Source organism: Mytilus edulis, chromosome 8 (assembly GCF_963676685.1).
Source record: "Mytilus edulis chromosome 8, xbMytEdul2.2, whole genome shotgun sequence".
Lineage (NCBI taxonomy): Eukaryota > Metazoa > Mollusca > Bivalvia > Mytilida > Mytilidae > Mytilus > Mytilus edulis.
Genome location: NC_092351.1, coordinates 19,079,819 through 19,292,947, shown reverse-complemented (window position 1 = coordinate 19,292,947; position 213,129 = coordinate 19,079,819). Strand labels below are relative to the sequence as shown.

The 213,129-nt window shown below is 33.1% G+C and overlaps 4 protein-coding genes and 3 long non-coding RNA genes across 9 annotated transcripts; 4 read left to right on the top strand and 3 right to left on the bottom strand.

Annotated features, from left to right (window-relative positions):
- The first annotated feature begins 4,959 nt into the window (after positions 1–4,959).
- LOC139485008 (neuronal acetylcholine receptor subunit beta-3-like) lies at positions 4,960–24,279 on the top strand. Its single transcript, XM_071269098.1, has 7 exons — positions 4,960–5,066; positions 6,524–6,657; positions 7,541–7,585; positions 8,001–8,110; positions 19,621–19,942; positions 21,424–21,646; positions 23,366–24,279. Exons 1-7 carry the CDS (start codon positions 5,012–5,014, stop codon positions 24,262–24,264), a joined length of 1,788 nt encoding a protein of 595 aa, XP_071125199.1. The 5' UTR covers positions 4,960–5,011; the 3' UTR covers positions 24,265–24,279.
- A 1,464-nt stretch (positions 24,280–25,743) lies between these two features.
- On the bottom strand, positions 25,744–126,342 carry LOC139485007 (glycine receptor subunit alpha-2-like). 3 transcript variants are annotated; one of them, XM_071269097.1, is made up of 11 exons: positions 66,709–66,898; positions 45,228–45,350; positions 44,590–44,631; positions 43,902–43,966; positions 41,823–41,890; positions 38,629–38,855; positions 36,207–36,289; positions 35,567–35,698; positions 28,437–28,828; positions 27,465–27,601; positions 25,744–27,409 (listed from the first exon to the last, which is right to left on the bottom strand). In XM_071269097.1, exons 2-11 carry the CDS (start codon positions 45,341–45,343, stop codon positions 27,406–27,408), a joined length of 1,266 nt encoding a protein of 421 aa, XP_071125198.1. In that variant the 5' UTR covers positions 45,344–45,350; positions 66,709–66,898; the 3' UTR covers positions 25,744–27,405. The 3 variants fall into 3 exon arrangements, with proteins under 3 accessions (XP_071125198.1, XP_071125197.1, XP_071125196.1); XM_071269096.1 differs by lacking the exon at positions 66,709–66,898 and adding an exon at positions 51,078–51,184; XM_071269095.1 differs by lacking the exon at positions 66,709–66,898 and adding an exon at positions 126,223–126,342 and having other exon boundaries at positions 27,327–27,601.
- On the top strand, positions 74,703–75,719 carry LOC139483982 (jerky protein homolog-like). Its single transcript, XM_071267701.1, has one exon. The coding sequence runs from the start codon at positions 74,703–74,705 to the stop codon at positions 75,717–75,719; it is 1,017 nt and encodes a 338-aa protein (XP_071123802.1).
- On the top strand, positions 81,020–84,621 carry LOC139486927 (uncharacterized). The gene is made up of 2 exons (XR_011655686.1): positions 81,020–81,120; positions 84,554–84,621. It is a non-coding gene; the product is annotated as an uncharacterized lncRNA (long non-coding RNA).
- LOC139485006 (sodium- and chloride-dependent glycine transporter 2-like) lies at positions 119,521–139,561 on the top strand. Its single transcript, XM_071269094.1, has 14 exons — positions 119,521–119,680; positions 120,236–120,395; positions 121,829–121,960; positions 124,259–124,541; positions 128,397–128,529; positions 129,829–129,963; positions 130,604–130,707; positions 131,535–131,659; positions 133,008–133,120; positions 133,720–133,851; positions 135,729–135,828; positions 137,287–137,387; positions 138,190–138,357; positions 139,433–139,561. Exons 1-14 carry the CDS (start codon positions 119,648–119,650, stop codon positions 139,508–139,510), a joined length of 1,797 nt encoding a protein of 598 aa, XP_071125195.1. The 5' UTR covers positions 119,521–119,647; the 3' UTR covers positions 139,511–139,561.
- Positions 139,562–151,249: 11,688 nt separating this feature from the next.
- LOC139486926 (uncharacterized) lies at positions 151,250–154,401 on the bottom strand. The gene is made up of 4 exons (XR_011655685.1): positions 154,247–154,401; positions 153,873–153,994; positions 151,877–152,015; positions 151,250–151,326 (listed from the first exon to the last, which is right to left on the bottom strand). It is a non-coding gene; the product is annotated as an uncharacterized lncRNA (long non-coding RNA).
- A 5,630-nt stretch (positions 154,402–160,031) lies between these two features.
- On the bottom strand, positions 160,032–163,350 carry LOC139486925 (uncharacterized). The gene is made up of 5 exons (XR_011655684.1): positions 163,263–163,350; positions 162,317–162,437; positions 161,688–161,809; positions 161,099–161,237; positions 160,032–160,108 (listed from the first exon to the last, which is right to left on the bottom strand). It is a non-coding gene; the product is annotated as an uncharacterized lncRNA (long non-coding RNA).
- Positions 163,351–213,129: the final 49,779 nt, after the last annotated feature.

Below are 213,129 nucleotides of genomic sequence, written 5' to 3'. Positions count from 1 at the left end.
CAAAATTTTTCATCCTAGCCCCCCCCCCCCCCCCCCCCATAAAAATGAAATTGTTGCTCCCTTATCAAATTGTTTTACCGTTTTTTTTCCAAATTTTAATGGGAAATATGTTTTTTTACTGCTTTAACCAAATTTTAATGGGGATGTTTTATCAAAATTTTAAAGGGGGATGTTTTACTGCTTCTTTTTTATCAAATAAAATAACGGGGGATGTTTTTGATTGATTAAGCACAATTGTAATTAGGGAGATTTTATTGCTTTATACAAATCTTAAACAGGATATTTTTTTTATATAATCAATAGTTCTAAAAATAACTTGGCTGAGGCATGTATATGTAGATGTCAAATCAGAGACTTTAAAACTGGTACTCCGAAAGGAAGGGACAGGTGTATTACTGTGGGCATTTGCCTTTGTGAACTAACCTTAAAGTCCAGATAACCCACAGGCTAGCTGGCTAGTACAAGCAGACAGGTACTTTTGTACCATTTGGCATTTTTAAAACTTGGAAATTTTTACTTTTGGACCTTTAATTTTTTCTTTTAATTGTTTTGAAAAATTTATACACCCTTTGGTTAAATACAAATTTTGACTGCATAATGGTTATCCAATGATAATTTCTTTTTTCAAAAATTACATCACACTTTTTGGCTTATTGCAACTTTGGCTGTTACCTTAGATTTCAAGAAATGATATATATAGATACATGATAACCATTTCATATTCAAAATTGGCCCAATACTAAATATATTTCCATATTTCATCTCAAAATGTTTTGATCTTTTATACATTGAAATTTTTATTCTTCCATGCCTGGTACTTCTTGATTAAAAATATTTTTATTGTCGCACTAACAAATTTTACATAGGGTATTGAACACTAAGAGTAGGCTAATAAAGATGGCTGAGGTTGGTATGGATTTGACGGCAATGTAATGGAGAAAGGGAGAATTAAGACTAATTGAGAGGGTGAGGGTAAATAAAGAGAGAAGTATATAAAGATGTATGTTCTATACTGAAGGAAAAAAAAAAGAATTTAAGGATGAATTATATTAAGAGTGGTATGTAAAGAAGTTAAATTGAGAGGCAGTGAAAATGTGATAAATGGTAATTCTTTGTTAGAGCTTGATGTACTGGTCTAATGGAAGTGTAGTTTTCTCTATTCTCTAATGTAGTTTCTGTTTTCTTTAGAAAATTGATAACATTTTAACTTCTAAAATTACTGCAGTCTGAAAATTTACAAGTTAACAGCCTTTCTTGTTACTGATTATGTGCTGCTTATATATAACATTGTAGCACTTCACAATGACTAGATAGGGTTGAAGCTTTTCAACAATCATAACAGCATATATGCAGTAATTAACACTTTATTTCAATCTTACAAATTTTGCTGTCCAGTCTTTTAAAATGTCTGCTTAGCCTTTATTTAATTTTAATAACATTTTTGTTCTAAATTCTCTGCATCTTTTCTATGAAATTTACTATTCTTAATCATCATATATGCATGGGTTTTGTGTCAGTCTTGAAATTTTGTATATCTATTTTGCAGTTAGCTCAAAAACCTATATTGCATCATGGTGAAGGTGTAATACCACCAAATCATGGTACGTCATATCCGGTTGTATGTCACGAAAAAAGGTTGAAAAAAATATTCCCTTGAATTTGACAGTTGTAGGTAATTAATCCTACATTTTATTGCAGTAAAACATATCTGTTTCATAAACATATTTCTTGTGTATTTCAAAGCACCATTGTCTTTTTATTTGGGGTTTCTATAGAATATTTTGTAAACTTAGGTTACATGGTTGATCATGGTTACTAAAGCTTGCACACAGGTTAAAAAAGGGGAGACATTTGATTGGTTAACTTCCAGTGTTGGTTATTTTCTTATATGCAATGAAATGTTAATATGTGATTTTTTTTCTATAGTACTGGACAGGATAAAACTTTACTCATGCCAAGTATTTCTTTATTTGAAACAAAGATAAATTCTGCACAATATTTTTAAAAGTGCAAAATTAACAAAGACTAATAGGGGAAACCAATGGTGGTATTACACCTAATATGGGAAGCTGTACATGATCATGTCGTACATGCACCTTTGACCTTGTGAGTACTCTCATGTGTTAAAATTCCTTGCTATTTAAGTGAAATATTACAAAATATGAAATATTCTGAGTGTATTGAGTCTTCTAAAACACATTTTATGAGAGCATTTCCTTGAAATAGGACTCTACAGTACCATGAATATTCAGTTGACAGAACAAGCCATACTTAGTGTTTTGGGGAGCTTTTTCTTCTTATTTCTTATATTCTGAAATGCTAGAACATTTTCCTAGGAAATAATTTAATAAATATATAGTTATAAGTAAATGAAATTATTTTTAATGCTGTTATAACAAATTATTCACTAAAAGAAAAGATCAGAGAAGCCTTTTATGTCCCTCTCTGGAACACGGCTTAAATTTAAGTTTTACGTCAAGACTTATTGAAACATCATTGGAGACAGTAAACTTTTATATGGATTGTTCATTCTGCTTGAATACTTCAATTTCTCATTTTTTTTATATCATTTCTATGAAAATAAGTGATAGTTACCCCATTATTTTTAATAAGGGACTGACAAATTGAAATTGTGAAGAATGAGAGGTATAAATTGACCAAGAGACCGTATAAAGAAGACATAGAAGTCCATTAGTGTTATTTATCTTCCTAAAATCATTTTGTGTATTCTATTCGACTGTTTGTAGGCAAATGAGATAAATATTTGATCATTTATTGGTCCACACTACATTCTATCTTGATGCGGTTTGGTTTGGATTTGTCGAAGAAATTTTGCTCGAATCGCTGTTGATGTCATCTTTCAAATTCATTATACCAGATTTTTCACACTGGAACTATTGAACTGATTATGACAAAACTTGACAGGAATGCTTGAAATAACCTGTATTACAAAGGAAAAAAGTCACATTCAGTTAAAAAAAATCCTACCAATATACAAGGAGAGTACAAAAAATGGATCACTAAGACATTCCATTTACATGCATCATGATATGTAATTTTTTTTATACCCGACCGCCCTACATCCCCTTGTCAATAACCGATCTTCCTTCATTCCGGTTTACAAAAATATTGCTTTGTAATTTAATATTATAGTCTCAATGACAAAATACAGCAAAGGAAATGACATCAAATTTAATGTTATTTTTAAATGTTTGCTATATATAGAATGATCATATTTGTGCTCAGTTGATTCAACATGTTGATGTATCTTTTAAAAAGTTCACCAGTTTGAAAATGACGAGTCCAGACAAATATGCATGAAGTATAAGGACTTGTGGACTAGTCTAGCGTTATTAAGTGTGAGTTCTGATACATTGACAATCTCTCTTTAAACAGTTTCTTGAATCATGTAAATAGATTCAACACTTGACTACACTAGTAAATTACTTGTACAACACTACCTAAAACCCAAGGATCTGCCAATGATACATGTCATACAAATATATAGATAATTTGGAGAAATCATCAATTCCTTAAACATTTAAATTTAGTAGAATTCAGAGCCTGACATATTGTCCTCAGTTGTGGAACCGTAGCTCGTAGGTCCTTCTGTTATTTTTTGACTATTTACGGACCACATGGTAAAAAAATAACATAAGGACCTATGAGCTACGGTTCCGCAGCTAGACATATTGTACAGCCAACTAAATATTTGCGAAGGTTTTAATTTGAACTCCTATATACAACACGTCATGTATGCTGCATGCTTGGTCATTTGTGATGTTGGGTTTTCGTCTACAGAAGTGCATAGGGGCCCATACAGGCCCTCCTTTTCTTGGAAAAATTAAATATTCCTGCTTCATTGATTTCCTACCCTTTTCCCTCTTATGGACATTTATGGATCCCCACTGGTCTTATGGACTTAACACTAACAGTATACATATCTGCTATAATAAAAAAAAAATCTAGGATTTTTTTAGTTTACGGACATGGATAGCATACGGCTGTGCACACACCTGTACAAATAATGTCGCCAACATTAATGACTGAATATGCAACTAGTCTACTAAACTTAATAGACAGGAAATGTAAAAAAACGATTTAAAGATTATTTCAACGGTCTGTTTTTGTATCCATTAGTCTTTCTTCATGTTCAATAGTGAATAGTCTGACTTCATATTCACCAGTCCGTCTTTGTGTCTACTATACTGTCGTACATGTTCACCAGTTCTTCTCCGTGTTCAATAGTATATCATATACTAGCACAATCTGTCTACGTCTGTAATTGCTTTTTTTTATATTGTTTAGTCTGATCGTCCGAATCTTCGACATGCTGACATTTACATGCATTCTTTTGACCTGACAACTTACTTCATCTAGGTGTGTACTCCATACGACCCTCATGCTTTGAAATAGTATGCTAAACAGTTGTCGTTGGGGGAACATTTTTAATATGTTTCGCCAAAACAAGACACGTTGCAGGTTAAGTTTAAATTTCCTGACAATGTTCTTCTAGCAATGTGCAGTTTACTATCATTAGACTATACTTAAATTCCTAGTTTGCTATTAGTATCCGCGTTTACTGAAAATCCTTACGTAGTGACAGCATCACACAGCAAAATCTTTATTTTCATGTTTCTTTCATCTGATCACTCTTCCAAAAAATAAAATTTACTGCCAAAAAGGCGTGAATGAGGGTCTGGGTTGGGCGTCCTTCATTTCTGCCCATTCTTTAATTTTGTAGGCCGTTTTCTCTATTCGTTATATATCTGCTTTTCCCATTATTAGCGTCTTATCATTCTTTATTCTTAATTATTTTTGTTTGAATATTACTCTCTTCTTTAATTTTTGTTTGTCTTCATTCTGCATACCCCAATCCACACCTCATGCACACATTTTAAAGTTAGCATTTTCCTTATCGATCTGGAACACCACGCGCATTGAGTACGCCGACCTTAAAACACGTAACGTCATTATTAGAAATGACGTCACTGGCATTGCATTCATCAGGATGGACTTAGCAGTTTGCCTTTTCATCTTGAACGTCTTCATTGAAAGATGTTTAGGTTTGTATGTGCCTACAAAATGTAAAGACCGTAAAAAAAGTCTGTTTGATTAAAAAGGGGCGGAATGGCCCTTTTCCGGAAGTCGGGGTTAACCTTTATTTTCGCGTGAACTCGGGATTTAGCCTACCATTATCGTGAGACGGATCATAAATATTTTTTTCAGAATCCAGGGAAAAATGCATTATTTTGTCGGGAATTCGTGGTAACAACCCCTCCTACCGCCGTCAGAAAAGAATAGTAATCAAGACCAGTAGTGGATCAAGGGTCGTGCGAGAAAGGAAGTTTTTTTTAACGATTTGAAGGACAAAAAAATATTTCCTTTGATCAAATGGGAAGCAAACGTACTCCAGACCTTTTACCTTGAACACGTCCAACCCCGTTGGGCAATTCCCTCAGAATTGTTTTAGTTGAAATGATAGGACATTTTTTGAGTGGGAACTCACTTTTGTCAAACGACTGTAGTCATAGCCAGAGGTGCACATAACACTTTAGTTTAGTTTGAACATAATTATTTATAGGGAAACAAGTTATTGCAACTTATATTAATCCCTTTCCACTTTGCGAATGCGAGTGCTGCCTTGTAGCGGCACAAGCCTGCTCTTTTTCGAAATCTACAAGGGTGTCTTTTACGTGCAAGAGATATGGCTCTCTCTTAACACGGGTCAGCCATTTATCGCCCCCTTCCGACGGACTATCATCGTTTCTCAAGGCCAAACTCGCAAATGGTGCCAAGAGAGAGCCCAAAATTAGTTCCTGAAATGTTCCACACTGGCAGAACGGGGATCGAACCAGGAACCTTTGTGTCAAAAGTCCGATGGGATAACTTTAGCCGTGTGGAACCGTAGCTTTTTGGTCCTTGTGATATTTGTTGGCATAATTGGTCCGCAAATTGTAAAAAAAATATCATAAGGACCTATTAACCACGGTTCCGCAGGTAACGCTTGTAACGAAAATTGTATGTAGTGTCATGCAAGTGTTTTTAAAATTTCAATATCATGCCAGTGTTTTTAAAATTTCAATATCATGCCAGTGTTTTATAAAAATTCAATATCATGCAAGTGTTTTTAAAATTTTAATATCATGCCAGTGTTTTTAAAATTTCAATATCATGCAATTAAAACTTCAATATCATGTAAGTGTTTTTTCAAATTTCAATATCATGCAAGTGTTTTTTTATTTTAAAATTTCAATATCATGCAAGTGTTTTGTTTATTTCAATATTATGCAAGTGTTTTTAAATTTCCATATCATGCAAGTGTTTTTTTTAAATTTCAATATCATGCAAGTATTTTTAAATTTCAATATCATGCAAGTGTTTTTTTTAAATTTCAATATCATGCAAGTGTTTTTTTCAAATTTCCATATCATTCAAGCGTTTTTTATTTAAAAATTTCAATATCATGCAAGTGTTTTTAAATTTCAACATTTTCTTTTACTTTTTATTATGATGGTTAAAGGTGCGTTCAATGGAGAAGCAACTCTTATGGATCACATACTGTCTGGATATAATCCAGCTGCTAGACCTAGAATAAACGCTACAGAATCAGTTATGGTCGATGTAGGATTCTACTTAACTCGTCTTGATCACACGGTACGTATGAATTCACCTGTTAAGACTGATATGTGAGATTTCCCACTTACCAACACCTCCAACCCGGCCTTTGACCAAAATAATATAAAACGAAACACCATCTTTTTAAATAATAGATCTAACACACAAAGGGGTTAATAATATCTGTATTTGTTTGACTACAATTGAACATTTCATTTTTTTACCGTTAAAATGTATTGATTTTTCCACTTTGAAAAGTATTTTTGTTTAATTTAGATCAAGCAATTAAAGTTGGAAAACTGGTGAAGACAATACTAAGTTGTTAAACTTATATCTTCTCCGTTTGTTTAATTTTATGAACAATACAATTTGTGTAAACTTAATAAAGAAAACTATAATTGATCATTCATATTTGCAAATTCCAATACCGTTTTATAAGAACATATTTCGTATGCAGTTAACTTTAAAAAAAAACCAACCAGGAAACCCTTGCATAATGCATGTTATTAAAATACAGGGGGAGTGGGTAAATTATTAGAATTTATTTTAAGTAGAAGTGGGTTCAAATTGCAATGTTTTATATGTTTCAATTTTGGTATTTTTATGTTACTTTTTCATGTTCTTATATTTAGTACACTGTATGCCAACATTGGATATATCAAGGTCCAATTTTCAACATAGATTAATCATTATGATATTTTTTTGTGGGAGAGGGGGGGGGCAACATATTTTTATTTCGAGTCTAAGTGCACATGGAACTTAGCGGGTTTCGCCGTGGTATTGACTTGGTAAACATTGTTTAGGACTTAATTCATAAGAGAAATTTGATGTAAACGGAAATGACATTCAGAAATTATAGCGGAATACCATTGTACTTTCTAGTATCTTACTTATCATTCAGTCAACATTTACATTTTTTCAGGATTTGCGGAATAATAAAATGATAACAACAGGCTGGATGGTTGTGGTACGTATCCGTTTTTAATGTTTTAAAATAAACATCTATACAAAAAAAAAAAAACGAAAAAGAACCCCAAAAAAACCCCAAGAAATTTGGAAACCCTCTCAGTGTTCAATAATGTTAAAATGAATGACATGCCTAAGGATATATTTATCATAAAAAAAAATCAAGTTGAAGCACGACCTTCTTTCTCTTCAGGACCTACCACATTTGTGTAACAATGATTTCTCAAGAACTGCTATAAGAAAAAGAATACATGCTTCTGTGAGATGGACCACAACTATAGTACCTTATGTATATTTTCTCCACAATTCGATTCATCCTTGAAAAAAAGTGAATATAATATTTTTTTAATGAGAGGTGCATTTTCGACAAATCATATTTTTTTTCATAACTGCATTGTGTATTTGGCTCATTGTAGAGATGGCATGACGATTTTCTAAGATGGAACGCAACAGATTTCAACAATATAAGTAAAATAATAGTCCCTACAGCTAAAGTTTGGAAGCCAGACCTTGCTCTAGATAACAGGTAGTCTGATTTTTCTGTTCGCGCGAAAACGTTACTTAGCGTACATATTTGCACTAAAACACTATCATTATAGTCCGCATACATTTTGCAGTACTTATATGACTTTTCTATCTATGCTTCATGATTTTAAATTCAAAAGATATAATCAAGACTTGGACACAATTTTTGATTATAGTTGCTGCATTTCACCCTTATAGTTTCTGAAAGAGCAATACACATGTTTTACGAAGCTTACATTATAGATGCAGCCTTTCAGGAGTAATTTGTATAAAGTTCTAAAAGTTTTTGAGTATTCAATAATTAACTGAAAGAAATAATACCTTTCCTATACGAAAGCCGAGAAGGCTCATCTATAATTCAGAATTCAGCATTCAGAATTCAGAATTTGGAATTCAGAAGTGGGAAATCATTTTTAACCGGATTTTTGTGACAAAAATGTCGGTTATTGATTTGGGGATGTACGGCGGGCGGCCGGGCGGTCGGGCGGCCGGGCAGTCGGGCAGTCGGGCAGTCGGGCGGCCGGGCGGTCGGGCGGGCGGCAATCAAATGTTGTCCGTGCATTAACTCATGAACCGTTCAACCAAAGTTTTAAAATTTTAATATGTTGTTACTGACAATTAAATGAAGGTCAAGTTCAATAATGGCGATTTTGACTTTTACCGTTCAGGAGTTATGGTTCTTGAAAGATTGAAAAATGGAGTTTCCAGTCGTGTCCGTGCATTTACGCATGAACTGTTCTACCAAAGCTTCCCAAATTTTAATATGTTGTTACTGATGACAAAATGTAGGTCAAGTTCAATAATGACGATTTTGACTTTTACCGTTCAGGAGTTATGGTTCTTGAAAGGTTGAAAAATGGAGTTTCCAGTTGTGTCCGTGCATTTACGCATGAACTGTTCTATCAAAGCTTCCCAAATTTTAATATGTTGTTACTGATGACAAAATAGAGGTCAAGTTAAATAATGACGATTTTGACTTTTACCGTTCAGGAGTTATGGTTCTCGAAAGATTGAAAAATGGTGTTTCCAGTCGTGTCCGTGCATTTTCTCATGAATCATTCAACCAAAGCTTTTGAAATTTTTATATGTTGTTACTGATGACAAAATAGAGGTCAAGTTCAATAATGACGATTTTGACTTTTACCGTTCAGGCGTTATGGTTCTTGAAAGATTGTAAAATGGCGTTTCCATTCACGTTGTTGCATTTACTCATGAACCATTCAATCTAAGCTTTTCAAATTTTAATATGTTGATACTGATGACAAAATGGAGGTCAAATTTGATATTGACGATTTTCACTTTCACCATTCATCAGTAATGGTTCTTGTGATATTGCCAGGACACAAATAAATATTAATAAATCCGGTTTGCTGTCGTTGTGACAGCCTCTTGTTATCAAGTGTTATAACATACATATTGTAATAATTGATATATACACTCCGCCATAAGTTAAGCACCACCCAATTTAATTTCGAAATAATTATTTTCTTAATTATTTTTTTTATAAAAGAAATACTATATATTAAACCTGTAAACAATAGGTAACTTTTGGATACAGGTAAAATGTCAATCGATTACATTTTGATTGTTCAAAACCAGTTTTAACAACCTGTCTTATGTGTTTTTCGCGTTACTGTTTTTGCCTAAACACAAATGATTTTAGCACGTGCATTTCGCACTTGAATTAGCCATTGATATCAAACTTTTAAGATGGCAAGACGAAAACTGAGTATTGCGGAACGCTGGCAAGTTGTAGGTATGGCAAATACAGGTCTAAGTTGCCGTAGAATAGCGGTCCATTTTGGTGTTAACCACACTGTGATTATCAGGCTCCTGCAGAGATACCGACAGACAGGGTCAGTTGAAGACCGCTCTAGAGCAGGCAGACCACGTAAAACTACTCCCAGAGAAAACAGAAATCTTTCCCGGCAAGCAAGATTGAAACCTTTCTCGTCTGCTGATCTGCTTCGTAGCCTTTGGCCTATTGGGGGTAGAGTAAGTGTGCGGACTGTGATACGTAGGTTGCAAGGGCTCGGAGGCCAATAAAGCGCCCGGAATTAACTTTAAGACACCGTAGAGCAAGACAACAGTGGGCTAGGAACCATCGCCGATGGACTTTACGCATCTGGAGAAGAATTCACTGGTCCGATGAAAGTCGTTTCTTGCTGAAGCCCGTCGACGGCAGAACACGTGTTTGGAGGGAAAGAAACACCGCATATCGGAACAATAACATTCTTGGTACAACAGCTTTCGGTGGCGGCGGTGTAACAGTACGGGGATGTTTTTCCCATGACTGTAAGCTTGATATGCATGTTCTTCACGGTACCCTGAATGGACAAAGGTACCGGGATGACATCCTGAACACCATTGTATCGCCTCATTTTGACAATCACGCGTTAGCTGATAGACCGGTCTTTCAAGATGACAATGCGAGACCTCATCGCGCACAAATTGTCAACGCATACCTGACGTCGGAATCAATAGACACTTTACCTTGGCCGGCCATGTCACCTGACATGAACCCAATTGAACATGTATGGGACTTTATCGGCCGTAAACTTAACCAGAGACAACCAAAATGTGCAACATTACCAGAATTGAGGGTCGCTTTGGTACAGGAATGGCAGATATTTCCACAGTATAGGCTACGAAGACTTGTGGAAGGAATGAGGAGACGTGCATTGAATCTCTACCGGAAGCGCGAAAGCTATACACGATATTGACTTTATGAACCTCAATTGACAGTAAATGTATACTTGATTGTTTTCCCAAAAGTTCAAAACTGTATCATTATTTGAAATTAATGAAAATGATCAACAAATTAAAACATTTTATAGGGATTTTTACTTGTTGTTTTTAACGTAAAATTGAAAGTTCCCTTCACACAGCAGAAAGCATAAAAAAAAACCTAACTTTTATTTTTTTTATACTGCACAATATTTACATTTTATTTAACCAATGTCAACACGATTAACTCTTATTCAAAAATATTGAACTTTTGGATTTGAAAATTTCTTATTGATAAAAATATGGATGGTGCTTAACTTATGGCGAAGTGTATATGTTTTAGTTGTGATATGAAAATTGTATGCCTGTCTTTATGTTAACTACTCCCCCTTATATAAATAGTTTATATCTATTTTGTTGTCCATAATATAATCTATAGTGGGGGTTCTTTTCGTCATATCTTTGTGCTTTTGCCGTTTTTGAATCTACCCCTGTAGGTCTCTGGTTCAAAAAGTCCCCCTCATCATCGTCCTAACATACACCCCTACGTTGTTTTTCAATCCTAGTTTCAAAGTCTATTAACTCCCTCAAAATATGTTCATTACACGATAATACAAATACTACCTATCCCCACCCCCGAATGTATCATGTTCGAAAAAAAGAAGAAGTTGCAAACAACCGTTTAACGTCATATTAATCAGTTCTTCTTCACTATAGGTGCGAATCCAGGTGGATATCTTCACTGTAAAACGAAAAAGATGCGAATCAGATAAAGATATTTTTTACAGTACTGACCTTAGATCAAGCATCACTTTATCGGACTCGTATCTTAAACTATCCATCTGTATTTTGTTGCAGATTTCATACTCCAAGAGTAATTAACCCTCTTCAAAAGTCAACACATTGATGTTGACTCGAATTAATCCGACAAAATTTCCAGCAATTGTTTATAAGACTAAGGTAGCTCTTAAGTCATAATCAAAGGTAATAAAAAGTTTTTGTAACGATGACAAGAGGTGTTAATTACAATTGGATCTACTGAACATATGAAAAGAAGAGAATGATGACAAAACAAAACATGAGGCTTTTTTTTTGCTCACCTTGGTCTATGTGCTGCAGTGCATATTAAACAAAGGACACTCAAGAACTATATAGGCAAGAATATAAAGAATAAAACTGCCAAATGTCCTAAAGATTACCAATCTGGGAAGTAATCAAACAGCAGGTTGTCCGATGCGTGTGAAAATTTCAACGGTAGATAGATCTTGATGATTAAGTTTCAGAGATATAAGCTTAACTTTTTTTACCACCTTTTCCATTTTTAGCCATGGCGGCCATCTTGGTTGATGGGCGAGGTTTTTAGATACATTTTGTTAAACAAAATTCCCCGAGGATGGTTCAGACTAAGTTTGGTTTAATTTGGCCCTGAAGTTTCTGAGGATAAGAATTTTGTAAAAGATTACAAAAGTGTACAAAAAATTGCAAAAAAATGACTTCAAAGGGCAATAATCCTTATGGGGTCAATTAATAAGAATGTGTATCTCCAAGGAACTGAGACAAATATCCAGCAAATATCCAACATGAGGCGAATAATGGGAATAATAACGGACAAATACAAATAATATGGAGAATGGAGTTGGTCATTTTAGAAAAGTTATGGCAGATGCATTGTCGGTAAAATGAGCTGTCGGAATAATGAGCTGTCGGAGTAATGGGTTGTCGGAATAATTGGATGTCGGAATAATAGTTGTAGGACTCACGCGAGGTCACCTAGCCGGCTCCTATCAGGCAAAATATAATGCAAGGTTGCACAGATGTTTTAAAGTTAAAAAAATCGTTTTTGAGTTATTTTGTACGAAGTGTGGACGACGGACGGACAGCGGTTATACAACAATACCGCAATAGTGTTTTTTCAAACGCACATATACAAATATTTGATCCTTTAAAATCTAATTTCTTTAATTCTCCAGCTATTTCAATTTCAACTATTGAAATCTATCATCGTTTTTGTGGAATCTAAATTTTACATGTTTGAAGATATTTTTAAGAAATTGTGATACGTTTACAGATCGTTTGACCGTGCCCTGATCGTTTGACCGTGCCCTGGTAACTGAACCGGACAACGCGCACGGATGAGTAACGGATAGCATCTCAATTTGTAAAGCCTCGGTCACACCTTACCGGATAGCATGAACGGACGCCTAACGGATGAAAATAAAAGTTGTCCGTTGACAAAATTGTTATCCGTTGGGAGTCCGTTGATGTACTGACCGAATAAAACGGATGTGTAACGGATGCCTAACGGACACACACCGGATATGCAACGTACGAGAAACGGAAACGTACCGGACAGAACGGATGTCGAATGTACATCCAACAGACGAGTACCGCATAAAACGGACACCTAACGGAAGCGTACCGGATAAAACGGATGAACAATATATACGGAAAAATTAAAGGCGACAATAATAATACATGTACATCGCATAAATATTCAAAATGTTTAGGTGTAACCGTGTAACTGGTTTTAGTTTATTCTTCAAAAGGTCAGTGTCTGACCTGCATAAGAGCTGCTTGATTGTGAAGAATCGCCCTTACTCTAAGGTCGATTGTGAATAATAAGAATTCATGAACCTTAATAAATCTGACATACCAATAATTGGCATTTCTAACGCGAAATTTACAATTGGCATTTATCCGTTTCAGATCCGTTCATCATCCGTTTTATCCGTTATACGTTTGTTCGTGTCCGTTCATATCCGTTAAACTCCGTTATTCATCTGGTGTACCCCTTAAGTATATGTTGACGGCCAGTGGACAATTTGGAGCATTTTCAAAACAAAATTATTTATTACAAAACTTGGCCAGCTTTTTCTATATGTCTCATTTTTTATTAAGTTAAATACAGTCAAGTCAAAATTTAAGATACGTGATGTGGGAAATGAAAATTATCATCGCATGTGGTCAGTGACTGTATGTCAATCAACTGTTTCAAATAAACATTTCCCGCGCGTGCCTCCCTAAAAACTTGTCATAACAGTATCATAAATTAAAGTACTAGAACAAATAATAATGGTTATATTTAAAAAGTTATTAACTATTTATTATCAATTATAAGTTCCCAAAAAAAACCCATCTTTATATACAAGTCTGAGAAATAAATTAAACATGTATAAATTGTTTTTATTTTTCCTTTTCTACAGACAATCATTTATATATACATGTATAGCATGATATGTTCAAAGACTGTAATATCTATAATATGTGTTCTGTATTATTTTTGTGAGGGTCTCAAGGTACAAATGTAGATTAGTGCTAATTGAGTCACATTCTTTAAATACAGTAATTATTATTATTATAAGAGCTTTACAGCGACCGACTTCAAATTAAATACAAGATAAAGATAAAGATATAAGGAATACACAGGTTATTTACTTGTCAGATTATAGTATCATAACGTTGAAAACTTGCTGGCTTAAGATAAACATACATAATGAGTTTAGTAGTTCTGTAATTGATAGTCTATGATGATCGGTCATTGCTTTCCGTTTGTATAGTGAGTGTCATTTAAAACGCAACAACAAATGGAACATTATTGTGTAAGTTTGCTTTCACCACACTAAAAATCGTGGGAAATTGATATCGCCTTTCTCAGCAAGATATGTACACGTTCTTATCGCGTCAGTGGAAAGGGGATTGCAAATAAATATAGGATATAATATATCTCTGAACTTTTTTTTCACAATCAAACACCTTTCCGAGAAAATGTTTCACGGAACTAGTAAATTCCCTTCAGAAACATGCGTTTATACGGGTGTTGCTAAACGGCGGAAATGGGAAACGGAACGGAAAGAGAAACGGAAAGGAAAACGGAAAGAAATATTTCTATGGACGGAATATAAGGGGAAATGGAAAGAACTACGGAAATCAATAACGACTGAATTCACAAAATCACACAACAAATATGTTGACATTTCATCTAGGTCTGTGTGCATCTAAACAATCATGGGAACTCTCCAACATTATAGACTTGAAAGTTGAATAAACCATGTCAAAAATCACTCTATCTTTACTTTTTAACCCAAAACACAAGAGATGATTAAAAAAGTCGATATTTAAATAATTTAATAAAAGTCTTCTTACTATAACGAAACTTTGACTTGTATGTAGATCTTATCTTGTTGATCACTTTTGTTTTGAAAGGTTTTAGCAATCTTTTAAATACGGGTTTTAAGATAATTGGCATAAACCAGTCATGAATACCGGCGTAATACCTGAGCAGATATTTAGGCATTTGCGCTAATTATCTCAAACATCATTACCTAAAAGATGATGATAAAGTATATGATCCAACATAATGCGTAATGAGATAGATTATTATAATATCATTTAATGGTGTCTTTAATGGTTGCGCCAAAACATCGATAAGGACACGTTACAGACATATTAATATTATGTTTTGAAAAAGCGCCATATAAACTGAAATTAAACAGTTACAGGAAACCAGATAAATCTCAATGTTGGATTTATTCATTCTTATGCTTCCGAAAGCAACTTCCGCAAGCAAAGAGTGTAGTATATAGTGAGTATAGTGAGTGATTTTCTCAATTTTTACATTAAAATAAAGTGTATTCAAATTTCTATTCTACTTCCCGGGTTTCGGCTGACCGATTGTTGTCCATACACCATTGTCCCATTAGGTTTCTTGTATGTTTTCTTTCCATTGGCATTATACAAGAAAAGATACAACGAAAATCACCAATGCAGAACAACGCAACAAGATACACCATTTCATCATTCTGAGTTAAGGCAATTGAAAAAATGAAACAAAGAAAAAACGATTAAAATCATTTTTCCAAAATTTGATCACTTCACAATCTATCTATAGAATCGAGGCCAATGTCCATCTTTTTAGACCGTATGTAGATTTGTTTGTTGTTGTTTAGTTACTATCTTATTGACGTTTATCCGACTTTTTTTCCAAATTACAACAGTCGAACAGACTATATTGAATTGCATGAACGTGTAGCGGGGTTGCTTCCCCTCCTAAGTACAGGTAGAACATATAAAGCCAGTCTTGATCAACTGAGCTATGGAATCGATTCTTTGGCTCAGTGGGTTAACGCACTGACTGTCACGCAGACGACCGGGGTTCGCGAATCCCGGTGGTGAAGATATCAATTTGTAGAGTAGATACATGCTCTCCAGTTACATTTGGCGCCCGACTAAAAAATCCACGATGGTTATCTGGAGTATAGCCAGGGTTTGTGTTGTTTAGAGTCATACATACATTAATACATGTATAAAGATATGATGACTCTTGTGGTAGGGGAATAGTGTAGCGGGGTAGAACATATAAAGCCAGTCTTAATCAACTGAGCGAGGGAATCGATTATTTGGGGCTCAGTGGGTTAACGCACTGACTGTCACGCAGGCGACCCGGGTTCGAATCCCGGTGGTGACGATATAAATTTGATACATGCTCTCCGGTTACAAACGATGTACGCATGACATTATCAAATATTAAAAAAAAAAACATAGTCTCATCATCTCTTGCTAATTATTTCAACACTTTATGCTTTAAAATATTTTATTTTAAATGCATTCATCTATTTATCTTTCTTTGTAAACATATATTATACTATAAAAAAAAGACAACATAGGCCTATGCAGGCGGAAACCCAGTTGAAATAGAACAAAAGAATCGAAGCTCTTTGTTAGACATGTTAGAGAAGGCGATAAATGCGTACTGTAATGTTTACTATAGTAACCAAAACTTTAAAAGTTAATAGAAACAAATAAAACGATAATTTTCTTCTCAATTACGAAGTGTTTTATTGTAAAAACACCATTTGCATAAGTTTTCAATTTATCTATTACATAGTAGTGCAGAGCATTTAGATATCAAGTCGACGACATGGGTATCTATCAAGTTGGATGTAGAAAATGCATAACCTTCGATTTAAAGAAAAATTACCATGGGCGGAGAACATGTCAATCTATTAGTTCTAAAATTTTCGTGTCTGCCCTTCCATTATGTGACTCAGAAAAAAATCCAAAAAATGGGTAACAATTGTATCGAAAAGAGAAAATCGAGTGCACCTTTTTATGTTAGGGCCGTGTTTGAGGTGTATATTTTGTCTTTAAAACGTACATAAAAAAATCACAGTACGAAAAGATGAAATATATGGGTCAAGTGAAATACCTATCTAATGAATAAAAAAAACAGAGTAGGTGTGTTCGAATAGCTATATTTTTACTAAAAGTACTTGACGACAGTCTTTTAAGTTGGATGATGAAAATGCATATCTCCGAAAAAATATTATTTTTTTGTGTGTGATAACTAGGGTTTATAATCTTCAAGCACTGAAAATGTTTAGTCTGCCCTTCCTCGAAATATTTAATTGGAATATTTTTAAATGTTTAAGAATTTTCGAAAATTCCACCTGACAACTGATCAGACAATAGTTTTAAGTTGAATCAATGCAGACAAGATCATTAACTGGTGCTCATTAGCTAATAGATACATTTGTCTTTTAAAATACAACTGACATATAAGGATGGTTATGGTGCTATGTGGATAAATTTATCGGTTTTCAAGAGCAAAATTGAAAGCGCGTCATCCCTACAATGGCTTCCATTTCTACGATTGAGAAAATGAACTAGCGTAATAGGTAGATAATTTTGACAAAGTAGATTCCTGACTGTATGTAGATAAAATAACAACAACAACAAAATGTTAATTCTTTCTTTTTCCGTTTTTCCGTTTACGTTCCGTTTTCCGTTTCCGCCGTTTAGCAACACCCGCGTTTATACACGGGCAAATGACAAAAAAAGGGATTGTAGTTAGACTAATAGGCATGTAATATAGTGTTGAGAGAGAGCAAGCCCAAAGGTAGAAAAGTGCAGAATCCGCGTCACCTGTTTGTCGCCTTGCCTTTTCCCCTTAAATAATCCCTTCCGAATTATATTTATAAACTATATGGAGGTCCGTATCTACATGTCAAAATACAGATAATTGAGAATACTTTTTTTACAAAGTTTTGCCAGAGAAATTATCTTTCGATCATGAAAAAGCTTTTACTACCTAAGTTTTATGTAATTCTAGTTTAATTTTAACGCTAATCGGATTTTCGCTTCTTTTTTTTTGGTTCGAAATAAGATATTTTCGGGGTTTGATGAACATGCATGTTTTTAGAGAGTAAATAAAGACAAGGAATATAAACAGCGTAGTGGTGTACATGTATGTTGGGATGGAGGTTAGGGTGGAAGTTATAACAATAGGATTACAGGGGTCGATTTAAAACCAGTAAACACACAAAGATGAAATGAAAGCAAACCCTCCTATATAGATTATGCCATGGACAAATAAATATAATTTCTTTATATAAGAAGGAGTATAGATGATATAAAGACAGGTATTAAATTTTCATATCTTAATGAAAACAAATAGTAATTATTACAATAATAACTAAGTTTATAACATTATAAAACGAATATTTCCAGATTCTGAATTCCGAATTCTGAATTCTGAATTCTGAATTCCGAATGTTGAATTCTGAACTATAGGTGAGCCTTCTCGGCTTTCGTACTTTCCAGTTTGGGACTTTAAATATATGTAATGCACATGTATGTAATGAACAATTCTTACAGTGAAGTGAGGGTTAGTCATATTAAATATACAGCAACCCAAAATTTCATTCTAAAAAGAAAATACCCAAATGAGAGTTAGGAAAAAATCATAGTCATATAATAACAATGACTATTTTTGTTTTTCAATATATATAATGTTTAAAGCTTATCTTTATCTATAATAATATTCAAGATGATAACCGAAAACTGAAATTTCCTTAAAATCATCAATTCAGCGGAAATAACAGATACCCGATTTTGCTGATAGTTTCTGGGCAGGTATACCTTGACCTAATAAATACTTTAACTTTGTTTGCTCTCAATGATTAATTTTTTTTTAGATATTAGTAAAAAAACTGAATTTTATCCAATGTTCTATTTTTAGCCATGGTAGCCATGTTTTTTTTGTTGGAGGAAACAAAAAATAAACACAAACTTAATTCTAAACTAAATAAGAATCATTCACCTTAAGTTTAACTTAATTTTCTTCAGTTAGTTTCTGGTGATTTTTTTTTTTAAAGTTGGAGAACATGATAAACAAATTGTTCAAATTGTTCTTAAAGGGCAATAACTCCTTGAGGGTAAATTGACATTTTTTGTCATATTTAGTTTTGTAGATCTTACTTTACTTAACATTTTTGCTGTTTTAAAGTTTATCTTTATCTTCAATAGTATTCAAGATAATTATAACCAAAAACTGCAAAAATTCCTTAAAATCATCAATTTTGTGGTAGCACCCCAACAATGGGTTGTTAGATTCGTCTAAAAATGTCAGGGCTGATAGATCTTTACCTAATAAACAGTTTTACCCTTGTCAGATGACTCTTAAAGCTTTAGTTTTGAGATATAAGACGAAAACTGCATGGACACATATGTTCTATTTTAGCCAAGATTAATCAAAATTGCAAATACGTTTATAAACTAGATACCCAAGGTAACATTTACTGTAAGTTTAAAGGTATTTGGCCCAGTAGTTTCAGAGGAGAAGGTTCTTGTAATTGCTTACGTAGACGACGGACGCCAAGTGATGGCATGAGCTCTCATTGGACCCATCGGGCCTGGTGAGCTAAAAATCAGACACAAGTGTCTGTGTTCTGGACATACATACAAGATGTAAATGAGTCATTTTAGGTATTGTTTTTATTTCTTTAGTGCTGACGACTTGTACACATCCATATACAACAGTGCATTCCAAGTTGTGATATACAGTAATGGATCAATGATGTGGGAGCCCGGTGGTTCATTCAGCACTGTATGTTATTTTGATATTAGGTCATACCCTTTTGATCACCAGACTTGTGAGATCATCTTTACCAGCTGGCATTACACTTTAGATATGTTGAACTTATCATGCAGTGGAAACGTGAACAAAGATACGTTTTGGCGGAATGGAGAATGGGACATAGAGCATACGAAGCTGATCAGACGAGAATGGTCGTCTGGAGGGAATACACTGGAGTATATATACCCAGAGGTAGTATTAACAGATGTTTTGCGTCTTATTGCAAATGTCCATAATTGTTGCATCGAATAGTATATATTGAAGTAGAAAACATCATATGTATAGGCAATCTAATTAAAAACCGATCACTTATAAGGTTTAGACCACAAAGCAGTAAGTCACACACCAGACCACTCACAAGTTTTAGACCACAAAGCAGTAAGTCACACACCAGACCACTCACAAGTTTTAGACCACAAAGCAGTAAGTCACACACCAGACCACTCACAAGTTTTAGACCACAAAGCAGTAAGTCACACACCAGATCACTCACAAGTTTTAGACCACAAAGCAGTAAGTCACACACCAGACCACTCACAAGTTTTAGACCACAAAGCAGTAAGTCACACACCAGACCACTCACAAGTTTTAGACCACAAAGCAGTAAGTCACACACCAGACCACTCACAAGTTTTAGATCACAAAGCAGTAAGTCACACACCAGACCACTCACAAGTTTTAGATCACAAAGCAGTAAGTCACACACCAGATCACTCACAAGTTTTAGACCACAAAGCAGTAAGTCACACACCAGACCATTCACAAGTTTTAGACCACAAAGCAGTAAGTCACACACCAGATCACTCACAAGTTTTAGACCACAAAGCAGTAAGTCACACACCAGACCATTCACAAGTTTTAGATCACAAAGCAGTAAGTCACACACCAGATCACTCACAAGTTTTAGATCACAAAGCAGTAAGTCACACACCAGATCACTCACAAGTTTTAGACCACAAAGCAGTAAGTCACACACCAGACCACTCACAAGTTTTAGATCACAAAGCAGTAAGTCACACACCAGACCACTCACAAGTTTCAAAGTGCTACGGATATCCCATGTTTAGGTTCTCTTGATCCAATTCTCTGATATTTTACCTATAACTTTCAGATAAAAAGTATTCAGATTGAAAAGTGATGTGGATCTTTAGATTTTTTTTTTTAATAAACACATGATATCTTATTGTTTTAATAAAAACAGGTAAAAAAGGAAAAGGATGTTAGACTGTGAAAATTATAAAATTGAAATTAAACTACATGTATATATAGCCCAGGTGGTCGTGTGGTCTAGCGGGACGGCTGCAGTGCAGGCGATTTGGTGTCACGATATCACAGTAGCATGGGTTCGAATCCCGGCGAGGGAAGAACCAAAAATTTGCGAAAGCAAATTTACAGATCTAACATTGTTGGGTTGATGTTTAGACGAGTTGTATATATATATATATATATATATATATATATATATATATATATATATATATATATATATATATATATATATATATATATATATATATACCAAGGAACATTTTTTTTTGAGTTTTTGATTGTCATGCAGGATTGACATGTGCCGAAAACGTTCTTACTTTTCATTTTAAAAATAATTGCTAGTAGGGTCTTAGATTTTTTGGCATGTAGTCTAACCCAATTTACATATTTTTTTATGTTTGTAGATTGTTATCCAGATTCACATGCGCCGGAAGATCCTGTATTACATCATCAACATTGTATTGCCATGTTTCTTCATGTCACTCCTAGTATTAATGGTGTTTCACTTACCACCGGACGCTGGGGAAAAGGTTTCACTTGGCGTTACTGTGCTGCTTGCATTCTCAGTGTTTCAATTGATGATTGCTGAGAGTGTTCCATCTACATCTGATGCTACGCCGATGCTTGGTAAATTATATTAGTATGTTACTTTTTATGTATTAGCAATGTGATGCTAAGGTCCCTCTTTAATTAACTTGTTTCAGTCATCTTCTATAGGTTTGACTGAAATAATTTGGTTTTCATACCGGCAGCATGTTAAAGTTTTATGCTTTCCAACAACTTACAATTTTATCTTTCTAAACTTAATGTTGACATTCCAATAGAAAAGTGTTGTAACTTTTATACCGATGTCTTTGTGTTTGGTTTTATTAATTGGATTTTCTCTATGTTGTTTGAAATAAAAGCATTTGTCATGTTGAATGCTGTATCATGTGATGTATTAAAAGTGTTTTAAAAGAGATTCGAAAGATACAAAAGGAACGAACAATCAAACTAATAAGTTAAAATAACCTAACAACGCCAGGGCTTATAAATAGACAGACAAATGATAGTACACAAAATAAAACATATATAGAAGGATGATCTCAGCTCCTCAAGCAGGGTAAGCAAATACTGCTCCTTATGTAGCACCTGTCGTGTTGCTCGTGTTAGTTCAAATCCAATGTTAGATCTAAATCGGTAGATCACATTCGGGTAAAAGTCATGGGTGTAGGAAGAAGCGCAATACTCGTGACTACAGTCATTACTGGTTATGTTACTAGCAATGTTTGTTATGGCCGTTGTTGCAGGGAACCATTCGAAAAATTGAAACAATTTTATTTGATTTTTTTTTATGAAATTCTAAATAATCAGAAAGGAAGAATTAAGTTTGAGTTGCTTGAAGTTTTAAGCTTTCAATGTTGTGTTTTGTATACTGTTTATTGAGACTCTTTACTGTTTTTGTTTTTAGTACAGTCTCTCTTTTGATACGACATTTGGTCATTTGGCAATTTGATACAAAACTGTCAAATTATGACCGTTCAAAATCCCTTTTTTGATCTTTTTTTATTTACTTATTTGACAATCTAGAACAAGACTCAAATAAATACCTACCGGTATTTATGTTTTGGACTGAGATTTTTATTGTATGGACTGAACTTTTAAGTCTATAAATGTTTTCCCAAATATTTCTGTGACAATAGTAACTTAGATTTTAAATAAGTTAAGTTAGATTAGTCAAAGCTTAACTTTAAATTCAAGTGAACGTAATGAAAAAAATTTAAGTGACTTGAAAAAAAAAATCAAGAAAAAAATTACAACCAGTCAATAATGTAAATACAAAATACTGGATATCAAATATGATAGATATAAGGAGATGTGGTATGAGTGTCAATGAGACAACTAAACATCCATGTCACAATTTATAAAATTAAACCATTATTAATGCCAGTCTAATAAAAAGACGACCTCTCATCGCTCAGATAATTATTCACCTTGAGCGATGTATTATTATTGACCATTCGAAATTCTTTTTTGCGAACTCGTCTTCAACTGAATGTGTGATTACTGTACCCTATTGCTACACGGGCCTCAAGAGATTTCAAATCGAAAATAAATGCAAAACATGTGTTTTTGTGTCTTTCAAAACACAAATAAAATACAGAATTAATTGCAGGATAAAGACAATAACTGTTTATTGTCTTTAAATATCAGCTGTATTTGTACTCGGCTCGAAACAGGTGTAATAGCTCGCTAAAAGCTCGCATACGCCTCGTACAAATACAGCTGATATTTAAAGACACTAAACAGTTAAACAGTTATTGTCTATTTCTCTTACTCATAAGTAAGTTTGTTTGTTTATTTCAGAAATATATTTGCTGTTCTTCATGGCTGAATCAACGTTTTCTGTTGCCGTATCAGTAATTGTACTGAACCTTCATCTTAGAACTGAATATAAACCACCTCCTAATTGGTTAAGAAAACTTGTTCTGCATTGGATGGCGAAAATGTTATTCATGAATGTCAGTGAGGCAAACAAAGTAGTTCCGGAAAACAAAGATTCGGCCCACTCAAAAGATTTTGCTTCAAGTTCAATGCCAGAAGTCCACGTTGACAGGAAAGAAAGTAAGATTATTAGCAACTTTCATACATATCATACGCATGAACCGCACCCACATGAACTGCATACGCATGAACCGCATCCACATGAACTGCATACGCATGATCAGCATATTCATGAAGCGCATTCGAATGAACTTCATATTCATGAACCGCATCAGCATGAAAAACATCTGCATGAACCCCATCAGCATGAACAGCATCTGCATGAACTGCATATGCATGAACTACACCCGCCCACCATAAACATTGGTGAATCACATTCTGCTGACTCTGGAATGAAAGACCATTCAAGTTCACATTTTCATACGGTGCATTCCCCAGTATCTACTAAAGTACATTTCGATGGTCATTCAAATATGTCTCCTCAACTTGAAAAGTCGGCTTTAAGAGTTATGAAAAGTCTTGCCAATTTAGACCATGTACCAAAGAATCAGTCTCGTATAGAATTCATGAAGCTGATAAAGGATACTTACAGAGATTTGTGTCAACAACGGGCAGACGATGAACTTGATCAGTTATTTGAAAATGAATGGAAGAGGATAGCCAGGGTTGTCGATCGATTCTTCTTTCTTATAACATCAATGTTTATAGTCATATCGTCTATTGCAATATTTGCTGTAATACCATATGGTCATTCTGATTAAACATATTATGTTTGTGTTGTAGTGTGGTTGTCTCCTTGACGTTATCCCCACATCTTTTATCAATCCCCTGCTGTCAAGCGGTTGTACTCGATCTATTTATTCAAATTAAGCCTTTATGAAAATTATCTAGACATTGAATGTTCACACCCGTATCCAAGGGGAGGGGGGGGGGGTCGGACGAACCCCCCTTGAAAACAAGTAAGCACTGTTAATGTCAACGTTCTGTTTGAATTGTGATTGTTAAATTGGAGTTCGTGGGTCCAAATAACCCCCTCTTGGAAATTCCTGGCTACGGGCCTGATGTTAATATTTATGCCAAGGTGATATGTTGGTAAATTGTATCCGAGTTTGGTATGATATACATGTAACTGTCTGAGTATTGTAAGCTGTCGATAGAATCAATCTGTAGAAAAATGGTGTAATATACAGTCATGATGGACTGACGATTTCACTTCAATTGGAATGAAGCTATACGACTTGCTCTCAGTCTGTGCTTTGATTATCCATATTAAGATAATTTATTTTTTTCTCTTATTATTTTCAGTGTCTTGGACATTTTTAACATTTTTAAAAGTAGTTGTGAAACACTAGTTTGTTACCATCAAAGTGGGTTAATTTATATTTATTAGTTTTATATGCAAATAAAATAAAGCACCAAAAAAATGCATTAAACGTCAACAACCAATTTTGTTATAACCCCCCCCCCCCCCAAAAAAAAAAAAAATAGTTAAAAAATAAACAGCAACGAATATTCCTGTAAAATAGAGCTATCATAAACTAAATTTACACGCCACTTCTGGTACTTCTAGGCAGTCTGTTTTATAATATCAAATGTTGTCACGTCCGAAAGTCCAAAAAGTTCTTAACTAAAATCATTAAAAAATTACCAACATTACTAACAAAATGACAGTCGTCGAAAAAAGACAAGTGATAGGATTTTATTTCCGTCCGTATCTAACAGTTTCTTGAATTATTTCCATCAGGTATTCGGATGACAAAGTGTTTGAAAGTTTTTAAATGTAACAAGTCTAGATCATGCAGAAAAAAACCTGCTACTGTTATAAGAACGTTCACGTGTTGATTGTTATCTATTATAGTTTGTCGCCTTTACTAAGGGACGACATCAAAAGTTCAATGAAGGATAAAAAAACTTAATTCAAATAGTTTTTTCACTGACCCCCCTACCCCCTATTAACTTAATTTGGGAAAAATTGATTGACCCATATGGATATATGTAAAAATCAATGTCGGATAACCAAATCTTGCAGCAGTTCAACCCCCCACCCCAAACTATTTGAATTAAGTTTTTTTTTATCTTACATTGATCTTTTGATGTCGTCCCTAACAGCTACGTGCATTCTTTATTAAAGCTATACTATTTTGAGAATCAGTTTCGATATATGAATAGATAAACAAATGAAAATACTAATATGTATGACTTATTACAAGAAATTGATACAAATGTAATGTAACACCATCTACTATTGTTTGACACTTTTTATTAAAAAAAAAAAAAAATACACAACACAACAAGAATGTGTCCCCAGTACACGAATGCCCCACTCGCACTATCATTTTCCATGTTCAGTGGACCGTGACATTGGGGTAAAAACTCTAATTTGGCATTAAAATTAGAAAGATCATATCATAGGGTACATGTGTACCAAGTTTGAAGTCGATTTGACTTCAACTTCATCAAAAACTACCTTGACCAAAAACTTTACCTGAAGCGGGACAGACGGACGGACGAACGGACGCACAGACCAGAAAACATAATGCCCCCTACTATCGTAGGTGGGGCATAAAAATAACTGACAGTATACAAATAGTAGTCCTTTGTCGTTTGTAAAATATACTATTTATTTGAACGAACATTACAAATAAAATAAAACAGAGGTTTCTGTGTCTTTCTCCTATTTTGTTCTTAATTAGTTCCATATTGTCTGACAATGTTAGAATATTTTTTTTTAAATTTGTAATTAAACAATAGCGTTGGCTCTCGTAGTGATATAACCTTTCGTGCGACGTTTATAAGCGTTAATAAAAATCAACATACTAATTTTAGTTTTAAAGTACCAGTCGTCTCAGCGACTCCTTTCACAAAAAAATCTTTGTTAAACGATAAAAATTGATCGGAATCCTCAAATGTTCATGGCTTATGAGTTATTTTAGTAGTAACATTTTTTTGTGAAAAGAGCCCTGCTGATACTTAAAAAAATTGAAACTACGTAAACACAGACAGCACGGAAGACTTTAAATCAACACACATAGTGACAGGCTATCTTGAAATTATATTTTTATTCTGTAAAATATGGCACAAAGTTTATATATCACCTTTTCATAAATAAAGAATATTATACACATTCTCAATAGGATAATACTATGAGCGGTGTTTTCAGGTCATACATGTTATTTATATACATATTGATTAGTGCAACTTGTTTTGTCAAATTTTACACTTTTGACAAGTCTGTAAGTCAGTCCGTCGATTATTTTTGTTTCCTGACGCTAACCGAAATACTACATATATTGGATTGAAACCTTACTTGGATATATGGTCACATACAATGATCGGTATCCTTATTGATGTTGAGGTCATGTTTTGATAAATGGACCCATATATACAGCAGGAATCACTTTATAAATGTAACGAGTAATTCCGATGATACAATTTTGTGGGCATGACATGTAAGCAATTGCTTTAAAGTACAACTTGAATTCAAACTGGAGTAATTGCGCAAAGATTTATCTTTTTTTGCCGTCTATGCGAGATGGAATTTACGGTAATAAAAATAACCCATTCGAGTCACATTTCTTTGTATCACATGTCTTATATATTAGATATATATATATATAGGCGATGTTCTTTTTCCCATCACGTCTAGCATAAATAAATAAAAAGTCTTATAACAGCGTTTGATAAGATGGACGACGATATCATAAAGTGCAAGACCATCACAACCGCAATACGTTCAAATCCAGTCACAAATGATATGACCCCTCTTGTTCAAACAGAAAAGTGTCAGTTAATACATATCATTTATATCACAGGTTACGCTTATCTACTGATATTGTCTTCGCAGACTTTACCTCATACATATCACAGGTTACGCTTATTAACTGATATTGTCTTCACAGACTTTACCTCATACATATCACAGGTTATACTTATTTACTGATATTGTCTTCACAGACTTTACCTCATATAATAAACCCAGTAGATAACATTAAAAACAACAAAAGCTAAAGGAAAAGCAATTCGAGCAATTTTGTCTATCTTTCTTGCGTTCTCCCTATCTTTGTCTATTTGATGTTGCTCAGTAACTTTTTCTGTTATCTAAAAGTAAAAATGTGTTAATTTTATAGTAAAGTTTATATTAAGACATTTCATTTATTACTTATTTGAAATCTTCAAACTTTCAGTTTAGTAGGAAAATAACTTTGTATGTTCTGTCATCTTGAATCTGCATACATTTCACACATAAGAAAATGTCTGTACCAAGTTAGGAATTTGACAGATTTTATCCGTTTATTTGATGTGTTTGAGCTTTTGATTTTGTTATTTGATAAGGGAATTTCCGATTTGAATTGACCTCGGAGTTCATTTTGTTTACTCTTGTGATTTTACTTCTTAATAATAGATTTGACAAGTTTAAAATATACTTTGTTCTTATGTTGTACTGTTATACCACTGTCCCAGGTTAGAGGGAGGGTTGGGATCCCGCTAACATGTTTAACCCCGCCACATTTTTTATGTATGTGCCTGTCCCAAGTCAGGAGCCTGTAATTCAGTGGTTGTCGTTTGTTTATGTGTTACATATATAGCTGACTATGCGGTATGGGCTTTGCTCACTGTTGAAGGCCGTACGGTGACCTATAGTTGTTACTTTCTGCATCATTTTAGTCTTTTGTGGATAGTTGTCTCATAGGCAATCATACCATATTTTCTTTTTTATATTTAATTTAGGATTCAGTATATATCCTCCCCATCTGTTGTAGCATCCAATGTTGAATATTAATCTCAATAATCATTTGTTTTAACTTTATGACACACATTAAACATGTTTTCACAGTAGATATTGACCACATCGGAATTGTAAATTGACCTTTTGATTTAAGTGTGTTATCAAATTGATTAACTCTTCAAAATGCGTAATTATATTGAAACTTACTTTGCCATTTTCAATATCCGCTAAACCATTTAATGAAATATTTGAATGGAGGCGCTCACGTTTCCGTCTTTGTTGCACACGCGCAATAACACAAACGTATGCATACTCCACCATTGCACCAAATACCAGGAACAGGCAAACGGAATTCCAAATGTCTATAGCCCTAATGTAAGAAACTTGTTGCGACATACCAACACTAAGATTACCATTCGTTGATATTGTCAAAACTGTCAATATTCCTAGAGAAACTCTTGCTGGTGCTGCGTCTATATTTAGCCAGAAAGATACCCATGACAAAACAACAATTAACATTGATGGTGCAAACACTTGTATGATATAAAAACCATATCGTCTTTTTAAAGGTAATGTCAAACCAATACACGTATAATTTCCTAAAACAGAAAAATTCGTTCATTATATGGTAGAAATACTATTTTGAACCATATATAAAAATTTTGCACATAACTTGTTCAAATATTCATTAGTTATGTTTTAAGGGAGCAATCAATTGATGGGTATGAGTGTGTTAAAGGAATAGAGAGTATTTTAACATTAATCTGGAGCGAAACCTTTTAGTTAATACTAGTATTTAAAGGGATTTATTAGTATGAAATTCAAAACAGTGTAGCTGTGGCCATTGATTGACACATTAAAATCATTCATTGACTGGGACAATTTAGGTGAACGTTTGTATGTAACGACTAATGCTCACTATGTACTTTTTAAAGACACTTAAACTATGGGGTCACCAAAGGTTCTCAACACCTAAATAAAGTAATTCGAAAAATTAATCAGAAATAACACGATATTTTGATTTATATCAATTATATAAATCAAAACACAAAGGTTATTCCTGATTAATTTTTCGAATTATTTATATTAAAGGCGTTAAGAAACCTTTGTTGACCCCACAGTTTAAATGTCTATCGTAGGTACGTCATGAACAGTGGTTGTTACAGACAAACGTTCACGTAAATTGTCCCAGTCAATGGATGATTTTGATGGGTCAATCAATGGCCACAGCTACACTGTTTTGAATTTCATACTATAGTAAACAGAACGATAGACAAACTTAAATGTGAATACCTACATGTACGTAGATACAGGAGCAAAATAAACTAGATTGAACTAAATAGCCGTAAAAATGTCTCCAACTCAGGTGTAATAAGTGAAATTTTGTATGTAATACAGTATTATGAATGTCCGGAAGCAAGCATATATGTTTGAATTCTACTTAATATGAGGATTTAATAGTCGAGACGCTCTTTGAGTTTCTTTTTTTTTAAATAAAGTTTGTTGTTGTGTGTTGTTTCATAAATGCATCTTTATTGTAATATGCTACAGTAACTGTTCAAAGTTAAAATAATAAAGAATGACTAAAAATCATAAAGAGATAGAAAAAAAAACACAAACTATATAAAATATATTCATAAAGATGATTACTTTCACAACTCTGACTTTTTCAAAATTATAAATTGTTGATTAATTTTGCTATCACAAGATAAAATATAACGAAAATTGATAAAAAAAATAATAAAGACAACAATACTATACCGCTGTTCGAAAGTCATAAATCGATTGAGAGAAAACAAATCAATGTTACAAACTAAAACCGAGGGAAATATATCAACTATAAGAGGAAAACTACGAAACAGCAGAAACACTGAAGTGCAATAAAAAACAAACGACAATGCAACACACAAAAAAACGAACTATAAAATAACAATTTGTAGTTTCCTGACTTGGTGCAGGACATTTTAAGAAAAAATGGTGGGTTAAACTTGCTTGCTGTGGCTAGCCAAACATCGCGTTTTTATGGCAATGTTAAAAATAACACTAAAATGATCCAAAATTATAAAAAGTTGTGCCAAATACTTTTTTTTATTAACAATACGGTTTCTTTTTTTTATAAGGATACGCATGTAAATATGATACACATCTCCATAATAAAAGAACGCTATCGCATGTTAGGATTGAACAGACCCAAGGAAATGTTTTCTATTTCTATTCACAAACATGGTGATGTTAATTACGCAAAAAAACTGCTTTCATCTTGTGCTAATAGCTTACAAGAAGGAATGTATTAGTATTATTCTAATTTTTTTAAAGGCAGTGCTTTAAGGCCTGACTTTCAAGTCATGAGGTTAATCTTTTCATACGCAATCTATGCAGGGGGTCTTTTGGCCAGAAAAAGATCCGGAAATGTTCGAATTTCTCCTCTTCTTTTTATGGTATGATATGGTTTATGTTTCTTTCATTTACATTGGGACTAAAGAAACGATCAGTGTGTATTGTTCGTTTTATAGAACTTGTTATTAATGTGTATTTTGCATTATAAGCAGTCAACCTGACTACAAACTATCATTATTTGTATTCCGTGTGGAAAGAGGTCGGGTCAATTTCGAGTGTTATCTGAGATCTAAAGATTTTTTAATTAGTTCAGACGTTGATATAACAATGAAAAGTCGACTGAACATGATTAATATTGCATCTTCTATAATTCAAAGCGGAATGCAGTTTATAAACGAGAAACCGTAAAGCGTTTTCAATTTCGGTATTAGTTATGTATGTTGTCTACGTATTATCCTGGTTCCCGGTACTACGTTCCGGGTATTAGCTATTTGATATATCTGATGTGTAACATTACGATCAGGTACCAGCCAATCTACGGGTGTATGTGTACATGATTTCCCGCCAAAATGACCGACTTACAGCTATGGAAAAATAGTCCATAAACGTTCCGTATAATGATATGCAAATTCATAATTAATCGTAACTTTTTTTTATCTTTATATAATAAATATATCAAAATGGATTCCACAAAATTGAAAATAGCATTATTTTACGAGGATTTCTAATATTTTTTTCACTTCCGGGCGCAGTAATACGTATGTTTTGAAGGAGCTCGAAGAAATTGACAAAGTGAATTGAGAAGGAAACGGATAGATATACGTCCTAGCTATCAGGTAAAACAATTTAAATGTACAGAAAAAACACATTTACTTCACACAAATAGTACAGGCTTAAGCATTTTATTGTCTTATACACGACTGTAGTCTAGTGTTTAAACGACGGCGGTGACCTACAAGGTACGGGTCATACTGGGTCAAGTCTAAATATGTAAACATATCCACGTGCTATTAGGTAGAAAGCATCGTAATGCAATATCTGCAATTTTTTCCTCCTTTATACATCGTTTAACCAGATATATTTCTCTTTCAAATACACTTAAACACGGGTTGTATGTACGTATCTTTTCTAGTGTTTTCTTGTCCTTTAATATTAAAGTTCATTTGTTGATGTTTAAATATTTTTGAACGACTGAACACAGGAGTGAATGAATGCAACAATGATATATACTGAAGACTTGGGCTGTACAATGATAGTGTACGTATATCATACTGATAATTATTCTAGCAGTAATTATGTTAATTTAGGATGTAATGACAGGAATTCATGAGCTATGCCTCAGGCTTTCTGAAAAAATATCAATGACAATGTAAACAGGAACAAAACATTGACACGAATGATGCTCTCTTCTATGTTATAGTTATTTAGGTATGTGTGTTGCACAAGTTTCAAAAAAACTTAAGTTATAAAACTTTTTTTCAGGGCACAAACCCACTTTAAAGAGACTTGTCTACTGCCATACCAATCCTATTTTCATGCACCATTTACAAGCAAGAGACTGAATGGTTTGCAAAATTAAAAATCAGGACGGTGTCCAATTAAACCAAAAGAACTAAACTGGATGAATATTGTAGGAGAAATCTAGAGGAAAGTGTTGATTTGTGAAATTGGGTTTCCTGAAAAGTCATTCATCCTAGCCTGCAGAAAGGAACTATAACTGTCCACCACCAACTGACGAGCTAATGTTGAGCTTCACATATGGAATTACTCAAATACCATCAATGTCTATGTTTTCAGCACAGATTTCACAAGTTATGACACAGCTGTGCTTTTTTTTTATACCTGTTAAAGAGTTGTATACTAAATTTTATTTTTTTTATCAATAAATATATCTTGTGTCATTTAAGAACTTGTATTTTGCCAAAAGATGCATACTAGTGAATGAAAGTGGTGCAGTTCATTTTGCTTTGGTATATAGAATTGAATTACAATTGTTCATGTTATTGGAATGCATATAAAAATAAGGAGATGTGGTACAATGTATATACATGATATTTAGTGTGTTTATCAAGCAAAAGTGAATAAGAAATAGGTATAAGCAGTTACAGGTACTACTGTACAATCTCAAACAATGAGAAAAACACATACCGTAAAGTGAATTTCATATTTACAAGTAAGTTTTGTTTTTGCGTTGAATAATTTTCTTCTATTGTTTTAATTGCAAATATGGGAAGTGGTTAAAATGCTAACGAGACAGCTGTTATGGCCACAGAGCCTTAATTGAAAACTTCTTTTTCATTCATACCGGTAGATTCTGCCTGGAGTTAGAAACATATCTGCCAACTTTTCAAAATGCACATGGGGGTTTTACGTGAAAGATGGTTCATATAGTCATACAAAACCTTCAAGGGCGCCTTCAAATGGAAGCAGGACAAGTCGCCCCACTGGCTAATCGCCCACTTTAAGAAAACCGCCACAAACTGATTTATCAAATCGCCCCACATGTGAAATTGGTTAAATCATGTTAAATATTACTCCTGCCAACCCGCCCTACTTATAAAAAAACGGTAATATTTAGATTAATATATATATATATAATTAAAAATAAAAACTCGCACCACTTTAATGAAAACTAATCTACACAGAATACAAACAAACTGAAAATTTATTTAATAACTATTATTGATATACTGAAATTATAATTCTAAAAAAAATGTATTGTTGAAGAATAACTAAGTTTTGAAGCTTAGTTATTTGCATAACAATTGAAAAGAAACCTGTTAATTGTATCATAAAGCAATATAAGGAATTTAACTTATATTCAACGGGATAACATCTTTTTCCATAAGTGGGGAGAGTGGCAAGACCTTTTCAGCTTTTGGTCTTCGGTGCTGTGCGGCTTTGTGCCTTTTTCACTTTCGATCTTTTATATCTGGGCGTTATGTATCCGGGTTTAGTTTTCTGTAATTAGTTAATACTTCAGTTTCTTTATGTATATCTCTTTCATATTCATTTGATAAAATTTACTGTTTGCAATAGCATGAATTGTTCTATATAATAAGAATGTTCTTATCCCGGGCATAAAAACAATGCCGTATTTGGCGAAACCTTTTCAACTTTTTATCTCCAGTGCTGTACAACTTTGTACTTTTTTCTCTTTCGATCTTTTATATCTGGGCGTCACTTGTAAGTCCTGTGTGGACAAGGCGCGTTTTTGGCGTATTGAATTTTAAACCTGATGCTTTTTGTTATCTATTAATCATGTTTTTCTTTGTCTAATATGTTCTCCTATTTATTTGTATTGTAGTCCTGTAATATGTTGTCATTTCAATGTTATATTTAACTTTGCCATTAAAGTGCGAGGTTTGGCATGCCACAAAACCAGGTTCAACCCACCACTTTTATTCCCTTTAAAAGTGTCCTGTACCAAGTCAGGAAGATGGCCATTGTTATATTATTGTTCGTTTCTGTGTGTGTTGCATTTTAACGTTGAGTCGTTTGTGTTTTCTCTTATTTTTGAGATATTGAGATCAGACGTGGCACGGTACTTGTCTATCCCTAATTCATGTATTTGGTTTTCATGTTATATTTGTTATTCTTGTGGTGTTTTGTCTGATGCTTGGTCCGTTTCTGTGTGTGTTACGTTTCGGTGTTATGTCGTTGTTCTCCTCTTATATTTAATGCGTTTCCCTCGATTTTAGTTTGTTACCCCGATTTTGTTTTTTGTCCCTGGATTTATGAGTTTTGAACAGCGGTATACTACTGTTGCCTTTATTTGGCATTACTAAATTCATCCTGGTTAATAATATATTTATCTAGATTTCACTGATTTCCATTAGGTGGGACCAGTTGGCAGGAGTAATATTAACGGAATTTAACTTATATACAACGGGATAACATCTTTTTACATGAGTGGGGCGAGTTGGCATTAGTAAATTCTTCCTGGTTAATATATTTATCTAGATATTATCGTTTTCTATAAGTTGGGGCAAGTTGGCAGGAGTAATATTAATGGATATAACACATTTCACAAGTGGGGCGATTTGGTTATCCAGGTTGGGGCAGTTTTTTTTTTAAAGTGGGGCGAGTTAGTGAAAAAGTGGGGCTATTTGCTAATGGGGCGATTTGTCATGGATTCCCTTCAAATATATTCTAATGTGGTTTTTGGCTTCTTCATGCATAAACAAGCTCATTGCCATTGTTGAATTGTTTTCTTTAAAATAGTCGACAAAATTGCTCTTACAAAATTTCCAGTTGGGAGCCTCGAGCTCGATGGGGGAAATACTCTGCAAATACTGACAGTTGGCAGGTATGGTCATCAAAAAAGTTGATGTGTTACTATGTACATTTACCATTATGTTACTTGATGTTCTTGCTATACACACAGTACCGAGACTAGTCAATCTTTGTGAACTTCTTTTTATGGGAGTCATAGAATATGCGTATACAATCAATAATTAAAAATAGTCTATTTATATTGAAAAGGAAAAGTTCTTATATGTCTAAAGAAGAGGGACACATAAGGGACAGTCAAACTCATAAATTTAAAGCAAACTGACAAGGCCATGGCCACAGAAAATATACTGTAAACAGTAGACTATAGATATAGGTGAACTAGGTACAAAAGAACTCTAAATCTTAAATTCTACAAACCACCTCTGTTCTATGGAAGATAATGATATAACTGGACTAGAAATACACACAACCTGTAATTAACTGCCTTTACAGCGCTTTCGCGCTTTGATTTATTTTCCATTAATTTGATGAAAACAAAGACTGCTTCTTAATTCTTCTTATTCATCTTGACATTTTTCATTCATTTTGCAAAACTTGATTTTAGATTTTGTTTCTTTGATTTTACAGCCATACAACTATTAATTTCTCAATGTCGATGAAAACCCTAGAGATGTTCTGTACATTTTTTTGTCGTTGGTATGCTGTTAAACGTGCTAAACTATTTATTACATAAAAACCATCAGTACTTAAGACGTGTTACATACCTGAAGGATACTCTCTGTCACACAGGTACGTTTCGGCAGCCCCAATTTCAAACTGACTATGAACAATGCCATCTTTAAAAGACATTCCAGGCTCATCCCATCTAAAGGAGACAGTCGCAGCAGTGAATCCATCTGGAAAGACGAACACAAATGTCAGGGTTAATATACCTAAAAATAACCTGTATAACCCTAATGTTATGGTACCAGTCGGTTAATATACCTAAAAATAACCTGTATAACCCTAATGTTATGGTACCAGTCGGTTAATATACCTAAAAATAACCTGTATAACCCTAATGTTATGGTACCAGTCGGTTAATATACCTAAAAATAACCTGTATAACCCTTTTGTTATGGTACCAGTACCACCTTAACAGTGTATTGAAATAACAAACACAGTACGGATGAAATTCCTATGCCATTTGTAGGGCTGTTGAAATCGATTAGTTTATGCTGTAGGAGGAGCTCTGACACATATTTATCAGTTTATGTTTCGGAAAAATAAAAATAAAAACATTGAGCAGATGCTCAGAAGTAATAACTTAGATTGAATAAGGTAGTAATATTGTTACTAAAGCGTAAGACGATTTCCTTTTGAAAAGCCCAGGACTAGCTATGACCATAACTTGTTAGAACTTACAGCTTTCCATCTCGTACACACACGATTGATCATCAAATGGAAAGTTATGTAACTGCATAAAACATGTAAATGTTCCAGTAACTCTGAAAGAAAAAGTAATCACTGTATAAAACAAGTAAATGTTCCAGTAACTCTGAAAGAAAAAGTAATCACTGCATAAAACAAGTAAATTTTCTAGTAACTCTGAAAGAAAAAAGTAATCACTGCATAAAACATGTAAATGTTCCATTAACTCTGAAAGGAAAAGTTTTCACTGCATAAAACATGTAAATGTTCCATTAACTCTGAAAGAAAAAGTAGATCACTGCATAAAACATGTAAATGTTCCATTAACTCTGAAAGAAAAAGTAGATCACTGCATAAAACATGTAAATGTTCCATTAACTCTGAAAGAAAAAGTATTCACTGCAAAACAAGTAAATGTTCCAGTAACTCTGAAAGAAAAAGTAGATCACTGCATAACACATGTAAATGTTCCATTAACTCTGAAAGAAAAGTAATCACTGCATAAAACATGTAAATGTTCCATTAACTCTGAAAGAAAAAGTAATCATTGCATAACACATGTAAATGTTCCATTAACTCTGAAAGAAAAAGTATTCACTGCATTAAACAAGTAAATGTTCCAATAACTCTGAAAGAAAAAATAATCATTGCATAAAACAAGTTAATGTTCCAATAACTCTAAAAGAAAAAGTATTCACTGCATAAAACAAGTTAATGTTCCAATAACTCTGAAAGAAAAAGTATTCACTGCATAAAACAAGTTAATGTTCCAATAACTCTGAAAGAAAAAGTATTCACTGCATAAAACAAGTTAATGTTCCAATAACTCTGAAAGAAAAAGTATTCACTGCATAAAACAAGTTAATGTTCCAGTAAGTCTGAAAGAAAAAGTATTCACTGCATAAAACAAGTTAATGTTCCAATAACTCTGAAAGAAAAAGTATTCACTGCATAAAACAAGTTAATGTTCCAATAACTCTGAAAGAAAAAGTATTCACTGCATAAAACAAGTTAATGTTCCAATAACTCTAAAAGAAAAAGTATTCACTGCATAAAACAAGTTAATGTTCCAATAACTCTGAAAGAAAAAGTATTCACTGCATAAAACAAGTTAATGTTCCAATAACTCTGAAAGAAAAAGTATTCACTGCATAAAACAAGTTAATGTTCCAATAACTCTGAAAGAAAAAGTATTCACTGCATAAAACAAGTAAATTTTCTAGTAACTCTGAAAGAAAAAGTATTCACTGCATAAAACAAGTTAATGTTCCAATAACTCTGAAAGAAAAAGTATTCACTGCATAAAACAAGTTAATGTTCCAATAACTCTGAAAGAAAAAGTAATCATTGCATAAAACAAGTAAATGTTCCAGTAACTTTGAAAGAAAAAGTAATTATCTTATTGTGTCTAAATTGTTATTCATTAGATGCTGTTGTTAAATCAGTAATAATTAAACAATGATTCAAACACATCTAATTTTAATATAACATGCCTATGTTTAAAATAAGTAAGTTGAATAACTTTCAAATTTATAAATTGAAATATATGACAGAGTGGTTTTAAATGTCGTACTTAATTTTTAGTACTCCTCACAAAACAATAGTTAATTGCATGAATAGTAAATAAACTCATCATGGATACGAGGCTTATAATTTTGTACTGGAAATGCGCGTTTTCTCTTTTAAAGACACCTCATTGACGCTCGAAAATATAAAGGTTTAAAAAATGGTAACACAAATTAAGAACAAACGTAAAGAAAATTAGAATCCCTCAACTCCGACTGATTTTACCAAATACAGCTAATGAAATCTTTTCCTGGGGGTAGAAATTAGTATTTCAAACAATTAAGTTTTGTAAACAGGTCATTAAATATCAATATAATCATATAAACGATAACCTATGTCAACACAGAAGTGCTTGTCTATCACTCTACTTGTATAATTGAAAAGGATATGGTGTATGGTGCATCGTTTTATATTGCAAAACAAACTTCCCAATGTTCAGTGGTTGTTGTTTGTTGATGTGGTTCTTAAGTGTTTCTCGTTCCTCGTTTTTTTTTAAATAGTTTAGACCGTTAGTTTTCTCGTTTGAATGGTTTTACACTGGTATTTTCAACGTTTTGGCCCTTTATAGCTTGCTGTTCGGTGTGAGCCAATGCTCCGTTCTGAAGATAGTACTTTGACCTATAATGGTTTACTTTTACAAAGTGGAATTTCGATGGAAAGTTGTCTCATTGACACTCCTACCAAATGTACTTATATCTATTCACACACATACACTTTTGCTGTTTTGTATTTTATAAGTTAATGAGGCTTCAATTAGGGTTAGAACAGCGGAACTCTATGACAGAAGTCATTCATGCTGAATCTTTCTATGCATACATTATTAAATATAAGCAGTGAATAACGTATTTACCTCGTGCTGTATGACACAAATCCATCTGGATATAAAAACATCATTTTATTGGGTAGTGTTACTTGATGAACTTTAGTATCCATATCTGTCATAAAAGATAAGTCTGGTACCCATATTTCCTTTTTTATTTCATTGTCCAGCTCTATTTTAGTTAAACCCTCCGGTGCCTCATACCTCAGTCTGGAATCAGTCCATTGTTGTCGGAGGTACATACTCATTGAATATTTCTACAAATATAGGAAAATTCATTTACATTTAAACTACCAGTAACAAGAGGTTAATCACTTAATTCATCGTGTTGTTAAGAGGAGGATATAATACTAAGAGTGCATTTCTTTCTAACCAAAATTTTGTAAACGTTGTGTGGCGTTTGTTGTTGTTTTCTAAACGCTACAACAGTAGAAACAAATACATCGTTTAATAAGTCTTTATTGACCCTGTTTGAACTTTCAATAATGCCTGATCATGTTATTGGTAAACAGACATTTTACAAACGTAGAAAAACATACATCGTTTGATCAGGTTGAAGTTAGAAACAAATGTAGCGTTGTACTAACAAAAGATGAAAGACAAACTGTAGACGCATCTTTAGCGAATGCATAGTTTGTCATAGTTGATGTAAACTTTGCAAACGTATGTTAGAAACGTATGATGTGCGCGCTTAGCCGTTTGGATCGATTGTGTTAGAAAGAAATGCACCCTTAGTATTGAATGCATAGTATTGGCAATGTTTGAACTCTGTAATATAGCAGTTGTTTTCAAATAGTTTGTTTCTATGTATGTTTGCGTTTGTTTTTGTTGCACTTCAGTGTTATTGTTGTTCCTTGTTTCTCTCTTATATTTGATGTATTGTCCTCAGGTTTAGTTTGTAACCCGGATTATATAATAATGATTGTCAATGATCCTAAATCGATTTATGACCTTTGAACAGTAGTATACTACTGTGGCCTTTTTTTGTAACCTTAAGATATTTCAACTTACACTAAATATTTTTAATTAATGTAAATGATTGGAACCAAGATTATTTAGTTCCATCCCGAAAATAAAAAACAAACAGATCCTTTAGTTTTATCTTCTTTTTATTGATATCAGTAGGGATTTTGGTCAGCTAAGAGCTGCAATTTTCACAGCGAATTTCGAAAGTGTCATCATTGACATATTTGACCGTATTTGAAATTAGGATGAAAGTGTTTATATTGAATCAAATATGAACACCAGTCGTGCTATCCATACAAACAATGTTTTGTATTTAAATTATGCATGTATTATTATTTTTGCAACATGTATCATACGGCAAACAATACATTCTTTGTACCAGAACGGAAGCAAAACTAAAAATAAAATAAATATTTAAACCCAATAGAAATTTCGTCATATTTTGCAAGTCATTAAAAACGGAGTTCCATCCTACTCCCTAAATAACAATTAAGATCAAGAGATTTGCCTAAGTAGCGAAATATTTAGAACCGGAGCAACATTGTTTGAATCACGGATTGTAATTGCTTTTTTTATTGACTTTTTGAAATATTTATTTTAATGACAGTTAAGGGAACTTTTTATAGATTATAGTATATTAATTAAAAAAGATATTTGTATTGAAATATGAAATTTTATGTGTATCATGATGACATTAGGTTGTTCTGAATTTTATTTAAAGCAATGTTTCTACCAAATGGCTATAAATTCACGAAACAAAATAGGTTCGTAATAATGCTATCACGATAAAATCAAATTTGTTTGTTGAAACGAATAGACATTAACGTTTTTTTTATATGTTTTTTTAAATGTTAATTCGATAACAACAACAAAGCCGTTTTGTGACCAGGGAAGTGTAAATACTGTAACGGCTGGTTAATAAGGGAGGGTAGAACACTTCTCTTCTCATCTTATCTTTCTATAATATATGAATAAACATTGAAAATTTTCATATGAATGTAAAACATTAAAATATTTTTTTCTACAGAGTGTTTTCTCAATTTTCACTAAAATTAAAGACAATTTCGTATGTTTAACTTGTAAGCTCCTACAGGAAGCTAAAGTGGTAGAAGGGTGGATTTGAATATGTACACTAGTATACAAAAAGGTGAAAAACGTTATAAAAGGTTAATAGATGTATCATTATGACCATTTCTATCAGACATTATGTTCTTTAATAACACTATATCGAATTAATTGATAGAATCATAAACGTTGGACTGTGAACAACTGACTAATTATGTGACATCGAGGTTGACAATGAGATAACTATGTAAAATCTAATAATGACATAAACGGTACCATCTTTTTGCACCAGATGCATATTTCAACAATCAATGGCTCTTCAGCGATGATGATCTTCATAACATTTAAGAGGTCACCAAGTAACACCAGCATCATAGCATATTATGGTAACTGTCTATTTCCTTATGTTGGCATCAGTTGTTGTCACATGTATTTAGTACCATTCAACAAGGAACTCCCTTATGCATATATAAAGCTACTGACATTTATATGTATAGCCTTTCAAATTCAAATAGAATTGAGAAAAAGGAACGTGGAACGTGTAAAAGAAACAACAACCTGAAAAAAGAGCAGAAAACAGCCATGATAAAAGAGGGACGAAAGATACCAGAGGAACAGTCAAACTCATCAATCGAAAATAATCTGACAACGCCATGACTTAAAATAAAAAAGACAAACAGACAAATAATAGTACACAACATAGAAAACTGAAGACTGAGCAACACGAACCCCACCAAAAGCTGGGGTGATCGCAGGTGCTCCTAAAGGATAAGCAGATCCTGCTCCACATGTGGCACCCGTCATAAAAAATATAACATCCTTGCTACAAAATTAGGTATAACATTAACGATCGGGTAATCGAGTTGGCAACTGTTACTAGTGGTATTTTCTATTAACATTATCATGAGCCAAATTGAAACTATTGTTAGTTATGTTTTCAAATATTAACAGTTGCAATATTTCGGACAAAACAACCTACATTTAGTTGTTAACTCATTATAAAGCATTTTGCTTATTGATATTTATTGACACAAATTTAAACTTGATTATCAATTCTCATGTTATGCTACTGTAAATTGTAAAAAGTATACTACTCTCGAGAGAATTATTGAAAATTATTCAACTACTTTTAGTTTTGAAAAACTTTACTCCAGAGATTACCACGACCATGTAAATATATCAATATCACATACCATCTGCGCTTCATCAATTCCGAAGATTCCAACAACATAGATTTGAACTTTAACTTCTACTGGTTGTGCTGAAAGCAATAAAATGAAAACAATTCAATCACCTCTTAGTTCTGCTATTAAAAAGAAGTTATCAAACGAAGAGTTTCAAGTGACGAAGTTGAAAGCAGCCATTAATTGACAGTTATAAAATATCTGTTTCTTGATGAAGGCGAATATGTTCCAGTTGTCATCAATACAATCTCGTCGCCTTTCCCCCGAATGTGACCAGCTGAATAAGACTTATAACCGTGTTTTTTTTTACTAACATGATCAACACGACGGATGTCACATACGGATCATAATTGGCTTACCCTTTCGGAGCACTTTAGATCACCCCTGGTGTTAGTGTGTTTCTTCTTTCACAGTCTTTGTTTTATATACTATTATTTATCTTTTGGTTTTTTATTGTTTTTTTCTATGGCGTTTTCAGTTTATTTTCGACTTATGAGTTTAAAAGGCCCGTACTATCTCTAAATGATTGTTTTTTATTCGATTTTGTAAGAAGAATCAGATGATTTTTATTATTCTAACTCTTAAATAGGTAAACCTTTTTCAGACAATTCCAAGAAGTGACATATCTTTAAAAATAATGCTGCAAACAGAGAAAGAACTTAATGAAAATATAACAAATCTATCAAATTGGTGTATCCGATGAACTTTTATTGAAAAGCTAGTCACTACCTAAGCACACCAGCTCAGTAGATGGTATTACCAGGATTAAGAGGGCAATCAAAAATTAAAACTCGAAGAAAAACAACTAGTGACATTGCCAACAATAACGATGAAAGACCAACAGTAGTCTACCAAAAAGTAAAATAACAAAAATTTCGATTCTCCAAAGCAAACTCAGACCGGAAAGTCTCTTAACAAATGGCAAAATCAAAAGCTCAAAAAAATCTAACAACTGGAAATCAAATGTCATATTCCGAACTTGGTCCAGGCATTTCGTTATGTAGAAAATGATGGATTTAACCTGTTCCTTTAGTTAGATAAACCTCTCACTTGTTCATTTGTATGACAGTCGCATAAAAAAATTATCAAATTGACAATGTCTGAGCAAAACAAAAAAAACGTATTAGGTAAAAATGTAAAAAATAAAATTGTGGTACAGCAGTCAAAAAAGAAAAAGGAAATTAAATGTAGACACTCTATAGACAAAGCACATCAGCAAAAATGAAAGACAAGAATACAAAATATTACCATATCACAATAACAAAATGGAGAGATGAAGTACCGAAAAAGAATATTTAACATTATATTAAAAATCTAGAATCTTTACATTTCACAATATATATCTGGTTACACTCTGCTGTACCTTAGATCACCCTTAGTTACAGGTGGGGTCCATGCTGCCCAGTCTCTAGTTTTTTATATAGTGTTTTATGAACTGTTTATTGTTTTCTGTTTGTCTTTTTTTTTAAGCCAAAACTTTGTCAGTTTATTTTGGACTTACAAGTTTATGTGTCCTTTTGGTATCTTTCCCAAACAAGACTGTCATGTAATATTTTTTATTTTTAAATATGACGAAATTTCTATTTGATTTAAATATTTATTTAATTTTTATTTTTGATTCCTCTCTGATGCAAAGATTTAATTGTTTGTCGTTATATTATGCAACAAGTCTTGGTAGTTGACGATGACATTTGTATTCATAAAAGTACGAGACGGTTTTTGACAAAACCGTAGTGCATCAACTTTCTGTTCAGACACAGGGGATGTTTATAAAGTCTGAGCAGCAGTTGCATGCTTTTGAATACCGAAAGAGATTGAAAATTTAAATACCATATGCAGGATAAGTTGTTATGTTGCTGCTTCTGTATAGGAAATTTTTAACCGTTAAATTAAAATCGTCTCGTTTGTCATGTATTAAAAACTACGGAATTGCGCAAAAAACTGAAATTGCACTCCCATGCTCCGGTTAGTTCTCATTCGTCAAGAAAACCTAAACGGATGAATACATCTACATTCTAATAATAAAAAGGGAAAATAAAAATATTATAAAAGAGATTATTTTTTATAAAGTAAATATTGTAAACTAACCTTTGTTGTACAGTGGTGGAAATCTTTTGTCATATTTCGATAATATGTTCTCTAGGATATTCTCTCTGTAAATCAGATTAGAACATAAATATATCCCTCTTTAATGAAAATAGTCATCTATATCTTTCTCCTTAGTTAACATGGTTTAAAAGTGGCAGTAACAATCTTTTTCTTCTTATGATTTCTTTTTATGTCTCCATCACTATTTCACATTTTTAGTTTTCAAATATTAAATTTAGATGCGTTTTGCCCATTTGAAACTATTGAGACATATAGTAGTGACTCTGCAGTTTTCACAATATCAATAAAAGAGTAATTTCTGTGTATCCCAATTTGAAGCATACTAATTACCTATAAAACAAAGGACATTACTTTCTGGTCATCAATATGAGGCATTTGTTTTCAAGGACATTGTTTCCTCTTTTGGTGCATTTTCTAACCTGGAGGAATCGGTTGGTTTATGATCTTTTGACTAAATAATTGTCATATTGCCCTTTTGAAATACATTAGCAATTATACATATACATAATGAATCACTATAAAACAATCTTAAATTTGGAACGCAAATTAATAAAAAAAAAATTTAGAAGAAAAAGGACAGAGCTATTTATTGATTAAAAAAACCCAATGACGTCGTATTGACATATTGATATTATTTCATAATACAATAAGAGATAAATATTACTACCTGATCATTGTATCATTATCTGCAGCATTTGCTGTATTTACTCTGTAAAAAACAAAGATGAAAAATATTTATAAAAATTACATGTTTATGTTAGTTTAAATAACAGTCAAACTAAACTCATCGGGCCTGCAATTTATGTACGGGTAAAAAGCAAAGCACAACCAATACACACACACAGTTTTGTGGTTTAAAGACCAAAGTACTGTCCGAGTAAACAACTTTTAATCTACAAAGTATGTAAAGGATTTATAGATATATTGACAAAAATATTACAAAAATCATCAATAGTAAACTTATCCTGTTGGCAGTAAGAAGCAAACACATTATCATTAGAAAAAAGGCAAAACATATGTTTCTGTTTACTGTTTACAACACAATTACGATGGAAAATGATAAAAAAAAACCAAGATGTATTCATTTGTTTTCAAAGTACATAATCATGAAATATTCATTGAATTTTGTTCAATCATTTAACAATTTTGGATTTAAAACACTTTGACTTTAATTATCAAAATTCGTATCTTATGCAATAAAATCGGTACAGTTAATATCATTATTAAATTTGGACTAAGATGTGGGGAAATATGAATATATTTTTACAGTCCAACATACTGAGATACATAATCTACCCAACCTACCTTTGAAAGTCTGTTTGATTCAATCCCATAACAAAATATCGAGAGAAACTCAGGAAGCTCAGGATACAAGCTATTGGTAAAATGTTCATTTTGCACAACATTCCTGCCTCTGTCATGTTATTTCTGAAAATGGAAAACATTTATGATATCTCAATAGGACAGTATACAGGAAAAACCAATATGACCTTTTTCTTTTGAAGGTACCACGACATTGTTGTACAAACTAACATATTTATAAAGTTAATGAATAAATATCAATTAATGAAGTGATATATCGATAAGGTCAATTTTTTTCCTGTATCCAATTGACATCGTACTCAAATATTTATATATTTGTAATGTATCAATATGTTGGTTAATACAGACACAATTGATAAAGGGAGAACGAATTATAGCAAAAGAACGCCCACTTCAGGATTTTACTATAAGCCCTATAATCGAGTTGTGTCGGAACTCTTTTTAAATTACATTGGTGTCAAACATTTATTTGAAGTAGGAAAGTAGTGCAAAAGGGTGAATGCAGAAGGTTTTTATTTACCAAAATGAATTAGCAGAAGTAGTCGGTATTGTATATTGTGATTTATCATGGCTATACTTATGTAGTAAAAAAGTTCAAAAAGATTTTGAAAAATATACTGCTATAGTGCCTAACAAGATTTTGTGAGGTAGACAAAATTGACCTGAAAACGATCGTATTGACTTTTTTGCTCCAAAAAAAGGTAGATCGGACATATTTTGACTTTATTTAATGACTACCTTAGTTTGGGATTAATTTGATAAGCATGTTCCTATGAGACTGAAAAATGTTGTTTTTTTGTAAGATGAATAATAATTTTACCTGGCGTAGCAGTGTGTTAAGTGTATTTTGGCATTTCTCTCCGAAAAATGTCTTGTTGATTGGAATATACCGTCTTAATGGTTAACTTTTTCTGTTTTTCTCCGCAATTGACTATTAAAAAATAATCTATCTACTGTTTATTTGGAAAATTTTGTGAAAATAGGAGAATTGGCAATTCTTACCTTTCATACTGGGTAGGGAGAAAATGTAAGATATTAAAAATTTATTTTTTTGCAATAACGAATAAAAATTTTGCAACCAAAAGTTTTGATATAATTTCATAAACATGTCGATCTGTATTAGTACAGTTTTTTGATCTTTCATTTATGTATTTAAGGGTTTGGGTTTCAAAAGTCCACATAATTATTGACTTCATACAGAAAGTTTGTCCTTTTAAAACATAACATGTTTCTAAAACAATACGTTACTACAAAATAAAATCATTTCTCAAAACACTGCAAAAATTTTCATTTCGATTGGTACAAAAGTATTCTCATAAAGTGCGTTGAAATAAACAGTGGTATAGCAAACATCGAATTCCCTCACACAATCTTGTTAGGCACTATAACACTATTTTAAAACTGGGGCGGGTGATATTTTCCTATAAAAAATGAGTGATTTCATTGGTTCTTTAACATTTGTGGTTTCCTAAGTTACAAATAAGGTGCAACTTTCCCAAGACCTGTTTAAGACCTGGATTTTTTGTAGCCATCGTGTACTGTGGATTCATTTTTATTTCGTTGGTACCAATTTCCGTGGATATCGATGGTACAGTTGAAACACTGGTTGACAAATTTTCTGAAGGTTTGAATGCAGACTTTGACAAAGCCACAAAATTTCATATCTACGCACATGTAAGTTTTCCTTTATCCACGAAAATTGGTACTAACTATATAAATGAATCCACAGTATCTACTAGTATATGTAATAAACTTCCTAAGTAACTTTTGACTCTTGGTGGTTTTGCTAAACGTTAATAACAATAAAATCTTACAATCGATCTTTACTAGTGGAATTTTCATGTTAAGGACGTCGTTTATCTACACAGGTAAATTTGCTCACATGAATTTCACATGAATCTCATATGAAATTCACATGAAAAATTGCACGTGAGATTCACCTCAAACGAGCTAATACATGGATCTCACGTGAAAACTTTCATGGGAATTTCACACGATTCTCACATGAAATTTTTCACACGACATTCACATGAACTTTTCAACAGAAAAATTGGTATTTTTCATGATATTAATTAAATTTGAAAATTATTGAATACCCTTTTTATAAAATTTATGTGAAATAACGTGAAACAAATTCATGTGATTTCCATGTCAAATTCACATGAGTTTCACATGAGATTCACGTAAACTGATTTCACGTGAGTTTCATGTATAAGCTCGTTTGAGGTGAAATTCATATCAATTTCACGCGAGATTCACATGAATTCAAATTCACGTGACATTGATGTAAGTGTTTGCCTGTGTAGTGGACGAGGGGCTTTGCACTTGCTGTCAGTGACTGCGAGTACTCTCAGATCTGTACTTTTAAATGTTTTTTGTTGTTGGGTTATTCACGTACCCAAAGTGTTTTTGTATATGTATTTCTGCTTGTTTTTTCAACTGATTTTTTATAGTTCTTTCTTGTACTGTTACATCAATATCCCAGATTATGGGGATGGTTGGGATTCCCAAACATGTTTAACCCCGCAAAATTCTTAAATGTGCCTGTCCCAAGTCAGGAGCCTGTAATTCAGCGATCGTCGTCTGTTGATGTGTGACATATTTGTTTTACGTTCATTTTTTGTACATAAATAAGGCCATTAGTTTTCTCGTTTGAATTATTTACATTTGTCATTTTTGGGATTTTTATAGCTGACTATGCGATATGGGCTTTGCTCATTGTTGAATGCAATATGATGACCTATAGTTGTTAATTTATGTGCCATGTGAACTCTCTCATTGGTAATCATACTACAACCTTTTTTTGTAAAGAACAAAGGGTCTTTCAATTAGAGTTTAGGTTAAATGACAGGTGAAAACTAAGACTGAAAATTATACCCAGATTGCATTTTCTGTAGTATTATTGAGCAGAACATGTTTAAATGTGCAACTGACATTTAGTTAATGTAATGTAAATCAATAGAAAATATTTTTAAGTTTTTAACCGTTGATTTAAATGTGAACTGGATAGAAAAATATCAGTTGCACTTTTATGAAATTCTGAGCTTTTGTTTGTTAAGCTTCGTATCTGTTCAATATTCTCTATAATGGAAAAATATTTTTCTCTTCCAAAAACTGATTTAAATGTTACATAAGTTCTAAGTTTACCATCTGAATACTTTACCAATTCAGTACGTACGTGTTCCACAAGTCTATAAAATATGATTTTTTTTTATCATATTAGCTTTGAAGCTACTGATTTTTGGTAATGGTAAAGATATATGATTGATGTCTGGGATCATTCTTCATAAAGCCATAACAGGATGTTTTTTTAAGGAGAAAGATTATGTGATATTACATAGGTGTCTTTAGGAAGAGAACATTTCCAAGCGATACCAGTAATTTAACATGGATCATATCATATCATAATATAATGGAAATCGCCCTAGCTGAGATAAAACTTCAAAATTCGTGGATTTTTTCATAAATACCTAAAACAAGCATTAGCAAATTAACACATACCTAAATTGTATTTTCTTTTCAAGCGGGATGTATAGAGATACACACACGATGATTTTTATTTTTAAAGAAGTCGCTCCTCACTATCCTACTACCTGTTGATACATTTATTTTTGACATTGCACATGTCATGTCTTCTCTGACTGTTGATATCGTTAAAATACTAAATTCCTAGGATGTGTTTTAGTTGTTTTGACTTTTAAACTAGCTGTCAGTAATTTCGAGTACTCTCTAGCTCTAATTGTATAGTTTTAATGCTGATATTAACCCCATATTTACCAAGTGTTAAATTAGGTTTATTTATATTACAGAACTGTCATGGTAATCTAATCGGAAGATTTTATACAAACAGACGAAGAAGTATACTTAAATACAAAATTATTTTTTATTTACCTGTGTAGAATATAAAACCGTTTTTTTTTCTTCAAAAGTGATGATTTTCTATTATACAGAAACAAATTTACTGTCAAATTTTAGAAAGACACCTAATTATTACTAAACAAACAACCCAAAATAAACAAAAATAAAAAGTTGGCTAAATGAGAATACCTTATTTTAAAGTTGGATAAATAGGAACACACCCGTTTATAATTACTGACTTCAAAGAACGAAAAACATTTTATCTTTACAGTTATTTGTGCTGTTCTAATGCATACTTCCCACACCTCCTTTTATTTATATGTATATAGTTATAACGATGTATTTTATAAATCTTTCATGGCAATAGATATTAGAAGAATTGGTATGAGTGGCAATGAGACAACTCTCTCATCCAAGTAACAATTTGTGAAAGTAAACCATTAAAGGTCAAAGTACGGAGCCTTGGCTCGCACTCAACAGCAAGGGATAAAGAGACCCACAATTGACACATGTAAAACCATTCAAACGGGAAAACCAACGGCCTAATCTATATAAAAAACGAGAAACGAAAAACACTTATGAACAACATCAATTTGCAACAAACGACAACTACTGAATACTATAGTTTCAGATTACTGACTGAGGACAGGTACAAACAAATGCAGGCAGTGGGTTTGAACGTTTTAATAGATACAAACCTTCGCCCTTATCTGAAACAATAGTATAATATCACTTAGAAAAGACACATCATAAAAAATAAGTTGAAATGACACAATTTAAATGTATATACAGTATAAATGGAGAAGTAAAAGTTTTAAAAAGAAAACAATTTTGAAGTTCATATAACCTTAATAAAGTAAAAATTCAATGACAAAAACGCATTACAAATTGTATCAGCAGGTCAAATTAAGGCTGTTTTATCATTTTTTGATTTCATCAGCAATTTTAAAAATTAAACAGATGTTTATTTCTTTTTACAAATGGCAATCACGAGATAGTATGACATATGTCAATAACCACATTGTTATGGCATAACAATAACATGATAATTGAATGTGTTCCCAATTATGATCATACTTATAATATAACTTCCCATATAATTATCAATCAATTTAACATATTATTTTGAAATTAGAATGCTACTATTCGTATCATTCAGCGCCACCCCTCCCAATCTATGAATTTTAAAAGGGGAGGACAATGTGTTTCATCTTGAAATATAGATATACAGTGCAAAATACTTCAAGCTATTTCTTTGCAGAAGCTAAAACAGACAGTAGGCGATGTTTAAGGCAGACTATTTATCAAATTTGCCTCACATTTAATCAAAATATTTTTTTTTACGCGCATACATGTAAAAAAAGGGAATTATTCTACTTTGAAGCAAACAATTAAAGAAGGTGTGCTCTTAAAGACAATCCTTGTTAAAACCAGTAAAAATCGGAAAAATTAACGTTGGTACATTTTGTTTCTTTTCTGAGCAGATTTCAATAAAGATAAGTTCATTGGGTGTAAATAATTGCTAGTCAAGAACTTATTTCATAGTCTGATTTTTCCAGTTTATGTGTCCTTTAAAATTTTTCATTTCACTTGAAAGTATGTTTGTCACAAAACAATGTGTTCCCTAAAAGGTCTGGGCTGTTTTATTTTATCCGTTTATGATTTATGGTTTTATGTCAGTGTCTTTCATTTTCTACATTTGAAAATGCTTGTACCAAGTCAGGAAAATGACAGTTCTTGTCCATTCGTTTTTGATGTGTTTTGTCATTTGATTTTGCCATGTGATTATGGACTTTCCGATTGGATTTTCCTCTGAGTTCAGTATTTTTGTGATTTTACTTTTTTCAATGTTAACGGTACATTAAGTTATACTGAATATTGAATATGTTGCATATAACATTACGAAGGAGATAAAGTTAAAAAAAATCGAGCAATTCATTTCTATGGTTCAAAAAATAATGTCAAAATACTTACAAATAGTAGAATACATTGTAACTTGAATGGTAAAATTATCCTGAGTTTACTATCTAACCATAAACAAGACTCACACTTATATTGACGTCACCAGGAAGTTAAAAGAGCAAACGGCAAACGTTATAAAAGATTTTACATTTTACTTTTATCAATCGTTCTATAAATAGGTATATATTCTGTACAGTGAATTAATATCTATATTATATATAAGCTATTTAGCATACAGCGTTGATCTTTTAAATGTAATTCATAATCTCGGTATTATAAAATCTATCAATTGACAATTTGTCATTTGTAATTGTATTTGAATAGTTCACAATTATTTTTCCTATTTAACAAAGCGACTGCTTTCCCATAAGCTGCTTGATATAAAAGTCAATTTAAATCTCATTTATATTGTCCAATTTAAACACGTGCCATGACCATTGTTGTCAGTATCAAAAGCGTATCTAATGATCATTTTAAATCATATTGCATGATTTAAATCAGGCGATCGAAACTAGCCTAATCAAAATGGCGAATAATATATCTTTGATTCTTTCTTATTGATTTATTTTTCAATTTTTGAATGTACTGTTTAACCGATACCATTTAAGGATAGTGCCTATTTCCCTGTTATCGTTTTGTGTGGCTAGCTATATGGAAATGAAGTAAAACAATTTTAAAAGTCTAACTTACTGTTTAGTTTTATAGTTTATATACTTTTTTACACTTAAAGTACACGTATTTCAATAAAATCATATTGCTATTCAGCGTTACTGCATTTAGCGTGTTAAAGACAATACGCTATGGAAATTTTGCATTGACATACATTACTGACCTCAATATATTTGTGTGTACAACAAGAAATAAATAAAAACGAAACGTTATAAGAGGGGCGAAAGGTACCAGAGTGATATTCAAAGACGTAATTCGAAAATAAACTGAGAACGCAATGGCTAAAAAGGAAAAGACAAACAGACAATCAATAGTACACAATACAGAAAATAGAAAAATTAAGACTAAGCAACATGAACCCCACCAAAATCTGTTGGTGATTTCAGTTGCTCCGGAAGTGTGAGCTGATTCTGCTACACATGTGGTACCCGTCGTGGTGCTCATGTTAGTTCAAACCAGGTAATAAGTCTAATTCAGTAGGTCACATTCATGAAAAGAGAACGACATTGTATTAACGACATTAGGAGCATATCCGCTATCATCTGTCAACCAACTCGTGATTGCGTCCGTAAAATTTACGAATGCATGATTTCAACTTCACTTACAAATAAATTTCAAGCGAAGCTCTTTTCTTAAACATCACAAAGTTTTACTTCCGATATCATTTGGTTGTTGGTAAGAGTATCCTTCTAAACTATGTTTCTAATAAAAACATAAATAAATAAATGCCAAATTTGCAGTTATATGGTAGCTTTTAGCATCTATAATTGAGTCACATGACTAGAAAGAAGCCATAATGTTTAAGATTCCCGAAAGGGCGAACATCAATCTGTATGACTGTAAATAGTTATTAAAGGTACCAGGATTATAATTTAATACGCCAGACGCGCGTTTCGTCTACATAAGACTCCACTCTGATAAAAAAGTTAAAAAGCCAAAGTTGAAGAGCATGGAGGACCCAAAATTCCAAAACGTTGTGCCAAATACGGCCAAGTTAATCTATTCCTGGAATTAGAAAATCCTTAGTTTTTCGAAAAAGAGGGACAAAAGATACAAGAGGAACATTTAATTATAGTAATTGTAAATTATATTTTTTGAAAAGGACCTTTATTTAAAGTAAATTCTAATTTACCCTTACCGTTTTGTCTTGATCATTAACTGCAACCTTATGTTATTTTGCTTATAAACAAATAAATTAGGAGGGGGATCGGGGATGATGATATAGTTTTCAAATCATTTTTATGAACCAAAAGAAAATGCCACTGTATCTTTCCCGTGTCACGTACACCGTCAGTGTCTGGTTGTTTTTGTGTTTCTTATGACTTGACTTAAGTATAATCTAGTTAAACTAATCATGTCATAAGATCATTCTTGTAATGCATTTCTGTTTACCATTCCTAGTGCTAAAAAGCTGTGCAAATTGAATATAGAATCAGGAACATAGAATAGATATAAATATTTTTGAACGCATTAGACATAAAACAAACTTACTTGTCCAAGAAAATGATCCTTGTATAGGTGATGATTATATATAAAAATGACTTGAATATTGGAATTGTGTTAAATGACCCAAACTGGATATAAGTTCACAACAAAATATCTATTGTATTCAATTGTTTAAAGAAATCTCATACGTAAATACGTGAAACGTCTATATGTATAATGTCTTGTTTGTTTTCATAAACGTTATAATATATTCTATTAACACTACTTTATGTTAATAACGCTAAAACTTTTAATAGCTCAATATTAATTTAAATCTGGGTTTAGGATTTGATCATTGTCTGATATCAATGTTGAAGTAGCATTTAAAGAGTTCTTATAGTCAACAAACCACTGCTGTTTACATTTGCATGAAAGTAATTTCCTTTCCCTGTGAACGTAAGTGCTAATGCACCTAATTTATCAAGCTGTACACTTTATCGTTTAATTTATATATAAATAATAAATATTCCATGCAGAGTTTCAATTATGAAAGAAAGACGAATGATACCAAAAGGACATTCAAACTAAAGATCGAAAATAAACTGACAACGCCATGGCAAAACACGATAATTAGTTATCAAAGGTACCAGGCTTATAATTTGATACGCGCATTTCGTCTACATAAAACTCATCAGTGACGGCCAGATCAAAATAGTTAGAAAGCCAAACAAGTATAAAGTTGAAGAGCATCGAGGACCCAAAATTCAAAAAAGGTTGTGCCAAATTCGGCTAAGGTAATCTATGTATAGGATATAGAAATCCTTAGTATTTCTAAAAATTCATACATTTGCAAACATTTAATTCATAAAAAGGGCCTTATAATTGATATTCATGTCAACACCGAAGTGCAGACAACAGTGCTGATTATACCTACGGAAACGAAACGTCCACTGGCAGTGGCATTGACCCAGTGGTGTAAATAGTTATCACATGTACCAGGCTTATATTTGTGTACACAAGACGCGCATTTCGTCTACATCAGAATCATCAGTGACACTCAGATCAAAATAGTTAGAAAGTTAAAAAGTTATATACTTTATATATATAGTACTCAGAAAGGTAAGCAAATCCTGCTGCAGATGAGGCACTCGTTGTGTTGTTGAACTACATGTATGTATTTTAAAAAAAAAATCATTGTTTTGATTCGAGTGTCATTTATGATTCTTTTATAAACGAAACGCGCGACTGGTGCATACAATTACAATCCTGGTATCTTTGGTCAGGTTTTTGTATTTATACGGCGATTATTTTTCTTTCTCTACCTTCTTACTGAATCTTCTGGCATAGAAGTTGTTGATTATCTGACAAGTAAAAAAGTACTTTTTATCATTCTAAATGTGATTTTTCGGGTTTATAGTTTGATTTTGTTTATCAACAATACATTTTTGTTATACGATAATAAACGCTCTATCGTACAATAATGTACTTAACTAAAAATTAATATAAAATTGCAATCCTGGTATCTTTGATGAGTTTGTTTAAAAATGCGTAACAATCTAATATGCATAGAAAACATTATGTATTTGCCAGAAATTGCCATTGTTTTGTTTTTATTAGTAGATGGTTACCGTACGCTTTAGTGTACAACACATGCTTATCTTCTTACCGAACTGAACAGAGAAATAACACGACGGTTGCCGTATACGGTGCAGGAAATGCTTACCCTTCCGGAGCACCTGAGTTCACTCCCAGGTGTTAGTAGAGTTCGTGTTAATTCTTATTTCTAGTTTATAACTGTTGATGTAAATGTCTTTTGGTTTTGCGAGTCTTTGTTTACTCCTTGGTTTTGATTGTTATTGTCTTTTTATCATTTTCGTTTTTTGTTTGTTAAATCAGCAAACTATGCCGCATGTTTATTCATCTACACTTATGACCATATTCGGAATGAATGGAACAGTTCTTGTAAGATTTCTCAAACGTAGTACCTTATTTACCATCACCAGGAACGCCAAAACAAATCAAGTTAAAAGAAAGTGTTTCAGATACATAGACACGTTATGAGCTAAATGATTAAAAAAGAAATCTACTGGAAAGAACCAGAAAATGAAATAATGTGTATAGTATTTTCATTGGAAATAAATGTCCAAAGCATTTGAATCACTTTGATTTACCAATCAAGACGAAATGAAATAAAACATATCTATTTTAATGTAAGTGCTAACACAATCCATGTTCTGGTGAGTTGCAGTTAGTCAATAAAATCATTATATACATTTGCTGATCTATGTGAAATGTCCTTGCAGAAATGAAAATTGCATAATATATTATTTGTTTAATGTTGATGGTACTACACGAAAGGAAATCTTCCTCAAAGAAACAATGCATGCCATCATTTTAGTAATGCATTTAGTACTAAAGGGACACATTACCTTTGCAATCATTGTTGAATTGCCGATTAAAAACCTTTACGCATGTGAGATAAAACAAATTGTTCCATTAGATGAATTTAAAATATTTATAACTAAAATCAGTTAAAAGTTCCAAGTTTTTAGAAATTCAAAATCATAACTAGCCATTTGAATGATTGATTTATTGTAACGTGTTAACGCCAGAATCAAATTCAGGACGAATCGAGGAAGCACCAAAGAAACAGCATATGATAAAATATAGTTTACAAACACCAAGCTTTCTGTAAAAGACATAATGTACAAGACGTCTTTGTTACTATGCTGTTGCTCAAGCCTAGCAATGAGGAATTGATGATATTTTTGCTTTTCTTTTCCGAATGCAAGACGTTTCAATACTGAAATATGTCTTTATTAACATAAGGAGGATATTTATAAATAAATCTATGATGCTTTGTATAGTATTCGGATGCATGCAGTTAGACAATTATCAACACACCTAAAACTTGTATACTTAAAATATGTGTTGAATTAACATTTTAGCCTCATTTGGAAGCAATCACTAATGACTAATTACTAATGACTTTAAAATGTGATTTTGGTCATGTTCTATAAAACTTCCATCCTTGCCCTTTAAAGTAGCTATTGTTTTTGAGCTTCAAAACAACTATAGATTAAAATGATATTAACTTTTAATATATCATTTATCAGATAATGAAGTTAATATTGACTTTTTTTGTGTCAGAGAGGAATTTTAGTTCAGAAAGGCTAACACATAAAAGGAAAACATTCTACTGACAGTACAATCAAGAAGTAAAATCACAAAAATACTGAACTCTGAGGAAAATTCAAAACGGAAAGTCCCTAATCTAATGACAAAATCAGAAGCTCAAACACATCAAACGAACGGATAACAACTGTCATATTGCCAACTTGGTACAGGTATTTTCTTAAGTAGAAATATTGGATTGAACTTGTTTTTTTTAGCTAGCTAAACCTCTCATTATACGACAGTTGCATCAAATTTCATTATATTGACAACGATGCGTGAACAAAACAACAGACATAATGGGTACAAGACAAACAAATAGCTCAAATGCCTTGTTTTGCATTATTTGTTTTTATTTACCAGCACTAGGTGGATACCACTGTTGGTAAACTATAAGTCCCAGATGTAATCATTAGCTCAGTAGCGGATGCTTTGGTACTGATATGATTTATTACATGCTTTTCATCAATAAGCCGTCCATGAATTAAGAAATTATTTGAAAATCAATGATACAATTTCATTTTTCCAGTTGATTTCAGACAAATTCTATTTCATAATAAGATACTTATTTGGTTATATAACACATGCCGGATGTTATACATTTTTATCTTTATAATTTTAAACATGACAATTTCAAAATGTTATTCTTATCATTCACATGAAAACCATTAACATTTGGTCAATTATTTTTCAAGTCTTGGAACATTTGTAGTGGTTTATATCTAATTCCAGTTTATATAGATTTAAGAAGATGTGGTATGAGTGCTAATGAGACAACTCTCCATCCAAGTCCCAATTAGTTAAAGTAAACTATTATAGGTCAAAGTACGGTCTTTAACACAGAGCCTTGGATCACATCGAACAGCAAGCTATTAAGGGCCACCAAAAATGACTAGTGTCAACCCATTCAAACTAGAAAACCAACGGTCTAATCTTTATAAAAAACGAGAAACGAGAAAAATTTATGAACCACATCAGTCATTGATATCAAAAGTAACAGGATTAAAATTTAATACGCCTGACAGATATAAGTGCATTTGTAGCTTATAAATATCACTACTAGTAGAGGTCGAAATCGCTGCTGTTTGGTGCGTAGTCCCTTGGTGAACCACCAATGCAAACAATGTCCCTGCAATAAAAGCGGAATATTTTGCCCGTTTGAATCCTTTCATTATGAAGTATTCATTCACAGTACACTTACTGTGTGAATAATTCTACTGGTACACCTGAATTGAACGTTCGATTGAATTCCCCTTTGCGAATAATCTCAATAGTGCCCCTGTTCTGCCGGTAGAATTTGTCATCGGTTAGTTATATAGCTAGTTCCGGTACACTTCATGTTAAGTGCTTTCTCTCGTGTGATTCTTCTCACTAGACAGTGCCTCTGTATTACTGTTAGTGCTCCTATACTGCGTTTGGACTTTATGGCATTGCTGGGTGTTTTAATTGGCGTATATCCCTATTTTGATTGTGTTATTGACGTATGTCCCAAATCTACTTATTTTAGTAATCATCTAGATCTCATCTCCATATATATCCCTTTTATTGCTAACTGACTGACTCATAATGGAAGTGATACTGAGAACTATATATCGAAATTTGAAAACTACATCAAATCTTGCGCGTCATTTAGACTCTGGTGGAGTGCTGTTTTATAGACAATCATACTACGTCTACCTTTATATATACGTACAGAAGACAATAGACGAAGGGCAATCATATTCAAATTTTTAATGTTTAAATTAATTATTGAAAATATCATATTTTTATACAGACTTCCATTGTCATTATATAAATATACCTCAAAATATGTCATGCTTTCCGTTTTTACACATGGAGTCCTATCTGTTGATAATTAAATAGTATTTTTTTCATTAAATGTGCATATATAGTGCTTTCGCACTAATAATCTATTTGAAGGTGAAGAAAAATAGTTATGCAATCATGAACGTCTGGGGCAATCCATGTCTTGAAGAGCATAATCAAACGTAACCCGAACTACAAGCTTTAATACACGCAACTGTAACAAATAGAATACAGAAGGATACAACTATCAGTAGAAAGCTCAATGTTATATATGACGATTTATCACTTTTATACTATATACAACTGGTGCCTTTATTTATACACAAAATCATAAAAGGCTTATATTTTAGCACGGCATGACGCTTATATACATATATCGTTTACACAATCCCAATCAGCAACGTTCGAATTAATATAGTTAAAGGTAATATCAAGTTCGACGAAGTTGACGAAAAGTGGAAAGACCTAATTAAATATTTTTACGATTATAAAACGAAATCCTTCAGAGACGTCAAACTTTTTAGAAAATATGATAAAAACTATCATTCAGTTGTTTTTTCATATCAATATCCGGTCGATTATCAACGAAGACTTGCTTTACTGCTACGAAAAAACAATTCATACACTAGTAACACATTAAGGGGTCATTTGTTTTCCAAAATTAAATATTGTATTGATATTAATCAAAAGACTTTAAGGAAATTTCCGGATGAGTATCAGTTACGATATCGATATTGTAATAGTCCATTCCCCTATGCCAAACTTGATTCAAATTTTATATCTATTTGCAAAAAAAAAAAACTTGCACAAAAATGTGTTGGTGGTATGACGTTAAGAAATAAGTTAAAAGTTCAGTCAGGTTCGTGTGCCTCATAAAGAGTCAAATTGAAAACAATGATATTACCATTACTACATCTCAGCTGCAGGTCTTTTCTGAACACTTGAAGGTCTCTACTATGTGTTGGTTACATGAACTAAAAAAAAAAAAAAAACACCCAACAACATGTTAACTATCCGGCCTCTAGTAAGTGTTCTACAACGAATATTTCAGTTCTTTTTACTGCTTCCTTAACTACTATCAAAGAGCATATCATTAGTATTTGATAATATATATAATCATATACTTAGACTAAATAACATATGATTTTTACTGTATGATAATAACATTACATTAACGTAAACTCCATACTTTTCGAAATGGTGCTTAGCGGGCTGATACGAAAAGTTTAGCACATGCTTCGATTGTTATCAGACGCATTTCCGTAACGTTATCACATGGCATTCCGGCGATACTCGGCAAATTCTCAATGCTACGTTTTCAGTGAAAAACATTATAGACTTAAACGTTTTTATTATGTAGTTAACAAAACAATTTATTTGATAATGGAAAGTATATTGTGTAAAATAATAAAAAAAAAAAAATATATTAATTAAATGCATTTTTAAAAGTTCAAACATAATTTAGAAAGTTGACTTTTCCAAACAGTGTTCATTATGTATATTGTTGAATTATTTATTTTGTCGATTCGTCCATTTGAAAATATTTTTCTCCTCCGTTGAGACATATGATAGAAAGATTTCATATCGAATATACTAAATCTGGGGTCCGACGTCCTTTTCAATCTTTGAACTTCTATTTTGGAACCACGTAAATGGATCAATATATGAATCTGTTATTTTTCTCTATTGTTGAAGCATATGATAAAAAGATCATAAGATGTCATTTTTCATATCTCATGTATTATCAGCCCTCGGTTAATATCATCCCTCGAGCCATGCGGCTCTTGGGCTGATATTGAACCTAGGGCTGATAATACATGCGATATGAAAAATGCCATGTAATAATCTGATATCATCATATACTTAGGCTTAATAACATATTATAATTTTTACCGTATGATAATAACATTAAAATTCGTAAATTCCATATTTTTTCTAATTGGTGCTTAGCGGGCTAATATGAAATATTTATCACATACTTCGGAAGTTATGACATGCCTTTTCTGTCAATGATATCACATACCTTTCCGTCAGCACTCGGTAATATCCGGTATATGTTTACAAAATGGCAGAACTAAATAGTGCAGACGATAGTGTGCCAAACGTAAATGAGGTGGACGAGACCGTAGAATTCATTGAGGCTATGAAAAACAAGAATACTAAGGCGAAGACCGCAAGTGAGTGCAATATTTTCACAAAATGAACATAGAAAAATGGAGGAAATCCCAGTGTTTAAACTGGACAAGCTCCTCGCACTTTTCTTCATGAAAGTGACAAAATCAGAAGGGGCCCCATATGAAGCCGAACTGTAAAGAGTAGTACCTCCAGATGCAAACAAATTTGTTTAATAAATCAACAAAAAAAAATAATAAAAAAAAATATATCAATCACAAAAAAACACCACAAATTTGACATCATACTTTTGTGTTTATTGTTATCAGGAAAAAATTCAACAAGGGGATGAAATAAAAATTATAATTAAACAACAGATAAATAAATAAAAAAATGTATGATGATGTATAAAACCTTTAACTTTAGATGTCCTGTTGCTACTTACATGGAGTATGCAAAGAGAAGACATAGAGACATGATGGAAGCTGATGGTCCTTTTTATTTAGGAATTAACCGAGATGTCAAAGATGGGATATGGTATCGGAAGCAGGCCATGGGAAAAACACACCTTCTGATACTGACAGCTAGTTAAAAGCCAAAACAATTAATAATAAAAAATCATGCATCAGAGTCTAAAATCAACTAAAACACATCCCAGGGATTTAGTATTGTAACGAGATGAACAGTCAGAGATGACATGACTTGTGCAATGCCAAAAATAAATGTATCGACAGGTAGTAGGATAGTGAGGAGCGACTTCTTTAGAGATAAAAATTAACGTGTGTGTATCTCTATACATCCCGTTTGAAAAGAAAATACATTTAGTTATGTTTTAATTTGTCAATGCTTGTTTCAAATGTAACGAAATGACAAAGGATATAATAAACCCTAAAGGGAATCTCTTTTTTCAATTACAAACATTAGTTACAAACAGCAGCTTTCATTTTTTATTAAATGGTCGTTTGAAACTGTGCCGTAAACAGTAACTTGAATATAACCGGTCTCCCACATCAGGAGCGGGATACCAGGAGACCATTCACGTATAATGCAGGTTAATTGCTTTGTGTTATCTGTCAACCTGTATTTATATGGTATAAAGAATGATTGCTGGATAGTGTGACACAGGAATATGACTGGAAAAATATTATTGTATTAAACCCAATTTCTGAAATACAGTATAGTTTCTGACTGGTATTAAAGTTTTTTATTTCATTTTTAAGTTTTTAAATGATTATCTGTTTTAACTCATGGTAATGAAGTCCATTTATCGAGAAAAAAAAACCCAGTTTTATTGTGTTAATTTTTTTTACAATTAATGCAAATGTTACTTATTTGAAACAATTTATAAAAACAAAATTGGTATAATTGCTTCAATTGTGTAGAAATCTACTTCTCATGAACAATATCATTTTTTCGTTGATGACAATAATGTATGTAAAGTGAAATTTGGTTAAACAAACACGCATTAATCATTGTTATGTTGTTTCACTTTGTTTAAGATAAACCCTTCAGCATTACAAATAATGATAGAATATAACTGATAACTATAATAATTAAATATTGTTACGAATATAAAACTGAATACATCAGAGATGTCATAACTTTGAAAACATGATACAAATATTTATATCTGATAGTCATAGCAAATAAATGACATTAAATGTGCCAATTTTAAAATAATCAACTTAGATTTATACCACTGTTACACCTTGCGAAATTCTTTAATTTTACTTTCCGATATATTGATGATGTTTTATCATTGAACAACCCATACTTCAGCCAATACTTACATCTCATATATCCCAGTGAACTTTAAATTAAGGATACTACTGATACTAGAAGGACTGCTTCATACCTTGATCTTTTCCTCAATATTGACGTAGATGGACGACTTCACACGAAAATCTATGATAAACGGGACGATTTCAACTTCCCAATTATCAATTTCCCATTTCTCAGCAGTAACATACCCTCTGCCCCTTCGTATGGTGTTTACATATCACAATTGATACGTTATTCACGTGCTTGTTCACACTATACGGACTTCATATACAGGAGTGTGCTCCTTACGCAGAAACTGCTCCAACAAAGTTATGAGGAGGACAGATTAAAATTGACACTCCGTAAATTTTATGGACACCATCACGAATTGGTGGATCCATATGATGTCTCTTTAACCAAACTAGCTAAGGACATTTTTACCACATGGTAGATTGTGGTTTGTCATTATGTCGTCTAATCTTTTAATTACCAAACGTGACTTATTGCCGATTGTGACTGTTTTGCTGAATGTGAATTCGCATTACTATAAGACGTGTTTCTGTACTTGTTTATCCCAAATTCATGTATTTAGTTTACATGTTTAATGTTATATTTGTAATTCTCATCTGATTTTGTCAAATATGTTGACGTCTTTTTATTATATTTAGGTGTTACGGATAGAAAAATTAATCACCGTCTTATTAATTATATTAAATTTTGTACGATAATTTACGTTTGAAGTTGGATTCATAACAAACTGGACACATATATATATTACAGTTAATTGCTATTAATAAGTATTGCAATATGCATTTTGTTTAAATTAATTATCAGTATTTAGTTCTGATATAATCTTAAATCAATCCTAATTCTATCTCACTTTGATAGTTTTTCATATGTGACGTCATGCTGTTTCTAAATTTCATAAATTCAAATGTGGCATAACGCTTGTACCTTTTCGCCATCGTATGTGACGTCACATTTTTGTAATTACGTTGACGCCTGGACTGATTCGGGTGTGTCTATTCTGTGTTAAACTTTAATAGCATTATGTATTCGGGTTTAGTTTTCTGTAATTAGTTAATACTTCAGTTTCATTATGTATATCTCTTTCATATTCATTTGTTAAAATTTACTGTTTGCAATTGCATGAATTGTTCTATATAATAAGGATGTTCTTATCCCGGGCATAAAAACAATGCCGTATTTGGCAAAACCTTTTCAACTTTTGATCTTCGGTGCTGTACAACTTTGTACCTTTTTCACTTTCGATCTTTTATATCTGGGCGTTATGTATTCGGGTTTAGTTTTCTGTAATTAGTTAATACTTCAGTTTCTTTATGTATATCTCTTTCATATTCATTTGATAAAATTTACTGTTTGCAATAGCATGAATTGTTCTATATAATAAGAATGTTCTTATCCCGGGCATAAAAACAATGCCGTATTTGGCGAAACCTTTTCAACTTTTTATCTCCAGTGCTGTACAACTTTGTACCTTTTTCACTTTCGATCTTTTATATCTGGGCGTCACTTGTAAGTCCTTTGTGGACAAGGCGCGTTTTTGGCGTATTGAATTTTAAACCTGATGCTTTTTGTTATCTATTAATCATGTTTTTCTTTGTCTAATATGTTCTCCTATTTATTTGTATTGTAGTCCTGGAATATTATGTTGTCATTTCAATGTTATATTTAACTTTGCCATTAAAGTGCGAGGTTTGGCATGCCACAAAACCAGGTTCAACCCACCACTTTTATTCCCCTTTAAAAGTGTCCTGTACCAAGTCAGGAAGATGGCCATTGTTATATTATTGTTCGTTTCTGTGTGTGTTGCATTTTAACGTTGAGTCGTTTGTGTTTTCTTTTATTTTTGAGATATTAAGATCAGACGTGGCACGGTACTTGTCTATCCCAAATTCATGTATTTGGTTTTCTTGTTATATTTGTTATTCTCGTGGTGTTTTGTCTGATGCTTGGTCCGTTTCTGTGTGTGTTACGTTTCGGTGTTATGTCGTTGTTCTCTTATATTTAATGCGTTTCCCTCGGTTTTATTTTGTTACCCCGATTTTGTTTTTTGTCCCTGGATTTATGAGTTTTGAACAGCGGTATACTACTGTTGCCTTTATTTACAAAAGGATATAGTAAACTATAAAGGGAATCTCTTTTTTTAAATTACAAACATTAGTTTGTATTGTTACTTAATCATCAAAAGAGTTTTTTTAACATTACAGGGTGAAGACCAATAACGATACTGTAAGATTTCGTTCTCCAATACTGTTTTCTTTAATATATTAAAATTGATGTGTAAAGGAAACTCAAAACTTAAAACATTTATTTCTCATGTATTCTTCAACCATTAATTCTATCTATTTATATTTATAAATAGACAAAGATTTAGTTTAGGCGTTTTGCTGTACCTGTAAACAACCTATTACAAACGAAATATATCTGATTTTTTCCAATGATGTTGTTAATCAAGCGCACGTACTTAGATATACTTCGAATAAAGATGTCTATCCTTTAAAGAAACTTATTCTAAAAGACTACAAATTCAACAGCGTCATTAAATCTTTGAATATTGTTTTCATCGGTTCCAATATTGATTTTGTTATTAATAGATTAAAATCTAAATAAATATTATTGTCACACTCATTCGTACTTTCACATGTACAGTACCACAGTTCGTTGATTACTTTTTTTTTGGCATTGCACAAAGTCGTGCGTTCTCTGACTTTAAATGACGTATGAACTCTCAATCTATTGGTTAGTACTAATTGATTGCGGTATAAAATTGTTGTCCAAATATCATTTTAAAAATATCACAATGAGGAAATATTGAATTTATTTTAGGTTTTCCTTAATATGCAAGTTTAAGAGCCTGTGGTTTAAACCAGAAATAATATTGCAATATCTTATAACGTTTATCTAAAGGGTTATGTCTTGTGACCCTCTAGTGATTACTGTTTATAAAATATATTGATTTTTGTTTTTTTAATCAGCGAGACAGTTTTAGTTAAGAAACTAAAATAAGCTTCTCTTTAAATTATTATTATCATCCTATTTTCTATTGTAACCTTGTGAATCGAATCAAAACATAGAAAACAATACATGCAAACGTTAAAGCTAGTATATCTTTCAACGGTACGAGCTAAGGCGGTACTGAATATTTATCATTTTGCAATACCCTGCAGAAGTGTACATTTCTTTATTGATCTATTAGATTGGAACTTATGAACGCTTCTGTTGCCTTTTTTCTTACCAACGTTAAATTTATGCTTCATCTGGTTTGTAGATTGTATGATTTTATAGCGGGAGAAAAGCTTACAATTATTGTAAATGGCACTTTTTAAAAAGCAACTGATGTCATAATAAATTTTACTCGACTATGTAATCATAGGAATTTGACCATCAATTCCCAAAACAATATCATATAATAAGCAGCATTCGAGTGTAACCTTACTTCATATAAATAGGTTAAAAGACCGCAATTTTCATAATGACTAGATTTAATATAAAACAGTAACTGATTCACCCCAACAAAGTACTCAGAATTAAATCGTGTATAACTGCAAACAGAGAAAATACATTCTGAATTAACAATAAGGTTATAATACGTATTTACTAAGGATTCATGATAATTTACAACTGTTGCCGGTAATATTTAAACAAATAGTTGCGCCATTGTAACCAAGTGATATCTGATCTTAAAATGATTAATCATTTATGGTTATCTTGTTTTAGATTTAAAAACGTGTTGTAGAAAATTCTTAAATCTGAAATAATAATGGAAAATTTTATCAATATCTATTGTTATTAAAATAGAAACGAATTCATCAGAGATGTTAAAACAATACATGATGAACAAAACACCATTCTAAACGTGATAGCATGTCAATAATCGACTGATTGTTTAAACCGCTGTTACAAAAGGACAAACTATACAGATAGTAAAGGAATCAATCAGAGCATGATTGTGTTGGTTATGAAATGCGTTGTATTTACAATAATGAAGGTGAAATTTACTTTTTGGAAAGGCGAGGAAAGTACTAGAAACCTTATTATATAAAATAATTATCTTTTCAAAGATTTCGAGCTAAGAGAATCATACCAGGAGAATGGTCATTTCACAAAGCATTTGTTTCATTAAAAAGTTAAAAGTTTTATTTGTTTCAATCTCATGCCATATAAATATTACAGTCTACGAATTTCGGGAAAATAATTTTCAAAATCATTTAACTTATTTCATAATGTAAAAATAATCTGCCACTGGTTTCGATACAATACTGCAATTTCATGTGTTTTGTCAAAGGTTGTATCGAAGTGCATCTTGCATTAATTAGTAAAGTAAAGACAAACTATTAATTAATTTTCAATTGACATTTTGAGTTCTTAATGTAGATGTTCTTTTCCATTATCAAACAGAATTTCAAATTTTCTATAATCAAACAGATTTTGAAATATTCTATAATCAAACAGAATTTCAAATTTTCCATAATCGAACAAAATTTAGAAATTTTCCATAATCAATCAAAATTTCAATGTACGGGAATGTCTAATTGTATCATATATTCACACAGGGACTACCTAGTATAGACTGTCACTGATTCAGAATCACCGTATAATTATACTAATAGATCCTCAAGTTCGTACTTGAAGCCTGGACGTTGTAAATAAAAAAAAAAATTGAAAGACAAACCTGTAATAGTCCTGATTGAATAAATCCCGGGATATGGGTCCTATTTCTTTAAACCTTATCCTCCAAGAAACATTAAATCCGAATTATATGGAAATAAATATGAGGATAATCATGTTCTAACTTTCATTCTAATAATATTTATTATATTGGAACAGACGATTCATTATCTATTGGAACGTTTCCTTTAAATAACCTATCGACTTTGCTTGATGGAAATTAAGCTTAGTTATAGTAAATTTTTAATCATGTAATAATAATCTAAGCTCTGTTAGAATCCAGAACGGTTTTTCATTTTTATTTACAGATTGAAGAATCCATATTATAAAACTTGATTATAATTTAAGTAATACAGATATTTTTACTACATTGCAAGAAAATATATCAAGGTTAACTTAGTGAAAAAAAATATCCACATTAAAACTCGTATACAAAAATTGACTTTTTTATTCTTTTATTGGTATTCCAAATCCACCCTCGCAAAAACAGTACACATTATTATTGGATAGTTGTTTAGAGAAATAATCATAATTGTTAATCGGAATCAAACCATTTAAATTACAATATCTTTTTAATTAGTGTTAAAATGTTTTGATATGGTATTAAAAAATGTAAAATACTGCTTTAAACTTTAATTGTTGGATACATAATAATAATGATTCAGCTAAAAAAAAATCCAATTTTACAAAATAATCCTGTATGCAGGCTGATAATTTGGTATTCATTGAACATGATAAAACCAACAAATATTTTCAATAAAAATAAGGAGATGAAGTATGATTGCCAATCAGCCAACTATCCAACATTGCAAGTCTGTGTGCAAACACATTCAATATTATTTTCACCTTACATTTCCCTCTGCTTCTGTTTACGTCTATTAATAGAGGTTTCCAGATTTGCGACCGTACCAACCGTAGTACGAAGTGGGAGCACAGGGGCTTGTTACAATTGCCGGGTTTACTATCCATACGAACCCCTAAAAAAACACAAGGGAGGAAGCTAATTTGCGACAATGCTTCAAATTATTGTTGTAAATTTTTTCTAAGACTTTCACTTACTTTGTGACCTGAATAAATATGTTCCCACTTGAATTATCTCTCCAATGACATATATTTGTTACCTTAAATAACCTCTATAACTATTGTAATCCATAAAACAAACTCGACATTTTTGAAATAGAACGAATCGAGGCCCTACATTTTGAAAATGAAAGTACTAAAGTGACACCTATCGGAAAATATATTTTCGGCACTCTCGGGTGTTTACATAAATGTTATGCTTTTCGGAAGTCTGCGGTATTTTTTATTACAATAATGTAAAAATTGGCGGGAATTATAAGGAACATACTGTCTTTCGTCCTCATATTTCGGTAAACTCCCGAGAGAGCCGAAAAATAAATTTTCCGGTAGGTGTCGCTTTAGTACTTTCATTTTCAAATGTAGGGCCTCGATTCGTTCTATTTCAAAAATGTCGAGTTTGTTTTATGGATTACAATAGTTATAGAGGTTATTTAAGGTAACAAATATATGTCATTGGAGAGATAATTCAAGTGGGAACATATTTATTCAGGTCACAAAGTAAGTGAAAGTCTTAGAAAAAATTTACAACAATAATTTGAAGCATTGTCGCAAATTAGCTTCCTCCCTTGTGTTTTTTTAGGGGTTCGTATGGATAGTAAACCCGGCAATTGTAACAAGCCCCTGTGGTGGGAGCCGTCATTTAACTTTTGAAAATTATTGATGCATACACTTTATATCAACACATGTTTTAGGAATCATATGCAGAACTGTTTTGAGAATTTTTAGCTGTAATTTGGGACTAATTTCATGTGGTTTCTTCTTGTATTCGTAGGAAACAATAGTGTGTGCACTCGATTATGCTTTCAAGCAACCGTTGATACGAAAGGTTTATAGTTAAGAGTTATTTCCCCGTGAAACTACATAGATACAAAAAAGCTAAATTACAAAACAAATTTAAAACTTTATAAATTTTGTTTGTAATAACTTAATGTATCATTGTAAAATGTTAAAGTTTTGTATTCATTTTGGTTAGTTTTTAGAAAACATGATCAAATAAAATGAATTTGAACAAAATAAATTGACCTTAATAACAAAAGAAAAATGACAAAACTAATATAAAACCAAATCGTTGTTTAGTCTGAACGCGTGAGGTCTAAAACCTCTGTCAATGGATATTGAATCAAGATAATAAAAAAGTCCAGGGAGACATACTTTATGAAAATTAATACTCTGTTACAAAAAACCGAAGGTGTCAAAACGTTTGATTTTCTAATTATTGTACTGATTATCTTTGTCATTATACTTTTAAATAACATTGCCTTGTGATAATTTTGTGTTATATGTAATATATCTGTTGTATATATATATGTTGAAGAATTAAATAAAGATAAAAAAAAATCAGACGTCCGGAAAGAAATTATAAAAAATACAAGGTCGTTTACATCTTCAATTTGAACAATTATGCATAAAGATATGGCTGATATCGTATTTACTTGACATCCTTCCTGTTTGGACAATTATCTTTACCGTCGAGCTTAAAGTTTTTCTTTATAAAAAAAACCCTCATAAAATCAATATGCTATATAAATTTTAGAAACAACACAACTGTTCATATATCTTTTTCGCAGTTAGCCGAGAGAGAAAACTCAGAAAAACTGAAGCTATCTATTTTAAGTAGTATCGTATTCATGATACTAGTACATATAAACCTGAACAAATTACATAGAAACCTTTACCAACCGATGAAAATAATCCTTAATTTTGAGTCCATAAATCAGTTTTCAATGGTGGAAAAGACATTATATAGCAACATAGTATTTTCCGTACAACATTACGAAGAGTTAGAAAGACATATTCATAGTTGCATTAGACTAAGTGTAAATATAGCGTCAAGTTATTGCCGTTATCAGTGAACAAAATGCGCTGTGTTGTATGAAGTTTTTTTGGCAATGCTGTACGACAAAAGGATTAATGGATGGATATTGGTTTAACATTACTCCTCGTAGATTATATTATACTACTCCCAGGCATGTGCAATACACAATTTTACTCGCGACAATATTTACAAATATTAATGTAATAACAATATCTAGTGTCATAATGATAATAATAAGCGAACACGATGAAGTAACATCGTGATGATAATTATTTCGACTCAAAAAAGGGTTTTCGTTAGTGTCATAAAATTTATATTTATTCTTTAAGTAATTAATATAATCAACAATTTTATTAAAAAGTTCAGTGACAAAATATAAGAAAAAAGATAGATCGATGGTTTTACAATGTGTGTTGCGTTTTATGAAAAATTTTTGCTCCAATGATCGAAAAGATAGTTTAATTAATAAAAAAATATTTTAATGAGAAATCAACACAATTTTGAACTCATTTTTGCCATAAACACGTGTACTAGTTTAATGACACATCTAGAACTTTTCATAAAAGGGGGGCGCTCCATGCATGCATTCAGTGATTCCCTATATAATCAACCAAATGTTTGCCACGAAAGGGGGGGGGGGGGGCAAGCCCCCTCCTCCTGGATCCGTCTATCTAGTCATTAACGACACCAGTAAGGTACAAGTAAGATATTATTAATAAGTAATTTCTAATTATTCCAATTTATATTTGAGTATTAGAAAACATTCTTTATTCTAATCCTTTTCTCAATATATACAGAAAACAAAAACATAGCCATACAAAAACGCAAATCTATTTTTAGAATATAAAGGTCGAGGCAACTCAGTTCCAGTAAGGACTGTTTGATTCATTCTCTTCTGCACAAAATAAATTTTATCGTATAAAATCACGTGCAAGGTTTTCTAGAAGCAGAGAAATCGTTATAAAATAAAAGATTAAGGTTTTTATCACTGATATGCAATTTTGTTTCTTTATTTTCATCATGATACATACAATAATCTCATGCATTAAATGAAACCTCCCAAACAACACCAACGGTTGTGTTACGTACCAACCGTACCAGATACGTAGCAAATCTGGAAACCTCTATTGAATGATTGTAACAAGTTAATAGAACCGTTACAATCCAGTTAAAACAATCAAAATGTAATTTAAAGACAATGAAGACTCTTACCTCATCAATAAAGTTAACGTTTAAAGTGTAAACATTTAAAACATGTAGAAAGTTAGACATAGATTACGACAATATCTATTTAATACAAACAATAGTTATCAAAAGTACCAAGTACGCCAGACGCGCGTTTCGTCTACATCAGAATCATCAGTGACGCTCATATCAAAATAGTTATAAAGCCAAACAAGTACAAAGTTGTTGCTTTTGAGGATCCAAAATTCCAAAAAGTTGTGCCAAATACGGCTAAGGTATTCTATTTCTGGGACAAGAAAGTCCTTAGTTTTTCGGTAAATTCAATATTTTAAAATGTATAACCCCTAGATTCCAATAAATAATATCTGTCACTTTATACAGACAAATCCCAAGGATTACAAATATCTGTCACCTTATACAGACAAATCTCAAGGATTACATATATCTGTCACTTTATACAGACAAACCTCAAGGATTACAAATATCTGTCACTTTATACAGACAAATCTCAAGGATTACAAATATCTGTTACTTTATACAGACAAATCTCAAGGATTACAAATATCTGTCACTTTATACAGTCAAATCTCAAGGATTACAAATATCTGTCACTTTATACAGACATATCTCAAGGATTACAAATATCTGTCACTTTATACAGACAAACCTCAAGGATTACAAATATCTGTCACTTTATACAGACAAATCTCAAGGATTACAAATATCTGTCACTTTATACAGACAAATCTCAAGGATTACAAATATCTGTCACTTTATACAGACAAATCTCAAGGATTACAAATATCTGTCACTTTATACAGTCAAATCTCAAGGATTACAAATATCTGTCACTTTATACAGACATATCTCAAGGATTACAAATGGCTTTTCCTTTTAATTATTTTATATGTTTTCATATGTTTTAAAATACATTAATGAAAATTGGAGAAAATGTCTAAATTAGTATTGAAGCCTATCATCCTAACAGCAGAGCTTTCTGATTAATTTAATAAGAATGTAAAATAAGTGAATGAGTTATGATTAATAGATAATAATATGAATAATGAATAAATATTCTTTACTTTTTATAGTTTGTTCTTTATTCTAAATTATTTTTTTTATTGATTATTCCATTATTCTCTCTATGTTCTTTATTATTTATTTTTTATTATTTATTCTGCATTTTTTTTTCTTATTTCCTTTTCTTAAATCCCTCATTTTGATTCCAGACCCTCGTATTGCGTACTTTGCACGTCGAATTCGAAAACCGGGAAAACTCGGAAATATTTTCACCGTTATCGTTTTGTGCACTATGACGCAAACCATGGACGCTCACGCGATCATCTGCAGAAGTCTAGATCTACAGCTGTTTATTTAAGTTTTAAGAATGGACAGAGATAGATTCTACTTCTTCTTCTGCTTATAAACAGATAAATTGAATTGAGTGACTTGTCGATTAACTAGAAGAAACCGGGGAACGAAACATAGAAATGAAAGTCAAGAGAAAGTCAACGCAACGAAAGTTCGAAATGTCGAAAGTGTTTTGTTTTCATGGATTACGTACATTTATGTACCTTAAAAGGGCAATGAATGGTAAATATAATAATGAACCTTTTTTATTATTATAATTGGCCAAAAACAGGAAGATGTGTGTGCAAATTTTTCACAAAAAAACTATTTGACTGTTGATTGTAAACCGGAGAACCGGTATATCACAATACCAGCTCTGTCTTAAATATGCTTGATCACCTACAGTGGCCTACATTAGAATTGAGACGAATACAAACAAGACTAGTGGTATTCTATAAGATCATACACCAACACATAGCAATTTACCCTAAAGATCTTCTTGTTAAATCAGACAGTAGAACAAGACATAAACATACCAACCACTTTACACTCAGCCACCAAGGCCTGCCAACAATTATAAGTTAAAATACAAGAACAAATGTAGTCTAAATAATAATGAAGTCTTGAAAGCTATTATACTTAATTTTATTTACATCTATGTCGCAGAATGGCTGCGTCAATGCAAAAATTAAAAATAGCCTTTCTAGACGTCATAATAACATGAATAATTTGGACTAGTTTTTCGGCGGCAAAATTTAACTGTAAACATTAAAACCGGAACTGCAAAACGTTAGATCAGTGAATTACTTTAGGAGATTTTTTACACAGCTTTTTTATCTGTATCCTTTGCAAAAATAGTTTTCTATGGTTTTAATGATCTTCTTCTGCCGTTTCTTCCTGTTCCATCGGGTTTTAACAGCTTTTTCACAGTGCTTTTGTCCTTTTAAATGTGTCCGAACATCCCCAACCCTATTTTCTATTAAAGAGGGGATATTCGGACACACTTTTTTCGTACAGAAATGAATCCAATGACAATTGAAAGTTCTTAAAATATTTCTAGGTGAAATTGACGCATAATGATCACCCTCTTTCATATTTTTTACAATTTCTAATTAGTTCTAATAATTCTGTGGACTTAACACTGTCTCCATTATATTTTCAGTAAGAAACAATTTACACATAATAAACTAAAAACTCCTGAAAAAAACATTTTCAGTAAAAAACTACACATAATTTGACATATTATTGTTGGAAATAGTGTCCCCTGGAATTCAACATTTAACCTGCAATATTTTCCTTTACCAAAAACACAGAACATTAAGTTACCATGTCCTTCCTGAAGCTACAGAATTTACGTAGTATTGGCACATTTTCTGCAGTGAACAAGATGAAAATATTTTTCACTAGAAAAGAACTTATAGCAATGCTAGAAAATGAATGGTTTTTCTATCACCCTAAAGTATATCTACTCGGCCAAGATCTTATCATTCATTGTGAAACTTGCAAACAATGTAGTCTACATGAATACGTTTTAACGGAATTGTCGCAATCTGAATATGACAAGGATTCTGAGATTCGCAGTGTAGTGTTATTGTGTAAATCTGTTGTTAAAACAATGCATTTAGAAAATGCAATAATTTGCAACGATATCATCAGAATGCAAAATTGTGTAGATGAAATAACTGATGACCAACACGACTTTTGATATTATGTACCCCTATCAAATGTTAACATTTTCTCTGTGTAAGATAATTGAAGTAAAAATAAAACTTCTGTATCAAAATGTGAATTATTTCCTTTGCATGCGTTTGAATGTCCCCTCAGTATTTTCTTTGTCCTCTCTTTTACACTGATGTATGTGAATATTTTGCTGTTCAATATGTCCGTCGTTTTTTGCCGATAAATATTTCTTGATTAGTGACAATTTAATTAATAATATATTGACCATTACAAAATTATAAAAAAAAATGACCAACGTATTCGTTCCTACATCCACCGATATCAGAGTGAAGGACGGCTTTGAAACATATTTGCAGATTTGGTGTTGAGCTGGTTTTAAGTTACTGCTGACGAGGCAAGAAACTTGCCATTAGATATAATGTGATATTTATATATAGTTTTCATGAAAAATAATAACCACACACATCTCCTTTTATTTTTAAAGAATAACAAATCTTGGAAGTTCACCGAAATGCATCTATTTTAAAGTTACAGAAAATGTATGTACTTACCTGAACATCGCAAATAACGAAGGTTTTTTTGTATTTCTAAATGTAGTAATCAAGTAATAAATTGAAAGGCATATTTACATAATTATAATTAAAAAGTAGCTATTGCTATTAAAGGTGTCTGTCTGTCTGACTGTCGGTCTGTCGGTCTGCTATTAAAGGTGTCTGTCTGTCTGTCTGTCTGTCTGTCTGTCTGTCTGTCTGTATGTATGTATGTCCGTCGAGCCGTCTGTCCGTCCGTCTGTCTGTCTGTCTGTCTGTCTGTCTGTAATTAATTAATTAATTAACCGATCAATTAATCTATCAATGAGTTAACCTTGACAATTTTAAGATATCAGAATGCCCCATAAGGGAAAAGGGATTTACGGACAATATGATGTCGAGGCACTAAAAAATGCAGTTGATGCAGTTAAAAGTGGAATGTCAATTAGAAAGGCAGCAATACGCTACGGTGTCCCCAAGTCAAGTTTAAACGACAGAACAACAGGTAAAAAACCAATAGCACTAGAATTTGGTAGAAAACCAACCATACCAATTGAAATTGAAGACAGAATGGTGGAGGTAGTCCTGACATTATCAGAAAAAGGCTTTGGAATAACAAAGAGACAGATGTTGGCACGCGTCGGGACACTTGTCAGACAAATGGATCTAAAAACTCCGTTTAAGAATGGTATTCCTGGAAAAGATTGGTGGAAAGGATTTAAAAACAGACATCCTGAAGTTGTAATCCGAAAACCAGAAAAACTTTCAACAGTAAGATCAAGAATGCTGAATGCAACTGTTGTTGGCAACTACTTCAAGGAATTGCAAACAGTAACAGAAGAACTTTCCCCTACATCAATATGGAATATGGATGAAACTGGGATCAATCTAGAACATCAGCCTGCTGGAGTATTAGCGCGTAGGGGTGCTAAGTCAGTTCCCGGTCGTGTAGGGAATACACGGGAAAATATAACACTCCTTCCCTGTGTCAATGCCGCCGGGGAAAAAATGCCAACATTCATTGTGGCAAAAGGTAAAACATCGCGTTCTCTGAGAGCATACAACATGCATGAAGGACCAGAAAACGCAGAGTGGCGTTTCCAGGCAAAAGCATGGATGGACGATGAGCTCGGTGAGGATTGGTTCAAAAACGTGTTTCTAAAACACTGTGGTCCCCAGCGACCACAGGTTCTAGTTTTAGATTCTCATCATTCACATGAGACATTGGGACTTCTGGAAGCAGCCCTTGCAAACAGGATAGAGGTACTTGCGTTTCCACCACATACAACACACTTCTTGTGTCCTCTTGACAGAACAATGTTTGGACCTTTAATGAAGGAATATGGATACTTATGTACCGAATACATGTCATGACCCCAACAACATAGTCAACAAGGAATCAGCCCCGAAATTGATACGACAGGCATATGAGAAGGCCTTCACAAGGGTAAACATAGTATCAGGGTTTGAATCTACAGGAATATACCACTGGAATCCTTTAGCAATTCCTAAAGAAGCTTTCAGCCCTTCCGATGCATTTGACCGGAACAATAATGGCCAATCCAAAACTGATGAACACCCTCTTCAATGGGTTTTGGCCAACATACAAAGTGTTCCAAACAACCCTATTCCATTTGTATCACTGCCCACAGATATGACGCCCATTGCTCAACCAGAAAATGTTCAGCAAAACTTAGAAGTTGTTGTTGAAATTCACAGGTCAGCGGTCCCAAGCTCCGTGCATACAGTGGCAGAAAATCAAGGCCAAGATGGTGAATACACAGTTGATTTCGAAAGCCCTAATAATTCTATTTTGAACACATCAAATGATCCAATGATCTCACAAAGCTTATCGGATTTAGATGCTGCAAATATTTTGGCAGCACTTAATGATGGTAACATGGAAATCACTGCAGGAGAAACCGTGGAATCATCACTTCATCAAGATATCACTGGATGGTCTTCTCAATGGAATTCAGAGTTGGAGAATATTTTCAAATTGCCGCCTATAATTCCAAAACCACCTAAGAAAAACAGCAGAAGGTTAACTTCCCATAGACTGTTAACGAGTCCACAAATACTAAATGAAAAACGCAAGGCTAAGCAGGAAAAGGACGATAAGTGTAAGAAATTGAAAGCAAAGAAAGATGAGAAGTGTAACAACTTAAAGGTTAAGAAGGAGAAAAAGAAATAATTTAACAGTTACATACCTGAACGAATGACTTTTCCAAATTTATTTGCACATCAATCATTTTAACCAGATCGTAATCATGGTAATGGTATTAGTGTCATATACATGTATATATATAAATATATATGCATGACGACAAACAATATTGGAGATGAATACATACTAAAATAGACACGCTATATTTATTAAACTTGAACCTCCTATAGTTTTGTTTCTAAACGAATATGTATTAGATCATAATATTTGTATTAATGAAATATGATGATAGTATTAATTGTTTTGATATTCTGAAAGGTACAGCTACTACATATATAAAAAAGAAGATGTGGTATGATTGCCAATGAGACAACTATCCACAAAAGACCAAAATGACACAGACATTAACAACTATAGGTCACCGTAACTGCTACAGTTTAGTAGTGCCAAAGCGAAAACAAATATAGATCCAGAGGCGGATTTAGGGGGGCCCAGGTAGCCAGGGCCCCCATTTTTTGTAAAATATTGGTTGTTTATATTGGGAATCACTGAAGCGTGATGGGAGTGGTCCCCCTCTTAGGCAAACATTCTGGATTCGCCACTGAGTTCAATTGTTTGTTGTCAAGAACTGAGAAAAATATTCGCTTCTAAGTACCAGTATATAATTGCATACATACAGTTATTACTGTCATTATACTTTGAACAATGGACCAAAGGAAGATTTTCCATATTACACAATTTGTTTTTAGTGGAAAATATAAAATCTGAGATGCGTTTGAATCGAAACTTAAACAATACCAAGACAAAATGTTTATACAGTTATACAAATGGTTTATTTGCCACTGGACGTAAAGCAACAAAAATCAGTCAATCACATGGTTTAAGATTGGCTGCTTGGAGTGGGTTCACCAAAAAATGCACAGGACAGAAACATGCTCCAAAACTGCTTACTGGATTTGTAGGAACTGTCATTGAAAATACAAAGTTTAAAAAAATGTATTCAACATAGTAGATGTTACATTAAAGGTTTTATTTATATACATATATATAATAGTCCAATCGTACATTGAAGTCTTTCCTGTAACAACAACACACAGTATAAACTGTAATCTGTAATACATTGTATATATTCTGCCAATGTAGACACACCTAAATTTAAAACCGATATCCTGAAATGGTCAATCCCGAAATCCCGAGCTTAAAAACACCCGATCCCAGAGTCCCGAATAAGATCCTCCCCCCTCAATCTTATTGTTTATTCCGTAATTAATCAGTTCCATACCATGCCTGCATTCCGGCAATTAGTCCTCGATGTAACAATATTTTTATTTTTATAATTGTTACATTTCAATGTAACCGTAGCCAGTGCCTACCAACAACAGGAATTATTCAGTAAAAAATTACGAAATGCATCAACAATACCAATGATATTTCACGTCAGATGTCAAAGAGCAGCAGCTTAGTATATTCAATATAATATTTTAGTTGCCTGGATAACTGGTATACACTATTGACACATTGTTCCAAAAATATATAAGCATAATAAGATCGTTAAAATTCCTAACATTCTATAAACCAACGGGCTGACATAGCCATGTCATTATCGTCCGAACTTACCCGAAACAATGTCCGAACATACCCGAAACTGTCCGAAGTTCCCCACAGGTGGTTTTACCCGTGGATATGCATTTTTTAACTGTTGATAAGTGATATTATAACAAAAGAGGAATAAATCATAACTATAATATGCCCACAAAAATGTGACAAAAAAATTTACACATTCTGACAACGGAAAACCACTTTCGGAGCCTGTTTCTATAAAGGTGTCCGAACATCCCCGGTTGTACCCTACATGTTCATTTGTATCTTACAAGTTGACTTCAACAATGAGCAAAGTGCATAATGCAAAGTCAGCTTTATAAGTCAAATGAAGGAACTTACAGACTGATAATGATTTTAAAACAAAACAAGGAACAAATAAACAAATATGATATACTACATGTAGTATAGCAACAAACTACAATATGAACTTCTAAATAACAAGCTTCTGACTTGGGACAGAAACATACAGCATGTACAGGATGTGATGGAGTCAAACCAGTTTGTTGGTGCCAAATTAAACCCCCTGGGGCCTAACCTTGGATAGTGGTGTGAAAAGGGCTTAACACATTTGCCATCAGATATGTACAAAGCAAAAAGACATCTAACAAAAACATAAACCAGACATCACCACAGGCACAACAAAAATAACCTCTTTAAGTCCAGATTTGAGAGTTACCTCTTAGTTACTGATAACTAGTTCAAAGCTAACAACAAGTTATTTACCACCAAACCTTGCCTGGTTAAGGTTTATTCCAGATACAAGTAGTAACTACAACATACAAAATAGTTCAGGTTTTGGTGTAAAATGTATGCAATAATTATAATAGGGCATGAATGAGTCTGCAAGTCTGTGTCTATCAACATGATAATGATGATCAAGGTTCATTTGACCTTGTCCTGATCTCATTTACACTGACCAAATTAAAACATCATTATGTATACATGTACATGTAACTTCAAATTTCAAAAAAGAGTAGAAACAAAAAATCAGCAATTTTATGAATTCATTTGTAAAGGAGCATAACTCTTGAAATGTATAAGTAATTCCTCTAGAATTCAAAACTTGATCTGTGTTACAAAGTGTAAATTTTATGTGGTTTAATATAAGCTTTGTGTGTAATTTTCGTTGCATTAGGTCAAAACAAACGGAAACTACAATAAGAAAACGGAAACCAAAAAAATCAGTCATTTTTCAATTTGTAAAGGGTATAAATCAAGAACAGTAAAAGTGATGCCACCAAATATGAACTTGATCTGAATTTATAAATGTGGAAATAAGTGGTGTGTATATAAGTTTCATAACATTTGGTTGAGGCAAACTAAAATTAGAGAGAAAAGAACAATAAAAATTCAGCAATGCATAACTGAAGAAAGGTAAAAGTAACACCAGTGACCACCCAATTTTTTGGGACATACAACAAAATGTATGTACTGATGGATGAACAAGGAATTTAACACACCCTTGCTTTTTAGTAATTACCAAACTTGTCTCATATAAAACATGTAATACATTAATACATGTCTGTAATAACCATGATAACTACATTGTAGGCCTTACATGTTATACATGTACAAATGTTACAGCTAAGTTTAATCCCTTGAAATCCCTTGTCTCATTGACTAAAGAAGTTACCATGGTTGATTAAAAATGTATACATTTAATTTGAAAATTAGTTATAAAGGCTGTGTATTATACACAGCCTTTATAACTAATTTTCAACTATTTAGTTGCTGCACATATAAAGTTTCAAAAATTCCCTAGTGCACACCAAAAACAATAAATATATGTTACTACCGAAGAAAATTTTAGAAACGAAGAGTTGACAACTCATTCAAATTATCTGGCATAACAACATGCATGTTATTTTCACTAATAACTTATTTAATATAAAAAAAAAAGATGTGGTATATATGATTGCCAATGAGACAACTGTCCATATGATAAGAGACCAAAATGACACAGAAATTAACAACTATAGGGCACTGTACGGCCTTCAACAATGAGAAAAGCCCATACTGAATAGTCAGCTATAAAAGGTCCCTAAATGACAATATAAAACAATTCAAACGAGAAAACTTAGGGCCTTATTTTTGTACAATAAATGAACACAAAACAAATATGTAACACATAAACAAACGACAACCACTGAGTTACAGGCTCCTGAATTAAGTTATCCCCTTGACCATGTACATTTGTACTGTTAACTGATGAAAAAGATTGGCAATACATTTGTAAATCATAACAAGAACTTATTTAGTCTGACAGAGATCAAATTTAACCACTTTGATACACCATTGAATTCATACATGTACAACAGGCATATGGATTTAATAAGATGGATTAGAACATTTAAATAATTTAATACTTTTATATTATACATGTATACTATATATAGAGAATAATACATGGCAAAATCCGTATCATATGTCGTATCATCCCGAGACATCAATATCAGCCCAAGGGCCTTTAGCCTCGAGGGATGATATTGGTCGAGGGTGATACGGCATGTGATACGGATTTTGCCATGTATTATACACTTTATCATATATTTCAACAGAAGAGTATTATATTATATGAACTGTTTTCTGATCCATAGCACTGGGTTACCTTCAGTTCTACTTTTGTCTTGTTTCAAAGGCCTTAAAAGTACTGCTCAATTACTTATCCGAAGCACCTGGGTTACCTTACAATTTGCGTGCTGTTGTTTTAAAAATATTTTGTTTATGATTGTATTAACTTGTGTGTTTTTGTTTTTTTTCATAGTTGCATTTAGTGTGCCAAAAAATATGAAAACTTGACGTTCGTGACATCACATACAATATGAAAACTCGACGTTCGTGACGTCACATACCAAACAATGACGTCATTCAAAAAATTTACCTATTTTGAGGAATATTTTGGAATTCTCTGAGGCATTGCTTTCTAGATTATATGATGGATTCATAGATTTTCATATTGATTTATGTGCATATAAAAAGCAGCCGGCAATTATTTTATGACGAGAGGTATGTACATGTAATAAAAAGGATGACTTTGTTTGAATATTTTGTTGTTGTCAGACTATCTACATGCATGTTACACATTTTGATTTCGTGTAAGCTGTGAAAAAATATTTTTTCTACTGGACCATTTTATTGAAAATAGCATTGGAAGCTCTATATACACTCCATTGCTTGTTCTTTTTATACGACCACAAACAATTTTTGGGGATTGTATAGATAATGGTAAGGTGTTGTCGTTATCTGCAGCGTCCGAAGACACATTGGTTTCCGAACAATAACTTAGGTTTAAGTGCATAAATCTTTATGAATTTTGTTTAGAAGGTCCAATACCACAAAAAAAGGTTGGGATGATTTTGGGGATGATGGTCGGAAGTCCCAACCGTTTAGGAATAAGGGGCCCAAAATGGGCCAAAAACAAGCATTTTTCTAGTTTCAGGATTATAGCTTGTTTATAAGTATTTCAATTGCTCTGAAATTGTACCACAATGTTTAAAACCACAAGTACAAGGTTTTGATTCAGTTTAGGGGTCATGGGGCCAAAGTTTAGGAATAACTTAATAACTTAAGGGGCCAAAAACAAGCATTTTTCTAGTTTCCAGAAAATAACTTGTGTGTAATTGTATAGATCTCTATGAAATTGTACCACAATGTTCCATATAACAAAGGGAAGGCTGGGATAGAGTTTTGGGTTAGTTGCCCAAAATATGCAGGAATTAGGGGCCAAAAAGAAGCATGTTTCTAGTTTCCAGACAATAACTTGTGTTTAAGTGACTCATAAGCGGATTAAGGTGGGAGGCCCAGGCAGCCCTGCCCCCTCCCCCCCTCTTTTCTGGGAAAATTTTGGTTGATTATATAGGGAAGCACTGAAGCATGTCCAGATCAGTCCCCCTCTTAGGCAGTCACTGGGCCCCCACATATGAAAATTTCTGGATCCGCCATCGAGTGTATGGGTCTCTCTGAAATTATACTACAAGGTTCCATATATATACTACAAAAGAAAGGATGGGATTGAGTTTTAGGGTTATTGCTCCAAGGGGGATTTCAATAAGGGGGGGGGGATAGTTTGTTTACAACTTTTTTAAGGGATTCCTTTTTTTTTCAAAATTTTTCAAATTTGGGATTTTTGAAAAGTTTCATGCAATAATGTTCAGCAAAGTAAGATCTACAATGGTCAACATAACCAAAATTTCAATGGACCCCTTAAGCAGTTGATGCCCTTTATAGTCAATTTTTAACAACTTTCTCGTAAATTTTGCAATCTTTAACTCTTTTGTGTTTTGAGCAAAAACTAAAGAAGATAAAGAGAAACTTAACAGGCTATTAATAAAATATGTTTACAGGAGTTTTGCCTCTTGGAAATAGATTTTGAATTTGTAAGGAATTGCATCCCACACATGTCTACTTTTCTTGTAGATTATTTTTAAAATTTATGAAAAATGTAAAAAAAAAAAGAACATACTTATTTGTTGTGTATATATTGCTTTTTGACAGCAAATTTTATATATCCATCAATTGGTGAGGTACATTGAAACACTGTTCTTTTATTAAATGCATGAAGTATACAGATGGTAACACAAATGACAACATGTTATGTTCATGAGTTTAATATTTATATATAAATGTTATATTTCAACAATTTTGCCTATGAACATGATGAAACAGCAAATCAAGATTTAATAAACCAGAGTTAATGCCTAAATGGATTTTTTAAAACTTAGGCAGAAGAATAGTTTTTTATATATACATGATATATGAAAAGTTCATGCTATACATATATTTGTTGATTGTTTATAAATTGTTTCCATTAACTCAAAAGTAAAAGTATTAATTAGTGAACATCAGTTCATACTACATGTGCATTTAGTTTTTGTCTGGACTTTTGGATTAACTTAAAATTTATAATTTTAGAATCACTGATGTACATGCTACGGCGTACATGTACATGTAGGTGCAGATGTCCTGTAAAAAAAAAACTGGTATCAAAATTTAAAGTAAGTTCATATGTAGAATTGTATTTGATTTAAATAATTTTATGTTATCTATTCAAACTTTTTCAAGTGTAATTGTACATGTATACAGTTGTTATTTTTTCTGTCATTTTGATGTCAAGTATGCATCGAGGAATCCTTACCAGTCTCATCTGCTGCACACGCATGAGAAATGTGAAGCTCAAATAATTATAGCATTTGCATCACAGACCGTATATTATGAATTGTATATTTAACATAATCAAAAGTTGTTCTTGTCTTGAATATATGCATTAAATATTTGCCACTGTACCTTAAAATAAACAAGAAAAATTAATTTGATAATTTTCTTTTAACCGTAGAGCGTTTTTAAAGAACTAGAATATTGATACAAGGAGATGGCGTATGATCCTCAATGTGACAACTATCAATTAAAAAACTAAAGAACGAAGATAAAACATTTACTGGTCACTGTTCAGCAAGAACAATAATCAAAATCCATACCATAAAGTAACCTTCAACTTGTTTAAGAATGCAAAATGTGAACCATTGAAAAATTAAAACTACATATTGTATGGCAGACATTAATTAATATGTTAATAGAATGATTGTAAGGTGTTTATATTTGTCTTGCAGGTGCAATTCTTGCCAGATTTTTATAAAACTTATACTATACTTTAATATCAGCAATATATTGGTCAAGTTCACTACTTTTGACCGATTGACTATTTTCAAAAGAGTTATGCCCCTTGAAAATATTAAATAAAGGAAAATGGCCTTGTAAGCGCTCTCATTGGTTCAATTTTTTATAAAACACATAGTATACTGTAAGTAATGCCCTTGAAGTAGATATAGGAAGATGTGGTGTGAGTGCCAATGAGACAACTCTCCATACAAATAACAATTTAAAAAGTAAACCATTATAGGTTAAAGTACGGCCTTCAACACGGAGCCTTAGCTCACACCGAACAACAAGCTATAAAGGGCCCCAAAATTACTAGTGTAAAATCATTCAAACGGGAAAACCAACGGTCTAATCTATATAAACAAAACGAGAAACGAGAAACACGTATATATTACATAAACAAACGACAACTACTGTACATCAGATTCCTGACTTAGGACAGGTGCAAACATTTGCAGCGGGATTAAACGTTTTAATGGATCCAAACCTTCTCCCTTTTTCTGAAACAATAGCATAACATCACAACAAAGAAAAACATACGATAAAATATCAATTGGCAGACTTAACTCAATCATAAAACGTATGATTAAACAATGAACGAATAAATTTGATCTGCGATATTGTTTGAAATATTTCGTATACAAGAAAAAGAAGTTTTTTTCCAAGCACACTTTTTTATTTATAATTTTATTCAAGTGCCTTTTTTTAATTATTGCCCCTTGCTAAATAAAATATGTGCAACTCAGTGGACATTTAAACTCTGTTCTGTTATTTTTATTTTCAGGAACTGAAAAGTAAAGAAACAGAACCAAAGAACATTCATTTTAAATTAATACAATATTGAACTCAAAAGTCAATCTAGTTGTCTTTCTTAATTATAGATATAAGAAGATGTGGTATTAGTGCCAATGAAACAACTCTCCATCCAGGTCATAATTTGTTAAAGTAAACCATTACAGGTCAAAATACAGTTTTCAAACAGCTCACACGAAACAGCAAGCTATTAAGGGCCACAAAAGCGGCAGCATACACTAGCACCTGTAATAGCTAGCAGTGTAGACAATTAAATATCAATGTGTATGGTGATATAGCAATAGAAATATCACATCCATCAGAGGAAAATAGAATATAGACAATAGAAATATCACATACATCAGATTAGAATAGATTATCAACAATAGAAATGGTGTATGTCACAGAGACAAACATATGAAAATAGAATATAGACAATAAAAATTTGATATGTCATAGAGATGAAAATAGAGTATAGACAATAGAATTAGGGTATGTCAAAGAGGCAAACATAGAATGGGATATGTCAAAGAGACAAAAATATGAAAATAGAACATAGGCAATAGAAATGAGTATGTCAAAGAGACAAAAATATGAAAACAGAAGAGACAACAACTTAATATAAAAAAAGTTTTACTAGATATAAAATACAAATTATGGAGCACTGACTGTGATAATTATTTTTCTGCATAGAGGAATGCTAATGTATACAGTTGCTTTTTATTTGTTAAGAGCTTTTGATTTTGCCATGTATTTTCTGTGGAGTCAAGTATTTGGGGTTATTAAAATCATCATATTGAAGTATTTACACTCAAAATGAGTTCCTGACAGAAAAAAAAAGATGATGAAGAAGGAAAACATCAAAAACATTACCATTAAAAACAAACCAAACAAAAATACATATACAATTTACATGAAAAAATAAATGCAAAAAAAAAAAAAAACATAAAAAAAATATTTATTTAGGACCAATATAAAAACATATGAAAACATATGTTTGGGCCGAACATATGAAAACATATGTTTAGGCCAAACATATGAAAACATATGTTTAGGTCTGGGATGAAAACATATGAAAAACATATGTTTATAAAAAACATATGAAAAACATATGTTTTTCATATGTTTACATGTATGAAAAACATATGTTTTTCATATGATTTTATAAACATATGTTTTTCATATGTTTAACATATGTTTTTCATATGATCAAAAACATATGTTTTCATGTCGGGCCTAAACATATGTTTACATATGTTTTCAAACATGTGAAAAACATATGTTAAACATATGAAAACATATGTCGCAATTTTTCCTATGTACAGACAAATCTAAAGGATTACAAATATCTGTCACTTTATACAGACAAATCTCAAGGATTACAAATATCTGTCACTTTATACAGACAAATCTCAAGGATTACAAATATCTGTCACCTTATACAGACAAATCTCAATGATTACAAATATCTGTCACCTTATACAGACAAATCTCAAGGATTACAAATATCTGTCACTTTATACAGACAAATCTCAAGGATTACAAATATCTGTCACCTTATACAGACAAATCTCAAGGATTACAAACATCTGTCACTTTATACAGACAAATCTCAAGGATTACAAATATCTGTCACTTTATACAGACAAACTCAAGGATTACAAATGGCTTTTCCTTTTTTAAATTATTCAACACGTATCTACGTCATAACGTAGGTAATTTTCTACTTACTTGCTAAACTTGTAAATAAACAGAAGTAAATTCCTTTACAGCAGAAACAATGCATGATTTAAAGCAAGAAAAGACTCATTAACCATACATTTATGATTCTATGATCACATGGTTGATTAACTGATTGTTTGTGTTTTGCGCCACTTTTGGCACTCTTCGCCATATCATGGCTGCCTGTTTTGTTTGTGTTTCGCGCCACTTTTGACACTCTTCGCCATATCATTGCTGTCTGTTTTGTTTGTGTTTCGCGCCACTTTTGACACTCTTCGCCATATCATGGCTGCCTGTTTTGTTTGTGTTTCGCGCCACTTTTGACACTCTTCGCCATATTATGACTGCCTGTTTTGTTTGTGTTTCGCGCCACTTTTGACACTCTTTGCCATATCATGACTGCCTGTTTTGTTTATGGAGAAAACCAGAGTACCCGGAGAGGACTGCCGACATTCGACAAGATAAATGGCAAACCTAGTTTATTGAAACCATTGCCACATCTTATCAAGGTTATATATAACATCGAGTATCTTAAATTTCACGAGTAGTCATGAAGTCCAGTAAAAATTCTCCGATATAATATATGTATATTCATTTTTTTAGCTATAGGGAGATGGCAATATTTTGTCAAACATGAACATTTCACATGATGGCATCGCGGGAGGGAAATAAGTTTCATGGGTGAACAAGTATTCATAGCTCCCTGATTCAAAAGAAATAAAAGTTTGGTTTCACTGTTTATACCTTTTTGTTTATTCTTAAAAATGAAATATCCATCCACATGTAATTTTTCAATCCGCTAGTATTAATAACTTTCATGACATTAACAAACATCACTAATTTACTCATTATTAAATGGCATGATTTCCTGATTTGTCTGAAATAAATCTAAAGACAATTGTGACAATTCTATTGCTATGTGAAACAATTAAACGTAGAATAAAAGAGGGACGAAAGATGCCATAGGGACAGTCAAACTCATAAATCGAAAATAAACTGACAACGCCATGGCTAACAATGAAAGGGACAAGCAGACAAACAATATTACACATGACACAACATAGAAAACTTAAGAATAAACAACACGAACCCCACCAAAAGCTAGGGGTGATCTCAGATGCTCCGGAAGGGTAAGCAGATCCTGCTCCACATGTGGCACCCGTCGTGTTGTTTATGAGATAACAAATCCGGTAAATAAACTATATGACACGACATACGACGTAACCGGTATGTCAATTCCAGAACGGTATATAATATTAAGAATGAAATATGCATATTTTAGGTGAACAATATAAACCTGCTTTTTTTATTTTTAATACCATAACATAATTTCTAATTAAGCTTTTGCGAAATCAATCAAATATAGAAAAGATAGTCGGTATGATAAATTTTGTTACACAGTGTGCTAGTGACTTAATACGATAAATATCGGGTTAATAAATTCCACATAGTGATTCAAGCTTCGCTCTCATCCGATATGGAATTTACTGACCCCATATATATCGTATACGGTCACTAGCACACAATGTAACTATTTTAAAATATAGGAAGCTTTCCGATCCAAGATAAAAGTTATTTAATTCCTGTGACATAATTAACCTTAAGGCTCGCGGGTATAAGATTTTCAGAAAAAAATTAAACATTTATTTTTCATTACAAATATAAATATTACCTTTAGCAGTTGTTACTTTATCATATGGTACAAAATTTAAAAAAAAATCAATTCATGTTGGCCCCAGGTGACTTTTAAAATGTAGATATCATTGAAAAAGCTCCAAATTATCTCCCTTTAGTGCAAAAATGCCATTTTTGGGCATTAAAATTGAAAGATCTTTTTTAACTCATCGGTGACCTATATTTTTTATTGTTGTTTTCGAATAAGCTGTACATAGACTATATTAAATGTACAATTTAAGCGATTTCTGTAATTTAGTTCTTTTTTTATTTCGATATTACCGCTATTTCTCCTATTAGTTCAACAGAAAAAAGGACATTAACAAAAATGAATGCTTCTTTCGAAGGCAGACTGTGAGTGTAAATGAACGGTAATCCCATTTTTTTTAATTTGATTTTTCTAATAAAAAAAAAAGTATAAGATAAAGTTCAATTATAGAAAAATATAGCGAAATCCTATATTAAATAAAAATTTTGATTTAGACCCGCGAGCCCCCTTCAACTAAGCAAGGTTTAACTTCTCCTGATGCCGTTACATGTTCTGATACAATCTAATAATATCTTATAATGAACTAAAGCCATCAACTTTAATCAATTTGAAACTTCTAATTACCAAGCAAATATTTGAGTACTCACCTCTTAAAAACTCTTAGATATAAACAAACAATGAAGATCAAATCGTCAAAAACTCAATAAGTTCATATTCTGTAAGTATTTGTATAGCTGAATCATATAACGACTATATGATATAGTTTAGTAAATATAAAAAAAAAATTGTCCATGTTTTTTTTTTTTATAAATTGTAGCACAGTATTCTTATAGATTAGTTCGATAGTTTTTTTTCGTTTAAATTGATTCACCTTTTTCCTATCGAGGCTTTATATTTATAGTTGACTAAACGGTATTGGGTTTTCACATTGACGAATGCCGTAACACAACTATTTATATCTTTGTCATTTGAACTCCGGTGGATAGTTTTATTAGCAATCAGGTGTACCATCACTAATTCGGACAAGCACAGAAATTAGTACATATTTGTCACAAAATACTTCTTACGCATAGGTAACGGTGTAACATTCAAAATCTGAGGAATATTTTGGTTTCAAATGAAAACTGAATGACTTGTGATTGTAAAACACTTTTGACGTATAATTTTGAATGAAAAACTTGCATTAGATTTAAAATTTTCATTAGAGGTATATATGTTGATTTTTTTTCAGTACAAGACACCTTAACGCGTTGCTTCGACATTAAATTTGGGAAATCCCGAGTTCAAAATACAAATCAATAGGGACTTGAATTATCGGTGTACTTCCATCATACTAAATCTACGTCTCATTATTTTATATAATTGCATATAGTATAGATGGGATGAACATCCTCATCGATATAGAACATGTAGAATTAAAAGTATTTCAGTAGCCTCTTAACACAAATTCTATTTATTGAAATACATAAAATGCTTGTCCCGATTTTTTGTGTAGAAGTGTGAACTATAGAACTTAAACATTGCTATCATGGTAAGTGTATTCCCTCCACAACCGTATTAATAAAAACACAATTTATAAATCTAATCGCTGTTTTATTTTTTTGAGCAAATAGCCATGATTTATGTGTGTAAACTAGTATTCTACGAGGACAAACTAACACCCTTCAAAGTTTTTCAATGATCTAATTTTTATTACTAGTAATTATTTTTAAAGATTTAAAGAACGCAAGCGAACCACACGTGATTTGGGATAGGTGGATACTTACGTCGGTAGCTTTCTGCTTAATATGAAATTATTTAAAATGATCATGAATTAAGCATTGTTAAGATACAAAAAGACCCACAAGTACATTTAATCGGTTGAGTGTTTTTACATTGTCTGATTTTAAAGTTAGTAAAAAAATTTACTTAAATGATTATTACAACATGTTTTTACCTCGTGATAATGAAAATTGTCACTAGGAAACGCGACCTACTTAAATCCTGTGTCGGATCACTTGATTTAAGCTGGGGTCACACATTCACGATTTTTACTGCCGTCCTTGACAGGACCATTCCCGATTAAAATTTGTCAAAAGTCTGATCAAGATCCTGTGAATCGTGGATGGAAATTCGATTTGTATCTTTCGCCAGGTAAAATTCGACCGAGTCTGTCACGACTGCGTCCCGATTCTACCGAATGTAATCCGACAGAGATCAGATAGTGACAAGACAGTGAACCGACGCTGACGGAAGTTATCCGTTTGAAAACTGTCGGCATAATCGGGATGATCAGGTACAGTCGGAACGTAATCCTATCACGGTCCGCTCTATCGTATTGCAAACGGCTTTGTCTGGTCTCAGTCGTATTGTATTATGTTATTGTCGGGACTTCTCCAGATCATTCCCGTTCCACAGGACACCGTCCCGAATACACAGAACATTGTTAGGAATTCGATCCGATACAGCAGAATCTGTCACGACATAGGCACGATTGTAATCCGACTAGACAAAATCGGCTGAGTTCCCCCGAATGTTACGGGACGCACCTAACTGTCGGGGTGCTTTGCCGAACTATTCGGACCCTTCCCGACCAGTAGGAATCTGTTACGAACTAAAACGACTGCGTTCAGACAATAATAGGACATTCCAGATAATTGAGGATACTAATCCGACTTTTTCACTTTTCGTGTCGTATCGCTGTCTGATCTCAAACGGGAGCAATAATCGGCAATGTGTGAACCCCGCATTAAGCCTGGACTTTTTTTGTGGTAAGTATCTCTTAATCTCTAGTTTCTGTGTAGTGTTATCTTTCATTTGTCATTTTTGAATATTACTTGTGTACTGTTTAGTCTTATTTGGTGATATCCATTTGACGTGGCTCTGTAATAATACATCCCGTAATTGTGTTATTGTGCTATGGTAAAATTTTGTATTCTTGTCTTGCATTTTTGTTAATTTGTTTTGTCTATATGCCTTTTTGTGTTTCTTATTTTAACATATTTGTTTGTAATTATAGTGATTAACATTTTAACACAATTTTGACTGCAATACCCAACTTTTTGACATTTTTACCTATTGTGTCTGTTTGTTTTTGTTCACGCATCGTTTTCAATATAATGGAACTATACGCGACTGTCATGCAAGTGAGAGGTTTTATTTAGATAGCTATAAAACCAGGTTTAATCCATAGGAAAAATTACTGTAGCAAGTCGGAAATTAACATTTGTTATCAATTTGTTGATGTATTTAAGCTTTTGATATTGCCATTTGATAAGGGACTTTTGGATTTTTTTTCGAAGTTCGATTCTTTTGTATACTGTTTTGTCAATCTGTTCATCTTTTATACGTTTTGCCATGTTATTATCAATTGTTTTGACAAATTATTTTTGATTGGGTAGATCTTGGAATCTTTCTGATTATTCCACAGAACTTTTGATTTTATTTGAAACTGTCCTTTTCAGTGATTTTTGAGTTTGTATTTTTTATTTTTTTTTAAAAAGTTTTTGAATTATTATAGCTGCCATTCATCTGTATCTCATCGGATTACTATTCTTTCTGAGTAAAATTCTTGAGAGGTCACAATGTAAGTATACACCTCTCTAAAAATCAGTAATTCAGTAATTCAAGAAAGAATGTCATCCTGTACCAGATGATTATGATTACACCGTATTACCTCTACTCCATGACTAAATATAACTAAAACACAAATATAAATTTGCCGACAGCCCGTCGAACGTGATAGACGCCGTATTTAATTTGTATCTCAAATAATTTCCAGCAGTACACATTTTAACAAATATTAAAACATATATACAATATTTTAAATATCAATGTATCCATAGTGTATTCGCTTAAATTTCTGAATGTTACCCTTCATAGATAGTCAAGGCCGTCCAGGAAAAACCAACAATCGTTCACATGATATATGAATATGAATGGAAACCTGTATCCGTGCCAATGCTCGAGCCTATCTCCGGATAAAAGTGGCGGACCACACCTTTAATTAGCAAATACATATACAAATAGAAAATCAGAAAAAACAACTTTAATTGCAATCAGCAATTAAAAATAAAGGAGCTTACTATGTTGAACGACGGCTAGAAAGTGAAGCGCTTGAAAAACATTAATATATCGTAAGACAAAATTCAACTTCTGATTGGTCAATTTTGTCATGCCTTATGAATATTTATGAAAACGTAACGACAATACAATATTTTCCCGCTTTACTATACGAACCGCGGGAAAATACAAGTATTACCTCTACTCCATGACTAAATATAACTAAAACACAAATATAAATTTGCCGACAGCCCGTCGAACGTGATAGAAATATACAAAGAAAGGGTACACGATCCCAAATATGAAACTATAAACCTAAAACTTGAGAAATTTTCAAACGTTTTTCTATGGAGTCTACGATATAACCATCTTTACTCGAGTCAGATTTCCATCTGCCGTGTTTTTTCAAACACCTGTCGCTAACGTCTGCGTTAGCAGCCACTGTGGCACCACCTGATCTGAACGAGTGCAGACCTATGTTACAACCAGGACGAATAATTCTAATTCTCTTAAGAAGACACTCCCTAGCCGCCGTGTAACTGAGTTTCTTATCCTTATTTATCAATTTACACAACTCTCCTGACCTGTAGATAGGACGAAATAAAAATGTATTCTCATGACCACTAAAACCAGCCAAACGTGTGTATTTAACTAACATATTATAGGGACATGCGATTGTAGAACCTTTTGCTATTATAACCTCATTGCTTTGCCTGTATTGGTCAGTTTTGCTCTTAGTTATATGTAAAATCAGAAAAGAATCTTGTATATCAATGTCAAGGAAACGCAAAGAACTAAGTTCATCGTATCTAAGGAAACCTGCAAAACAAAGTAGCATCATAGTCAAATCTCTTAACACAAGTAGATCAGAACAATCTTTAAAATTATCACAAAGTTCTATCAAAACGTCTGTAGTTACTGGATCTTTCTTGTTAGTCTTCTTTGGCGCAACTCTTTTAGACGCTTCTAGTATTGAAGTAACAAAAGTGTTTGTGGTAGGATCTTTTAAACTGTTGATTTCGTGTGCCCATTTTATACCATATATTGCATTATACACCGGATGATAAGTGGAACCGTTGTTAACTAAGTCTGTAAGGTAAAGTGCGACGTGCACTGGTTGAGCTGGTAAAGCAACATGTCCATGGAGAGATATGAAACGTTCCCATCTTTTAAAAGCATTAAAATAAGATTTGACTGTGTTGTCACTTCTGCTGTTTATTAAAAGTTCGCACATTTTTGGATAAAGCCCATAAAGATAACTGTCACCATCGATGCCGCTATTTCTAATGGCCTCCTTTACTGTACGATCTAATTTTGTCCCTGTTAAAAAAAAGAATAATCATAAATATTTTGATCTAAAATTGTAGTCTTAAACCAATCAATCTAAATTTCAGAAATTGTTGTCCAAATATTCCGCTTTGACCGCGGCCTTCCTTGGTCAAGTTTTCTCCCTGAAAGAAAATGTGTGCAACTATGAAAACTTTCATGTTCCCTTTCTCATCTATTAACATAGGCCAGTACGGTGCAGAGGTCCACTCTGGTATAACTAAAGTAGCATTGCATTTTTCTTGTTTTAATTTGTTTAACACTTTAGGAATCAAATTTGGTGGTGGTACAAGCCAATTATTTCTACCTTTCCAATCAACTGTGAAAGCGTCAATACCTGATGTTCCTGGACACCAATATTTTGAATTGAAATGCTTACACTTGGTGTTGTAGTCATGTGCAAACCTATCGGCGTTATGCGGACCCCACAAGTGATCTAGATATGTAAATATTTCGTCCTGTACCTCCCAATCATCACAATCTGACCGTCTACTTAACATGTCAGCGTGTGTGTTTTGTTCACGTGGAATCCAAACAGAACTTAATTTAATTGATTGATTCTTACAAATTTCATGTATTTGCATCACATTTTCATGTAGTGATGCTTTTCGACTTCCGACTCTGAGTATGTGCGTTACGTTTTTGTTATCTGTGTATACCCTAATGATTTTATCCTTTATTAAATTTGTAAAATTGTGTAATACTCTCTTTACTGCTACTAGCTCTCGCCAAGTTGAGCTTTTGTTTTGTTCATTTACTGACCAACTTCCAAACATTTCCAACGGTTCGTCCTTTGAACCTGCGGTCAAATGACCGCCAAAACCCTTGCCAGATGCATCACAGAACAAGTGATAATCTTGATCTTCATTAAATGTCAACTGACACAATTGAGATCCTGTCTCGTTTAAACTACATATATTTTGTAGCCAAAATGTGCACTCTTTAAGTGCTTCTGTACTAACTAGTACTTTAGCATTCCAACTTGCTCTATACAATATAGATTCATATAAATATCTAGTTCTTAATCGTGCCTGATCACCTAATACTGCCTGCATAGATATGATTTGGCCTACAATACTGGCCACAAATTTTACTCTGAATAGCCTAATACCACTTCTAAACTGGTAAATGAAAATAACCAAAGTGCCTTTCAATTTAGTTATGCGTTTCTCTGTGAGTCTTAAAACCCCTTCCGACATGTCCCATAAAAAACCTAACCATTCTAACGTTTGAACTGGCAACCAGTTGCATTTCTCATGTGCCAAAACAAATCCAAACCTTTCTAAATCGGATTTGATTGTTTCACTTGATTCTAAAGCACTATCAAAACTGTTACCTCCACCTAGGCCATCGTCCAAATACATAACGATTTTTATGCCTCTACCTCTCCAATGTTTAACGATCTCTCTCATTACTTTGCTAAATATATACCCACTAGAGGATAACCCGAATGGCAAAACATTATACTCATAGTATTCATTTGCCCATTTGAAACCTAAAAAAGTTGTATCTGCTTGACATATTTTTATGTGGTGATATGCACTTTTTAAATCGTAGGAAAATACATAGTTTCCCTTCTCAAACAACTGTCTGGCAGTTGTTGCGTCTTCATACTTGTGTTTGAATTTTACAATATGTGGGTTTAAATGCCTCGCATCTAAAACCAATCTTAATTTTGAGCCTTTATTATTTGCTACAGTTAATGGATTGACAACGTGAGGTTTACTTTTTACTCGACGTATGCAACCTTTTTCTAAAAGTTTCTCTATCTCATCGGCGACAAAATAAGAGTTGTCGCGTGCAGTTTTATTGTTTTCTAATTCTGTTTCTCGAGGTACTGTGCTAAATGGTATTTTATACCCGTTTTCTATTATATCAACAACGAAAATTGTAGCACCTATCTCTTTCCACGAGTCTACCTTTTCTTTTAAATACCCTACACCTGTACCGTTACCTTGACATACATTAGTGTGTGTACTTTTCATTGATTTAAAATCAGCTGATATTTGTTTACATAACAGAGGTGCGCTCGATTCTATGCGACTAAAATTGTAAGTACTATTTATACTTATCTTATTCTTTTGTTCTGTTGTGGCTTTTGGACACTGCCTTATCCAATGCCCACTCTCGTGGCAATAAAAGCATCTCCCAGGTCTTCCAAATCCACTGCTGACATTAACAGGTATCGACTGACTTCCCGTAGAATTTGATGTCGTTGTTTTGTTGTATGGAGTGGTCCTTTGGTCTGTACGTTTTTTCAGTTTTTCTTTTTTCATCTTGGTATCTGCCCGTGACTGTGCTTTGTACATTTTTCTTTCGTCCTCGGAATTCTCAGCCAAAGGATTAGCAATATACTCAGCTACTACCCGCCACCCTGCGTCTGACGAATCAGCTAATTTGATTAGCTTTTGCCTGTTCTTGATAATGTCCATACCTTCAGTTATCTTCCGTTTCGCGTTGTTAACATTTGTCTGACTGATGTTGTCTGCTTCCATCTCGGTTGTGGCCTCCCTCATCTTCACGAATACTTTGTGGTTGTGTTTGTACTGCTCTTCATTACCTCTTTTGCGGAACTTATATGTGTCGGACATATTTTCATCTATCTTGGCTATCTGTGTGTCTGACAAGGATTTCTGGTTTTCCTGAATTCTTCTTTGAAAACCGTCTAAACGAGACTCTAGTAAAGTTGTCATATTGTCCAATAACTTTTCTTGGGTGTTTTGTACAGCATTATGCACTTCGGCACGTATAGTTTGTTGAATATCGGCGTCCATGCAGCTTACTATGTTGAACGACGGCTAGAAAGTGAAGCGCTTGAAAAACACCAATATATCGTAAGACAAAATTCAACTTCTGATTGGTCAATTTTGTCATGCCTTATGAATATTTATGAAAACGTAACGACAATACAATATTTTCCCGCTTTACTATACGAACCGCGGGAAAATACAAATATCACCTAAGAAATAACCAGAAATAATAGCCGTTACAAAGCTAATGAAAATTAATCACAACAAAGGATATCAAAATCTTCTACATTTATCATCCCGTAATACGTAATAACATCATCTATAGTATTCCCTGAACTGTTTAGGTTGAATGAATATCTTAATTGGAAAGCATGTATACAAATTATGTATAATATTCTACATTTATTCTCTTTTCATAAGTAACCGATATATGTACGTTAAACGTCTGCTAGTGCTAGTTAAGTACAGCAATCGATCACATAGCGAAACTAGGTCATTTCAATTTTCTTTAAATTTTGTAAGTGTTTTATCTCTATAATTAAGTAAAAAAAAAAGTCAACCTGAACGCCACTTATATTTATTTGACCACTCATAATATAGTGGAGTGACCAAGCCAACAATTTTTCAACTTTAATGGACCACCATACCTGCAGGCTAAATTATGACTTTTTGGAAAGAGAAGTATTTATACTTTAATATTTGCCTGGTCGAAGAATTGAAATATGGTGAAATAAGGTCAAAGGTTAGTGATTGAGTTTTTCACTATTGTCATTTTTTTTTCACAAGAGGTTATAAAAAGTCTCCAAAAAATATCTAAATTGTTACTAAACAAAACATTTATGATGAAATAAACTTTGACATTTCATTTTCAACTTAATTTGAAAATAATGAAACCACCAAATGCACATTTTAAAGGGAATTCAGTCTATAGCAACAAAATAGAAGATGGAACAACCGAATCTCAATTCATTTTTTTTTTACATCGCATGAACTTCTTAAGATATATTTCTGAATTTTACGGCGTTTATAAAAAGAATCAAAGCCACGATGGTTTTTGCTTTGATGTATATTTATTGCCAGGCACAAATATTTCACAAGGCAATTAAATCAAATGAGTTTAATGATGAACCTTTTAGGCTTTTTTGCATAACAAAAGCACACATGGACCCCTTAGAAAGAGTGGTTGTATGGGGTATTTTAACAAACAAAGGGCATGACACCTACGAAAACCTGACATCAGTCATCGTTTTCATCGTCGTCTTCTTCCAATATTGCTCGGTGAGTTAAGGGCATACGATATGGCAAGCCGTTCTCGTCAAAACTATGTTTAAACCATTTTTCGAGAAATTTACACACTGAGAATTACAAAAAAACACACTGAGATTTAAAAACTTCAAAACACACACTGAGAATTAAAAATTACACACTGAGAATTAAAAATTACACACTGAGATTTCATAAAGACGCACTGAGATTACAAAAATGAAAAACACACACTGAGAATTGAAAATTACACACTGAGAATTGAAAATTACACACTGAGAATTGAAAATAACACACTGAGATTTCAAAAAGACACACTGAGAATAAATAAACTGAAAAACACACACTGAGAATTGTTAATTACACACTGAGATTTCAAAAATACACACTGAGATTAATATGCAAATTACTAATGAATATTCATGAGATGAATAATTCAACAGATTAATATCTTGATCTCAAAAACTCTTGACATTATAGTGAAATGCGATTCCTTCAACCAACTAACATTCGTAATAAATTTCATGACTTAACATCGCTCATATTCACAAGTTTGTTGTCTATAATTCATATCATTACTACCAGTGTATCGGGACTTAAAACCGTTTTAGCATGGGTCCCTTTTAAAAAGTCTTCCAACTGTTACCCTGATTTCGCAAGTTAATCTTTTATATTTTTGTTACGTTTATATGCTATTATAGACACTTGAGTAAAAACTTCACTGCATTATATGTTTTTCAGTGCAAATTGTTCCAAGTTTTCTTATAATTTTAATATAAAGTTTTCACCATTTGGTATAAATATTTTGTAATAAGAATAAGCGGGTATTTTTCTTGTCCTTGTATTTCTAAAGTTTTTTTAAGAATAATTTGGAACCAAATCGAAGGACTAACGAGTTCTGTCCCCTAGTTGCTTTAAGCTTGTAATAGATTCAGATTAAGTATGCTAATTAGATATGTGCGCATAAAAAGTGCGCACAAATCTCAGTGTGTCATTTTAAATTCTCAGTGTGTAATTTCAAATTCTCAGTGTGTGTTTTCAATTTATTTATTCTCAGTGTGTCTTTTTGAAATCTCAGTGTGTTATTTTCAATTCTCAGTGTGTAATTTTCAATTCTCAGTGTGTGTTTTTCATTTTTGTAATCTCAGTGCGTCGTTATGAAATCTCAGTGTGTAATTTTTAATTCTCAGTGTGTAATTTTTAATTCTCAGTGTGTGTTTTGAAGTTTTTAAATCTCAGTGTGTTTTTTTTATAATTCTCAGTGTGTAAATTTCTCGAAAAATGGTTTAAACATAGTTTTGACGAGAACGGCTTGCCATAATACGATACAGTTACAGGGAAGGTAATGACGTTGCTAACGTAATATGTTATTTTCGCGACGTCAAACTGTGACATATCGGGAAAAGATGCATTTTTCGGCTGATTTTTATCATTCAAACTGATTTAATTTGAAAACGAGTTCATGGACCCCTATTTTTCAAAACGGCATTTTGTTTCATTTTGCAGGGAGATTATGTGACCCAAATTTTATAAAACTGTAAATAGAGGATTTTTTTTAATTTTGATAAACATGCAGTAAAAAATGACGTTTTTTCATCAGTTCATGAACATTTGATAAATATGAGTTATTTCTGAATAAAAAGTTGCACATTTTTTTAGGATTCTTATAAAATACAGAAATTACCGATTATTTAATAAAAAACAATTTGTTTTTATCTTTTATAACAAAAAAGTTATGTCTTTCTTTCGAAAAAGAAATTACGGCCCCAAATCTGAATTTTGAGCAAATATACAAAATTTCGACCTCATTTTATTCAAAAAGTAGCACATGAAGGTATATTTTTTATTACATATTTGATTTAAACAGGTAAAAAATAGCCTATATGCAAATTTTCATGAACTTGTAAATACAGGATCAAAACTGTATCGTATGCCCTTAAATAATTTCTACAACCATCAGACCCTTCACATGAACAAATATTGGTGTACGCGGATTTTTGTTGGTTGCGTACACAGTTGTTATTGCAAGCTGTTTTCCCTTGTCCGTCTACGTACAAACAAGATGTTGAAGGAAATCTACTGACATAGGTCCCTGAAAGAAAACCGAGAGCAAACCGTTTTTACCCTCTTACCAACCAGAGTCTTTGGAAAGTATGATCACTAGTTTAGCAATATGAAAGTTTAACCAAACTTGCATTTGAAGCATTGCACGTGGTGTGTGCTGTAAAAACGTGTTTCACATTGGAGAATTTTCACAAGACTTTCATCTTTTGTGGCGGCAAACTCCACCCTTCTTAGCTTGTTTAAATCATTATGAAGATACCCGTACTTTCCTTTCGGATCATATTATGAGTCGACAAATGCACTTCCAATGTTAACGGCGATTCCTAATCTCCCGTTTGAAAACTTACCGGATTTGGCACATTTTTTTGGAATTTTTGTACTCAATGCTCTTCAACTTTATACTCGTTAGGGTTTCTAACTATTTTGATCTGAGCGTCACTGATGAGTCTTGTGTAGACGAAAAGCGCGTCAGGCGTATCAAGTTATAAGAGCAGTCTTCCACAAAAGATTGAACCATCTGGTTGCCACGTTCAAGGGATTTAAGAAGATAAGGCTTTAATTTCTGTAGAAATACTAGTATTTATCAATGCCTAAGGATGACCGGCAATTCTTCTTGTCTAGTGTCATTGCCGTTGGCTTGTTTTCGTCTTCAATTTTTGCATCTGTTGCTAATCCCGATCTTGATCACATTTCAGAACTAAAATGCGCAAGGATGTATCTTGTAAGCATCCATCGAAGTACAGTGTTTTTTTCCTTGTCAGTCCTACATGATGCCTCTACAACCTTTATAATACTTAATAATAGTCTTCTTTGTAGCTATATCACTCCAGATACTATTTGAGGCTCCATATGTTTATGTCTGATTGAAAACTCACCTGACATAAAGACAGAGTTTACCGTTTCAGACAGATTCAACATATTCAATATGTAGGCTGAGTTCCCCCGAATGTTACGGGACGCACCTAACTGTCGGGGTGCTTTGCCGAACTATTCGGACCCTTCCCGACCAGTAGGAATCTGTTACGAACTAAAACGACTGCGTTCAGACAATAATAGGACATTCCAGATAATTGAGGATACTAATCCGACTTTTTCACTTTTCGTGTCGTATCGCTGTCTGATCTCAAACGGGAGCAATAATCGGCAATGTGTGAACCCCGCATTAAGCCTGGACTTTTTTTGTGGTAAGTATCTCTTAATCTCTAGTTTCTGTGTAGTGTTATCTTTCATTTGTCATTTTTGAATATTACTTGTGTACTGTTTAGTCTTATTTGGTGATATCCATTTGACGTGGCTCTGTAATAATACATCCCGTAATTGTGTTATTGTGCTATGGTAAAATTTTGTATTCATGTCTTGCATTTTTGTTAATTTGTTTTGTCTATATGCCTTTTTGTGTTTCTTATTTTAACATATTTGTTTGTAATTATAGTGATTAACATTTTAACACAATTTTGACTGCAATACCCAACTTTTTGACATTTTTACCTATTGTGTCTGTTTGTTTTTGTTCACGCATCGTTTTCAATATAATGGAACTATACGCGACTGTCATGCAAGTGAGAGGTTTTATTTAGATAGCTATAAAACCAGGTTTAATCCATAGGAAAAATTACTGTAGCAAGTCGGAAATTAACATTTGTTATCAATTTGTTGATGTATTTAAGCTTTTGATATTGCCATTTGATAAGGGACTTTTGGATTTTTTTTCGAAGTTCGATTCTTTTGTATACTGTTTTGTCAATCTGTTCATCTTTTATACGTTTTGCCATGTTATTATCAATTGTTTTGACAAATTATTTTTGATTGGGTAGATCTTGGAATCTTTCTGATTATTCCACAGAACTTTTGATTTTATTTGAAACTGTCCTTTTCAGTGATTTTTGAGTTTGTATTTTTTTTTTTTTTTTAAAAAGTTTTTGAATTATTATAGCTGCCATTCATCTGTATCTCATCGGATTACTATTCTTTCTGAGTAAAATTCTTGAGAGGTCACAATGTAAGTATACACCTCTCTAAAAATCAGTAATTCAGTAATTCAAGAAAGAATGTCATCCTGTACCAGATGATTATGATTACACCGTATTACCTCTACTCCATGACTAAATATAACTAAAACACAAATATAAATTTGCCGACAGCCCGTCGAACGTGATAGACGCCGTATTTAATTTGTATCTCAAATAATTTCCAGCAGTACACATTTTAACAAATATTAAAACATATATACAATATTTTAAATATCAATGTATCCATAGTGTATTCGCTTAAATTTCTGAATGTTACCCTTCATAGATAGTCAAGGCCGTCCAGGAAAAACCAACAATCGTTCACATGATATATGAATATGAATGGAAACCTGTATCCGTGCCAATGCTCGAGCCTATCTCCGGATAAAAGTGGCGGACCACACCTTTAATTAGCAAATACATATACAAATAGAAAATCAGAAAAAACAACTTTAATTGCAATCAGCAATTAAAAATAAAGGAGCTTACTATGTTGAACGACGGCTAGAAAGTGAAGCGCTTGAAAAACATTAATATATCGTAAGACAAAATTCAACTTCTGATTGGTCAATTTTGTCATGCCTTATGAATATTTATGAAAACGTAACGACAATACAATATTTTCCCGCTTTACTATACGAACCGCGGGAAAATACAAGTATTACCTCTACTCCATGACTAAATATAACTAAAACACAAATATAAATTTGCCGACAGCCCGTCGAACGTGATAGAAATATACAAAGAAAGGGTACACGATCCCAAATATGAAACTATAAACCTAAAACTTGAGAAATTTTCAAACGTTTTTCTATGGAGTCTACGATATAACCATCTTTACTCGAGTCAGATTTCCATCTGCCGTGTTTTTTCAAACACCTGTCGCTAACGTCTGCGTTAGCAGCCACTGTGGCACCACCTGATCTGAACGAGTGCAGACCTATGTTACAACCAGGACGAATAATTCTAATTCTCTTAAGAAGACACTCCCTAGCCGCCGTGTAACTGAGTTTCTTATCCTTATTTATCAATTTACACAACTCTCCTGACCTGTAGATAGGACGAAATAAAAATGTATTCTCATGACCACTAAAACCAGCCAAACGTGTGTATTTAACTAACATATTATAGGGACATGCGATTGTAGAACCTTTTGCTATTATAACCTCATTGCTTTGCCTGTATTGGTCAGTTTTGCTCTTAGTTATATGTAAAATCAGAAAAGAATCTTGTATATCAATGTCAAGGAAACGCAAAGAACTAAGTTCATCGTATCTAAGGAAACCTGCAAAACAAAGTAGCATCATAGTCAAATCTCTTAACACAAGTAGATCAGAACAATCTTTAAAATTATCACAAAGTTCTATCAAAACGTCTGTAGTTACTGGATCTTTCTTGTTAGTCTTCTTTGGCGCAACTCTTTTAGACGCTTCTAGTATTGAAGTAACAAAAGTGTTTGTGGTAGGATCTTTTAAACTGTTGATTTCGTGTGCCCATTTTATACCATATATTGCATTATACACCGGATGATAAGTGGAACCGTTGTTAACTAAGTCTGTAAGGTAAAGTGCGACGTGCACTGGTTGAGCTGGTAAAGCAACATGTCCATGGAGAGATATGAAACGTTCCCATCTTTTAAAAGCATTAAAATAAGATTTGACTGTGTTGTCACTTCTGCTGTTTATTAAAAGTTCGCACATTTTTGGATAAAGCCCATAAAGATAACTGTCACCATCGATGCCGCTATTTCTAATGGCCTCCTTTACTGTACGATCTAATTTTGTCCCTGTTAAAAAAAAGAATAATCATAAATATTTTGATCTAAAATTGTAGTCTTAAACCAATCAATCTAAATTTCAGAAATTGTTGTCCAAATATTCCGCTTTGACCGCGGCCTTCCTTGGTCAAGTTTTCTCCCTGAAAGAAAATGTGTGCAACTATGAAAACTTTCATGTTCCCTTTCTCATCTATTAACATAGGCCAGTACGGTGCAGAGGTCCACTCTGGTATAACTAAAGTAGCATTGCATTTTTCTTGTTTTAATTTGTTTAACACTTTAGGAATCAAATTTGGTGGTGGTACAAGCCAATTATTTCTACCTTTCCAATCAACTGTGAAAGCGTCAATACCTGATGTTCCTGGACACCAATATTTTGAATTGAAATGCTTACACTTGGTGTTGTAGTCATGTGCAAACCTATCGGCGTTATGCGGACCCCACAAGTGATCTAGATATGTAAATATTTCGTCCTGTACCTCCCAATCATCACAATCTGACCGTCTACTTAACATGTCAGCGTGTGTGTTTTGTTCACGTGGAATCCAAACAGAACTTAATTTAATTGATTGATTCTTACAAATTTCATGTATTTGCATCACATTTTCATGTAGTGATGCTTTTCGACTTCCGACTCTGAGTATGTGCGTTACGTTTTTGTTATCTGTGTATACCCTAATGATTTTATCCTTTATTAAATTTGTAAAATTGTGTAATACTCTCTTTACTGCTACTAGCTCTCGCCAAGTTGAGCTTTTGTTTTGTTCATTTACTGACCAACTTCCAAACATTTCCAACGGTTCGTCCTTTGAACCTGCGGTCAAATGACCGCCAAAACCCTTGCCAGATGCATCACAGAACAAGTGATAATCTTGATCTTCATTAAATGTCAACTGACACAATTGAGATCCTGTCTCGTTTAAACTACATATATTTTGTAGCCAAAATGTGCACTCTTTAAGTGCTTCTGTACTAACTAGTACTTTAGCATTCCAACTTGCTCTATACAATATAGATTCATATAAATATCTAGTTCTTAATCGTGCCTGATCACCTAATACTGCCTGCATATATATGATTTGGCCTACAATACTGGCCACAAATTTTACTCTGAATAGCCTAATACCACTTCTAAACTGGTAAATGAAAATAACCAAAGTGCCTTTCAATTTAGTTATGCGTTTCTCTGTGAGTCTTAAAACCCCTTCCGACATGTCCCATAAAAAACCTAACCATTCTAACGTTTGAACTGGCAACCAGTTGCATTTCTCATGTGCCAAAACAAATCCAAACCTTTCTAAATCGGATTTGATTGTTTCACTTGATTCTAAAGCACTATCAAAACTGTTACCTCCACCTAGGCCATCGTCCAAATACATAACGATTTTTATGCCTCTACCTCTCCAATGTTTAACGATCTCTCTCATTACTTTGCTAAATATATACCCACTAGAGGATAACCCGAATGGCAAAACATTATACTCATAGTATTCATTTGCCCATTTGAAACCTAAAAAAGTTGTATCTGCTTGACATATTTTTATGTGGTGATATGCACTTTTTAAATCGTAGGAAAATACATAGTTTCCCTTCTCAAACAACTGTCTGGCAGTTGTTGCGTCTTCATACTTGTGTTTGAATTTTACAATATGTGGGTTTAAATGCCTCGCATCTAAAACCAATCTTAATTTTGAGCCTTTATTATTTGCTACAGTTAATGGATTGACAACGTGAGGTTTACTTTTTACTCGACGTATGCAACCTTTTTCTAAAAGTTTCTCTATCTCATCGGCGACAAAATAAGAGTTGTCGCGTGCAGTTTTATTGTTTTCTAATTCTGTTTCTCGAGGTACTGTGCTAAATGGTATTTTATACCCGTTTTCTATTATATCAACAACGAAAATTGTAGCACCTATCTCTTTCCACGAGTCTACCTTTTCTTTTAAATACCCTACACCTGTACCGTTACCTTGACATACATTAGTGTGTGTACTTTTCATTGATTTAAAATCAGCTGATATTTGTTTACATAACAGAGGTGCGCTCGATTCTATGCGACTAAAATTGTAAGTACTATTTATACTTATCTTATTCTTTTGTTCTGTTGTGGCTTTTGGACACTGCCTTATCCAATGCCCACTCTCGTGGCAATAAAAGCATCTCCCAGGTCTTCCAAATCCACTGCTGACATTAACAGGTATCGACTGACTTCCCGTAGAATTTGATGTCGTTGTTTTGTTGTATGGAGTGGTCCTTTGGTCTGTACGTTTTTTCAGTTTTTCTTTTTTCATCTTGGTATCTGCCCGTGACTGTGCTTTGTACATTTTTCTTTCGTCCTCGGAATTCTCAGCCAAAGGATTAGCAATATACTCAGCTACTACCCGCCACCCTGCGTCTGACGAATCAGCTAATTTGATTAGCTTTTGCCTGTTCTTGATAATGTCCATACCTTCAGTTATCTTCCGTTTCGCGTTGTTAACATTTGTCTGACTGATGTTGTCTGCTTCCATCTCGGTTGTGGCCTCCCTCATCTTCACGAATACTTTGTGGTTGTGTTTGTACTGCTCTTCATTACCTCTTTTGCGGAACTTATATGTGTCGGACATATTTTCATCTATCTTGGCTATCTGTGTGTCTGACAAGGATTTCTGGTTTTCCTGAATTCTTCTTTGAAAACCGTCTAAACGAGACTCTAGTAAAGTTGTCATATTGTCCAATAACTTTTCTTGGGTGTTTTGTACAGCATTATGCACTTCGGCACGTATAGTTTGTTGAATATCGGCGTCCATGCAGCTTACTATGTTGAACGACGGCTAGAAAGTGAAGCGCTTGAAAAACACCAATATATCGTAAGACAAAATTCAACTTCTGATTGGTCAATTTTGTCATGCCTTATGAATATTTATGAAAACGTAACGACAATACAATATTTTCCCGCTTTACTATACGAACCGCGGGAAAATACAAATATCACCTAAGAAATAACCAGAAATAATAGACGTTACAAAGCTAATGAAAATTAATCACAACAAAGGATATCAAAATCTTCTACATTTATCATCCCGTAATACGTAATAACATCATCTATAGTATTCCCTGAACTGTTTAGGTTGAATGAATATCTTAATTGGAAAGCATGTATACAAATTATGTATAATATTCTACATTTATTCTCTTTTCATAAGTAACCGATATATGTACGTTAAACGTCTGCTAGTGCTAGTTAAGTACAGCAATCGATCACATAGCGAAACTAGGTCATTTCAATTTTCTTTAAATTTTGTAAGTGTTTTATCTCTATAATTAAGTAAAAAAAAAAGTCAACCTGAACGCCACTTATATTTATTTGACCACTCATAATATAGTGGAGTGACCAAGCCAACAATTTTTCAACTTTAATGGACCACCATACCTGCAGGCTAAATTATGACTTTTTGGAAAGAGAAGTATTTATACTTTAATATTTGCCTGGTCGAAGAATTGAAATATGGTGAAATAAGGTCAAAGGTTAGTGATTGAGTTTTTCACTATTGTCATTTTTTTTTCACAAGAGGTTATAAAAAGTCTCCAAAAAATATCTAAATTGTTACTAAACAAAACATTTATGATGAAATAAACTTTGACATTTCATTTTCAACTTAATTTGAAAATAATGAAACCACCAAATGCACATTTTAAAGGGAATTCAGTCTATAGCAACAAAATAGAAGATGGAACAACCGAATCTCAATTCATTTTTTTTTTTACATCGCATGAACTTCTTAAGATATATTTCTGAATTTTACGGCGTTTATAAAAAGAATCAAAGCCACGATGGTTTTTGCTTTGATGTATATTTATTGCCAGGCACAAATATTTCACAAGGCAATTAAATCAAATGAGTTTAATGATGAACCTTTTAGGCTTTTTTGCATAACAAAAGCACACATGGACCCCTTAGAAAGAGTGGTTGTATGGGGTATTTTAACAAACAAAGGGCATGACACCTACGAAAACCTGACATCAGTCATCGTTTTCATCGTCGTCTTCTTCCAATATTGCTCGGTGAGTTAAGGGCATACGATATGGCAAGCCGTTCTCGTCAAAACTATGTTTAAACCATTTTTCGAGAAATTTACACACTGAGAATTACAAAAAAACACACTGAGATTTAAAAACTTCAAAACACACACTGAGAATTAAAAATTACACACTGAGAATTAAAAATTACACACTGAGATTTCATAAAGACGCACTGAGATTACAAAAATGAAAAACACACACTGAGAATTGAAAATTACACACTGAGAATTGAAAATTACACACTGAGAATTGAAAATAACACACTGAGATTTCAAAAAGACACACTGAGAATAAATAAACTGAAAAACACACACTGAGAATTGTTAATTACACACTGAGATTTCAAAAATACACACTGAGATTAATATGCAAATTACTAATGAATATTCATGAGATGAATAATTCAACAGATTAATATCTTGATCTCAAAAACTCTTGACATTATAGTGAAATGCGATTCCTTCAACCAACTAACATTCGTAATAAATTTCATGACTTAACATCGCTCATATTCACAAGTTTGTTGTCTATAATTCATATCATTACTACCAGTGTATCGGGACTTAAAACCGTTTTAGCATGGGTCCCTTTTAAAAAGTCTTCCAACTGTTACCCTGATTTCGCAAGTTAATCTTTTATATTTTTGTTACGTTTATATGCTATTATAGACACTTGAGTAAAAACTTCACTGCATTATATGTTTTTCAGTGCAAATTGTTCCAAGTTTTCTTATAATTTTAATATAAAGTTTTCACCATTTGGTATAAATATTTTGTAATAAGAATAAGCGGGTATTTTTCTTGTCCTTGTATTTCTAAAGTTTTTTTAAGAATAATTTGGAACCAAATCGAAGGACTAACGAGTTCTGTCCCCTAGTTGCTTTAAGCTTGTAATAGATTCAGATTAAGTATGCTAATTAGATATGTGCGCATAAAAAGTGCGCACAAATCTCAGTGTGTCATTTTAAATTCTCAGTGTGTAATTTCAAATTCTCAGTGTGTGTTTTCAATTTATTTATTCTCAGTGTGTCTTTTTGAAATCTCAGTGTGTTATTTTCAATTCTCAGTGTGTAATTTTCAATTCTCAGTGTGTGTTTTTCATTTTTGTAATCTCAGTGCGTCGTTATGAAATCTCAGTGTGTAATTTTTAATTCTCAGTGTGTAATTTTTAATTCTCAGTGTGTGTTTTGAAGTTTTTAAATCTCAGTGTGTTTTTTTTATAATTCTCAGTGTGTAAATTTCTCGAAAAATGGTTTAAACATAGTTTTGACGAGAACGGCTTGCCATAATACGATACAGTTACAGGGAAGGTAATGACGTTGCTAACGTAATATGTTATTTTCGCGACGTCAAACTGTGACATATCGGGAAAAGATGCATTTTTCGGCTGATTTTTATCATTCAAACTGATTTAATTTGAAAACGAGTTCATGGACCCCTATTTTTCAAAACGGCATTTTGTTTCATTTTGCAGGGAGATTATGTGACCCAAATTTTATAAAACTGTAAATAGAGGATTTTTTTTAATTTTGATAAACATGCAGTAAAAAATGACGTTTTTTCATCAGTTCATGAACATTTGATAAATATGAGTTATTTCTGAATAAAAAGTTGCACATTTTTTTAGGATTCTTATAAAATACAGAAATTACCGATTATTTAATAAAAAACAATTTGTTTTTATCTTTTATAACAAAAAAGTTATGTCTTTCTTTCGAAAAAGAAATTACGGCCCCAAATCTGAATTTTGAGCAAATATACAAAATTTCGACCTCATTTTATTCAAAAAGTAGCACATGAAGGTATATTTTTTATTACATATTTGATTTAAACAGGTAAAAAATAGCCTATATGCAAATTTTCATGAACTTGTAAATACAGGATCAAAACTGTATCGTATGCCCTTAAATAATTTCTACAACCATCAGACCCTTCACATGAACAAATATTGGTGTACGCGGATTTTTGTTGGTTGCGTACACAGTTGTTATTGCAAGCTGTTTTCCCTTGTCCGTCTACGTACAAACAAGATGTTGAAGGAAATCTACTGACATAGGTCCCTGAAAGAAAACCGAGAGCAAACCGTTTTTACCCTCTTACCAACCAGAGTCTTTGGAAAGTATGATCACTAGTTTAGCAATATGAAAGTTTAACCAAACTTGCATTTGAAGCATTGCACGTGGTGTGTGCTGTAAAAACGTGTTTCACATTGGAGAATTTTCACAAGACTTTCATCTTTTGTGGCGGCAAACTCCACCCTTCTTAGCTTGTTTAAATCATTATGAAGATACCCGTACTTTCCTTTCGGATCATATTATGAGTCGACAAATGCACTTCCAATGTTAACGGCGATTCCTAATCTCCCGTTTGAAAACTTACCGGATTTGGCACATTTTTTTGGAATTTTTGTACTCAATGCTCTTCAACTTTATACTCGTTAGGGTTTCTAACTATTTTGATCTGAGCGTCACTGATGAGTCTTGTGTAGACGAAAAGCGCGTCAGGCGTATCAAGTTATAAGAGCAGTCTTCCACAAAAGATTGAACCATCTGGTTGCCACGTTCAAGGGATTTAAGAAGATAAGGCTTTAATTTCTGTAGAAATACTAGTATTTATCAATGCCTAAGGATGACCGGCAATTCTTCTTGTCTAGTGTCATTGCCGTTGGCTTGTTTTCGTCTTCAATTTTTGCATCTGTTGCTAATCCCGATCTTGATCACATTTCAGAACTAAAATGCGCAAGGATGTATCTTGTAAGCATCCATCGAAGTACAGTGTTTTTTTCCTTGTCAGTCCTACATGATGCCTCTACAACCTTTATAATACTTAATAATAGTCTTCTTTGTAGCTATATCACTCCAGATACTATTTAAGGCTCCATATGTTTATGTCTGATTGAAAACTCACCTGACATAAAGACAGAGTTTACCGTTTCAAACAGATTCAACATATTCAATATGTAGGCTGGTGTCCACCTAGCATAGTTCGTCAGATAGGTAATGAAAAAGTATTACAACATTGCAGCTTCCATTTTCAAATGTAAAAGTCACTATTCATTCCGTTCAGCCCTAATGTTCTGTAACAATATCTCAACTGCACTAGGAAACATATCCAAAAATGAGAAGGTTGGTGATAGTTTACAAGAGTGTATTCTGAATTCTTTAAACAATCAAACAATGGCAACATATGTTCTTTAAAAAAACACTGTGCAATACCTTCAGCGCTTTTGGATGTTTTAGAAAATGAACTGTTCAAAATTAATTAACACCAATTGAACAATGCTTTTCAATTAAACAAAAGAGCCATGAGAGCTAGCCTCATATACCAAAGTTCATCCTCGAACACGTCTGGAATAGACCATTTTTTATTTGGGCAACAGCATACAATTAATTGTCAAATGTTTGCACAGCATATTGTTGACCAGCACGTTTTGACATATCTAAACATTGTTTCACAGTTAAAATTACTATTGCCATGTCGAGGCTTGGTATCTATAACCGGAGCCTAGGTTACAGACGAAATTTCAGATTTAGCCTTTTGTAAGAACCGGTCCAAAATGGAACAATTTGTTCGGTGCTTTCTACAGAAAAAGAAATCGAATCTAAGTTTTTTTTTAATTTTTTTTTTTTATCTTTATCATAATCTCACTTCTATATACATATCACAGATTACAATTACACATCTATAAAACATTTATAACAATTATTGTCATTTTTCCCTGAAAAGAAAAAAAAACCCGACAAATCGCTCATATACTCTAAGTCAACAAATCGCTCATTTACTCTAAGTCATCAAAATGTCCTATACTAAACGTATTATATCAATGTAACTTTTTAAATCAATCTATCCTATAGTAAACTAATTGTATAAATATACTTTTTTTTTTATGTTTTCATTTTTATATATAAAACAATAAAATAGCATTCTGTTATTGCCAGGACTTTTCGCAGTTTGTCGACAGGAAGTTCAGAAACATTACTACAATCTTTCAATGAGCATTAGAACAACGAGGAGGTCCATATCATATTCATTGAACTATAATGCAAAGTTAAAAATTCTCATTTAAGTTAATTTATAAGAAATTCTGAATTGGAATGGCTTCGAAACTTTACAATAGGAAGTTTAAAACATTTTAATTCGGAAAATCATGAAATTATCAATGTGATCTAAATTTACAAATGTTGTAACCACTTCTTCAAAAATAAGTGTGCTTTAGCTGAAATGACAGAAAATGGACAAAATTAAGAAAAAGATAAGGAATTCTAGTTTTGCATTATACATAAACAATTAAACTCTATATAAAATGCAAAATCATATGTCAAAAGACAAAAAAAAAAAGTAACAAAATTAAAATTTTTTCCCATCTTAAAATTTGAAAAAAATTCCAAATGGCTTTTTTTCTTTCGATTTTATTGAAATGTCTACGACCGGTGTCATATGGTATTTTGAACCCCATGGTAAATTGACCCCGGGGTCAAAATACCGCTATGGTAAATTGAACCCCCCCATGGTAAATTGAACCCCCCCTGTATGGAAAATTGAACCCCCATGGTAAATTGAACCCCCCTGTTTTTTTCATCCTAGATGAATATTAGAACATTTTACATTATTTTAAAGCTTATCATAGATTAAAAAATCATTCATACAAGAAGGGGAGGTACATTTTCCATGCTCAATTAAAAGAAATATCTTTGCTTGGTATAAGTGCTCTGAAGTCTTTACCAACAAAATGTCATTCAAAATACTTATTGACACATTATAACTAGACCATATGTAGCTTGAATGCTTTAATTATTTGTAATTATAACATATGTATATATATATATATATATATATAAGGGTAGTTTTGATTTTCCATGGTAAAAAAGGGGGGAGGGGGTCAAAATACCATGGCAAAGTAAAATTTAAAAAATATCTTTTCCAGCAAGTTAAATACATACAAACTACTTATTTGTGTATTCTTACTACATAAAAGAGTTCGAATTGCCAGAATTTCTGAAATTAAAGGCCTAGAGTAGGGGGTTCAATATACCGCAGGAGGGTCAAAATACCATGGCAAAGTAAAATTTTCAAAATATCTTTTCCATCAAAGTTAATACATACAAACTACTTGTGTGTGTATATTAACTACATATAAGAGCTAAATTTGCCAGATTTTTTTGAATTGTCTATAGTAAGGGGTTCAATATACCGCAGGGGGGTCAAAATACCATGGCAAAGTAAAATTTTCAAAATATCTTTTCCATCAAAGTTAATACATACAAACTACTTGTGTGTGTATATGAACTACATATAAGAGCTAAAATTGGCAGATTTTTTTGAATTGTCTATAGTAAGGGATTCAATATACCGCAGGGGGTCAAAATACCATGGCAAAGTAAAATTTTCAAAATATCTTTTCCAGCAATTTTAATACATAGAAACTTCTTATTTGTGTATTCTAACTACGTAAAAGAGTTTGAATTGCCAGAATTTCTGAAATTAAAGGCCTTGAGTAGGGGGTTCAATATACCGCAGAGGGGTCAAAATACCATGGCAAAGTAAAATTTTCAAAATAACTTTTCCAGCAAGTTTAATACATACAAACTGCTTATTTGTGTATTCTAACTACATTAAAAAGTTAGAAATGCCAGAACTTTTTAAATTAAAGGTCTAGAGTGAGGGGTTCAATATACCGCAGGGGGGTCAAAATACCATGGCAAAGTAAAATTTTCAAAATATCTTTTCCATCAAAGTTAATACATACAAACTACTTGTGTGTGTATATTAACTACAAATAAGAGCTAAAATTGCCAGATTTTTTTAATTGTCTATAGTAAGGGGTTCAATATACTGCAGGGGGGTCAAAATACCATGGCAAAGTAAAATTTTCAAAATAACTTTTCCAGCAAGTTTAATACATACAAACTGCTTATTTGTGTATTCTAACTACATTAAAAAGTTAGAAATGCCAGAACTTTTTAAATTAAAGGTCTAGAGTGAGGGGTTCAATATACCGCAGGGGGGTCAAAATACCATGGCAAAGTAAAATTTTCAAAATATCTTTTCCATCAAAGTTAATACATACAAACTACTTGTGTGTGTATATTAACTACAAATAAGAGCTAAAATTGCCAGATTTTTTTAATTGTCTATAGTAAGGGGTTCAATATACTGCAGGGGGGTCAAAATACCATGGCAAAGTAAAATTTTCAAAATATCTTTTCCATCAAAGTTAATACATACAAACTACTTGTGTGTGTATATTAACTACATATAAGAGCTAAAATTGCCAGATTTTTTTGAATTGTCTAGAGTAAGGGGTTTAATATATCGCAGGGGGTCAAAATACCATGCCAAAGTAAAATTTTCAAAATATCTTTTCTAGCAAGTTAAATACATACAAACTACTTATTTGTGTATTCTAACTACATAAAAGAGTTTGAATTGCCAGAATTTCTGAAATTAAAGGCCTTGAGTAGGGGGTTCAATATACCGCAGAGGGGTCAAAATACCATGGCAAAGTAAAATTTTCAAAATAACTTTTCCAGCAAGTTTAATACATAAAAAATGCTTATTTGTGTATTCTAACTACATTAAAAAGTTAGAAATGCCAGAACTTTTTAAATCAAAGGTCTAGAGTGAGGGGTTCAATATACCGCAGGGGGGTCAAAATACCATGGCAAAGTAAAATTTTCAAAATATCTTTTCCATCAAAGTTAATACATACAAACTACTTGTGTGTGTATATGAACTACATATAAGAGCTAAAATTGGCAGATTTTTTTGAATTGTCTATAGTAAGGGATTCAATATATCGCAGGGGGTCAAAATACCATGGCAAAGTAAAATTTTGAAAATATCTTTTCAAACAAGTTTAATACATACAAACTACTTATTGGTGTATTCTAACTACATAAAAGAGTTAGAATTGCCAGAATTTTTGAAATTAAGGGCCTAGAGTAGGGGGTTCAATATACCGCAGGGGGGTCAAAATACCATGGCAAAGTAAAATTTTTAAAATATCTTTTCCAGCAAGTTTGATACATACAAACTACTTATTGGTGTATTCTAACTACATAAAAAAGTTATAATTGCCAGAATTTCTGAAATTAAAGGCCTAGAGTAGGGGGTTCAATATACCGCAGGGGGGTCCAAATACCATGGCAAAGTAAAATTTCCCCCTACTATAGTATATAGAATTTCAAAAATTCAAGGTTCTAACTCCTTAACATAGTTATAATACTCCAATAAGTAGTTTGTATGTATTTAATATACTGGAAAAGATATTTTGAAAATTTTACTTAGCCATGGTATTTTGACCCCCCTGCGGTATATTGAACCCCCTACTATAGACCTTGAATTTCAAAAATTGAAGCTATTCTAACTCCTTAACATAGTTATAATACTTCAATAAGTAGTTTGTATGTATTAAATAAACTGGAAAAGATATTTTGAAAATTTTACTTAGCCATGGTATTTTGACCACCCTGCGGTATATTAAACCCCCTACTATAGACCTTGAATTTCAAAAATTCAAGCTATTCTAACTTCTTAACATAGTTATAATACTTCAATAAGTAGTTTGTATGTATTAAATAAACTGGAAGATATTTTGAAAATTTTACTTAGCCATGGTATTTTGACCACCCTGTGGTATATTGAACCCCCTACTATAGACCTTGAATTTCAAAAATTGAAGCTATTCTAACTCCTTAACATAGTTATAATACTTCAATAAGTAGTTTGTATGTATTAAATAAACTGGAAAAGATATTTTGAAAATTTTACTTAGCCATGGTATTTTGACCCCCCTGCGGTATATTGAACCCACTACTATAGACCTTGAATTTCAAAAATTGAAGCTATTCCAACTCCTAAACATAGTTATATTACTCCAATAAGTAGTTTGTATGTATTTAATATACTGGAAAAGATATTTGTAAAATTTTACTTAGCCATGGTATTTTGACCCCCCTGCGGTATATTGAACCCCCTACTATAGACCTAGAATTTCAAAAATTCAAGCTATTCTAAATCCTTAACATAGTTATATTACTCCAATAAGTAGTTTGTATGTATTTAATATACTGGAAAAGATATTTTGAAAATTTTACTTAGCCATGGTATTTTGACCCCCCTGCAGTATATTGAACCCCCTACTATAGACCTTGAATTTCAAAAATTCAAGCTATTCTAACTCCTTAACATAGTTGTATTACTCCAATAAGTAGTTTGTATGTATTTAATATACTGGAAAAGATATTTTGAAAATTTTACTTAGCCATGGTATTTTGACCCCCCTGCGGTATATTGAACCCCCTACTATAGACCTTCAATTTCAAAAATTCAAGCTATTCTAACTCCTTAACATAGTTATAATACTCCAATAAGTAGTTTGTATGTATTTAATATACTGGAAAAGATATTTTGAAAATTTTACTTAGCCATGGTATTTTGACCCCCCTGCAGTATATTGAACCCCCTACTATAGACCTTGAATTTCAAAAATTCAAGCTATTCTAACTCCTTAACATAGTTATAATACTTCAAAAAGTAGTTTGTATGTATTAAATAAACTGGAAAAGATATTTTGAAAATTTTACTTAGCCATGGTATTTTGACCCCCCTGCGGTATATTGAACCCCCTACTATAGACCTTGAATTTCAAAAATTGAAGCTATTCTAACTCCTTAACATAGTTATATTACTCCAATAAGTAGTTTGTATGTATTAAATATACTGGAAAAGATATTTTGAAAATTTTACTTAGCCATGGTATTTTGACCCCCCTGCGGTATATTGAACCCCCTACTATAGACCTTGAATTTCAAAAATTCAAGCTATTCCAACTCCTTAACATAGTTATATTACTCCAATAAGTAGTTTGTATGTATTTAATATACTGGAAAAGATATTTGTAAAATTTTACTTAGCCATGGTATTTTGACCCCCCTGCGGTATATTGAACCCCCTACTATAGACCTTGAATTTCAAAAATTCAAGCTATTCTAAATCCTTAACATAGTTATATTACTCCAATAAGTAGTTTGTATGTATCAAATAAACTGGAAAAGATATTTTGAAAATTTTACTTAGCCATGGTATTTTGAACCCCCTGCGGTATATTGAACCCCCTACTATAGACCTAGAATTTCAAAAATTCAAGCTATTCTAAATCCTTAACATAGTTATATTACTCCAATAAGTAGTTTGTATGTATTTAATATACTGGAAAAGATATTTTGAAAATTTTACTTAGCCATGGTATTTTGACCCCCCTGCGGTATATTGAACCCCCTACTATAGACCTTCAATTTCAAAAATTCAAGCTATTCTAACTCCTTAACATAGTAATAATACTCCAATAAGTAGTTTGTATGTATTTAATATACTGGAAAAGATATTTTGAAAATTTTACTTAGCAATGGTATTTTGACCCCCCTGCGGTATATTGAACCCCCTACTATAGACCTTGAATTTCAAAAATTCAAGCTATTCTAACTCCTTAACATAGTTATAATACTTCAAAAAGTAGTTTGTATGTATTAAATAAACTGGAAAAGATATTTTGAAAATTTTACTTAGCCATGGTATTTTGACCCCCCTGCGGTATATTGAACCCCTACTATAGACCTTGAATTTTAAAAATTCAAGCTATTCTAAATCCTTAACATAGTTATATTACTCCAATAAGTAGTTTGTATGTATTAAATAAACTGGAAAAGATATTTTGAAAATTTTACTTAGCCATGGTATTTTGACCCCCCTGCGGTATATTGAACCCCCTGCTATAGACCTTGAATTTCAAAAATTGAAGCTATTCCAACTCCTTAACATAGTTATATTACTCCAATAAGTAGTTTGTATGTATTTAATATACTGGAAAAGATATTTTGAAAATTTTACTTAGCCATGGTATTTTGACCCCCTTGCGGTATATTGAACCCCCTACTATAGACCTTGAATTTCAAAAATTCAAGCTATTCTAACTCCTTAACATAGTTGTAATACTCTAATAAGTAGTTTGTATGTATTTAATATTCTGGAAAAGATATTTTGAAAATTTTACTTAGCCATGGTATTTTGACCCCCCTGCGGTATATTGAACCCCCTACTATAGACCTTCAATTTCAAAAATTCAACCTATTCTAACTCCTTAACATAGTTATAATACTCCAATAAGTGGTTTGTATGTGTTAAAAATGCTGGAAAAGATATTTTGAAAATTTTGCTTAGCCATGGTATTTTGACCCCCCTGCGGTATATTGAACCCCCTACTTAAAACCACAAATTTAAAAAAATGATAGCCAATTAATTGTAAATTAGATTATCTGCAATACATTTTATCAAAAACAGGGGGGTTCAATATACCGCAGGGGGGTTCAAAATACCATATGTGAAAAATGACCCCGGGGTCAAAATACCATGCGGTATAATGACCCCGGGGTCATTTTACCGCATGGTATTTTGACCCCGGGTTCACTTTTTAGGGGGTTCAAAATACCATATGACACCGGGCACAAAACTTAGCTTAAGGTATTGGCTTGCAGGTATGCCGGTCAATTAAAGTCGTAAAATAAGCACCTTTTTCGTGATCTGTCACTCTACTAATACAATATATACCAAGTATCAACTCAATATCCAGTTGATTATTGAAAAATTCAAAGAAAAACTCATCCATTCATTAAACATTTTGAAAATCAATCTATATAATTATAAAAATATCTGGGAAAAGACGTACTAAGAGGGTAAATGCTGATATTTATGGGCATACGATACAGTTACAGGGGAGACGATGACGTTGCTAACGTAAATTGTTATTTTCGAGACGTCAAACTATGACTTATCGGGAAAAGATTCAGTTTTCGACTGATTTTTAGCATTCAAACTTATCTATCTTGAAAACGAGTTCATAGACCCCTCTTTTAAAAATTCCATTTGGTTTGATAACGTAAGAAGAATATAGGTGCCAATTTTCATGATAACGTAAATAGTGCAATTTTTTTTTAAAGTTGATAAATATACAGCAAAAAAATGACGTTTTTTTCTACATTCGTGAATATTTTATATATGTTCCAGACCATATGAGTATTTGGACCGTATGAGTATACGCATATGGTCCAGTAAGAGCTGACCATACATGTTGTTGGATCATATGGGTTAAATTTAAACTAACATTTATTTTTAGTTTTATAAATTGTTATCATTGCAATTAGATGGATAAAATGAACAAATGAACAATTGAAATTTTGAAAGTTTGTTTTAGATTTATGAGTTTGACTGTCTCTTTGGTATCTTTCGTCCCTCTTTTAAATAGTTAAAAAATAAGGTTTTTATTTCAATTACAATTGAACTTTTCCATATTAATTTGAGAGTTAAGTTATGTTGATCTGTTACATACATTTGTAACTTATAAACTTAAGCAACTTCTTAATCATATTAATCAGACCGTACGCGTACGGTCCGACCGTATGAGTATTTTGAAAAAGTACGCATACGGTCCAGACCGTACGCGTACGGTCCAAATACTCATACGGTCTGGAACATATATATGAGTAATTTGAAAAACAAATTGCACAAAAAGGACATTTATATAAAACAGAATTAACAAATAATTTAACAAAAAACAGCTTGTGTTTATCTTTTCAAAGAAAAAAGTTATATATTTCTGTCGAAAGGAAAAATACGTCCACAAATCCGAATTTTGAGCAATTATATAAGATTTAGACCTCATTTTATTCAAAAAGTAGCACATGAAGGTATATTTTTTATTACATATTTGATTTAATCAGGCAAAAAATAGCCTATATGCAAATTGTCAGCAAAATTTAAATATGGGATCAGCACTGTATCGTATGCCCTTAAATGCTAAGTCAAATGATTTTGTTTAGTCAAAAGTAGAGTAAAACTTAACTACTGCAATACATAACCACTACTGACTTGCCCAAATATAAATTATTAGGACACAGTGCGACTGATATCAAATTTCTTCTTGCATTGTTTGTTGGTTCCTTAACGTCCATTGGCAAATGTTTCATGCATGTCCATGACGAGAATAAAGTTAAAGCTCTACTTTAATCATTTAGGAACACGTTATTGAGCATGTATATCAGGAGATAAAACTGGTAGTGTGACCCTCAAAAGGTTATTATAATATTAGCAGGTGCAACATATGCAAGCCAAAACAGTGTCAGATTTTAAAACATAAATGACAGAAGTTATTTTTTACGTATCATTTTTGACAACGTAATAAATAAATGTCTATAATGCATTGTAGACCGTCTAGACTCATTCCAGAGGCTGAAGGGTAGAGAAACACACATGCATGATATATTGTTATGAGATAAATAAAAAGCTCTCTGATCAGATCACTTCACTTTTCGACCTATTCCATTTAAACGGATTATATTTTTTGTAGACATCAAAATATGGATATAGAAAACAGAAGGCTCTCATTACAGGTAAGTAAAATTAATTAACTGTATGCAAATCGATATTCAATTTTTTGCTTTCTATCTATGGTCGATCCTAATTTCCATTCAGTATAACAAATGACAAATAGAAAGTAATATTGCATAAAACTTGAACATCTCATTAAGGCCCCGCGGGTCACCCTACAGTGATTAGTATTTCCGTCCGTCCGTTCGTCCGTCCGTAACAAATTGAATCCGAACTATATATGAGAAACGTTATGATCACATACCTTATACTTGACATGTATTTTGACCAACACTACAGGGTGTGTCATAATGTATGAACAATTCTACGACAAAGATCAAGGTCAAAAACTTTGGTTCAGTTGACAACCCCATGTCCTATGGTTAAGATACTTTTTTTTACCACATACTATTTACAGTAGGGCCCACATCTTAATGATGTCTATTTCCAGACTATACGAAACAAAAGTTTAATAACTTTAAAGGTTTGCTGAGGATGTAAAATTAAAAACAATTTTAAATTGACTGATTGCTTTATATTGTCCAATTATTCTTAATAAACTCTATGCTTTCATTCAGAAAAATGAAGACACTATAAACTCAAGTGAAACCTCTGAAGAGCAGAAAGAGCGGGAACATTGGTCAGGACAACTCGATTTTATCCTGTCATCAGTTGGTTATGCCGTCGGTATTGGTAACATATGCAGGTTTCCATATCTATGTTATAAAAACGGAGGAGGTACGTGAATTTTAATTTTTCTGACCAATACTCATTTTGATCAAAATTTAAATCTATCGCAACTCGTTTTACACCAGATTCCATTCCAGCATTTTTTTCATAAGAAAATACATGAATATGACAGTTGTTATCCTTCTTTTGATGTGTTTGAGCTTTTGGTTTTACCAATTAATTTTGTTTATGGACTTTCCGTTTTGAATTTTCCTCGGGGCTTGGTATTTTTTTGGTGATTTACATTTACTTATAATATATCAAAATCACAGATCTTTATTTTAATCTTATTAACTAGTTATAGATATAAAAAAAACCATCAAATTCAAATGTTCATGAATGATGATCGAAAGACACTTTTATAGTCTGAGATGTCATGATAGAATAAAAAAAAGTATACTACTGCATCATTCGGTCAGGCTTAATATATTTTATATATGGATGAGTGTATAAATAGACGCAGGTATAGATATATAGATGTCTAGTTATAGAGCTCTATGTCAAAAAACGATTCAATCATAAAATGCATAAGCGGATAATGTTCAAAATATCGCACATATCCAACGGATACTGTAAAATTTTAAATTAGCGTGGAACATTACGAGTATAATTGTCGATATAAAGAGGGTATCGCCAGCCCAGTAGTCAGCACTTCGGTGTTGACATGAATATCAATTATGTGGTCATTTTTATAAATTTCCTGTTAACAAAACTTTTAATTGTTCGAAAAACTAAGGATTTTCTTATCCCAGGCATAGATTACCTTAGCCGTATTTGGCACAGTTTTTTGGAATCTTGGATCCTCAATGCTCTTCAACTTCGTACTTGTTTGACTTTTATAACTATTTTGATATGGACGTCACTGATGTTGACGAAACGCGAGTCTGGTGTACTAAATTTTTATCCTGGTACCTTTGATAACTATTGTAAAACATTTCAGTGAACATTATAAGGGGTCATTATACATGTATATCTGTGTTGCTGGATTCATAACTTATATAAAAAATTATTTGCAGGATGAAATGCAACTCATCCCTGAGTCATCAAGCTGCAATCCAATGCAAAATCCTCCTCTCATGCGGAAATCGAAAAAAAATATTCCAAATATTTTTCAATTAGGATGTACCTGCAGATTATTTTAACATTTCTTTCATCATTATTGAAACAAACCGTATAACCGGCCATCGGAAATGCAGATGCAATATATAACAGACAAAAAAAACAAACCCTAAGAATGAAAATCTGGATCATAGCTTTTATATGGAATTGTATCTCCAGTGACTCTTTATTTTCGTTTCAGTAATTAAAATTATGTGAATACAAATAATGTAGTCGCATGGTTTCCGACAAAATGATTCAACTCTTCATTGTATTTTCACTAACTTTTTTAATTAACTTTACAATTTCTGTCGTGTTTACAAATTTCCAATGTCATTTTACAGGAGCATTTCTAATTCCATATCTTGTATTTATGGTCATTGGTGCTGTCCCAATATATTACTTAGAGTACGGGATATCTCAATTTTCAAGCAGCAGTGTTTTAACCGTCTGGAAGATATGTCCACTGCTGAAAGGTATGTGAAACATTTGGCCTAAAAAAAATAATGTTGTGTTTCCGATCACCCCCTTGAAATTTTGAAGGGACGGTAGGTAGGGATTTTTTTTTAAATTTTTTTATTTTTTATTTTAAGAATTGAATGCTTCTTTTTGTAAATTTATTCGGGTGTAAAAGCTTTGACCGAAGTACATTTTGTATGAAGCGCGGAAGTGCTTCATTCTAAAAATGTACGCACGGTCAACGCTTTTACAACCCTATATATATATAAAGTTACAAAAAGAAGCATTCAATACTTATAATTACATTTTTTAGCTATGATCATGAAAACACGAATTTTATATATTTTATTATTTAATTCACCTGTGCACTTTATTGTTGGACCACGTGTTATCATGAGTGAAAAGTTGTATTGAGCAATGCAACTGCTTACGGAATAACACGTGATGTGCAGTTAGCCAATCAGAATAACATATTATAATGAAACATACATCTAATGTAATTATAATATTATGAAATAAGCTTAAGTTATATAAAACTCAATTTCCAGTTACCAGACAAAAGTTTGGGATTTAATACAAAGAGATTGATTACCCACTTTAAAAATCTCCCTGAGATTTTTTTTTTACCCCTTTTAAAATCCCCCTGAAATAACTTTTAGTTTACCCCCTTTTAAAATACCCCTGAAAAAAAACTAAGTCCAAACCTAAAAAAAAATTGGGCAGCACTTCCCCTAGGAAATTAGCTTTTTAAACCCAATTCCCCCATTTCAGGACCAAAAGTTTGGAATTGTCAGAGAAAGAAATTGAGAAGATATGGGGCAGATTCATTTATAGGAACATGAACCAAACATCATCCCAAACCTACAGATAGACAAATATATTATATACACTGTTCCCTGGCAGGACACTTTCTTTTGGCAAAGCATCTGTGGCTTTTCATCAGAATGTCTAAAGCGTTGATTGGCTGACCAGTTTCAGATGGATTAATATCAGGTTCATTTTGAAGAAGGGTCTGGCATGAAAATTTGATAAATTTAATTCCAAAAGATTGCATTGTTCCAACAGTTGTGTTATTGTCATCAATCTCGGTCCAGTCATTTTTGCCGGTGGCCGAACACAAAATTTGTGTTGTGTATTTTTTTTCATCGATGTTAGACATTGGATGAATTTCATTGCTAATGTCAAAAAAGGTGTTACTTTCTGTAAAATTTAGAAATATTTTGTTCTCCATGAAATGGTCACACTTTCCGCGTTGAACATTGAATAGGACGCGTTGTGTTGCTATGTTCAAACACTGACAAACGAAAATAACTACTGCGCATGCTCCCGCATATATAATTAGCCAAGAAGATTCCACTTTCCAGTACATTCTAAAAATAAGCCTCGAGTTTAAAATTAGCGTTGTTTTATTTTGGGGCGATAAAAAGATCGAGGGACTTAGAATTTTTTATTTTCTTTCAGAAAAAACAGTCGGTAGGCATACAAATTATTTTTTTTCCCACATCAGCTTTAAAAACTTTTGAGTCGGGGGTCTAAAGGACGGTCGGTCGGGTGACCGGAAACACAACATTTTTTTTTTAGGCCTTTAACAGGAGCAATGTCTATTTAAAAGGAGCAACACCTATTTAAAAGGAGCAACACCTATTTATCAGAAGCATAACCTTTGCTGATTCGTCGATAAAATACAAGAATATAGATATCACAATTTGAAATTATTAAACAACAAAGGGAGTCGAAAATTATCAAACGGGCATATAACTTTGCTCATTGTTGAAGGCCGTACGGTGACCTATAGTTGTTAATTTCTGTTTCATTTTGATCCCTCTGGTGGAGAATGGTCTCATTTGCAAATATATTACATCTTCCTTTTTTTATATACACACTCACAAATCGAAAACGTTAATAAACTGACAACGTCATGACATTTAAAAAGAAAAAGACAAACATTTTTACACAAAACACTTAAATAGAAGTCTAAAGGCTGAGCCACGCGAACACACCAAAAAAACGGGAAGTAATTTCAGGTTCTCAGAAAGGGTAAGCAGATCCTGTTCCACATATGGTACCCGTCTTGTTGCTCAAGCAAGTTCAAACCCGGCGACAAGTAGGTCAAAACAATTACACATTTGGTGTCTTTTAATATTTAGGAAAAAAGGCTATTAGTGTAACTGGTGGTTTCTTATCATATATAGGAAACATAATAAATGCATGTTTTCACATTCGAAAGAAATTTTATTTACACTGATTTATCGATGTTTTTTTTTCTTCAAAACCAGCATTTAAACCTTTTCTTTTTAATCTCATTCTTTTTTTAGGAGTTGGTTATGGAGCTTTAATAGTTTCTGGAATATTTTGTGTTTACATCAACATATTTCTGACATGGATATTGTATTTTCTGTACAAATCAATGACACCGATTCTGCCATGGAGCCATTGCAAGAATGAATGGAATACAATGCTCTGTCATAATAGTCCCGCAGATAATGAATCAAATATAATGTTAGCGTATAATACGTCAGCCGTCAATGGATCTAAGTATACTAGTCATGCATTCCCTCTTAATGAAGTCAAAATGACTGCCAGTGAAGAATTTTGGAAGTAAGTATATCGTTTGATACTGTATTATACCTTACTTTCATGAATAAATTCAAACAATATCCATTTCCGTTTAAAAAAAACACCAAAAGAACTCGTCTGCGATGATGCCTTTATCATAGTAAATAAATTTTAATTTGAAGGAATTTTATTGATGTAAATTAATTATAAGTAATAAATGTTATTTTCCCAGATGCAGGATTCATTGTTGTGAATCTCGACCCTCACTTTCGACTCGACCGACTCATTCACAATTTGTATATATACCAAACATTTTGTGTGAACTTGTGCGTGGAAGGAAGTTCTAGCTTACACAACATAAATTGTGTAAAAAAACATTTACAGCCGATTTCAATGAGTGTGTAGGCAAAAGTTATATCTTTGGTTAGCTTGTTTGCTAGCTGAACCGTAAAGTCATTGTTAGGTTAGGTAAACTATCCTCCTGTAAGAGTAGACTAGTGCGACGGGTAACCAATCTATCTGTTTATAGGACAAGGCTACTTCAAAAGGAGGATAGTAAGTATACTTTACCTGACAATGACTTCACGGTTCAGCTAGTAAACAAGCTAATTAAAGATATTACATTTAGCTACACACTCATTGAAATTGGCTGTATTACTTATAAATTCCACCAAAAGCACTTGACCAATTATTTTACCAACTTCAATATTTCGCCTATGTAGGAACTATGCATGATGTAATGAAACGGGTTAATAACATTGCTGTATGAAACTACTATGAATTACAGCAACCGATATCACAAAAATGTAAGTGTAGGACGTCGTGATTTCTCAGGAAAAGTTTAAAAGCTATTTTCCTATAAGGCTTGTAGTTTAAAGGTTTGGTTGGCTTGTTTGCTTTGTTTGTATTAATGTTTGCTCAAGCATTGTAAGTTTTACAATTACAATCACCTAATACATGTAGGCTGAGCTTCAACTTGTATAATGCTATTGGATCTTGAGCAACTTTTATACAAACAAAGCAAGCAAGCCAACCAAACCTTGAAATTACATTCATTAGGAAAAAACATCTCTAAAATACTTTCAGCTTGATGTTAGTTAATGCGAGCATTTTCTAACACGATGCAATTCGTTGGGTGTTTTATGATTTTGTTGTCCTTATGTTATGTATACATTTGTACATCACATATCATATCTATTGATGCATAACTTGTCTGTTGCCATAAGGCTCACCAATCAATCAAATATGTTAGGTTGATTGGTCCGTGTTTTACGACAATTTAAGCATTGTTATCTTTTTCAAAGTGGTCTATTTTTATTGATGGAGGAAGACCGGAGAGAACCAACGCACTTCTGTAAGAAAACAGACGATCCTCGTCAATTAAGATTTGAGTCGAATGCACATGCCACGTGCGAGATTCGAACTCACAACCTCAGTTTTGATTGGCTAGTGACAAAAAAATTATTAATATGCTAAACATGCAATATTGACAGTATAATCCTAATTAGTTAGAATTCTTATAATCTACAGGAGCGGATCTAGCTATTTTCAAAAGGGGAAAAGGGGGTAGGGGTTTTCCAACCATTTGTCCTCATTCAAATGTATTGATCGTTCCAAACAAAGGGGGTCCAAACTCCGGACCCCCCTGGATTGGCCACTGATCCAACACATTGTTATGTTTCTTACTGAAATGATATCTTTCTTTACGTATTTATGTACTTACCTTAGCAATATTCTCGGGAAAATCTCGGGATGATGATAAAGTTTCCATTGCTTTAATTAACTCCTTTTGAGGTGAAACATCGTAGAGTATAAATAATCTTCCATGTTAATAACAGATTTTGTTTAAAAGCCGACACTTACATGTTTCTATTGCCAATTGTCAATTATTATACATCAATACTATTTTCGTATCATTAATAGAAGTTAACATGTTTGTTTGGTGAATAAATCAAATATTGTATCATTTGAATTCTACATATTTGTCAGTGTCCAAAACCAAGTTTCTATGCTATCCAAATTAAAAGTTTTAATGTAGCCTAAGTATAAAATCTAAACAAAATATACGTTTCTAGTAATAGTCGAGAGAATATGAGGCTATGGAGAAAAAAATGTTGGTGTACAGGTTATTTATGATCGATTAATCGGGTAACCTTTATTATGTTGAATTAATAAATAAATTATGTTTGTCTACTGTCTACGTATATTTATGTCCATACAAATTAATAAAGTTCCACATAAAGAGACAATAAGGGAATAAATGCCAGTTATTTGGACAATATTTACAATGATGTCTACACTGTAATTAACTGTTATCATTGCACTGTGAAAATAAATTCTGAATTACTGCGAAATTTTTAATTGCTTAAAATATCGACTGTATTTTATTCAAATATATAGACTGAGATGAGGGGTACTGACGGATGTACAATATATTCTAGATATTATCCCGCAGTTTGTATTCTTTATCTGTTCACGAAGATATAAAGTACCAAAAACTTTTAACAAACACCGCCAATTACTATTTAGAAAAAGTACTGAAATCTACATACTCGTTTAAAAAAAAAAAGAACTGATTATTGATGATCATTTAGTGATATTTGGTGTTTAATGCCAATTTCATCATTATTCGCTTTCTCGTAGTGGCCTGTTTTTATCGATGGTGGAAGACTAAGTGAACAAAATGTGACGTGTACCTATATATCGTACGTGTAACAAAATAAGTTATGACCCCAAACGGCCTTCCATAGAAGTCACAACGATAGTGACTGCTTTCGAACACTCGGTCACCGAGGTCACCTTTAAAAAATAATTTCGATCAACAATTGATACCAGCTGAACTTTTGTACAGTGGAATAAATCTTTAGACTGACAACTTACTGTCGAGACCATTAGTATTACAATTCACGATGTTCGAAATCTGGCAACGTTTAATTGATTTTGTCCATGGGCAAAGCTTACGGAATTTGACGATAAAACAAGTCTAAAGTGTAATTCTAGGTAAAGACTATGAGTGCATTTCTTTCTAACACAAACGATGCAAACAGCTAAGCGCGCACATATTTTGATCATTTCTTTCAAACATATTACGTTTGAAAGTTTATATAAACTTTGACAAACTATGCACACGATAAAAATGCGTCTGCAGTTTGTCGTTTGTCGTTTGTAAGTACAAACGCTACATTTGTTTCTAACTTCAACCTGATTAATCGAAGTATTTGTTTCTACGTTTGTAAAAAGTCTGTTTACCAACATCATGTGCATGCATTATTGAAAGTTCAAACAGGGTCAATAAAGACTTATTAAACGATGTATTTGTTTCTCCTTTTGTAGCGTTTAGAAAACAACAACAAACGCGACACAACGTTTACAAAATTTTGGTTAGAAAGAAATGCGGCCCTTGTTTCCGCATCTACTTGTATTGTATTGTAATGAGCAAGGACCGAAGCTCATAAACTCGGCAATCAAACGCAGGACTTCGGGAATGTCCGGAGAGCCGACAACATTGCTTTGGAAGTTGGTAATGAGCCTTTCATTTATCACTTTGATGATACAGAAAATAATTTTTGCTCAGATCCACATACTCGATTGAACATACTATTAATTGGCGTTTGAAAAGTACAGTTTTATCAAGAGATTGAAAGCTTTTCCCAAATTTATATTTTAATTATATTATTCTTATTCAATGATATTTTTTTTTAATAATTTCGGGTTTTTCAGAAAGCATAATAATTCTTTATAATCAAAATTAAAATCTTATAATGTTCACAAAGGTGAAATTTTATGTATAATTTATTTTTCAAGACGTATCAAAAAAAAATTATAATAGAGATCTTTGCGCTTGAACTAATATTTGTTAAGAGCTTTGAGCCAGAATTAAATAAATAATATTTGCAGATACAATGTACTGCAAATTACAGTAGGGATAGAGGATATAGGAGGAATTAGACTGGAACTTCTTGTATGTCTGGCTATCGCTTGGCTTATCATCTTTCTTTGTTTATGTAAAGGAATAAAGTCTTCGGGAAAGGTATTTTGTAGCTGTATGTCCGCCTGGAGGTCATGGATTGTATCAGTAATGACCTTCAAAAGTTTTAATGCTTTTTGAAATGAAATAGATAATTAAAATTAAGCATATTTTTTTTGTAATTTGGAATGAATTCCTAACCTCCAAACGGACTCGCAGATTCTGCACTAAGTTTGGATATATAGAAAAAAATGACGTTGGGTAAATCGTTAGTGAGACAGCAACCAAAAGCATAGAGTTGTACTGAAAATAAATATCTCTGGGTTCATCCTACGCCCTGTCATGGTTTTTAGACACCAAGCAAAAACATAGGACTGTACTGAAAATAAATATCATTGAATTCATCATACGGCCTGTCATTAGAATCAACATCATACGTGAAGCTGTAAGGATTATGATGAGGGTCGAGATTCGGTTGACAATAGATGATAATGGACCAACTTCACAATGAAAGACACACACACAAATAATAGTAGAGGAAATTATTTCAAAATTTTCACGTCAGCGAAACACGCGCGACAGATTTTGGTTACGGAAAACAGCCGATTACTCAAGTGGTATTGAATACATACACTGAACAAAACATTACGATTTTCAACACGACATTTCACAATATTGACGACGGAAACAAATATAGATGCATGTATATTATTTGGTCCATATTGTTTATAGTATATTCCTGTCATTCTCATTTTACATGATGGAGTATACGCATTTCATTATTATTAAAGTGGCATAAATTAGTTTTTAAATTGACGTCGAAAACAAATTCGGTGCATGACTATTCATAATATATGGTAATCTGATAATTCGCATATTACATTACAGATTTTAAAATTATCATATAGTTGAAATCAATTCATTTTTCGAAAACAAAAAGTGTGCATGTAATCTGTTTATTCGCATATTAAATGACATGCAAAAGAACCGAAATTTTATAATTATCATACTTGAAGTAGTTACATTCAGTTTTTAAATTGGCGTCGAAAACAAATTGAGTGCATGTATATTTGGGATTTTACGCGTATATAATGAAAAAAAAAACCCCGATTGAACATAAACTCTAAAATGATGTAACAAAAAAGGTTACATGTATGCTAACTGTCAAATATCAGACAAAACTGTTTTCCGGTCAAGTCAAACAATATTAATGTATTCGATTGAATATTTTTCACCGGAATCGTCTTTTTCTGAACCGTCTGTGCATTATTCGAGTTAAAACTTTTAACTTTATTGCATTAGTGCATTAATACATACAGTACTATCATATTATATAAAATTTTGTCTCATATTTTTTAATAGATAGTGTATGTGACTGTTACCTTCCCCTACATAGTGCTGGTAATCTTTCTTGTAAGAGCAGTTACATTACCAGGAGCTGCAGAAGGAATAAAGTTCTTTTTAATTCCAAAATGGCACAAAATGCTTTCTACAAAGGTACGTTCCAATGCAACGGGGGAATATGAATAATTTATGGGCGAGTAGTATATTAACTAAGTGGGGATACCAGAATTAAGATTTTGTTCGGCTGACACACACTTTGTCTACACAAACTCAACAGTGACGCTCGAACAAAAATAGTAAAAAAGATCAATGAATCACACGTATACTGGATAAAAAGGAGAACAAATAAAACAATACATTTCCAAGTAATAACAACTCTCCCCATGCTATTACATGTACTGCGATAGGAAGCTTGCTAAAGACACTTCCTGTATAAGATTTCCTGTAGAGAGTAGTTGAACTATAATTTATGATGTAGACCGTCATTCTTGTTCAGCAAATACAATTTGATTTGATTTTAACTAGAAACAACAAAATTTATTATAGAATAACTCATAGCAATCCTAATTAGAAAACTGAAATTCATATGAATATTTTCAAACAGGTCAAATCTATTCTAAATATATGAGAAATGACTTAAAACGGAATGGTAATTTGAAATTTATTAAAACCATTGACCATCGCTGCGATGGACGATACAAAGGTTGAAATATTTAGATACATTTCTGTTAAATCTTATATCGTTTCTTGCCACAAAATATATGAACAACGTATTTTTGATTGTTTCAAACAGGTTTGGGGTGAGGCAGCAACGCAGATATTTTTCTCGTCTGGAGCCGGTTGGGGAGCACTACTGACATTTGCAAGCTTTAACAAGTTTCACCATAATATTCAAAGGTATGATCATGATAATGTTTAATAAAAGTTTTGTATAATTTGATATTTCCAAAAAAAGTTAAAATTTACATACCAGGTACGAAAGATCTATAGATAAATGGAACTACTTCCACGCGAATTTAGATTACTATCCCGAAAACATACTTACCATCGGCGTAAATGGAAATTCGAAAAAGTGAAAATCGAACTTGGCATGCATTTACATGTTCAAACGTTAACATAAATATTCTTAATTAAATTGAATCATCCAGGTTTTCGTGGTTTTGGTAAAAGAAAATTACAAATATATAAGTGAAACATAGGAAGGGTAACTGCAGCAAAAGTTTAAATCGTTCCAGACCTTTATATGCATATTTTAAAGTGATTATTTAGGACCTTTTTTATTAAGAATTTTGACAATTATTTGAAGGAGAATGGCAGTAACAGGATAAATATAACGTGACCTGAATTCCATGGAAGAAATATTGTAACAAGAGTAAAAATCTGATCTACAGTAGTTGTCGTTTGTTTATGTAATTTATACGTGTTTCTCGTTCCTCGTTATTTATATAGATTAGACCGTTGGTTTTCCCGTTTGAATGATTTTACACTAGTAATTTTGGGGCCCTTTATAGCTTTTTGTTCGGTGTGAGCCAAGGCTCCGTGTTGAAGGCCGTACATTGACCTATAATGGTTTACATTTTTAAATTGTTATTTGGATGGAGAGTTGTCTCATTGGCACTCACACCACATCTTCCTATATCTATTATGATACCAACGGGAACAATTTAATATGAATAACCAGAAAAGACAATTAATTGTAGTGATTTTCCTCGTTTTCGTTTTAGGGATGCTATCATGGTACCCATTATAAACAGTGGAACCAGTATATTTGCCGGATTTGTTACATTTTCAATACTTGGATTTATGGCTCATGAAAAAGGAATGTCAGTGGACGATGTAGTAACCCAAGGTAGATACGAACTTTTCTCTAATTTTTGTGCTATTTTCACATTTCCTGACCGGTGTGAGAAAAACATTTCTCCTCACTAGTGAAAAATCTGTTCTCGGCAAATGATTAGTCGAAATTGGATTATGACGTCTAAATGTTTTGTTTTCTTCTGAATTTTCCTATTGTGACGTCATGAAAATAGTCGGCAATGCCTGATGACGTCGCATATAAAGAACACAAGTTTCTGAAAATCTTTGAAAAAGAAGGATAAAAATCATTAGAGAAACAGATTCCGACACTATAACTCGTGTATTACGCTATTTCTCCAACCTCGACAGTTATATTTTAGTTATTTAAAGAGCTCGGCAAGCCTCGCGCTTTAAATAATAAAATTTAACTATCTCGAGTGGAAAAATATCGTAATACATAAAGGCAACAGTAGTATACCGCTGTTAAAACTCATAAATCCATGGACAAAAAACAAAATCGGGGTAACAAACTAAAACTGATGGAAACGCATAAATATAAGAGGAGAACAACGACTCAACACTACAATGTAACTAACACACACAGAAACGAACCAAGCATCAGACAAAATACACTTGTTGCAGTGTAGGAATCTATATGTATGTGGCTATGAGGTCAAGGAGAAATATGATAGTACGCTGAACGCGTGCATTATCACTTGCATACTTTTTGTTTTTTGTCAAGATATACGTGTACAGTGTATACTTTAAACTGTAAAGAGATAAAACCCCTGAATGATTTTTGGGTACAGGAACGCATTTTGGTAGATATGAAAAAGTCCGTGTATTCATATGTATGCAATGCACTTATACTACCAATTTTGATTTTTCTAACTTAGTTTTTATTGATTTGTTTTATTCACACTTTTTGTATTTCTGATTGAAGTTAGTCCTGCCATATGTTTACGTGGCACGAAGTCTAGAACTTGCCAGGTGTTGTTATAAATTAAGTTATATAATTTTATATATTTTTGTCTCAATGACAATCATACAACAGCTACATTAATTGTAAGTCTTATCTTATATCTATAACTTTAAATATGATAGTTTACTATATTTTAAAGTAATTGTGGGAACAGAATACCTTAACTGCTTTAATTTTTATTTAAATCTATAAACAAAAGAATAAAAAAATGGCAATGCTTATTTTTGATTTCTACCATTTTACGTTATTTGTGTGCATTAATATAAATTTTCATAAAATTTCAGAAAAGCATTTTCAAAACTGACAGAAGGGTATATGTGTGAATTTGAAATTGAAAATTCCCAAAACACTTTTTTCGAAAAGGAAGCATGCTATATTTTTTTTTCTATCTCCATTGTACAGATTTTATTTTTTTTAGGTCCAGGTCTTGCATTTGTAGCTTATCCAGAGGCAGTGTCAAAGTTACCAATATCGCCATTGTGGGCAATTTTATTTTTTCTAATGCTGATGACAATAGCCATTGATACCCAGGTCAGTAAAACGTATCTATTTGTAGGTCAACACGAAATATTTTCATATTTGTCAAAATTTTCAAATTCATAATCAAGAAAACTATGTTATTTTTTAGGAAGAATTTCTTTTACAAAAATCTGTTGACACTAATAAATGAGCGATGAATGTAATTTTTCTATCTATTTTCTATCGGTATATAAAGAGCAATTAATCCAGGACGTCACATATCAACCTTTTGTTTCTATTTTACAAGATGTAAAAGCTCTTATAGGTATTTTTCAATCCCTTGTAAATGTGTTTGTACAACACCTTAATAAATTTCAAAGTTTATCGTCAGGTTATAGGTATTATGATGGGCATCAATTGCGCCCCTTTGATAGCAGTCTTGTTCCTGTACATGTATTACAATGAAACACAATTTATGGCCAGATTAAGAAAATCCGTCTGAATTGCTTTTATTAATTAAAGAATGCAACAACATTTACCATTACCTGATCTTCATAGATCTTGGTATATAAACTGACTGATGCAGATGTTACAACTCTATCCTAGGCTAATTTTTTTTTCGAAACACTATTTTTACAACAAAAAAAAAGTTATTCTTGGTATCATTGTAGTTTGGTACATTCGAAACCATTACAAATGCAATAATTGATGAGTATCCACATATTTTGAGGAGAAGAAAGTCTCTGGTGACAGTTTGTTTTTGTTGCATTGGATTTGTATTAGGTTTACCATTTATAACGGAGGTAAGTGTGACACACAAACTGTCAAATACGCACACATATATTTTGTATGAAAACTAGGGCCCGAGTATACGTTAAAAGCCAACAGGGCAGTAACTAGCCTCTTTTAATAATGAGGCAAAATATATTCGCCGAGCGTAGCAAGGCGAAAAAAATTTGGCGAAGTGTCTGGGGGCCGCTCAAGACCCCCAGAAGCTTTGAGTAAAATAACGCAAAATCGTGCATTCTGAGCGTTCCACGGACTCTTTCTTACATTGAAACGCAAATAATCTTTAGCTATTTTTTCGACAATATTCTGGTCTCAATGCAGAAACATAGATTCATTATAATTTAAGACTTTTGGGGTTTTAGGGGCAATGATTAAAAGACCGATATGTAGGATAAAGTAAAATTCGTATTTCTTATAATCATTAATACCGGGTCTGTCAGTCTGCTCTTGTCTTGTATTGTGCTGACTTTGATGCTTTTCTTTTTATGACTAGATTTAAATATAGTGCGGACAGTGCAGTATTATACTTTAAGTACTAGTACTGCTTAATTCGACACTAGGGACCATCTTGACCTTCTTTTACAGTATTAATGATTCATTTATTATTGAGTACCCTCCAGCAACTATCAAGATGAAGAACAGGAATAAAAATTTTGACCATTGATCATTTGTATTTTTTCTATGCATTGACTTTGTGTGCGATAAGTTCCCGTGTATGTTTACCCCATATGCCTTTATTTTCTGTCTGAACACGACTTAATGCAAGTTTAACCCTTCAATGTAAAAGGTCATATGGCAATACATTGTTGTTGTTTATTTCAAATGATTTGGTACCGATATCGGTGGTCTTACTTAATTTAAACCATGTCAGCTATGTAGTTTTGTCCACAGGCGCTTGGGTATATGATACATATATATTTTTATTTTTTGTTGTTGTTGATCAAAATAGTTAATTTTCTATATTTATAATACATATGTATCACTTTTGTGCATGTCTCAGAGAAAATACCCAATTTTACAATCCATACTAAGAAAAAATGGGTATTTTCTCTGAGTCGTTTAGATCACTCGAAACTAGGTGAGACATGCACACAAGTGATATATATGCATTATTAATATAGAAAATTGAATATCTTAAATAACCAGAAAAAAATATATCTGTATCATATGCCCAAGGCCTGTGGTTTAATATACAAAAAAGGCAGTTTTGTATTCTTTGATATCAAGTTCAATTATCGATGAAGATAAGACAATTTTTTTCTGTGTCCAGAAGCATCGTAGAGCATATTCTTAAAATATTTTCCCGCACAATATCTGGACATTGGTGGACATGCAACATTGCGCACGTTTAGAAATGAAAATCAACACTCAGACTATAGTCATAAAGTAGGAAAATAAAAGAACAAAAGACCGTGAAACCCGAGACACAGAAGTACAAACAATAGACCATCAACTCCAAAAACCAAAAGTAAAATAGAAACATGGATCACGAAAAAAACGCAGGGGCGACATCAGGGAGTGAAGAGAACTTGCTTCTTGCACGACACTTTCCGTGAAAACAATTTGATATGAAGACAATCTTTTTTTTTCAGTCTTTTTTTTTGTGTGAAATTTCCACTGCATGAGGCATTTGCCTCATTTGCCTCAATGTAGTTACGGCCCTGGCCAAATATACGGTTGATAATAATAATAATAGTAGTGAGTTATGGCAAAAGAAGCATTTTATAAAGTTTCAAAGCTACAACTCATCAAGGTATTTTATCAGCATTATAACTGAATCAATGCGAACTTCACAAACACACACGAACATTCTGCTAATCGCTTAAATTGACGTTTAAGAACAGGAAACAATAAGCCTGAGTATGACTTAAAACCTGATTCGACTTTTTAGGGAGGAATATATGTCTTACAAATCGTTGACTGGTACTGTGGACTATTTACACCGATGATAGTGGCAACTCTAGAGTGTTTGGTAGTTGGATGGATATATGGTATGCTATTGTATAATTATGTTACTCATATTTTATGGTATGGGTATTTTAATTTAATACAGTAAATGTTAAGCATCAAAATCTCTTCTGAATGGGTGAACAAATGCTGACATGATTATATAAAATATCGAACTTCAATAATAGAAAGACACAATAATATAGGTTCAAAACGTTTAATGCTGCATCAAAATGAATGTTGAAAATAAAGGCAACAGTAGTATATCGCTGTTCAAAACTCATAAATCCATGGACTAAAAACATATAAACAGGAACAAAAGATACCAGAGGAACGTTCAAACTCGTATGTCGAACAAAAACAGACAACGCCATGCCTAAAAAAAACCCAATAGACAAATAATAGTACAAAAACTTAGAAAAACTAGTGACTGAGCAAAACCTTGAGGTGATATCAGATGGTCCGGAAGGCTAAGCAGATCCTGCTCCACATGGTGCACCCGTTGTGTTGATTATGTTATTATAAATGCAGTAATAAGTCTTGTTCGGTAAATCACATTCGGGAAAAGGTACACGATTGTAATTTCGACATAAGAAACATATCCGTTATCATTTTTAAGATGAATATTTAATAAAGGTCAACCAACTTGTGAAAGCGGTTGTAAGACATCACTATTTTGAACTCGCGATTTAATAGCCTTACTGTGAGCAGTAATCCTCTATCCAGAAAAATGTGATAGGAAAAACAAGCCCTGGAATATCGTATCAACTGAGAGATATAGACTCCGTTTGCAGGCGCTCTTGGAATGTTGCTTCATAGAAGTTCACAATTGGGAAGAGGAAATCATCCTTTTTATTTTCATTTTTGAATTTTGATTTCAATTGAACTCATTGTCATTTCTAGATGTTAGTTAATAAGATATTAGGCAGACGTATGGCGTATTAAATTAGAATCCTGGTACCTGTGATAACTATTTACACCACTGGGTCAATGCCACTGCTGGTGGACGTTTCGTCCCCGAAGGTTGCACCAGCCCAGTAGTCAGCACTTCCGTGTTGACATAAATATCATTTATATGGTCAATTTAATAATTTTCCTGCTACAAAACGTTGAATTTTTCGAAAAACTAAGGATTTTCTTATCCCAGGAATAGACTACCTTAGCCGTATTTGGCACAACTTTTTTTGGAATTTAAGGTCCTCAATGCTACTTTGTACTTCTTAGGCTTTACAACTATTTTGATTTGAGCGTCACTGATGAGACGTATGTAGAAGAAACGCGCGGCTGGCGTATTAAGTTATAATCCTGGTACCTTTGATAACTATTAACGCTGTCTGTTGGGTCCTTTATATTAAGTTCGATGGTAAAGATTCGTTCAACATAGTCACAAAATTTCGAATTATTTAGTGAGATAACATCATTGGAATGTACCTAGTGATAATTTCAAGTAAACATGTTAAACAGGTGCGCGTAAAATGTTAAGAATTATTGTTCAATTTCAGGCACAGACAGATTTAACACAGACATACAGATGATGATAGGATATCCACCGTGTTGCTGGTGGAAATTTTGCTGGAAATGGTTGACTCCTTGTTTTCTGATTGTAAGTTAAATGTAATAGATAGAATCAATCTAATGTTTCTTTATGTATACTCTTCAACATGAAATATATATGGAAAAGCAATATCACAGAAGTTCTTAATGAACAGAGAGTTCTGTTAAATCATACAGGAATGAGTGAATTTAACATCAATCAGAAAGGTATACAAATAGCAATAGACTTGATAGAACATAACACAATTTAAACATATTTTGGTCGTACACTTACCTATGTGCCCGTCCTTTAAACATTTGATCACACAATAAACCTCGATTACCTTTATAATGATTTTGGCATGCTATTCTTCTCTTTCTCAATCTTGGGCTATAAATCAAAGATCAGTGTCACAGAATGACAAAACAGAATACAATGTCATTCTTGCGTCCACACTTCAATATTCTCAATACAAAATGTCTTGACACACTATTTGTTCATTGTAAGAATATACATACTGAATATAGGCTTCTTTTACTTCATAAGTCAGTAGCACATCAGTCTATATGTTGGAAGTGATTTGTTAAAAGCTATCATTCCATCCCAATGTTGACTAGTCAGAAAAATGTATTGAACCCTAAAGCCTATACCAATATCACAGCAACTCAACGACAAGTTAAATATAGAACAGGACCTGCCATCTCGACAAGAGCATATGAGTTCACCCTGGGTTTTGGTCGTATTTTTGTTTGTAGACTTATATTTGGATTTTTGAACTTTTTATATAGCGTTTGGTAATTTTGATTTATTTTGAAATGTTTTGATTCAAGTATGCTTCCATGATACGGTTTTTGATCAATTTACATTTCAGATGATGCTCTTGTTTAACATGTTGCAATTGACACCCGTTTCTTTTGACAAATACCAGTATCCATCATGGGCTATTGGAATTGGCTGGGTTATTGGTATGGTGTCTGTGGTGCCAATTCCCTTTTACATCATCAAAACACTGTGGTGCGCTAATGGATCCATTTTACAGGTAATTATAAAAAAAACCAACTGGATAAAAGTACTCGCATATTTGTCCGTATCTATATAAACTATTTTATGAAGGAACCAATCGGTTAAAAAAAATATTTTCAAATATAGATTTACAAACTGCTGGTGATTTCCAGTATGGTAAATTTTTGTTTATATGTTTGTTTGTTGTATAGTGATTGAAATAATAACACAATATCAACTGTTGTACCCTTATTTTGACATTTTTACCTATCATGTCTGTTTGTTTTGTTCACACATCGTTGTCACTATAATGGAATTTTATGCGACTGTCATACAGGTGAAAGCTTTTGATTTTGCCATTTGATTAAGGACTTTTCGTTTTAAATTATCCTCGGAGTTCAGTATTATTGTGATTTTACTTTATATAGATCTACTGATCCCTTTCAAAACAATTTCAATTCACAGAAGACTACATATGGTTTACAAGGAGCCTGTGAAAATTATTTATTTGTTATATTACTTGTAAAAGTAATCATCGTTTTTACCTTTTTTGTTTTGTTGAACTAAATGATCCATCCTTGTTTTACTGTCGTTGTTTACATTTTGAATAACTGAACACGCCTATTTCACGCGTAATCTGTTTCTGGCTAAGGGGTTAAACTGGAGTTAACTTGAATACGGATTCAATTGAGGTTGAATTATTGACTTGCGATTATCTATGTTTTCAGCTTATTTTGACAAATGTTGGCCAAACTTTTTTTTCAATATTCCATTTTTATTAATTTTAAAACAAAAATAATCTTATCTTATTTTTTTGTCTATATCGTTTAAGTTTAAATTTGATTTACAAACTATTCCTGATATTACACTGAAGTTAGCTACTAATTATCGATAAGTAAATTCACTTCTCTCTCTCTTTTGTTTCCCAGTTCAAAGATTTAGAATTTGTATTTATTTACGTATGTTTTAGTATGTGACATTTATTTTCTCAGATTCATGCATATGCATTTCCCACTTATAAATTTGACGTCTGACGTATGTCAAATTGAATATCTTATTTTGGATCACTATATGTTTATTGCTGTAAAGTGCCAATATCTTTTATTTTGTAGAAATTTACAAATTCATTGAAACCGGTGATGGACTGGAGACCAATTTTAGAGGAACCAGGAAAGACAACAACGGTTTAACATAAAAAAAAAACGAAAGACAAAAATCATTAAATGAAATATAACATCAAATGTATTTTCATTTTGCACAAATAATGAATTTAAAGAACTAAAATGAGATAGGTATAATGGCAAGTGCCACATGTGAAGCAGGACCAGTTTTCCCTTCCGGGACAAATTAGATATACTCAGGTTTTCACTGAGTTTCCTGTTGCCTGCTCTTTAGCTTTCTATGGAAAGTTTTGTAGACTCTTTGTTTGTCCTTTCTTTACTTTCATTGTTTGAAAAAAGTATAGATATTTAGAATGAAAATAAGAATTGTGTCAAAGAGACAACAACACGACCAAAGAGCCGAAAACAGCCCAAAACTCTCCAATGGATCTTTAGTTATGTTTACCCGAAACGGCATTTTGCTTTTATACAGACAAATAAGATTATGTTTCTTAAATACTATTCTAATTTTTTTTAAATGGTCCCTTCATAAATCATCTTTTAAATTGTTATATAATTACTTTAAAAGCAATGAAAACAATATCTAAACCGAATTTTCAATGAACTGTTACTATGATATTTTATAACAAGGTGTTCAAAACTACATCAACCTTTTGTAAGAAACTAAAGGCTTTCGCTAGAATAAGGTATTATGATTAATTTCAGTACACTACATTTGATTCGTTCTTAATAGCAATTAGCCAACAATCAGATGAGATGAATTTAAACAGTAGCTTTTAAAACCTTTTTGGATATCAGTTGTTTTTCTTATAAGAGGAAAAAGCCTTATGCACGTTAAGGTATGTATACAATATATGACTGACGAGGATCCTGATATATGATTGGCACAAGGAAATCTGGAAATAAACTCATCATAGATACAAGTATTAAAATAGGAAGATTTAAGCATCGTCTTTTAAAATATTTGACCTCTCCAATTTGATATCAACAGTAAACGTCGATGAAAGCAGTTGTTGAGCAATGTCTGAGCTCAAGTAATTTAAAAAAAAACAGAAATAAAGAAAATCTCGCAGCTTCTATAATGCAGCGCAAACAAGTTAATAGTTTGTTGATAAAGAAACCATACCTCCTTACACTCTAGTACATAGTGCTATTTTGTTAGCTTCTTTCATACAGCATTATTATGAACAGTCCAGGACTATAGCAAATTAAATATACTGAAAGTCGTTCAAAAGACGGATCCGTTGTATTCCATGATGCATACAATGTTAATTGTTCATACCGTTATTTGCCTTATCTTTCTTGAACTCTTACATTGTTGAGTGGTATGTTGTATTGATGTATAGTTGCAATTTGAAATTTTCAAACAAGAAGTTTATTTAGTAACACCATTACTTTCCTTGGAAGTATATTTCATATGCAAGGGAGAAAAAGGATATATTAAATGTGAGTTATAACCCCGGGTAAAGAAAACCCTGAATTGAATATGAAAAAATCTCGAGAAAAATAAAATATCAATATAGATTTGAAATTGAATGCTTATTAACATATGTATAGCTCATACTTTTCAAGGGTCATTATAAAAACTCATCAAGTATATATATGAGACTCGTAGTTAGGTACGCAAGACGCATGTTTCGTTTAGTTAAGTCTCATAAATGGCGATCATATTAAAACGGTGAGAAAGCCAAATCAAATATGAATATGTAGAGCGCTGAAAATCAAACTGTCTGAAAATTTGTGCCAAATACAGCATAGGTCAACTATAACTTAGGAAGACACGTTAAATAATTCAGTATTTCATAAACAGTAAATTTACAGAAAAATAAATCTGTTAATGGTGTGTCAGCTCAGGAGACCTGACAACTTGGTTTTCTGATTTAACTCTAGGATAAATTGTCTACCAGTCGTGGCATTCACCGAGTGATAAGTCTCGGTCATCAAAGATTCCAGACTTATGGTCAGGAGTAGCAGACGCAAATTTTCGTTTTCACAAGACTCATCAGTGGCGCTCATATTAAAACAAGTTGAACACTAAATGAAACACGAAGTTGTAAAATTGCGAAAAGAAGGCTGGGGACCTTTTATAGCTGATTATGCGGAATGGGCTTTGCTCATTGTTGAAAGCCGTACAGTGACCTATAGTTGTTAATTTCTATGTCATGTTGCTCTCTTGTGGAGAGTAGTCTCATTGACAATCATACCACATCTTCTTTTTTATTTTATTTTGGTCAATACCACGAGGATTTGACGTCTCGCAGAATATAATATATCATATTCAGTATTTAAGGGCAAAGTGTTATAAGCTGTCCGATTATCAGAATATTGCATTCGTAAGCTGGTAGTTACCTTATCCTATACGTACAATAAGACTCACTTCACACGAAATTGCAAGGTATATGGGTAATTCTGGCAAATAGAAAATCCTAATACGAAATAAAATTTTCGGACGAAAGTCTGAGAAACTCCCACATAGATGATAGTATACTATATTTATAAGCCAATGAATTTCACATAAGGTAGATGTTGGTTAATTATTTTCAAAATTTAAAAAGAATTGAACGCATTCTTATGTTGTTCAAAAACTTAATACTGATTTCAACAGACACTTTCCGGGTATATTATGTTCTCAATAAGCTCTTTGGTATTTACAATCGAGTTTTAATTGGTATTTTTATTGGATATTTTCATAAATCAAAGGGAAAATATATATTGCAATTAATATTTCTGAACTTTGATAGATAAGTTATAAACTAATATAAAACTGTTATAGAAATTCAAAAATTTAGATTCATGCTGACGGCATGTTTTTTTTTTATAAAAGCATTTACAAATGTTTCGAATAACGTCGCTAACAATAAGTTATAAAGGTGAAGATTAACAAAAATATATATAAATTCTAAATTTATAAAAAACATATTAGGAACATACTGTAGTTTCAAACAATAACTTATATTGAAAAGTAAAATCACAAAAAACACTGAACTCCGAGAAAAATTCATAATGGAAATCCCCCAATAAAAAGGCAAAATCAAAACCTCAATCCCATATATTGATAACGATGTGTGAACACAAACCCTTAGACATAATAGGTAAAAATGTGAAATATAGGGATACAGCAGTCAACATTGTGTTATAATCTACATCATAATAAAAACAAACAAATATGTAACAAAGAAAGCAATAAAAGCACTTAGTAACGATTGTGCTGTTTGTTTGAAAATGATACATACGACAATCTGTTCAAAACATGCAGAAGCGATATATTGAGACACACGAGGAATAGATAGATTTACAAATAATTGTCAATAACTGTAATGTATATCATAAGGGCGGGACAACTTTGGAAATTTACAATGAAAACAGATAGTTAATATCAGAAGTATATTGGTATTTTAAGAACAACATTTGCAGAGTTATCCCGAAATTGAAACATGCAAAGATAAAAAAAAAAACCAATTTCAGTACCATAAACTCCTTCTTTAATTAAAAATAACATGATCTAAATTAATGAACGTATGCAGTAAAATGTCTGTCGCAATTAAAAATCTGAGTTAATTCACCAATTGTGAGTGTTAAGCATTTATATGTTGAAGCTTAAAAATCTTCGCCCGTTATAATCCTGGTACCTTTGATAATTATTAATATCAAAGACACAATAAAGCAATACTATATATCGATTAACTGATAATCGAACTTGTCAATAATAAAAGAGGTAGGACCAATATCATTAAAGTTATTTCACAGCAAATCCTTTTTCTAAAATTATTCTAACCCTCACAGTATGATTGGTTTATATAAGGTACTGTAAGTTGAACAACGCTTTGATATACATGTATTTCGAAACATTTGATCAGAACTATTTACAGTTGATACTAAAATTTGAACATATTTTGCAATTTTGAGTAATCATAAGGATAGTTTGAACCATAACGAAAATTTTATTTTAAGTACTGGAAATATATTCTGCGTGTTGAATACCGTACTTTGAATTTTAAGGCTGTTTATATACTTACCAGCTTTTGTTTGTAATTAGGAATGGATATAGAGTTGCATTCTATTATTCATTATTTTGTTTTCCCCCCTGATCATTTGCCTCAATAAAAACAATAAGTTACAAAAACAAATTAGTAATATCCAGATCAATAATTAACTATTGTGCTTAGATATATCCTGGATCCACCTAAAATCTAAATTTCAACAAGTAAATATAAGTATTCTGATTTGAACTTGATTTCAATTAGGAAGTCCAATTTGTATTAAATATTTCTGGATCCTACTGAATTTTAATTGGTTCTATAAAGATAGACATGCAAAACCTTTCTTGGAGTGTTTTGTTTTTATTTATACAGAGCATAAATTGAACGTTCTAAGGTATAATCAAATAGAGCGACAAGAATAGAAAGTTTTTTTTTATAAATTTATACCTTGCTAGATGTCTCACGAATAGGTATCTTTAAATCACAAAAACACAAAACCAATAGTAACAAACAATTTATTAAAAATGAATTCATACTTTAATTTTTTTGTGAAAACTATGGTATTTATATATGCTAGAATATGTTGTGTTATTACGACAAAGAAATGCGTTTTGGTGCAGGGCTTTCAAAGATCAAGCATCTGTTAAAAGTGCCGTTGTATTAAAATGTATTTATGATAACTGTAAATGTAAGCAAAATTCATATTTATGATTCAACAGGATAGAGTAATGTTACTGAAAAACTGTAAAATAGATTAATTTACATTTCATCGTTATTCGAATCAATTTGGATTAAGACCCGGAAAGTTAATGTAAATTAATATTTTTAATAATGTTTTAACGAAGTTTATCTTAAATGTTTTCCAATCATATGTTGTTAAGATAATTTTGAAAGAATATAGGCAATTAAATTTTGATATTGCTTTTTTTAAAATTAATCTTTGGTTGCTAATATAACCATAGTGATTTATTAATTGTTGTTCAGTTTTCCGGGGATACTTTTATATTATGTTTATTTAAAATAAATTAAAATCTAGATTCAGTGGGATTTTTTTTTCGTCAAATGCAGTACAAATAGAAAAAAATTCTGGCTTTAACACCCTTCAAATAAAAAGGATATATAATTTAAGGACTGTTTTCAATGCCGGTTGGATGTTAAGGCGCTATGCATCTGTGTTCTATTTTATGGTTCCAAGTACAGATATGGTATATCATGTTGCTGAAGGGGTCATCTTTAGCGCAAAGTGAGTTCCATTTCTGATTTTGGTTTATATGAATTCATTGAAAAACAGATAGGAAATTAAATAAACAATTAACAAGAAAACAAAAGGCCTTGGATAGAAAATATTTCATTGTTATTACAAAATTATATTAACTCTATTGCCAAAATACAAAGAATGTTATAAGGTCTTTAATGTTGCTCAACTTAATAATATCCTCTTTAAATACTTGAGAACAAGGATCGGAAAGTAATAATAACATAGCAGTCGAAACATATGATAAAAAGAAGAAAAATCTCAACAATTGGACAGATTGCAAACTGAATAAAACGTAAAATATAAATTGTGTGTACACAAATTGCACACATAAAAAATAATTCAACAAGTTTGATAGTGTACTACAAAATAACCTATTTGATAGCAACCATCTAGAAACCAAAGTTGTTGTCGATAAGGCCAGTTGAAAAGAGAACGAGTTAACGCAATATATTACCGCAACATATACCAAGTTAAAGGTCAACATTAAAAGGTAATAAAGTACTGAAGTACTGAATATTGGATGCCTGCAAGTGCTTGTGGATGGTCACAAGCATTTGTCTTAACAAAAATCACATCTCTATACATGAAAGTGAGGTTAATGTACATATATGTTTTTATCTGAAACAGGTTCGTGTGTAAATGATGAACTAATGGCAGGGAATTCAATCTCATCGTGATATAGGGTTATTGCATGAATATTGGGAAATATTGTCCTGAGTAGAACTTTATATTGCACGAGCTTGCGAGTGCATTATATGTTCAACGAGGGACAATATTCCCTAAAATTTATACAATAACCCTTTTATTGTATAGCAAAATATTTTAAAGTAAAAATTGGTTTAAACTTATATTTTGCCGTTGATGACGTCATGAATTTTGAAGATTTATTGCACTAGTGCAATATCGGAATTTATTGCACGCTAACTTTTGGTTACTTTCTGTGGTATATATTATATTGCTATGCAATAATAACTATTATATTTCAGTGATACAAATCAGTCATGATACTCTAGTTTGTTGTTCTATATTATTTGTATATTTGTATATAACAGCTACATGTACATGCATATATAATTTTCATCCATTTGTAAATCATTATTTTCTACTTTATTAATAATAGTGCAATGCAAGTGCATGGTGGACACTCTTTTGTAATACATCGTATTTTTCTAATAGATTGGATTTGTGTAAGCATTGATATCCCCCCAAACGTTTAATCCCCCATGCAGAGTTATCGGTCCTTGCGAGAGAACAAAGACAGATAACCCTGAATGGGGGGTGGTAAACGTTCTTGATATATTTTTCTGCATGTGTTAACACAAATTTTCTGTACGTGTGCATAGATATTAAAGATTTTTTAAAACAAATATACATATATTCCTAACGACAAAACATTTTCATATTATTAATTTATTTTCTAAAAAAAAATATGTTTCGGAGTATCCATTGAAAAAATAAATTTGTAACAAGCAATAAGGAATGTAATTTGCACCCGAGGATGTCCGCATATTTATCATGTTTATAGATCGGTTACAATTCCAACACGAAAGTTATGTAATGGAAATCTAGGCGACACCAACACACCGGAATACCCTCACGGTCATCCAATATAAAAAGGAATACTCACAGTGTGAAAAGCATGTATTCACACGGATTTGACAATGTGTTACTATCCCATAGCCATCTTAAACATTTAGTAGAAAATTCCAAATCAGACCTAATTTAATTTGTAATTTCAATTAAACATATTAGTTGAAAGCGGTTGAGCTTCATAAATCAATTAACAAAATTTTTAAACTGACAATAGTTCTCATTATATGGCTCTGCCAATTTTGTTTGTGTTTCTTTTGTTTTAATCTTTTTCCATTCGTATATTAAATAAGCTATCTAATACGTAAAACGTATTTTTGTCCTACCATGTATTAATAGTTATCAAAGGTACCATACTTATAATAAAATACGCCAGACGCGCCCATAAAACTCATCAGTGACGCTCAGATCAAATTGATAGAAAGCCAAACAAGTACAAAGTAGAAGAGCATCAACGACCCAAGATTCCAAAAAAGCTGTGCCAAATATGGTTAAAATCTGCAATATAATACTTTTGTAAAAAATATTTGCCTCAGAAAATTTTCTTTTTCTTTCATTCAATAAATAAATAAAACTCATGTTAACTCGAAAAAGTGCTTTACAGGTAACAGCAAATAAAAATTACGTTTAAATTCTAAAACACGCCGGCTACTTTGACATGTGCCAATATTGTTCACGTTTGTTATGATTATTTTGTTACTTTTTAAATGAATACAACTATGCAAGCATGCCTTTCTTTTAATCTCAAAATGTAATGCGAGAATAGAAATATTCAAGACATTGCAAACGCAATACTGATAGAGGATAGCACGCCGTTTATTGCAACAGCTATTGTTTGCAAAATTATGAACTTGTAAACTGTCACGCTATTTCATTATTCTTATAAACAAGAAATGATCCTCATGTAATTGATGATATGTTTTTACATTTATCTATTCATTTGTAGCTTCAACTATATCGCTAACTGTTGAATTTAACGGGACAAACCACGTACTTCTCAAAGACTATGGAATATTTCCAAAGCATCAACAATTTCTGAAATTCACAGTTCAAGGACCAAAAGATCTTCATCTGAAACTACTATCAAGCAAGTCATCAGTTCGCAAACCCATTTACTATATAATAATAGCGGGATGGAATAATAAAAAATCGGTCCTTGGTCGGAGTGAAATTCTCGCACGTGATGTTGTGAACTTTTACAAGAAACCTGGGCTTTTGGACATAAACCAAGAGAAAAAGTTTTGGATTAGTTGGGAAAATGGAAAGGTTCTAGTTGGAACAGGGAATATTCTGAACAAAGACATTATCATGAGATGGAAAGAGCCTTGTCCATTTGCAGTTCAAAATATTGAAATCAGTACAATGCATGAAGCATCTTTGAACTTGAAATTTCTTCTTGATGGTGAGTACACACATTTTATAATGTGTTCTTTCGATAATTAATTCCCACGAATACCTGTAGTATATTTATTTGTGATGGATTTTTGATAATGTCATTAGAAAAACCCGCCATTAATAGTCGAAAATATGTATACACATTTGAGTGAAAAGTCCATAATTCTATATTCTTGAATTTAGATATTTCAGTAGATCCGACTGCATCTGGCAATTCATGATTCTAAAGTCATTCGAATTAGAAAAGTTGATTTTTTTTTATGTTTAATGCAATAGGTTGAATGACGTACAGCGTAGATTCAACAGAAAAAAAGTTTAAAAATTAAACATCCTTTAAACAGCACAGATTTACCAAAAACATATTTTGACTTGATAACCAAAGTTGTTCATTTACATCAAGTAACAAAAAAGCTTTGGGATGCGGATATCTTCATTTTGTTTGTCATTCGAATACAATGTAAATACACATATAATTGATATTTTCTTTTAGTTATTACAACTATAAATTTAAAAAGGCTTATTTGTTTCAGATTTAACTGTACAATATCCAAGGAAGAGTTTGATCGAATGGAAACTAGAGAAGAAATCTAATTGTCCTACTTTTAACATTCTCAATATTTTGGAAGAAAATTCAGAAGTGGAATGCTCGTGTCGTTGTATTTCGTACTTGCAATGTGGTGGATTTGATTTCAATAAAAAAGATTGTACCTGTACATTGTTTTCAGATATTGTGCGTAATAATTCGAAGTCCACTATTTTCAAATTAGTGTAAATTGCTTGAGGGAAAGTCGTATAAGTAAAATCCGTATAAGAAGTAACCAGAAGAACTGATATACAAGTAGTATTGTATCGTATATGTAGAATGACACTAACACTGTTTACACACCATTATATACATAAGAATATGCTTTTACTAAATCAGGTATATGGCAGGGGTTATTTATTTGTTTGATGTTTTTTAGCTTTTGATTTTGACATTTTTCTTAGAGACTTTCTGTTTTGAATTTTCCTCGGAGTTTGGTGTTTTTGTGATATAACTTTTTTCCTAATAAAGAATGTCTGAACACATTTATTACCATTGTCATATCTACAATCTTTCTAACTATGTTTTAGAACATGATATCATATTATCGAGAAATCGAATTTACAAGTTTATGGACGACTGACGACTGACAAAAATTTATGAACAAGCAGGGAATGGGGTTAGTAACTGTGCTCGTCTAATGAGGAATGTGATATCGAATAATAAAGGCATTTAAAACACTTACATTTCTTAACTGTTGAAGTTCTGTTGTATTCGTAAACACGAAATAAATCAGAAAATAAACAAATTCGTCGGTCAAAATCATTATTTTGACTGAACTTACCTGTTCACATTATAACGGTAAATTCTCAAGTTTTGATGAGCACTTCACAATGTTTTTGTTCAATCACATCATACTGTTGCCACTACTTCTGGCTATATGTGTTTTGATGCACTCTTGGTTCCATATATCTTCTGATTTTTTTCTCTGTGTTGACTGTTAGCCGTCGATGTACCCATAACGTGTTTACCCAAGTACAACAATTTCTATGACCATATTACGTGTATATGATAAAAGTAAGATGTTACTGTTTATAAGAATTGTTATTTTTTGTCCGTTGGCTTGACATATATCCGACCCTGTGGTCATCTCATGATTCATGTGGCATCTACCCACTCATTTTTAAGAAACAGGTCCTTCCAACAAAAAACCAGCTTATCCATTAGTCCCCATTGTATCAATATGCGAGTCACCTTTGATATCTTTCATTCTTTATTTTACCTCACTCACAAACAAAGCATTGAATTTTCACCTCTCTCGGTATAGAGGATTAACACAATGGCTATGATATTTCTGCATAAAACAAAATAAAAATAGATCCTATTGACCTTGGAAGTTGCTTGAAATTCCGGAACATACTATCACATATCACCCCTTCATATCTGAACGTAGAGCACAATGCCAATGGTTCATTCATTTCTATAATCAGTAAATGTACAAAACCTTATAGCCTTGTGTTCATATGGAAAAGGTTTTTGAAAAATGACGCAAGGTGATTTTCCTTAGTTTATAATAATTATAAAACAATTAAAAAATTTAAGTCAAAGGCGGGTGACTTTGGATAGTTGCTTTACTCAGTATTATACATGTAAATATCCTACACGAAGGAGCATGAACAATTGTGATTTATCACAGACAAGGGGTTAACCTTGGTATCCTTAATCAATAGATTAGAGGAGACAACCGCATGTCATTGTGTACCTTAACAACTATACAACCAAGTGGTATGACCTAAGATCATATTATTAAATTTGTCTTGCGTCCGGTAAACAAATAGATGACCTCCGGTGTTCTACATTGGTACACAAAAGGGGATTATCTGAGTCATTTTCTGTCGGTCCTTATAGGAAAAACAGTTTAAAAAATATTTTGCACTATCATAGAAAATAGACTGCCTGACCCATTGCCTGGTATTTTTTGTTCTTATAGACATTATCTGGGATTATGACCTAAGATCAAGGATAACCTTCCCCCCCAAACTTTATATATTTGTTTAGGGGCCAGCTGAGGGACGCCTCCGGGTGCGGGATTTCTCGCTGCATTGAGGTCCTGTTGGTGACCTTCTGTAGTTGTCTGTTCTATGGTCGGGTTGTTGTCTCTTTGACACATTCCCCATTTCCATTCTCAATTTTCTTTATCATAATGGCCTACCTCTACATGTTTCATAACCTCACACAATCAATCAAGTATGTTTGTATTGTTCTCGCCACCTTTTCTAATTCCTTTAAAATAACTCAAATTTCTACGTTAAGACTACTTTTTACACTGTATCTTTTGTCCGTAGCATTTCCCGTAAAATAATCTGTGGAATTCATTGTATCGCAGAAAATTTTATCAGGTATATATACACTTTTTGTCTATCTTTTGTTCAATATTTAAGGGTACATTCATTTGTATTTTTATTATCTTCCTTATTATCCCCAAGTTTACCCAATATAAGATTATTGTTCTTTGTGAATTTATCGTTTTTGGTGTATATGGCAGATTTTCAAAAGCAACTATATAATGTATACACATTATGTTTAGGATAGTGGGACTTGGGGCTTCTTGAAGCTTCATCTAGTAAAAAAGTTGTTCATCCTAGAAGATTATACCGGTATGTTGAAATACTTGTCAGTCGGAATATGGGGATTTTGCAGCTAAGTTAGATCGCTGTTTTATTTGATCTAACGCAAGATCTGTTTTTTTTTTTATACATGTAATCATTCCACAACGGAGGAATGCATACTTTGATATAGCGTTAAAGTAGTCCTTTGTACATACATTAGGCCGTAAGTTTTCTCGTTTGAATTGTATTACAATTTTACTTTCGGGTCCTTTTATAGCTGACTATGCGGTATCGTTTTTGTTCATTGTTGAAGGCCATACGGTGACCTATAGTCGTTATTTTCTGTGTCATTTTGCACTTGTCTCTTGTGAAGAGTTGTCTCATTGACAATCACACCACACCTTCCTTTTCATAAAGGCTCATGAGTTAGGTGAATATATTGAAAGTTGAAAAGATTGCATAATTCTATTTTATTAATAATAAAAAGTGTGGGTAGGTCCAATCTTTTCCGTGTCGCTCAAGTCACTAAACTGTAGAATATAAATTTGCATAAAATATAACATAAATGAATCGTAAAAAGTTGTATATTCATTTAATTTTGATATATGATATAACTTTATTTTATATTTGCTATCATTTTCAGTGTCTTTCACAAACTGTTCCACGAAAACAGTTTTTACCTCGTTCATACCGTTTCATAAGTTTAACATCAGCAGCAAATATGTGTAAGTAATAGAGTAGGAACTTATAAACTCCGGGTAATTTATTGTTTAGTTATAAATCTGACCTTAATGACGTCCATACGATACGAATTGTGCTCATTGTTAAAGATTTTACATGAATCCGTAGTCATTTTGACCTTTTTCTTCGATCTAGTTGGAATTCTGTCTCATTGGCAACTATACCACATTTCTGTATGGTTATACATAATTTGTTTTTAAAGGAGCTTGACGTTACTTAATCTCTTTTAATGTCTCCTAAATATGTAAGGCCATTATTGGTGGACCTGTTATTTATGGTTATGTCTATCTATTTGTATTATTCTATAAAATTGAAATGAGTACACGTAAAATTAGGAACCTTTGTAGACTGAATTTCTCCATACGCCACCACACATCCTATGTGGTTCTGAAGTACATCCCATATTGCATTGTAACTCTGATGATTGTGGATATACCCGATGATTAAGATGGTTTCCACAGAAGCACTGGTAGGCATACTTAACTTTGCAATTCAAAAAAGAAAAAGTGATGAATATGTTCAAGTACACATGTCATATATACACCTTTCTATATTTTTCTTGTCTTTCTGAGATCTTGAGATTGTATTGCTTCTTGTGTAATATTCAGCATGATTTTTCAAAGTAAACGTTCGCTTGGAAAAATATTAAAAAAGTAAAAACCTTTGAATTTGAAAAATTTTGAAAATACACTTCAGAACAAAGATAATGTACATAACATGTGGTCCAGAAAGTCTTATTAAGAATAGACACACAATTACTTTTAAAACTATATTAAACAGAGCTTTTTCTATAAAAATGAGAATCATAGATACAAATTTATTGTTTTGGGTTATAATAATATTTTTGTTTGTAGAGCACCACATTGAATCTTCCAGAAAATATAATGAATAGGATATTATTAAAATGACATTTTTTAATTCTAAAGTACAAAACAAAGCACCTTGCAAATTTAATTTTACTTTCAGATATTTTGATGATGTACTATCGCTGAATAACCCATACTTCAGCCGATACTTGCATCTTATATATCCAAGTGAACATAAAATTAAGGATGCTACTGATACCAGAAATACTGCTTCATAACTTGATATATTTCTCAATATAGACACAGCTAGGCGACTTCATACAATCTATGACAAATGGGACAATTTCAACTTTCAAATTATCAATTTCCTATTTCTCAGCAGTAACATACCATCTGCACCATCGATCGTATGGTGTTTAAATATAAGTTAACATGCTATGCTCCTGTGTGTTCACACTAAACGGACTACATGTACATCACCATCAATAATTGGTTGATCCATAAGATGTGTCTGTGTCTAAACTACCTAAGGACATTTTCACCACGTCTTACATTGTGGTTTATCCGTTACGTCGTCTGGTCTTTTAAGTGCCGAACATGACCTATTCCCGAATATGACTGTTTTGCTGAGTGTGAATTTGCAGTGCTACGAGACTTGTCACGGTATTTGTTTATCCAACATTCATGTCTTTAGTTATGATGTGATATTACAAATCTGATCGGATAATCGTGTTTAGCTGTATTTGTATTTGTATTTGTAGTTTTATTTTTTATTCGTATTTAACAGCATAGATAATTAATCAACCAGTTCATTAATATGAATTTTGTTCAAATAAACTATATGTACACGGTTTTACAGTTTGATTAAAAAGAAATACCGACAAAGCTATATAATACAATAAATAATCTAATTACTTGCACAATTCTAAATTAATATTTTTGTAATTGTTATAAAATACATCAAATAACATAATTACAAACATTATCTTGAATTATATCCAATTTTAAGAAATTTACCCGTGACGTCAATTGTATGGCGTTGATTCAGTCGTGTTTCTGTTGTGCAACTTTTGTTATCTGTCCTATGTTGTTTTACGTGTTCGTTGTTATTCGTTTGTTAGACTGTCTAAATGTACTATTGTATTGCTTTCTTTGTGTGTATTACTCTGTTCTACATGTTCTTGCATTTATTTGTACTAAATTCCTGTATTGCCATGTTGGCATGTGAGTGATATATTTTAAATTGCCATAGAAGCGCCAGGTTTTGATAGCCACAAAACCTGGTTCAACCCACCATTTTTCTTAAAATGTCCTGTATCAGGTCAGGAAAATGGCAGTTGTTTTCTTATAGTTCGTTTCGGTGTGTGTTGCATTTGTTTTTTGTTGCACTTCAGTATCTCTGTTGTTTCGTTGATTCCCTCTTAAAATTGAAGTGTTTCCATCGGTTTTAGTTTGTAACCCGTATTTGTTTTTTTGTCAATCGATTAATGACTTTTGAACAACGGTATACTACTGTTGTCCTTATTTACCTGTAGTCCAAGATATTTATATCCTCTGCAGAGATGTCTACACTTCCCTACACTCATATTATATTGACCTGCAAATCGCCTCAACAATCTATGGCCATCGTCAACAAAACATTCTATATAACCTGGATAAAAACAATCAGCTACAAGCTAAAAAAATTCCACGCTATTATTTTTTTTTGGATTCGGTTTAAATAAATAGGAAGTTAATGTTACAATTAGAACTTATCGACATGATGTCAAATAATTAAAAATCTTATTCTAGTAAACGTAATTATATACTAACAAAATATTACATTTACATCACATACGTCTTCAATCTTTTTTGATGTATGTCCTGATAATAATTGGGTGACTACTTAAGATTCCGTTGTTACCTTTATAATGCCCTTCTCGCATAAAATCCTTCCTTGCCGCATTTACATTAGCAAAGGTCACAAAGCAGATAAGAAAAAGTAGCGTAATCTTCATTGTTGAATTCTTATTCTGAACACTAACACTTTCTGAAATCTGTCAATGTTAAACGTAAAATGCGTTGTAATGATTTAAGTGCGTGATCAATCTTTACATAAATATATATACAATGACAAAAATTGATGATTCTTATATTACGGAACGACGAATCAATACGCAAAAAGTATAATAAATGGAATTGGTTTGCTTAAAATATGTAGGCTTTATTCTATATAACGGCAAACATAGAAATAGATTTATATGTTTCTCAGTAAGTTTTACATTGATCTAAATTAAGTTTAAAATGATTTGAAAATGAATAACGACAATTCATAACATAGTTATCTTTCCCTGTCTTCCTCTTAAAATTACGCCATATCATCTCACCGTTTAAACAAATGAAAAAAACTATCCAACCAAAATTTATTCCAAATAAAGTTTCAATACCGCTGTCGATTCCAACTTTTGCATATTCTTTCCTATAAAACTTTTCAGAATATGTAATAACAAATACTGAGCATTGCACGGCGTTTATAATAGCTATAACAGCTATTGTTTGCAAAATAAAGAACTTGGGAACTGACACTTTATTTCGTTGTAATAATTGTGATTATAAACAAGAAATATTTCTCATGTTAAATGTTGTAACATTATTTTTACATTTGCAACTGTTTCTATATCGCTAACTGTTAAATGTAACGTACTTCTCCAAGACTATGGAGGATTTCCAAAGCAACAACAGTTTATGAAATTCACAGTTCAAGGACCAAAGATCTTCATCTGAAACTACTATCAAGCAAGTCATCAGTTCGGAAACCATTTACTACATAATAATAGCGGGATGGAATAATAAAAAATCGGTCCTTGGTCGGAGTGAAATTCTCGTTCATGATGTTGTGAAATTTTACAAGAAAACTGGGCATTTGGACATAAATCAAGAGAAAAAGTTTTGGATTGGTTGAGATAATGGAAAGGTTCAAGTTGTAACAGGAAACATTATAAACAAAGACATCATAATGAGATGGAAAGAGCCTTGCCCATTTGCAGTTCAAAATATTAAAATCAGTACAATGCATAAAGTATCTATTGAACTTGAAATTTCTTCTTGATGGTAAATACACAAATTTTAAAATGTGTTTTTTGGATAATTGAATCCCTCGATTACCGTAGTATACTTTTTTAAAAAAGATCACAAAATCATGAATTATAAATACTATACATGATTGATTTTTAATAATCTAAAAAACATTAATAGTGGAAAATATAAATACACATTTGAGGGAATAATCCAGATTTCCATCTTAATAGGCAGTTGATGCTTGAAATAAGATATGTCAGTAGATCCGACTGCATCTGGCGATTAAAGATTCTAAAGGCCATTGAATAAGAACATGTTTTTTTTTTAAATTCCGTCTGAATAAGATTCCTATGTAGCATGCAGTATGTTGAACGACGAACTACTGTAGATCTAACTGATAAAAAAGTTTCAAAATTAAACATCATTTAAACAGCACATATTTACCAAAATGATATTTTTACTTGATAACTAATGCTTTTAATGTTAATATTAAGTAAAAAACATGTAATGCAGATATCTTCATTCTATTCGTCATTCGAATACAAGTAAATACACATATGATTGATTTTTTTTCTTTTAGCTACAACTATGAATTGAAAAAAGCCTTATCTGCTTTAGATTCATCTGTACAATGTCCAAAGAAGAGTTCGGACGAATAGAACCTTGAGAAGAAATCCAGTCGTCCTACCTTTAACATTAAACAAAGTTCTTTTTTTTTTATAGAAAATTCAATAGTTGAAGGCGCATTTCTTTGTATTTCGTACTTGTAATGTGGTGGATTTGATTTGAAAACAGAGACGGGTACCTGTTAATTGTTTTCTGATATTGTACGTAATACTTCTAGGTCAACAATTTTCAAACTAGTGTAGGTTGCTCGAGTAGAATTCACAAAAGAAAAATCCGCAAAAATCAACTAAAACGACTGATTTACAAGTAATTTTATTTCATATATGTAGAATGACACTAACACTGTTGATTTTTCCATTTGATTTAGAGACTTTACGTTTTAGAATTTTTATCGAAGTAATGTATTTTTTGTATTTTTTTTCTTAATAAAGAATGTCTAAATGCGCTAGTGGAGTTTCAATTCCCCGAGGGTATCACCAGCCCATAGTCCTGACATGAATTATCATTAATTTGATAATATTTTTAAATTAACTCTATAAAACTTTAGAATTTTTTAAATACTAAGGATTTTCTACCTCAGGAATTGATTACCTTAGTTGTATTTGGCAAACTTTTAGGAATTTTGGTCTTCAATGCTCTTCAACTTCGTACTTTATTTGGCTTTTTTGGATTCATTGATGAGTCTTTTGAATACGAAACGCGCGTCTGGCGTAAATAAAAAAGAACCATAATCCTGGTATCTATGATGAGATTATTATTATTATCTTGAATATTATTGTAGATAGAGATAAACTGTAAACAGCAATAGTGTACAGCAAAGTAAGACCTACAAATAAGTAAATCATGAACAGAATGGTCATATTGCCCTTTATATTAATTTATAATAACAATTACATAAATTTTGTAAATGTTTGTAAATGTTTACAAAACACTTTCCACTGTAACTGCTTGGCCAAGTTAATCATAGATAGAGATAATTGTAAGCAGCAAGAATGTTCAGTAAAGTAATATCTACAAACACATCATCATCACTAAAACACAATTTTGTCTTGAATCCATCTGTGTCCTGTTTAGTATGCACATAGACCAAGGTGAGCGACACAGGCTCTTTAGAGCCTCTAGTGGTATCCCTTTAAAATAACTCAACTTTCCAAGTTTAGAAGACTACTGTTGTGTATATATCTTTTTTTTTTAAGTCAGGAGCATTCCACGTAGAACCGTCTTTGGAATTTTATTGTAACGTAGACAATTTTATCAGGTATATCTACTTTTTTTGTTTATTTAAATTGGTTCAATATTTAAGGGTACGGTCAATAGTCTATCTTATTATCCTCAGGTTTACCCAATATACGATTGTTGTTCTTTGTTAATTTCTCATTTTTGGTGTAAATGAAAGATTTGCAAGAGCAACTGTATGATGTATACACATTATGTTTAGAATAGTAGGACTTGTGGCTTCTTGGAGCTTCATGTAGTAAAAAACTGTTGTTAAATCTTAAAGAATATATGTTGAAATTGTTTTGTCAGTCGAGATGCAGGGATTGTTTGACTAAGGTAGATAGCTGTAATAATAGATCTAATCCAATATTTTCTTTAACACGTCTAATTCATCCATAGGAGAGGAATGCATATGTCGTGTACAAGTTGCGATTTTGTACAGGTTATAACATGTACAAAAATATTGTACATGTTATTACTTGTATAATGCGAAAATACAAGTTATAACATGTACAAAAGTACCTCATACATGTTATAACCTGTACAAAATATTGCTTAAAAATGGTTTTAACTTGTACAAAATCGAAAAATAAGGATATTTTTCTATTATCGCAACAGATGATATTGACCTCAATAACATTTTCATAACTTTTGTATTATTCCTTCATGTTAGTGTGTTTTGTCCGTTTTTGATACAGTTAATGTCCAGGGGTCGGTATTACGAAAAAAGTAAAATCACAAAAATACTAAACTTAGAGGAAGATCAATTGGGAAAGTCCATAATCACATGGCAAAACGCTTCAAAAACGAATGGACAAAAACTGTCATATTCCTGACTTGGTACAGGCATTTTCAAATGTAGAAAATGGTGGATTAAACCTGGTTCTATAGCGCTAACCCTCTCACTTTAATGACAGTCTCATCAAGCATTTCTAAGACCTGTCGTAAGATATGTCTTAGGACATGTCTTATGATCCTCTTATGACTATCTATGGACATATCTTTATTTTATGAATTATAATTGTGAGTGTCCACCTTGTAGGCAATAGTAAAATACTTTCTTTCTAGTTGACACTAAAAGACATAAGAGGATAGCCAGGATAGATGTGTCTACAAATATAATTGGGAATTGAAATGGAGTATGTGTCTTAAAGACAACAACCCGCCCATGGAGCAGACAACATCCGAAGGCCACAAATACATGCTTTCAAAGAAGAGGATATATATATTTAAAACATCAAAATGACATTCGCCTCATGCAATGATCTTACAGTTTATAAACAAAAATTGAGTTATAAATTTACATAAGTCATGCTGAAGGCCAAACATGTTGAAGAGTAGATCCAAAGGTATTGATAATGAAGCGCGGTCCAATGAAAACTATTTCAGCTCTCTTTTGCTTTTACAGAGTGAGAATATAAGACATTGTTTTAGTCTTTGCTTGCTATAAAAACGAGAGGGAGGAGTATTTCCCAAATTTATTAGGAATCGTTCTTAAATTTTTTGGAAGAATTTAGTTACTATTATTACATTGGTTGCAATGAATTACTTTGAATTCCCAGTTAGATAAAAACCGATAATTTCACATGTGAAATAAACGTGGTTATTTCACTCTCTGACGTCATACAACAATAGGCGTTGTCAAGACGTCGATAACGTCGGATCAAAACAAATTGTCAATGCGTAGGAAAAAGATATAGTTCCTTACATTTTCTACATTAATTTCATAAAAAAAGCCATTTATCAATGTAATAAAAAGAATAACTAATCGCCGTATTTGAATATCAAAAATAAGACAACTTATGACCGAACGCCGCTATGGATTAAACTCGTGCTGCGCACTCGTTTAATCCATGCGTCGTTCGGTCACGCGTTGTCTTATTTTTGATATTCAAATACGGCGATTAGTTATACTATAATTATCTAATGTAACTGTCATAGAGGAATGCAAGCTTTTAGAAAATTGTTTCACACTTATTTAAGCAATGATGGACTGCATAAAACATAAAATTACATGAAAACACATTTTGCCAACATAAGTCATGAAACATATATTTCTGAAACTTTGTGATCATTGTCTTCTACAGAAAAAGTCACCTTCTGGCCTATTTATTGTTGTTCTTTATGCATTGGTGAATTTAAATGTATATTTTACTTCATTAAGATTTATTTTAAATTTTGTACAAGTTAGAACCATTTTTAAGCAATATTTTGTACAGGTTATAACATGTATGAGGTACTTTTGTACATGTTATAACTTGTATTTTTGCATTATACAAGTTATAACAAGTACAATATTTTTGTACATGTTATAAAAGAGGGACGAAAGATACCAAAGGGACAGTAAAACTCATAAATCTAAAACAAACAGACTACGCCATGGCTAAAAATGAAAAAAAGACAAACAATAGTACACATGACACAACATAGAAAACTAAAGAATAAACAACATATCTGCTATTATTTTCAGTGTCTTATAACCTGTACAAAATTGCAACTTGTACACGCCATATACATTGATACAGCATTAACACAGTCTTTTGTACATAAATTAGCCGTTAGTTTTCTCGTATGAACTGATTTACATTGTCATGTCGGGGCCTTTTATAGCTAACTATGCGAAATGGGCTTTGTTCATAGTTGAAGTCCGTACGGTGACCTATAATTGTTAGTTTCTGTGTCACTTTGCATTTGTCTCTTGTTAAGAGTTGTATCATTTGCAATCATACCACATCTTCTTTTTCATAAAGGCTCATGAGTTAGATGAATATATTGAAAGTTGAAAAGATCGCACAATTCTATTTTATTAAGAATAAAAAGTGTAGGTAGGTCCAATCTTTTCCTTGTCGCTCAAATCACTAAACTGTAAAATATAAATTTGTATAAAATATAACATAAATGAATCGTAAAAAGTTGTATATGCATTAAATATTGATCTATGATATTACTTAATTTCATATTTGCTATTATTTTCAGTGTCTTTGACAAACTGTTCCATGAAAAAAGTTTTGACCTCGTCCATGGCGTAACATACTAGTAATCTTAACAAAAGTAGCTAATAGGTGTGAGTAATATAGTAGGAATTAATAAAAAACACCGGGTAATTCATTGTTTAATAATAAATCGGACCTTTAATGACGTCCATACAATACGAATTGTCCTCATTGTTGAAGATTTTACAGGGAAATATAGTCATCCTTACACTTTGCTTTGATCTTAATAGATTTCATTAGCAATTACACCATATTTCTATTATATGTATACACAATTCGTTTAAAATGGATTGACGTTACTAAATATTTTTTATTTTTCTACTTAATGTTTTTGAACTATTATGTGTTGTCTTTATTTCTGTTCATTCTGTCTTTGTTTTTCTGTAGTTATCTTTAGTAAGTAAGTAAATAGTTTATTATAGTGTAACGATCCAATATACATCATCACATACAATATGAAAATCTTTAAAACCATATTAGATCTCTGCCTTTAAGACATATGAGACACTTTCATCCTTTTCAAATTAAAAAATATAAACTATAATGTAAAATAAATATTTAAAAAATAAAACTTTTCATGTGATACTAAAAATTCTAACAACTCGTTTGATACAATCAATAAAGTTTAAAAATTTACAGATTTATCTTCCGTTTGAAATAGTTATCAAAGGTACCAGGATTATAATTTAGTACGCCAGACGCGCTTTTCGTCTACACAACTGAAGACTCATCAGTGACGCTCTTATCAAAATATTTATAAAGCAAAACAATTACAAAGTTGAAGAGCATTAAGGATCTAAAAATCCAAAAAGTTAAATAAGATGCATTGTCTTGGCTAATAAAAAATAGTAATAAGATACCTCTGTAGACTGAATTTCTCCATGTGCCACCACACATCCTATGTGGTTCTGAGGTGCATACCATGTTACATTGTAACTCTGATGATTGTGGATATACTCGAGGATTAAGATAGTTACCACAGAAGCACTGCTTGCCATACTGGAAATTATTTCAATTCAACTTTTCAACTTTAAAAGGAAAAATTTAGGAACAGGTTCATGTACACTTGTCAAAAATATACCTCTCAAATATGTTTTGTTTTTCTAAGATCATAAAGTTTTATTTCTACTTTTGTATATTCAGCATGTTTTTTGAAGTTAATGTTCGCACGGCAGAAATATTACATAACAGCAATACAATTAAATTTGAAAATAAAATAAAAAGAAAAGCAAACCATCATCAACACCGGACTCCCTCGAAAAAAAACAATTTAAGAACAAAGACAATGTACACAACATGTGGTCAGCAAGGCTTGTTTGGAATTAAAACAAACTTACTGTTTTGTATTACAGATTGAGTAACACACACCAGACATTATAACAAGAAAACCAACATAATCTTTTGACATATAATGAAATTATAAAAAAAAAAAAATGAAAATAAATTTACCTGTAGTCCAAGATATCTACATCCCCTGCAGAGATGTCTACACTTTGCTAGACTCATATTACCTTGACCTGCAAATTACCTCAACAATCTCTGCCATTTGTCAACAAAACAGCCAATATAACCTGGATAAAACAATCAGTTACAAGCTAAAAGACATACAAACAATCGTGTTCTTGGATTTGGTAACAATAAATAGGAAAACACAGAAAAAAGTTTAAGGCTACTACCAGTAACGTTACAAGCTACCGACATTATGTTAAACATACAAAATCTTTTTCTGGAAAACATATCTATACTAACTTACCAAAAAATCAAACTAAGTTTACATCACACACGTCAATATTTGTTGATGTCTACGTGGATACTCAGAATAGTTATTAACCATCTAGATCTATATATTCTAATAATACAACAGATAGTTCAATGATCAAGATTATTATTGAATTTTGAAACCCTCTTTATCCATTATGATGATAACTATCATTTTCGAAAAAAAAATTATAGAAATAATGTGTCATGTGGTTTCGTAATTTTCATGTTAAGGTTTTGATTTGATGATTTGAAGTTTATTCGTTTTGTTGAATGTCCAGATATTATTTATCTTTTACAACTTAAGATTACATTGTTACCGTGATAATGCCCTCCTCGCATAAAGGCATCCACATTAACTATTGTCAGACAGCAGATAAGAAGAAGTAGCATAATCTTCATTGTTAAACTCTTAGTCTGAACACTAACACTTTCTGAAATCTGCAAATGTTAAATTGGGTTGATGCATTGTTATGATTTCGGTGCGAGATCAAATTTTTATATTTTGTTTCATAAATGAACAGTCACAAAAATATATGATTCTTATATAAATGAACAAACGAATCATTGCGCAAAAAAAAAAAGAATTGTTTTGATTCAAACTTGTAAAATAAATTCAATGTAACTCGAAACGATAGAAACAAAATAATGTTTATCGCCTCCTTAACTACCCTACTCTACTTCTTTGATTGAGCAAACAAACCATTATCAGCACTGTTTCAGTTTATTTAAAAAAAGATGTGGCATGATTGCCAATGACACAACTCTCCACCAAATGGCACATACATTAACAATTATAGGTCTCCAAACGGCCTTCAACAATGAGCCAAGCCCATAGCGCATGGTCAGTAATAAAAGGCCCCGAAATGATAAATGTAAAACAATTCAAACGAGAAAACAAAATATGTAACACATCAACAAACGACAACCACTGAATATCAGGCTCCTGACTTGGGACAGGCACCTACATAAAGAATATGGCTGTGTTAAACATGTTAGCTGGATTCCAATCCTCCGCCTAACCTGGGACAGTGGTGTAACAGTGTAACATAAGAACAGACTATACAAATTCTTCCAAAAGGGCTTAACTCAGCAAATGATTACAAATAGAAATACATCTAACAAAAACAGAGTAGACGTGACCGGGTAGTTGTATATCCTAACAACAAAAAGACAATACGTACAGATCTGAGAGTACTCGCAGTTACTAGTTCAAAGCCGCTAACAACTAATAAAACAATCATGCATCTAAGACTATATTCTTACCAAGATTTCTGTATATGTTGATTGAGACCCAATGCAAAGAAATGCACCACAATTAGGAGAAGACGTCACTAATGTCACTATAACTTGTCAGGAGCATTCCCCGTAGAATCATCTTTGGACTTTTATTGTAACGTAGACAACTTTGTCAGGTATATCTACCTTTTTTGTCTATCTATATTGGTTCAATATTTAAGGGTACGGTCAATCGTCTATCTTATTATCCACAGGTCCAATCCCTTTGGCTACTTTTGCAAATGAAATATAAACCTATTGGGACAACCAATTTTATATTTATTATTCTTTGTAACAGATTTTCATTGCTGCGTCAACAATATTGATTTCTTTTGCATGTAATTGTTTCCTTCATTTGAATTTTAAAAGTGTAAGAAAATTGATTTCTTGTCCTAAAATACCATGTGTTGCACTTTTAAACATTTCTTTCTGTTTTTAAAACATGGTAATTAATCATCAAATGATTATTATAACACAGCTGTCTGAACATACATTAAAACATTAAATGAAATGCATATATTTTAAACGTTTCAGAAAACATGCACACCGAGTACGAAGCAGACAATAATTCAAGTCTTGTTTTCAAATTCTTTAAAAATTGAAACAGGGGTGGGGCTACAAAATGTACTGTAAAAGAAAAGTCACAGTTAAATCAAAAATTACTTACAAGTCAAGTAAATTCTTGAAACCCTTCAAAAGTATTTAAGAAATGTTTTAACATTTCAAGGATTTGGTAGTGTGCTGAGTTTAAAAAGTTATATTGCTATTAAGAAGAATATAACTTCTAAACTTGAGCAACATGATTCTATATGAGTAGAACTTATCACTATCTAGTGCACATGTATTCTCCCACAGTATATTGGTAGGACTGTCCTTTAATCGTCTTTTTTTTTCTGTGTGGTATCTAGTTTGACGTTATTTCATTTTTGTGATCTGCCTGTTGGCGATGGTGTTGTCATTTTTTTCTATTATCCATAAGGTATCTTTTGTTTTCTTTTCTAAAAAACATATAGTATAACTTAGCTTTTATACCCCTGTAAATTTCGGTACGGGTTACATTAAATTATGTTGGTCTTTAATCGACACTGTGGCTGCTTTGAGGTGTTATACCACCACATCATGGTACGTCACATCCGATTGTATACGTAAATAGGTCGATAAAAATATTCCCTTAAATTTGACAGTTGTATGTAATTAATCCTACATTTGATTGCAATAACACATTTCTTTGTCATAAACATAATTTATCTTAGGTATTTCAAAGCACCACCAATTTTTTTTATTTGAGGTTTCTATAGAATATTTTGTAAACTTGAGGTTACATGGTTACTAAATCTTGTACTCAGGTTAAATAAGGAGAGAAATTTGATTGGTTAACTTCCAGTGATGGTTATTTTTTTATATGCAATGAAATGTTATGTGACATTTTTTCTATAGTACTGGACAGGATAAAACGCGTAGTATTTCTTTATTTAAAACATAGATAAATTCTGCACATTTTTTTAAAAAGTGCAAATTTAACAAAGACAAATAGGGGAAAATCAATGGTGGTATAACACCTAATATGGGAACTCTACATGCACCTTTGACCTTTTGAGTTCTCTCATGTGTTTACATGTCTTCCTATTTAAGGATGTACACCTCTGAGAAGCCAAAACTATCTAGAATTAAACTTTTTTTCTTTACCTGATTTTTGGGTTAATAGGACTGTAAAAAAATAATTGGTGAAGAAAAAATCATATGATGGTGCACTTGTTTATTTGCTACGGTCCTTTGAAAATACCCAATTTCGATGATTTTCCAATTTTTCATCAATTTATACCTATTTTTGTGCTATTATCGTGAAAAAAAATTCACAGTTTCACAATTACACTTTTTGTCTCACTTTCAATAAAGATGAACTTGACCAATCTGAATAAATTTAACTTAAAAAAACTATAAGTATGTGTCAATATAAGAAAGTTTTATCATATTTTGATGTTTTTTTTGTGTCAAATTTACCATGCTGTCAATTTTGTAAATTTGTGATTTTTCTCAATTTTAAGAGCAAAATGCATATTACTTCAACTTTTTTGTTATAATTGATTGAACAAATACATATATAAGAAATCTGAAAAGATACAATTGATATGGGATGTACATGAATTTTTTGTACCCCTCACCCAATTTCTCAACATTTTGACTGAAAAGACTGACTTAATTGGTCGTAAAAATTGAAAACTGGATTACTCAAAAAATATCCATTGTAAATACACATTTTTTTTCACAGCGTTTGATTATAATATTTTCAAAATTCATTGATATTTTCGATTTGTATCAAGATGTTTTGGAAATAATTCCACAACGAGATTTCAACGTGACTGAAACGTCAGAAGAATACATCCTGAAGTCAAATATTACAAAAAAAAGAAATATTATGAGTGGATTGAGTCTCCAAAACACATTAAATGAGAAAATTTACTTGAAATATGACTCTACCATGAATATTCAGTTGACGGAACAAGCCATACTTTACGGTTAGTGTTTTGGGGGATTTTTTCTCCTTATTTCTTATATTCTGCTATGATAGAACATTTTCCGATGAAACACTTTAATAAGTATATAGTTATAAGTAAATGGAATTATTTTTAATGCTGTAACAACAAATTATTCACTAAAGGAGAATCCTTTTATGTCCCTCTCTGGAACGCGGCGTAAATTTAATTTTTACGTTAGGGCCTATTTAAACCTCCTTGGAGACAGTAAATTTATATGGATTGCTCATTCTTCTTGGATACTTCAATTCCTCATTTTGTTTATAACATTTCTATAATAAATGAGTGAAAGTTATCCCATCATTTTTATTTATTGGCCTGAAAAGTTGAAATTTTGAGGAAATGAAATGTATAAATTTACAAAAAAAGATCTTATAAAGAAGACAAAGAAGTCCATTAGTGGTATTTATCTTCCTAAAATCATCTTGTGTATCATATTCAACTGTTTGTATGCAGATGAGATAAATATTTGATCATTTATTGGTCCACACTATATTCTATCTTGATGCGGTTGGTTTGGAATTGTCGAAGAAATTTTGTTCGAATCACTGTAGATGTTCTTTCATTATACTAGATTTTTCTCAAACTATTGAACTGATTATGACAAACTTTGACAGGAATGCTTAAAATAACCAGTATTACAAAGGACAAAAGTCACATTCAGTTTTTTAAACAATAATGTCTTTTTTTAAACGCAAGAGCGTATACAGTATATACAAGTTTATTCAAAAGTGTACAGTTTGGAAACTCGGGGAAGATTGTCCACTCAACAGTTTACAAAACATACATTAATCCAAAATTAAGACTCTTAAAACATTACAAAGGATTCTCATAAAATATATCTATTATTGTCCAATCGTATGCAATAATAATCGGAATATTGTCCCATAGCTAAACTTAGTAAAATAGCGATAATTGCTGCTTTTGTAGTTGAGTGTACTAAGGTACATTTATAATCTTTCGCACTTTTGACAGCCATCGGATTAAGTTGTAAATAAATGAAAATCTATCATCTAGTTGGGTATTTTAAATAAAGAAACAATGTATTAAAAAAATATAGAAACATTTAAAAACAAGAAATATTCAATTTAAAAATAAAACGAGAAATATTCAATCTAAAACGAGAGTTCATATATTGCACTTTGCGAATTATAGTAAAAATTCCTAACGTAACTTTTCTTTCGGTTATACTTGTACATGTAATAATGTGTAAGTCCTATTATGTAATGGCTGTCGGAAATGTCCATATGGTGCAGTCTATTCGCACTGTTAAGTTAAGTTTTTAATTATTTCGCATTGATTAAAATGTACTATGTTCAAAGGTGTCATTCGGTTTATCGAGATAAATGGTAGTGAAAGAATACCTAAAAGTATTGCGATTGAATCGTGCAAGCTATGGTATCAGATTGTGAATTTAATCTTATTACGAAGACATATATAAGGTCAATAACTAATCCTAAAAATAATTAATTACACGGACAAATTTACACCAAAATATGTCAAAATGGTTCCATATTATGAGTAGTATGCGAGAAATTCCAGGTTTAAAAGTACATCGTTTTTAGTTTTTAAAAAACTACAAAAGGCAGATTGCTCCTCGACTTTACAATGACATCAAAAATGTAAACAAACAAGCTTCTATTTAAAAATTCGAATAACTTACATGTAAATTTGAGAATGGAAATGGGGAATGTGCCAAAGAGACAACAACCCGACCATAGAAAAATAACAACAGCAGAAGGTCACCAACAGGTCTTCAATGTAACTACTTTTTTGCAAAAAAGGGTCATTTTATTTGAATGAATCAAATGGTTCTGAAAGATATTTTGTGTAAGCATAATCAGAAACTCGGCAAAAAAAAAGAAATATTTACACAAAATTGATATTTTGGATCGTGAAAGATCATGTACCGCATTTTGAAGAGCGTGAAAGATCTGATGCTATAAAGAAGTTCAAATCATTCTTCAATTATATGCTAATTCAATTTTGTTATTGGTCTAGAAATAACTAGATTTGCATGACTAACTAGAATTTCTTTTGTTGATGATGAATAGGGCTATAATCGTTTAATACCATTGGATCTTATTATCTCAGACTAGGTGAATTATAATAGCAATATCAGTCTATTTGTCCGTCCTTCATAAGTTTTATTTTCTAATACACATTTAAGATTGTTTTATCGTGTATTTATAATTTTCATTGCTAATTTTCATCCAAATAATATTTATAGAGCGATGATCTTCATTAAGCATTTCAAAATATTATGATTTTCAGACCTCAACTGCCTGATTTTATTTTTCTGGAAAAAAATGTCATGAAATCCTATAGTACTGCATAGTCCGCACCCCTTCCATCAATTTCATTCCCAGGGTAAAAAACAGCGGACTATACACCCCTTTCTACGGTAGTTATGTGGTCAAGTCCACGGATTCGTCAATCAAAAGAGTACAATGTAACTGTATTTGATTTAAGTTATAATTGTAAGATGTACATTTTCGACTAGAAAGATTTCAACTAACCCGGGCCTCATTATCATGCATCACTGGGCAATGGTTTTCATGGTTTTGTCAATTTATCAGATACTTAAAGCAATAGGGCAATTGTATTTGATATATTGAATGATAGTAATCACAGTGTTGATGTTTTATCCCTAGACCATTGTCTCATCAGAATTTGTTTCCCATATGTCTGTCACGTAAAATTTGATAATCTCTATATATTGCAACCTTAAACCTGTAGGTTCAAAATAATCAAATATACAGAAAGCTTTATTGATTTTTTATTATCATGCCAATCCCATGTAAAGGGCATGTGACTTTAATACTTTTTATTGATAAAGGTCCTTCATATTTGTTTTTGGAAAATTGTATTATTACTAATTAAGCAGTTACTTTTTCTTTTTTGAATTGTTCCACATTTAAAGAATTAAAAGAAGATGTGGTATCAATGCCAATGAGACAACTTTCCACAAGAGACCAAATGACACAGAAATTAAAACTATAAGTCACCATACGGCTTTCAACAATGAGCAAAGCCCATACCGCAGTCAGCTAAAACAGACCCGAAATGACAAATGTAGAACAATCCAAAAGAGAAAACTAACGGCCTAATTAATGTACAAAAAAAATAAATGTAAAACATCAACAAACGACAACCACTGAATTACAGGCTAATGACTTGCATGGGACAGGCACATGCATACAGACTATGGCGAGTTTAAACATGTTAGTGGGACTTTAACGATCCCCTTGACCTGTGACAGTTGTGTAACAGTACAACATTAGAACGAACTATAGGAATTATTCGAAAAAGGCTTAACTTATCTGATGGATAAAAATACAAATACTGCACAAGGTGGACGTGGCCAGGTACTCGAAAATCCGAACAATAAAAAGAAACTAAATACAGATCTGAGAGTACTCGCAGTTACTGACAGCTAGTTCAAAGCCACTAGCAACTAATTAAAAAAATCATGCATCCAAGACTAAATTATCAATCAGTAAACATCCAACATCCAATGGATTTAGTGAAAAGACGTCATAAACAGTAAGAAAAACACATACATTGTGCAATGCCAAGATACAGGTATCGACTTATTGTAGATCCATGAATGTGTACATAATGTATATGTATATAACAATAATATTTCAGTTTTCTTTTAATTTACTGATAACTAAATCAATATCAATACCAATAAACAAAATATTAAATGATATAATGTATTTGCATTCCGGAACTTAGGATGCTCTTTTGTGTACCCTTCTTTAGTCAAGATATCTGAATAGTGTGATTGAACAAAACATACAGTATAAACTGAACATACTTACTTGGATTAATCAGGTGTAGAAAAATATTAAATAATTTTACAAAAGATTTTTTTTTTTTACAAGATTAAAGACCTGAAAACACTAGCGGCCTTTGGTTTTTAAAGATGTCAAAAAAGTAAACGGTAATGATACATATTCAAATTCATTTTTGAAAATGCTATCATTATCCCTTATGGGCCAGGAAATACTACTGTGTCACCTTAAGATAACCTTATTTAATTAATATTAACACAAAATACGATGGGCCTGGCTTAACATGCACAGAATACTCTTACATCGCCAGCTTGGTCATATATTATAAAAGTAAACAAACAAACAAACTATCAAAGTCTAGGTACGAACAATATGGTCGACTTTGAGACCTCATGGGTAGTCAAAATCTTTTTAAAAAACCTCGTTGAAGAGCATGACAAATAGCTTGTTAATGGATATACAAGATATACTATGAAATGCATCTATTGATTTTTTGCATTTCATTAAGATTAAGGATAGACCATAAGAAAGGTTCCTTACATATGCAGTTATTGAAAATGTAAGTCGATCATACTATCAAAGAAATTTATTGAACTTTAAAATTAATTCAGTCTTTTTTCAATAATTTTGTGCCTTATTATTACTACTGCCACATGTCAGGTGGTCTACCTTGAAGAATGCATCTATGTTCTATGGAATGTCTGCAAAGTTCTGGTGCGCATTGTCTAGTTTTATTACTATAGTTGCAGAAATAGGAATTTCATTGAAGAATTTGGGAGGGGAAATGAAATTCATTACCTGTATGGAGCTTTATTCACTCGAATCATGTTCAATAATTTAATATTTGGGCGATCGTTTTTTTTAAATGTTCTGCATATCCAAAGGAAACTGGACTTATGCTATTATGTTTTATAAATCTATCAAATTCCTATTTTTTTTAACTAGTTTCTAATTAGTTATTTTAACTTTTTTAATGCTCATAAAATCTAAAGAACATCTATACTATTAAACGAGAAGACCTCATTTTTGGTGTCGCTTCTCTCCTTTCCCCAATAAATTAATCAACATGCCTCTGTGTCCTATAGGTACAGTGCATAGTCGCATTTGTCATCCATTCATATGATTATTCAGATTGAGTTATTTTGGGAGAAAAACGAGAAAAAAGGCATCCGGATATTGTCCCGTCATCGGACAAAATTTTAAGTCAGATTACCTTCCGGTTTGCGTTTTTTCTGTATACTTTCATATACAAAGAATAAAGTGTATTTTCAGAATTCTATCTGCTATCATTTTCAAGTTTACTATCCACGCCGGTCACAGAGTTTATAAAATAGAAAGGGTCTGTATACTATATCAATAACCACCATGGATCGATTAGTAAACTTAGAATTGAAAGTAAATACACTATATTTATATAGTAATGAATGTTAGGGGCCAGTTGAAGGACGCCTCCGGGTGCGGGAATTTCTCGCTACATTGAAGACCTGTTGGTGACCTTCTGCTGTTGTTTTTTTCTATGGTCGGTTGTTGTCTCTTTGGCACATTCCTCATTTCCATTCTCAATTTTATCATAATATACAGATAAGCGCTAAAAATATTCATGTGAACTTTTGATACCTTTTCTGAAATTCTCCAGTCATTAAATCTTTTACAAAATTCATTGATTACAAAAAAAGAAGATGTGGTATGATTGCCATGTTGAGACAACTCTCCACAAGAGACCAATATAACACAGAAATTAACAACTACAGGTCACCGTACGACCTTCAACAACGAGCAAAGCCCATACCGGATACTCAGCTTCAAAAGGATCCGAACTGACAATGTAAAACAATTCAAACCAGAAAACTAGCGGCCTTATTTATGTACAAAAAGTGAACGAAAAACAAATATGTAACACATAAACAAACGACAACCACTGAATTACAGGCTCCTTACTTAAATGTTTATAACATACTAAATGCAAACTATGTTCATATTGAAATTGATAGAAAACCAAAAATTGGGAATTTGGGAAATAAAGGAGGAGGGATAAAAAAAAGCATATTCCTGTCCCAAATAACCTATATATGACTTATGATACTTTTGCACCAGGCAGAAGCTAGCGAACAATAGCTAGCGAACAATAAGCCAGCGAACAATAAGGCGATATATCGAGAAACCAAAAAACAGAATAAGACAACAACGGCCGTTAAATAAAAAAATATTTAAAAAGGCAGAAAATCAGTTAAAATATAGCAATTTAAACTCAATTTTGAAATGGTTTTTATCCAATCTATTGATTTAACAAGTCGCATAACTTTTTAGACTAATATTCAGTACCACAATAACTATGCATCTATCAACGGATTATTTGTAGGTGTAAGGCCACCTATGCACCCTCTTCAATTTAGAACGTATGTAAAAGTAGTCCTACCCTGTAAAATATAGCACCTTTTATGTCATTGTTTAATCTAGAGCTCAAAATTTGAAAAAAATGTCAAAAAATTAGGAGGGTCGGCCTATTCCAGGGATTCTAGAGAAAAATAATGAGGGGTGTCACGGGGAATGACTATATAGGTCTTGTAGAGGAGAAACAGGCGCTTCTTTTGCACTAGGTATCGAAGGGCGCTATGTTCAAAAATCTGAAACTAGAGCTCAAAATTTGAAAAAAATGTCAAAAAATTAGGGGGGTCGGCCTATTTTAGGACTTCTAGAGAAAAATAATGAGGGGTGTCACGGGGTATGACTATATAGGTCTTGTAGAAGAGAAACAGGCGCTTCTTTTGCACTAGGTATCGAAGGGCGCTATGTTCAAAAATCTGAAACTAGAGCTCAAAATTCGAAAAAAATGTCCAAAAAATGGGGGTAGGGTCGGCCTATTCCAGGAGTTCTAGAGAAAAATAATGAGGGGTGTCACGGGGTATGACTATATAGGTCTTGTAGAAGAGAAACAGGCGTTTCTTTTGCGCTAGGTATCGAAGGGCGCTATGTTCAAAAATCTGAAACTAGAGCTCAAAATTTGAAAAAAATGACAAAAAATTAGGGGGGTCGGCATATTCCAGGGCTTCTAGAGAAAAATAATGAGGGGTGTCACGGAGAATGACTATATAGGTCTTCTAGAGGAGAAACAGGCGCTTCTTTTGCGCTAGGTATCGAAGGGCGCTATGTTCAAAAATCTGAAACTAGAGCTAAAAAATTGAAAAAAATGTCAAAAAATTAGGGGGGTCGGCCTATTCTAGGACTTCTAGAGAAAAATAATGAGGGGTGTCACGGGGAATGACTATATAGGTCTTGTAGAGGAGAAACAGGCGCTTCTTTTGTGCTAGGTTTCGAAGGGCGCTATGTTCAAAAATATGAAACTAGAGCTCATAATTTGAAAAAAATGTCAAAAAATTAGGGGGGTCGGCCTATTTTAGGACTTATAGAGAAAAATAATGAGGGTGTCACGGGGTATGACTATATAGGTCTTGTAGAAGAGAAACAGACGCTTCTTTTGCACTAGGTATCGAAGGGCGCTATGTTCAAAAATCTGAAACTAGAGCTCAGAATTCGAAAAAAATGTCCAAAAAATGGGGGTAGGGTCGGCCTATTCCAGGAGTTCTAGAGAAAAATAATGAGGGGTGTCACGGGGTATGACTATATAGGTCTTGTAGAGGAGAAACAGGCGCTTCTTTTGCACTAGGTATCGAAGGGCGCTATGTTCAAAAATCTGAAACTAGAGCTCAAAATTCGAAAAAAATGTCCAAAAAATGGGGGTAGGGTCGGCCTATTCCAGGAGTTCTAGAGAAAAAAAAATGAGGGGTGTCACGGGGTATGACTATATAGGTCTTGTAGAAGAGAAACAGGCGCTTCTTTTGCGCTAGGTATCGAAGGGCGCTATGTTCAAAAATCTGAAACTAGAGCTCAAAATTTGAAAAAAATGTCAAAAAATTAGGGGGGTCGGCATATTCCAGGGCTTCTAGAGAAAAATAATGAGGGGTGTCACGGAGAATGACTATATAGGTCTTCTAGAGGAGAAACAGGCGCTTCTTTTGCGCTAGGTATCGAAGGGCGCTATGTTCAAAAATCTGAAACTAGAGCTAAAAAATTGAAAAAAATGTCAAAAAATTAGGGGGGTCGGCCTATTCTAGGACTTCTAGAGAAAAATAATGAGGGGTGTCACGGGGAATGACTATATAGGTCTTGTAGAGGAGAAACAGGCGCTTCTTTTGCGCTAGGTTTCGAAGGGCGCTATGTTCAAAAATATGAAACTAGAGCTCAAAATTTGAAAAAAATGTCAAAAAATTAGGGGGGTCGGCCTATTTTAGGACTTCTAGAGAAAAATAATGAGGGGTGTCACGGGGTATGACTATATAGGTCTTGTAGAAGAGAAACAGGCGCTTCTTTTGCACTAGGTATCGAAGGGCGCTATGTTCAAAAATCTGAAACTAGAGCTCAAAATTCGAAAAAAATGTCTAAAAAATGGGGGTAGGGTTGGCCTATTTCAGGAGTTCTAGAGAAAAATAATGAGGGGTGTCACGGATTATGACTATATAGGTCTTGTAGAGGAGAAACAGGCGCTTCTTTTGCACTAGGTATCGAAGGGCGCTATGTTCAAAAATCTGAAACTAGAGCTCAAAATTCGAAAAAAATGTCAAAAAAATGGGGGTAGGGTCGGCCTATTCCAGGAGTTCTAGAGAAAAATAATGAGGGGTGTCACGGGGTATGACTATATAGGTCTTGTAGGAGAGAAACATGCACTTCTTTTGCGCTAGGTATCGAAGGGCGCTATGTTCAAAAATCTGAAACTAGAGTTCAAAATTTGAAATAAATGTCAAAAAATTAGGGGGGTCGGATTATTCCAGGGCTTCTAGAGAAAAATAATTAGGGGTGTCACGGAGAATGACTATATAGGTCTTGTAGAAGAGAAACAGGCGCTTCTTTTGCGCTAGGTATCGAAGGGCGCTATGTTCAAAAATCTGAAACTAGAGCTCAAAATTTGAAAAAAATGTCAACAAATTAGGGGGGTCGGCCTATTCTAGGACTTCTAGAGAAAAATAATGAGGGGTGTCACGGGGAATGACTATATAGGTCTTGTAGAGGAGAAACAGGCGCTTCTTTTGCACTAGGTATCGAAGGGCGCTATGTTCAAAAATCTGAAACTGGAGCTCAAAATTCGAAAAAAATGTCCAAAAAATGGGGGTAGGGTCGGCCTATTCCAGGATTTCTAGAGAAAAATAATGAGGGGTGTCACGGGGTATGACTATATAGGTCTTGTAGAGGAGAAACAGGCGCTTCTTTTGCACTAGGTATTGAAGGGCGCTATGTTCAAAAATCTGAAACTAGAGCTCAAAATTCGAAAAAAATGTCCAAAAAATGGGGGTAGGGTCGGCCTATTCCAGGAGTTCTAGAGAAAAAAAATGAGGGGTGTCACGGGGTATGACTATATAGGTCTTGTAGAAGAGAAACAGGCGCTTCTTTTGCGCTAGGTATCGAAGGGCGCTATGTTAAAAAATCTGAAACTAGAGCTCAAAATTTGAAAAAAATGTCAAAAAATTAGGGGGGTCGGCATATTCCAGGGCTTCTAGAGAAAAATAATGAGGGGTGTCACGGAGAATGACTATATAGGTCTTCTAGAGGAGAAACAGGCGCTTCTTTTGCGCTAGGTATCGAAGGGCGCTATGTTCAAAAATCTGAAACTAGAGCTAAAAAATTGAAAAAAATGTCAAAAAATTAGGGGGGTCGGCCTATTCTAGGACTTCTAGAGAAAAATAATGAGGGGTGTCAAGGGGAATGACTATATAGGTCTTGTAGAGGAGAAACAGGCGCTTCTTTTGCGCTAGGTTTCGAAGGGCGCTATGTTCAAAAATATGAAACTAGAGCTCAAAATTTGAAAAAAAATGTCAAAAAATTAGGGGGGTCGGCCTATTTTATGACTTCTAGAGAAAAATAATGAGGGGTGTCACGGGGTATGACTATATAGGTCTTGTAGAAGAGAAACAGGCGCTTCTTTTGCACTAGGTATCGAAGGGCGCTATGTTCAAAAATCTGAAACTAGAGCTCAAAATTCGAAAAAAATGTCCAAAAAATGGGGGTAGGGTCGGCCTATTCCAGGAGTTCTAGAGAAAAATAATGAGGGGTGTCACGGGGTATGACTATATAGGTTTTGTAGAGGAGAAACAGGCGCTTCTTTTGCACTAGGTATCGAAGGGCGCTATGTTCAAAAATCTGAAACTGGAGCTCAAAATTCGAAAAAAATGTCCAAAAAATGGGGGTAGGGTCGGCCTATTCCAGGACTTCTAGAGAAAAATAATGAGGAGTGTCACGGGGTATGACTATATAGGTCTTGTAGAGGAGAAACAGGCGCTTCTTTTGCACTAGGTATCGAAGGGCGCTATGTTCAAAAATCTGAAACTAGAGCTCAAAATTCGAAAAAAATGTCCAAAAAATGGGGGTAGGGTCGGCCTATTCCAGGAGTTCTAGAGAAAAAAAATGAGGGGTGTCACGGGGTATGACTATATAGGTCTTGTAGAAGAGAAACAGGCGCTTCTTTTGCGCTAGGTATCGAAGGGCGCTATGTTCAAAAATCTGAAACTAGAGCTAAAAAATTGAAAAAAATGTCAAAAAATTAGGGGGGTCGGCCTATTCTAGGACTTCTAGAGAAAAATAATGAGGGGTGTCACGGGAAATGACTATATAGGTCTTGTAGGAGAGAAACATGCGCTTCTTTTGCGCTTGGTATCGAAGGGCGCTATGTTCAAAAATCTGAAACTAGAGTTCAAAATTTGAAATAAATGTCAAAAAATTAGGGGGGTCGGATTATTCCAGGGCTTCTAGAGAAAAATAATTAGGGGTGTCACGGAGAATGACTATATAGGTCTTGTAGAAGAGAAACAGGCGCTTCTGTTGCGCTAGTTATCGAAGGGCGCTATGTTAAAAAATCTGAAACTAGAGCTCAAAATTCGAAAAAAATGTCCAAAAAATGGGGGTAGGGTCGGCCTATTCCAGGAGTTCTAGAGAAAAAAAATGAGGGGTGTCACGGGGTATGACTATATAGGTCTTGTAGAAGAGAAACAGGCGCTTCTTTTGCGCTAGGTATCGAATGGCGCTATGTTCAAAAATCTGAAACTAGAGCTCAAAATTTGAAAAAAATGTCAAAAAATTAGGGGGGTCGGCATATTCCAGGGCTTCTAGAGAAAAATAATGAGGGGTGTCACGGAGAATGACTATATAGGTCTTCTAGAGGAGAAACAGGCGCTTCTTTTGCGCTAGGTATCGAAGGGCGCTATGTTCAAAAATCTGAAACTAGAGCTAAAAAATTGAAAATATGTCAAAAAATTAGGGGGTCGGCCTATTCTAGGACTTCTAGAGAAAAATAATGAGGGTGTCACGGGGAATGACTATATAGGTCTTGTAGAGGAGAAACAGGCGCTTCTTTTCCGCTAGGTATCGAAGGGCGCTATGTTCAAAAATATGAAACTAGAGCTCAAAATTTGAAAAAAATGTCAAAAAATTAGGGGGGTCGGCCTATTTTAGGACTTCTAGAGAAAAATAATGAGGGGTGTCACGGGGTATGACTATATAGGTATCGAAGGGCGCTATGTTCAAAAATCTGAAACTAGAGCTCAAAATTCGAAAAAAATGTCCAAAAAATGGGGGTAGGGTCGGCCTATTCCAGGAGTTCTAGAGAAAAAAAATGAGGGGTGTCACGGGGTATGACTATATAGGTCTTGTAGAAGAGAAACAGGCGCTTCTTTTGCGCTAGGTATCAAAGGGCGCTATGTTCAAAAATCTGAAACTAGAGCTCAAAATTTGAAAAAAATGTCAAAAAATTAGGGGGGTCGGCATATTCCAGGGCTTCTAGAGAAAAATAATGAGGGGTGTCACGGAGAATGACTATATAGGTCTTCTAGAGGAGAAACAGGCGCTTCTTTTGCGCTAGGTATCGAAGGGCGCTATGTTCAAAAATCTGAAACTAGAGCTAAAAAATTGAAAAAAATGTCAAAAAATTAGGGGGGTCGGCCTATTCTAGGACTTCTAGAGAAAAATAATGAGGGTGTCACGAGGAATGACTATATAGGTCTTGTAGAGGAGAAAAAGGCGCTTCATGAGGGGTGTCACGGGGTATGACTATATAGGTCTTGTAGAAGAGAAACAGGCGCTTCTTTTGCACTAGGTATCGAAGGGCGCTATGTTTAAAAATCTGAAACTAGAGCTCAAAATTCGAAAAAAATGTCCAAAAAATGGGGGTAGGGTCGGCCTATTCCAGGAGTTCTAGAGAAAAATAATGAGGGGTGTCACGGGGTATGACTATATAGGTCTTGTAGAAGAGAAACAAGCGCTTCTTTTGCGCTAGGTATCGAAGGGCGCTATATTCAAAAATCTGAAACTAGAGCTCAAAATTTGAAAAAAATGTCAAAAAATTAGGGGGGTCGGCATATTCCAGGGCTTCTAGAGAAAAATAATGAGGGGTGTCACGGGGTATGACTATATAGGTCTTGTAGAGGAGAAACAGGCGCTTCTTTTGCACTAGGTATCGAAGGGCGCTATGTTCAAAAATCTGAAACTAGAGCTCAAAATTCGAAAAAAAAGTCAAAAAAATGGGGGTAGGGTCGGCCTATTCCAGGAGTTCTAGAGAAAAATAATGAAGGGTGTCACGGGGTATGACTATATAGGTCTTGTAGGAGAGAAACATGCGCTTCTTTTGCGATAGGTATCGAAGGGCGCTATGTTCAAAAATCTGAAACTAGAGTTCAAAATTTGAAATAAATGTCAAAAAATTAGGGGGGTCGGATTATTCCAGGGCTTCTAGAGAAAAATAATTAGGGGTGTCACGGAGAATGACTATATAGGTCTTGTAGAAGAGAAACAGGCGCTTCTGTTGCGCTAGTTATCGAAGGGCGCTATGTTCAAAAATCTGAAACTAGAGCTCAAAATTTGAAAAAAATGTCAACAAATTAGTGGGGTCGGCCTATTCTAGGACTTCTAGAGAAAAATAATGAGGGGTGTCACGGGGAATGACTATATAGGTCTTGTAGAGGAGAAACAGGCGCTTCTTTTGCGCTAGGTATCGAAGGGCGCTATGTTCAAAAATCTGAAACTAGAGCTCAAAATTTGAAGAAAATGTCAAAAAAGTTAGGGGGGTCGGCCTATTCCAGGGCTTCTAGAGAAAAATAATGAGGAGTGTCACGGGGTATGACTATAAAGGTCTTGTAGAGGAGAAACATGCGCTTCTTTTCCGCTAGGTATCGAAGGGCACTATGTTCATAAATCTGAAACTAGACCTCAAAATTTGAACAAAATGTCAAAAAAAAACTCATCATAAATACCAGACGCGCGTTTCGTCTACAAAAGACTCATTAGTGACGCTCGAATCAAAATAATGGTTGAAAGGCTAAAATAAAGGACGAAGTTGAAGATCATTGAGAACATAACATTCCTAGCAGTTTTGCCAAATACAGGTAAGACAGTTTATTCCTGGTGTAGAAAAACCTTAGTTTTTTTCAAAAATCCAAAGCGGTGTTAATTTATAAGATTATATTAATGATAAGCCAAGTCAACACACAAGTGCCAACTACTGGGATGGTGATACCCTCGGAGAAATAAATCTTTACCAGCAGTGGCATCGACTGAGAGGTTGCATTTTAAGTTTTAACTCATCATAGATACCAGTATTTTAATTTTATATTTACGCCAGACGCGCGTTTCGTCTACAATAAATCAGTGAATGTCCTGTGAAGGGAAAACAGGCGCATCGTTTGCGTAAGACTTCAAAAGGTGCTATGTTCAATTTTGTCGAAAGGAACTAAAAAAAAAATAAAAACTCAACTGTCAGACAAGAACGCGAAAACCAAAAAAAAAAAACCAACATATCAGAGTCAGTAAAAACTAATTTTCAAAATCTTGTCATATAAAGTCATAATTTCCCCATCCGAATAACATGATAAAAGAGTTTGTAAAATGTGTTATGTAAATACTGATAAAAAGAATGCTGATTACTGGCTGATTTTCTTTTTCAAGGGTATGTCGAAAAGAAAACGACGAAGATGAAAGAACTTTAGTGCGAATACCAGCTGGTATATAACCTAAAGTTCTATATACACTTACATACTTAACAGACAGTCTACTTTTTATTCAAAAGTTTTTTTCATATCAGAGGTTTTGTACCAGATAACCAAAATCAGCAAAGAATACTGCATTGTTAAAAAAGTATGATAGTAAAACTACATACAGACCAGTTAACTTTATCAATGACAATACAAGCGCCACAACCTTAAAGACGGTATAAGTACCATCGTGCACGTGCTGGTGTTGTCTGATAAAAATAGATGTACATGTATACACATGGAAAAAAGTATTTTGTAAAATGTGTTATGTAAATACTGATAAAAAAAAATGCTGATTACTGGCTGATGTTCTTTTTCAAGGGTATGTCGAAAAGAAAACGACGAAGATAAAAAAAACTTTAGTGCGATTGCCAACTGGTATATAACCAAATTGAAATTGAAATTAAAAAAAACACTCTTTATTTTTTTATGATATAATTTGTTAAAATAGAACTAGTTAAACACTATTTAAATATCACCTGAGTTTGATCAATAATTATCGACTCGATAAGTTCTTATCTGCACATGCAGCTACTGTACCCGTACACAGCAAAACATGTGTTTTTATCCTCATTGTTTTCAACACTTTAAATAACCAAGTTTATAAAGTTATGTGATTGACACCTTGAAATAGGTCCTCCACAACTCTTAACCGTAGCAAGATGGTAGATTATCAGCATGAGAGAGGCATGAATGTCGCTGTGACAACTGTACGTATTGTCGGTCATCACTTTTCCACTATTAGTCGTTTAGAGAATAAAAATCAGGCAATACACGATAAAAAAGACTATCCGAGACCAAAAAGGCCCCCTATGCCACCTGCTAGGGAAAATCAAGCATGATGAAGCTTAGTCAGAAAGAAACCCATTGCATACAATACAATCCTGAAAAGAGAGGGGTGGGCATACAGGAGCCTTTTAACAATAATTGTTCGAGATTGAATCATCCCTTCTGGTTATTGTGCGATAAGACCATTTCAGGGACGTTTGCTTACGAACAGACACACAGTTATCCGTATCCAATGTAGTGCAGAGCTCGCCAAAATTGGAAATAAGCATCGTGGAGGAAGATCCATTGTTCAAATGGAATTCTGTTTATCTTCCTTGGTCCAATCATAGCCCGGATTTGAACCATATCAAGGATGTATGGGACACTATTGAGCGTAATTTGCACAAAAGGACACCCCAGTCCAAACACGTGATGAAATAAACAATGCCCTTCATCAGAAATGGTTGCTGCTACCTAAGCAACAAATTAGTCGATTTATGGCAGAAATCATAAGACGTTAAGTGGCGGTTGACCGTTTAAATGGAGACTGCGCACACAGTGCTATTTCTTTGGCGTATAACGATTAACCATGATGTGAACAATCATCTTAAGATTAATTTTGAAATGTCTGACATTGTAAAGTTCGACTACAGTAAAAGTTGTAAAATGCAGTTTTTTGTACAAAAAAACACCTCATTTTGTTTTTAAAATTGTTGTTAGATAAATATTTTTTTTTTCAAACATTTTTTGTTCGTTGAAATGCCAATGTTTTCATAAACTATGTTTCAATATTATTTTACAAATATTTTATCATATCCCATCCAAAATAAAGGCTGATTATTCAAGTTTTAAAAAATCAATATTTTGCAATACTTTTTTCCATGTGTATATATAAAAAAAGAAACATTACTTTGCTTTTTAAGTAAAATATATTTAATATATTAGTTTGTAACATTTTCACGATTAAAACTAATGACCTGAATAATCTATTCATGATCATTTAGTATTTTCTTTTAAATTCAAAGATAACTTTATGCCATTTTCCGATTTCAAACAAATACGCATTTTTTCAACCATTTACCTTTATAGAGATGGAACTGAGTTGTCCTTTTGATCATTAAATGTATCGAGCACTATTCAATGTCTCTAGAATGACTTTGAAAGGCGCTAAAGACTCGTCTTAGAGATACTGGTACAACATTTTAACGTCACCGAGGTTGCAACTCACGTGAAACGAAGTTATGTGAAGATTGGCAAATCCGCATTATTTATCTCCGTAATCGATTTGGAGAAACTCATTGAAGAAACAAAAATAGGCTATATGCGCAAACAGTTTGTAACCGACTTCATCTGGGCAGCCTAAGAGCTCGTCGTTCGTTGAAGTGATCTATCCTTACGCAGAATCGAAGGATGTCGCGAGTTGAATGGAGAGGGTATGGATTCGATGACATAGACTTACATGGAGACTAATCCTTTTTACCGCTGAATCGAAATTCAACTTGACATTTATCGATGGCAGAGACATGGTCTGCCGCAGGTACAAGGCATGCTTTTTGATGCGTGCGTACAGGAAACAAATTGGCTTTAGGGTGGCGAATTAATGGTATGGGATGGATAACCTACCAGGAACGCCCCGATCTGACAATTAGTGAAGGAAACCTAAATGCAAAAGGGTATAGGAACGAAATTCTGGCTCCACTAGTTCTCTCGTTTCTCCGAAGGCATCGTTAAACTACATTTTAAACAGAAAACGCCCGTTGTAAACACATTTTAATGAATTTTGGAGAATAATCGCATTCGAGTGTTGCCGTGGCCAGTATTGTCTTCAGATTATCGCCAATGGGACATCTTTGGGACGAACTTGGACGACTCACCAAAAAGAGCCCAAATCCATCGGAAACGGTCATCCAACTTGAATAATACTTTTCAGGGAAAGTAACAACAGAAAGGTTCATTGATAAAAAGGACGATCAAGAATAGTTTCTTCAGATACTGGAACATGAATTACCACAATATCACCATCCTGAAACCTCTGAGGGCCATTTCGGATTCTGTAATGAAATGTTGGTTCATTCAAAAGCACGTATGAAACGGATATAAAATGGATGCAAATAAAATATGATGCAGCAATAAAAGAACGTGAAAATAAAATAATGAACAAGCTGGACAAGTATGACCACAAATTCAAACATGCAGAACCATTGATTTGTTAACTTCACGAAAATAAAACGGCAACTGAGATCCAGGTGATGAATGTTTGGTAAGCAAAACAAGAAGAACAAGAAAGAGAAATTGAATAGATTCACGGAGTGAGATGTGTTGAGAAAAACTAGAGTAGATATTGAAACCTTAAAAATTGAGGGTAATACGTTGCATCATACTCATACCTCTCGTAAATACCACACACATGGCGTTTACTATGTGCCGCACTCAATGTAATGTCACGTCACTTTGACATCTTTCTATGATTAATACATCTCTCACATAGTTAAGAAGTCCTTTATTTCTATTTTAAGAAAGGAAAAGTAATACAAAGCTAAAAGCCATTTGTTCCGGAAATGAACGAGCACTTACAAGACTTTAGAAGAATTTTGGATACATAACTGGATAGTTTCGATATAAAAATTGAGAAATTTTAGATTCATACTCACAAAAAATGACATTTATATAGGTCATCATGATAAAATTGCAGAAGATTCCTCTTATAAAAAGGTGGTGGAAGAGATTTAGCAAACAAATCCGTAAATGTTCGTTAAGATTAAGAAATCCGTCAAATTATATTTTTTTTATTCAATCCTCACAATCATCTGGTTATAACTTACCCGTCAATACTATCGTTTTTTTAAGATAGCCATGTTACTGCCTCTAATACACCAATACATATCATAATTTCACCTACAGACAATGTGTACCCGCAAGTCACTCCTCTCAATAGCACCGGCACGCAAATTAAATTGATGCACGTCGACATCTCTTGTTTAATAGAATGCAGCATATATTCATAGTAGTTACTCTGATTTATCAGAGAAAACCGCTGAACCATTGGTTACTAGTAGTAACCTTTACAGTCTTGGAGAATCATCAAGAATATAGACCTTCTAGAGATGTTAGTTTAATCATAGTTATTTCGGAAACAAGTTATTATGAGTTAAATTACTAGTAATCATACCCCTTTCTACTTTTATTGTGCGAGTGCTGCTCTTTTTTTGAAGCTAACAAGTTGTCTTTTACGTGCAAGTGGTATGGCTCTCTTTTAACACGTGATCAGTCGCGTATCCTTCCGACAGACTATCGTTGTTCCAGAAGATAATACTCGCAAATGGTGTGAATGAAGAGCCGAAAATTTGGTCCCTGAAATTGTCTCCCAGAAACGGAGATGGAACCACGAACCTTTGTGTTTGAAAATAGAGGTTGTGACTCCATGTCTTATTGTTTGAACCAAGAAATAAATGACTGAGAATACCTTTCCATTCCTCCAAGAGATCATTTACATCACCCCAATTATACGATTGTAGATGCGATACGCGATATTCAGAAGTTCGGGAACCCTGTTTTTCCTCATTGTTAAAATTCTGGAATTGGTAATCACGCGGAACTGACCCTGCTGTATAATTAGTATGTCTGCATACAAGTTACAATTCACCTTATTATCTTTCATATTTCTTATAAGTTGCGGCCACATGTCCTAAGTCGGTCTCTGTTTGGTGGTGTTTTTGTTGGTTAAGAGATCATCTAAAGTACCAATGACGCAAGTGCGAATATATTTGGCTTTAAAGTATTAGTTCATCTTCCCCATCATGGTATGATCTCAGTGATCGAGAAAAACTCGAGTTTCCTCAAATCTTACGGGATCGATAGAGTAGACATCAACGCAGTGTATTATACATAGTACTTTGATCTCTTTGTTGTTGAATTCGGGAATCTTTTCCGTCCATAGTTTTATGAAAATGCTTGACTTGAATATGGAATGAAAAGCAACATGGATCATCACAACTTCTTGGTCTTGGGCGGCACTTAGTCATATTGGCAAGTAAAACATAAATGATGCGAAGAATAAACGTGAATTCTTTATTCTGTTGAAACAGAACTGTAATCCAAGTTTCACTCAAACGAACAACGATCAAGCATCGTTTCTTGAATTTACGTCGAAATATTTTATCCGTTTAACAAACTTTTCTATAGAGACACCTAGACCGATTTGTACTTTTGTGAAGATGAGGTTTGTTAAACGGCTGACTAGATGAAGTCGGTTATATAGTGCATAGTTAACAACCTATGTTCTTTAACTCACATAGTTGCGAGTCGTTGTATTCTTATGTTGAGCATCGACTGCTTATTTGCAATAGGCGAGTGACTTATTTCAAAAAGACGCTCAGTTAAAAACCCTAATGGACCCATCTTACGCACGGCTGTATTATATATACACATGGAAAAAAGTATTGCAGCACCTTGATTTTTTAAAACTTGAAAAATCAGCCTCTTTTTTTGGATGAAATATAATAAAATATGTGTAGGATATTATTGAAACATAGTTTATGATAACATTGGCAACCACAATTTTAATAACAAAATGTAGTGTTTTTTGTACAAAAAATGCATTTTTCAACTTTTACTGTAGTCGAACTTTACAATGTCAGGCATTTCAAAATTAATCTTCAGATGACTGTTCGCATCATGGTTGGTCGTTATACGCCAAAAAATTAGTACTTTGTGCGCAGCCTCCAATCAAACGAATTACCGCATCTCAACGTCTTTTGATTCCTGCCATGAATCGGCTAATATGTTGTTAAGGTAGCAGCAACCATTTCTGATGAAGGGCATTGTTTATTTCATGATGTGTTTGAACTGGTGTGTCCTTTTGTGCACTTTCCGCCCAATAGTGTCCCAAATATGCTCGATATGGTTAAAATCCGGGCTACGATCTGGCCAAGGAAGATGAACCGAATTCCATTTGAACATTGGATCTTCCTCCACGATGCTAATTTCCAATTTTGGCGAGCTCTGCACTACATTGGATACGGATAACTGTGTGTCTGTTTGTAAGCAAACGTCCCTGAAATGGTCTTATCGCACAATAACCAGTAGAGATGATTCAATCTCGAACAATTATTGTTAAAAGGCTCCTGTATGCCCACCTCTCTCTTTTCAGGATTGTATTGTATGCAATGGGTTTCTTTCTGACTAAGCTTCATCATGCTTGATTTTCCCTAGCAGGTGGCATAGGGGGTCTTTTTGATCTCGGATAGTCTTTTATATCGTGTATTGCCTAATTTTTATTCTCTAAACGACTTATAGTGGAAAAGTGATGAACGACAATACGTGCAATTGTCACAGCGACATTCCTGCCTCTCTCATGCTGATAATCTGCCATCTTGCTGCTGTTATGAGTTGTGGAGGACCTATTTCAAGGTGTCAATCACATAACTTTATAAACTTGGTTATTTAAAGTGTTGAAAACAATGAGGATGAAACACATGTTTTGCTTAGTACAGGTACAGGAGCTGCATGTGCAGATAAGAACTTATCGAGTCGATAATTAAGTCTCCCAAACAAAGTTTGGAGACTTATTGTTTTTGCTCAGTTCTTATTATTATGGCACCCTCAACGGAGTTGGGGTGACGTATTGTTATTCTACGTTTCTTTTTTTTCTTATTATGGCACCCTAAACGGAGTTTGGGTGACATATTGTTATTCTACGTTTCTTTTTTTCTTATTTTATTTATTCTTCCACACATTTTGTCCATGCTATTTCTCAGAATTGGCTTGAACAATATTGATGGAACTATACCATAATGTAGACCACTATATGAAATTGTGCAATCGGGGTATGGCATCATCAAGATGGCTGCCGTTGTCATGGAAACTGACAAAATGTGAAAAAAAATGCAATTTCTAAATCTTTCATTATAAGACCTAGCTGGATGAAATTTTATGGTAATGTTCCTTGGTATGCCTAGATGTTGTGACAATATTAGGAAATTCCAAAATGGCCGCCATTGTCATGGAAACAGGGCGAAAGTTTAACATTGTCCGAATGGGAAATCATATTGAAGCTGCATTTCCTGCAAGAATATTTGATCAAACCTTCTACAACTTAATGAATATGTTACACGGCATGTCCCAAAGTGGCACCTATCTTTGGAATTTTGGAAATGGTACCCGTTACCATGGAAATTGCAAAAATTTCAAAAATTTCAAAATGCTCCAAAATTGACGAAACTTTACAAAAATGTTTATTGACATGTGTATATGTTATCTTTGACTTTGGATTTTTCAACATGGCTGCCGCTCACCTGGCAATTGGGGAAGGGTGCCATCCGTTATTGCTAGCAATTACAAATCTAGTTATGGCACCCTCAACGGAGTTGGGGTGACATATTGTTATTGTTTGTTTCTTTTTTTCTTATTATTATTATTATTATGACACCCTCAACGGAGTTGGGGTGACGTATTGTTATTCTACGTTTCTTTTTTTTCTTATTATGGCACCCTCAACGGAGTTGGGGTGACGTATTGTTATTCTACGTTTCTTTTTTTTCTTATTATTATTATTTTTCTTCTTGCAACAAATTTTGTCCAGGTGATTTCTCGAAATCCAATGGACCAATGTTGATGGAACTCTACTATAGTAAGGACCCCCAGGTGCAGAGTTGCAGGAAGCATGGAATTGTTCAAGATGGCTACCGTTTCCATGGGAACAGAACAAATGTGAAAAAATCCAGTTTTTTGTTTTGGTGAACTGTTTGGATATGCTTTATCTCAGAATCATTATATTTTAATACAATGTAGGTGCCCACTATATACAGGTGTTGGATGATTTTGGTGATCATTGGAACTACTATGTTGCCATGGAAACTACACCAAAAATTTCGAAATTCTCAAAATGCTCCAAACTTCAGGAAACTTCACTGTAACGATGAGCAACATTGGAAGATGTGGAATTTGGCGTTGGAATTTCCAAAATATCTGTTGTTACCTTGGAAACAATGCAAAAAGGTCAAAACTTTGAATTTTCACAGAACATTCCAGAACATCAATGTTAAATTTATTCTAGAGACATTAAATGGTATATGTTTATGGAGGGCAAAAAATTGCAGCGGGGGTTTGACTTTGGAATATTCAAAATGGCCGCCGTTACCATGGAAACAGCAAAAATATGAAAAACTTCAAAATGCTTCAAATTTAAGGAAACTTATAACAAATGTTGCCTAGCTTATGTAGACTTGACTTTTGAGTTTGGAATTTTCAAAATGGCCGCCGTTACCATGGAAAAAGCAAAATTATCCAAAATTTCAAAATGCTTCAAACTTAATGAAACTTTGCAAAAATCTTACTAGACATCTGTAGATGCACTATTTGACTTTGGAATTTTCAAAATGGCTGCCGCTTATCTGGCAATGGGGGAAGGGTGCCATCCGTTATTGCTAGCAATTACAAATCTAGTTATGGCACCCTCAACGGAGTTGGGGTGACATATTGCTTTTCTACGTTTCTTTTTTTCTTATTATGGCACCCTCAACGGAGTTGGGGTGACATATTGCTTTTCTACGTTTCTTTTTTTCTTATTATTATTTTTTTTCTTCCACTATTTTTGTCCAGCTTATATCTTGGAATTTTAAGAACCAATGTTAATGGAACTTAACCATAATGTTAACCAGCATGTGCAGATTTGCAATCGGGGTATGGCATTTTCAAGATGGCCGCCGTTACCATGGAAACAGCAAAAATGTCCAAAAAATCAAAATGCTCCAAAGTTAATGAAACTTCACACAAATATTGACTGGCATATGGAGATGTCCCATTTGACTTTGGAATTTCCAAAATGGCCGCTGTTACCATGGAAACAAGCTAAAATATCAAAAATTCTAACTCTTTCGTTATAAGACCCAACTGGATGAAACTTTATGAAAATGTTACCCAGTATGCTAAGATATCAAGACAATATTTGGATAGTCCAAAATGGCCGCCGTTGTCATGGAAACTGGGAGCAAGTTTTGCATTGACCCTATGGAAAAATGCATAAAATCAGCATTTTTTCAGAGAGTTGTGCACCAAAGTAAATGAAACTGTATTGATATATAACATGACATGTGGCAATGAGATGTACGCTTTTAGAATTTTGGAATTATCTACTGTAACCATGGTTGCAGCACAAATGTTCAAAATTTCCAAAAAAAATTAAAGTGCTGCAAACTGGATGAAACTTTACAGGAATAGTGACTGTCATGTGCGGAGTTGCATTTTGAAGTTGGAATTTCCAAAATGGCCGCCGTAACCACGGAAACAGCAAAATACTCCAAAATTTCAAAATGCTCCAAACTTAATGATTTTTTTCAAAAATGATAACATGCAGGTGTAGATGCACTCTTTGACTTTGGAATTTCCAAAATGGCTGCCGCTCGCCTGGCAATTGGGGGGACGAGGGTGCCATCCGTTATTGCTAGCAATTACAAATCTAGTTATGGCACCCTCAACGGAGTTGGGGTGACATATTGTTATTCTACGTTTCTTTTTTTTCTTATTATTTTTATTTTTCTTCCACACATTTTGTCCGCGCGAGTTCTCAGAATTGAACGGAGCAATGTTTATGGAACTCAACTATAAGGAGGAACCCCATTTGAAGTTGTGCACCTTGCTATGGAATGGTAAAAAATGGCCGCCGTTTCCATGGAAACAGCACAAATGCGAAAAAAATCAAAGTGTTCCAAACTGGAAGAAACTCCACAGGAATGTTAACTGGCATGTGCTGATTTCCAGTTTGACTTTGGAATTTTCAAAATGGCTGCCGTTACCATGGAAACAGCTAAAATATCAAAAATTCTAACTCTTTCGTTATAAGATCCAACTGGATGAAACTTTATGAAAATGTTCTCCAGTATGTCAAGATGTCAAGACAATATATGGATAGTTCAAAATGGCCGCCGTTGTCATGGAAACTGGGGCCAAGTTTTGCATTGACCCTATGGGAAAATGCATAAAATCAGCATTTTCTCAGAGAGTAGTGCACCAAAGTCAATGAAACTGTATTGATATATAACATGACATGTATCAATGAGATGTACGCTTTTAGAATTTTGGAATTATCTACTGTAACCATGGTTGCAGCACAAATGTTCAAAATTTCCAAAAAAAATAAAGTGCTGCAAACTGGATGAAACTTTATAGGAATAGTGACTGGCATGTGCGGAGTTGCATTTTGAAGTTGGAATTTCCAAAATGGCCGCCGTAACCATGGAAACAGCAAAATTGTCCAAAATTTCAAAATGCTCGAAACTTAATGAAATTTTGCAAAAATGATAACTTGCAGGTGTAGATGCACTCTTTGACTTTGGAATTTCCAAAATGGCCGTCGCTCGCCTGGCAATGGGGGGACGAGGGTGCCATCCGTTATTGCTAGCAATTACAAATCTAGTTATTATTTTTTTTCTTCCACTATTTTTGTCCAGCTTATATCTTGGAATTTTATGAACCAATGTTAATGGAACTTAACCATAATGTTAACCAGCATGTGCAGATTTGCAATCGGGGTATGGCATTTTCAAGATGGCCGCCGTTACCATGGAAACAGCAAAAATGTCCAAAAAATCAAAATGCTCCAAAGTTAATGAAACTTCACACAAATATTGACTGGCATATGGAGATGTCCCATTTGACTTTGGAATTTCCAAAATGGCCGCTGTTACCATGGAAACAAGCTAAAATATCAAAAATTCTAACTCTTTCGTTATAAGACCCAACTGGATGAAACTTTATGAAAATGTTACCCAGTATGCTAAGATATCAAGACAATATTTGGATAGTCCAAAATGGCCGCCGTTGTCATGGAAACTGGGAGCAAGTTTTGCATTGACCCTATGGAAAAATGCATAAAATCAGCATTTTTTCAGAGAGTTGTGCACCAAAGTAAATGAAACTGTATTGATATATAACATAGCATGTGGCAATGAGATGTACGCTTTTAGAATTTTGGAATTATCTACTGTAACCATGGTTGCAGCACAAATGTTCAAAATTTCCAAAAAAAAATTAAAGTGCTGCAAACTGGATGAAACTTTACAGGAATAGTGACTGTCATGTGCGGAGTTGCATTTTGAAGTTGGAATTTCCAAAATGGCCGCCGTAACCATGGAAACAGCAAAATACTCCAAAATTTCAAAATGCTCCAAACTTAATGATTTTTTTCAAAAATGATAACATGCAGGTGTAGATGCACTCTTTGACTTTGGAATTTCCAAAATGGCTGCCGCTCGCCTGGCAATTAGGGGGACGAGGGTGCCATCCGTTATTGCTAGCAATTACAAATCTAGTTATGGCACCCTCAACGGAGTTGGGGTGACATATTGTTATTCTACGTTTCTTTTTTTCTTATTATTTTTATTCTTCCACACATTTTGTCCACGCTATTTCTCGGAATTGAATGGACCAATGTTGATGGAATTATACCACAATGTGGAACACCATGTAAAGTTGTGCAGCAGACTTTGGCATGTGCAAGATGGCCGCCGCTACCATGGAAACCGAACAAATGTAAAAAATATTTTTTTGGTTTTTGGTGAATAATTTGAATATTCCTGAACTGAAAATCATAAAATTTTTATATATTGTTGGTGTCCACCATATACAGGTTTGAGATGATTTTGGGAATCTTTGGAACTACTATATTGCCATGGAAACTAAATATGTTTAGCATTAAACCCTATGGGGAAAATCTTAAAGTAGTATTTAAACTCTTAATATGGTATATCCAACCATTGAAACTTTAATGGTATGTTCCTTATCATATGCCAATGTGGTAGGTGTCTTTGGAATTTTGGAAATGATCACCGTTACCATGGAAACAGCAGAAATGTCCAAAAATTTCAAATTGCTCCAAACTTTCTGAAAATTGACAGACATGTTAAGTGGCACATCAAGAGTTGGTATTCGACTTTGGAATTTCCAAAATGGCCGCCGTTTCCATGGAAACAACACAAAAATAAAACAATTCAAAATGCTCGAAAACTGATGAAATTTTACAGCAACGTTGATATACATTCGTAGATGCGCTCTTTAATTTTGGAAATTTCAAAATGGTTGCCGCTCGCCTGGCAATGGGGGGACGAGGGTGCCATCCGTTATTGCTAGCAATTACAAATCTAGTTATGTCACCCGATCGACAATGTCGGGTGACATATTGCTATTCCTCTGTTTCTTTTTCACTATTATTATTATTATTATGTCACCCGATCGACAATGTCGGGTGACATATTGCTTTTCCTCTGTTTCTTTTTCCCTATTATTATTATTATTTTTCTTCCACCTAATTTTGTCCGCTCGCTTTCTCAGAGCCAAAGGAACCAATCTGAATGATGGTGCACTATAACAAGGAACCCTGACTTTCCTGTTGCTTTTCAATATTGGCACTAAAAAAATGGCTGCCATCACCATGGAAACAGAAAAATGGTGAAAAAATATAATTTTGGAGTTAGGTGAATTGTTTGAGAATGCTTAACCTTAAAATCTTTAGATTTTAATACAATGTAGGTGCCCACTATATACTGCTTTGGGATGATTTTGGCAATCATTGGAACTGCTATGTTGCCATGGATACTACACCAAAAATTTCCAAAAAATGCAAATGCTCCAAATTTTTTGAAATTCTAGCATAACAATGAGCAACTTTGGTAGATGTGGAATTTGGCGTTGGAATTTCCAAAATGTCTGCCGTTTCCATGGAAACAATGCAAAAAGGTCACAATGCTCCAAAAACTTCCGGGTTTGGTGAATAACTTTGGTATGCTTGAACTTAAAATCATAAAATTTTTATACAATATAGTTGTCAACTATATACAGGTTTTGAATGATTATGACAATCATTGGAACTACTCTGTTACCATGGATACAGGTTCAAATATTTCAAAAATTTCAAAATGCTCCAAAATTAATGAAACTTAATATTATTGTTGACTGCCAAGTCTGGAGGAGACTTTTGACTTTGGAATTTCCAAAATGGCCACCGTTGCCATGGAAACTGCAAAAAAGTCAAAAATTTTTAAAATGCTTTGAACTTAATGAAACTTGAAACTATTGTTACCTGACAAGTAAAGATGAGACTTTTGACTTTGAAATTTTCAAAATGGCTGCCGTTGCCATGGAAACAGCAGAAATATGAATTTTTTATAATGCTTTTAATGAACTGAAAATTTACAGAAAAATGTATTTCCATGCATATATGTGCATTCACTGTTAAACAATTTTGAAATGGCTGCCGCTTAGTGGCAATTGGGGGAAGGGTGACATCCGCTATTGCTTGCAATGGCAATTCTAGTTATTATTATTATTCTTCCACCTAGTTTTGTCCGGCAGTTTTCTCAGAGCCAAAGGAACCAATCTGAATGATGGTGCACTATAACAAGGAACCCTGACTTTCCAGTTGCAGTGCAACTTTGGAACTAAAAAATGGCTGCCATCACCATGGAAACCGAAAAATAATGGAAAATTCCAGTTTTTGGTTTTGATGAATTATTTGGAAATGCTTTAACTTAGAATCATTATATTTTGATACAATGTAGGTGCCGGGCATATACTGGTTTTGGATGATTTTGGCAATCATTGGAACTGCTATGTTGCCATGGATACTACACCAAAAATTTCAAAAATATGGAAATGCTCCAAATTTTATAAAACTTCACAGTAATGATGAGCAACATTGGAAGATGTGGAATTTGGTGTTGCAATTTCGAAAATGTCTGCCGTTACCATGGAAACAATGCAAAACAGGTCAAAATGGTCTAAAAAACCTTCAAGTGGCATTTACTTTCTTAAAATGGTAGGTCAAATTGATTGAAACTTTGATGGTATGGTCCCTTCCATGTACCAATGTGGTATATGCCATTCAATTTTGGGAACGGTCTCTGTTGCCATAGGAACCATCCCAAATGTCAAAAATTTCAAAAATTTCAAAATGCTCCAAAATTGATGAAACTTAATAGGATTGTACACTGACAAGTCTGAATGAGACTTTTCAAGTTGGAATTTCCAAAATGACCACCGTTGCCATGGAAACTGCGGAAATGTCAAATATTTTCAAAATGCTCCAAACTTTATGAAACTTAATATTATTGTTAACTTGCATGTATAGATGAGACTTTTGACTTTGGAATTTTCAAAATGGCTGCCGTTGCCATGGAAACAGCAAAAATGTGAAATTTTCTAAAATGCTCTCAATGTACTGAAAATTTACAGAATGATGTACTGCAATGCATATATGTGCATTCACTGTTAAACAATTTTGAAATGGCTGCCGCTTAGTGGCAATTGGGGGAAGGGTGACATCCGCTATTGCTTGCAATGGCAATTCTAGTTATTATTATTATTTTTCTTCCACCTAGTTTTGTCCGGCAGTTTTCTCAGAGCCAAAGGAACCAATCTGAATGATGGTGCACTATAACAAGGAACCCTAACTTTCCAGTTGCAGTGCAACTTTGGAACTAAAAAATGGCTGCCATCACCATGGAAACCGAAAAATAATGGAAAATTCCTGTTTTTGGTTTTGATGAATTATTTGGAAATGCTTTAACTTAGAATCATTATATTTTGATACAATGTAGGTGCCGGGCATATACTGGTTTTGGATGATTTTGGCAATCATTGGAACTGCTATGTTGCCATGGATACTACACCAAAAATTTCAAAAATATGGAAATGCTCCAAATTTTATAAAACTTCACAGTAATGATGAGCAACATTGGTAGATGTGGAATTTGGTGTTGCAATATCGAAAATGTCTGCCGTTACCATGGAAACAATGCAAAACAGGTCAAAATGGTCCAAAAACCTTTAAGTGGCATTTACTTTCTTAAAATGGTAGGTCAAATTGATTGAAACTTTGATGGTTTGGTCCCTCCCATGTACCAATGTGGTATATGCCATTGAATTTTGGAAACGGTCTCTGTTGCCATAGGAACCATCCCAAATGTCAAAAATTTCAAAAAATTCAAAATGCTCCAAAATTGATGAAACTTAATATGATGGTACACTAACAAGTCTGAATAAGACTTTTGAAGTTGGAATTTCCAAAATGGCCACCGTTGCCATGGAAACTGCGGAAATGTCAAATATTTTCAAAATGCTCCAAACTTTATGAAACTTAATATTATTGTTAACTTGCATGTATAGATGAGACTTTTGACTTCGGAATTTTCAAAATGGCTGCCGTTGCCATGGAAACAGCAAAAATGTGAAATTTTCTAAAATGCTCTTAATGTACTGAAAAGTTACAGAAAGATGTACTGCAATGCATATATGTGCATTCACTGTTAAACAATTTTGAAATGGCTGCCGTTTAGTGGCCATTGGGGGAAGGGTGACATCCGCTATTGCTTGCAATGGCAATTCTAGTTATTATTCTTATTCTTCTCTTTCTGACCCCTTAAACTGTCCTACCATTTTTTGGGAAGCAGTAGAGGATGGAAACTTTATATTTTTTCTGGGTATGGGTCTGCATCATGGGGGTTGCAGAACCCAATGTCCGTGATACCAGGGTGTCATCTTGGCATAATTAGGGGGGCTCAAAGATGGGTGGCGTCAATTTTTTTTTACATTTCTTAAATTTCCTACTGTATGTAGAGTAGATGGAATAATGATTACTTCTATGAATATTAAGAGACACATGTATGCTTCAACATGGAACTTTTTTTATTTCAGTAGGGGGTCTCCTGGCATAATTTTAGGGGGGTGAATTTTCATGGAACATTCCAGAACATCAAAGTTAAATTTATTCTAGACACATTTAATGGTATATGATGGTATATAATTATGGAGAGAACAATTTGCAGCAGCACTTTGTCTGTGGAATATTCAAAATGGCCGCCGTTACCATGGAAACAGCAAAAATATGAAAAACTTCAAAATGCTTCAAATTTAATGAAACTTATAACTAATGTTGACTAACTTGTGTAGAATTGACTTTTGAGTTTGGAATTTTCAAAATGGCCGCCGTTACCATGGAAACAGCAAAAATATGAAAAACTTCAAAATGCTTCAAATTTAATGAAACTTATAACTAATGTTGACTAACTTGTGTAGAATTGACTTTTGAGTTTGGAATTTTCAAAATGGCCGCCGTTACCATGGAAACAGCAAAAATATTAAAAAAATCAAAATGCTTCAAATTTAATGAAACTTATAACAAATGTTGCCTAACTTGTGTAGACTTTAATTTTGAGTTTGAAATTTTCAAAATGGCCGCCGTTGCCATGGAAACAGCTAAAATGTCCAAAAAAAATTTAATTCTTCATATTGAATTAAACTTTACACACACATTATTTGGCATCAATGATACCGCAGAACAATGATGTGGGGTCCGTTTTGGTGACTTTTGTGTTAGCATCCTAACACAGGATTACTTGTTATGGCACCCTCAACGGAGTTGGGGTGACGTATTGTTATTCTACGTTTCTTTTTTTTCTTATTATGGCACCCTAAACGGAGTTTGGGTGACATATTGTTATTCTACGTTTCTTTTTATGGCACCCTCAACGGAGTTGGGGTGACATATTGTTATTCTACGTTTCTTTTTGTTTTTTTTATTTTTATTATTATTTTTCTTCCACACATTTTTGTCCAGTCTGGAACTCTAATGTGAATGGACCCAAGAAGATGGAACAATACCATAATGTTAATCACCATATGAAGATTTGCTTTTTGGGGTTGGCACTTTCAAGATGGCTGCCGTTACCATGGAAACGGAACAAATGTGAAAAAATCCAGTTTTTTGTTTTGGTGAACTGTTTGGATATGCTTTAACTCAGAATCATTATCTTTTAATACAATGTAGGTGCCGACTATATACAGGTGTTGGACGATTTTGGCACTCATTGGAACTACTATGTTGCCATGGAAACTACACCAAAAATTTCCGAAATATCAAAATGCTCCAAACTTAATGAAACTTCACAGTAACGATGAGCAACATTGGAAAATGTGGAATTTGGCGTTGGAATTTCCAAAATATCTGTTGCTACCATGGAAACATGGCAAAAAGGTCAAAACTTTGAATTTTCACAGAACATTCCAGAACATCAATGTTAAATTTATTCTAGAGACATTAAATGGTATATGATGGTATATATGACTATGGAGGGAAAAATTGCAGCGGGGGTTTGACTTTGGAATATTCCAAATGGCCGCCGTTACCATGGGAACAGCAAAATTATGAAAAACTTCAAATGCTTTAAATTTAATGAAACTTATCACAAATGTTGCCTAGCTAATGTAGACTTAACTTTTGAGTTTTGAATTTTCAAAATGGCCGCCGTTGCCATGGAAACAGCAAAAATTTTCTAAATGGCTGCCGCTGGCCTGGCAATGGGGAAAGGGTGCCATCCGCTATTGCTTGCAATGGCAAATCTAGTTGTTTTTATTTTTATTATTATTTTTCTTCCACACATTTTTGTCCAGTCTGGAACTCTAATGTGAATGGACCCAAGAAGATGGTACTATACCATAATGTTAACCACCAGATGAAGATTTGCTTTTTGGGGTTGGCACTTTCAAGATGGCTGCCGTTACCATGGAAACGGAACAAATGTGAAAAAATCCAGTTTTTTGTTTTGGTGAACTATTTGGATACTATTTAACTCAGAATCATTATATTTTAATACAATGTAGGTGCCCACTATATACAGGTGTTGGATGATTTTTGGCACTCATTGGAACTACTATGTTGCCATGGAAACTACTCCAAAAAATTCAAAAATCTCAAAATGTTCTAAACTTAATGAAACTTCACAGTAACGATGAGCAACATTGGAAGATGTGGAATTTGGCGTTGGAATTTCCAAAATCGCTGTTGTTACCATGGAAACAATGCAAAAAGGTCAAAACTTTGAATTTTCACAGAACATTCTAGAACATTAATGTTTAATTTGTTCTAGAGACATTAAATGGTATATGATTGTGGAGGGAAACAATTGCAGCGGGGGTTTGACTTTGGAATATTCAAAATGGCCGCCGTTACCATGGAAACAGCAAAAATACGAAAAACTTCAAAATGCTTCAAATTTATTGAAATTTAAAACAAATGTTGCTCAGCTAATGTAGACTTGATTTTTGCGTTTGGAATTTCCAAAATGGCCGCCGTAACCATGGCTACCGCTCACCTGGCAATAGGGGACGGGTGCCATCCGCTATTGCTTGCAATGGCAAATCTAGTTATTATTATTATGTCACCCGATCGACAATGTCGGGTGACATATTGCTTTTCTTATGTTTCTTTGTTATTATGTCACCCGATCGACAATGTCGGGTGACATATTGCTATTCCTCTGTTTCTTTTTCACTATTATTATTATTATTATTATGTCACCCGATCGACAATGTCGGGTGACATATTGCTTTTCCTCTGTTTCTTTTTCTGTATTATTATTATTATTATACTTCCACCTATTTTGTCCGGCATGTTTTTTGGAGTGAAATGGAACCAATCTTAATGATAGTTCACTATAAGGTGGAACAAAAAATTTCGGGGTGCAGGTGGGTCTAAGACCATAAAAAATGGCTGCCGTTTCCATGGAAACAGAATAATTGTGAAAAATTCCAGTTTTTGGTTTTGGTGAATAATTTGGAGATGCTTAAACTCAGAATCATCATATTTTGATACAATGTAGGTGCCAGCCATATACTGGTTTTGGATGATTTTGGCAATCATTGGAACTACTATGTTGCCATGGAAACTGCACCAAAAATTTCAAAAATATCAAAATGCTCCAAATTTTTTGAAACTTCATGGTAACGATGAGCAACATTGGTAGACGTGGAATTTGGCGTTGGTATTTCCAAAATGTCTGCCGTTACCATGGAAACAGAGCATAAGTGTCAAAATGCTCTAAAAACTTCTGGGTTTGGTGAATAATTTTGATATGCTTGAACTTGAAATCAACAAATTTTTACACAATATAGTTATCCACTATATACAGGTTTTGATTGATTTTGACAATCATTGGAACTACTCTGTTACCATGGATACAGGATCAAATATCTCAAAAATTTCAAAATGCTCCAAAATTGATGAAACTTAATATGATAGTTGACTGGAAAGTCTGGATGAGACTTTTGACTTTGGAATTTCCAAAATGGCCACCGTTGCCATGGAAACTGCAAAAAAGTCAAAATTTCTCAAAATGCTTTGAACTCAATGAAGCTTGATATTATTGTTAACTGGCAAGTAGAGATGAGACTTTTGACTTTGAAATTTTCAAAATGGCTGCCGTTGCCATGGAAACAGCAGAAATGTGAAATTTTTTAAAATGCTCTGAATGTACTCAAAATTTACAGAAAGATGTATTGCCATGCATATATGTGCATTCACTGTTAAACAATTTTGAAATGGCTGCCGCTTAGTGGCAATTGGGGGAAGGGTGACATCCGCTATTGCTTGCAATGGCAATTCTAGTTATTATTATTCTTCCACCTAGTTTTGTCCGGCAGTTTTCTCAGAGCCAAAGGAACCAATCTGAATGATGGTGCACTATGACAAGGAACCCTGACTTTCCAGTTGCAGTGCAACTTTGGAACTAAAAAATGGCTGCCATCACCATGGAAACCGAAAAATAATAGAAAATTCCAGTTTTTGGTTTTGATGAATTATTTGGAAATGCTTTAACTTAGAATCATTATATTTTGATACAATGTAGGTGCCGGGCATATACTGGTTTTGGATGATTTTGGCAATCATTGGAACTGCTATGTTGCCATGGATACTACACCAAAAATTTCAAAAATATGGAAATGCTCCAAATTTTATAAAACTTCACAGTAATGATGAGCAACATTGGTAGATGTGGAATTTGGTGTTGGAATTTCGAAAATGTCTGCCGTTACCATGGAAACAATGCAAAACAGGTCAAAATGGTCCAAAAACCTTAAAGTGGCATTAACTTTCTTAATATGGTAGGTCAAATGGATCGAAACTTTGATGGTATGGTCTCTCCCATGTACCAATGTGGTATATGCCATTAAATTTTGGGAATGGTCTCTGTTGCCATAGGAACCATCACAAATGTCAAAAATTTCAAAAATTTCAAAATGCTTCAAAATTGATGAAACTTCATATGATTGTAGACTGTCAAGTCTGCATGAGACTTTTGAAGTTGGAATTTCCAAAATGGCTACCGTTGCCATGGAAACTGGAAAAATGTCAAAAATTCTCAAAATGCTTTGAATTTAATGAAACTTGATATTATTGTTACCTGACAAGTAAAGATTAGACTTTTGACTTTGAAACTTTCAAAATGGCTGCCGTTGCCATGGAAACAGCAAAAATGTGAAATCTTCTAAAATGCTCTGAATGTATTGAAAATTTACAGAAAGATGTATTGCCATGTATATATGTGCATTCACTGTTAAACAATTTTGAAATGGCTGCCGCTTAGTGGCAATAGGGGGAAGGGTGACATCCGCTATTGCTTGCAATGGCAATTCTAGTTATGGCACCCTCAACGGAGTTGGGGTGACATATTGCTTTTCTACGTTTCTTTTTTTCTTATTATTTTTTTTCTTCCACTTTTTTTGTCCAGCTTATATCTTGGAATTTTATGAACCAATGTTAGTGGAACTTAACCATAATGTTGACCAGCTTGTGCAGATTTGCAATCGGGGTATGGCATTTTCAAGATGGCCGCAGTTACCATGGAAACAGAACAAATGTGAAAAAATACAGTTTTTCGTTTTGGTGAACTGTTTAGATATGCTTGATCTCAGAAACATTATATTTTGATACAATGTAGGTGCCCACTATATACAGGTGTTGGATGATTTTGACACTCATTGGAACTACTATGTTGCCATGGATACTACATCAAAAATTTCAAAAATATCAAAATGCTCAAAACTTAATGAAACTGCACAGTAACGATGAGCAACATTGTAAGATGTGGAATTTGGCGTTGGAATTTTCAAAATATCTGTTGTTACCATGGAAACAATGCAAAAAGATCAAAACTTTGAATTTTCACAGAACATTCCAGAACATCAATGTTAAATTTATTCTAGAGACAGTAAATTGTAAATGATTATGGAGGGAAAAAAATGCAGTGGGGGTTTGACTTTGGAATATTCAAAATGGCCGCCGTAACCATGGAAACAGCAAAAATATGAAAAACTTCAAAATGCTTTCAATTTAATGAAACTTATAACAAATGTTGCCTAGCTTATGTAGACTTGACTTTTGAGTTTAGAATTTTCAAAATGGCCGCCGTAACCATGGAAACAGCAAAAATATCAAAAATTTCAAAATGCTTCAAACTTAATGAAACTTAACAAAAATGATAATTAGCATGTGTAGATACACTCTTTGAATTTTCTAAATGGCTGCCGCTCACCTGGCAATGGGGGGAAGGGTGCCATCCGTTATTGATAGCAATTACAAATCTAGTTATTTTTATTATTCTTCCACACATTTTGTCCATCGTGTTTCTAAGAATTGAGTGATCCAATATTGTTGGAACTATAACATAATGAGGACCCCCATTTGAAGTTGTGCACCTTGCTATGGAATGGTAAAAGATGGCCGCCGTTTCCATGGAAACAGCACAAATGCGAAAAAAATCAAAGTGTTCCAAACTGGAAGAAACTCCACAGGAATGTTAATTGGCATGTGCTGATTTCCAGTTTGACTTTGGAATTTTAAAAATGGCTGCCGTTACCATGGAAACAGCTAAAATATCAAAAATTCTAACTCTTTCGTTATAAGATCCAAATGGATGAAACTTTATGAAAATGTTCTCCAGTATGCCAAGATGTCAAGACAATATTTGGATAGTTCAAAATGGCCGCCGTTGTCATGGAAACTGGGACCAAGTTTTGCATTGACCCTATGGAAAAATGCATAAAATCTGCATTTTCTCAGAGAGTAGTGCACCAAAGTAAATGAAACTGTATTGATATATAACATGACATGTGGCAATGAGATGTACGCTTTTAGAATTTTGAAATTATCTACTGTAACCATGGTTGCAGCACAAATGTTCAAAATTTCCAAAAAAAATAAAGGGCTGCAAACTGGATGAAACTTCACAGAAATAGTGACTGACATGTGCGGAGTTCCATTTTGAAGTTGGAATTTCCAAAATGGCCGCCGTAACCATGGAAACAGCAAAATTGTCCAAAATTTCAAAATGCTCCAAACTTAATGAAATTTTACAAAAATGATGACTTGCATGTGTAGATGCACTCTTTGACTTTGGAATTTTAAAAATGGCTGCCGCTCGCCTGGCAATGGGGGGAGGAGGGTGCCATCCGTTATTGCTAGCAATTACAAATCTAGTTTTTTCTTATTATTTTTCTTCCACCGATTTTGTCCAGCTTATTTCTCGGAATCCAATGGATCAATGTTGGTTAAACTCTACTATAATAAGGACCACCATGATAAGTTGTGCAGTGGACTTTGGCATGTGCATGATGGCTACCGTTACCATGGAAACTAAAAAAATGTAAAAAAAAATCAAAATTCCAAATCTTTCATTGTAAGACCCAACTGGATGAAACTTTATGGAAATGTTCCTTGGTATGCCCTGATGTACCGACTATATTTCGAAATTCCAAAATGGCCATCATTGTCATGGAAACAGGGCGAAAGTTTAACATTGGCCCTATGGGAAAAAACATTAAACCTGCTTTTTCTTAAAGAATATGATATTAAACCCATAGAAACTTTATAAGGAGGTAACATGTAATGAGTCAAAGTGGAATCTGTCTTTGGAATTTTCAAAATGGCTACCGTTACCATGGAAACTACAAACAAATGAAAATGCACCAAACTTAATGAAACTTTACAGAAATGTTCACTGGCATGTGCAGAGTTGAAATATAATTTAGGAATTTTCAAAATGGCCGCCGTTACCATGGAAACAGCAAAAAATCCAAAATTTTCAAAATACTCTAAATTGTCTAAATCTTTACTGTAATGACAACTGGCATGTCTTAATGTCATTTTCGACTTTGAAATGCTTAAAATGGCTGCCGTTCACCTGGAAATGGGGGAAGGGTGCCATCCGCTATTGCTTGCAATGGCAAATCTAGTTATTATTATTTTTATTATTTTTCTTCCACACATTTTGTCCAGGCGATTTCTCAAAATCCAAAGGACCAAAGTTGATGGAACTTTACTATATTAAGGACCCCCATGGGCAAAGTTGCAGGAAACATGGAATGGTTAAAGATGGCTACCGTTACCATGGAAACAGAACAAATGTGAAAAAATCCAGTTTTTGGTTTTGGTGAGCTGTTTGGAAATGCTTTATCTCAGAATCATCATATTTTAATACAATGAAGGTGCCCACTATATACAGGTGTTGGATGATTTTGGCACTCATTGGAACTACTATGTTGCCAAGGAAACCACACCAAAAATTTCAAAATTCTCAAAATGCTCCAAACTTCAGGAAACTTCACAGTAACGATGAGCAACATTGGAAGATGTGGCATTTGGAGTTGGAAATTCCAAAATAGCTGTTGTTACCATGGAAACAATGCAAAAAGGTCAAAAATTTCAAAAAAAAAGAATATGCTGCAAACTGGATGAAATTTTACAGGAATAGTAACTAGCATTAGCAGAGTTGCATTTTGAAGTTGGAATTTTGAAAATGGCTGCCGTAACCATGGTGACAGCAAAAATATCAAAAATTTCAAAATGCTTCAAACTTAATGAAACTTTGCAAAAATGTTACTTGATATCTGTAGATGCACTATTTGACTTTGGAATTTTCAAAATGGCTGCCGCTCACCTGGCAATTGGGGAAGGGTGCCATCCGTTATTGCTAGCAATTACAAATCTAGTTATGGCACCCTCAACGGAGTTGGGGTGACATATTGTTATTGTTCGTTTCTTTTTTTCTTATTATTATGTCACCCGATCGACAATGTCGGGTGACATATTGCTTTTCTTATGTTTCTTTGTTATTATTATTATTCTTCCACCTTTTTTTGTCCGACAGGTTTTTTGGAGTAAAATGGAACCAATCTTAATGATAATTCACTATAAGGAGGAACACAAAATTTCGGGTTGCAGTAGGGTCTAAGACCATAAAAAATGGCTGCCGTTTCCATGGAAACGGAACAATTGTGAAAAATTCCAGTTTTTGGTTTTGTGAATAATTTAGAGATGCTTAAACTCAGAATCATCATATTTTATCACAATGTAGGTGCCAGGCATATATTGGTTTTGGATGATATTGGCAATCATTGGAACCACTATGTTGCCATGGAAACTATCCCAAAAATTTCAAAAATTTCAAAATGCTCCAAATTTTTTGAAACTCCATAGTAACGATGAGCAACTTTGGTAGATGCGTAATTTGGCGTTGGAATTTCCAAAATGTCTGCCGTTACCATGGAAACAGTGCATAAGTGTCAAAATGCTCTAAAAACCTCAGGGTTTGGTCAATAATTTTGGTATGCTAGAACTTGAAATCATCAAATTTTTACACCATATAGTTGTCCACTATATACAGCTTTTGAATGATTTTGACAATCATTGGAACTCTTCTGTTACCATGGATACAGGATCAAATATTTCAAAAATTACAAAATGCTCCAAAATTGATGAAACTTAATATTATTGTTGACTGCCAAGTCTGGATGAGACTTTTGACTTTGGAATTTCCAAAATGGCCACCGTTGCCATGGAAACTGCAAAAAAGTCAAAAATTCTCAAAATGCTTTGAACTTAATAAAACTTGATATTTTTGTTAACTGACAAGTAATGATGAGGCTTTTGACTTTGAAATTTTCAAAATGGCTGCCGTTGCCATGGAAACGGCAGAAATGTGAAATTTTTAAAATGCTGTGAATGTACTGAAAATTTACAGAAAGATGTATTGCCATGCATATTATATGTGCATTCACTGTTAAACGATTCTCAAATGGCTGCAACTTAGTGGCAATGGGGGGAAGGGTGACATCCGCTATTGCTTGCAATGGCAATTCTAGTTATATTTATTCTTCCACACATTTTTGTCCATACTATTTCTCAGAATTGGCTTGAACAATATTGATGGAACTATACCATAATGTTGACCACCACATTACATAGTGCAGTGAGGTATGGCATCATCAACATGGCTGCCGTTGCCATGGAAACGAAACAAATGTGAAAAATTTCTGTTTTTTGCTTTGGTGAACTGTTTGAATATGCTTACACTCAGAATCATCATATTTTAATACAATGTAGGTGCCCACTATATACAGGTGTTGGATGATTTTGGCACTCAACGGACCTACTATGTTGCCATGGAAACTAAACCAAAAATTTCAAAAATATCAAAATGCACCAAACTTCATGAAACTTCACAGTAACGATGAGCAACATTGGAAGATGTGGAATTTGGCGTTGGAATTTCTAAAATATCTGTAGTTACCATGGAAACAATGCAAAAAGGTCAAAACTTTGAATTTTCACAGAACATTCCAGAACATCAATGTGAAATGTATTCTAGAGACATTAAATGGTATATGATGGTATATATGATTATGGAGGGAAAAAACTGCAGCGGGGGTTTGACTTTGGAATATTCAAAATGGCCGCCGTTACCATGGAAACAGTAAAAATATGAAAAACTTCAAAATGCTTTAAATTTAATGAAACTTATAACAAATGTTGCCTAGCTTATGAAGACTTGACTTTTGAGTTTGGAATTTTCAAAATGGCCGCCGTTACCATGGAAACAGCAAAAATATCCAAAATTTCAAAATGCTTCAAACTTAATGAAACTTTGCAAAAATGTTACTAACATCTGTAGATGGACTATTTGACTTTGGAATTTTCAAACTGGCTGCCGCTCACCTGGCAATGGGGGAAGGGTGCCATCCGTTATTGCTAGCAATTACAAATGTTTCCATGGCAACATAGTAGGTCCAATGAGTGCCAAAATCAACCAACACCTGTATATAGTGGGCACCTTCATTGTATTAAAATATGATGATTCTGAGTTTAAGCATATTCAAACAGTTCACCAAAACAAAAAACAGAAATTTTTCACATTTGAGTTTCGAATTTCCAAAATGGCCGCCGTTGCCATGGAAACAGCAAAAAATTTCTAAATGGCTGCCGCTGGCCTGGCAATGGGGAAAGGGTGCCATCCGCTATTGCTTGCAATGGCAAATCTAGTTATTATTATTTTTATTCTTCCACACTTTTTTGTCCATTCTATTTCTCGGAATTGGCTTGAACAATATTGATGGAACTATACCATAATGTAGACCACCACATTCTATAGTGCAGTGGGGTATGGCACCATCAAGATGGCTGCCGTTGCCATGGAAACGAAACAATTGTGAAAAAATCTAGTTTTTTGTTTTGGTGAACTGTTTTGATATGCTTAAACTCAGAACCATTATATTTTGATACAATGTAGGTGCCGGCCATATACAGGTGTTGGATGATTTTGGCACTCAACGGACCTACTATGTTGCCATGGAAACTAAACCAAAAATTTCAAAAATATCAAAATGCACCAAACTTCATGAAACTTCACAGTAACGATGAGCAACATTGGAAGATGTGGAATTTGGCGTTGGAATTTCAAAAATATCTGTTGTTACCATGGAAACAATGCAAAAAGGTCAAAAATTTCAAAAAAAAAAAAAATGCTGTAAACTGGATGAAACTTTACAGGAATGGTCACTGGCATAAGCAAAGTTGACATTTGAAGTTGGAATTTTCAAAATGGCCGCCGTAACCATGGAAACAGCAAAAATGTCAAAAACTTCAAAATGCTCCAAACTTAATGAAAATTAACAAATATGATAATTTGAATGTGTAGATGCACACTTTGACTTTGGAATTTTCTAGATTGCTGCCGCTCGCCTGGCAATGTGGGAAGGGTGCCATCCGCTATTGCTTGCAATGGCAAATCTAGTTTTCCTTATTCTTCTTCCACACATTTTGTCCACGCAGTTTCTTGGAATTGAGTTGACCAATGATGATGGAACTATACCACAATGTGCACCAGCATGTGAAGTTGTGCACCTGACTTTGGAATGGTAAAAATGGCTGCCGTTTCCATGGAAACAGCAAAAATCCGAAAATATTCAAAGTGTTCCAAACTGCACGAAACTTCACTTAAATATCAACAGGCATGGCTTGAGCTGCACTTTGATCTTGGAATTTTCAAAATGGCTACCGTTACCATGGAAACAGCTAAAATATCAAAAACTCTAACTCTGTCGTTATAAGACCCAACTGGATGAAACTTTATAAAAATGTTACCCAGTATGCACAGATGCCAAGACAATATTTGGAAACTCCAAAATGGCCGCTGTTGTCATGGAAACTGGGGACAAGTTTAACATTGACCCTATGGAAAAATGCATAAAATCAGCATTTTCTCAAAGAGTATTGCACCAAAGTTAATGAAACTGTATTGATATATAGCATGACATGTGGCAATGAGATGTCTGCTTTTAGAATTTTGGAATTATCTACTGTAACCATGGTTGCAGCACAAATGTTCAAAATTTCCAAAAAAAAATAAAGTGATGCAAACTGCATGAAACTTTAAAGGAATAGTAACTGACATGTGCAGAGTTTCATTTTGAAGTTGGAATTTCCAAAATGGCCGCCGTAACCATGGAAACAACAAAATTGTCCAAAATTTCAAATTGCTCCAAACTTAATGAAATTTTGCAAAAATGGTAACTTACAGGTGAAGATGCACTCTTTGACTTTGGAATTTCCAAAATGGCTGCCGCTCGCCTGGCAATGAGGGGACGAGGGTGCCATCCGTTATTGCTAGCAATTACAAATCTAGTTTTTATTTTTTTTCTTGCAACAAAATTTTGTCCGCGAGAGTTCTTGGAATCCAATGGACCAATGTTGATGGAACTCTACTATAATGAAGACCCCCATGTGAAGTTGTGCACCTTGCTATGGAATGGTAAAATATGGCCGCCGTTTCCATGGAAACTGCACAATTATGAAAAAATCTAGATTTTGGTTTTGGTGAATTAATACTTTATGCTTTAACTTAGAATCATTACATTTTATTACAATGTAGGTGCCCACTATATACAGGTGTTGGATGATTTTGGCACTCACTGGAACTACTATGTTGCCATGGAAACTACTTCAAAAAATTCAAAAATCTCAAAATGTTCCAAACTTAATGAAACTTCACAGTAACGATGAGCAACATTGGAAGATGTGGAATTTGGCGTTGGAATTTCCAAAATCGCTGTTGTTACCATGGAAACAATGCAAAAAGGTCAAAACTTTGAATTTTCACAGAACATTCTAGAACATCAATGTTTAATTTATTCTAGAGACATTAAATGGTATATGATTGTATATGATTATGGAGGGAAAAAATTACAGCAGGGGTTTGACTTTGGAATATTCAAAATGGCCGCCGTTACCATGAAAACAGCAAAAATACAAAAAACTTCAAAATGCTTCAAATTTATTGAAACTTATAACAAATGTTGCTCAGCTAATGTAGACTTGACTTTTGAGTTTGAAATTTCCAAAATGGCCGCCGTTACCATGGCTACCGCTCACCTGGCAATAGGGGAAGGGTGCCATCCGCTATTGCTTGCAATCGCAAATCTAGTTATTATTATTTTTCTTCTTGCAACAAATTTTGTCCAGGTGATTTCTCGAAATCCAATGGACCAATGTTGATGGAACTCTACTATAGTAAGGACCCCGAGGTGCAGAGTTGCAGGAAGCATGGAATGGTTCAAGATGGCTACCGTTTCCATGGAAACAGAACAAATGTGAAAAAATCCAGTTTTTTGTTTTGGTGAACTGTTTGGATATGCTTTATCTCAGAATCATTATATTTTAATACAATGTAGGTGCCCACTATATACAGGTGTTGGATGATTTTGGTGATCATTGGAACTACTATGTTGCCATGGAAACTACACCAAAAATTTCTAAATTCTCAAAATGCTCCAAACTTCAGGAAACTTCACAGTAACGATGAGCAACATTGGAAGATGTGGAATTTGGCGTTGGAATTTCCAAAATATCTGTTGTTATCTTGGAAACAATGCAAAAAGGTCAAAACTTTGAATTTTCACAGGACATTCCAGAACATCAATGTTAAATTTATTCTAGAGACATTAAATGGTATATGTTGAAGGAGGGCAAAAAATTGCAGCGGGGGTTTGACTTTGGAATATTCAAAATGGCCGCCGTTACCATGGAAACAGCAAAAATATGAAAAACTTCAAAATGCTTCAAATTTAAAAAAACTTATAACAAATGTTGCCTAGCTTATGTAGACTTGACTTTTGAGTTTGGAATTTTCAAAATGGCCGCCGTTACCATTGAAACAGCAAAATTATCCAAAATTTCAAAATGCTTCAAACTTAATGAAACTTTGCAAAAATGTTACTAGACATCTGTAGATGCACTATTTGACTTTGGAATTTTCAAAATGGCTGCCGCTCACCTGGCAATGGGAGAAGGGTGCCATGTGTTATTGCTAGCAATTACAAATCTAGTTTTTATTCTTCTTCTTCTTCTTCTTCTTCCTCTTCTTCCGCCACTTTAAAAATGAACTTGTCCGCAGCGTTCTCCAAAACCGCTTGTCAGATTGACCTAGAATTTCATAAAATGGTAGACTAATATGTCTAGGTGAGCCATCAATCTTTCGTTTGTGCAGTGGGGTCTATTTAGGGGTATTTTGGGGGGTAGAAAGGAGGGAGGGGTTTACTATAGAACCCAATGGGATTTTATTTTCTAAAATTTTCAAATAAATATAACTTGAAAACTGTAAGTGATAGATACATGCAGTCTTCAGAATTGATTATGGGACAATTAAGCAAATCACATGAAATATAGGGGGAGTCCCTGGGAGTTCATCCCCACCCCCTTCAATTTGAGAATATGCTTATATCTTGTAAATGGTCCAGATCCCCAGCCCTAAACCATATATATTCTTAAATGGGACGATAAAACAAATCAAATAAAATTAAAGGGAGGTCCCCGGGGGTCATCCCCACCCCGTTCAATTTGAGAATGTGCTATTATCTTGTAAACGGTCCAGATCCCCACCCCTAAACCATATATATTCTTGTCGGGGACAATAAAACAAATGAAATTAAATTAAAGGGAAGTCCCTAGGGGGTCACCCCACCCCCTCATGTTTCAAAACTTGTAATCGGTCAACATCCCCACCCCTAAACCATATATATTCTTGTAGGAGACAATAAAACAAATGAAATGAAATTAAAGGGACGTCCCTAGGGGGTCACCCCATCCCCTCTTATTTGAAAACTTGTAAACGGTCAACATCCCCACCCCTAAACCATATATATTCTTGTAGGGAACAATAAAACAAATGAAATGAAATAAAAGGGAAGTCCGGAGGGGGTTACCCCACCCCCTCTTGTTTGAAAACTTGTAAACGGTCAACATCCCCACCCCTAAACCATATATATTCTTGTAGGGGACAATAAAACAAATGAAATGAAATAAGAGGGAAGTCCAAAGGGGGTCACCACCACCCCCTCCTGTTTGAATACTTGTAAATGGTGGAGATCCCTACTCGTAAGCCATACATATTCTTGTATGGGACAAAAAATCAAATCAAATGAACATGGGACCATATGAATGGCGAGTTATGGGAGCTTTGTTTGGGAGACTTCGTAACAGCATCCTGTTACAATTACTTCTTGTTATTGATCAAACTCAGGTGATATTTAAATATTGTTTAACTAGTTCTATTTTAACAAATTATATCATAAAAAAATAAAGAGTGTTTTTTAATTTCAATTCCAATTTGGTTATATACCAGCTGCCATTCGCACTTAAGTTCTTTTTATCTTCGTCGTTTTCTTTTCGACATACCCTTGAAAAAGAAAATCAGCCAGTAATCAGCATTTTTTTATCAGTATTTGCATAACACATTTTACAAACTCTTTTATCATGTTATTCGGATGGGGAAATTATGACTTTATATGACAAGAAATTGCAAATTAGTCTTTGCTGACTATGATATGTTTTTTTTTGGTTTTCGCGTTCTTGTCTGACAGTTGAGTTTTTCATTAAAAGATTTTAGTTCCTTTCGACAAAATTGAACATAGCATTATTCTTACTACATTTGTATTTTTAAAACCGGTTTTTTTCTAAAGTGAATATTGATCAATATTTTCGAAGGGTTAAATATTTCTCAGTGATGTCCTGCCATGGCTTTGTTTAAATTTGTTTGTTAGCTTTTTGTTCATGAATTTTTGTCTCTAATATTTAATTAACTATGCATTTGTATTCAGATATTGCAGATCAAATATATTCGTTCATTGTGTAATCATACGTTTTTTGATTGAGTTAAGTCTACCAATTGATATTTTGTCGTGTGTTTTTCTATGTTGTGATGTTATGCTATTGTTTCAGAAAAAGGGAGAAGGTTTGGATCCATTAAAACGTTTAATCCCGCTGCAAATGTTTGCACCTGTTCTAAGTCAGGAATCTGATGTACAGTAGTTGTCGTTTGTTTATGTAATATATACGTGTTTCTCGTTTCTCGTTTTGCTTATATAGATTAGACCGTTGGTTTTCCCGTTTGAATGGTTTTACACTAGTAATGTTGGGGCTCTTTATATCTTGTTGTTCGGTGTGAGCCAAGGCTCCGTGGAAGGCCGTACTTTAACCTATAATGGTTTACTTTTTAAATTGTTATTTGGATGGAGAGTTGTCTCATTGGCACTCACACCACATCTTCCTTTTTCTATAGCACCCTTTAAAGTCTTACGCAAACGATGCGCCTGTTTTCCCTTCACAGGACATTCACTGATATATTGTAGACGAAATGCGCGTCTGGCGTAAATATAAAATTTAAATACTGGTATCTATGATGAGTTAAAACTTAAAATGCAACCACTGAGTCGACGCCATTGCTGGTAGAGATTTATTTCCCCGAGGGTATCACCAGCCCAGTAGTCAGCACTTGTGTTGACTTGGCTTATCATTGATATACTCTCATAAATTAACACCGTTTTGAATTTTTGAAAAAACTAAGGTTTTTCTACACCAGGAATAGACTGCCTTACCTGTATTTTGCAAAACTACTAGGAATGTTATGTTCTCAATGTTCTTCAACTTCGTCCTTTATTTTGGCCTTTCAATCATTATTTTGATTCGAGCGTCACTAATGAGTCTTTGTAGATGAAACGCGCGTCTGGTATTTATGATGAGTTTTTTTGTGTTATGCCGCTACTGGATGACCCCCCTAATTTTTTTGCCTTTTTTTGAAATTTTGAGCTCTAGTTTCAGATTTTTGAACATAGCGCCCTTCGATACCTAGCGCAAAAGAAGCGCATGTTTCTCTTCTACAAGACCTATATAGTCATACCCGTGACACCCCTCATTATTTGTCTCTAGAAGTCCTAAATTAGGCCGACCCCCCCTAATTTTTTGACATTTTTTTCTAATTTTGAGCTCTAGTTTCAGATTTTTGAACATAGCACCCTTCGATACCTAGCGCAAAAGAAGCGCATGTTTCTCCTCTACAAGACCTATATATTCATTCTCCGTGACACCCCTCATTATTTTTCTCTAGAAGCCCTAAAATAGGCCGACCCCCTAATTTTTTGACATTTTTTTCAAATTTTGAGCTCTAGTCTCAGATTTTTGAACATAGCGCCCTTCGATACCTAGCGCAAAAAAAGCGCCTGTTTCTCTTCTACAAGACCTATATAGTCATACCCCGTGACACCCCTCATTATTTTTCTCTAGAACTCCTGGAATAGGCCGACCCTACCCCCATTTTTTTGGACATTTTTTTCGAATTTTGAGCTCTAGTTTCAGATTTTTGAACATAGCGCCCTTCGATACCTAGTGCAAAAGAAGCGCCTGTTTCTCCTCTACAAGACCTATATAGTCATACCCCGTGACATCCCTCATTATTTTTGTTTAGAACTCCTGGAATAGGCCGACCCTACCCCCATTTTTTTGACATTTTTTTCGAATTTTGAGCTCTAGTTTCAGATTTTTGAACATAGCGCCCTTCGATACCTAGTGCAAAAGAAGCGCCTGTTTCTCCTCTACAAGACCTATATAGTCATACCCCATGACATCTCTCATAATTTTTCTCTAGAACTCCTGGAATAGGCCGACCCTGCCCCCATTTTTTGGACATTTTTTTTTGAATTTTGAGCTCTAGTTTCAGATTTTTGAACATAGCGCCCTTCGATACCTAGTGCAAAAGAAGCGCCTCTGTTTCTCCTCTACAAGACCTATATAGTCATTTCCCGTGACACCCCTCATTATTTTTCTCTAGAAGCCTTGGAATAGGCCGACCCCCCTACTTTTTTGACATTTTTTTCAAATTTTGAGCTCTAGTTTCAGATTTTTGAACAAACCGCCCTTCGATACCTAGTGCAAAAGAAGCGCCTGTTTCTCCTCTACAAGACCTATATAGTCATACCCCGTGACACCCCTCATTATTTTTTTTCTAGAAGTCCTAGAATATGCCGACCCCCCTAATTTTTTGACATTTTTTTCAAATTTTGAGCTCTAGTTTCAGATTTTTGAACATAGCGCCCTTCGATACCTAGTGCAAAAGAAGCGCCTGTTTCTCTTCTACAAGAGCTATATAGTCATACCCCGTGACACCCCTCATTATTTTTCTCTAGAAGTCCTAAATTAGGCCGACCACCCTAATTTTTTGACATTTTTTTCAAATTTTGAGCTTTAGTTTCAGAT

Coding starts and splice junctions, on each gene's coding strand:
- LOC139485006 (XM_071269094.1), top strand. CDS start 119,648: ATGGATATAGAAAACAGAAGGCTCTCATTACAG. Junction 131,660..133,007: donor GGACGATGTAGTAACCCAAG/GTAGATACGAAC, acceptor TATTTTTTTTAG/GTCCAGGTCTTGCATTTGTA. Junction 137,388..138,189: donor TGACTCCTTGTTTTCTGATT/GTAAGTTAAATG, acceptor TTTACATTTCAG/ATGATGCTCTTGTTTAACAT.
- LOC139485007 (XM_071269095.1), bottom strand. CDS start 45,343: ATGACAGAGGCAGGAATGTTGTGCAAAATGAACATTTTACCAATAGCT. Junction 35,699..36,206: donor TGTGTACGAGATGGAAAGCT/GTAAGTTCTAAC, acceptor TCGTCTTTCCAG/ATGGATTCACTGCTGCGACT. Junction 27,602..28,436: donor CGGATATTGAAAATGGCAAA/GTAAGTTTCAAT, acceptor TTTTACTTTTAG/ATAACAGAAAAAGTTACTGA.
- LOC139485008 (XM_071269098.1), top strand. CDS start 5,012: ATGGACTTAGCAGTTTGCCTTTTCATCTTGAACGTCTTCATTGAAAGA. Junction 7,586..8,000: donor CAACAGGCTGGATGGTTGTG/GTACGTATCCGT, acceptor GGCTCATTGTAG/AGATGGCATGACGATTTTCT. Junction 19,943..21,423: donor TGGAGTATATATACCCAGAG/GTAGTATTAACA, acceptor TTATGTTTGTAG/ATTGTTATCCAGATTCACAT.
- LOC139483982 (XM_071267701.1), top strand. CDS start 74,703: ATGCCCCATAAGGGAAAAGGGATTTACGGACAATATGATGTCGAGGCA.